The sequence below is a fragment of the Hyperolius riggenbachi genome, chromosome 8, assembly GCF_040937935.1.
Source record: "Hyperolius riggenbachi isolate aHypRig1 chromosome 8, aHypRig1.pri, whole genome shotgun sequence".
Lineage (NCBI taxonomy): Eukaryota > Metazoa > Chordata > Amphibia > Anura > Hyperoliidae > Hyperolius > Hyperolius riggenbachi.
The window spans coordinates 296,380,905-296,669,262 of NC_090653.1; the positions used below are offsets into that span (position 1 = coordinate 296,380,905).

A 288,358-nucleotide genomic window follows, 5' to 3' on the forward strand; every position below is an offset into this window, starting at 1 on the left:
CAGTCCGGAAATGCTTGGAGCATCTGATCTACATGCTAGTTCCCGACCAGGGGATGAAAGGTTCCTCAAGGTGAAGGTATAAAGAGGCTGTCATCGTCATTCTCCAACAATATCAGCTCCCCTTCTTACCTCCCCCAAGAGAAGCCACTCTACCCCCACCCCCCTTCTTTCCAATAGAGACCAATCCCTTCCCCCACCACCAAATCGGCCTCAAATCGAATGGGGAATTTGAGAGAATCGATTTCTGATCGCTCGATTCTATATAATCGATCGCAGAAATCGACCAGTGTATGGGCCCCTTTAGGGTTTATAAGTCTGCCAGATCTCCTAAAAACACAGGAAGTGGGCCGCGATAGGTCGCCATTTGGCTGGCACGGTACCTGCAGGCTTCCGGTTGTACTTCAGGACCTCACACATGACCAGCTTGTTGGGGTCCAGGCAGAAGGGGTCTCGGAACATCTGGACGGGCACGAGGTACATGTCGCTGTTTGAACCCTCAGCTTGGTATGTGCTGGAGCCATCAAAGTTCCATTCTGGGATTTCTGTAATGGAGAAGTAAAAAGGGTCAGATAACGCATTGCCCAGCAGAGGTCATCATGGCAGGTCAACCATTCAGAATACAGATGCCAGACAGCCAAACCAGCCGCTGACAACGCTACAGATCTCGTTGTGGCACAACACCATACAGACACCAATCAGCCAACATTAGGGAGACCAGAGGTCCGGTGGCCAGTCTGACCAGTCACAGATCAGATACTATCCCTACCCCACCTGAAATGCATCTTCAGATATTATTAAGTGACAAGAACTAGTCACCTGGCAGCCCTGGTGGAGGCCGATTGAGATTTCCAACTAATCAGTCGTTAAAAAAAAAAAAAAAAAAAAAAAGGACCAAGACATTACTGGGGACAAGATGGGTGATGGGATTTCTGAGGACCAAGACCAGAGCGGTGATGGGATTTATGGGATTTTCCTGCAATATATAGAAAATAACTAATTGAGCAGATACTGAAATCTATCCTCATGCTGGTAACCACTGGTGATTATAGATGTGTGGCCTTTATCAGGGCTGTGGAGTCGGTCCAAAAATCCACCGACTCCGAAGTTTAGGATTCCACTGACTCCGACTCCTCTAATTTGCATATTACAATTTTGTTGATTAAAAGTATGTAACATGAAATTCGTCTCTAACTGCCAACGCTTAGGAATTTTACAAGACAACTGAAGTGAGAAGGATATGTAGACTACTATATTTATTCCCTTTAGACTAAAACTAGTCCTTGGTAAGAGTACTTGTAAAAGGTACAAACCGGAACAAAGAACATCTATCAGGCCCTAGGCAATGTAACTGTGGGTACATGTAAGAATGATGTGCAGGTACTCTGCAGGGGAATGAGGAGATTCTTCCTCTATTACACATTCTTCATGCACAATCTGAACATGGATCAGGCCCTAGGCAATGTAACTGTGGGTACATGTAAGAGTGATGTGCAGGTACTCTGCAGGGGAATGAGGAGATTCTTCCTCTATTACACATTCTTCATGCACAATCTGAACATGGATCAGGCTCTAGGCAATGTAACTGTGGGTACATGTAAGAATGATGTGCAGGTACTCTGCAGGGGAATGAGGAGATTCTTCCTCTATTACACATTCTTCATGCACAATCTGAACATGGATCAGGCCCTAGGCAATGTAACTGTGGGTACATGTAAGAATGATGTGCAGGTACTCTGCAGGGGAATGAGGAGATTGTAAACAGACAACACCTCTGTTCAATGTGCACAACATTCTCAGTGGATTCCCTGCAGCTCTGTGGGGAGTGCAGATGTAGAGTATAGTACTACTGTGTAACAAAGTGAACCTGAGACAGATGAAATTCAAGTTTTATACATACCTGGGGCTTCCTCCAGCCCCCTTCAGGCTAATCAGTCCCTTGCTGTCCTCTGCCACCTGGATCTTCTGCTATGAGTCCAGGTACTTGAGCCAGTCTGGCGTAGTGCGCATGCACACACTCCGCCGCCGGGAGCGTACTACACCTGCGCAGCACTGTTGCACAGGTGCAGAATGCTCCTGGCTGTGGAAGCGGCATGCGGCCGGACAGCGCTGACTGGCTGAATTACCAGGACTCATAGCAGAAGATCCAGGTGGCAGAGGACAGCAAGGGACTGGTTAGCCTGAAGGGGCTGGAGGAAGCCCCAGGTATGTATAAAGCTTTTCTTTTAATTCGCCTCAGGTACCCTTTAATTCATAATCGCCAAACCAAAATTTTAACATATCAATTTGATTTAATCAGCAGAGTGCATACATTTGCATAAATCAGCATCAATGCAGAATTATTTCCATCTCATTGACCATCTCTATTAGTGACACGGCTACACATACATATACACACTTCCAACTAACCGGTCGTATAAAAAAGGACCAAGACATTACTGGGGAGGAGATCGGTGATGGGATTTCTGAGAACCAAGACTACATTACTGGGGAGGAGATCGGTGATGGGATTTCTGAGGACCAAGACTACATTACTGGGGAGGAGATCGGTGATGGGATTTCTGAGAACCAAGACTACATTACTGGGGAGGAGATCGGTGATGGGATTTCTGAGGACCAAGACTACATTACTGGGGAGGAGATCGGTGATGGGATTTCTGAGGACCAAGACTACATTACTGGGGAGGAGATCGGTGATGGGATTTCTGAGGACCAAGACTACATTACTGGGGAAGAGATCAGTGATGGGATTTTATATGTGTGGCCTTTATACATACAGAGCCCTCCCCACCACTAACATTTGCTCTGATTGTAGAAGAACAAGATGGGCCCAGGAACACAAGCTTTATAATTCAAGTTATAAAGTAACCGGTGGATTCTCACCACTAGACAGGCTATGAGTGACAGTCACAAAATTCTATACAAGATATCAATAAAGTCTTTACAATATTATTGCACTGTTCCCTGTCACCTAAAAGGATAATACATTGCAAACAATTATAATATAGGGAGCTAACGGTACTAATCTGCAAAACATTTTAGTATCAAAAAGGCTCACAATCACAGGCTAAAACCCCACGCAAGAACATACTAATAGTAGCAAGCAAGCGTTACTACCAGGCTGTTACTGGTGTGCATGCAAATGCAGTGTTCGGATCTGTTCGCGCGCAAGGAAAGTGAGAAGAAGAAAAAAAGTCGGAGGGAGGCAGCGTGGGTAGAAGCAGGGAAGGGTGGGGAGAAGGAGGGCAGCATGGCTGAGGGGGCAGCTGGGTAAGAGGGATGCAGCCTGGATCGGAGGGGGCAGATCTCACCTTCTACAGTCTTGGGTTCATAGTCCAGGGTTTTGGTCTTGCAGCGGACTCCTTCTCCACTTCCATCAATCCACACGTAGGTGACCTGGACCATCCCCGCCTGGGGCAGCTTCATGTACTGATCCCTCACCCCCTTGTTCAGTCTGGAACTGTGAGACACAGACATGGTGGCGATTGCTGATCTGCAATGAGAAACCGAAGAGGAAGAGTCAGAAACAGGAGATGCCAAACGACAGAGAGCCAAGTGCCCAACCCCACTAGGACCTCCAGACACAAACACCTTCCTTCCCCAAGCCGTCCTACTGAACTCAGGCCACTACCCCACAAAATCCCCCAGTCTTAAGGTACCCATACATCTACCGATTCGTCTATACGACAAACTATTCAATTATTTTATAGAATCAAGTGCGTTCCAGCATTCCCAAGCGATGAAAAGTCCCTGTTTTCATATCATATTGACCAGCTTAGTCGATTGAGCAGAATGCAAGATATCGGCCAAATCGCACAGGAATCGGCTACTGGTCACATGTCATTCCATCGACTTAATTTTTGTCTTCAGAGCATGGAGACATCGGTCAGATCGAATGTGAAGGGGAATCTCATAGGATATGGCTTGTAGTGTGTGGGCCACTAGTTGATTGACTATTAAGAAATAGACTTCAGTATGGCTGAACGAAAATCGCTTTGTTGATTGAATTAGAATCGCTAGATGTCTGGCTACCTTTACAATCTTTTTCTCTGCACGTCTGAGTGTGTCTAATACTCCTGTTCCTGCACTGCAGTACTCCCATGTCATGTGTGTCTAATACTCCTGTTCCTGCACTACAGTACTCCATGTCATGCGTGTCTAATACTCCTGTTCCCACACTACAGTACTGCATGTCATGTGTGTCTAATACTCCCGTTCCTGCACTACTCCATGTCATGGAAATTACAAAATATTCCACGTGTGGCATCCCTCGTACACTGCGAATAATGCTGATCCCGATTGCTTACGATCCCACAAATCTGAACGAATGATCGAATCTGAGGATAATACAGTTAATAGGCAGCTTCAGACTTTGTACACAAAAGCCAGGGCGGTGAATCTAGTGTGTGTATAGCAGCTGCCATAGATTGTAGACTTCCGCACAGCTATAAAGTGGGGCAAAAATCCTCCAGACACAGCAGGGGGTCTTCCTGCTCTATCACACTAGGGGAGGGCGACCCTGTCACAATCAGTTCCTCCAGACTCGTGTCACAATCCGTTCCTCCTGTGCTGAGTCACAACTTCACTGAGCTGCAGCCAGCGAGAGAATCACTAAATCTACGACAGCAAAGCAGGGAGGAGATTCTCAGCAACGCAACCAGGACAGACCTCACATCACCCCAACAATGACTCAGCGCTGGGTCACACTGGGCACTTTTCAGCGCTTTGCTGATCGCTTGCAATCAGCAAAGCGCTGTTACTAATGTACCCCTATGGATACATTTACACTGCGGTGTTTGAGATTTCAATGGCAAACAATGCATGCAGCATCTTTGGGGCGCTTGTGCTGAGATTCTTGTTCTATTGACGGGAATCACAAGCACAAATTACGACGAAATCGCAAGATTTCGCTGCCGGATAGCGATTGCTGAACAAATTACTGATTGTAAACAAGCCCTGACCCCAACAGAAAGGAGCGAGCGTGCGCGGCTCCGCAATACTCCTGTCCACCCTCAGTCTGGCTGCTGCTCATAACAGCTCTACTCGCTGGCTCACAGGAGTCCTATGAGGAGCATAGACATGAGATGGCACTGGGGGAATCTGTCTGCTCATTTCCATCCACAAATCAGTCATTTCCAGTGTCATGAGTTTGTTGATGAATCTGCAGCCCACACACAGAGAGATTCCCGGCCAGACCAATGTGGGACCCACAGCCGCCGGTCGCACTGAGCGGTGAGACACTTTTAGAGCAATTAATACTCATTGGATTTCTATAGGAAATGAATTTGCAGTGTGGGGTGCATCCTTGTTACTATAGAAATCACTCATTCTGCAGACCATATTTTATGCCGGTACACACCATGCAATTCCCCATCACACCGATGGCTCGAAATCGATTTGCAACAGGTCTGATCTTCAATCTTTTATAGGAAAATTGATCAGAAAAACAGATTGGAAATCAGATGAAACTGGTCTGAAATAATCGATTCAACCCATCTATTGGATGGGAAATGGCATGGTACGTACCAGGCGTTATACCGGGAATACAAGGTGCAATTTTCCATCGAATTGTCAGGAATCGGTCCTGTCGAGGACTGATCCCTTTCTCAATCTGTTTCTGATCAGGAAAGGGATCAATTTTGCAAAGTTATCAGAAAATTGATTCCTTAATCAATCACAAGCAGTTTTAACACACATTGTACAATTACCTATCCGATCACCAATCGATTGGACAGTAAATTCCATTGTTTGTTCCCAGGATTAAAGGTACATACACGTCTGATTCTGCCAAACGACCAGTCATTCAGACGTCAAATCGGGTGTGTGCACCGGTCATTTGGCCGATTGACAGATCTGTCAAAACCGGCCTTAGCTGAACGATAGTTTGTACACACGCCCAATTTGACGTCTGAACGAGCGATCGTTTGGGGGGGGGGGGGGGGAACATGTATGTACCTTAAGCCTCATCTACATGGTAGACAGATTAGATCGATCTTATAAGAAATTGCATCGTGTGTAGACATCCAAATTGTGTCAGATCAGATTTTGCTAGAGATTTTGGTTTGATAAGTACCCAAAATCTATAGCAATATCTAAAGCAATCCGATTAGAACGGTTGTAAATTATGTAATAGATCCGATCTGACGGAAAATTGTACCGTGTAGATGAAGGTTTAGAGTCTCTGTACCTCAGGACAACCCAGCAGCCCATATAACTCCACTCAGGGCACAGCAGTAACCCATACAATCCACCCCAGGCATATAACCACCCAGGAACACCAGCAGCACACATCACCTCCCCCATTGGGGCCCACAAGCTGGAAGCAGTGCCCACCCCACTGGGCAGCACAGCTGTAGGCAGAGTATGTAGGGCAGGGGTCAGATGCTGAGGGGGGGGGGGGGGGGGTGTGAGAGGGGGTTCCGGGACTTGGTTACATCAGAGAAGGCGGCAGGAGCACCAGTCTGCCCATCACATGTCCAGACCATCTCCTGCACATTATCACACTGCTCCACCCCTTATGCAACTGGAACCAGCTGGTTAGACAAGTTTCCCTCCTGGCACAGACAGAGGAGGGGGGCTATTAACCCTCTACAGCCCACAGGGGTGAGCAGAGAATATAAACAACCTCCTATTGTATGCAGACTGGCAGCAGCATAAAAAGCTACGAGGGCCAGAATTGCAAGCTCTTGTGTCCAGAAACTGAAAACTTGACCCTGGAGCTGCTGAATCTACAACAACCAGCAACAAACCACGCACAAATCACAACCAGAACCAGCAGCACCAACCCCCCCACAAATCACAGCCACAACCAGCAGCACCAACCCCCCCCCCCCCACAAATCACAGCCACAACCAGCAGCACCAACCCCCCCACAAATCACAGCCACAACCAGCAGCACCAACCCCCCCCCCACAAATCACAGCCACCAGCACCAACCCCCCCCCCCCACAAATCACAGCCACAACCAGCAGCACCAACCCCCCCACAAATCACAGCCACAACCAGCAGCACCAACCCCCCCCCCCCCACAAATCACAGCCACAACCAGCAGCACCAACCCCCCCACAAATCACAGCCAGCAGCACCAATCTCCCCACATATCACAACACCAATCCCCCCCCCCCCCCCACAAATCACAGCCACAACCAGGAGCACCAATCCCCCCACAAATCACAGCCACAACCAGGTGCACCAACCCCCCCACAAATCAGCCACAACCAGCAGCACCAATCCCCCCCACAAATCACAGCCACAACCAGGTGCACCAACCCCCCCACAAATCAGCCACAACCAGCAGCACCAATCCCCCCCACCCACAAATCAGCCACAACCAGCAGCACCAACCCCCCCCCCCCCCCACAAATCAGCCACAACCAGCAGCACCAATCCCCCCCACAAATCACAGCCACAACCAGCAGCACCAACCCCCCTACAAATCACAGCCACAACCAGGAGCACCAACCCCCCCCCCCCCACAAATCACAGCCACAACCAGCAGCACCAACCTCCCCACAAATCACAGCCACAACCAGCAGCACCAATCCCCCCACAAATCACAGCCACAACCAGGTGCACCAATCTCCCCACAAATCACAGCCACAACCAGGTGCACCAATCCCCCCACAAATCACAGCCACAACCAGGTGCACCAATCCCCCCACAAATCACAACCAGCAGCACCAATCTCCCCCACAAATCACAGCCACAACCAGCAGCACCAACCCCCCCCACAAATCACAACCAGCAGCACCAATCCCCCCACAAATCACAGCCACAACCAGCAGCACCAACCCCCCCCCCCCCCCCACAAATCACAACCAGCAGCACCAATCCCCCCACAAATCACAACCAGCAGCACCAACCCCCCCCACAAATCACAACCAGCAGCACCAATCCCCCCACAAATCACAGCCACAACCAGCAGCACCAACCCCCCCACAAATCACAACCAGCAGCACCAATCCCCCCACAAATCACAACCAGCAGCACCAATCCCCCCACAAATCACAACCAGCAGCACCAATCCCCCCACAAATCACAACCAGCAGCACCAACCCCCCCCCCCAAATCACAGCCACAACCAGCAGCACCAACTACCCCCCCACAAATCACAGCCACAACCAGCAGCACCAACCCCCCCACAAATCACAACCACAACCAGCAGCACCAACCCCCCCACAAATCACAACCACAACCAGCAGCACCAACCCCCCCACAAATCACAACCACAACCAGCAGCACCAACCCCCCCACAAATCACAACCACAACCAGCAGCACCAACCCCCCCACAAATCACAACCACAACCAGCAGCACCAATCCCCCCACAAATCACAACCACAACCAGCAGCACCAATCCCCCCCACAAATCACAACCACAACCAGCAGCACCAACCCCCCCACAAATCACAACCACAACCAGCAGCACCAATCTCCCCCACAAATCACAGCCAGCAGCACCAACCACCCCCCCACACATCACAACCAGCAGCACCAATCTACCCCCCCCCCCCCCCCCATCACAGCCACAACCAGGTGCACCAATCTCCCCACAAATCACAGCCACAACCAGGTGCACCAATCTCCCCACAAATCACAGCCACAACCAGCAGCACTCCCCCCCCCCCCCCCCCCAAATCATTCAGCCACAGAGGATGGAACAGAGGTGGTGGATATTTATGTGAGATTGTGGCCAGACTGCCCAGCTAATGCAATATAGCAGCAATCACAGATCTCACACCACCATACAATCACTCGCAGTCTGTCCATGTGTGCCCACCTGCAGCCACACCATCACTATACAAGGTCACCTGGTGACATCACTCAGGGGATTGTGATCTATAGAGCTGCTCACCTGGGCTCCACACACATCCAATCCAGATCTGCAGCTCCATACAACCCAGATACAATCTGTGAGTGTGAGGAGCCCCTTTAATAATAAGGCTTCTATCACTAAATACATCCCTATCACAAGTATACTTAACAACATACCCTCCCCCATCACAAGCAGGCAACCCCCCCTGCCCCCCAAACAGTCTCTGGCAGCTCCAAGTTACTTTCACAAGTCCTCAGAACAGATCAGCTGTACAGAAAGATCTGCAGCCCCCTCCTGTGCAGAGAGTTTGGGGGGTGGTGAGCGGCTCTCGCGGACCTGCACCCCTCCCCGGTGCCACATGGCAGCCCAGCCCCTCCCACCACATTACCTTACTAGCAGGGATACAGCGCCACGGAACCCCCCGATCTGTCCTCCGACCCACTGCGGCCCCCTCCGCCTCTCCGCACTGCTATATACCTCTCACCGGGGCACGCCCACCCGCCTGACGTCACCTGCTGCCCCGCCCACCCGACGCACTTTCCAAACTTTCCTTCCTTCCCGTCTGCTGCAATACTTACTACTATTATCATCATCATCATATCTTATTATTATTATTGTCTGTCTGTCACTACTATTCTCATTATCTATTACTATTACCATTATTATCACTATTATCACTACTACTATCATCATCATATCTTATTATTATTATTGTCTGTCTGTCACTACTATTCTCATTATCTATTACTATTACCATTATTATCACTATTATCACTACTACTATCATCATCATATCTTATTATTATTATTGTCTGTCACTAATAATAATAATAATAATAATTCCTTTTTTTGTATAGCGCCTTTCTCCTGTCGGACTCAAAGCGCTTGCGAGGCAGCCACAAGAGCGCACTCAGTAGGCAGTAGCAGTGTTAGGGAGTCTTGCCCAATGAACTCCTTACTGAATCACTGGCTTACTGAGTAGAAAGAGCCAGGATTTGAACCCAGGACTCCTACATCAGAGGCAGAGCCCTTAACCATTACACTATCCAGCCACTATGTGGGCAGCACGGTGGCGTAGTGGTTAGCGCTCTCGCCTTGCAGCGCTGGGTGCCCGGTTCCAATCCCAGCCGGGGCACTATCTGCAAAGAGTTTGTATGTTCTCTCCGTGTCTGTGTGGGTTTCCTCCGGGCACTCCGGTTTCCTCCCACATCCCAAAAACATACGGATAAGTTAATTGGCTCCCCCTAAAATTGGCCCTAGACTACAGTACTTACACTACATAATATAGACATATGGCAATGGTAGGGATTAGCTTGTGAGCTCCTTTAGGGACAGTTAGTGACAAGATATATATATACTGTACAACGCTGCGTAATAAATAATAATAATAATACTATTCTCATTATCTGTTACTATTATCACTATTATCACTACTATTATCATCATCATCATCTGTTGTTATTATTACTATTATTATCATCATTTATTACCATACCTCCCAACTTTTTGAGATGAGAAAGAGGGACACTTAAGCCACACCTCTGCCACACCCCTGATCACGCCCCACCCCACCCCTTGTCACGCATACCATAAAGATTTCATAAGAAAAATATGTTATTTTATTTATTTATTTATTGTATTTATAAAGCGCCAACATATTACGCAGCTCTGTTTTATAATACAAACCACACTGGTCCTTTCTATCCTGGTGCATTTTCCTTCATAGTAACATTTAAACATTAGAAATGTATCAATGTAAAGGATGGGAATAAAGTTTAGAGTCAATCACATTTTGTAGTAGAGAAATACATATTTATATAGAAAGAGGGACAAAGTCCTGAAAGAGGGACATATGGGGAGGAAAGAGGGACAGAGGGACAGTTGGGAGCTATGTCTATTACTATTATTACTATTAATATCATCGTCCGTTATTATTATTATTATTATTATCACCATCTGTTGTTATTATTACTATTACTATTATTATCATCATTTATTACCATTATTACCCCCCCCCCCCCCCCCCCCTGGCCTGATGACCGCGCTCAGTATTGAAGGCAGCACGGTAGCGCAGTGGTTAGCGCTCTCACCTTGCAGCGCTGTGTCCCCGGTTCCAATCCCAGCCAGGGTACTATCTGCATGGAGTTTGTATGTTCTCCCCATGTCTGCGTGGGTTTCCTCCGGGCACTCTGGTTTCCTCTTGAATCCCAAAAACCTACAGATAAGTTAATTGGCTCCCCCCTAAATAGTCCCTACATTACGATACATGCACTACACAATATAGACATATGACTATGGTAGGATTAGATTGTGAGCTCCTCTGAGGGACAGTCAGTGACATGACTATGTACTCTGTAATGTGCTGCAGAAGATGTCAGAGCTATATAAATACATACTAATAATATGGCAGGACATTATACTATGACTATGGTAGGATTAGAGTGTGAGTTCCTCTGAGGACAGTCAGTGACATGACTATGTACTCTGTAATGTGCTGCAGGAGATGTCAGAGCTATATAAATACATACTAATAATATGGCAGGACATTATACTATGACTATGGTAGGATTAGAGTGTGAGTTCCTCTGAGGACAGTCAGTGACATGACTATGTACTCTGTAATGTGCTGCAGAAGATGTCAGTGCTATATAAATACATAATAATAATATGGTAGGACATTAGACTGTGGCTATGGTAGGATTAGATTGTGCGCTCCTCTAAGGACAGTCAGTGACATGTCTATGTACTCTGTAATGTGCTGCAGGAGATGTCACTGCTATATAAATACAGAATAATAATATGGTAGGACATTAGACTGTGGCTATGGTAGGATTAGATTGTGCGCTCCTCTGAGGACAGTCAGTGACATGACTATGTACTCTGTAATGTGCTGCAGAAGATGTCAGTGCTATATAAATACATAATAATAATATGGTAGGACATTACACTATGACTATGGTAGGATTAGATTGTGAGCTCCTCTGAGGACAGTCAGTGACATGACAATGTACTCTGTAATGTGCTGCAGATGCTGCCAGTGCTATATAAATACATAATAATAATATGGTAGGACATTAGACTATGACTATGGTAGGATTAGAGTGTGAGCTCCTCTGAGGACAGTCAGTGACATGACTATGTACTCTGTAATGTGCTGCATAAGATGTCACTGCTATATAAATACATAATAATATTGTAGGACATTAGACTGTGGCTATGGTAGGATTAGATTGTGAGCCCCTCTGAGGGACAGTTAGTGACATGACTATGTACTCTGTAATGTGCTGCAGAAGATGTCAGTGCTATATAAATACATAATAATAATATGGTAGGACATTAGACTATGACTATGGTAGGATTAGATTGTGAGCTCCTCTGAGGACAGTCAGTGACATGACTATGTACTCTGTACAGTGCTGCAGAAGATGTCACTGCTATATCAATACATAATAATAATATGGTAGGACATTAGACTATGACTATGGTAGGATTAGAGTGTGAGCTCCTCTGAGGACAGTCAGTGACATGACTATGTACTCTGTACAGTGCTGCAGAAGATGTCAGTGCTATATAAATACATAATAATAATAATAATATGTTAGGACATTACACTATGACAATGGTAGCATTAGATTGTGAGCTCCTCTGAGGACAGTCAGTGACATGACTATGTACTCTGTACAGTGCTGGAGAAGATGTCAGTGCTATATAAATACATAATAATAATATGGTAGGACATTAGACTATGACTATGGTAGGATTAGATTGTGAGCTCCTCTGAGGACAGTCAGTGACATGACTATGTACTATGTAATGTACTGCAGGAGATGTCAGTGCTATATACATAATAATAATATGGTAGGACATTAGACTATGACTATGGTAGGATTAGAGTGTGAGTTCCTGTGAGGACAGTCAGTGACATGACTATGTACTCTGTAATGTGCTGCAGGAGATGTCAGTGCTATATAAATACATAATAATAATATGGTAGGACATTAGACTATGACTATGGCAGGATTAGATTGTGAGCCCCTCTGAGGGACAGTTAGTGACATGACTATGTACTCTGTACAGTGCTGGAGAAGATGTCAGTGCTATATAAATACATAATAATAATATGGTAGGACATTAGACTATGACTATGGTAGGATTAGATTGTGAGCTCCTCTGAGGACAGTCAGTGACATGACTATGTACTATGTAATGTGCTGCAGGAGATGTCAGTGCTATATACATAATAATAATATGGTAGGACATTAGACTATGACTATGGTAGGATTAGAGTGTGAGTTCCTGTGAGGACAGTCAGTGACATGACTATGTACTCTGTAATGTGCTGCAGGAGATGTCAGTGCTATATAAATACATAATAATAATATGGTAGGACATTAGACTATGACTATGGTAGGATTAGATTGTGAGCCCCTCTGAGGACAGTCAGTGACATGACTATGTACTCTGTAATGTGCTGCAGAAGATGTCAGTGCTATATAAATACAGAATAATAATATGGTAGGACATTAGACTATGACTATGGTAGGATTAGATTGTGAGTTCCTCTGTGGACAGTCAGTGACATGACTATGTACTCTGTAATGTGCTGCAGGAGATGTCACTGCTATACAAATACTAAATAAAAATACAGCAACTAACATGGTTTCAGATGTTGTTGTTTTTTTTGTTTTTTTTTACAATATTAATTTATAGATGATTTAGTCAGTGTTTGGCCATTGTAAAATCCACATTCTTAAATGTATCCTTGGTGGTGACATCTTTAGTTCTGCCAGGTGATCTGTACGGAATGTTGGTTACTGAGAGTTCTATGCAGAGAGGGAGATACTGCTTGCTTGGCAGTTGGAAACAGCCATTATTTCCCACAATGCATCGAGGTTCACAGACAGGAAACTGTCAGGACCTTGGTCATGACATCATATTGTGGGAGGGGTTTCACCACAATATCAGCCATACAGAGCCCCCTGATGATCGATTCGGGAAAAGGAATAGATTTCTCCTGGGAAAGGCGGCATCAGCTACTGACTGGGATGAAGTTCAGTCCTTGCTTACAGTTAATATTTAAATCCTGGGATTAGTTGGGAGTTGTCGGGCGTTTCAGCTCCGCCTTGCTGGGAAATCCACAATTTTGCTGTAAATGTCTGGAGGAGTAACGTCAAGTGTTCCCTAGAGAGGGACTGGCTCAGTAGTAGTCACAGTAGAGTGGCAGGCCCCGGGCGGTGCAATGTGTGACAGCAGTGACATCAGCGGTGACATCATCGGTGACATCAGCAGTGACATTATCGGTGACACTCAGAGCTTGTGAACGCTGCTACACCTGAGTGGCGTCTCTGAGAACGCAGCTCTGTACTGGACACGTCACACCTCACACCGCGGCTGCTCTATGGAGGACATTACACATCACACATGGGGGAGGACATACAAACTCCATGCAGACAGTGGTGTAGCTAAGGAGTTGTGGGCCCCGATGCAAGTTTTACATTCAGGCCCCCCAAGCACTCTATACATAACAATTGATACGGCGCACCATAACCTGCCAATAGCAACTACAGTGTCAGAGGTGCAAGAGGGGGATGGGGAACAGCTTGTTAATGATTACCACTATTCAAAGTATCTATAGAAGTGATTAATATGAGCACAGGACCAATAGAGAGCTAATACTGCAGTTGAGGGAGGGCCCCTCTGGCCCAAGGGCTCCGATGCGGTCGCAACCTCTGCACCCCCTATTGCTACGCCCCTGCATGCAGACCTGGTGGGAATCACACCCTGGACACCGGTGCTGCAGGCAGTGTGCAGGGAGAGTCAGTGGAAACAAACTGCCGTCATCAGTGTGTCAGTTACTGCAGGATGGAGATCATGTCACCTGTATACACTCTGATGTGTCACGTGTTACTGCACACTATACATGCAGCAGTAATGTCCCCCTCATGTGTATCTCTCCATACTGCAGCCACGGTGACTATACAGCAGTCAGGCCTCTCACACACATTACTAATGTCTCTGGCCACTGTGTAATGTACACCTGAATCATGGCTCCTCCCAACTGTCCCACTTCTGAAAGGGTCAGTCCCTCTTTGGGGGTCCCTGTCCCTCTGTCCCTCTGTCCCTCTTTCCTCCTCATGTGTCCCTCTTTCAGGACTGATATACAGATCTAAATGTATTTTTCTACTGATCAATGCGTTTGACTGACTGTAAACTTCATTCCCATCCTTTGAATTGATATATTTTTTATTTGCAAATGTTACTATGAAGGATAATGAACCAGGATAGAAAGGGACAGTGTGGTACTATAAATGACAAAACAACGTATTTCTCTTATGAAATGTTTATAGTATGCATGCCTAGGGGTGTGATAAATGATAGTCTATAGGTTGCGCTCTTGACATATAATTCTTGCTTCCACCTGACCCCCCTTCATGAAACTACTCACCAGATGTTGTGGTCTAATATAGACCAGTCAGCGCCTTGGGGGTATATGGCCCCTTGTCGCCTCACGGGCTCACTGCCTCCTAAGTGGTCCAGTACAGATGTGGGTCCTTACGTCCTCTCAGGCTGGGATGGGTGTGGCATGCAAGAAAAAAACACACAGGAAGACCCGCTGCCAATAGTGTGATTCTGCGTTTATTTTAAAAAAGAATATTAAAAACAGCTGGGACGAGCACTGAGCGGTCAGCGCATAGGCGCTGGTGATACACTAAAGGTGTAGGTGGAGTCACGTCCTAACTGGCTGCCAGGATCCCAATGCCTCCTCCGTATAATCACCGCCGAGCGCTCTGCAGATAAAAAAACCCCGCTAAGCCGCTGACCAAGTGGCGGCTTGCATCAGCGCGTCTAGCGTAATACGTCACTCCATTGGCTCCGCCCTACGCGTCTCGTTGCGTAGCACCTCATCAGGGGCTTGGATTAATTCATTTGATTATAATCCCCTCAGTATCATCACCTAAGGAGCGAGCGCGTATTTCTTATCTATGCCTAGGGGTGTGTTGGGGGCGTGGTTAGGGGTGTGGCTTAAGTGTCACTCCCTCTTTCTGATCTCAAAAAGTTGGGAAGTGATGGCAAGATGACAAATGAGATACTTACCTTAGTAGCTGGAAGAGTGTGGATGGTGCAGAGGTTTCTGGGATCCTGGTGGAGCCCACCGTTCCAGTGCCAGGCCTCTCTTTATGGCCGTGCTCCCGGGATGCACAAGTGAGGCCCAGGTGTGTCCAGTAGATGGAGGCCGCTGGCGTGTTTCCTGCATGTACAAGCGCTATGTTCTCCTGGCTGTGTGCAGACCTCACATATACCCAGTCTGGAGGCAGCTGCTCATCCACGGCCAGAAGAAGACACACCACAAGCTTTTCCTGGGCAGGTAGAGAAGCACCCTGCGAGGGACCACCCTGTTACAAGACAAGATAAGACGAGACAATTAACATTTATATCACACTTTTCTCCTGGCTGACTCAAAGCGCCAGAGCTGCAGCCACTAGGATGCACTCTATAGGCAGTAGCAGTGTTAGAGAGACTTGCCCAAGGTCTCCTACTGAATAGGTGCTGGCTTACTGAACAGGCAGAGCCGAGATTCAAACCCTGGTCTCCTGTGTCAGAGGCAGAGCCCTTAACCATTACACTATCCAGCCTCCATTATCCCATCACTGGGGGATCTAGCTTCATACACACTTCCCCAGCATCAGATGGAGTTACAGTCATCGGTACTTATGTATTATACCGTCTGGAAAGTTTGGCAGTTTTTTTCTTAAAGTTCTGTTTGCTCCCCCAGGAAGATCTGACCCTTTGTGGAAAGCTGTAAGTTCCGGCTTTCTGTTGCATCGGGTCTCGAGTCAGTATGATGCTCAGTTCCCAAGTTATGGGGTTTTGAAGGAGGGGTGTCCCCTGAAGCTGAGAGGTATCACGCCACGGTGGCGTAGTGGTTAGCGCTCTCGCCTTGCAGCGCTGGGTCCCTGGTTCGAATCCCAGCCAGGTCACTCTCTGCAAAGAGTTTGTATGTTCTCTCCGTGTCTGCGTGGGTTTCCTCCGGGCACTCCGGTTTCCTCCCACATTCCAAAAACATGGATAAGTTAATTGTCTCCCCCTAAATTGGCCCTAGATTACAGTACTTACACTACATAATATAGACATATGGCAATGGTAGGGATTAGATTGTGAGCTCCTTTGAGGGACAGTTAGTGACAAGACAATATATATATATATATATATATATATATACTCTGTACAGCGCTGCGTAATATGTCGGCGCTATATAAATACTAAATAATAATAATAATAATCTTCAGCATCCCCGGCTGTGTCCATAAACCGTCTCTCCCCACATGACCCACCGCCGGCACTTACCGTGAGGTGAGAGACACCACAGGATGCTGGAGGAGGGAAGGCGTGTTACTGGGGGGGGGCACACAGGTGAGGTACCAATCACCACCATGCTTGAAGGGACACCCCTCCTCTCTACCGAATGATGGGGGAGGGAGGGGTTCCTAATTCTGGAGGGTTCCCAAGTGAAATTAAAGGCAGGGCCATGTTTATTCTCTCTCAGGGGACAGACCACAATCAGAGATCTCCATCTTTCTCTGGAGGAGATTGGATGAGCATCTCCTCAGTCACCGTCACCTTAGGCCCGCCGGGTGGACAAACAATAATTCATAGACAGACAGACATCTCGTCCCTGCTGGGGGTGGCCAACCTTTATATCTAGCGGTGTATGGGCAAGAGACAGATCTCTCTCATCGAATCTGATCGGAGAGATCTATTAGCTGCCCATACATTGCAGGCCGATTCCCAATCGATTTCAACATCAATCGGCCTTGTGATGCTGCCTCTGTCCCCTCAAATGTTACATGTGCCCCCCGCTGCCCGTACAGTGTAATCTCACCTGTCCAGCTGCTTTACATTAGGGGACAGTGTACAGTCTGTGTTAACGATCTTCAGACTATTACCACCACACACCCGATTGACCACGTCGGCCTGAGATTTTCCAGCATGCTTGATTGTTACATTTGACTGATTTGGGCCCGAAATCGGTCGAATTGTCAATCAGTCATGCTTGTTGCGCACCGATTTGTATCCAATTTGATAAAGTTATTGAATTGGATGGTTGACCAGGATGCAAAAACGGCAGATGTTTGACTAGCTTCAGTGCCTACCCCAGTAGTAGAAGCTGCCTGTCTCTGTGTGACTTTCTCTACAAGTATAAAGTCAGGATGATAACATTTATTGGCCAACTTAGAGATAAATAAAAAGTAAGCTTTCGGCTCATTTATTTATTTATGTTTATTTATGTTTTATTTACCTCTAAGTTAGCCAATAAATGGTATCACCCTGATTTAAAACTGTTTGCATTTACTGATGGCCGACACAGTTCAATACTCAGATATGGCGGGCCCGGCTACCTCTGTACACAGACCAGTTCTTCTGGTCTGTACAGTGATAATGGCTGACATATAACTGATCTCTTTCACATGTAAATCTCACACCCTAGATTATCTCTGGACTCTCAGCCAAGTTTCTGCTGTTCCCAGGAAGCCTCTGGCCAGTTTCAGTAAACTGGTGGCTTCCTCTTTGTGTGTTTGGTCCTGTGACCTCCGACCTCTGGCCAGGAACAATGGCTTCTGAGGGGAAGGGGGCCTCATCCTGCAAACACCTTTATCTGGACAGGGATGGGGAGGAGATATAGAGACACAATCACCCTCTATCATGTCTGCAGATCTGCCACTAATCTGGGGACATTATCAGTGCTATTGTCCCAAAACACCGGACTGTCCACCCCGGGGCTGGATCCCAGGCCCCGAACACCAGAGGAGGACTGTCTCTTGCTGGGGATACACGGTACGTTTCTGTACCGTGTATCGAGCAGCTGATCCGGCCAGCTGATAATATTCAGCTGGTGCGATCACGCTGCTCGACCCCCGCCCGCTCGAGCGGTATCCGCGCGGACGAGCGGGGACGCGGCGGGAGGCGATCCACCGGCTAATCGGCCGCCGGATCGACCCGTGTATTTCCAGCATCAGATGGGGACATCAAGTCCCCATCTGCTGCTAGGTACACACGTTGTGTTTTTGTGGTTGATAGATGCGTTCGATTGATCATTTTCGTCATGTCTGATCTTACTTTCCATCGTTTTACCGCTCGATTTCTTATAGAAGTGAATGGAAATAGATAAGAAAAGATAACAGAATCGAGCAGGAAATTGAGCTGAAAAACGAATTGAAAGTCTATGGAACGAAATATCGACCGAAAAAACGCATCGTGTGTACCCAGCATTAGACAAGTCGAATAGTGGTCATGCACTATTCAATTTTTTCAACTTGGCAACCAAGCAACCATTCCGATCTGAAAATTATCGAATTGGATGAAAAATGGTGCAGTCAAGAGCGGAAATTGGTGGCATGTATTAATTGGACATGCTGCAAGATGTCAGGCCGGCGTGGGCGATCTGGTGCGCAGCTGTAACAGTGAGGGCCCTTTTCCACTAGCAATTGCTAGCGTTCACGCTGAACGCTAGCGATTGCTGAATCGCAACTAGCGGCGATTCCCCGACGTTCGCGGCCGCGATTTTGCTATGCTATGCACTGCATAGCAAAATCGCGGCAAAAGTCGCTCCGCGGCGCGATCGCGATCAAGTAAAAAACGAATCGCGGTAGTGGAAATGACCTACCGCGATTCCTATGTTAAAAAGCAAACCGTAGCGATTGTAAAATCGCTAGCGGTTTGCGTTTTTGCGATTCAGCCAGCGCAAACGCGCTGGTGGAAAAGGGCCCTAAGCGATATTGGGATGAGCAATGATTGGACATGCTGCAAGATGTCAGGCTGGCGTGGGCGATCTGGTGCGCAGCTGTAACAGTGAGCGATATTGGGATGAGCAATGATTGGACATGCTGCAAGATGTCAGGCTGGCGTGGGTGATCTGGTGCGCAGCTGTAACAGTGAGCGATATTGGGATGAGCAATGATTGGACATGCTGCAAGATGTCAGGCCGGCGTGGGCGATCTGGTGCGCAGCTGTAACAGTGAGAGATATTGGGATGAGCAATGATTGGACATGCTGCAAGATGTCAGGCTGGCGTGGGCGATCTGGTGCGCAGCTGTAACAGTGAGCGATATTGGGATGAGCAATGATTGGACATGCTGCAAGATGTCAGGCCGGCGTGGGCAATCTGGTGCGCAGCTGTAACAGTGAGCGATATTGGGATGAGCAATGATTGGACATGCTGCAAGATGTCAGGCCGGCGTGGGCGATCTGGTGCGCAGCTGTAACAGTGAGCGATATTGGGATGAGCAATGATTGGACATGCTGCAAGATGTCAGGCCGGCGTGGGCGATCTGGTGCGCAGCTGTAACAGTGAGCGATATTGGGATGAGCAATGATTGGACATGCTGCAAGATGTCAGGCTGGCGTGGGCGATCTGGTGCACAGCTGTAACAGTGAGCGATATTGGGATGAGCAATGATTGGACATGCTGCAAGATGTCAGGCTGGCGTGGGCGATCTGGTGCGCAGCTGTAACAGTGAGCGATATTGGGATGAGCAATGATTGGACATGCTGCAAGATGTCAGGCTGGCGTGGGCGATCTGGTGCGCAGCTGTAACAGTGAACGATATTGGGATGAGCAATGACTGGACATGCTGCAAGATGTCAGGCCGGCGTGGGCGATCTGGTGCGCAGCTGTAACAGTGAGCGATATTGGGATGACAGAGTAACCAAGCAGCTCAGGGTGACCCAAACTACTAGGAATACATTCCTAGTAGTTTGGGTCACCCTGAGCTGCTTGGTTACTCTGTTGTACTCGTCCAAGCTCTCTCCCATACAGCCTTATCATTCTCTGCCATGTACTGATGAGGACCAAAAGTCCGAAACAGGCTGTCTACATGTGGGTTTGATATGGCTGTGTAAAACTTAAAGCTATAGGCTTGCTATAAACCAGCGGTTCTGGATGCTTACGCCACCGACTCGTAGCACATGGTGCAGGTGTGACATTACACGTAACACATGGTAAACGCCAGCGGAGTGTGAGGCACAATAGAAAGAGCGGGGGACTCTGACGACAGATGGGCACGGCACGGTGGGTGACACAGGACAGGTCATGTATAAATACACAGACGGGGGCATATTTATACACTAGGAGGGCAGCGGCAGATGCGGTCTATTCCCGAGAGATGCTGAAATTGATCAGGAATCAGCTTGTGGTGTATGGGCATCCCACAGATCTCTCCCCAATCAATCACTTCTGTCTACCTACACTGGGGGAGGGGGCTCTGGCTACTTATAGTGTGGGGGTCACTTCTATCTACCCATAATGGGGTGGTGGGCCACCTATACACTAGAAGGGGAGTACTCCTCCTTGCACCCTATATTATTACTATTATACCTAATAATGAGGGTCCCTCTGGCAACCAACTACTGCGAAATACCTAATACTGGAGGCCCCTCTGACTACCCATACTGGGGGGGACCTTGGCCTGCCTATACTGGGGGGGACCTTGGCCTGCCTATACTGGGGGGGACCTTGGCCTGCCTATACTGGGTGGGGGACCTTTGTCTGCCTATACTGGGGGGGACCTTTGCCTGCCTATACTGGGGGGGGGGACCTTTGCCTGCCTATACTGGGGGGACCTTGGCCTGCCTATACTGGGGGGGACCTTGGCCTGCCTATACTGGGGGGGACCTTGGCCTGCCTATACTGGGTGGGGGACCTTTGTCTGCCTATACTGGGGGGGACCTTTGCCTGCCTATACTGGGGGGGGGACCTTTGCCTGCCTATACTGGGGGGGCCTTTGCCTGCCTATACTGGGGGGACCTTTGCCTGCCTATACTGGGGGGACCTTGACCTGCCTATACTGGGGGGGACCTTGGCCTGCCTATACTGGGGGGGACCTTGGCCTGCCTATACTGGGGGGGGACCTTTGCCTGCCTATACTGGGGGGGCCTTTGCCTGCCTATACTGGGGGGGACCTTGGCCTGCCTATACTGGGGGGGACCTTGGCCTGCCTATACTGGGGGGGACCTTTGCCTGCCTATACTGGGGGGCACTTCTGGCTACCGAAAACTGGTGCAGGGGGAGGGGCCAAAGGTGCCTACTATTATTATTTTTTGTTGATGGAGGGAGGGGCCAAAATGTTGCTCTGGGACCCCATTATATCTAGCCCCGCCCCCGGCTGACTTCCTACTAATTCCTCCAACTCAGAGGTGGCTCCACATCTTCAGGATCTTGTAAAACTGTAACATTTCCCCCGGTTATTGAAACTGAGCGCTTCGCTACTTGTTATCAATTGAACATTCAGATTAAACCTTCTTTGACCTCACTTCAGCTTACCATAAGGCCGACAAGAGGTCCCAATTCTACTACCCTGCCCAGGGCCCCCATTGCATCCTAATCCATCTCTGGTAAATATTGACCAATCATAAGACTCAGATTGTAGCGGGTATTTTTCGAGTCTTCTGATTGGCCTAATATTTCCTTGGTTTTCTGATTTTCACTGTAAATCTCCACGTTCTCTGATTGGTCCAATACTGCCGAGTATGTCCGATTCTCCGGATTCGGCTATTCGCAGGGAAGGAGGCCTCCTGCGGCAGATTAGTCGCCCAGCAGGGTCACGCCGCTCCAGTTATACAAGCATCCTCCCTCCCCCACCAGCAGAGTGAACTCGCTACTCCCAGGTGAACTTTGCACAACTTGGCTCACATCAGCAGAAAAAGCGCAGAGAGCGGCTGGAAAACAGCTGCCTAATGTGAGTGACCCCCCCCCCCCCCCCTCCTCGCTGTGACATAACTTCATGTAGACTCAGGACTGTCTGATGTGGTGACAAGACTTGTGGTGACACCGCAGGACTGCTGAATACACTCAGATCTCAGGACAGCCTGATGTGCCCCAAACCTCAGAGAGAGAAGAGGAAGAGAGTCTTGTGACCTCACATCTGTCCCAATGCCTAATATGTACCATAGCCCTGATCAGCTGACAGCACATAATACACACGGGGGGGGGGGGGGGGGGGGAGGGGGTAATATGGGATGGGGGATTGGATGGGGAGATGGGGGGGGGGAGAGAAATTAAAGTGAACCCAAGTGAGCGTGACATAGAAGCTGCCATATGTATTTCCTGTTAAACAATACCAGTTGCCTGGCAGCCCTGCTGATCTATTTGGCTGCAGTAGTGCCTGAATAACACCAGAAACAAGCATGCAGCTAATCTTGTCAGATCTGACAATTTTGTCAGAAACACCTGATCTGCTGCATGCTTGTTCAGGGGCAATGGGTAAAAGTATTAGAGGCAGAGGATCAGCAGGACAGCCAGGCAACTGGTATTGCTTAAAAGGCAGCCTCCATATCAGTGTCACCTCGGGGTTCTCTGAGATATGGAGGATGCTGGAGAAACAGATTGTGAAGGAGAGAGATACACAGGCCGGGTGCCAACTGTGCAAGAACCCGCTCAATGTGCCCAAATTACATTCAACTGTGTTTGCATTTTTCATGCTCCATGGCTTTGTAGTGCAGTGGGTAGTAAAGGGGTTGTGGCTGCAGGCAGGATGGGCAGGAGAGGGAGGCTCCATAGTTTGTAGTGCAGTGGGTAGTAAAGGGGTTGTGGCTGCAGGCAGCATGGGCAGGAGAGCGGCTCCATAGTTTTGTAGTGCAGTGGGTAGTAAAGGGGGTGTGGCTGCAGGCAGGATGGGCAGGAGAGGGAGGCTCTATAGATTTGTAGTGCAGTGGGTAGTAAAGGGGGTGTGGCTGCAGGCAGGATGGGCAGGAGAGGGAGGCTCTATAGATTTGTAGTGCAGTGGGCAGTACAGGGTGTGTGGCTGCAGGCAGGATAGGCAGGAGAGGGAGGCTCTATAGATTTGTAGTGCAGTGGGCAGTACAGGGTGTGTGGCTGCAGGCAGGATAGGCAGGAGAGGGAGGCTCCATAGCTTTGTAGTGCAGTGGGCAGTACAGGGTGTGTGGCTGCAGGCAGGATAGGCAGGAGAGGGAGGCTCTATAGATGTGTAGTGCAGTGGGCAGTACAGAGTGTGTGGCTGCAGGCAGGATAGGGAGGAGAGGGAGGCTCCATAGATTTGTAGTGCAGTGGGTAGTACAGGGTGTGTGGCTGCAGGCAGGATAGGCAGGAGAGGGAGGCTCCATAGCTTTGTAGTGCAGTGGGCAGTACAGGGTTTGTGGCTGCAGGCAGGGTAGGCAGGAGAGGGAGGCTCCATAGCTTTGTAGTGCAGTGGGCAGTACAGGGTGTGTGACAGCAGGCAGGATAGGCAGGAGAGGGAGGCTCCATAGCTTTGTAGTGCAGTGGGCAGTACAGGGTGTGTGGCTGCAGGCAGGATAGGCAGGAGAGGGAGGCTCCATAGCTTTGTAGTGCAGTGGGCAGTACAGGGTGTGTGGCTGCAGGCAGGATAGGCAGGAGAGGGAGGCTCTATAGATGTGTAGTGCAGTGGGCAGTACAGAGTGTGTGGCTGCAGGCAGGATAGGCAGGAGAGGGAGGCTCTATAGCTTTGTAGTGCAGTGGGCAGTACAGGGTGTGTGGCTGCAGGCAGGAGAGGGAGGCTCCATAGCTTTGTAGTGCAGTGGGCAGTACAGGGTGTGCGGCTGCAGGCAGGATAGGCAGGAGAGGGAGGCTCCATATCTTTGTAGTGCAGTGGGCAGTACAGGGTGTGCGGCTGCAGGCAGGATAGGCAGGAGAGGGAGGCTCTATAGATTTGTAGTGCAGTGGGCAGTACAGAATGTGTGGCTGCAGGCAGGATAGGGAGGAGAGGGAGGCTCCATAGATTTGTAGTGCAGTGGGTAGTAAAGGGGTTGTGGCTGCAGGCAGGATAGGCAGGAGAGGGAGGCTCTATAGATTTGTAGTGCAGTGGGCAGTACAGGGTGTGTGGCTGCAGGCAGGATAGGCAGGAGAGGGAGGCTCCATAGCTTTGTAGTGCAGTGGGCAGTACAGGGTGTGTGGCTGCAGGCAGGATAGGCAGGAGAGGGAGGCTCCATAGCTTTGTAGTGCAGTGGGCAGTACAGGGTGTGTGGCTGCAGGCAGGATAGGCAGGAGAGGGAGGCTCTATAGATTTGTAGTGCAGTGGGCAGTACAGAGTGTGCGGCTGCAGGCAGGATAGGCAGGAGAGGGAGGCTCCATAGCTTTGTAGTGCAGTGGGCAGTACAGGGTGTGCGGCTGCAGGCAGGATAGGCAGGAGAGGGAGGCTCCATAGCTTTGTAGTGCAGTGGGCAGTACAGGGTGTGTGACAGCAGGCAGGATAGGCAGGAGAGGGAGGCTCTATAGATGTGTAGTGCAGTGGGCAGTACAGAGTGTGTGGCTGCAGGCAGGATAGGGAGGAGAGGGAGGCTCCATAGCTTTGTAGTGCAGTGGGCAGTACAGAGTGTGTGGCTGCAGGCAGGATAGGCAGGAGAGGGAGGCTCTATAGATTTGTAGTGCAGTGGGCAGTACAGGGTGTGTGGCTGCAGGCAGGATAGGCAGGAGAGGGAGGCTCCATAGCTTTGTAGTGCAGTGGGCAGTACAGGGTGTGTGGCTGCAGGCAGGATAGGCAGGAGATGGAGGCTCCATAGCTTTGTAGTGCAGTGGGCAGTACAGGGTGTGTGGCTGCAGGCAGGATAGGCAGGAGAGGGAGGCTCCATAGCTTTGTAGTGCAGTGGGCAGTACAGGGTGTGTGGCTGCAGGCAGGATAGGCAGGAGAGGGAGGCTCCATAGCTTTGTAGTGCAGTGGGCAGTACAGGGTGTGTGGCTGCAGGCAGGATAGGCAGGAGAGGGAGGCTCCATAGCTTTGTAGTGCAGTGGGCAGTACAGGGTGTGTGGCTGCAGGCAGGATAGGCAGGAGAGGGAGGCTCTATAGATTTGTAGTGCAGTGGGCAGTACAGAGTGTGTGGCTGCAGGCAGGATAGGGAGGAGAGGGAGGCTCCATAGCTTTGTAGTGCAGTGGGCAGTACAGGGTGTGTGGCTGCAGGCAGGATAGGCAGGAGAGGGAGGCTCCATAGCTTTGTAGTGCAGTGGGCAGTACAGGGTGTGTGGCTGCAGGCAGGATAGGCAGGAGAGGGAGGCTCTATAGATGTGTAGTGCAGTGGGCAGTACAGAGTGTGTGGCTGCAGGCAGGATAGGGAGGAGAGGGAGGCTCCATAGCTTTGTAGTGCAGTGGGCAGTACAGAGTGTGTGGCTGCAGGCAGGATAGGCAGGAGAGGGAGGCTCTATAGATTTGTAGTGCAGTGGGCAGTACAGGGTGTGTGGCTGCAGGCAGGATAGGCAGGAGAGGGAGGCTCCATAGCTTTGTAGTGCAGTGGGCAGTACAGGGTGTGTGGCTGCAGGCAGGATAGGCAGGAGATGGAGGCTCCATAGCTTTGTAGTGCAGTGGGCAGTACAGGGTGTGTGGCTGCAGGCAGGATAGGCAGGAGAGGGAGGCTCCATAGCTTTGTAGTGCAGTGGGCAGTACAGGATGTGCGGCTGCAGGCAGGATAGGCAGGAGAGGGAGGCTCCATAGCTTTGTAGTGCAGAGGTCAGTAAAGGGTGTGTGGCTGCAGGCAGGATAGGCAGGAGAGGGAGGCTCCATAGCTTTATAGTGCAGTGGGCAGTACAGGGTGTGTGGCTGCAGGTAGGATAGGTAGGAGATGAGGTTCCATAGCTTTGTAGTGCAGTGGGCAGTACAGGGTGTGTGGCTGCAGGCAGGATAGGCAGGAGAGGGAGGCTCCATAGCTTTGTAGTGCAGTGGGCAGTACAGGGTGTGTGACTGCAGGCAGGATAGGCAGGAAAGGAAGGCTCCATAGCTTTGTAGTGCAGTGGGCAGTACAGGGTGTGTGGCTGCAGGCAGGATAGGTAGGAGAGGGAGGTTCCATAGCTTTGTAGTGCAGTGGGCAGTACAGGGTTTGCGGCTGCAGGCAGGATAGGCAGGAGAGGGAGACTCCATAGCTTTGTAGTGCAGTGGGCAGTACAGGGTTTGCGGCTGCAGGCAGGATAGGCAGGAGAGGGAGGCTCCATAGCTTTGTAGTGCAGTGGGCAGTACAGGGTGTGTGGCTGCAGGCAGGATAGGTAGGAGAGGGAGGTTCCATAGCTTTGTAGTGCAGTGGGCAGTACAGGGTTTGCGGCTGCAGGCAGGATAGGTAGGAGATGAGGTTCCATAGCTTTGTAGTGCAGTGGGCAGTACAGGGTTTGCGGCTGCAGGCAGGATAGGTAGGAGATGAGGTTCCATAGCTTTGTAGTGCAGTGGGCAGTACAGGGTGTGTGGCTGCAGGCAGGATAGGTAGGAGATGAGGTTCCATAGCTTTGTAGTGCAGTGGGCAGTACAGGGTTTGCGGCTGCAGGCAGGATAGGTAGGAGATGAGGTTCCATAGCTTTGTAGTGCAGTGGGCAGTACAGGGTTTGCGGCTGCAGGCAGGATAGGTAGGAGATGAGGTTCCATAGCTTTGTAGTGCAGTGGGCAGTACAGGGTTTGCGGCTGCAGGCAGGATAGGTAGGAGATGAGGTTCCATAGCTTTGTAGTGCAGTGGGCAGTACAGGGTTTGCGGCTGCAGGTAGGATAGGCAGGAGAGCGGCTCCATTGGGAACCTAAACCAAAACATAAAAAAGTTTTTCATTTTCCTGGGGCTTCTAGCAGCCCGCTGCCGCTGCCCTGTGTCCACACCGTCACGGAACCGTCCTCCGATCCCTCGCAGTGGCTCAGTTTCGATTTCGGAGATTGGGCCAGTTGATGGCCACTGTGTCTGCGCCGATCCTGGGCGCACGCATCCTCAATCACACTCCTGCACATGAGTATGAGAAAATCTCACAAGCGCAGCGCAGGAAGCTCCTGGCGGCGGGAGTGTGATCGAGGACGCGCGCGACCAGTCGCTGAAATCAAAACTTAGCGGCTGCAGGAGGACAGGAGGATCAGTTTGTCCCGGTGAGGGCACAGGGCCGCTGCAGGGGGATCGAGGGATCAGTTTGTCCCGGCGCGGGCACAGGGCGGCTGCAGGGGGATCAGAGGATCAGTTTGTCCTGACACGGGCACAGGGCGGCTGCAGGGGGATCAGTTTGTCCCGGCGCGGGCAGAGGGCGGCTGCAGGGGGATCGGGGGATCGGTATGTCCCGGGGAGGGCACAGGGCGGCTGCAGGGGGACCGGAGGATCGGTATGTCCCGGTGAGGGCACAGGGCGGCTGCAGGGGGATCAGTTTGTCCCAGCGAGGGCACAGGGCGGCTGCAGGGGGATGGGGTGATCGGTGTGTCCCGGCGAGGGCACAGGACGGCTGCAGGGGGACCGGAGGATCGGTATGTCCCGGGGAGGGCACAGGGCAGCTGCAGGGGGATCAGAGGATCAATTTATCCCGGGGAGGGCACAGGGCAGCTGCAGGGGGGATTATGGGATCAGTGTGTCCCAGGGAGGGCACAGGGCGGGCACAGGGGACTGGTAGACGCCCCAGGTAAATGAAACTCTTTTTTTTATGTTCAGTTTAGTTTCCCTTTAATTATTGTTTAGCATGTTGGCGAGTGTAGTGCCAGCACTGACCTCTGTACATAGAGGCACATTCCGCACATGTATGTACAGGGAGGCTACTCAGCTGACGTTGCAATGTTCGCATGACTTTGCTCCATTGTGGTGTGAAGCCTCAGGCATTCTGCAGCGCTGTACGTTTCCTGCCTGTCAGTGAAATCTCTATGTGTAGGTAAGGGGGGGAGTCATCTATTTTTATCGCAGACGTGCGACAACCATAAATATGATGATGTCACATCTGGGGAGTCACCAGCGTGTCACACCCAGGTCTGCCTGAAATCAGCACAAACAAACATGTCACCAACACTCACAGGACAATCCCGCACTGTCCCCTGTCACCGGCGCTGTGTACAAACATCCCTAAGGCTCCCTGCACACTGCAAATCCGTTTTCTGTTTCCGATTTTCAATTCCGATTTTCCCTGAATACATTCAACAGAAAAACGGATACAAAAATGCAGCATGCAGTAAAGGTTAAAAAGCGGGATCGGAATGGGAATCCCATGCAGTGAGCAGGGAGCCTAATGCTCCAGTCTTTATTCTGTGTGCTGACACCTGCAGAACTTCTCCGCACTGTTCCCTCAGATGGTGGAGCTGAACTCCTGCACAGGAAAGAAGGAAAACACAGAGGAATGCACCCTGTATGTATTCAGAGTTTAGCCTGTCTAATTCTCCCTCATCTGTGACTAGTCACAAGTTGTAATTTTATCTCACCCCTGTGTCAGCTGACTGCTACGGCAGAGCAGTTAATTTGTAAACAGAGGATGTTAACCCTATGTCTGCTTCCATGAAAGCAGGAAGTAGACACACTGCAGATGTATTGCAGGATTTGTACCAGCTGTAACAAAGAAATGTTTTTCTTTAAAGGATTTTATGCTGTTGCTTATCTTTTAGAGCAGAGAGGAAGTTCTGAGATCAGGTCCGCTTTAAGGACCTTGGAGCCTATTAATACAACTGCTGATCAGTCTACAGATCAGCACTTCCTCCTTCACCACTCTTTACAATAGGTTTGTGTTTTATGCTGAGCATACACGATCCATTTCTGCGGCTCGATTAGCCGCCGGATCGACTCCAGCCGCGTCCCCGCTCGTCCCCGTGCGTCCCCGCGCGTCCCCGCTCGTCCCCGCGCGCCTGAATCAATTCCCGTGCGTCCCCGCTCGTCCCCGCGCGCCTGAATCAATTCCCGTGCGTCCCCGCTCGTCCCCACTCGTCCCCGCGCGCCTGAATCAATTCCCGTGCGTCCCCGCTCGTCCCCGCTCGTCCCCGCGCGCCTGAATCAATTCCCGTGCGTCCCCGCTCGTCCCCGCTCGTCCCCGTGCGCGCCTGGATCGATTCCCGCTCCTCCCCGCAGGTGCTTCTCTTATCTTCCGCTCTATTCCCACTATTGTCCGCCCGCAAGTATCGAGCGGGGATTTGATCCGGCGGGTCATCGGACACGTCGGATATTATCAATCGAGCCATCAGCGGCTCGATTGATAACAAAAAAAACGACCCGTGTATGCCCAGCATTAAAGCGGATCCGAGATGAAAAACTAACTGTAATAAGTAACTTGTCTATATATATTATCTAACGTTTACACAGCAAATCTAGCTGCAAACAGCTTCAACAGTTTATAATGATTTCTTCCTGTGATACAATGACAGCGGCCATGTTCTGTTTGTCACATTGTCACAGGCTGAGGGCTGCAGATGCTATCAGCTTGCCTGTGTGTAAATTCAGTCCCCTCTCCTCCTCTCTCCTCCCCTTTTGCCTCTGAAAGCTCTGGCTAGTAACCTCCTCCTCCTCCTGCCCAGACTGTGCTCCCATAAGCCATTGCTACAGTGCCAAGGCACAAAAGGAGCTGTGGGCGTGGCTTGTTTAGTTTATAGGGAATTAGAGTATTAAAACAAAACCAGTATTTGGCTTGAGGAATGCCCTATAAACTATATGAGAGGAACACAATTATGCAATGAGTAAACGTTTATCTCGGATCCACTTTAAAGCTGAAATGTTCTTCTGAATCCATACAGAGGCAACAGAATTTTCCATGATGTAAAATGATTACCCAGAAGCTGCAATCAGAACCTTCCTGTAGTGGAACGCAGTGACCGGTCCTCAGCCGTGACTGTTAGTGTGTAACCGGCAGTCGCTGACTCTGTTTCACACGATGGGCCTCCTGCACAACATTGCGGCAAGGAGCGCACAGCGATTGTAACGTTACTATGGCAACACACATTTCACCGCCTCGTTACTATAGCAATGCGCACCTGAACACATAACTTCCTCACTGCTATAAAAGATAAGCACCAGCATAATGACCGTTACAGAAAAACATATCCGTGTTACAGCTGATACAAATCCCGCAATAAATCTGCAGTGTGTCTAATTCATATATTGTAAACATCCTGTGCTTTCAAGTAAGCTTATCTGCCATGGCAGTCGGGTGACACAGGGGAGAGATCAAATTACCACTTGTGATAAGTCACAGATGATGGGGAATTATGCAGGCTAAAACCTCTAAATACATACAAGGTGCATTTCTCTCTGTTTTCCTTCTGTCCTGTGCAAGAGTTCAGGTCCACTCTGGGGCGTAACAATAGACCCTGCACGGGATGCAGCTGCAGGGGGGCCCAGAAGCCAGAAGCTGCAGGGGGGCCCAGAAGCTGCAGGGGGACCCAGAAGCCTGAGAGACTGACAACTAAGGACACAAAAAGAAAAAACTTTCTGCTCTCTGCACAATTGTTCTAATGACTGCATCTCCTCAGCCACTGAGAAGGAATCAAACAAAGTTTTGCAGACAAAGATTTGTAGACAGTCCCTATTCAATGTGCAGCAGGGTCTTGTGTACAGCGCTGTTCTACCCCCAGAATCTCTACCCCTCCCCAAGTGCTGTGTCCTGTAGTGATGCATGAGTAGTCTGGGCACGGAGGGGGGCAGGGGGCCCCATCCAAAGTTTCGCAGGGGGGCCCAGTGATTTCTAGTTACATCTCTGGTAACGCACTAACACCAGTGCAGTAGTTTGTGCCTCCTCCCCTCACACAATGGTGAGATCTCCCTGCAGTGATTTGTGTCTCCTCATACTGTCCGGTTAGTGGTGAGATCTCCCTGCAGTGGTCTGTGTCTCCTCCCCTCGAGTGAGTTGTCTCCTACCCTCCAGTGGTCTATGTCTCCTCCCCTCCAGTGGTGTGTGTCTCCTCCCCTCCAGTGGTCTGTGTCTCCTCTCCTCCAGTGGTGTGTCTCCTCCCCTCCAGTGGTCTGTGTCTCCTCCCCTCCAGTGGTCTGTGTCTCGTCATCCTGTCCTGTTAGTGGTGAGATCTCTCTGCAGTGCTTTGTGTCTCCTTCCCTCCAGTGGTCTATGTCTCCTCCCCTCCAGTGGTGTGTGTCTCCTCCCCTCCAGTGGTCTGTGTCTCCTCTCCTCCAGTGGTGTGTCTCCTCCCCTCCAGTGGTCTGTGTCTCCTCCCCTCCAGTGGTCTGTGTCTCGTCATCCTGTCCTGTTAGTGGTGAGATCTCTCTGCAGTGCTTTGTGTCTCCTTCCCTCCAGTGGTCTATGTCTCCTCCCCTCCAGTGGTGTGTGTCTCCTCCCCTCCAGTGGTCTGTGTCTCCTCATCCTGTCCCGTTAGTGGTGAGATCTCCCTGCAGTGCTTTGTGTCTCCTTCCCTCCAGTGGTTTGGGTCTCCTCATCCTGTCCCGTTAGTGGTGAGATCTCCCTGCAGTGCTTTGTGTCTCCTTCCCTCCAGTGGTTTGGGTCTCCTCATCCTGTCCTGTTAGTGGTGAGATCTCAATGCAGTGGTTTGTGTCTCCTTCCCTCCAGTGTTTTGGGTCTCCTCATACTGTCCACTTAGTGGTGAGATTTCCCTGCAGTAGTCTGTGTCTCCTCCCGTCAAGTGATTTGTGTTTCCTCTTCTCCAGTGGTCTGTGTCTTCTCCCCTCCAGTGGTTTGTGTCTACTCATACTGTCCTGTTAGTGGTGAGATTTCCCTGCAGTCGTCTGTGTCTTCTCCCCTCGAGTTATTTGTGTCTCCTCCCCTCAAATTATTTGTGTCTCCTACCCTCCAGTGCTCTGTGACTCCTCCCCTTCAGTGATCTGTGTCTCCTCCCCTCCAGTGTTCTGTGTCTCCTCCCCTCCAGTGATTTGTGTCTCCTCCCCTCCAGTGGTGAGTGTCTCCTCTCCTCCAGTGGTCTGTGTCTCTTCCCCTGCAGTGGTCTGTGTCTCCTCCCCCCAGTGGTTTCCTCCCCTCCAGTGGTCTCTGTCTCCTCCACTACAGTGGTCTGTGTCTCCTCTCCTCCAATGGTCTGTGTCTCCTCTCCTCCAGTGGTCTGTGTCTCCTCCCCCAGTGGTTTTTGTCTCCTCCCCTCCGGTGATTTGTGTCTCCTCCCCTCCAGTGGTGAGTGTCTCCTCTCCTCCAGTGGTCCGTGTCTCCTCCCCTCCAGTGATTTGTGTCTCCTCCCCTCCAATGGTGAGTGTCTCCTCTCCTCCAGTGGTTTGTGTCTCCTCCCCCCAGTGATTTGTGTCTCCTCTCCTCCAGTAGTCTGTGTCTCCTCCCCTCCAGTGGTCTGTGTCTCCTCCCCCCAGTGGTCTGTGTCTCCTCCCCTCCAGTGGTCTGTGCCTCCTCCCCTGCAGTGGTCTGTGTCTCCTCCCCTGCAGTGGTCTGTGTCTCCTCCCCCCAGTGGTCTGTGTCTCCTCATCCTGTCCCGTTAGTGGTGTGTGTTGTCTCAGGTAGAGGACGTTGCACTGTGCCAGCAGAGATTCCCGTTATCTGCAGCTGATACACATGACAGATAACGATCCTCTCTGGCAGGATTGGCCGGGTTCCCGTGAGATCACGCAGTGCACACGGCCGGTTATCACACACCTGGCAGTGATTGTGCCTCTTTCCTGGAAGAGACAGTCACTCTCTGTGCTGTTCCAGGAGACGTCTTATTATTTAGATTATTGACTTTTAATCTCATTCCTGGGAAACTGGAAGTTTTACAGCCAATTTCTGACAGTATTTAATAGACAGTTTTTATTAATTCTGTACATACAGTAAAAGGGGTTCCAGAATAAAAAAATCCTGTTCTGCCAGTTTATAGATCCTCACCTCTGGGATTACTTGCCGGCACATTGGGTTTGTCTGCCCCCTATAGGGCAGGCTGGGGATAACAGAGGGGTTTGTCTGCCCCCTGTAGGGCAGGCTGGAAGTAGCAGAGGGATTGGGATTGCCCCCTGTAGGGCAGGCTGGGGGTAGCAGAGGGGTTGGGATTGCCCCCTGTAGGACAGGCCAGGAGTAGCAGAGGGGTTGGGATTGCCCCCTGTAGGGCAGGCTGGGGGTAGCAGAGGGGTTGGGATTGCCTCCTGTAGGGCAGGCCGGGGGTAGCAGAAGGGTTTGTCTGCCCCCTATAGGGCAGGCTGGGGATAACAGAGGGGTTTGTCTGCCCCCTGTAGGGCAGGCTGGAAGTAGCAGAGGGATTGGGATTGCCCCCTGTAGGGCAGGCTGGGGGTAGCAGAGGGGTTGGGATTGCCCCCTGTAGGACAGGCCAGGAGTAGCAGAGGGGTTGGGATTGCCCCCTGTAGGGCAGGCTGGGGGTAGCAGAGGGGTTGGGATTGCCCCCTGTAGGACAGGCCAGGAGTAGCAGAGGGGTTGGGATTGCCCCCTGTAGGACAGGCCGGGGGTAGCAGAGTGGTTGGGATTGCCCCCTGTAGGACAGGCCGGGGGTAGCAAAGGGGTTGGGATTGCCTCCTGTAGGGCAGGCCGGGGGTAGCAGAAGGGTTGGGATTGCCCCCTGTAGGGCAGGCCGGGGGTAGCAGAAGGGTTGGGATTGCCCCCTGTAGGGCAGGCCGGGGGTAGCAGAGGGGTTTGTCGGCCCCCTGTAGGGCAGGCTGGGGATAACAGAGGGGTTTGTCTGCCCCCTGTAGGGCAGGCTGGAAGTAGCAGAGGGATTGGGATTGCCCCCTGTAGGACAGGCCGGGGGTAGCAGAGGGGTTGTTATTGCCTCCTGTAGGGCAGGCCGGGGGTAGCAGAGGGGTTGGGATTGCCCCTTGTAGGGCAGGCTGGAAGTAGCAGAGGGGTTGGGATTGCCCCCTGTAGGACAGGCCGGGGTAGCCGAGGGGTTGGCGTTGCCCTCCGTAGGACAGGTCAGGGGTAGCAGAGAGGTTGGGATTGCCCCTGTAGGAAAGGCTGGGGGTAGCAGAGGGGTTGGGATTGCCCCCTGTAGGGCAGGCTGGGGGTAGCAGAGAGGTTGGGATTGCCCCCTGTAGGGCAGGCCGGGGTTAGCAAAGGGGTTGGGATTGCCCCCTGTAGGGCAGGCTTTAGGTAGCAGAGGGGTTGGGATTGCCCCCTGTAGGGCAGGCCAGGGGTAGCAGAGGGGTTGGGTTTGCCCCTGTAGGACAGGCCGGAGGTAGCAGAGGGGTTTGGATTGCCCCCTGTAGGGCAGGCTGGGGGTAGCAGAGAGGTTTGGATTGCCCCTGTTGGGCAGGTTAGGGGTAGCAGAGGGGTTGGGATTGCCCCCTGTAGGACAGGCCGGGGGTAGCAGAGGGGTTGGGATTGCCCCCTGTAGCGCAGGCCAGGAGTAGCAGAGGGGTTGGGATTGCCCCCTGTAGGACAGGCCGGGGGTAGCAGAGGGGTTGGGATTGCCCCCTGTAGGACAGGCGGGGGGTAGCAGAGGGGTTGGGATTGCCCCCTGTAGGGCAGGCCGGGGGTAGCACATTTTCATGGAAGTTATTATTTTCACATGAACATATACTGTGTGCAAATTCTACTGTATTTTTTGCTAAAAATGTTTGAGAATGTTCATTTTTATTTCAAAATTCGAGCCTCCCCCCATTTGTTCGCATGAGTGGCATATGAAGATCACAGAGCAGATGGCGTCGGACTCAGGGAGGGGTGAAAACATCGGCCCATATCCTGACATCGCACATGACTAATATGTAATCCTGCATGGCTCTGCCACCCTCGTCTCACTCCTCCCGCCGCAGGAAATAGCATCTGTCTGGCTAATCAGCCTTGCAATGACATTATCCCAGGAACACTGCTTCCAAATGTCCCTCTGTGATGCTGACATCCTCTGTAACTGCCCCGTCACATCACCTCCTCCCTCTATAGCTGCCCTCTGTCATACCAACTACCCCGTCCTCCTATATAGCTGCCCTTCTGTCATACCAACTACCCCCGTCCTCCTCTATAGCTGTCCCTCTGTCACACCAACCAACTACCCCATCCTCTATAGCTGTCCCTCTGTCATCCCCCCATAGCTGCCCTCTGTCATACCTGATCTTCCCTGGTTTGACCCCACCCACAGCCGCACACTAAGGCTGCAGGTGTGTCCAGGGCTATTACTGTGTGCACAGGGGCGTGGGAAAACATTTGGCCACTGGGATGCTTTTTTTAACCTGCCCTTATTGCTGGACTGGCATTCGCCCCATGCTTCTAGCACCCTAGGCCTGTCCCCAGGGTCGTAACAATAGACACTGCAATGATTGCCTCTGCAGGAGGGCCCAGAAGTCACAGGGAGCCCCGTAAACGGAAAAATTTGAGAGGCTGACAGCTAAGGGCATGGAGAGAAAACATTTTCTGCTCTCGTACCATTGTTATATTGACTGCATGTGTCCACCACACAGATAAGGAATCATACACACTTTGGAATTTATACACTGTCCCTGCTCCCTAGGGTTCGTAAAAAAAACATCTGTCTCACACTGCAGCAAAGTTCTGATGACTTCATGTACAATATTACAAAGGAGTCACAGGTTGAAAAAAAGTTGTAGACTGGCCCTTATTCAGCAATCCCTCAGAAGAGATTCCTAGATTCTTATCACACACAGGGTAGTGACCTTATAGTGTCTGATTACGGACACAGTGGAGTGGGTAAGATTGATGTCTGACTGCCGCTGCCTCATTGAGAGCTTGTTGTCTCATCCTGTCCAGGTAACAGTAATAACAGCATCAATCAGTGACATTCTGAATGTTTTGCCAAAGTTACAGTGAGTACTATATCTTATGTTCAGCATGTCATTGTTGTTCCTCCATATAGCATGTGCTCTCATGTAATATAATAATACGGCTGTGTGTGTATGTATGTACTGGGAGCAGAGCTGTGACGAGGGACTTGTGAGCTGCAAGGGGCTGGAGGAAGCCCCGGGTAAGTAGATCTGGGGGTAGCATAGATTGCCTGACATTTCCTTTAAGTCTAAGTGTTTTATCTGCATGGGGAAAACACATTGGTCCTCAGTTTTGCTGTGCAGAAAGCGAGGGGGGTGAGGGTGGGGGGTCCCATCCAAATTTTCGCAGGGGGCCCAGAGATGTCTACTTACACCCCTGTCCATCCCTTTGAAGCCTTCCCCAAAATGTGGCCACGACCACCCCTCTATTATCCCCAAATCCCCCCTTCTGCCATCATTGTTATTCCTCTTCTCCCCGGAGCACAGGGCATCCGTAAAGACTTTCCATATAGATCTGTTGGTTGCCATTCTCTTGATCCATTTCCAGGTTTTTCCCATCTTTCTAACTCCTTCTTCCACTGATTTTCTCCATGTCTTCCAAGGCTGTCCCTTTCTTCTTGATCCCTGTGGACTCCATTCCAGGGCTCTTCTTCCTATAGACTCCTCTCCAGCTTCAAATATATTTTTGCGGGGAGGCATACAGGGGCCACAATGGATGGCTAGTGGGGCCCATTTGGGAGATCAATATTGATGTTTGTAGGGCGAGCTTTAGATATTTTTTGCCTAACTCAGGTGATAAACTTAAGGCTAACTAGTACAACAATGATAAGAGCCAAATGTAAACTTCATAAATAGAACTCAGATGCTTTTGAGCAGAGCAGATTGTCCAAATGATGGCGCTGAAAAGAAGAAAAATTACCTACAGATGTATTCAGCTAGTTGGCTGGCATGCTTTAATCCTTACTTGCTAGCAAGCTGCTCCTGTGTGGACAGATCACAGTCAAACCATTCCTGATTTAAAACTTCCTGTCAGTGAAATACAAGCTTTATTTTGTTGGCTAATTTAACTTAACCAGTTCACCCCCAAGGGTTTTTATCCTAACGGACCAGAGCAATTTTCAGTTGTCAGCGCTCCTCCCTTTTATTCCCTAATAACTTTATTACTACTTATCACAAGAAAATGATCTATACCTCTATTATTTCGCCACCAATTAGGCTTTCTGTGGATAGTACATTTTGCTAAGAATTTTTTTATTCTAAATGCATTTTAATGAGAAAAACAGAAAAAAAAAGAAAAAAAATCATTATTTCTCAGTGTTCAGCCTTTATAGTTTTAAAATTAAACATTCTCCTGTGGATAAAACAAACACGTTGTATTTGCCCAGTGGTCCCGATAATTAAACCGTTTAGATTATGTCCCTACCACAATGTATGGCGACAGTATATTATTTTGAAATATAAGTGGTTATTTTTCTGTTTGTTCTGGCCATAATTACAAGCCCCTATGTAATAAATTAAAATTAATTTCCCCCCATAAAATATAGAATAAAAAAAGCTGAGTCCCTAAGGCAACTATTTTTTTTTTTTTTTTTTTTAAGCTGATTTTTTTTTTTACAAGTGTTTTTTTGGGGGGGGAGGGTTGGAAGTGTAATTTTATTAATGATGTGTATATACTTGAAAATGTATGTATTTTGTAAGTGTAATATACTTTTTGGCCACAAGATGGCGCTGGTGAACACTCATAGGACGTGTTCACTTTTTTTTTTTTTTTTTTACACACTTTATTAAACTGTTACATTTCCTGTTTATGTGAATAGACGTAGCCGCTGTTCGCGGTCACGTCCATTCACTCCAGGCACTGCGATTGGGTAGAGGACTGTTCAGTCCTCTTCCCCAATCGCCCAGCACGGGATCCCGACGGTAATGGCAGCGGTAGCGGCGGACACACGGCGGTAGCAGCGGCGGGAATGCGCGACGTATTAAAACGTCATGTTGCTGTTAATAGCGGTAAGCATGACGTTTTAATACGTTAGGATGGCGGTAAATGGTTAAAAACAAAAATTACAATTAAAAAAACAAAAAAGATAAATAGTTACCTAAGGGTCTAAATTTTTTTAATATGCACGTCAAGAGATTATATTACTAATATTTTTTAATTATAAGGTTGTAAATAGTGATGGATGCAAAACGTAAAAAAATGCATCTTTATTTCCAAATAAAATATTGGCGCCATACATTGTGATAGGGACATCATTTATATGGTTTAATAACCGGGACAAATGGGCAAATAAAATGTGTGGGTTTTATTTAGGGTAGCATGTATTATTTTAAAGCTATAATGGCCGAAAACTGAGAAATAATTAATTTTTTCCCATTTTTTTCTTGATTTTCCTGTTAAAATGCGTTTAGAAAAAAAAATAATTCTTAGCAAAATGTACCACCCAAAGAAAGCCTAATTGGTGGCAGAAAAAATAAGATATACTGTAGATCAATTCATTGTGATAAGTAGTGATAAAGTTATTGAGGAATGAATGGGAGGTGAAAATTGTTTGGATGCATAAGGTGAAAAACTACTGAGGGCTGAAATGGTTAGAGGACACCCGAGGTGAAAATAAGCGAATTAAATAAAAAATCTACTTCTCCTAAAATGACTTTTTAAGATATTCCACAGTTTTATTGTATATCTAAATCTACTTTTTAAGTTTTTATTGTTTTATTGCTTTTGCTGAATCAGGCTGCATGCACAGTCGGACGTCGCAGAGCTGCGTTATAAACTCTGTTTTGGCAGTTGGACGGAGCAACTGCCATTCACTAAGTGCTTTTAAAAATAAAGAAAACTCTGAGAACCCCCATGAGAAGATGGGCTACTCCAAAATCTTTCAGTAATGTCAGATTTCTACTACCTACTGTAAGTGACAGCAACATAGGAGAAAAGTAATTTATGGCTCATTTTACTCTGGAAGAAACGTACTTCTTATTTGTATGTGTTTACATGTATTTTACATTTTGTAAGATTTTCGCGACAGAGCTCCATTAAGCCCTGAAACTGTTGGAGAACCACAAGTCTCAGCACGCCTTGTTGATTAGGAGCTAGGCAGGCATGCTGGACGTTGTGGTTGTCCTCTGGCTTCATGTGGAGAGAGTGAAGGATCAGATACCAGGCTCGCTAATCCAGCATAACATTTATTTGGAGATACTTTCTGACATGACTTCCTAGTATTACTTTTCCATATCCATGTTATGTACAGCTTTGGCCACTAGAGGGAGCACCTCCTATAATGCAGACACTGCAGTCAGCACTGCTGCTGTCCAGTGACTGGATAAGGGGGCTCTGAGAATCAGCTTAAGGCCTGGAGCCCACTAGGAGCGATTTTCTGAGCGCTTTGTGATTTGAAAAGCTCTTTCTAATGTAATCCTATGTGTGTAATCTCACTGGAGCGATTTGATTTTATAAAAATCCCCCATAGCATTGCATTAGCAAGAGCTTTTTAAAGGGACTCTGAGCACCTCTCATGGGCATGCCTTTAAGCCAGACGACTTCCAACAAAGTCGTGCTATGCAGAGCCGGGACAAGGTCCTCCAGCAGCCAAGGCTGAGATACCAAAGTGCGCCCCTCCATCCCTCCCACCCCAGCCGTCACACACTGATTGCTATTACACTAAGAGGCCCCTCCCCATCCCTCCCACCCCAGCTGTCACACACTGATTGCTATTACACTAAGAGGCCCCTCCATCCCTCCCACCGCAGCCGTCACACACTGATTGCTATTACACTAAGAGGCCCCTCCCCATCCCGCCCACCCCAGCCGTCACACACTGATTGCTATTACACTAAGAGGCCCCTCCCCATCCCTCCCACCCCAGCTGTCACACACTGATTGCTATTACACTAAGAGGCCCCTCCCCCATCCCTCCCACCCCAGCTGTCACACACTGATTGCTATTACACTAAGAGGCCCCTCCCCATCCCGCCTACCCCAGCCGTCACACACTGATTGCTATTACACTAAGAGGCCCCTCCCCATCCCTCCCACCCCAGCCATCACACACTGATTGCTATTAGACTGAGAGGCCCCTCCCCATCCCTCCCACCCCAGCCGTCACACACTGATTGCTATTAGACTAAGAGGCCCCTCCCCCATCCCTCCCACCCCAGCTGTCACACACTGATTGCTATTACACTAAGAGGCCCCTCCCCATCCCTCCCACCCCAGCCGTCACACACTGATTGCTATTAGACTAAGAGGCGCCACAGGGCCCACAACCTCCCCAACACCTTAATATCTAGTTATCTGGCTTGCAGTCACTGCCATGTATCCCCTTTTCTTATTTCTTTCTGCTTTAAACACAATTAGGAATGACAGCTGAATGAATTCTGCGCCCCCTCTTACACTGCGCCCTGAGGCTGGAGCCTCTCCAGCCTATGCCTCGGCCCGGCCCTGGTGCTATGCCCCCTCTGGAGGAGACTCTTGCAATGGCCATGCGTGTCACTTCCTCTTCCTGCTTCATTCAGTGATGCACTTCTCTAACAGAGAAGACAGGGGTGACCCGGAAGTTATAACATAGCCAAGATGAGATAGAACGAAAACTATTTGGTGTAGAACGGCGATTCAGGCATCAAATGAAAGAGGAGCGCACAAGCTACAGAAAGGTGTGCATCTTTAAGTACTTTGCAGTACTAGTCGGAGTCCCCATGAGAGGTGCTCGGAGTCCCTTTAAATCATTTACCCCTTAGAGAAGGCTGCAGAATGTTACATGGGCCATAAATAACACTTCAGCCAATCAGATCTCTGGGAAGTAGTGATGTCACAGAGGCATAAAGTGACTATCATTACCATACCTTTACTAAGCTTCCTCCCTCCAACAGCGATCAGCAAACGTCTGCTATGGTGTGGCCAGGAATTATCCCAGGGTCATATCAGATCATAGTGCGGGTGATGAGAGGTGTGTGTGTGAATTATTACTGGCTGTGTGGTTGTAGTTGCAGAATCTGCTGGTAGAAGGCAGTTGGGTCATATAAGATCTCCAAGCTTTCTTAGATAAGAAAGAAGGACACCTTTTAAGACAGGCCCCTGCCACCCTTAGTCACGCCCCCACCACACCCCTAGCCACACCCACCACAAAGAACTGATATACAAAAGCGTTTTATAATAAAAACACTCTGGTTCTTTCACTAGTCCTCATATTAACAATAGTAAATAATAAATATATTAAAGTGGTATTGTCACCATAAAAATCAAATTTCAACAGCAACTGGTCTGAGTGTATTAAGTGATAAAGATGCTAATCCTGCATTCAAAACTTGCAAAACTTTTTCTGCTGTTATGGTTTGGAGTTATCACATACTTTAGGAGCACTGGCCCTTTAGTAGTCAGTGCCATACAGTTGAATGCTGGGGATTCTTTTTATCTATAATATATTCCTCCTCTTCCATTTATTTCCCCGCCTAGCTGCTTATCAGAAACACCCTCTGATCACTTGTGTTTACAAGCAAGGCTGAGGTGACTCAGGGATTGGAGGATAAGACAGCACACTTGTTAGTATACACCTCAGTGGGAGTGTCTGAAGACTCTGGGAGGAGGGCAGCTAATGAATACACAATGAGCAAGAGAAGGGAGGGGGGAAACAAGAGTCAGGGAGGATATGATGTCAGCATTAGCTTGGCAAGATGGCCACTGCCTAGAATAGGATTTTCTGCTTTTCCTTTATAAAATTCAGAGGAAAGAGGCAGATCCACTGAAGGGTACACGGTGCTCGGCTGGGAAGAGGTGGACCCACTGAGGGGTACACTGGGCGCAGCTGGAAAGAGGCAGATCAGGGTACCCGGCTGGGAAGAGGCGGATTTACTGAGGGATATACGGGGGGCAGCCAGGGAGAGGCAGACCCACTGAGGGTAACATGGGGTGTGGCCTGAAAGAGGAAGACCCACTGAGGGGTACACGGGGCACGGCTGGGAAGAGGCGGACTTACTGAGGGATATACGGGGCGCAGCCAGGGAGAGGCGGACCCACTGAGGGTTACACGGGGTGTTGCCTGGAACAGGCGGCCCCAGAGGGGTACACGGGGCGTGATCGTAGAGGCGGACTCACTGATGGGTACACGGGGCACTGTCTGGGAAGAGGCGGACCCACTGAGGGTTACAAAGGGTGTTGCCTGGAAGAGGCTGCCCCAGAGGGGTACACGGGGCGTGACCGCAGAGAGGCGGACTCACTGAGGGGTACACGGGGCACTGTTTGGGAAGAGGCGGACCCACTGAGGGTTACACAGGGTGTTGCCTGGAAGAGGCGGCCCCACAGGGGTACACGGGGCGTGACCGTGGAGAGGCGGACTTACTGAGGGGTACACGGGGCACGGCTGGGAAGAGGCGGACCCACTGAGGGTTACACAGGGTGTGGGCCTGGAAGAGGCGGCCCCAGAGGGTTACACGGGGCGTGACCGTGGAGAGGCGGACTCACTGAGGGGTACACGGGGCACGGCTGGGAAGAGGCGGACCCACTGAGGGTTACACAGGGTGTGGCCTAGAAGAGGCGGCCCCAGAGGGTTACACGGGGCGTGACCGTGGAGAGGCGGACTCCCTGAGGGGTACACGGGGCACGGCTGGGAAGAGGCGGACCCACTGAGGGTTACACAGGGTGTGGCCTGGAAGAGGCGGCCCCAGAGGGTTACACGGGGCGTGACCGTGGAGAGGCGGACTCACTGAGGGGTACACGGGGCACGGCTGGGAAGAGACGGACCCACGGAGGGTTACAGAGGGTGTTGCCTGGAAGAGGCTGCCCCAGAGGGTTACACGGGGCGAGACCGTGGAGAGGCGGACTCACTGAGAGGTACACGGGGCACTGTCTGGGAAGAGGCGGACCCACTGAGGGTTACACTGGGTGTTGCCTGGAAGAGGCGGCCCCACAGGGGTACACGGGGCGAGACCGTGGAGAGGCGGACTTACTGAGGGGTACACGGGGCACGGCTGGGAAGAGGCGGACCCACTGAGGGTTACACAGGGTGTGGCCTGGAAGAGGCGGCCCCACAGGGGTACACGGGGCGTGACCGTGGAGAGGCGGACTCACTGAGGGGTACATGGGGCACTGCCAGGGAGAGGTGGACCCACTGAGGGGTACAAAGGGCGTGGCCGGGAAGAGGGTCCCTGTAGCGGGGGCGGGGAGGATTGGGGATCTCCCGAGGTAAGTAGGTAACTTTATTCCTCCCTGACTGCAGGTATGTTTGAAGGAATGTACAGTAAAGAAGACAATTAAACTCAGTTTCAGTAGAAAAATACAAATATTTCCATAGATCTGTACATGAGTCCCGATTAATCAGCACTTATTCACCACAATAATATCACTAATTCACCGTCACAGATTCACCACCCTGACACAGACATTTATCTGTAGAATGAGCCAGTCACATCCACTTCCTGCTGTCTTTGGATTGGACATTGCAGGCTGCATACACTTTGCATGATATTTACATGCAGGCCGGATCTCCTGGCACCTCATCGGCCGCCTGTAATCGTCATCTTGCATAAATTGGCATGCAGAGAATATTTGGTCACAACATGGCGGCTCTCCGGCTCCAGCGATTCATCCGTTACTTGAAGATTCCTCGCCGCGGCCCGCCACAATGATGACGCAGGACCAGGGGCATAACTAGAAATCACTGGGCCCCACTGCACAACTTTAGATGGGGCCCCCTTCCACTGCACACTTAATAGGTACTGTCTACAAGTCTTTGTCTACGAAACTTTGTATGGTTCGTTATCAGTGGCTGAGCAGATGCAGTCATTAGAACACTGGTGTAGAGAGCAGAAAGTTTTTTCTCTCCTTGCCATGAGTTGTCAGCCTCTCAGGACAGGCCCCCCTGTGGCTTCTGGGCCCCCCTGCGGCTGCATACCTTGCAGGGTCTATTGTTACGCCCCTGCGCAGGACCGCCCTTCGCCAGCACAAGGTAAACGCAGCTTCCGCAGCCATAGTGTTATCCTCCCTCTAGGCTTTCCTGAAGATCCTGCCGGCCTTGCGGTAATCTCTGCTGCGATCTCTGCGCACTGCGCTCTCCATAAGCGGTGACAGCGTCAAGCGGGAGGAGGAGCGACCATAGCTGCAGAAACAAAGGACAAGACATAAGTATCACTGATATCTCTGCACACAGGTCTTCAAACAGCATCTGAGGGGTGCTGCAGGCAAACATTGTGTTTACTAAGGTACTGTCATGGCCTGGCGCTGCCCTCCCTAGGATGGGGGGTCAGAGGGGTGCATGTACGTGTGCGTTTATCAGGCCCGGATTTATATCACAGGAGCCTATAGGCACAGATGTCCTGGCACCCTAGACTCCGCCCTTCATGCATGCAGGCCTGGATTTACATCACAGGAGCCTATAGGCACAGGTGTCCTGGCACCCTAGACTCCGCCCTCCATGCATGCAGGCCTGGATTTACCTCACAGGAGCCTATAGGCACAGATGTCCTGGCACCCTAGACTCCACCCTCCATGCATGCAGGCCCGGATTTACCTCACAGGAGCCTATAGGCACAGATGTCCTGGCACTCTAGACTCCACCCTCCATGCATGCAGGCCCGGATTTACCTCACAGGAGCCTATAGGCACAGATGTCCTGGCACTCTAGACTCCGCCCTCCATGCATGCAGGCCCGGATTTACCTCACAGGAGCCTATAGGCACAGATGTCCTGGCACCCTAGACTCCGCCCTCCATTAACCTACTAACCCCCCACCGACCCACACCGTAAGTGTTCTGGCTGGCCCAGCTGTCACTTCTTCCTTTACTCACTTTGCCAATCAAAGCTATAGGAGTCCCTTAGCATTTAGGTAGTGAGAGGGACCTCAGTATTAAGTATCTAGAGGTGCCTCCGACTGCAGGGAGATCTCATCAGTGGAATGCCGAGAGCAGAGTGAGTAAACTCTTATTTACTCTCTCATCAGGACTCTGCATAGGAGGGAGGAGCTAGGGGAGGAGTGTGAGCCTCCTTTCCATCATCATGCGCCTGTAGGCACGTGCCTATACTGCCTTATGGTAAATCCGGCCCTGGCGTTTACACATTACCTGCCTTGTGTTGCGGTGCCGTCCGTCTTCCGGATCCGCCACCCTTCCATTAGCCCCATACACGCTGCAGGCAGGCAGTGTATTCACCACAACACAGGACAGGTAATGTATAAAAGCACACATCTACTGTACATGTACATCCTACCTAATAAAACCTAACTGTCCTTGTGTCCCAGGTTTTTCGTTACTGCGCATGTGCGCAGTAACGGACAGCTGGGACCAGGGAGCTGGGAGGACGAGCGAGGTGGGCGGGTGCAGGCGAGCGAGGTGGGCGGGTGCAGGCGAGCGAGGTGGGCAGGTGCAGGCGAGCGAGGTGGGCGGGGGCGGGCGCGCTCTGTGGTTGGGTTTACTAGTTTATACATAAGGGGAACAGCGCTGGAAGTTTCGTCTCGTTTGTCACTCATCCCAACATCGCTCGCCATTACTGCCGCACACCTGATCAACCACCACGGCCCGACATCTTGCAGCATGTCTGATCCACGCGCTCGGCCCGAAATTGGTCGCAATGTCAATCAGGCATGCACGTGGCGGCACCAAATTTCATCCAATATGACAAGAATTATCTAATCGGATGGCCGATCGGCCGCCAAGTCGCTAGGTGTACGACCACCTTCAGTCTGGAGAGTGTACGGGCCTTTATCCTGGATTGGGGATCACACAGATAGGAATCACATCATTTCACAGATTATCAACTGCATTGAAGTGTAAAGTGGTTGAGTTCTGGGGAAGAAGTGCCAAGTGCAAAGTGCCACGTGCAAACACGTGCAAAGTGCCACGCGGCACTTTGCACGTGGCACTTTGCATGTGGCACTTTGCATGTGGCACTTTGCACTTGGCACTTTGCACGTGGTACTTTGTTCCTATTCCCTAACCTAACCGATACTGTAGCTAGCTAAGGCTAATAGCTGGCCAGTAGGCAGCAGCTGGCCTGGTCTGTGCACAGCACACACACAGACACATAGCAGTTGCAGCAGCCCTGCAGCACACACTCTGACTGTCACACAATGAAATCAAGCTAATTAACGATTTAACAATAGTGTAGTGATAGTGAAGGGGTTAATCACTGAACAGCTTTAGGTTTATCACTGTGTACAGCACTTGCTAGGCCAGCAGCACTGGAGCATGTCTCTCAATGAGCATTCAGCAAGCTAATATATGTCTCATCATGGCAGCCCTCCTTATTATACAGGGGCGCTGGCCAGTGTTCTTTTCTGTGATTGGGTGCCAGGGTTTAGGCTGAGAGCCCTCTGATTGGCTCAATGAGGTGGGGTGGGGCTGGTCAGGGTTCCCCTCTGTGATTGGTTGCTGGGGCTTCTGCTGGGAGCCCTCTGATTGGCTCCCAGGACGTCCTGGACCTCTTACAGTATTTCAATGGTCAGATATCCGCATAGCCCAGCCAACTATTCACAGATAGCGGATTTGCCCAGGTATCTGGAATCCGGATCAGAGGTCGGAAAGCTGAAAAAAGGTCAGATATCCGGGTTATTCCGGATGAGCAGCCCTGGTGTGCACATGCACACTGACAGGCAGCGTTAAGAAACAGACCTAGAGCCGTTTTTTAAACAGGCTAAGGTCGCTAATATATGTGTGTGTGTTTGTGTATTTATATATATATATAGTAACGGAACGGTACAATTTTTTCATCAGATGCGATTTTTTTATGCAATTTTTAAGATCGAAAGTAATTGGAAGGTAATTATCAATTGTTCCCATAAACAGGTCAATTAGGGTATTTTCCCTCTTCAGATAAGATCGTAAAATCCAACATTCGGATCGATTACATTTTCTGATCCAATCGACTACAGAATCGTTTTACGTCCATTTTCACCACACACTGCACAGTTATCTATACAATTCAATTGTAAAAACTGCTTCAAAAGACGGCAATCTGATGACAAAACTGTACCGTAACTTCTTTTAGAGCGGCTAATCTGGGAATACCGCTTACTATTAATATATATCCAGCTATCTGGAGATTAGGAGACGCCATATTGGATGGCGGCGGCAGAAATAATCAACACAACACAAAAACAAGCTGGGAGCCAGGCACCCCCTCCCCCGCTCGCCGGATTATTGAGCGATGATGACTCCAATATGGCAGCAAACGGAGAGCGACAGCCTGCGGGACGTGTGTGCCTCTCCGCTGCCACCTGGCTTCATGCTAAATGGCAAATATTACACTATAATAACGCCAAGCTGTAATTACACAACACACCGGAAAACTCTCTCAGCGCGAAGATTAGAGACCTTCTCACATGTCCCCACGCTGTGAGCAATATCCATATATAAAGGATGTGCAGGGGAAGATATATGCCAGCGCACAGCTGACTTCCTGTCTAATAATTCCTGACAGGTTTATACTCTATATATGATTCTGTTCTTTGTACACCTCCCAATCTACAGCCCCCCCCCCAGCAACCCCTCCCAATCTATAGCCCCCCCCCAACACCCCCCACAGCCCCCTCCATTACTCCTCCCAAACTATAGCCCCCCCAACACCCCCTCCAAACTGCTAGTGGAATGCGACAGTTTGGGCAACCTTGTTAAAGGGAAGGTTCAGGGAAACCTTTAAAAAAATAAACACAGGCAGTAGAAAGAAACGATATGGAGCACCAACTGCGCAGTAAAGCCCGGAGGACGTCCGATGACGTCAGCGCGCCCGCGTGGGACGCAGAAGAGCCCGTCCTTGGAGCGCAGAAGAGCCCGACCTGGCAGCCGGCCTGGCCAGGTCGGGTCGGCCACCGAAGAAGACCGGAAGCCTCTAGAGCGGCGGCGAGGGCACCTCCCGCCTGCCACGGGCTGGAGGAAGCCCCAGGTAAGTGGATATGGATTTTTATTTTTTTAAAGGTTTCCCTGAACCTTCCCTTTAATCGTCATGATTTTCCTGTATAAATCGTTGGTTGTTACAATAAAAAATGTCAGTTGAATATATCATATAGGAGACACACACAGTGATATTTGAGAAGTGAAATGAAGTTTATTGGATTTACAGAAAGTGTGCAATAATTGTTTAAATAAAATTAGGCAGGTGCATAAATTTGGGCACCACGAAAAAGAAATGAAATCAATATTTAGTAGATCCTCCTTTGCAGAAATTACAGCCTCTAATCGCTTCCTGTAGGTTCCAATGAGAGTCTGGATTCTAGTTGAAGGTATTTTGGACCATTCCTCTTTACAAAATATCTCTAGTTCATTCAGGTCTGATGGCTTCCGAGCATGGACAGCTCTCTGTAACTCACATCACAGATTTTCTATTATATGCAGGTCTGGGGACTGAGATGGCCATTCCAGAACGTTGTACTTGTTCCTCTGTATGAATGCCTTAGTGGATTTTGAGCAGTGTTTAGGGTCGTTGTCTTGTTGAAAGATCCAGCCCCAGCGCAGCTTCAGCTTTGTCACTGATTCCTGAAAATTGGTCTCCAGAATCTGCTGATACTGAGTGGAATCCATGAGTCCCTCAACTGTGACAAGATTCCTAGTCCCTGCACTGGCCACACAGCCCCACAGCATGATGGAACCATCACCATATTTTACTGTAGGTAGCAGGTGTTTTTCTTGGAATGCTGAGTTCTTTTTCCTCCATGCATAATGCCTCTTGTTATGCCCAAATAACTCATCAGTCCACAGCACCTTGTTCCAAAATGAAGCTGGCTTGTCCAAATGTGCTTTAGCATACCTCAGGCGGCTCTGTTTTTGCTGTGGGCGGAGAAAGGGCTTCCTCTGCATCACTCTCGCATACAGCATCTCCTTGTGTAAAGTGTGCCGAATGGTTGAACGATGCACAGTGACACCATCTGCAGCCAGGCGCGGAGCTAGGGGGGGTCGGGGTAGGTCAAGTGCCCCCGGGCGCCGGGTCACTAAGGGCGCCCAGCTGAGCTGATTTTTTTTTTTTTTTTTCTGCGGAGGGGAGCAGCGCAGAGAAGAGAAGAGGGAGAGCTATGCGGACGGTGGAGAAGGGGGCCATCTCCCCCCCCTTCTCTCACCTTAGGGCTCTCCCTCCCTCCATCGCTGTCCCCTCCGTTATTGTCCGGGTGCTGGCGCAGCGGGCGGGACTCACCTCCGTCTCGCTCCAGCGCCGGCCGTAAGTTCGGATCCCGCAGCCGCTGCTCTGGTCTGGACTAGACCAGAGTAGCGGCAGATCCATCCGCGCTGCGTCGAGACGGAGGTAAGTTCCGCCCGCCGCTGCCAGCACCCGGACATTAATGGAGGGGACAGCGAGGGAGAGAGAGCAGCTCTCCCTCTTCTCTGCGCTGCTCCCCTCCTGCTGGGGAGGCAGGGAGGGGGACACCTGGCTACCTACTCTGGGCATATATACCCCTGGCTACATCTACTGGGCATATATACCCCCTGGCTGCATCTACTGGGCATATATACCCCTGGCTACATCTACTGGGCATATATACCCCTGGCTACATCTACTGGGCACAAATACCCCTGGCTACATCTACTGGGCACATATACCCCTGGCTACATCTACTGGGCATATATACCCCTGGCTACATCTACTGGGCATATATACCCCTGGCTACATCTACTGGGCATATATACCCCTGGCTACATCTACTGGGCATATATACCCCCTGGCTACATCTACTGGGCATATATACCCCCTGGCTACATCTACTGGGCATATATACCCCTGGCTACATCTACTGGGCATATATACCCCTGGCTACATCTACTGGGCATATATACCCCTGGCTACATCTACTGGGCATATATACCCCTGGCTACATCTACTGGGCATATATACCCCTGGCTACATCTACTGGGCATATATACCCCTGGCTACATATACTGGGCATATATACCCCTGGCTACATCTACTGGGCATATATACCCCTGGCTACATCTACTGGGCATATATACCCCCTGGCTACATCTACTGGGCATATATACCCCTGGCTACATCTACTGGGCATATATACCCCCTGGCTACATATACTGGGCATATATACCCCCTGGCTACATATACTGGGCATATATACCCCTGGCTACATATACTGGGCATATATACCCCCTGGCTACATATACTGGGCATATATACCCCCTGGCTACATCTACTGGGCATATATACCCCTGGCTACATCTACTGGGCATATATACCCCTGGCTACATCTACTGGGCATATATACCCCCTGGCTACATCTACTGGGCATATATACCCCCTGGCTACATATACTGGGCATATATACCCCCTGGCTACATATACTGGGCATATATACCCCCTGGCTACATATACTGGGCATATATACCCCCTGGCTACATGGACTGGGCATATATACCCCCTGGCTACATATACTGGGCATATATACCCCTGGCTACATATACTGGGCATATATACCCCCTGGCTACATGGACTGGGCATATATACCCCCTGGCTACATGGACTGGGCATATATACCCCCTGGCTACATATACTGGGCATATATACCCCTGGCTACCTACTCTGGGCATATATACCCCTGGCTACATATACTGGGCATATATACCCCTGGCTACATATACTGGGCATATATACCCCCTGGCTACATGGACTGGGCATATATACCCCCTGGCTACATATACTGGGCATATATACCCCTGGCTACATATACTGGGCATATATACCCCCTGGCTACATGGACTGGGCATATATACCCCCTGGCTACATATACTGGGCATATATACCCCTGGCTACATATACTGGGCATATATACCCCCTGGCTACATATACTGGGCATATATACCCCCTGGCTACATATACTGGGCATATATACCCCTGGCTACATATACTGGGCATATATACCCCCTGGCTACATGGACTGGGCATATATACCCCCTGGCTACATATAATGGGCATATATACCCCTGGCTACCTACTCTGGGCATATATACCCCTGGCTACATATACTGGGCATATATACCCCCTGGCTACATATACTGGGCATATATACCCCCTGGCTACATATACTGGGCATATATACCCCCTGGCTACATATACTGGGCATATATACCCCCTGGCTACATATACTGGGCATATATACCCCTGGCTACATATACTGGGCACATATACGCCTGACTATATATACTGGGCACATATTATTCTCCTGGCTACATATACTGGGCATATATACCCCTGGCTACATATACTGGGCACATATACCTCTGGCTACATATACTGGGCACACATATCCCTGCCTACATATACTGGGCACATATACCCCTGGCTACCTGTTCTGTGGACATCTCTACCCCTGGCTACCTGTTCTGGGGACATCTATACCGCTGGCCACCTATTCTGGGGACATCTATACCGCTGGCCACCTATTCTGGGGACATCTATACTGCTGGCCACCTATTCTGGGGACAACTATAGACCTGGGGCTACCTATTTTTGGGGAACCACGTCAGATTGAGTGTATTTTGGAGAACTGCTGCCAGGTGAGAGGTGTCTACCATATTAAGGGGGCATTCTACCTATTTATGTGAAATGCTGTCTATTTATGTGACTCATGACTGCTGAATTTGTCTTGTTGGGGGCCTCATGGTTACTGAATTTGTCTTGTTGGGGGCCTCATGATTTGTTGGGGGCCTCAAGATCGCTGAATTTGTCTTGTTGGGGGCCTCATGATTGCTGAATTTGTCTTGTTGGGGGCCTCATGATTGCTAAATTTGTCTTGTTGGGGGCCTCATGATTGCTGAGTTGGTTATGTTGGGGGTCTCATGATTGCTGAATTTGTCTTGATGGGGGGGGCTCATGATTGCTGAATTTGTCTTGGAACATGCTGGAAGGTACATACTGAGGGAGGGTGGGTGAGCGTGAGCCTGCTAACCTCCATATACATTTGGCTCCACCCATAACCACGCCCACATTTATTATGTGACCACGCCCCTTTTTGGCGCGGCGCAACCTTGACTTTGGGGGGCGCATTAATAGTCTTTGTCCCCGGGCGCTGAAAACCCTAGCTACGCCTCTGTCTGCAGCAAGATGATGTTGTAGGTCTTTGGTGCTGGTCTGTGGGTTGACTCTGACTGTTCTCACCATTCGTCGCTTCTGTCTATCCGAGATTTCTCTTGGTTTGCCACTTCGAGCCTTAACTGAGCCTGTGGTCTTCCATTTCCTCAATATGTTCCCAACTGTGGAAACAGATGACTGAAATCTCTGAGACAGCTTTATGTATCCTTCCCCCTAAACCATAATGGTGAACAATCTTTGTCTTCCGGTCAGTTGAGAGTTGTTTTGAGACCCCCATGTTGCTTCTCTTCAGAGAAAATTAAAAGAGGAGGGAAACTTACAGTGTGAGGCCTAGCATATCCTTCACCTTCCTTCAGTCCTGATACCCCAATAGCCTCCCCAATCGTCACCCTATGTGGTGCAAACTCAGGTCATGAATTAGGCCAAGGTCAACGCCGGGTGTCAGGTAAACTCAGGTCAGGAACAAGCCAGGGGTCAAACATGGCAGGTCAGGCAGCCAAACGGATGAGACTGTCAGAATTCTAGCGGTTTATTTATGCAGGAAAAGCTGTCATATGTATCTGCACAATTCAGTGTAAACTGTGGTGTTAGGGTACCGCTTTAAATATTACTCTATGACTTTTTAACTAATGAAAATGTTCATTTGAGACAGTGAAACTTTCATAAGATTGTTTTAATTTTAAAGCTAGAAGATTGTTTATATGTTCTTTTTTCAAGGACATTTTGAGCTGAACACTGCTATGTTTTGGCAACAGGCATCAACAATATTAAACAAATATAAGGGGTTTTCCCAATTATTTTAAAATGATTAAATAGTGACATCTGCCGGTGGAAATTATAATCTTTTTTTTTATTAATAAGAAAGATATATATATAGAAAATTATTTTAAATTATTAGGTTTTAATATGCAATTATATCTTATATGATTAATTGATTTAAGAAGAATTATATAATAAGCTTTATATTTAAATTAGTATATTAGAAGCCCTGTGTACTTCAATACAGTGCTGGGCCGAAATTACGCATTAGCGTAATTACGCATCGTAATTCACTACAAATGCACCGTAAGCATTACGTGTAAGGTTACTGTATTACGCGTAATTAATTACGCGTAGACCGTAGGTTACGTTATTACGCGTAACAAATTACGCGTAAGACAGTAAACTCCCATTGAAATTACACAGTCTGCCGTAATCGCGTAATATTACGCTCCCGTATAATATAAAAAAGCCGCCGACTTTAAGGGTTAATAGCAAAGCCCCCTTAATTGCTAAGAGCCTCAAATTTGGAGAATATATTAAGGAGATCAGAAGGAATAAGAGGAACATTTTTTTTTTCAAAAAGACCTTATAGTTTTTGAGAAAATCGATGTTAAAGTTTCAAAGGAAAAATATATACATTTAAAAACCCGCCGACTTTAACGGTTAATAGCAAAGCCTGCTTAAAATTTAGGAACACCAAATTCACAGGGTATATTAAGGGGATCAGTGGGAATAAGAGGAAAATATTTTTTTTTCAAAAAGACCTTATAGTTTTTGAGAAAATCGATTTTTAAGTTTCAAGGGCAAAAATGTCTTTTAAATGCGGAAAATGTCAGTTTTTTTTGCACAGGTAACAATAGTGTTTTATTTTCATAGATTCCCCCAAGTGGGAAGAGTTTTACTTACTTCGTTCTGAGTGTGGGAAATATAAAAAAAAAAACGACGTGGGGTCCCCCCTCCCAGACCTCTTTAACCCCTTGTCCCCCATGCAGACTGGGATAGCCAGAATGCGGAGCACCGGCCGCGTGGGGCTCCGCACCCTGACTATACCAGCCCGCATGGTCCATGGATTGGGGGGTCTCGGAAGGGGAGGGGCAGCCAAGCTTTCCCCTCCCCCTCCGAGCCCTTGTCCAATCCAAGGACAAGGGGCTCTTCTCCACCTCCGATAGGCGGTGGAGGTGGAGGCCGCGATTTCCTGGGGGGGGGGTTCATGGTGGCATCTGGGAGTCCCCCAGATGCCCACCCCCCCTCCCAGGAGAAATGAGTATAGAGGTACTTGTACCCCTTACCCATTTCCTTTAAGAGTTAAAAGTAAATAAACACACAAACACATAGAAAAAGTATTTTAATTGAACAAAAAACATAACCACGAAAAAAGTCCTTTAATATTCTTAATTAACCATTAATACTTACCTGTCCCTTTAAAAGCCAGTTCCCACGCAATATCCTCGGAAATATACTAATCAGTTACAATGTAACAAAGTTGTTACAATGTAACAACTTTGTTACTTTGTAACTCCACCGCACCCGACGTCACTCGCCGCTCACCCGCCGGCCGCCGCATACACGCTAAGTCCCCGCCGGCTCCCGCCGTCCACTCCGCCCACACCTGTCACCCATATACATGCTGGCACCCATGGGTTCCTTTAAATCAGAAGGAACCCCATTGGTCTGCTAAGGACCAATGGGGCTCCTTGGAGCCCAAATACAAAGATGCTTTAGAGAGCTCTGAGCTATATAGCTCAGAGCTCTGTCGGGTGAAGGACGCTAAGTCCCCGCCGGCTCCGCTGCCCTCCCCGCCTCTCCCACATGTCACCTATATACATGCTGGCACCCATGGGTGCCAGCATGTATATGGGTGACAGGTGTGGGCGGAGTGGACGGCGGGAGCCGGCGGGGACTTAGCGTGTATGCGGCGGCCGGCGGGTGAGCGGCGAGTGACGTCGGGTGCGGCGGAGTTACAAAGTAACAAAGTTGTTACATTGTAACAACTTTGTTACATTGTAACTGATTAGTATATTTCCGAGGATATTGCGTGGGAACTGGCTTTTAAAGGGACAGGTAAGTATTAATGGTTAATTAAGAATATTAAAGGACTTTTTTCGTGGTTATGTTTTTTGTTCAATTAAAATACTTTTTCTATGTGTTTGTGTGTTTATTTACTTTTAACTCTTAAAGGAAATGGGTAAGGGGTACAATTACCTCTATACTCATTTCTCCTGGGAGGGGGGGTGGGCATCTGGGGGACCCCTTTTTAAAGGGGACTCCCAGATGCCACCATGAACCCCCCCCCAGGAAATCGCGGCCTCCACCTCCACCGCCCATCGGAGGTGGAGAAGAGCCCCTTGTCCTTGGATTGGACAAGGGCTCGGAGGGGGAGGGGAAAGCTTGGCTGCCCCTCCCCTTCCGAGACCCCCCAATCCATGGACCATGCGGGCTGGTATAGTCAGGGTGCGGAGCCCCACGCGGCCGGTGCTCCGCATTCTGGCTATCCCAGTCTGCATGGGGGACAAGGGGTTAAAGAGGTCGACCCCACGTCGTTTTTTTTTTATATTTCCCACACTCAGAACGAAGTAAGTAAAACTCTTCCCACTTGGGGGAATCTATGAAAATAAAACACTATTGTTACCTGTGCAAAAAAAACTGACATTTTCCGCATTTAAAAGACATTTTTGCCCTTGAAACTTAAAAATCAATTTTCTCAAAAACTATAAGGTCTTTTTGAAAAAAAAATTTTTCCTCTTATTCCCACTGATCCCCTTAATATACCCTGTGAATTTGGTGTTCCTAAATTTTAAGCAGGCTTTGCTATTAACCGTTAAAGTCGGCGGGTTTTTAAATGTATATATTTTTCCTTTGAAACTTTAACATCGATTTTCTCAAAAACTATAAGGTCTTTTTGAAAAAAAATTTTTCCTCTTATTCCTTCTGATCTCCTTAATATATTCTCCAAATTTGAGGCTCTTAGCAATTAAGGGGGCTTTGCTATTAACCCTTAAAGTCGGCGGCTACCTAACATTGATCCATGCGTCAACTTTTCCGCTTGGCAGCATGACAGCATTAATTGCTAGTAGGATTTTACGCGTAAGCCAATAACGTAACAACCTTAATTACGGTATTCTTACGCGTAATTGCGTAAGGGCTATGCGTAATTACAGACATGTACCGTAAATGATTGTCTACGCCGTAAGCGTAATTCCGTAATGCGTAATAGCGTAAAATTACGCGTAATGATCCGTAAGCGTAGTTTTTTCCATTACGCCCAGCACTGCTTCAATAAGCATTAAATTACTATATCTGCAATTCACAGATTTTCTGGGTCAACCTGACCAATTTTAAATCTGCAAAAGGACAGACCCAATCCAAACTAATTAGCAGAAGGACACATTATCAGAAATGCATCATATGAATGACATTGTTTAATGTTTGAAAGTCCCAATGTCTGGGGCAAATTAAGTTAACCAGCAGACAAGATGGCTGGTGACATCCATTTTCAATTAAAGACATCAAAATGACCTGATAATGAAATGTCAGTGTGTGAAAACATTCCAAATGACATTAATTCTCATAGTTAAGATAATTAAGGAATTTATAAACAAAAAACTGTTATGGTTATTTTAAGTGTCAAAGATAGCGTTTGACGCACGGAAATCTCAGACAATCAAAACCAGAGATTTAGGGAAATTCCAAATTAGGCAGCCATATTGCATCCAATCACTATAAAAGTAGGAGCTGAAAGCTCATAGTTTGCACAAGCCTACCAATCTCCTGAGAAGACACATGAGGCAGAAGCTACCTTCCCACACATGGTTCTAGATGCTGAAGAGATGACAGAGAAGGGGTTATATGCTTAATATTGTTTTTAGTCTTAAAAATGTATGCTTAAAATTTTTTTAGTCTTGAAAGCAAACGCTCTCGCTTCCAGGAAGCATAAGGACGGGAAACTTTTTTGTTAAATCAGAAAGATGGCGGCTTCTGATAAGAAGCCGTCCGTCTTTCTACCGGGGACTCAGATCAATGAATGGGAAATATGTTCCTATTCATTGATCTCCGGGCTAACGAGGGGCAACACGGGCGCGGGAGCGCGCAGTAGCGTAACAGCAGCCGCCTGGGCGTGACAATCACCTCCAGGCGGCTTAAATGGTTAAAGGCTATGATGAGATGGAGTACTGTTAGAAGGAAACACTACTTGGAACTGTTCATATTTTGTATATATGCTGTATGATAAGCAAATACAATTTTTTATATAAAATCATATACTAAGTGCTCTGATTCATTTCAAGGTATACCGTCAATCTATAATTACTGTTATAGAGGGTTCAGACCCCGCTATGCCGGATTTATAGGATAGAAACGCTTTAAAGGCTGGTCCTTTTACTGAGTTAGCAATCATGAAAAAGGCAAGGACCTCTCAGGTTTTTGACAGTACAGGAAACTTATACAAATTCGCAGAGGTCAAAAGACAGGTGGCAATCCAAAACCATAGTCAAGGGTCAAGCCAAGGCCATAGCCATCCCAATCACACACAGCAGCCATAGTACTAACCACTGACCACTATCAGGGGCAATGAGGCTCTGCATGGCCGGGCTTATATTAGGGAAGGGCACTATCAGCAGTGTCTGCTCAAGTACTGTGTCCTATTGGCCGCTCATACCACTCCGATTCCATCGCTGCCAGGGTGACGGAAACATGCCAGCCTGGAGATAACGGAGAGCAGAGGTCGGGGAGGGGACCCCAGAATACAGACTTCCTCACAATTCTCACCCTCCTGCAGGGAAGGGTGGGGGTTCCTCTGTGGGGATGATTCTGGCTCTGGTTTTGGTTTTAGGGAAGATCGAGTCTCCGAGGCCGTGTCCTTGCAGCGGTGGAAAGGAGACTCCTCATGTATGGAATCTGCAGGGAAGATCGAGTCTCTGAGGCCGTGTCCTTGCAGCGGTGGGAAGGAGACTCCTCATGTATGGAATCTGCAGGGAGGATCGAGTCTCCGAGGCCGTGTCCTTGCAGCGGTCGGAAGGAGACTCTTCATGTATGGAATCTGCAGCGAAGATCGAGTCTCCGAGGCCGTGTCCTTGCAGCGGTGGGAAGGAGACTCCTCATGTATGGAATCTGCAGGGAGGATCGAGTCTCCGAGGCCGTGTTCTTGCAGCGGTGGGAAGGAGACTCTTGATGTATGGAATCTGCAGGGAGGATCGAGTCTGTGAGGCCGTGTTCTTGCAGCAGTGGGAAGGAGACTCTTCATGTATGGAATCTGCAGGGAAGATCGAGTCTCCGAGGCTGTGTTCTTGCAGCGGTGGAAAGGAGACTCTTCATGTATGGATTCTGCAGGGAAGATCGAGTCTCTGAGGCCGTGTTCTTGCAGCGGTGGGAAGGAGACTCCTCATGTATGGAATCTGCAGGGAGGATCGAGTCTCCGAGGCCGTGTTCTTGCAGCGGTGGGAAGGAGACTCTTCATGTATGGAATCTGCAGGGAAGATCGAGTCTCCGAGGCCGTGTCCTTGCAGCGGTGGGAAGGAGACTCCTCATGTATGGAATCTGCAGGGAGGATCGAGTCTCCGAGGCCGTGTTCTTGCAGCGGTGGGAAGGAGACTCTTGATGTATGGAATCTGCAGGGAGGATCGAGTCTGTGAGGCCGTGTTCTTGCAGCAGTGGGAAGGAGACTCTTCATGTATGGAATCTGCAGGGAAGATCGAGTCTCCGAGGCTGTGTTCTTGCAGCGGTGGAAAGGAGACTCTTCATGTATGGATTCTGCAGGGAAGATCGAGTCTCTGAGGCCGTGTTCTTGCAGCGGTGGGAAGGAGACTCCTCATGTATGGAATCTGCAGGGAGGATCGAGTCTCCGAGGCCGTGTTCTTGCAGCGGTGGGAAGGAGACTCTTCATGTATGGAATCTGCAGGGAGGATCAAGTCTCTGAGGCCGTGTTCTTGCAGCGGTGGGAAGGAAACTCTTTATGTATGAAATCTGCAGGGAAGATCGAGTCTCCGAGGCCGTGTCCTTGCAGCGGTGGAAAGGAGACTCCTCATGTATGGAAACTGCAGGGAGGATCGAGTCTCCGAGGCCGTGTTCTTGCAGCGGTGGAAAGGAGACTCTTCATGTATGGATTCTGCAGGGAAGATCGAGTCTCTGAGGCCGTGTTCTTGCAGCGGTGGGAAGGAGACTCTTCATGTATGGAATCTGCAGGGAAGATCGAGTCTTTGAGGCCGTGTCCTTGCAGCGGTGGGAAGGAGACTCCTCATGTATGGATTCTGCAGGGAAGATCGAGTCTCTGAGGCCGTGGCCTTGCAGCGGTGGGAAGGAGACTCCTCATGTATGGATTCTGCAGGGAAGATCGAGTCTCTGAGGCCGTGGCCTTGCAGCGGTGGGAAGGAGACTCTTCATGTATGGATTCTGCAGGGAAGATCGAGTCTTTGAGGCCGTGTTCTTGCAGCGGTGGGAAGGAGACTCTTCATGTATGGATTCTGCAGGGAAGATCGAGTCTCTGAGGCCGTGTTCTTGCAGCGGTGGGAAGGAGACTCCTCATGTATGGAATCTGCAGGGAAGATCGAGTCTCTGAGGCCGTGGTCTTGCAGCGGTGGAAAGGAGACTCCTCATGTATGGAATCTGCAGGGAAGATCGAGTCTCTGAGGCCGTGGTCTTGCAGCGGTGGGAAGGAGACTCTTCATGTATGGATTCTGCAGGGAAGATCGAGTCTTTGAGGCCGTGTTCTTGCAGCGGTGGGAAGGAGACTCTTCATGTATGGATTCTGCAGGGAAGATCGAGTCTCTGAGGCCGTGGCCTTGCAGCGGTGGGAAGGAGACTCTTCATGTATGGATTCTGCAGGGAAGATCGAGTCTCTGAGGCCGTGTTCTTGCAGCGGTGGGAAGGAGACTCCTCATGTATGGAATCTGCAGGGAAGATCGAGTCTCTGAGGCCGTGGTCTTGCAGCGGTGGAAAGGAGACTCCTCATGTATGGAATCTGCAGGGAAGATCGAGTCTCTGAGGCTGTGTTCTTGCAGCGGTGGGAAGGAGACTCTTCATGTATGGAATCTGCAGGGAAGATCGAGTCTCTGAGGCCGTGGTCTTGCAGCGGTGGAAAGGAGACTCCTCATGTATGGAATCTGCAGGGAAGATCGAGTCTTTGAGGCCGTGTTCTTGCAGCGGTGGGAAGGAGACTCCTCATGTATGGATTCTGCAGGGAAGATCGAGTCTTTGAGGCCGTGTTCTTGCAGCGGTGGGAAGGAGACTCCTCATGTATGGATTCTGCAGGGAAGATCGAGTCTCCGAGGCCGTGTTCTTGCAGCGGTGGGAAGGAGACTCTTGATGTATGGAATTTGCAGGGAGGACCGAGTCTCTGAGGCCGTGGTCTTGCAGCGGTGGAAAGGAGACTCCTCATGTATGACAGCTGCTGGGAAGATCGAGTCTCCGAGGCCGTGGTCTTGCAGCGGTGGGAAGGAGACTCCTCATGTATGACAGCTGCTGGGGGGGCTGTCACACGAGGTCACACGAGACTCATTAAATGATTTGGCAGCACAAAGGCCGCTGTTGTTTATAAGCAGTTTAGGAAATGTTGTGAATTTATCCAGCTTATTGAGTTATTGTGCGGAGTGATTGTTTCCTGTGATAATCTCCCTGAAAATGGGGCAATGATTCTGCTTTCTGTGTGGCTGAGAATAATCATTACATCCAGAGAGTTGTATGAGTATCTTCTCTCCTCCTGCTGGCACCAGTGTCTGCCTTCACTCCTGCAGAAGTTATCAGGTCAGAGGAAGGCACCTCCAGCTTCACCCCCAGAGTGTTATCTTTCATCTAATCACCCCTCTCTGCCTTTTATCAGCTGTGCCTGCGGTGAGGGCCTTTTACGATCAGATCTTGATCACAAGCGGATCGCAAAACACTATGTGCATAAAAACTGATGGAAACCGCTGCGACTGTTCCCATTAGTGCAATTCTCCTAAAGTGCACATTTTTCCCGAGCACAAATGTCATCCTGACGCATCCGTGTTGCAGCTCCTATACTCTGTATACAAGTGCAGGACAATCGCATAGCAATCGCACCGCTATGCTTTTTCCCCCATGATTTGACAATTTCCCCGCTAGTTTTTTTCCAGACACAAATCACACACATAAAATGCACCGTCATCGTGCCGCACATCCACCGAATCGCAGCTGAAGTGCGGCAGTGGAAACTGGAAAGAAACGAGATTGCGATTGTGATCGCATTTTGTAGTGGAAAAGAGAATCCTTTCAGCTCAGACACAGAAAAGGGGAGGGGCAGAGAACGGAAAGAGTACCCTCCCATACGGATGTTTTATGAATTCTGCAGCCTATTGTGAACTCTCTGCCACGCCGTCCAGCATCTCTCAGCCAAGGCACGCCAGGGTGACACTTCCGTCTGAATGATCCAGAGGAGAGTTGGGTGACAGTGTTGTGGTCACATAAAACCAGAATTTACTGTAGATCTTTGGCATCAGCTCATATAGCCGTGTTTGGAGGAGGAATGCTGCCTATGACCCCAAGAGCACCATCCCCACCGTCAAACATGGGAAGCAGAGGCGTATCTAGAGGGGTGCAGGTATGGCTGGTGCCATGGGCGCTACAACACCATGGGTGCCCATGGCTGCCCCTTCTTCCCACATGCTCCACCACCATACTGAGAAATGCAGCTCGTAGCTTATACTTGGGGGGGGGGGGGCTAACTCTATGAACCTATACTGAAGGGGCTACCTACCGGGGGGAGCACACTTCTAGTTACGTATGCTGGGAGGGCAACCTAAACCGGTTGACTACCTATACAGGAAGGGCTACATCTGGCTATCTATCCTAGGGGGCGACCTCTGGCTACCTGGCTACTTATACTGGGGGCTAACTGTGGTGACCTACACTGGGGGCTACATCTGATTAACAATACTGGGGGGATAATTCTCACTACATATACTGGGAGGCATCTCTGGATATCAATACTGGGGTGACACCATCAGTATGCATATAGGGGCAAAATGGGGCGCAATTGCAGATTTTGCCATAGGCGCTATATTACCCAGATCCGCCCCTGATGGGAACATGCTCTGGGTGGGGGTCCTGCTAAGGGGACAGGGCTCCTTCACTGCATGAAAGGGACAATTGACGGGGCCATGTACCACCAAATATTGGGTGACCTCCTTCTTCTCTCATCCAGGGCATTGAAGATTGGTCGTGGATGCGTTTTCCAGCATGACAATGGCTCAAAACACAGCCAAGCCAACAGAGGAGTGGTTGCAGAAGTACATGAAGGTCCTGGAGTGGCCTCGCCAGTCTCTAGACCTAAATCCAATAGAAAATCTGTGGAGGGAGCTGAAGGTTCCAGTTATTGACTCAGAGAGGAGAGGCCAAAATGCCTCCTGAGATGTGTGCAAACCTGGTGGCCAAATACAAGACCCGTCTGACCTCTGTGATTGCCAACAAGGGTTTATCCACCAAGAACTAAGTCATCTACCCATAGGGGTTTAGGTACGTATTTCACTCCTTACATTGCACATCAAGCTCGGACTATCGGTCGCTGGGTTTTTCAGGGGTCTTGTTCTGTCTCTCACAGCTACAATAATTTTTGGTCAGAGGAAAATGGGTGAAATCAGCAGGGGATCAGATACTTCTTTCCCTCGTTGTATATAGTATTTCCAGCTTGCTGTTTGTGTCTTTGTCAGGCAGCCGTGGCAGGGCTGGGGGAAGGGCAGTAGTACAGGAAGCACAAGGCAGGGTAGGAGGAGCTATGCCTGCTCACTCAGACATCTCCTAGAACGGAATTGCCTCCATTGCTGTGGATCCTGAGTGGATGGCACATTATGAAGCAGAGGATTGTGGGACGATGGATGTCCAGCGATAACTTGCGGTTGACCTGACAGCTGCGGCAGCCTCTGTCTTACATGAGAGGAATGGGCTGGATTGTCAGACGAGCTTGTGGATTTGTGGGAATCCTCTGGGATTTTATGAGATTATAGTATCAGTAGTGAGTGGCGTGTCCTGTGTACACCCGATACAGCGTGGCGGATATGGACGCCTGTCTGTTATCAGGGTGAAGTATTCTTCGCTATATTACAAGATAAACTTCATGCCACTTCCTATAGAAACTGCACCCCTCATCCCGGAGTCATGTGACCTGACTTCGCACACACGCCAGATGGTTCTCATCCAAGGCAGCATGCAAGGCAGCATGTCTGCCGCCCCCCAGAGATCCTGATTCCCAGATCATCTCCTCTGAACACTTCACCCCCTCTCCTCCACAGCAACAGGACTCCGCCCCAAACTGTCATGCTTTCCCCCCCACTACATAGCAACAGAACTCCGCCCCAAACTGTCTTCCCCCCACATACTCCACTCTATAGTAACAGGACTCCACCCCAAACTGTCATGCCTTCGCCCCCCCCCCACTCGATAGCAACAGAACTCCGCCCCAAACTGTAGTCCCCCTCCCCCGCTCCATAGCAACAGAACTCCGCCCCAAACTGTTGTCCCCCCACATCCTCCACTCAATAGTAACAGGACTCCACCCCAAACTATCACCCCTTCACCCTCCACCACTCTATAGCAACACAACTCTGCCCCAAACTGTAGTCTCCCCCCCCCCCACTCCATAGCAACAGAACTCCGCTCCAAACTGTGGTCCCTCCGCCCCCAGCTCCACAGCAACAGGACTCCACCCCAAACTATCACCCCTTCGCCCTCCACCACTCCATAGCAACACAACTCCGCCTCAAACTGTAGTCCCCCTCCCCCGCTCCATAGCAACAGAACACCGCTCCAAACTGTCGTCCCTCTACCCCCCCACCCCCCCCCCCACCCCCCGCTCTATAGCAACAAAACTCCACCCCAAACTGTAGTCCCTCCGCCCTGCCACCCGCTCCATAGCAACAGTACTCCGCTCCAAACTGTAGTATCTCCGCCACCCCAGCTCCATAGCAACATAACTCCGCCCCAAACTGTCACCCAAGGGGTCAGGTCCTTGTGTAGGTGTCCATTTTACCCGTACTTGCACCAGGAGGCACATTGTGACACTACTTATGAAGGTAGTGTGACGAACATTATGGAAAGACGTGCGCAATCGCCAACGACTTGCGTAATGGTCCAGCCCATTACTGTCCGTCCTATGTAGAATAAAACAAATATCTTTCTTTTCCCTCTCTTCTCTTAAAAACAGAGTACAGTAACCTTCCCCCCATCCTGTGTCAGGTCAGCAAGGAATTTCACACGTAGCCCGACCTCCCCGGGAAGGACCACTTCCTGCCACAGCCCTTTCTCCCAAAAGTCAGATCGAACTGGACAGATAAGAGCTCCCTCCTAAACCTTACACTCAGACCAAGGAAACGTTAATGTATTTGTATTTCAAAATAGGCTTGTCACAGAAAGACAAAAAATACATATCCTGATACCCATAAAGCAGTTCCATCATTCATCCGACTTACAGTTTCCCAACTGTCAGGGGTCAGTCGGGAAATTGCTTTATTCAGCCTACGTAGAGCGAATGCGATAGGATAGGCATGTGTAGTCTCATTTGATACAGGGTCGCAGGCCGCTTATGAATATAGCCTCAGATTTGTGATGCGCCACTCTGGGGCGGAGTCACACCGATTATTAATAAAGGTTACATTTTCTTGCTCTAAGTCTGGGGGTGGCAACCTTGCTGCCAGGAGATAACCCCACCTTTCCTCCACCTAGTTTGGAGGTAACCCAGCCCCAATTCTAAGACTGTATAAATATGGGGCCAGCAGAGCCCGCCCCTGTCTTTCCTCATTTTATCTGATAAAAAACAGCCTGGAGCATGGGTTCCACAGAGGGACCGACGCATGCATTTTCCCAAGGACTCTTAATGCTCATTTAAACTGGACTCTTTTTCTTCATTCTCCAAGTGGACTGCTCAGCCATAACTAAGTAAGAACTTTCCGATTTTATTCCCTTTGTTTTAAGCTTTGTGTCTATGTGTTAATCTGTGTAAATGTACGTAATGCAACTTTGTTATAAAAACGTTTAAAAACCGGTATGGTTACAATCTGTTCTGAATATACACAATCGTACCTATTCTCCTGAAACCGCTACCCTGTGTTTAATAGAAGTGTGCCTTTATAACCCGTATGCGAGAACCCGGCCCAGATATAAAGATCTGACCCAGGTTCCTGCATACTGCTAAGGGTTAATAGAGCGCTCTCCAAGTCCTAGTATAATTACAGTAGTGGGCTGTGTAACCCGCTTGGTGGTAGATCTTTGAATTGTATGTGTGTTGTGAATCCTTTGGCGTCTGAACGCTTCCTCCGCGAGTCAGTTCATCAAATTGCGAAGTCGGGTTACCCTTCGTGATGAACAAAATGACAGTGTGAGAGGATTTCTGACTCTGATCGATTGACCCCATCCGCAGACCGGCCTTGCGGTCTGTGACAGGTAGCATAACACGTGTTACCACAGCAACGCACGCATTACGTAGATGACATGGACTGCGCTAACTGCAAAACGTGCCTTATTCCCCTGGAATTTCTACTATTAAATTTACAGCTACAAGAATGGAGCCCACAGAGCCAGATATTCCATGAGTGGCTTATTCCACTGACTGTTACAGGTTACTTTGCATCGCAAACCGTTATATTAGTGTCATAATATACGCAATGGGGTACATACCGCAACCACTTCCTGTGTGCCAAAACTCGGCCCCTCACCCCATCCTCCGGCGTAATGACAGAGAGGAGTGTCTACAGGAAAACAGCTGGGAGATGCTGGGAGTTGTAGTTCCCTAGCAGCTGTCAGTCACTCACCTGGATGACCAGACCGGTCCAGGCTGTGGGAATAGGGAGATGCTGGGAGTTGTAGTCCTCAAGCAGCTGTTAGTCACTCACCTGGATGACCAGACCGGTCCAGGCTGTGGGATGATGGGGATGCTGGGAGTTGTAGTCCCCCAGCAGCTGTCAGCCACTCACCTGGATGACCAGACCAGTCCAGGCTGTGGGATGATGGGAGATGCTGGGAGTTGTAGATCCCTAGCAGCTGTTAGTCACTCACCTGGATGACCAGACCGGTCCAGGCTGTGGGATGATGGGGATGCTGGGAGTTGTAGTCCCCCAGCAGCTGTCAGTCACTCACCTGGATGACCAGACCGGTCCAGGCTGTAGGATGATGGGGGATGCTGGGAGTTGTAGTCCCCCAGCAGCAGTCAGCCACTCACCTGGATGACCAGACTGGTCCAGGCTGTAGGATGATGGTGATGAGGGGATGCTGGGAGTTGTAGTCCCCCAACCGCTGTCAGCCACTCACCTGGATGACCAGACCGGTCCAGGCTGTAGGATGATGGGGATGAGGGGATGCTGGGAGTTGTAGTCCCCCAGCAGCTGTCAGCCACTCACCTGGATGACCAGACTGGTCCAGGCTGTAGGATGATGGGGATGAGGGGATGCTGGAAAATGTAGTCCCCCAGCAGCTGTCAGCCACTCACCTGGATGACCAGACCGGTCCAGGCTGTAGGATGATGGGGTTGGGGGATGCTGGGAGTTGTAGTCCCCCAGCAGCAGTCACTCACTCACTCACCTGGATGACCAGACCGGTCCAGGCTGTAGGATGATGGGGTTGGGGGATGCTGGGAGTTGTAGTCCCCCAGCAGCAGTCACTCACTCACCTGGATGACCAGATCAGTCCAGGCTGTAGGATGATGGGGTTGGGGGATGCTGGGAGTTGTAGTCCCCCAGCAGCAGTCACTCACTCACCTGGATGACCAGACCAGTCCAGGCTGTGGGATAATGGGGATGAGGGGATGCTGGGTGTTGTAGTCCCCCAGCAGCTGTCAGTCACTCACCTGGATGACCAGCCCGGTCCAGGCTGTAGGATGATGGGGTTGGGGGATGCTGGGAGTTGTAGTCCCCCAGCAGCAGTCACTCACTCACTCACCTGGATGACCAGACCGGTCCAGGCTGTAGGATGATGGGGTTGGGGGATGCTGGGAGTTGTAGTCCCCCAGCAGCAGTCACTCACTCACCTGGATGACCAGATCAGTCCAGGCTGCAGGATGATGGGAATGGGGGGATGCTGGGAGTTGTAGTCCCCCAGCAGCTGTCACTCACTCACCTGGATGACCAGACCAGTCCAGGCTGTGGGATAATGGGGATGAGGGGATGCTGGGTGTTGTAGTCCCCCAGCAGCTGTCAGTCACTCACCTGGATGACCAGCCCGGTCCAGGCTGTAGGATGATGGGGTTGGGGGATGCTGGGGGTTGTAGTCCCCAGCAGCTGTCAGCCACTCACCTGGATGACCAGACCGTTCCAGCCTGTAGGATGATGGGGATGGGGGGATGCTGGGGGTTGTAGTCCCCCAGCAGCAGTCAGTCACTCACCTGGATGACCAGACCGGTCCAGGCTGTGGGATAATGGTGATGAGGGGATGCTGGGAGTTGTAGTCCCATATGGGGCAGCAGTCACTCACTCACTCACCTGGATGAGCAGACCGGTCCAGGCTGCAGGATGATGTGGTTTGGGGGATGCTGGGAGTTGTAGTCCCCCAGCAGCTGTCAGTCACTCACCTGGATGAGCAGATCGGTCCAGGCTGTGGGATAATGGGGATGAGGGGATGCTGGGAGTTGTAGTTCCCCAGCAGCTGTCAGCCACTCACCTGGATGACCAGACCAGTCCAGGCTGTAGGGTGATGGGATTTGGGGGATGCTGGGAGTTGTAGTCCCCCAGCAGCTGTCAGTCACTCACCTGGATGAGCAGACCGGTCCAGGCTGTGGGATGATGGGGGGGATGCTGGGAGTTGTAGTCCCCCAGCAGCTGTCAGCCACTCACCTGGATGACCAGACCGGTGCAGGCTGTAGGATGATGGGGTTTGGGGGATGCTGGGAGTTGTAGTCCCCCAGCAGCTGTCAGTCACTCACCTGGATGAGCAGACCGGTCCAGGCTGTGGGATGATGGGGGGATGCTGGGAGTTGTAGTCCTCCAGCAGCTGTCAGTCACTCACCTGGATGACCAGACCGGTCCAGCCTTCTTCTTGGGCTTGCAGGCCAGCTTCTTATACTCCATCCATCCGCTGAGCAGCTCCTGCAGGATGACCACATAGAGGAGGAAGATGAGGATGCGGGGGTCTATCTGGGGGTGCTCAGAGTCCAGCTCGGCAGACATGGCGAGGATGCTGAGGATAGAGGAGATGGAGGAGGAATCATGAATGATGCAGAATCCCCTCCAGCAGAGAGAGAGGGGGGGAGGGGAGGAGGGGGATGCGGCAGAGCAGCAGAAATGCATTTATCCCAGGCAGCATCTGTCTCTCCCCAGCATGCCCTGCTGGGTGACACTGCATCATACAGCCAGGGCCGCACCCTGATAGTACTCCCCTGATACCCCCACTACCCCTGCTACAACCTCTAAAATCCCACTACACCATCCTAATACTGCTCAAATACCCCCCCCCCCCCCCTCCAATATCCCTGAGCATGCCTGCTCTGTCACTACATCATACAGCCAGGGCTGCACCTATAATACTCTCCAATACCCCCGCTACACACTCCTAATACCACCCTAATAGCCTGGTACCCCTGCTACACCCTCCTAATACTATCCTGATAACCTGATACTCCCGCTACACCCTCCTAATATGATAACCTGATACCCTGCTAATACCGCCCTGATACCCCCGCTACCCCCTCCTACTACTGCCCTGATAACCCCGCTACATCCTCCTGATACTGCCCTGATACCCCCGCTACCCCCTCCTACTACTGCCCTGATAACCTGATACCCCCGCTACATCCTCCTGATACTGCCCTGATACCCCCGCTACCCCCTCCTACTACTGCCCTGATAACCTGATACCCCCGCTACATCCTCCTGATACTGCCCTGATACCCCCGCTACATCCTCCTGATACTGCCCTGATACCCCCGCTACCCCCTCCTAATACTGCCCTGATAACCTGATAACCCCGCTACATCCTCCTGATACTGCCCTGATACCCCCGCTACCCCCTCCTACTACTGCCCTGATAACCTGATACCCCCGCTACATCCTCCTGATACTGCCCTGATACCCCAGCTACATCCTCCTGATACTGCCCTGATACCCCCGCTACCCCCTCCTAATACTGCCCTGATAACCTGATAACCCCGCTACCCCCTCCTAATACTGTCCTGATAACCTGATACCCCCGCTACCCCCTCCTAATACTGTCCTAATAACCTGATACCCCCGCTACACCCTCCTAATACCGCCCAGATACCCCCGCTACCCCCTCCTACTACAGCCCTGATAACCTGATACCCCCGCTACCCCCTCCTAATACTGTCCTGATAACCTGATACCCCCGCTACCCCCTCCTAATACTGTCCTGATAACCTGATACCCCCGCTACACCCTCCTAATACCGCCCTGATACCCCCGCTACCCCCTCCTACTACTGCCCTGATAACCTGATACCCCCGCTACCCCCTCCTTGTTGCATACCTCCCAACTTTTTGAAATGAGAAAGAGGGACACTTAAGCCACACCCCTGCCACACCCCTGATCACGCCCCAGCACACCCCTAGTCACGCATACGATAAAGATTTCATAAGAAAAATATGTTGTTTTATAATTCACACCACACTGGTCCTTTCTATCCTGGTTCATTTTCCTACATATTAACATTTTAAAATTAAGTAATATATCAATTTGAAGGATGGGAATAAAGTTTAGAGTCAATCAAACACATTTTTAGTAGAGAAATATACAAGATACATAATTAGTGACAAAATACAAACAATGATACAGCATACAGAATACAAAACACAGAAGTGGTAATGACAGTGATAAAAGTAACATGATGAATAAAATGTATAATGATTTCCAAGACACAAAAGGGGGAGAGCCCTGCCCTTGCGGGCTTACAATCTAAAGGGAATGGGGGGAAACGAGGAGGGGTAGTATACGATAAAATATATAAAGGCTGTGTGTTTTAGGACACCTATAGGAGTGCAATGTGGTCTTAGGACAAAGGGAAGTGGCCTAGGGTAGCGCATATGCTTGTCGGAACAAGTGTGTTTTTAGAGAGCGTTTAAAAGTAACAAAGGTCGGCGAGTGACGGATGTGTTGTGGGAGAGGATTCTAGAGAATGGGTGAAGCGCGTGCGAAGTCTTGTAAGCGTGAATGTGAGGAGGTGATTCTAGAGGAGGACAATAGAAGCTCGTGTGCAGATCTGAGATTGCGGTTGGGTTGGTATCTGGAAATTAGTGAGGATATGTACCGGGAAGAGAGATTGTGGAGAGCTTTGTAGATTAGGGTTAAGAGTTTGAACTGGATCCTCTGGTTAATTGGCAGCCAGTGAAGAGCTTGACAGAGAGGGTCAGCAGAGGAAGAGCGAGAAGAGAGATAAATGAGAGGAGCAGCTGAGTTCAGTACTGACTGGAGCGGGGCCAGTTTGTTAGAAGGTAGTCCACAAAGTAGTACGTTGCAGTAGTCCAGACGAGAAATTATAAGATAGAGTGACCAGACGTCCCGGATTGCCCGGGACACGTCCCGGATTCGGGGTCCGCTGTCCCAGGCTGCATGAGGTCCCGGGAAACGTCCCGCTTTCAGTAGTGGGACGTCCCGGCCTCGGGACTCTGGCCACTCTATTCTCATGAACTGGCAGCGGCGTCTATAGACGCCGTGCCAGTTCATTGCCCGCAGCTCCGCTCCAGCCTCCTTCCGGTGTCTGTTCCGACACCGGCAGGCAAGCAGGGTTACGGCAAGATGGCTGCCGAAGCCCTGTATTGGAGACTATTTGTGTCTCCAGTACAGGGCTTCGGGCGCCATCTTGCCTTAGCCCTGTCAGCGCGGGAGATATGCAGGAGGAAGGTGGTCCCGGGAGCAGCGCGCCAGAGGCCGGAGACTTCTGCCAGGCGAGTAAATGCTTTCTTTTCCAGGTGAACTTTGCCCGCATTGCGTTTCTTGTCTGGTGAAATGTTTGCCCGCATTGCGTTTCTTTTCCAGGTGAAATGTTTGCCCGCAGTGCGTTTCCTTTCTGGTGAAATGTTTGCCCGCAGTGCGTTTCTTTTCTGGTGAAATGTTTGCCCGCATTGCGTTTCTTTTCTGGTGAAATGTTTGCCCGCATTGCATTTCTTTTCTGGTGAAATGTTTGCCCGCAGTGCGTTTCTTTTCCAGGTGAAATGTTTGCCCGCAGTGCGTTTCTTTTCTGGTGAAATGTTTGCCCACAGTGCGTTTCTTTTCCAGGTGAAATGTTTGCCCGCAGTGCGTTTCTTTTCCAGGTGAAATGTTTGCCCGCAGTGCGTTTCTTTTCTGGTGAAATGTTTGCCCGCAGTGCGTTTCTTTTCTGGTGAAATGTTTGCCCGCAGTGCGTTTCTTTTCTGGTGAAATGTTTGCCCGCAGTGCGTTTCTTTTCTGGTGAAATGTTTGCCCACAGTGCGTTTCTTTTCTGGTGAAATGTTTGCCCACAGTGCGTTTCTTTTCTGGTGAAATGTTTGCCCGCAGTGCGTTTCTTTTCCAGGTGAAATGTTTGCCCGCAGTGCGTTTCTTTTCTGGTGAAATGTTTGCCCGCAGTGCGTTTCTTTTCTGGTGAAATGTTTGCCCGCAGTGCGTTTCTTTTCTGGTGAAATGTTTGCCCGCAGTGCGTTTCTTTTCTGGTGAAATTGCGTTTCTTTTCTTGTGAAATGTTTGCCCGCAGTGCGTTTCTTTTCTGGTGAAATGTTTGCCCGCAGTGCGTTTCTTTTCTGGTGAAATGTTTGCCCGCATTGCGTTTCTTTTCTGGTGAAATGTTTGCCCGCATTGCGTTTCTTTTCTGGTGAAATGTTTGCCTGCATTGCATTTCTTTTCTGGTGAAATGTTTGCCCACATTACGTTTCTTTTCTGGTGAAATGTTTGCCCGCAGTGCGTTTCTTTTCTGGTGAAATGTTTGCCCGCATTGCGTTTCCTTTCTGATGAAATGTTTGCCCGCATTGCGTTTCTTTTCTGATGAAATGTTTGCTTGCATTGCGTTTATTTTCTGGTGAAATGTTTGCCCGCATTGCGTTTATTTTGTACTGACATGTTGCCCGCATTGCATTTATTTTGTGCTGACATGTTGCCCGTTGCGTTTATTTTCTGGTGTCCAGGGTAACCGTTACTGCATTTATTATTTAATGGTCATAGATGGCTATGTTTGCTGCTTTGTGCTTATGGTATACTATTAGCATCACACAGTTTCTGCACACCCATGATGCAAAGTCTCGTTTGTCCACATCATGGCGTAAACACTGCTTTCTTATGCCTCGCTGTTACATCATTACGTTAGCTCCGCCCATACAATGTCATGACCATGCCCATTTTTCACTGCCCCCTCCCCCAGTCTTCGTCGCTACGCACTCCTCAGTCCTCTCCACTTTTCGCGCGGCGCGCTGCGCGCCGCCCCCCCCCCCCCCCCCCCTGCCCATGCCCCCCTCCTTGTCCCAGGTTGGACCCACAAAAATCTGGTCACTCTATATAAGAACATGTATTAACATTTCAGTTGTGTCTTGAGTGAGAAAGGGACGGATGTGAGATATATTTTTGAGTTGGAGATGGCAGGAGCTGGTTATGGAATTAAGATGAGGTATAAAAGAGAGAGATGAGTCGAATATCACCCCCAAGCACCGAGCTTTGGGAACTGAAGTTATGGGAGTGTTATTAACATTTATAGTTGCTTCAGGCAGAGGGGTAGCCAGAGACGGTGGAAAAATTATTAGTTTCGTTTTACTCATATTAAGTTTTAGGAAACGAGAGGACATGAAGGAAGATATAGCAGACAAGCAGTCAGGAACACGTGTGAGGAGGGAGGTGAGGTCTGGGGCAGAGAGGACATGAAGGAGGATACAGCAGACAAGCAGTCAGGAACACGTGTGAGGAGGGAGATGAGGTCTGGGGCAGAGAGGACATGAAGGAGGATATAGCAGACAAGCAGTCAGGAACACGTGTGAGGAGGGAGATGAGGTCTGGGGCTGAGAGGACATGAAGGAGGATACAGCAGACAAGCAGTCAGGAACACGTGTGAGGAGGGAGGTGAGGTCTGGGGCAGAGAGGACATGAAGGAGGATACAGCAGACAAGCAGTCAGGAACACGTGTGAGGAGGGAGATGAGGTCTGGGGCAGAGAGGACATGAAGGAGGATATAGCAGACAAGCAGTCAGGAACATGTGTGAGGAGGGAGATGAGGTCTGGGGCTGAGAGGACATGAAGGAGGATATAGCAGACAAGCAGTCAGGAACATGTGTGAGGAGGGAGATGAGGTCTGGGGCTGAGAGGACATGAAGGAGGATACAGCAGACAAGCAGTCAGGAATACGTGTGAGGAGGGAGGTGAGGTCTGGGGCTGAGAGGACATGAAGGAGGATATAGCAGACAGGCAGTCAGGAACACGTTTGAGGAGGGAGGTGAGGTCTGGGGCTGAAAGGACATGAAGGAGGATATAGCAGACAGGCAGTCAGGAACACGTTTGAGGAGGCAGGTGAGGTCTGGGGCTGAGAGGACATGAAGGAGGATACAGCAGACAAGCAGTCAGGAATACGTGTGAGGAGGGAGGTGAGGTCTGGGGCAGAGAGGACATGAAGGAGGATATAGCAGACAAGCAGTCAGGAACACGTTTGAGGAGGGAGGTGAGGTCTGGGGCTGAGAGGACATGAAGGAGGATACAGCAGACAAGCAGTCAGGAACACGAGTGAGGAGGGAGATAAGGTCTGGGGCTGAGAGGACATGAAGGAGGATACAGCAGACAAGCAGTCAGGAACACGAGTGAGGAGGGAGATAAGGTCTGGGGCCGAGAGGTACAGTTGTGTATCGTCTTCATACAGGTGGTTTTGAATCCTGACTTATAATTATGGGCCTGATCCAATTGACTTTTTCTCCACATTTATCTCCTAGTTATCACATTACAAATAATATGCCTTGCATACATAGGCCACACCCCTAATCCTGCCCCTGACACACCCCTAGTCACGCATATCAGAAAGATTTCATAGGAATAATATGTTGTTTTATAATTCAAACCACACAAATCTTTTCTATGCTGGTTAATTTCCCTTCATAGTAACATTTGGAAATAAGAAATATATAAACTTAAAGGATATTTAATAAATTAAATAACATTTAGAGTATATTAAATATTTTTTTTAGTAGAAAAATACATAGATTTACATAGATCTGTACATGAGTGCTGAAAGAGGGACAAATGAGGAAGAAAAAGGGACAGAGGGACAGGGTGCCTAAAGACGGACTGTCCCTTCAAAAGAGGGACAATTGGGAGCTATGCCTTGTAAGCCACCAGCGAGCAAGCAAATCATTTTGGCAGTGTCTTTTGACCTACGTTTTGGTATCTTTTCAACTGCGAGGGTCGCTCTGGCCTCAATTCCCAGAGCATTATCAAACGTTTATCAAACACTTTATCAAACGTTTGATAATTTACCTCATGGGTAAAATCTCACTAAGGTGTTATATATTGGTTGAACGTTTTATCGGTAAAACATTCGATAAATATATAACACCTTAGTGAATTTAAAATGAGATTTTTGATAAACGTTTGATAATGCTCCGTGAATTGAGGCCTCTGTCGTCATCTGGAGCTCACTGCGCAGTACACTCCAGGCCACGTGAGCGCGATCTCGACCGGCTCTCGCGCAGGTGGGAAGGGGACCCCGGGCCACCGGATGGGAGCGGGGCTGCGGCGAGGGCACAGGACGGCTGCCAGGCGCTGGAGGAAGCCCCGGAGAAGTAGATTTTTTTTTTGTTTTTTTTAAAACCTCGGACATTCCCATTAAAGGGATTCTGTGTATCTTTTTAAAAACAAAAACTGACACTTACCTGGGGCTTCTATCGGCCCCCTGCAGCTGTCATGTCCCGTGCTGTTCTCCTACGAGCCTCTGTTCCCCGCCGCCGGTTATGGTCCTAATACTCGTCGCGTCTCCGGGAGCTTCCTGCGCTGGTGCAGTATGAGAAAACTTCGCACTGCGCCTGCGTACTAAGCTCCCAGAGACGCGAGCAGGAGCGAGGATGCGCGCGGCGGCGCAGGCTCAGTTCATTCATCTAGTTAGAGGAATAATTGAACTGTGAGCGGCGGCGGGGAACGGAGGGTCGTAGAGGACGGTGTGGGCACGATGGCTGCAGGGGGGCCGATAGAAGCCCCAGGTAAGTGTCAGTTTTTGTTTTTAAAAAAAGATACACAGAACCCCTTTAAGAGAACTATATTAGTCTGGGGCGTGGCTTAGGTATGTGTATCATATCAGGGGGCGTGGCTTGTGTATGTGTATCATGTCAGGGGCGTGGCTTGTGTATATCTACACGTATTTCTGAAGCGTTTTCTTTCACAATGCACGACTGACCTGAAAGTCCATAGCATCTAGCGCCCCGCCCCCTGCACGTCACGTCAGGCAGGCGGCGCATGCGCAGCGCGCTCCCCCGCTGTCTGTGGTGCTGAAGCCGCATCGATGCACTCGGCGCTCCTCCCTCTGGGGGCGGGGCTGGTTGCCCGGGAGACGGAGGACGCTGCATGGAGACGGCAGGCGGGGAGCCGGGGGGAGCGGTAACTGCGGGATATACGGGGGGAGGGGGGTACACGTGACACTGGGGGGTCCCTCCAGCCTCCCCCCATCCCATAGAGCGGCTCAGAGATCCCAGCATGGCAGCAAAACCTCCTTAAAGGACACCTGAAGTGAGAGGGACATGGAGGCCGCCATATTTATTTCCTATTAAACAATGCAGATTGCCTGGCTGTCCTGCTGTTCCTCTGCCTCTAATACTTTCAGCCATAGCCCCTGAACAAGCATGCAGATCAGGTGCTCTTGTTTCAGGTGTGTGATTCAGACACTACTGCAGCCAAATAGACCAGCAGGGCTGCCAGGCAATCTGCATTCTTTAACAGGAAATAAATATGGCAGCCTCCATATGCTCTCACTTCAGTTGTCCTTTAACCAACTCCTCGTCCAGTCTCTGCCACAAAGAATGAAGGGAAGGGGGGGTCCAGCAGCACTAGCGAGGGGTGCTTCATAAAGTGGAAAGCAGTCCATTATGTGCTGAGCGCAGACGGTGGGCACTGTCATAGCAGCAATGATACGGGGCACAGAATGCAGGACTCCGACCATCGCAAGACCCCGAATTGCTACAACTCGGAGGGGGAATCGTATTTAACGCCGCCGGGGGGGTTAGCGGTAGCAGGGAGAGCCGCCATTGGCTCGCCTGCGCCCAGCTGCCCGCCACCTGAATGATATATACCCAATAAAGTGGTAATGGCGGGTCATTGGCAGGGCCAAATGAACTTAGCAGCTGTGAATTCACAGACAGTGGCCATCAACAGTAATATCCAGAACCGCCCCCAGTATAGGAAGCTGGATGTCCCATAAGTATAAGCCCCTCCCCTAGGATTGGTGGCCAGAGGTCCCCCCAGTATAGGTGGCCCCAATATAGGTTTTTGAGGTTAAGGATCCCACAGTATAAGTAGACTGGCATAGGTGTGCCCAGTATAGGTTTTCAGGTATAGGTGCCCACAGTATAAGTAGACTGGCATAGGTGTATCCAGTATAGGTTTCCATGTATAGGTACCCCCAGTATAGGTAGACAGGCATAGGTGTATCCAGTATAGGTGGCCCCAGACTAGGTATCTAGGTATAGGTACCCACAGTATAAGTAGACTGGTATAGGTGTCCCCTGTATAGGTATCCAGGTATAGGTGCCCCAGTACAGGTAGCCTGGTATAGGTGCCCCCAGTAGTCTGGTATAGGTACACCCAGTATAGATTGCCAGGTATCAGTGCCCACAGTATAGATAGCAAGGTGTAGGTGCCCCCGGTATAGGTAGCCAGGTATAGGTGCCCCCAGTATAGGTTTCCATGTATAGGTACCCCCAGTATAGGTAGCCAGGCATAGGTGTATCCAGTATAGGTAGCCAGGTATAGGTGGCCCCAGACTAGGTTATAGGTGCCTCCAGTATAGGTAGACTTGCATAGGTGCCCCCAGTATAGGTAACCTGGTATAGGTGCCCCTAGTATGGATAGCCTGGTATAGGTACTCCCAGTATAGATAGTTACATAGTTACATAGTTACTTTGGTTGAAAAAAGACATACGTCCATCGAGTTCAACCAGTACAAAGTACAACTCCAGCCTGCTCCCTCACATATCCCTGTTGATCATAAAATCCCTGGACTAACATCATTGGACTAACAGATAGCCAGGTATAGGTGCCCCCAGTATAGATAGCCAGGTATAGGTGCTGCCAATATAGGTTTTCAGGAGTAGGTACCCACAGTATAAGTAGACTGGTATATGTAGATAGGTATAGGTGTCTCCTGTATAGGTATCCAGGTATAGGTGCCCAGTACAGGTAGCCTGGTATAGGTGCCCCCAGTAGTCTGGTATAGGTACACCCAGTATAGATTGCCAGGTATCAGTGCCCGCAGTATAGATAGCAAGGTGTAGGTGCCCCCGGTATAGGTAGCCAGGTATAGGTGCCCCCAGTATAGGTAGCCAAGTATAGGTGCCCCCAGTATAGGTAGTCAGGTATAAGTGTCCCCCAGTATAGATAGCAAGGTGTAGGTGCCCCCGGTATAGGTAGCCAGGTATAGGTGCCCCCAGTATAGGTAGCCAAGTATAGGTGCCCACAGTATAGGTAGTCAGGTATAGGTGTCCCCCAGTATAGATAGCAAGGTGTAGGTGCCCCCGGTATAGGTAGCCAGGTATAGGTGCCCCCAGTATAGGTAGCCAAGTATAGGTGCCCTAGTAAGCACATGCGGCGCTGGATCCCTGCAACATAAGTATTTTAACAGGCTCTTGCCCTCCCTCTAAGCATGGGGGGGGAGGGGGGGCACCTTTGGCTACCTACACTGGGGATGACTACCTATACTGGTGGGGTGCACCTATGGCCAGCTACCTGCCTATACTGGAACGCTACGTTTGGAGCCACACAAACCTTAGCAGAGCTGTGGCAACATTAATTTGCACTGAAATGTACAAAGAGGTAAATATTTTATTTTGTGTTTACAGAATATGATTCTGCCGGTCATAATAAAAACTTCTCCGTACGCCAAGACAATCGCTACCCACAGAGGTGCACACAGTTCATCCGGTGCGGTCCGTGGTGCCACCCCCAGGTAACCAGCTATGTAACTCAGGGGAGGGGGCTGGCTGCAGGAAGCCACGCCCACCTTACAGCGGATGGAGGACTTTATCCTGGAACTCATATCGGGCTGCCGGTGACCTCAACGCCTTTATTTTCTAACACTATATATTTTCCAGGAAGGCGAAAGGTGTTTCCAGATCTCCATCCCAGGTGCCGTCTTGTGCCAGCGCCCCGGCTCACCCCACACGACAAGCAGGAGAGAGGCTGCCAACCACCCATCCCCCCCGCAGGGCAAAGGTACGTCACCTGGCAAGATCACATGTCTGGCCACTCCACGTGTCATAACATCTCAGTGATGGGTAATAATGATATGGTTTATGGCTGTGTAATCTCATCACGGTTATTGTCGGTCAGGTCACGGAGACTCTGGGATTAATGGGCAAAACGCCATTTCTTTTGTTTACCAGTAAAATGTATAAACGTGCTGATGTCACTCCAGATACAATGGATTATATATCGGCTCTATCCCGGCAAAGGGAGTCATTACCAACCGCTTTCATCTATTGTGTGTACCGGGCATGACAGCATGACACCACAACCAGGGCTGCTCATCCGGATTCTGGATATCCTGGTAACCCGGATATCCGAACTTTTTTACGCTATCCGACCGGATTCCGGATACCTGGGCCCAAATCCGGCTAGCTATCTGCGGATATTTGGCCGCATAACCCAGATATCTGCGGATATTGCGGATATCCGGATCAGAAATACTGTAACTAAGGAGCCAACGTCCTGGAGCCAATCAGAGGGCTCCCAGCAGAAGCCCTAGCAACCAATCACAGAAAGGAACCTTGGCCAGCCCCACCTGACCTCATTGAGCCAATCAGAGGGCTCCCAGCCAAAACCCTGGCATCCAATCACAGAAAGGAACACTGGCCAGCCCCCCTGTATAATGAGAGCTGCCATGATGAGACATATATTAGCTTGTGAATGCTCACTGAGAGACATGCTCCAGTGCTGCTGGCCTAGCAAGGGGGCTGTACACAGTTATACACCTAAAGCTGTTCAGTGATTAACCCCTTTACTACTATCACTACACTATTGTTACATTGTTAATTAGCTTGATTGATGTCATTGTATGACAGTCAGAGTGTGTGCTCGAGTGCTGCCGGCCTAGTAGTGAGAAACCGAAAGCTGTTAAGTGATTAACCCCTTCACTATCATTACACTATTGTTAAATCATTAATTAGCTCGATGTCATTTGGGTGACAGTCAGAGTGTGTGCTGCAGGCAGCTGCTATGTGTCTGTGTGTGTGCTGTGCACAGACCAGGCCAGCTGCTGCCTGCTGGCCAGCTATTAGCCTTAGGTATAGGTTAGGGATTAGGGGATAGGATTACTGTGTTATTGTGTAGTTAGTACTGTAGTAATGCAGTCAGTGTGCTAGTAGTTGTTAGAGTAGTAGTACTACTGTGTTAGCTTTTTACAGAACTGCTGTGCTGTGAGTAGTGCCAGTGTGACAGTTAGTGTGCACTAGTGTCTTCTCCTCTGCTGTCTGACTGTCACTCGGCACTTGCCACGTGTCCTGTATCACGTGCCAATTGCCACGTCCGGCTTGCTCCTGGCACACGTTACACCTGCTGCTGCTGCATTGCCCTGCTCCTGCTGCCTGTGCAGCTCCCACTGCCAGGCCAGGGTGCCACAGGCCACTGATACCACCTATATTTAACCCAAAACACAATTGCTGCGTAATTTTTGGAGGTGTCTTGGCTGAAAATTCATGTCCCAGTTGTGCGGTTGGACTTTGGACACAATGGGCCTGATTCACAAAGCGGTGCTAACCCAGTTAGAGACTTTAGGCATGATAACCATTGCACCCAGAGCCGGGACAAGGTCCTCCAGCACCCAAGGCTGAGACACCAAAGTGCGCCCCTCCATCCCTGCCACCCCACCTGTCACACACTGATTGCTATTAGACTAAGAGGCGCCAAAGGGCCCACAACCTCCCCAACACCTTAATATCTAGTTATCTGGCTTGCAGTAGCTGCTATGTATCCCCTTTTCTTATTTCTTTCTGCTTCAAACACAATTAAGAATGACAGCTGAATGAATTCTGCACCCCCTCCTACACTGCGCCCTGAGGCTGGAGCCTCTCCAGCCTATGCCTCGGCCCGGCCCTGATTGCACCACGCTGGTGAAAAGCCAGTTTAGGCGTGCTAAGTTTAGGCATGATAAGTTTAGGCACGATAAGTTTAGATAAGTTTAGATCGCGCGCTAAGTCCCGCACGCAAAGCAGCGCCATTAAACTCTATGCGAAGTGCACCAGACTTTGCTAGCACAAAACTTTTGATCAGCTGTGCACTGCGGTTCTAACCCAGTTGGTGCTTAAACTTATCACGCCTAAACTTATCACACCTAAACTTATCACGCCTAAACTTATCACACCTAAACTTATCATGCCTAAACTTATCACACCTAACTTATCACACCTAAACTTATCACGCCTAAACTTAACATGCCTAAACTTATCACGCCTAAACTTATCACGCCTACACTTATCACGCCTAAACTTATCATGCCTAAACTTATCACACCTGGGGCCTGATTCACAAAGCGGTGCTAACAGTTAGCACGCTGGTGAAAAGCCCTTTATCATGCCTAAACTCAGTTTAGGCATGATAAGTTTAGGTGTGATAAGTTTAGGTGTGATAAGTTTAGGCGTGATAAGTTTAGGTGTGATAAGTTTAGGCGTGATAAGTTTAAGCACCAACTGGGTTAGAACCGCAGTGCACAGCTGATCAAAAGTTTTGTGCTAGCAAAGTCTGGTGCACTTCGCATAGAGTTTAATGGCGCTGCTTTGCGTGCGGGACTTTGCGCGCTATCTACACTTATCTAACCTTATCATGCCTAAACTTATCATGCCTAAACTGAGTTTAGGCGTGATAAAGGGCTTTTCACCAGCGTGCTAACTGTTAGCACCGCTTTGTGAATCAGGCCCAATGTGGGCTGCACGACCGCTGTCTGGAACCTAGTCCTGATGTTAATTGACAGCCATTTTTTTTTTTTTTGGGGGGGGGGGGGGGATTTTAAGTCCCCACATCATCAATTAGTGTTTCCCTTTACAAAATAATGATGCTACATGCCTCATATACCCTAAGAAACGTTTTTTAAAGCAATTTAATGGCCACTTCCGGTTTTCTATCCGGATATCCGAATCCGCTGGATACTAGGTTTGGATATACGATTCGGATCGGAAATTTTTGAGCTCGGATATCTGACCCGGATCGGTTATTTGGGTCACAACACAGAATGAGGACCCCTCCCATCCTCCCCTTTATAAAGGTTTGTGGTGTGATCTCTTACGATTGGATGGGGTGGTAGGGGGCGCACTGTGGCTGGGCAGAGGGACTTTGCATAATCATCCACTAAACCGCCCCAAGTAAAGGCAATTGTTCAGTTGTAGTGGGTATAGTAGATTGAAAGCTCCGTGTGATAGATACCAGTGTAATCATTCCTGTGTATTCCAGTTCAATGTTGTCTTATTTGCTTTTGGTTGTTTGCCATGTTTTTTCTGCAGACAGGGACACACACTTTGAAGTTGGAAGTGGCTAGAGAGAGGCGGAGTTCTCCCATAACACAGCCACGCCCTCAGCAACAGAGCAGCAATGTGCTGGTTCCAGGGACTGGAGAGAGGCGGAGCTCTTCACAAACACATCCACACCCTCAGCGACAGAGCAGCCAAGTGCTGATTCCATTGACTGGAGAGAGGCGGAGTTCTCCACAAGCACAGCGACGCCCTCAGCGACAGAGCAGCCAAGAGCTGATTCCAGGGACTGGAGAGAGGCGGAGTTCTCCACAAGCACAGCCACGCCCTCAGCGACAGAGCAGCCAAGTGCTGGTTCCAGGGACTGGAGAGAGGCGGAGTTCTCCACAAACACATCCACACCCTCAGCGACAGAGCAGCAAAGTGCTGATTCCAGGGACTGGAGAGAGGCGGAGTTCTCCACAAGCACAGCGACGCCCTCAGCGACAGAGCAGCCAAGAGCTGATTCCAGGGACTGGAGAGAGGCGGAGTTCTTCACAAGCACAGCCACACCCTCAGCGACAGAGCAGCAAAGTGCTGATTCCAGGGACTGGAGAGAGGCGGAGTTCTCCACAAACACATCCACACCCTCAGCGACAGAGCAGCCAAGAGCTGATTCCAGGGACTGGAGAGAGGCGGAGTTCTCCACAAGCACAGCCACGCCCTCAGCAACAGAGCAGCCATGTGCTGGTTCCAGGGACTGGAGAGAGGCGGAGTTCTTCACAAGCACAGCCACATCCTCAGCGACAGAGCAGCAAAGTGCTGGTTCCAATAAGAATGAATAAGGCGGGGTAAGGAGACACCCTCTCAGATTCTTCACTCTCTTAGGAACTTGGGTGGAGAGATCTCTGTGCACTTGAGTTCCCAGCTTTGTACACCTGCTGCTCCCTCTGCTGGATTATTTTAGATCCTAGTGAGCAGTGCCGGGAATAGTATGATTTACTGCAGTGTTTCTCAATATTTTTAGCATGTACCACCTTGAATACCTGTGCTCACTAAGTACCCCTTAATATCCCACATAGAGATGGCTCGAACCTCCGATTTTAGGTTTGCGAACCGCTGCAAAAAGTTCAGTTCGCGCAAACTTTTTGAACCGCAATAGACTTCAATGGGGAGGCGAACTTTGAAACCTAGAAACATTTATGCTGGCCAGAAAAGTGATGGAAAAGATGTTTCAAGGATTCTAATATCTGAGTTTTTGCATGGCGGAGTGGGAAACACGCCAAAAGTCCCGGGGAAAAATCTGGATTTGATGCACAGCAGCGTTTTAAGGGCAGAAATCACATTGAATGCTAAATTGGAGGCCTATAGTGCTTTAAAACATCTTGCATGTGTATACATCAATCAGGTCACTGGCGTAACAATAGGGTCTGCAGCCCCTGCTCCCGCGGGGGGGGGCCTGGGGCCCGCTTGGGGCCGTTTTGAGGGGAAAGCCTTGGCCACAGTCGGCGGGGAGAGGGGAAGTTCCCTCACCTCGGGGCTCTCCCCTCTGTGCTCCCCTCCAGCTTAAGTTACAATGTGTGGGCAGCGGGGGGCAGATACATACCTTCCGTGCGTTCCACCACATACTCCTCGCTCTAGCGGCTGACGTCACTTCTGGCAGTGACGTCACTTCCGGAAGTGACAACAGACGCTAGAGCGAGGAGTATGCGGTGGAACGCACGGAAGGTATGTATCTGCCCCCCGCTGCCCACACATTGTAACTTAAGCTGGAGGGGAGCACAGAGGGGAGAGCCCCGAGGTGAGGGAGAGGGGGGGGGGGGGGGAACTTCCCCTCTCCCCGCCGACTGTGGCCAAGGCTTTCCCTGACACACCAAACTCACCGTGTAACGCACCGCAAGCAGCCGTTTGTGTAGTGACGACCGTGCTGGACTGGTGCGCACCATGGCCAGAGTGCAGGTTTTGGTGGCTTTACAGCCCATATGGTCGCCTGGCTGATGTAGCTGAATGACAGAACAGTGACTGTCCAGCTGATCGAATTTGGTCTGTCCACAATGAAACAACGACCTTATAATCTTGGGTGTGCCCCCCCCCTCTCCTTCCCCCCCCCCCCCCAATCCTGGGTCAGATTTGGTAGCGGTGTGTGGACTCCGCCCCTTCGCTCCCCTATTAGGTCAGGTTGTTGTGAAGTTGCAGAAGAGGCACATAACTGTCCTTTCTTGTGTTGTCATCAGGCTGAAGCTTGTGGACCCGGCCAGGGTGAGGAGTCTGACAGCAGAGGGCGCTGCTCCACCTGACTCAGGTACAGCTGATAATAATGCCTCTATTTCCATATACATGAGCTATGATACATCTTCTGTGGTCTCCAGCATCTCTCCTCTGTACAATTCCAGCCCCCTAATCCAGGCGCTGTGCGGTATTCAGAGCCCCTTCCCCCGCCCACAGTCCTCATTGCCACGACTGCCCCCTGCTCATAGCCCTGTGTGTCTGCATGTGACATAGCTCACACTGGCAGCAATAAATTATGCCCTGGTCCCTCCCTGCTGACACCATATTACTGCTTACATGACTGGTGTGCCTGTTTCCAAAACTCCTTAATAGTGCCGCCCCCTGTATGCCACTATTGCCCACAAGATGGCAACAGACTTTGGTCGAATCAGAGAGGGGGTGCAGCATGTATATCCAGGGTTTTGCTGTGTTGGCGGGGGTGTGACATGTATAGGCAAGGATTAGCAGCATTGGCAGGGGGCGTGGCATGTATAGCCAGGGATTTGCAGCATTGGCAGGGGGCGTGGCATGTATAGCCAGGGATTTGCAGTGTTGGTGGGGGCGTGGCATATATAGCCAGGGTTATGCTGTGTTGGCGGGGGTGTGACATGTATAGGCAGGGACCTGCACTGTTGGCGGGGTGTGTGGCATGTATAGCTAGGGATTTGCACTGTTGGCGGGGGTGTGGCATTTATAGCTAGGGATTTGCAGTGTTGGCGGGGTGCAGCATGTATAGCCAGGGATTTGCACTGTTGGCGGGGGTGTGGCATTTATAGCTAGGGATTTGCAGTGTCGGTGGGGGCGTGGCATGTATAGCTAGGGATTTGCATTGCCAGGGGGGTGGCCTGTATAGCTTGGTATTTGCACTGTTGGGGGGTGTGTGGCCTGTATAGCCTGTTAGTTGCATTGCCAGGGGGGTGGCCTGTATAGCCTGGTATTTGCACTGTTGGTGGGGGGGTGGCCTGTATAGCCTGTTATTTGCACTGTTGGCGGGGGCGTGGTCTGTATAGCCAGATCTGGCAGTAATGTCTCGGTCTCTATACAGGTGAAGATAGGCAGCAGTCAGATCACCAGGCCAGAGGCAGCCATCAGCGATCTGTGGACGTCACACACACAACAATCTCCAGAGCTGCAGGTAGCTGGGTGCCCCATCTCAGGAACAGGACCGGAGTCTCTGGCAGAAGGTGAGACAGCTGCATCCTTATTATAATACAGCAATGCCTGGATCTCCTTACTGGCAATATACAAACCATCTCCTGCTAGATGCCATGTGTACATCTATTGGGGTGCCTGGCCAAACGGGCATGAGATATTGCCAATAGTAGATTATCGGTAAATATACTAATATTCTACTCACTGTAACCCAACCCTCACCCCAACCCTCCCCTACCTACTCCTATTACTGACCTGCCCTTTATATATGCCTGTTACTAACCTGCCCTCTATATATGCCTGTTACTAACCTCCCCTCTATATATGCCTGTTACTGACCTCCCCTCTATATATGCCTGTTACTGACCTGCCCTCTATATATGCCTGTTACTAACCTCCCCTCTATATATGCCTGTTACTAACCTCCCCTCTATATATGCCTGTTACTGACCTGCCCTCTATATATGCCTGTTACTGACCTGCCCTCTATATATGCCTGTTACTAACCTCCCCTCTATATATGCCTGTTACTAACCTCCCCTCTATATATGCCTGTTACTGACCTGCCCTCTATATATGCCTGTTACTGACCTGCCCTCTATATATGCCTGTTACTAACCTCCCCTCTATATATGCCTGTTACTAACCTCCCCTCTATATATGCCTGTTACTAACCTGCCCTCTATATATGCCTGTTACTAACCTGCCCTCTATATATGCCTGTTACTAACCTCCCCTCTATATATGTCTGTTACTGACCTGCCCTCTATATATGCCTGTTACTGACCTGCCCTTTATATATGCCTGTTACTAACCTCCCCTCTATATATGCCTGTTACTAACCTCCCCTCTATATATGCCTGTTACTAACCTGCCCTCTATATATGCCTGTTACTAACCTGCCCTCTATATATGCCTGTTACTGACCTGCCCTCTATATATGCCTGTTACTGACCTGCCCTCTATATATGCCTGTTACTGACCTGCCCTCTATATATGCCTGTTACTAACCTGCCCTCTATATATGCCTGTTACTAACCTGCCCTCTATATATGCCTGTTACTAACCTGCCCTCTATATATGCCTGTTACTAACCTGCCCTCTATATATGCCTGTTACTAACCTGCCCTCTATATATGCCTGTTACTAACCTGCCCTCTATATATGCCTGTTACTGACCTCCGTCTATATATGCCTGTTACTAACCCTCCCCTCTATACGTGCCTGTTACTGACCCACCCCTCTATACGTGCCTGTTACTGACCTGCCATCTATATATGCCTGTTACTGACCGCCCCTCTATAGGTGCCTGTTACTGACCCGCCCCTCTATAGGTGCCTGTTACTGACCCGCCCCTCTATAGGTGCCGGTTACTGACCCTCCCCTCTATACGTGCCTGTTACTGACCCTCCCCTCTATACGTGCCTGTTACTGACCCGCCCCTCTATACATGCCTGTTACTAACCTGCCCTCTATATATGCCTGTTACTAACCTGCCCTCTATATATGCCTGTTACTGACCTGCCCTCTATATATGCCTGTTACTGACCTGCCCTCTATATATGCCTGTTACTGACCTGCCCTCTATATATGCCTGTTACTAACCTGCCCTCTATATATGCCTGTTACTGACCTGCCCTCTATATATGCCTGTTACTGACCTGCCCTCTATATATGCCTGCAGGGGCGCCTCTAGCCATGTTGTCACTCCAGGCGAGAAAATCTGTGGCGCCCCCCACCCCCATGGCGCCCTTCCATGAAAATAATCATAATGTGGCAGCGTTTCATCAGAAAATTCGCAATGCGTGCAGTGTTTCACCAGAAAATACACATAATGTAAGACTGCAGAAGTGAGCTTACGGGCTGTGGGTCAGTGAACTGACAAGCCTGTTCACCACCTGGGGACACAACATCTGGCGGGGGGTGACCGCGGTCCCCCCTGCACAGCACTCATGCCCACCTGGTCGACCTGGCACCCTCTACAATGGATCAGAAGGAGGCACAAAGGGGGACAGGGGGAGTCACAGGGGACTAAAGGAGGCACACAGAGACAGAGGAAGGCGCAGGGGGACAGAGGTGGCACATGGGGACTGAAGAGGCACATGGAGACATAAGGAGGCACAAAGGGATACAGAAGGAGGCACAGGAGGACAGAAGGAGGCAGAGTGGGACATAAGGAGGCACAGGGGGACAGAAGGAGAAACAAAGGGCACAGAAGGAGGCCGAGACGGCACAAAGGAGGAAAGAAGAATGCACAAGGCACAGAGGTGTCAGCTGCCTGCAACTTACACTAAGTAGATTCAGCAGAAGCAAGTAATAGAACAGCCACAGGGGTGTGGCTTAATCTGGGGGGGGGCTTAATTTGGGGGCAGGGCTTAATTCTGCAACATGGCGCCCCCCAGGACCAATGGCACTCCAGGCAATGGCCTGTACTGCCTATGCCTAGAGGCGCCCCTGTATGCCTGTTACTGACCCTCCCCTCTATACGTGCCTGTTACTGACCCTCCCCTCTATACGTGCCTGTTACTGACCTGCCCTCTATACGTGCCTGTTACTGACCTGCCCTCTATATATGCCTGTTACTGACCTGCCCTCTATATATGCCTGTTACTAACCTGCCCTCTATATGTGCCTGTTACTGACCCGCCCCTCTATACATGCCTGTTACTGACCTGCCCTCTATATATGCCTGTTACTGACCTGCCCTCTATATATGCCTGTTACTGACCCGCCCCTCTATACGTGCCTGTTACTGACCCTCCCCTCTATACGTGCCTGTTACTGACCTGCCCCTCTTTACATGCCTGTTACTAACCTGCCCTCTATATATGCCTGTTACTGACCTGCCCTCTATATATGCCTGTTACTGACCTGCCCTCTATATATGCCTGTTACTAACCTCCCCTCTATACATGCCTGTTACTGACCTGCCCTCTATATATGCCTGTTACTGACCTGCCCTCTATATATGCCTGTTACTGACCTGCCCTCTATATGTGCCTGTTACTGACCCACCCCTCTATACGTGCCTGTTACTGACCCTCCCCTCTATACGTGCCTGTTACTGACCTGCCCTCTATATATGCCTGTTACTGACCTGCCCTCTATATATGCCTGTTACTAACCTGCCCTCTATATATGCCTGTTACTGACCTGCCCTCTATATATGCCTGTTACTGACCTGCCCTCTATATATGCCTGTTACTAACCTGCCTGCCCTCTATATATGCCTGTTACTGACCTGCCCTCTATATATGCCTGTTACTAACCTGCCCTCTATATATGCCTGTTACTGACCTGCCCTCTATATATGCCTGTTACTGACCTGCCCTCTATATATGCCTGTTACTGACCTGCCCTCTATATATGCCTGTTACTAACCTGCCCTCTATATATGCCTGTTACTAACCTGCCCTCTATATATGCCTGTTACTAACCTGCCCTCTATATATGCCTGTTACTAACCTGCCCTTTATATATGCCTGTTACTAACCTGCCCTCTATATATGCCTGTTACTGACCTGCCCTCTATATATGCCTGTTACTGACCTGCCCTCTATATATGCCTGTTACTAACCTGCCCTCTATATATGCCTGTTACTGACCTGCCCTCTATATATGCCTGTTACTGACCTGCCCTCTATATATGCCTGTTACTAACCTGCCCTCTATATATGCCTGTTACTAACCTGCCCTCTATATATGCCTGTTACTAACCTGCCCTCTATATATGCCTGTTACTGACCTCCGTCTATATATGCCTGTTACTAACCCCCCCTCTATACGTGCCTGTTACTGACCTGCCCTCTATACGTGCCGGTTACTGACCCGCCCCTCTATACGTGCCTGTTACTGACCTGCCCTCTATATATGCCTGTTACTGACCTCCGTCTATATATGCCTGTTACTAACCCTCCCCTCTATACGTGCCTGTTACTGACCTGCCCTCTATACGTGCCTGTTACTGACCCGCCCCTCTATACGTGCCTGTTACTGACCTGCCCTCTATATATGCCTGTTACTGACCTCCGTCTATATATGCCTGTTACTAACCCTCCCCTCTATACGTGCCTGTTACTGACCTGCCCTCTATACGTGCCGGTTACTGACCCGCCCCTCTATACGTGCCTGTTACTGACTTGCCCTCTATATATGCCTGTTACTGACCGCCCCTCTATAGGTGCCTGTTACTGACCCACCCCTCTATAGGTGCCTGTTACTGACCCGCCCCTCTATAGGTGCCTGTTACTGACCCTCCCCTCTATACGTGCCTGTTACTGACTTGCCCTCTATACGTGCCTGTTACTGACCTGCCCTCTATACATGCCTGTTACTGACCGCCCCTCTATAGGTGCCTGTTACTGACCCGCCCCTCTATAGGTGCCTGTTACTGACCCGCCCCTCTATACGTGTCTGTTACTGACCCGCCCCTCTATACGTGCCTGTTACTGACCGCCCCTCTATAGGTGCCTGTTACTGACCCGCCCCTCTATAGGTGCCTGTTACTGACCCGCCCCTCTATAGGTGCCTGTTACTGACCCTCCCCTCTATACGTGCCTGTTACTGACTTGCCCTCTATACGTGCCTGTTACTGACCTGCCCTCTATATATGCCTGTTACTGACCGCCCCTCTATAGGTGCCTGTTACTGACCTGCCCCTCTATAGGTGCCTGTTACTGACCCGCCCCTCTATACGTGCCTGTTACTGACCTGCCCTCTATACGTGCCTGTTACTGACCTGCCCTCTATATATGCCTGTTACTGACCTGCCCTCTATATATGCCTGTTACTAACCTGCCCTCTATATGTGCCTGTTACTGACCCGCCCCTCTATACATGCCTGTTACTGACCTGCCCTCTATATATGCCTGTTACTGACCTGCCCTCTATATATGCCTGTTACTGACCCGCCCCTCTATACGTGCCTGTTACTGACCCGCCCCTCTATACGTGCCTGTTACTGACCCTCCCCTCTATACGTGCCTGTTACTGACCTGCCCCTCTTTACATGCCTGTTACTAACCTGCCCTCTATATATGCCTGTTACTGACCTGCCCTCTATATATGCCTGTTACTGACCTGCCCTCTATATATGCCTGTTACTGACCTGCCCTCTATATATGCCTGTTACTGACCTGCCCTCTATATATGCCTGTTACTGACCTGCCCTCTATATATGCCTGTTACTAACCTGCCTGCCCTCTATATATGCCTGTTACTGACCTGCCCTCTATATATGCCTGTTACTAACCTGCCCTCTATATATGCCTGTTACTGACCTGCCCTCTATATATGCCTGTTACTGACCTGCCCTCTATATATGCCTGTTACTGACCTGCCCTCTATATATGCCTGTTACTGACCTGCCCTCTATATATGCCTGTTACTAACCTGCCCTCTATATATGCCTGTTACTAACCTGCCCTCTATATATGCCTGTTACTAACCTGCCCTCTATATATGCCTGTTACTAACCTGCCCTCTATATATGCCTGTTACTGACCTGCCCTCTATATATGCCTGTTACTGACCTGCCCTCTATATATGCCTGTTACTAACCTGCCCTCTATATATGCCTGTTACTAACCTGCCCTCTATATATGCCTGTTACTAACCTGCCCTCTATATATGCCTGTTACTGACCTCCGTCTATATATGCCTGTTACTAACCCCCCCTCTATACGTGCCTGTTACTGACCTGCCCTCTATACGTGCCGGTTACTGACCCGCCCCTCTATACGTGCCTGTTACTGACCTGCCCTCTATATATGCCTGTTACTGACCTCCGTCTATATATGCCTGTTACTAACCTGCCCTCTATATATGCCTGTTACTAACCTGCCCTCTATATATGCCTGTTACTAACCTGCCCTTTATATATGCCTGTTACTAACCTGCCCTCTATATATGCCTGTTACTGACCTGCCCTCTATATATGCCTGTTACTGACCTGCCCTCTATATATGCCTGTTACTAACCTGCCCTCTATATATGCCTGTTACTGACCTGCCCTCTATATATGCCTGTTACTGACCTGCCCTCTATATATGCCTGTTACTAACCTGCCCTCTATATATGCCTGTTACTAACCTGCCCTCTATATATGCCTGTTACTGACCTCCGTCTATATATGCCTGTTACTAACCCCCCCTCTATATGTGCCTGTTACTGACCTGCCCTCTATACGTGCCGGTTACTGACCCGCCCCTCTATACGTGCCTGTTACTGACCTGCCCTCTATATATGCCTGTTACTGACCTCCGTCTATATATGCCTGTTACTAACCCTCCCCTCTATACGTGCCTGTTACTAACCCTCCCCTCTATACGTGCCTGTTACTGACCTGCCCTCTATACGTGCCGGTTACTGACCCGCCCCTCTATACGTGCCTGTTACTGACCTGCCCTCTATATATGCCTGTTACTGACCTCCGTCTATATATGCCTGTTACTAACCCTCCCCTCTATACGTGCCTGTTACTGACCTGCCCTCTATACGTGCCGGTTACTGACCCGCCCCTCTATACGTGCCTGTTACTGACTTGCCCTCTATATATGCCTGTTACTGACCGCCCCTCTATAGGTGCCTGTTACTGACCCACCCCTCTATAGGTGCCTGTTACTGACCCGCCCCTCTATAGGTGCCTGTTACTGACCCTCCCCTCTATACGTGCCTGTTACTGACTTGCCCTCTATAGGTGCCTGTTACTGACCTGCCCTCTATACATGCCTGTTACTGACCGCCCCTCTATAGGTGCCTGTTACTGACCCGCCCCTCTATAGGTGCCTGTTACTGACCCGCCCCTCTATACGTGTCTGTTACTGACCCGCCCCTCTATACGTGCCTGTTACTGACCGCCCCTCTATAGGTGCCTGTTACTGACCCGCCCCTCTATAGGTGCCTGTTACTGACCCGCCCCTCTATAGGTGCCTGTTACTGACCCTCCCCTCTATACGTGCCTGTTACTGACTTGCCCTCTATACGTGCCTGTTACTGACCTGCCCTCTATATATGCCTGTTACTGACCGCCCCTCTATAGGTGCCTGTTACTGACCTGCCCCTCTATAGGTGCCTGTTACTGACCCGCCCCTCTATACGTGTCTGTTACTGACCTGCCCTCTATATATGCCTGTTACTGACCGCCCCTCTATAGGTGCCTGTTACTGACCCGCCCCTCTATAGGTGCCTGTTACTGACCTGCCCCTCTATAGGTGCCTGTTACTGACCCTCCCCTCTATACGTGCCTGTTACTGACTTGCCCTCTATACGTGCCTGTTACTGACCTGCCCTCTATACATGCCTGTTACTGACCGCCCCTCTATAGGTGCCTGTTACTGACCCGCCCCTCTATAGGTGCCTGTTACTGACCCTCCCCTCTATACGTGCCTGTTACTGACCCGCCCCTCTATACGTGCCTGTTACTGACCTGCCCTCGATATATGCCTGTTACTGACCCGCCCCTCTATACGTGTCTGTTACTGACCTGCCCTCTATATGTGCCTGTTACTGACCGCCCCTCTATAGGTGCCTGTTAGTGACCCGCTCCTCTATAGGTGCCTGTTACTGACCCTCCCCTCTATACGTGCCTGTTACTGACCTGCCCTCTATACGTGCCTGTTACTGACCTGCCCTCTATATATGCCTGTTACTGACCTCCCTCTATATATGCCTGTTACTGACCTGCCCTCTATATATGCCTGTTACTAACCTGCCCTCTATATATGCCTGTTACTGACCTGCCCTCTATATATGCCTGTTACTGACCTGCCCTCTATATATGCCTGTTACTGACCTGCCCTCTATATATGCCTGTTACTGATCTGCCCTCTATACGTGCCTGTTACTGACCCGCCCCTCTATACGTGCCTGTTACTGACCTGCCCCTCTATAAGTGCCTGTTACTGACCTGCCCTCTATATATGCCTGTTACTAACCTGCCCTCTATATATGCCTGTTACTGACCTGCCCTCTATATATGCCTGTTACTGACCTGCCCTCTATATATGCCTGTTACTGACCTGCCCTCTATATATGCCTGTTACTGATCTGCCCTCTATACGTGCCTGTTACTGACCCGCCCCTCTATACGTGCCTGTTACTGACCTGCCCCTCTATAAGTGCCTGTTACTGACCTGCCCTCTATACGTGCCGGTTACTGACCCGCCCCTCTATACGTGCCTGTTACTGACCCGCCCCTCTATAGGTGCCTGTTACTGACCCTCCCCTCTATACGTGCCTGTTACTGACCCTCCCCTCTATACGTGCCTGTTACTGACTTGCCCTCTATAGATGCCTGTTACTGACCGCCCCTCTATAGGTGCCTGTTACTGACCCTCCCCTCTATACGTGCCTGTTACTGACCCTCCCCTCTATACGTGCCTGTTACTGACCTGCCCTCTATACATGCCTGTTACTGACCGCCCCTCTATAGGTGCCTGTTACTGACCCGCCCCTCTATAGGTGCCTGTTACTGACCCTCCCCTCTATACGTGCCTGTTACTGACCCGCCCCTCTATACGTGCCTGTTACTGACCTGCCTTCGATATATGCCTGTTACTGACCCGCCCCTCTATACGTGTCTGTTACTGACCTGCCCTCTATATATGCCTGTTACTGACCGCCCCTCTATAGGTGCCTGTTACTGACCCGCCCCTCTATAGGTGCCTGTTACTGACCCGCCCCTCTATAGGTGCCTGTTACTGACCCTCCCCTCTATACGTGCCTGTTACTGACCCTCCCCTCTATACGTGCCTGTTACTGACCTGCCCTCTATACGTGCCTGTTACTGACCTGCCCTCTATATATGCCTGTTACTGACCTCCCTCTATATATGCCTGTTACTGACCTGCCCTCTATATATGCCTGTTACTAACCTGCCCTCTATATATGCCTGTTACTGACCTGCCCTCTATATATGCCTGTTACTGACCTGCCCTTTATATATGCCTGTTACTGACCTGCCCTCTATATATGCCTGTTACTAACCTGCCCTCTATATATATATGCCTGTTACTGACCCGCCCCTCTATACGTGCCTGTTACTGACCTGCCCCTCTATAAGTGCCTGTTACTGACCTGCCCTCTATAAGTGCCTGTTACTGACCTGCCCTCTATACGTGCCTGTTACTGACCTGCCCTCTATACGTGCCTGTTACTGACCTGCCCTCTATACGTGCCTGTTACTGACCTGCCCCTCTATACGTGCCTGTTACTGACCTGCCCTCTATATGTGCCTGTTACTGACCGCCCCTCTATAGGTGCCTGTTACTGACCTGCCCTCTATATATGCCTGTTACTGGCCTCCCTCTATATATGCCTGTTACGAACCTGCCCTCTATACGTGCCTGTTACTGACCCGCCCCTCTATACGTGCCTGTTACTGACCCGCCCCTCTATACGTGCCGGTTACTGACCCTCCCCTCTAGACGTGCCGGTTATTGACCCTCCCCTCTAGACGTGCCGGTTACTGACCCGCCCCTCTAGACGTGCCTGTTACTGACCCGCCCCTCTAGACGTGCCTGTTACTGACCCGCCCCTCTAGACGTGCCTGTTACTGACCCTCCCCTCTATACGTGCCTGTTACTGACCCTATATGCCCAATACTAACCTTCCCTCTGTATATGCCTAAGGGTGGCCATACATCCTGGCAGCCGATCGACCATCTAATTTGATTATTATAATCGAATTGAATGAAAATCTGTGTCGGCAAAAGCATGCCCAACTGACAATGTGACCAATTTCAGGACGAAAATTGGTCGCATTTTTAATCGCGCATGCTGCAAGATGTTGGGCCGACTTGTTCGATCGCTTGTGCGGCTTGCAATTTCCCGACGATCAAGGAATGCAACAAAACCCCCGGCGCTGTCCCCCCAATGAAGTATGTGCCCCGTGTAAAGTATACATTATCTGTCCACGGCCTGCACTTGTTCCTCTGCTGCAGTGTGTTTTTTTTTCAGGGTAAAATTGGCTATAAAGTACTTTTCTCATATGTTGCTGTCACTTATAGTTAGAAATCTGGCAGGTTTTTGACTCAAACATCTCATGAGGGATTCTTAGTATTTAATTTTCTTTAAAAAAAAAAAAGAACTCCCTGAAAAGGATCTACGGTGGTTTGCAAAAGTATTCGTCCCCCTTGAAGTTTTCCACATTTTGTCACATTACTGCCACAAACATGAATCAACTTTATTGGAATTCCACGTGAAAGACCAATACAAAGTGGTGTACACATGAGAAGTGGAACGAAAATCATACAGGATTCCAAACATTTTTTTTTTTTAAATAACTGCAAAGTAGAGTGTGTAATTATTCAGCCCCGAGTCAATACTTTGTAGAACCACCTTTTGCTGCAATTACAGCTGCCGGTCTTTTAGGGTAGGTCTCTACCAGCTTTGCACATCTAGAGACTGAAATCCTTGCCCATTCTTCTTTGCAAAACAGATGCAGCTCAGTCAGATTAGATGGACAGCATTTGTGAACAGCAATTTTCAGATCCTGCCACAGATTCTCGATTGGATTTAGATCTGGACTTTGACTGGGCCATTCTAACACATGGATATGTTTTGTTTTAAACCATTCAATTGTTGCCCTGGCTTTATGTTTAGGGTCATTGTCCTGCTGGAAGATGAACCTCTGCCCCAGTCTCAAGTGTTTTGCAGTCTCCAAGAGGTTTTCTTCCAAGATTGCCCTGTATTTGGCTCCATCCATCTTCCCATCAACTTTGACCAGCTTCCCTGTCCCTGCTGAAGAGATGCACCCCCAGAGCATGATGCTGCCACCACCATATATGACAGTGGGGAAGGTGTGTTCAGAGTGATGTGCAGTGTTAGTTTTCCGCCACACATAGCGCGTTCTTATCTGACCAGAGCACCTTCTTCCACATGGTTGCTGTGTCCCCCACATGTCTTGTGGCAAACTGCTAACGGGACTGCTTATGCTTTTCTGTTAACAATGGCTTTCTTCTTGCCACTCTTCCATAAGAGCCAACTTTGTACAGTGCATGACTAATAGTTGTCCTATGGACAGAGTCTCCCACCTGAGCTGTAGATCTCTGCAGCTCGTCCAGAGTCACCATGGGCCTCTTGACTGCATTTCTGATCAGCGCTCTCCTTGTTCGGCCTGTAAGTTTAGGTGGATGGCCTTGTCTTGGTAGGTTTACAGTTGTGCCATACTCCTTCCATTTCTGAATGATCGCTTGAACAGCGCTCCGTGGGATGTTCAAGGCTTTGGAAATCATTTTGTAGCCTAAGCCTGCTTTAAATTTCTCAATAACTTGATCCCTGACCTGTCTTGTGTGTTCTTTGGACTTCATGGTGTTGTTGCTCCCAATATTCTCTTAGACAACCTCTGAGGCCGTCACAGAGCAGCTGTATTTGTACTGACATTAGATTACACACAGATGCACTCTATTTAGTCATTAGCACTCATCAGGCAACGTCTATGGGCAACTGACTGCACTCAGATCAAAGGAGGCCGAATAATTACGCATACACCACTTTGCAGTTATTTATTTGTAAAAAATGTTTGGAATGATGTATGATTTTCGATCCACTTCTCACATGTACACCACTTTGTATTGGTCTTTCACATGGAATTTTAATAAAAATTGATTCATGTTTGTGGCAGTAATGTGACAAAATGTGGAAAACTTCAAGGGGGCCGAATACTTTTGCAAACCACTGTATATAAATATGTAGACTGTCCTTCCTACCCATTTGCACACTATTCTGGCAGTCGGACTGAGCAACTGACATTCACCAAGTGCTTTTGAAAATAAAGAAAACCAAGAGAATCCCCCATGAGGAGATGGACAAGTTCAAAATCTGTCACGTCTCAGTTTCTTCTAACTACTGTAAGTGACAGCGACATAGGAGAACATTTCTAGCACATTTTACTCTAGGGGAAATTAAATGAATGTGTTTTCATGAATTTTGAAATTTAATTTTTTGTGATTCTTTAAAAAAGCTAGAACTATGGCAGCCTCCATATTCCTATTACTCAATCAGCTTTACTGGCAACTTAGCGGCTTTGGTTGGTTAAATCTGATGTCTTACCTCAGTCAATGAAGATTTGCATACGAGAAGGATTCTGGAACTACACTGGAGTTATTTGGCCAGTTTAGATGCATACTACCTCTTTAAGGGGGTTCTTATTTAAGGGGAGGGGGGGATGAAAAAACTACAATGAATGAAGATATGAGCAGAGTATTAATTGCACTTCTCTCCAGGCAGGGAAAACACGCACCTGTAAAGCAGAGGTCTACCTCGGAGGAAGAGTCTGGTGGCCCCCTACTAACTCAGCAGGTGGAAAGTCTGGCTCTTAGTGAAGGGGAATGTCCTGAATGTAGTCCAAGTCACAGCTGCCAAGAACCCAACAAACCTCAAGCTTTACCCCAGGCTGCAACTGACCACAGTGATATCAGGACTGAGGAGATAACGCAGGTTGATGCCAATTGTGTAGGGGCACCCAACTCTGATGACCAGCACACACCATCACAAGGCATAACGACCCTACAATCAACATCTACCATAAAGGAAGAGATTGCAGTGGATCCGAGCAACAACAAGGACTTATCTTCTGAAAGTGTACCAACAGAGGTAATCCAAGAACAGCCTTCAGAAGGAGACCGTGGACCACAAACAGAACCATGTACTTTTAGGACAGAGGACCAGGATACTAAAGAACGTGGGCTTGAGTTGGAATGTAATAGCGTCGCCCAATCTACAGTAGATGCTTCCAATAATCACGAAGGTAACACCAAAACGCAGAGTCAAGAAAGTAGATCAAGTCATGACGGTTTGGAACAAAGTCCTAGGAACGAGTATGTAGGTTCCATGGAGGAGAACCGTATGTTTGTCCCACTAGAAGAGGACAATCCACTGCAAAGAATCAATATGGACTTAACACAGTCTTCAAACCCAGCAGAAACAGGACCATCTAATAGCCAGGAGGGGACAAATCCACATCGTTCTTCAAGAAACGGCTTTATTAGACAGAGTCAGGGAGTTTTGGTGTTGACAAAAAGTACGGATGAAAATGCTGTTTTTATTCCTAAACTCAAATTTAATTTCACCCCCGAAAACAGCATAGACTGGGCTGCCTTACCTCAGACATTTACAAACTATCCAGGGGTTCAAGCTAAAAGGAAGGACCTCAGATTTACAAAAACATGCACTCCTCGAGGCCCATCTTTCAGCAAGAGTCTTCTGAAGAAGTCTTCTGCTTCAGGTCATGGACCTCCTGCTGGAGATGCCTTACAATCTGCACAAGGGTCACCCATGGCAGGAGAATTCACCAGAGTTGGTTCCCCTCCACTCTATGGAATAGTGGACCTGTCCATCTCTTTTCAAGGCAAATACGGAGGAGAGGAGGTCCCAACTGATATACCCAAAATTTTACTAACAGACGAAGACAACACCGAGGATTAATTGGCACAGCGGTTTCAGAACTTTAGAGTTCCAGCAAGCCTGGGGTCATTCAGGTTAATAAAGTGCTGTTAAAGCAACATAAGTTTACAATACTCACTTAGGTCATAACATAACATGGGAGAGAATGGCAGAAAACCTCTCATCAGAGGTTGTATGAGTGCAGTTAAAGAGGAACTGTCGCGAAAATCTTAAAATTTTAAATACATACAATTAAGAAGTACATTTCTTCCAGAGTAAAAGGAGCCATAAATGACTTTTCTCCTATGTTGCTGTCACTTACAGTAGGTAGTAGAAATCTAACATGAACGACAGATTTTGGACTAGCCCATCTTCTCATAGGGGGGGGGTTCTTATGGTTTGCTTTATTTTTTAGAGCACTTCGTGAATGGCGGTTGTTCCGTCCAACTGCCATAAAAGTGTACGGTGAGCAGGGAGGCTGGAGAGCATCTTTGTATAAATCTTTTTCAGGGAATGTCTTTATAAAGAATAAAGGCCATGCTGAGAATCCCCCCATGGAGAGATGGACTAGCCCAAAACCTGTCGGTAATGTCAGATTTCTACTACCTACTCTAAAGCCCTGTTCACATTAGCGCTTTTTTGCGTATCGGAACGGATGTGAAAGGATCCAGTGTTAACCTAAGGATCCATTCACATGTGTCCCTTGGTACGGATACGTTCCGGTCCCCGGATGTAAAAAAATGCAGCAGGCCATAATTTTCAGGACCGTTCTGCTTAGCGGAACGGATTCGGACAAAAAAATGCTGCAGCATTGGGAGAATGGAAAATTTCTTCACACTAGTGAAGAAACGGACCGTTCCACGGGGGATGAGTCATGTGCAGACGTGAACCTGAGCGACGGGAGGGTGAGGAAGAGTACAGCAGCCGGGGCAGGTGGGTGAGGGAGGGTTTATACATACCTAATCTTCTGTAGCAGCCGGCGGTAGAGCCTTCCGTCTTTTCTACCGTGTCATGTGACTAGTCACAGCGAAAGAAGGAGGAAGCCTCTACCGCTGGCTGCTACAGATTAGGTGTGTGTTTGCGGGCGAAATTGAGTGAAAATGGATCCGATCAATCATTGATCAGATCTGTTTTAACTCCCCCCACCAGTATCACCTTCCCTGCCTGGAAGCCACACCCTGGTCACTCCCAAGATGACCGGTATTTAGCAGGGAAGGCGCCCTTCCTCGGAAAACACATGTACGTGGCTGGGAGCATTCACAAATGTAAAACCTAAGGTGTAACTCCAGCCTCTCCTCCTCCTGGATGTGGCTAGAGAAGGAAAGGGTTTTTATTGCTTGTTTGTTTCCTCATTGATGCTACAGGAAGCAAGAGGAACACACAATACAGCAAACATTCTGTAATGCTGTAACGCTAATTCACTCATGTGGTTTGCTCTGCCGTGAACCTGCAGGTCAGCAGCCTTACTGCTTTCAGACATAAAAACAGACAGCACCAACTGCCATCCTCTATAAACACCCCCGCTAACAATGTGACAGGCCAACAGGTTGTTGTTGTTTAATACATATACTGTACATAGATGCACAGAGGAAGCGATTGCTTGCTTGGCAGTTGGAAACAGCTGTTATTTCCCACAATGCAACGAGTTTCACGGACAGGATATCCCACTGTGGGAGGGGTTTAACTACAATACTAGCCATATAGAAGTCCCTGATGATGTAATAAAGAAAAGGTAAAGATTTCATGTGGGAAAGGGGGTATCAGCTACTGACTGGGATGAAGATTAACCCTCAACTCTCCTACCTCACCCATTACCGGATGCTACCCCTCAGGAGACTTCATTTATTTATTATGTAGGATTAAAAAAAAAAGAAGAAGAAGAGGGGGTGGAAATGAACACAAGGGGGGGGGGGGGGGGGGCGGAGGAGGGGGTTTTACGAAATATAAACAAACTTGAAACTTGTCACTTTGTAAGAAAAGTTTTCAACTGCAATTTGAAAAACAATATTTTATTTTAGTTTTGTAAAAAATAAAAGGTAACATTTCTACAGAAGACAAAAGCAAAACCTTGCAGCGTGTTTTTTGTAACCAGCAGCTCCTCCCCTCAGTGAAGAGCACTTCCTGTATATCCCCCCTCCCCCCTCACTGAAGAGCACTTCCTGTATATCCCCCCTCCCTTCAGTGAAGAGCACTTCCTGTATATCCACCCCTCCCTTCAGTGAAGAGCACTTCCTGTATATCCGCCCCTCCCTTCAGTGAAGAGCACTTCCTGTATATCCGCCCCTCCCCTCAGTTCACGTCTACCACGTCACACAACGTTACTGTAAACTGTGCGGAAAACATTTTGTATAAGAAAAAAAAACGAAAGAATTCAGTTTTTGCTAAATGAAATGATAGCTACAAATATTCCTAAATCTCCCCCTCAGTGACCCTCATCCACCGGCTCCTTCCCAGCCAGTCCGGGGAAACGCAGACATGTAAACAGAACGGCTGAAAATTTGGGCGCAGGGCAAAGATGAAAAAAGCGGCTCACCCTGCTCCTGCAAACCGTAGATTACTATTCCCCCTCCCGGCCTCCATGGATTCAGGGAAAAGATGCAATTTGGCTTTCAGCTATTCCTGGGGGATGAATTGTATTTTTTTTTTCTAATTTGGGCTCCATCTTTTTCCGGCACTCAAATTACCATTACAGCCTATGGTGGACCCAAAAACAAAACACCCCCTATCCAGTCACATGGACATGTAAGGCAGAAACTGACTGCTCTGTCAGGTAAAGCCACGCCCACTGTTCACTGATATGCTATCCAGGCAGCCAGTCTCCGGTGGGGAGGCGTGGCCTAACGCTGGATGAGATAAGAGTGTGTAGGCAGAAAGAGTTGCTGAGGATCTATGCATCGCCGAGTCCAGTATTTTTCTTTGAGCGTTTTTCTGCATCATTAATATAAAATTATCTTCCATACAATGCATAAATCTCTCACATTCCCTGCGGAGTGCCATGCCTGATGCACAGATACCCCTGAAGGCGTCCCCTCCCATGCTGCCATCTTGTCCTGGAGATCACATGATGGGTGGAGTCAGGGGAGGAGTAATATCAGCGCTGCCATCTTGTCCGGGAGGTCACATGATGGGTGGAGTCAGGGGAGGAGTAATATCAGCACTGCCATCTTGTCCGGGAGGTCACATGATGGGTGGAGTCGGGAGGAGTAATATCAGCACTGCCATCTTGTCCGGGAGGTCACATGATGGGCGGAGTCAGGGGAAGGTCCATGGTGGGGGTCTCAGGTTCGGGGGGCTGCGGACTGGCTTTCCTCTGCTGTAACTTCTCACACAGCTGATTATAGAGATCCTTCACTGCATCTCCGGCCTGAGAAAGGACAACAAACCAGCATTTTACTCGTATAGAAAAACTTGTCAATACGGGTCATGCGGCAGTTACATAACCGTAGCTACAAGTCACATGACTGCCTCACCAATGCAATCAGGCAGGTTCCCCAGCAGAGGTCGCTATGCGAGTCGGGGTATAGGAGTTATGTACACAGGGTGGTACTCTCAGAGATCAGCATTTATATACACATATCTCTACCATACGCACCGTCTTGCCCGGCTCCAATGCTTTCTGCAGGGACTCCAGCTTGGGTGGCGCCACCTTGTGGTGGAGGTGAAGTACCAGGCGGAGCACATGTCTGTGGATGCTCTCCTTCCTGCAAGGACACCAGTCACCTTTTTCTGCATTTCAGTAAAAGTCATGATGAAAAAGCACATTTACATATTTACCAAAATCGCTCTGCTATTATAACCTGTAATACCTCTGCATGCCATGTCCTACCTCCTACTGACCTCTCCTCCACCTCCTCTGATGCTGCCCCTCTCTGCCAATCCCTACTGAGCTCTACCTGCCTCATCCACCTCTCCTCCCACTCCTCAGATGCTGCTCCTCTCTGCCAATCCCTACTGACCTCCGCTGCCCATCTCATCCACCTCTTCTCCTGCTCCTCTGATGCTGCCCCTCCCTGCCAATCCCTACTGACCTCTGCAGCCCGCCCCATCCACCTCTCCTCCCACTCCTCTGATGCTGCCCCTCTCTGCTAATCCCTACTGAACTCTACCTGCCTCATCCACCTCTCCTCCCACTCCTCAGATGCTGCCCCTCTCGGCCAATCCCTACTGACCTCCGCTGCCCAACTCATCCACCTCCCCTCCCGCTCTGATGCTGCTCCTCTCTGCCAGCCCCTACTGACCTCCGCTGCCCATCTCATCCACCTCTTCTCCTGCTCCTCTGATGCTGCCCCTTCCTGCCAATCCCTACTGACCTCTGCGGCCCGCCCCATCCACCTCTCCTCCCGCTCCTCTGATTCTGCTCCTCTCTGCCAATCCCTACTGACCTCTGCTGCCCATCACATCCATCTCTCCTCCCGCTCCTCTGACGCTGCCACTCTCTGCCAATCCCTACTGACCTCTGCTGCCTGCCTCATCCACCTCTCTTCCCGCTCCTCTGATGCTGCTCCTTTCTGCCAATCCCTACTGACCTCTGCAGTCCATCTTATCCACCTCTCCTCCGATGCTGCCCCTCTCTGCCAATCCCTACTGACCTCTGCTGTCCATCTCATCCACTCTCCTCCCACTCCTCTGATGCTGCTCCTCTCTGCCAATCCCTACTGACCTCTGCAGTCCATCTTATCCACCTCTCCTCCGATGCTGCCCCTCTCTGCCAATCCCTACTGACCTCTGCTGCCCATCTCATCCACCTCTCCCCCTCACTCCTCTGATGCTGCCCCTCCCTGCCAATCTGTGGCTTGTGTGTCTGCTCTATGTGGTATGAGCTGTGGCTTGTGTGTGTCTGCTCTATGTGGTATGAGCTGTGGCTTGTGTGTGTCTGCTCTATGTGGTATGAGCTGTGGCTTGTGTGTGTCTGCTCTATGTGGTATGAGCGGTGGCATGTGTGTGTCTGCTCTATGTGGTATGAGCTGTGGCATGTGCGTGTCTGCTCTATGTGGTATGAGCTGTGGCTTGTGCGTGTCTGCTCTATGTGGTATGAGCTGTGGCTTGTGTGTGTCTGCTCTAAACGGTATGAGCTGTGGCTTGTGTGTGTGTGTGTCTGCTCTATGTGGTATGAGCTGTGGCTTGTGTGTGTCTGCTCTATGTGGTATGAGCTGTGGCTTGTGTGTGTCTGCTCTATGTGGTATGAGCTGTGGCTTGTGTGTGTCTGCTCTATGTGGTATGAGCTGTGGCTTGTGTGTGTCTGCTCTATGTGGTATGAGCTGTGGCTTGTGTGTGTCTGCTCTATGTGGTATGAGCTGTGGCTTGTGTGTGTGTGTGTGTGTCTGCTCTATGTGGTATGAGCTGTGGTATGAGCTGTGGCTTGTGTGTGTGTGTCTGCTCTATGTGGTATAAGCTGTGGCTTGTGTGTGTGTGTGTCTGCTCTATGTGGTATGAGCTGTGGCTTGTGTGTGTCTGCTCTATGTGGTATGAGCTGTGGCTTGTGTGTGTCTGCTCTATGTGGTATGAGCTGTGGCTTGTGTGTGTCTGCTCTATACGGTATGAGCTGTGGCTTGTGTGTGTGTGTGTCTGCTCTATGTGGTATGAGCTGTGGCTTGTGTGTGTGTGTCTGCTCTATGTGGTATGAGCTGTGGCTTGTGTGTGTCTGCTCTATGTGGTATGAGCTGTGGCATGTGTGTGTCTGCTCTATGTGGTATGAGCTGTGGCTTGTGTGTGTCTGCTCTATGTGGTATGAGCTGTGGCTTGTGTGTGTCTGCTCTATGTGGTATGAGCTGTGGCTTGTGTGTGTCTGCTCTATGTGGTATGAGCTGTGGCTTGTGTGTGTCTGCTCTATGTGGTATGAGCTGTGGCTTGTGTGTGTCTGCTCTATGTGGTATGAGCTGTGGCTTGTGTGTGTCTGCTCTATGTGGTATGAGCTGTGGCATGTGTGTGTATGTCTGCTCTATGTGGTATGAGCTGTGGTTTGTGTGTGTCTGCTCTATGTGGTATGAGCTGTGGCATGTGTGTGTCTGCTCTATGTGGTATGAGCTGTGGCTTGTGTGTGTCTGCTCTATGTGGTATGAGCTGTGGCATGTGTGTGTCTGCTCTATGTGGTATGAGCTGTGGCATGTGTGTGTCTGCTCTATGTGGTATGAGCTGTGGCTTGTGTGTGTCTGCTCTATGTGGTATGAGCTGTGGCTTGTGTGTGTCTGCTCTATGTGGTATGAGCTGTGGCATGTGTGTGTCTGCTCTATGTGGTATGAGCTGTGGCATGTGTGTGTCTGCTCTATGTGGTATGAGCTGTGGCATGTGTGTGTCTGCTCTATGTGGTATGAGCTGTGGCTTGTGTGTGTCTGCTCTATGTGGTATGAGCTGTGGCATGTGTGTGTCTGCTCTATGTGGTATGAGCTGTGGCATGTGTGTGTCTGCTCTATGTGGTATGAGCTGTGGCTTGTGTGTGTCTGCTCTATGTGGTATGAGCTGTGGCATGTGTGTGTCTGCTCTATGTGGTATGAGCTGTGGCTTGTGTGTGTCTGCTCTATGTGGTATGAGCTGTGGCTTGTGTGTGTCTGCTCTATGTGGTATGAGCTGTGGCATGTGTGTGTGTGTCTGCTCTATGTGGTATGAGCTGTGGCATGTGTGTGTCTGCTTTATGTGGTATGAGCTGTGGCTTGTGTGTGTCTGCTCTATGTGGTATGAGCTGTGGCATGTGTGTGTGTGTCTGCTCTATGTGGTATGAGCTATTGCATGTGTGTGTCTGCTCTATGTGGTATAAGCTGTGGCTTGTGTGTGTGTGTCTGCTCTATGTGGTATAAGCTGTGGCTTGTGTGTGTGTCTGCTCTATGTGGTATAAGCTGTGGCTTGTGTGTGTGTCTGCTCTATGTGGTATAAGCTGTGGCTTGTGTGTGTGTCTGCTCTATGTGGTATAAGCTGTGGCTTGTGTGTGTCTGCTCTATGTGGTATAAGCTGTGGCTTGTGTGTGTGTGTCTGCTCTATGTGGTATGAGCTGTGGCATGTGTGTGTGTGTCTGCTCTATGTGGTATAAGCTGTGGCTTGTGTGTGTGTCTGCTCTATGTGGTATAAGCTGTGGCTTGTGTGTGTGTCTGCTCTATGTGGTATAAGCTGTGGCTTGTGTGTGTGTCTGCTCTATGTGGTATAAGCTGTGGCGTGTGTGTGTGTGTCTGCTCTATGTGGTATGAGCTGTGGCATGTGTGTGTCTGCTCTATGTGGTATGAGCTGTGGGTTGTGTGTGTGTCTGCTCTATGTGGTATGAGCTGTGGCTTGTGTGTGTGTCTGCTCTATGTGGTATGAGCTGTGGCATGTGTGTGTGTGTCTGCTCTATGTGGTATAAGCTGTGGCATGTGTGTGTGTGTCTGCTCTATGTGGTATAAGCTGTGGCTTGTGTGTGTGTCTGCTCTATGTGGTATAAGCTGTGGCTTGTGTGTGTGTGTCTGCTCTATGTGGTATAAGCTGTGGCTTGTGTGTGTGTCTGCTCTATGTGGTATGAGCTGTGGGTTGTGTGTGTGTGTGTCTGCTCTATGTGGTATGAGCTGTGGCTTGTGTGTGTGTCTGCTCTGTACGGTATGAGCTGTGGCTTGTGTGTGTCTGCTCTACGTGGTATGAGCTGTGAGCTGTGGGTTGTGTGTGTGTCTGCTCTACGTGGTATGAGCTGTGGGTTGTGTGTGTGTGTGTGTCTGCTCTATGTGGTATGAGCTGTGGGTTGTGTGTGTGTGTGTGTGTGTGTCTGCTCTATGGGGTATGAGCTGTGTCGTGTGTGTCTGCTCTATACAGTATGAGCTGTGGCTTATGTGTGTCTGCTCTATGTGGTATGAGCTCTGTGTGTGTGTGTGTGTGTGTGTGTGTGTGTGTGTGTGTGTGTGTGTGTGTGTGTGTGTGTGTGTGTGTGTGTGTGTGTGTCCTCTATGTGGTATAAGCTGTGGCATGTGTGTGTGTCTGCTCTATGTGGTATGAGCTGTGTGTGTGTGTCTGCTCTATGTGGTATGAGGGGTGTGTGTGTGTGTGTGTGTGTGTGTGTGTGTGTGTGTGTGTGTGTGTGTGTCTGCTCTATGTGGTATAAGCTGTGGCTTGTGTGTGTGTCTGCTCTGTACGGTATGAGCTGTGGCTTGAGTGTGTGTCTGCTCTATGTGGTATAAGCTGTGGCTTGTATGTATACATCTCTATACGGTACTGGCTGCACACAAGCAATGACAGACCCCTGAGTGATGGGGATATGCTGCAGAGAGCCTCGCTGGTGACAATACACGGCTCTCACTTTGTACAGACGGTCAGGAAGAACCCCTCAAACACGTGGCTACAGAAGTCCTCCGATCCGAACTCCTCGGCCAGCAGAGTCAGGTGACTGGTGAACAGGTGGAGGAAGACGTCAGACAGCGCTGTCTCGTTATACGTTTCTTCTGTGGATGGGAAGATACAGAATTACAATGGGAATCTGCCTCCGGATAGTCCGTGTGCAGCAGCTTGTGGTGCACTTACTGAGCGCGGGCAGCAGGCGGAGCAGAGAGTTCTTGTTCCTCTGTTTGGTGATGTGCAGCACATAATACAGTCCCACCTCACAGGCAATCCTGTTCTCATGCAGAAGCCTGCAGACACAGATAGGAGATCAGGGAGTAATACGCACAGATTATCATACATAGAAGATATATCGGCCACAAATAAAGACGTGCTGCAGCTCCGGAGCTACACCCACTATGTAACAGCAGCCCCTCCCCCCCAGCTGACATACTTGGTGAAGGGGTCCGGCAGGGTGTTGGGTACGTCACTGGCCCCTCCCCCCCAGCTGATATACTTGGTAAAGGGGTTCGGCACGTCACTGGCCCCTCCCCCAGCTAACATACTTGGTAAGGGGTCCGGCAGGGTGCTGGGGTACGTCACTGGCCCCTCCCCCAGCTGACATACTTGGTGAAGGGGTCCGGCAGGGTGTTGGGGTACGTAACTGGCCCCTCCCCCCAGCTGACATACTTGGTGAAGGGGTCCGGCAGGGTGCTGGGGTACGTCACTGGCCCCTCCCCCCAGCTGACATACTTGGTGAAGGGGTCCGGCAGGGTGTTGCGATACGTCACTGGCCCCTCCCCCCCAGCTGACATACTTGGTGAAGGGGTCCGGCAGGGTGTTGGGGTACGTAACTGGCCCCTCCCCCCAGCTGACATACTTGGTGAAGGGGTCCGGCAGGGTGTTGGGTACGTCACTGGCCCCTCCCCCCCAGCTGACATACTTGGTGAAGGGGTCCGGCAGGGTGTTGGGGTACGTCACTGGCCCCTCCCCCCAGCTGACATACTTGGTGAAGGGGTCCGGCAGGGTGTTGGGGTACATCACTGGCCGCTCCCCCTCAGCTGACATACTAGGTGAAGGGGTTCGGCAGGGTGTTGGGGTACGTCACTGGCCCCTCCCCCCAGCTGACATACTTGGTGAAGGGGTCCGGCAGGGTGTTGGGTACGTCACTGGCCCCTCCCCACCCAGCTGACACACTAGGTGAAGGGGTTCGGCACGTCACTGGCCCCTCCCCCAGCACACATACTTGGTAAGGGGTCCGGCAGGGTGTTGCGGTACGCCACTGGCCCCTCCCCCAGCTGACATACTTGGTGAAGGGGTCTGGCAGGGTGTTGGGGTACGTCACTGGCCCCTCCCCCCAGCTGACATACTTGGTGAAGGGGTCCGGCAGGGTGTTGCGGTACGTCACTGGCCCCTCCCCCCCAGCTGACATACTTGGTGAAGGGGTCCGGCAGGGTGTTGGGTTATGTCACTGGCCCCTCCCCCCCCAGCTGACATACTTGGTGAAGGGGTCTGGCAGGGTGTTGTGATACGTCACTGGCCCCTCCCCCCAGCTGACATACTTGGTGAAGGGGTTTCGGCAGGGTGTTGGGTACATCACTGGCCCCTCCCCCCCCAACTGACATACTTGGTGAAGGGGTCCGGCAGGGTGTTGGGGTATGTCACTGGCACCTTCTCTTCTGTAGGTAGTTTGTGTTCCACGTTGAACGTGTGATCATCCACCACCAGCGACATCAGAACTGGCAGGAATTTACTGATCACCTCGGCATCCTGTGGATAAAGGGAATTATTTCTGGTCTATAGTTTTCTGTTTGTATAAAATATGCTTTAATTTGTGTTAAAGAGAATCTGTACTCTAACATTCTTACAATAAGAAGCATACCATTCTATTCATTATGTTCTCCTGGGCCCCTCTGTGCTGTTTCTGCCACTCCCTGCTATGATCCTGACTTGTAATTGCCAGTTTTAGGCAGTGTTTACAAACAAAAGACATGGCTGCTCACCAGCTTGTGATAGGCTGAGAGGAGCTCAGTCTGTGACTCATACAAAACCTGTAGGGGGCGTGGAGAGGGTGTGTATAGCTTCTATCCTATCACAAGCAGAGCAGCACATTCCTGCCTGAGTGCCTAAGCCCGAAAAAGCCATCAGAGGAAAGAAGATTAGATCATATAACAGAGATAATACAGCCACTCTGCAACTAGGAAAGGCTGCAGTAACACAGACCACATTAGAACAGGTATAGAAACTTATAGGATAGAAGAAATAAGTATGAAAATTTTGTTACAGAGTCTCTTTAAAAAGGACAACTAGACTCTCTCGTGACCACGTCAAACTACAGTACTCCTATATCATACTTCCTATCACTATTACATTGCAGTAGTGGCTCACTAATGTAATCAACCTGTGTTAGTGAGTCACTAATATCACTATTATCGTCCTTTATACAATATCAGCATTATAACTCTGTAGTAGTGACTCACTAACAATATCACCATGATCACCATACAGCAGTGACTCACTACTACTACTACTATCACCATTATCACCCTGCAGTGGTGACTCAATAATAATAATCATAATAATAATATCACCATTATCACCATACAGTAGTGACTCACCAGTTTGGGCTCCTTGAACACCTGGCTGTCGATCATATCCCAGGCCCCGTGCCCCAGCGACAGCATCCGCAGCAGAAGCAGCAGCTCCGGACTGTCCTATAGATACAGATACTGAATAGCACAAAAGTATTTTCCCCGCTCGAATCCACATGCGGGAAACCCAGCAAAGCGTCCCCTGTGGTAACACGCTATAAGCGTTGTGTGTCCGCAATACAGATAATCCCCAACACCTTCACCCCAGTGACACAGGAAGCCCTCCTCATCCCCAGTGACACAGGAAGCCCTCCTCATCCCCAGTGACACAGGAAGCCCTCCTCATCCCCAGTGACACAGGAAGCCCTCCTCATCCCCAGTGACACAGGAAGCCCTCCTCATCCCCAGTGACACAGGAAGTCCCCCTTATCCCCAGTGACACAGGAAGTCCTTCCTTCTCCCCAGTGACACAGGAAGTCCCCCTTATCCCCAGTGACACAGGAAGCCCTCCTCATCCCCAGTGACACAGGAAGCCCTCCTCATCCCCAGTGACACAGGAAGTTCCCCTCATCCCCAGTGACACAGGAAGCCCTCATCTCCAGTGACACAGCAAGCCCTCCTCATCCCCAGTGACACAGGAAGCCCTCCTCATCCCCAGTGACACAGGAAGCCCTCCTCATCCCCAGTGACACAGGAAGTTCCCCTCATCCCCAGTGACACAGCAAGCCCTCCTCATCCCCAGTGACACAGGAAGTTCCCCTCATCCCTAGTGACACAGGAAGCCCTCCTTATCTCCAGTGACACAGCAAGCCCTCCTCATCCCCAGTGACACAGGAAGCCCTCCTCATCCCCAGTGACACAGGAAGCCCTCCTCATCCCCAGTGACACAGGAAGTTCCCCTCATCCCCAGTGACACAGCAAGCCCTCCTCATCCCCAGTGACACAGCAAGCCCTCCTCATCCCCAGTGACACAGCAAGCCCTCCTCATCCCCAGTGACACAGCAAGCCCTCCTCATCCCCAGTGACACAGCAAGTCCCCCTTCTCCCCAGTGACACAGCAAGCCCTCCTCATCCCCAGTGACACAGCAAGCCCTCCTCATCCCCAGTGACACAGCAAGCCCTCCTCATCCCCAGTGACACAGCAAGTCCCCCTTATTCCCAGTGACACAGGAAGCCCTCCTTATCCCCAGTGACACAGGAAGTCCCCCTTATCCCCAGTGACACAGGAAGTCCCCCTTATCCCCAGTGACACAGGAAGCCCCCCTTATCCCCAGTGACACAGGAAGCCCCCCTTATCCCCAGTGACACAGGAAGTCCCCCCTTCTCCCCAGTGACACAGGAAGCCCCCCCTTCTCCCCAGTGACACAGGAAGCCCTCCTCATCCCCAGTGACACAGGAAGTCCCTCTTCTCCCCAGTGACACAGCAAGCCTTCCTTATCCCCAGTGACACAGGAAGTCCCTCTTCTCCCCAGTGACACAGGAAGCCCTCCTCATCCCCAGTGACACAGGAAGCCCTCCTCAGCCCCAGTGACACAGGAAGCCCTCCTCATCCCCAGTGACACAGGAAGCCCTCCTCATCCCCAGTGACACAGGAAGCCCTCCTCATCCCCAGTGACACAGGAAGCCCTCCTCATCCCCAGTGACACAGGAAGCCCTCCTCATCCCCAGTGACACAGGAAGCCCTCCTCATCCCCAGTGACACAGGAGGCCCTCTTATCCCCAGTGACACAGAAAAGCCCCCCTTATCCCCAGGAAGCCCTCCTCATCCCCAGTGACACAGGAGGCCCTCTTATCCCCAGTGACACAGAAAGCCCCCCTTATCCCCAGTGACACAGGAAGTCCCTACAATAAAGACACAGGCAGCGGTTATATACCCCTCGCTCCACACTCACCCTGGGGAGTGCCTCCTGGCTGATCAGTTCCTGCAGATTCCGGATGGTGCTGAGAGCCAACGTGTTTATAGCAAACGGGTCACACAGGATCATGGAGAGGTCTCTGCAACATACACAGCACGGATATACAATCTTTATAAAGTGCTGACATATTACGCAGCGCTGTGCAGTCGGTAGGGGAGCCTTTACAACATCACTCAGTGTTACACAGGGACATTACAGCTTTCCTCAGTTGTACACAGAACAGTGATGGAACACTATAGGGATACAAGTAGCAGAAGAGTTACTGAGTCCATATGCGGGTGGAGAATAGCCCTCGGGGAGGAGGTCCCAGACAAATAGGCGCGCACACACACACACACACACACACACACACACACGGACACACACACTGTACACACACACACGGACACACACACACACACACACAATTTAAGACCTAGAGTAACTTAATTATTTCTGCACAAAATCTCATCTTTTATTTCAGCATCCATCATATCACTTTAGGGCCCATTCGCACGTAGGTGATTAGTGGGCGTTTACCGCTGATGATCGCTTTTTAAAGTGCTAGCACAATGTTAACTATATGGCAGTGATCTTCCTGCTGCGATTGCCGGTGATTCACAATTAGCGATAAACATGCTACATGCAGCATTTTTTGGCTTTTTTGACCTATCCCAATTGCAATGCATTTGAATTGCGAATCGCAATCGCCCAAAAATGTCCAGTGAAAAATATGCGTTAAACGCGTAAAAATAGTCAGCACAAAACACCAGTGCTAATCGCTAGTGTTTTCCGATCTCACGTGTGATCCACAGAAGAAGGATGAGCAGCACCGGACGTTTCTTAAAAAGCAGGTTGTTTATTCACTAGAAATGTGAACAAAACATCGCCATGCCATCCGAGAATTTCCAGGATGTAACTATAGCTCAGTTGTATGCATAGCCCTTTGCTGCATACAGATGGATAAAGGTCTCCTTCAGACATAGGTTACGCCTTCATTGCAGCCCAATCTGCCCACACAATGGACAGTCGATGTTTCGGACGGATCAACAGTTCTTTGTCAAGTGATAGCATGTCACCATAACCTGCCTGGGCTGCAATGGAGGCGTAACCTATGTCTGAAGGAGGTGCAGGGAGAGAAGAGAGTAACCTGACAGAGGCAAGTAACATTACACAGAATGAATACCTTGCATGGCACATAAAAGCAAACGGCTGCTACTGTCTTACAGTATACAGAGTGCCATAGGAGGCAGGGCAGAAACTTTACAATTCACACACAATTCTTTACAATTCATTGGTTAAGAGTGGATTTCTGATCATTTGTCTCCCGGGAAGCAATTTAGGCAACTGTGCTCCCTGGAGACATACTGGATCTTGATACCCCCTCCCTCCAAAGGTCTCAACGAGGATCCTGACATTAGCACCCTTTACCTTAAGATTAATACCATTTTTAACTTCCTATAAACATCAATTTTTTATCCTGTATTTTTATCTGTTTTATTTATATAATTTCATGAACCAATCCTATTGGATTGGTATTTATGTGTGTACATTTATACCATTTTTAATGATGGCATTGTATATAATACAAATATTTGATAACTTTTAGTATATTTCATAAGTCGTGCTGCGCTCTACGAGTACATAGCTACTCAGAATGGAAATGGAAATTAGAACGCGCCACCCCCGTTGTCCGAGGGGGGTTTAACTTGCCTATGCCACCTACTGACAAAACATCCGGGTCTGAAGGAGGAACTAGTGAAGTTCCGTGCCTCGCCAGTGGAACGCATCGTCTATAGGCGGCATAGGCAAGTTAATGCCCTCCTACACTACATTTCGCTGACAAGTAGCTACGTATTTGTAGAGAGCAACACTATCGGTAAGTAAAGATGAGCATGCAATTTCATTTTAGCAATCGTTGCATTCAGATGTAATTTATCTTTTAGCCACAAGATGGCACTACCCCGAGACACAGCATGGGAGCTTGTTCCTACTACAGTTTCCCCGAAATTAAAAGGGAAGGTTCAGGGAGGGTGGGTAAAAAATAAAAATCAATTTCCACTTACCTGGGGCTTCCTCCAGCCCGTGGCAGGCAGGAGGTGCCCTCGCCGCCGCTCCACAGGCTCCCGGTGGTCGACCCGACCTGGCCAGGCTGGCTGCCAGGTCGGGCTCTTCTGCACTCCAAGGCCCGGAACTTCTGCGTCCCACGCCGGCGCTCTGACGTCATAAGACGTCCTCCGGGCTCTACTGCGCAGAACTACTGCGCAGGCGCAGAACTACTGCGCATGCGCAGTAGAGCCCGGAGGACGTCTGATGACGTCAGCGCGCCGGCGTGGGACGCAGACGTTCCGGGCCTTGGAGCGCAGAAGAGCCCGACCTGGCAGCCGGCCTGGCCAGGTCGGGTCGGCCACCGGAGACCACCGGGAGCCTGCGGAGCGGCGGCGAGGGCACCTCCTGCCTGCCACGGGCTGGAGGAAGCCCCAGGTAAGTGGAAATTGATTTTTATTTTTTCCCCACCCTCCCTGAACCTTCCCTTTAAGGGGCACTGTCATATTCATTTTTGCTTTAAATGTTGTGCTAGGGCTTATTTTCAGTGGATGCCTTATATTTCTATGAACACACAAGTTCCTGCGCTGTGTGTCATCCTGCCTTCCCCACTGTGCCGCCTCTTCCTCTGCTGATCTACCTCGTGTGCCAGTTGTGCCTTAAAGAGAGCCCGAGGTGGGCTCATAAAATAAAAATAGTACTCTTCCTAATCCGGGGGACTGAGCGGATCAGGAAGTGTAGCTCCCCGCTTTCTCCTGTGGGCCACACTGGCTCATTTTCGTGACCTCTGGGTCATGACGCTGGAATGAGAAATTAATTCTCTCATTCACAGCATGCAGGAAGGCGGGGGTGCGGCCAGGGGGTGTGGTCAGGGAGAGCTGCCCAATGAATGGCAGCTCTGGAAACCCTGCAGGAATGCCCATGGCGGATCCATTAGAACACACAATTTGCCATACTTTTCCTGTTACTGCAGCTAGGGCTTACATTTAGGGGATGTCTTAATTTCAGGGAAAGAGGGTATATAAAATAAAGTTTGTTGTGAGGGTTGTCACCTGATGAAGGGGGGGGGATCCCAAAACGTGTTGTGACCACCCGATATAGCTGTGGGAACGTGCATTGGATGCAGCTAATCTATCTGGTCTGCAAACGAGGGTTGTGCAATGCCGCTGACCACGATGTGATTACCAGCCTGCATATTACTCTCAACAAGGCAGGCAGATTTGTATTAGTGTGTAGTGGTGAGCACTACCAGTAGCTACTCGTCATCGAAATTTACCAGGATATCGCTGCCCATGGCAGAGGAGGTGTTAACTTGCCTATGATGCCTAGCAGAGCCCCCAGCATGGTCCACTCACCCCAGCACAGCCCCCAGTCCCCCAGCATGGTCCGTTCACCCCAGCACAGTCCCCACTCACCACAGCACAGCCCCCAGCACAGCCCCCGCTCGCCCCCAGCACAGCCCCCAGTACCCCCAGCACAGTCCGCTTGTTATAATTTAAGTAGGCCTCAGTTATTTGGCCTGAGTTTTATGTAAAAGGCTTGTCCGCAGAGTATGCCTTTAAAATAAATAGAGTTTCTTGTGATGCAGGCAGAAGCATCTCAGTGTCTGCGTGAAGCAGAGGATACACGCAGATACTGAGAACATGTTCCTGAAAAAAGGCCACAGGCCTACACTGACCTCAACATGTACACCACAAGAACAATCAACATAGGCCATGTTTACCAAAATACCAAATTCCAGTAAGTAAGGGAAAAGTGACATTGAATATTAATCGAGTAGGTGCGTATTATGACACCACGAGGGGGCTAAGCCAATAGTCGGGTCTAGGGGACGGCGAAGATGATGTCACATTTAACTCTTTCCTAGTCGGTATTAAAAACTCGGGACGGGCGGACAGGGGGCATTCTGATTCCTGCTCTGCTTCCTACATTCCTGCTATGCTGGCCAGGACTGTGGAGTCGGAGTCGTGGAGTCGGGCAATTTTGGGTGCCTGGAGTCGGGAAAAAATGCACAGACTCCGACTCCTAATGATTTTGTAACTGTAATTAAAATAGAAAATATGATAATGTTCTATTTCTCAGATAATAGTCATTAAAAATAATGTATATATACAGTAAATATACAGTAATAGCTGTGTTTAGTCCACAAAAATGAAATAAACCAATCAAAATTAGTTACTTGTGCTGCTTCAATAAAGCAGTCCCCGTATTTTTAAGGTCAGATATACATATCTGATTGTGACTGTATATATGATGTGTACACCGGAATCTCATATATACTAAATAACATCTATGCTGTAAGAATAAAGCCTGATGTGTAGCCATGTCACTAATAGAGATGGTCAATGAGATGCAAATAATTCTGCACTGATGCTGATTTATGCAAATGTATGCACTCCCTTTGCTGATGAAATCAAATAATTTGATAGGTTGTTAAAATTTGGTTTGGTGACTACAAAGTAAAGGGTAACTGAGACGGATGAAAAGTAAAGTTATATACATAGCTGGGGCTTCCTCCAGCCCCGTTCAGGCTAATCAGTCCCTCGCTGTCCTCCACCACCTGGATCTTCTGATACGAGTCCTGGTAATTCAGCCAGTCAGCGCTGTCCGGCCACATGCCGCTCCCACAGCCAGGAACCTTCTGCACCTGCGCAATAGTGCTGCACAGGTGTAGTATGCTCCTGGCGGCGGAGTATGTGCATGCGCACTACGCCCGACTGGCTCAAGTACCTGGACTCATAGCAGAAGATCCAGGTGGTGGAGGAGGACAACGAGGGACTGATTATCCTGAAATCGGCTGGAGGAAGCCCCAGGTATGTATAAAACTTTAATTTCATCTGTCTCAGGTTTACTTTGTTACACAGTAGTACTACACTCTACATATGCACTCTCCACAGAGCTGCAGGGAATCCACTGAGAATGCTGTGCACATTGAACACAGAGGTGTTGTCTGTCACCCATAAACCTGGTTCAGATTGTGCATGAAGAATGTGTAATAGAGGAAGAATCTCATTCCCCTGCAGAGTACCTGCACATCATTCTTACATGTACCCACAAATACATTGCCTAGGGCCTGATAGATGTTCTTTGTTCCGGTTTGTACCTTTTACAAGTACTCTTACCAAGGACTAGTTTTAGTCTAAAGGGAATAAATATAGTAGTCTACATATCCTTCTCACTTCAGTTGTCTTGTAAAATTCCTAAGCGTTGGCAGTTAAAGAGACACTGAAGCGAAAAAAAATTATGATATTATGATTTGTATGTGTAGTACAGCTAAGAAATAAAACATTAAGATCAGATATATCAGTCTAATTGTTTCCAGTACAGGAAGAGTTAAGAAACTCTAGTTGTTATCTCTATGCAAAAAAGCTATTAATCTCTACGACTTTCAAAGTCGTGGAGAGGGCTGTTATCTGACTTTTATTATCTCAACTGTAAGTGAACTAATTACTTTTTCTCTGCCAGAGGAGAGGTCATTAGTTCACAGACTGCTCTGAAAGAATCATTTTGAATGCTGAGTGTTGTGTAGTCTGCACATATTAGAGAATGATGCAATGTTAGAAAAACACTGTATACCTGAAAATAAAAATATGAGGATATTTTCTTTGCTGCTAATCTTCTAGTAATTATTCATAGTACACAACCAATTCACTATATCATATATATTTTTTCGCTTCAGTGTCTCTTTAAGAGACGAATTTCATGTTACATACTTTTAATCAACAAAATTGTAATATGCAAATTAGAGGAGGCGGAGTCGTGGAGTCGGAGGAATCCTAAACTGAGGAGTCGGTGGATTTTTGGACCGACTCCACAGCCCTGATGCTGACTGGGACCTCTAAGTATTTTCATTCTTCATGTAATCTGATATGATGTATGCTGTACATAGGTAGTCTAGTGTAATGTAGGTTAGAAAGAAGGTAACTAACTAACATTCAGGAGGAAGGTTAGTTAAGAGCTGTAACGCCAAGGACTTTAACAATGAAGACTTTGCTTTGCTAGGATGATGAACTATATCTGTATATATGTTTCCTGAATAAACTCCTTAAATACTGAAGAAGCCTGAGAAAAGTCTATCTCCTGCTTGCTGTGATGAGTCGTGTTTGCAACTCTTGATGATGAGTTTGCTGGTGCCGGAAAGAGGTTTATTATAATAGTTATTAGCACCGCTCACCCCAGCACAGCCCCCAGTACCCCCAGCACAGCCCCCGCTCCCCCCCAGCACAGCCCCCAGTACCGTCCGCTCACCCCAGCACAGACCCCGCTCCCCCCCAGCACAGCCCCCGCAGCACAGCCCCCAGTACCCCCAGCACAGTCCGCTCACCCCAGCACAGCCCCCAGTACCCCAGCACAATCTGCTCACCCCAGCACAGCCCCCGCTCCCCCCCAGCACAGCGCCCAGTACCCCCAGCACAGTCCGCTCACCCCAGCACAGTCCGCTCACCCCAGCACAACCCCCGCTCCCCCCCAGCACAGCCCCCAGTACCCCCAGCACAATCTGCTCACCCCAGCACAACCCCCGCTCCCCCCCAGCACAGCGCCCAGTACCCCAGCACAGTCCGCTCACCCCAGCACAGCCCCCGCTCCCCCCCAGCACAGTCCGCTCACCCCAGCACAGTCTGCTCACCCCAGCACTTGCTCTTGGCCTTTCTTCACGCCGTCCAGGAAGCCCTGCAGCTCCCGAGCTCTCTTGGCATCAACAAACTTCTCTCGGATGCAGGCGTCCAGGCACCAGGTGAACTGCAAAGAGATCATCGCTACTTTTATACTGGCGTTATATTATGCGGCACTTTACAGAATACCTTTAATAACTCATGTCCTGAACTGTCCCTCAGAGGAGGTCATTGTCTAATGTCACTTCTCCCAGCATCATCTTATGTCCCTTCCATGGTCAGCCGCCGATTACCAGGGATGCCAATTTACCAACCAGCATGGGAGGAAACACCAGAGACCGCAGGAAACCCTTACATAGGGAGAGCATACAAACTCCATGCAGATAATATCCTGCTCAGTGCTAACCACTACACTGCCATGCTGCCCCCTCCATGGGAAGATGTCGGTCATGCCCGCTTTTCTGGAAACCAGACTGGAGAAAAGCACTGTATAAAGGGTGACATTTCTATTATAGTAGGAATAAAGAAAACCTGTAACAAAAAAAGTTCCCTTGGGAGGTACTCACCTCGGGTGGGGGAAGCCTCCGGATCCTATCGAGGCTTCCCCCGTTTTCCTGTGTCCCGCGGCAGTCTCGCTGTGCCCCTCCCCCCCCCCCCCCCCCAACAGCGGGGAGGTTAATATTTACCATCCCGGCTCCAGCGCAGGCGCAGTACCAGCTCTCCGCTCGGAGATAGGCGGAAATAGCCGATCGCTGTCGGGTCGCTCTACTGCGCAGGTGCAAGTCTCCTGCACCTGCGCAGTAGAGCGGACCCGACAGAGATCGGCAATATTCGTCTATCTCCGTGCGGAGAGCCACAACAGCGCCCCCGCTGGAGCCAGGGAAGGTAAATGTAGGTGAAGGTGAGTAACCCCCAGGGGATTTTATTTTGTTACAGAGTCTCTTTAAAATGCACTGAAAGTAAAGCCCTTCTCTCTCAGGATACAGTGCTGGACATACATATAAGATTTCCATAAAGCCTAACATTTCAGGTACAATTTACAGCGTTTGTTCCAGACACTAATATACAGGTAGCATGGGAGGGTGGAGCTGGCTGAATCGCCAAAGCCAAACCCCTAGTAACTGACAACCAATCCACTAACTATCCATCACTAGGGAGGTTTTGCAGCAACCAGCTGACCGCGCCCACCTACGTTAACCATCAGAACCTATTTATTTCACCAAGTACAACGTGAGTTGTACCCGGAATGGATTTTGGCACAAAAAGGGTTGGAGATGGTACATGGACAAAAAAAGTACACATAGCATACAGTAGGTACAGTTGATACACAGTAGATACATAGAGCGTCTGCCGATACATACAATAGATACCCACAGTAGGTTGTAACCATGTGACTACTGATGACAAGTGACAGGAAGCCCAGCAGGGGGGGGGGGGGGGGGGGTGATGCAGCCGGGCTACAATGACATCTTCCACATGGAGCTTAACAAGACTATTATTCATTTATTTATACTAGGTTTCAAATCTCACTAACATTACAAATGGGGAAGTTCGGATGTTTGGATGTTTGTTACTCGATCACACAACGATGGCTGAGCGGATGTGAATGACATTTGGCCACACACATAGTACATTACCTGGAATAACATATAGGATACTTTTTATTCCCATAACCAAAAAGTGGGCGGAGACAAATTTCACTGGGATAATGTAAACAGCAGCCATTCTTACACTCGCAGGGTTCTCAAACTTTGCACACTTGGTCACTGGGATGAATATTCAGAAAAGTGGGTGGAGCCTACAACAGCCAATCAAAATTCACCTATTGATTTTCAAGGGGAATATTTCATTGCTGCCATTCTTGCACTGTTAATGGCACAAGCCTCAAACCTGCTACAGTTGGTCATTGGGTGACTGTGGTGCAAATTCAAAAATGGGGGTGGAGCCACAAACTGCCAATCGCATTTGTTTTATTTCAATGCAAATGATTGATGCCAAAGACCGCAAACCTCACAAACTTAGTCATTGAGTAATTGTGTGTTAGGGTTAGAAAAAGTGGGCAGAGCCAACACCAGCCAAATACATACCTGGGCAACGCCGGGCAATCAGCTAGTTTAAAATATTTCCAAATACTTTTCAGTCACATGTTTATAGTGAACCAGAGACAAAGCCCCCTCATGTATTTTACCATATATATCAGTGGGAACATTAGAGAAAACACCCACCCTGCTCTGTTTCATCCTTCACTGCTCATCCTGCTTGTTATCAGCCCTGATAAAAACCTCGACTGAGCATTCAGTCTGGCTTTGCTCAGGAATCATAGCGGAGTCATTATAGCAGAGCCAGAAGGGGGCAGGCTTGGGCTTGAAAAGACATCAAAGACAGACTCAGCTATAATGATTCCTGAGCAAAGCTGCATTTCTATAGTGAGGAGAGGAGGCAGCATCATCACAGACCAGCCTTATTGCTGTGTATCAATGTGTAGAACGCAGCTATCCAAACATCAGGAACTCGTCTCACCTTGTGGCAGGGGTCAACGGAGCAGATCTCACTGACGTCCAAGTCGTGTAGGGACATCAAAAGCTCCGCCCTCAGTGTACAATAGTGTACATTCCGTGTCCTCAGGAAGAGCGTGCGCAGGAACTGCAGGACCATGTCGTATAGCTTCACGTTCTTCCCAATCATCTGCGTCAGCTTATGCACCACCTAGTGGCAACACACGGGAAATACTAATCCAAGTGTACTGCACATTACATAGCCCTACCAGCATGCACTGCACACTACGCACCTCTCCCAGCATGCACTGCACACTACGCACCTCTCCCAGCATGCACTGCACGCTACGCACCTCTCCCAGCATGCACTGCACGCTACGCACCTCTCCCAGCATGCACTGCACGCTACGCACCTCTCCCAGCATGCACTGCACGCTACGCACCTCTCCCAGCATGCACTGCACGCTACGCACCTCTCCCAGCATGCACTGCACGCTACGCACCTCTCCCAGCATGCACTGCACGCTACGCACCTCTCCCAGCATGCACTGCACGCTACGCACCTCTCCCAGCATGCACTGCACGCTACGCACCTCTCCCAGCATGCACTACACACCTCTCCCAGCATGCACTGCACACTACGCACCTCTCCCAGCACGCACTGCACACTATGTACAACTCCCAGCACGCACTGCACCCTATGTACCTCTCCCAGCATGCACTGCACACTACGCACCTCTCCCAGCATGCACTGCACACTACGCACCTCTCCCAGCATGCACTACACGCTATGCACCTCTCCCAGCATGCACTACACGCTACGCACCTCTCCCAGCATGCACTGCACGCTACGCACCTCTCCCAGCATGCACTGCACACTACGCACCTCTCCCAGCATGCACTGCACGCTACGCACCTCTCCCAGCATGCACTGCACGCTACGCACCTCTCCCAGCATGCACTGCACGCTACGCACCTCTCCCAGCATGCACTGCACGCTACGCACCTCTCCCAGCACGCACTGCACACTATGTACAACTCCCAGCACGCACTGCACCCTATGTACCTCTCCCAGCATGCATTGCACATTACACACCTCTGCCAGCACACACTGCACACTATGTACCTCTCCCAGCATGCATTGCACACGACACAGCTCACCCAGCATGCACTGCACACTATGTACCTCTCCCAGCATGCATTTCACACTACACACCTCTCCCAGCATGCACTGCACATTACACACCTCTCCCAGTATGCACTGCACACTACACACCTCTCCCAGCATGCACTGCACACTACGCACCTCTCCCAGCATGCACTGCACACTACGCACCTCTCCCAGCATGCACTGCACACTACGCACCTCTCCCAGCATGCACTGCACACTACGCACCTCTCCCAGCACGCACTGCACACTACGCACCTCTCCCAGCATGCACTGCACATTACACACCTCTCCCAGCACACCATGTACTTCTCCCAGCACGCACTGCACCCTATGTACCTCTCCCAGCATGCATTGCACATTACACACCTCTGCCAGCACACACTGCACACTATGTACCTCTCCCAGCATGCATTTCACACTACACACCTCTCCCAGCACACTATGTACCTCTCCCAGCACGCACTGCACACTACACACATCTCCCAGCATACACTGCACACTACGCACCTCTCCCACCATGCACTGCACACTATGCACCTCTCCCAGCATGCACTGCACACTACGCACCTCTCCCTGCCTTCTAGTTTTTGGAGATAGGCTGAAGAAATTATGCAGGACAGAGAGTTCACTGCTGAGCAGAATGTTGTCCTTCTCCAGGATGTATTGCTTCAGCAGAGGGGAGACCTCATCACCAAACAGGGCCTGGTTATCCTGCCAGATCTGCCGCTTCACCTCCACCGCACAGGCTTTGTACAGATCCTTGTCTGCCATCACCAGCTTCAGCTTTTTCTCCGGAACCTTCCGGACAAGACAGAAAGATCAGGAGAGACATTCCTCAGTGAATGAAGTTTAAAAACTTGAGTACCAGCAGTCTCTAGCCCCAGAAGGACCAGAGACTGCTGGTACAATAAACGGGTCTCACCGCTGTCACGCAGCAGGAACCAGTCGCTCTCCCGCCACTGAAATCGTCGCTATGGCAGCAGGGAGATGTACTCACAGCGACGCACTACAGTTCTGGGCAGGGATCGCAGAAGAGGGATTCCGTGAAGTGCAGCCAGCTGCAGCTGGGATGGTGATCATCACAGGAACGGGGGCTACATGAGCAAGCAATAGCACGCCCCCTTAGGGCTGGGTAAGAGGAAGATTACGCTGCACAACATCCTTGGCCAGATGTGTTGCCATGGCAATGGCTGACATCACTTATAAATGGACCGAACTACACAGCTTTCAGTGATCTAAAAAGAACACTGTACACACAGCAGACTGACCTTTGGAAGGTGCTTCATCACACACATCACCACCGGCTGGATAGACGGCATCTTCACCAACGCAAAACATTTCTCCAACAAGTCCTCCAACTTACTGTACCTAAATAAACAGGAAGTGCATTCACATGGATTCCTACTTTATCTACACAACTCCAGGACACTGAAAAGTGAAACAATTATAGAATAATCTGCAGCATTTCTCCCATAGGACTCAGAGCGCATAGATATGCGTTAATACAGGGCTGCAGGCTGGAAATAGTCAGGTGTTCATAAATGCCAGACCAAACCGTTGGCTTTTGAGTTTGGACTTAAATGCTTCCAGGGATGAAGCTGTCCTGATTGGGTGTGGCAGGGAGCTCTAAAGTGTAAGGGTTGCATGACAGAAGACTGTCTCCAAAGGTTTTGAGGTGGACTCTGGGAGTGACCAAGTTATTATGCTTTTGATCTAAAATTGTGGGGTGTGATGCAGTTGCAACAAGTCCTTCGGGTATCCAGGGTCCAGACTGTGCAAGGATTTGTATGTCAATAAGCCAATCTTAAACAGAATTCTCCATTTTACTGGTAGCCAGGGGAGTGAGAAAAGTGTTGGTGTTATGTGGCAATGGCGGGGTTGGCTAGTTAACAGCATTGCAGCGTCATTCTGTACTAACTGCAGGCGGCACAGGTCTCTGTGTGGAAGGCCTGTATAGAGAACATTGCAGTAGTCCAGCCTTGATGTAATGAAGGCATGAACTAGGGCTGGAAGATCCATTGGAGGTATGAGGTGCTTAACCTTTGCAATATTCCTTAGGTGAAAGAAGGAATGTTTCACAATAGCTGAGATTTGATTCCTGAAGCTTAATTTCCCATCAATCAGTACATCCAGGCTGCGCACAAAGTTCAGGGCCGAGCTTCCTATCCTTAGTGGTGCTGCACACAGTCTGAGCTGTTCAGGTCTGAGCTTCCTATCCTTAGTGGTGCTGCACACAGTCTGAGCTGTACAGGTCTGAGCTTCCTATCCTTAGTGGTGCTGCACAGTCTGAGCTGTTCAGGTCTGAGCTTCCTATCCTTACTGGTGCTGCACACAGTCTGAGCTGTTCAGGTCTGAGCTCCCTATCCTTAGTGGTGCTGCACACAGTCTGAGCTGTTCAGGTCTGAGCTTCCTATCCTTAGTGGTGCTGTACACAGTCTGAGCAGTTCAGGTCTGAGCTTCCTATCCTTAGTGGTGCTGCACACAGTCTGAGCTGTTCAGGTCTGAGCTCCCTATCCTTACTGGTGCTGCACACAGTCTGAGCTGTTCAGGTCTGAGCTTCCTATCCTTAGTGGTGCTGCACACAGTCTGAGCTGGTCAGGTCTGAGCTCCCTATCCTTAGTGGTGCTGCACACAGTCTGAGCTGGTCAGGTCTGAGCTTCCTATCCTTAGTGGTGCTGCACACATTCTGAGCTGTTCAGGTCTGAGCTTCCTATCCTTAGTGGTGCTGCACACAGTCTGAGCTGTTCAGGTCTGAGCTCCCTATCCTTACTGGTGCTGCACACAGTCTGAGCTGTTCAGGTCTGAGCTTCCTATCCTTAGTGGTGCTGCACACAGTCTGAGCTGGTCAGGTCTGAGCTCCCTATCCTTAGTGGTGCTGCACACAGTCTGAGCTGTTCAGGTCTGAGCTTCCTATCCTTACTGGTGCTGCACACAGTCTGAGCTGTTCAGGTCTGAGCTCCCTATCCTTAGTGGTGCTGCACACAGTCTGAGCTCTTCAGGTCTGAGCTCCCTATCCTTAGTGGTGCTGCACACAGTCTGAGCTCCCTATCCTTAGTGGTGCTGCACACATTCTGAGCTGTTCAGATCTGAGCTTCCTATCCTTAGTGGTGCTGCACACAGTCTGAGCTGTTCAGGTCTGAGCTCCCTATCCTTACTGGTGCTGCACACAGTCTGAGCTGTTCAGGTCTGAGCTTCCTATCCTTAGTGGTGCTGCACACAAAGTCTGAGATGTTCAGGTCCGAGCTTCCTATCCTTAGTGGTGCTGCACACACAGTCTGAGCTGTTCAGGTCTGAGCTTCCTATCCTTAGTGGTGCTGCACATAGTCTGAGCTGTTCAGGTCTGAGCTCCCTATCCTTAGTGGTGCTGCGCACAGTCTGAGCTGTTCAGGTCTGAGCTACCTATCCTTAGTGGTGCTGCACACACAGTCTGAGCTGTTCAGGTCTGAGCTTCCTATCCTTAGTGATGCTGCGCACAGTCTGAGCTGTTCAGGTCTGAGCTTCCTATCCTTAGTGGTGCTGCACACAGTCTGAGCTGTTCAGGTTTGAGCTCTCTATCCTTAGTGGTGCTGCACACAGTCTGAGCTGTTCAGGTCTGAGCTTCCTATCCTTAGTGGTGCCGCACACACAGTCTGAGCTGTTCATGTCTGAGCTTCCTATCCTTAGTGGTGCTGCACACAGTCTGAGCTGTTCAGGTTTGAGCTTTCTATCCTTAGTGGTGCTGCACACAGTCAGAGCTGGTCAGGTCTGAGCTCCCTATCCTTAGTGGTGCTGCACACAGTCTGAGCTGTATAGGTCTGAGCTTCCTATCCTTAGTGATGCTGCGCACAGTCTGAGCTGTTCAGGTCTGAGCTTCCTATCCTTAGTGGTGCTGCACACAGTCTGAGCTGTTCAGGTCTGAGCTCCCTATCCTTAGTGATGCTGCACACAGTCTGAGCTGTTCAGGTCTGAGCTTCCTATCCTTAGTGGTGCTGCACACAGTCTGAGCTGTTCAGGTCTGAGCTTCCTATCCTTAGTGGTGCTGCACACAGTCTGAGCTGTTCAGGTTTGAGCTTTCTATCCTTAGTGGTGCTGCACACACAGTCTGAGCTGGTCAGGTCTGAGCTTCCTATCCTTAGTGGTGCTGCACACAGTCTGAGCTGTTCAGGTCTGAGCTTCCTATCCTTAGTGGTGCTGCACACAGTCAGAGCTGTTCAGGTCCGAGCTTGCTATCCTTAGTGGTGCTGGTTGAGACTGGGGCTGCTTTGCAGTCGATCACTGACGTTCAATAATAAGAGCATCACTTCTGGCAGCATTTAATTTTAGCCAATCCACTCCTGAAGCTCAGCTAAGCACGTGTTTATTTGTGGGGTAGGGTTGGTGACGCCAGGTTTGAATGATACATAGAGCTGGATGTCATCAGCATAGCAATGATATGTCAGGCCATATGGTGAACAGTAAAGGGGATAGTATCGCGCCCTGGTGTACACCATATTTTATTAATACAGGGCTGGAGAGGAAGGGCCCCTAGGCCACCCTTTGTGTTCTGCCATCCAGGAAGGAGTTGAACCACTGGAGAAATAAGCCATCTATGCCACAGTACTCTTGTAGCCTGTTATGCAAGATTTCATGATTATTTGTGTCAAAAGCCGCTGAGAGGTCGAGCAAAATCAGGATGGAACATCGACCCCTGTCTCTTGCCATGAGCAGATCGTTGCAGATATGTGTGAGGGCGATTTCACAGCTGTGAGGTTTCCTTAAAGAGAATCTGTACTCTAATATTCTTACAATAAAAAGCATACCATTCTATTCATTATTTTCTCCTGTGCCCCTCTGTGCTGTTTCTGCCACTCTCTGCTGCAATCCTGGCTTGTAATTGCCAGTTTTATGCAGTGTTTACAAACAAACTAACCAGCTTCTAATAGGCTCAGCTAAGCATAGTGTGTGAGTCATTCAGAGTGTGCAGGGGGCCTGCAGAGGGTGTGTATCGCTTCTACCAATCACAAGCAGCCCTGCACATTCCACACAATCAAGCTTTAGCCCGACAAACAGGACAGAGGAAAGATACATTGATTTATTACAGAGACAGTGCAGTTAGGAAAGACTGCAGTAAGCCAGAGCAGATTAGAACAGGCATAGGAACTTATAGGATAGAAGAACTAAGGCTGAAAAAATTGTTACAGAGTCTCTTTAAGACAGATTAAGGAGGGTCAAGGATGCAGTTTCTGGAGAGCCTGGCTTCCAGTTGGAGATAAGACGGCCTTTTCAATAACTTTCCCCAGAAAGGGCAGGTTGGAGAAAGGCCTGTAGCTGGGCAGAGCATCTGGGTGTAAAAGGATGCTTCCTTGAGTATCAGATTGATTGCTTCTCTTATGGTGGCCATACATGGTAACATTTTTTCATACAATCTTACCATTTCTATGTAATATAAGGGAACTGCCTAAATTATCCTTTCAGTATATTCACTTAATTTACCCTTGTACTACATAGAAATCGTAAGATTGTATGAAAAAATTGTACCATGTATGGCCACCATTAGACAGATCGGAAACCTCCCTTCTTGTAAAGAACAGTTGACTGTTTTGTGGAATGCCGGTGTGAATAGCTCAGGGCATTTCAATATGAACTTAGTTGGGCCAGAGTCCAGGTCGCAGGTAGTCTGGCGAAGGTTTCAGAGGATATCTAAGATGTCTTCTTCAGTAATGATGCAGAATTTCAGTCAGGAACTCCAAAATCACAATACATTACAAAACTGCTTGAAATCTCGATTTAATTGCAGTTTTGCTGCCCACAAGTTCCTTCTAAAAAGAAGGGCAGATAGGTTAGCTGTGGGCACAGTAATAGAGGTCAGATGTGTTAGCTGTGGGCACAGTTAGAGGGCAGATAGGTTAGCCATAATAAGGGACAAATCAGTCCCCTGTGGGCACAGTAATAGGGGGCAGATCAGTCCCCTGTGGGCACAGTAATAGGGGGCAGATCAGTCACCTATGGGTGCAGTTACAGAAGGCACATAAGTTAGCTGTGGGCACAGTTACAGAGGGCACATAAGTTAGCTGTGGGCACAGTTACAGAGGGCACATAAGTTAGCTGTGGGCACATAAGTTAGCTGTGGGCACAGTTACAGAGGGCACCAGTTAGCTGTGGGCACAGTTACAGAGGGCACCAGTTAGCTGTGGGCACAGTTACAGAGGGCACCAGTTAGCTGTGGGCACAGTTACAGAGGGCACCAGTTAGCTGTGGGCACAGTTACAGAGGGCACCAGTTAGCTGTGGGCACAGTTACAGAGGGCACCAGTTAGCTGTGGGCACAGTTACAGAGGGCACCAGTTAGCTGTGGGCACAGTTACAGAGGGCACCAGTTAGCTGTGGGCACAGTTACAGAGGGCACCAGTTAGCTGTGGGCACAGTTACAGAGGGCACCAGTTAGCTGTGGGCACAGTTACAGAGGGCACCAGTTAGCTGTGGGCACAGTTACAGAGGGCACCAGTTAGCTGTGGGCACAGTTACAGAGGGCACCAGTTAGCTGTGGGCACCAGTTAGCTGTGGGCACAGTAATAGGGGGCAGATAGTCCGCTGTGGGCACAGTAATAGGGGGCAGATCGGTCTCCTGTGGGCACAGTAATAGGGGGCAGATGGGTCCCCTGTGGTCTCAGTAATAAGGGGCCGTTGGGTTAGCTGGGGGCACAAGTCTCACCGATCCTCGTCTTTCCCTTCAGATGCAATCACTGACACTCTCTCCAGCAGCTTCTCTCGAAGTTCATCAAACACAGTCTGGTGGAATTCCAGCCGGGGGATGCTGTGCAGATCCAGAAACGGAAGCGCTGACTGCAGGGATGGCAGCAGGACCCCATTCTCTGTCTACAACGAGAAATGCCAGAGAGCGGTTATCCTGCTGACAGATGATAAACAGCAGCTACTCCTAATATGTGCAAATATTGAGGTGCCAGCAGAGGAAGGGGTGCCCAGGGGTCTCATAATATTCACAAATACTGAGGGGTGGGGTGCAGCAGGTGGAGGGGCAGAGGAGGCTAGTATATTATAAGGGGTGAGGTGCAGCAGGGGAAGGAGACAATACAGGGAGCAGAGATGGGTGGGGAGGGTATAATTGGAAGGGTGGTGGTTACTGGAGGGGCTGAGGGCAGTACATATGGGGGCGTGGCCCTGTGTTGGAGCATAAACAGAGGGGAATATGGGCGGGCTAGTGTGGGAGGAGTGTTACCTGGGTGAGGGCAGTACAAAGGGGGAGTGGTCCTGGGTAGGAGCATACACAGAGTGGCAAGGGCATAGCAATAGCAGCTTAAATGGGGCCCTGGAGCAGAGGGGGGCCCAGTGGGTTCTTAATGTAATTCCCCCAGGTATTATCTGGAGGAGGGACTGAGGGCAGTACAGAGGGAGCGTGGTCCTGAGTCAGAGCATACAGAGGGGTATACAGGGGGCTAGTGTGTGGGGCGGTATTACCTGGGTGAGGGGCTGAGGGCAGTGCAGTGGGCGTGATCCTGAGTCAGAGCATACACAGAGGGGTATACAGGGGGCCAGTGTGTGGGGCGGTATTACCTGGGGGAGGGGCTGAGGGCAGTACAGGGGGCCTGGCTTAGTGCAGGGAATAATCCTGAGTCAGAGCATACACAGAGGGGTATACAGGGGGCCAGTGTGTGGGGCAGTGTTACCTGGGGGAGGGGCTGAGGGCAGTACAGAGGGGTCGTGGTCCTGAGTCAGAGCATACACAGAGGGGTATACAGGGGGCTAGTGTGTGGGGCGGTATTACCTGGGGGAGGGGCTGAGGGCAGTGCAGTGGGCGTGATCCTGTGTCACAGCATACACAGAGGGGTATACAGGGGGCCAGTGTGTGGGGCGGTGTTACCTGGGGGAGGAGCTGAGAGCAGTACAGGGGGCATGGCTCAGTGCAGGGCATGGTCCTGTGTCAGAGCATAGACAGAGGGGTATACAGGAGGCCAGTGTGTGGGGTGGTATTACCTGGGGGAGGGGCTGAGGGCAGTACAGAGGGGTCGTGGTCCTGAGTCAGAGCATACACAGAGGGGTATACAGGGGGCTAGTGTGTGGGGTGGTATTACCTGGGGGAGGGGCTGAGGGCAGTACAGAGGGGGCGTGATCCTGAGTCAGAGCATACACAGAGGGGTATACAGGGGGCCAGTGTGTGGGGCAGTGTTACCTGGGGGAGGGGCTGAGGGCAGTACAGAGGGGTCGTGGTCCTGAGTCAGAGCATACACAGAGGGGTATACAGGGGGCCAGTGTGTGGGGCAGTGTTACCTGGGGGAGGGGCTGAGGGCAGTACAGAGGGGTCGTGGTCCTGAGTCAGAGCATACACAGAGGGGTATACAGGGGGCTAGTGTGTGGGGTGGTATTACCTGGGGGAGGGGCTGAGGGCAGTACAGAGGGGGCGTGATCCTGAGTCAGAGCATACACAGAGGGGTATACAGGGGGCCAGTGTGTGGGGTGGTATTACCTGGGGGAGGGGCTGAGGGCAGTACAGAGGGGGCGTGATCCTGAGTCAGAGCATACACAGAGGGGTATACAGGGGGCCAGTGTGTGGGGCGGTGTTACCTGGGGGAGGAGCTGAGAGCAGTACAGGGGGCATGGCTCAGTGCAGGGCATGGTCCTGTGTCAGAGCATAGACAGAGGGGTATACAGGAGGCCAGTGTGTGGGGTGGTATTACCTGGGGGAGGGGCTGAGGGCAGTACAGAGGGGGCGTGGTCCTGTGTCAGAGCATAGACAGAGGGGTATACAGGAGGCCAGTGTGTGGGGTGGTATTACCTGGGGGAGGGGCTGAGGGCAGTACAGAGGGGGCGTGGTCCTGTGTCAGAGCATAGACAGAGGGGTATACAGGGGGCCAGTGTGTGGGGCGGTGTTACCTGGGGGAGGAGCTGAGAGCAGTACAGGGGGCATGGCTCAGTGCAGGGCATGGTCCTGTGTCAGAGCATAGACAGAGGGGTATACAGGAGGCCAGTGTGTGGGGTGGTATTACCTGGGGGAGGGGCTGAGGACAGTACAGAGGGGGCGTGGTCCTGTGTCAGAGCATAGACAGAGGGGTATACAGGGGGCTAGTGTGTGGGGCGGTATTATCTGGGGGAGGGGCTGAGGGCAGTACAGAGGGGGCGTGTTCCTGTGTCAGAGCATACACAGAGGGGTATACAGGGGGCCAGTGTGTGGGGCGGTGTTACCTGGGGGAGGAGCTGAGAGCAGTACAGGGGGCGTGGCTCAGTGCAGGGCATGGTCCTGTGTCAGAGCATAGACAGAGGGGTATACAGGAGGCCAGTGTGTGGGGTGGTATTACCTGGGGGAGGGGCTGAGGGCAGTACAGAGGGGGCGTGGTCCTGTGTCAGAGCATACACAGAGGGGTATACAGGGGGCTAGTGTGTGGGGCGGTATTATCTGGGGGAGGGGCTGAGGGCAGTACAGAGGGGGCGTGGTCCTGTGTCAGAGCATAGACAGAGGGGTATACAGGGGGCCAGTGTGTGGGGCGGTATTACCTGGGGGAGGGGCTGAGGGCAGTACAGAGGGGGCGTGGTCCTGTGTCAGAGCATAGACAGAGGGGTATACAGGCGGCCAGTGTGTGGGGCGGTATTACCTGGGGGAGGGGCTGAGGGCAGTGCAGGGGGCGTGGCTCAGTGCAGTGGGCGTCACCTGGAATTGCTCTATGGCTTTCAGAGGCTCGGTGCAGTTGGTCAGAGTCTCCTTCAGATCTTCCCCGTTAGCGATGCCAATTTCCTGCAGCCCAGCGAACATAGTCCTCCCTCGGGCTCCTCCCCCTTCTCTCCCCGGAGCTCCTCCTCCGTCTCTCCCCGGAGCTCCTCCCCCTCCTCCCGGTGGCGGCACGCGGTGTTCCAGCGCCAGTTTTATATCAAACCCGGCCACTTCCGGCACTGCGCGGAAAACCGAGCGTCATTTCCGCCCGTCGCTGTTTACACAGTCACTTCCGGTTCCTGGATAAGTGTACATCCGCTGTGCTGTCTCCATGACAACAGATCTCCAGCACACAGGGCGTGGCCTACGCCTCTCTCTGTGTGAGAGACTCCTCCTCTCCTCCAATCAGGAGGTCTTCGTTATCCCGGCTGGAGTCAGTCAGTGATGGGCGGGGCATTCTGCTGATAAGCCTCACGCGGAGCTGTGGGCGGGGCTGAGTGAATCTCAGGTGTACCCCCGGATGCAGCAGGAGGACAGAGCCCCAGAAGCAGCAGGAAGGTATACAGGGTTACATGATACATACTGCAGCTATACTCACCTGGGGCTTCTCCCAACAGTCCCTGGAGATCGCCTCCTGTGGCTGCACAGTGCTCCTGCGCTGCGCTTCAACTCTCTGCCAGCCACACACAGCACCCCAGCCACAGGAGCGGGATCAGGAGCGCATGTGCAGGAGACCATGACCCAGCCATGGGAGTACAAGCGCAGGAGACCATGACCCAGCCACACGAGCGCATGCGCAAAAGACCATGACCCAGCCACGGGAGCACGAGCGCATGCGCAGAAGACAATGGCCTAGCTATAAGAGTGCAATCACAAGTGCATGCGCAGAAGACTATGACCCAGCCACGGGAGCCTGATCACGAGCGTATGCGCAGAAGATCATGGTCCAGCCACGGTATTGGAAGCGCAGAAGACCATGACCCAGCCACGGGAGCGCGAGCACATGCGCATAAGACCATAACACAGGAGCATGATCTCGAGCTTATGCGCAGAGGACCATGCTGCGGGAACGTGATCATGAGCACATGCTCAGAAGACCATGACACGGGAGCGTGATCACGAACACATGCGCAGAGGACCATGCTGCGGGAACGTGATCATGAGCACATGCACAGAAGACCATGACACGGGAGCGTGATCACGAACACATGCGCAGAGGACCATGCTGCGGGAACGTGATCATGAGCACATGCACAGAAGACCATGACACGGGAGCGTGATCACGAACACATGCGCAGAGGACCATGCTGCAGGAATGTGATCATGAGCACATGCACAGAAGACCATGACACGGGAGCGTGATCACGAACACATGCGCAGAGGACCATGCTGCGGGAACGTGATCACGAGCAGATATGCAGAAGACCATGCCATGGGAGCGTGATCACGAACACATGCGCAGAAGACCATGCCACGGGAGCGCAGTCATGAACACGTGCAGAAGATCATGACATGGGGGCGTGATCACAACGGCATGCACAGAAGATCATGACGTGGGAGCACGAGCGCATGTGAAGAAGACCATGGTCCAGCTACGGGAACACAATTATGAGCGCATTCGCAGAAGACCATGACCCAGCCATGAGAGCGTGATCGCAAGCTCTTGCTTAACAGGCTACAAGGGTACTTTGGCATAGATGGCATTGTTCTCCGGTGGTTCAACTCCTTCCAGGCTGGCAGAACACAAAGGGTGGCCTTGGGGCCTTTCCTCTCCAACCCTGTACCACTAAAATACGGTGTACCCCATGGTGCAATACTATCCACTTTACTTTTCACCATATACATGCTGCCACTTGGAGAAATCATACACAAACATGGCCTAATATGACACCCAGCTGTAGCATTCAAACCTGACATCACAGACCCTACTACACAAATAATTGCATGCTTAGCACTAAGGATAGGAAGCTCAGACCTGAACAGCTCAGACTGTGTGTGCAGCACCACTAAGGATAGGAAGCTCAGACCTGACCAGCTCAGACTGTGTGTGCAGCACCACTAAGGATAGGAAGCTCAGACCTGAACAGCTCAGACTGTGTGCAGCACCACTAAGGATAGGAAGCTCAGACCTGAACAGCTCAGACTGTGTGCAGCACCACTAAGGATAGGAAGCTCAGACCTGAACAGCTCAGACTGTGTGCAGCACCACTAAGGATAGGAAGCTCAGACCTGAACAGCTCAGACTGTGTGCAGCACCATTAAGGATAGGAAGCTCAGACCTGAACAGCTCAGACTGTGTGTGCAGCACCACTCAGGATAGGAAGCTCAGACCTGAACAGCTCAGACTGTGTGCAGCACCACTAAGGATAGGAAGCTCCGGCCTGACCAGCTCAGACTGTGTGCAGCACCACTAAGGATAGGGAGCTCAGACCTGAACAGCTCAGACTGTGTGCAGCACCACTAAGGATAGGGAGCTCAGACCTGAACAGCTCAGACTGTGTGTGCAGCACCACTAAGGATAGGAAGCTCAGACCTGACCAGCTCAGACTGTGCGCAGCATCACTAAGGATAGGAAGCTCAGACCTGAACAGCTCAGACTGTGTGCAGCACCACTAAGGATAGGAAGCTTAGACCTGAACAGCTCAGACTGTGTGTGCAGCACCGCTAAGGATAGGAAGCTCAGACCTGAACAGCTCAGACTGTGTGCAGCACCACTAAGGATAGGGAGCTCAGACCTGAACAGCTCAGACTGTGTGTGCAGCACCACTAAGGATAGGGAGCTCAGACCTGAACAGCTCAGACTGTGTGCAGCACCACTAAGGATAGGAACCTCAGACCTGAACAGCTCAGACTGTGTGTGCAGCACCACTAAGGATAGGGAGCTCAGACCTGAACAGCTCAGACTGTGTGCAGCACCACTAAGGATAGGAAGCTCAGACCTGAACAGCTCAGACTTTGTGCAGCACCACTAAGGATAGGAAGCTCAGACCTGAACAGCTCAGACTGTGCGCAGCACCACTAAGGATAGGAAGCTCAGACCTGAACAGCTCAGACTGTGTGCAGCACCACTAAGGATAGGGAGCTCAGACCTGAACAGCTCAGACTATGTGCAGCACCACTAAGGATAGGAAGCTCAGACCTGAACAGCTCAGACTGTGTGTGCAGCACCACTAAGGATAGGGAGCTCAGACCTGAACAGCTCAGACTGTGCAGCACCACTAAGGATAGGAAGCTCAGACCTGACCAGCTCAGACTGTGTGCAGCACCACTAAGGATAGGAAGCTCAGACCTGACCAGCTCAGACTGTGTGCAGCACCACTAAGGATAGGAAGCTCAGACCTGACCAGCTCAGACTGTGTGCAGCACCACTAAGGATAGGGAGCTCAGACCTGAACAGCTCAGACTGTGTGCAGCACCACTAAGGATAGGAAGCTCAGACCTGAACAGCTCAGACTGTGTGCAGCACCACTAAGGATAGGAAGCTCAGACCTGACCAGCTCAGACTGTGTGCAGCATCACTAAGGATAGGAAGCTCAGACCTGAACAGCTCAGACTGTGTGTGCAGCACCACTAAGGATAGGAAGCTCAGACCTGAACAGCTCAGACTGTGTGCAGCACCACTAAGGATAGGGAGCTCAGACCTGAACAGCTCAGACTATGTGCAGCACCACTAAGGATCGGAAGCTCAGACCTGAACATCTCAGACTGTGTGTGCAGCACCACTAAGGATAGGAAGCTCGGACCTGAACATCTCAGACTGTGTGTGCAGCACCACTAAGGATAGGAAGCTCAGACCTGAACAGCTCAAACTGTGTGCAGCACCACTAAGGATAGGAAGCTCCGGCCTGACCAGCTCAGACTGTGTGCAGCACCACTAAGGATAGGGAGCTCAGACCTGAACAGCTCAGACTGTGTGCAGCACCACTAAGGACAGGAAGCTCAGACCTGCACAGCTCAGACTGTGTGCAGCACCACTAAGGATAGGAAGCTCAGACCTGACCAGCTCAGACTGTGTGCAGCACCACTAAGGATAGGAAGCTCAGACCTGACCAGCTCAGACTGTGTGCAGCACCACTAAGGATAGGAAGCTCAGACCTGAACAGCTCAGACTGTGCGCAGCACCACTAAGGATAGGGAGCTCAGACCTGAACAGCTCAGACTATGTGCAGCACCACTAAGGATAGGAAGCTCAGACCTGAACAGCTCCGACTGTGTGTGCAGCACCACTAAGGATAGGAAGCTCAGACATGAACAGCTCCGACTGTGTGCAGCACCACTAAGGATAGGGAGCTCAGACCTAAACAGCTCAGACTATGTGCAGCACCACTAAGGATAGGAAGCTCAGACTTGAACAGCTCAGACTGTGTGTGCAGCACCACTAAGGATAGGGAGCTCAGACCTGAACAGCACAGACTGTGTGCAGCACCACTAAGGATAGAGAGCTCAGGCCTGAACAGCTCAGACTGTGTGCAGCACCACTAAGGATAGGAAGCTCAGACCTGACCAGCTCAGACTGTGTGTGCAGCACCACTAAGGATAGGGAGCTCAGACCTGACCAGCTCAGAATGTGTGCAGCACCACTAAGGATAGGGAGCTCAGACCTGAACAGCTCAGACTGTGCACAGCACCACTAAGGATAGGAAGCTCAGACCTGACCAGCTCAGACTGTGTGCAGCACCACTAAGGATAGGAAGCTCAGACCTGACCAGCTCAGACTTTGTGCAGCACCACTAAGGATAGGGAGCTCAGACTGTGCAGCACCACTAAGGATAGGAAGCTCAGACCTGAACAGCTCAGACTGTGTGCAGCACCACTAAGGATAGGGAGCTCAGACCTGAACAGCTCAGACTATGTGCAGCACCACTAAGGATAGGAAGCTCAGACCTGAACAGCTCAGACTGTGTGTGCAGCACCACTAAGGATAGGGAGCTCAGACCTGAACAGCTCAGACTGTGCAGCACCACTAAGGATAGGAAGCTCAGACCTGACCAGCTCAGACTGTGTGCAGCACCACTAAGGATAGGAAGCTCAGACCTGACCAGCTCAGACTGTGTGCAGCACCACTAAGGATAGGGAGCTCAGACCTGAACAGCTCAGACTGTGTGCAGCACCACTAAGGATAGGAAGCTCAGACCTGAACAGCTCAGACTGTGTGCAGCACCACTAAGGATAGGAAGCTCAGACCTGACCAGCTCAGACTGTGTGCAGCATCACTAAGGATAGGAAGCTCAGACCTGAACAGCTCAGACTGTGTGTGCAGCACCACTAAGGATAGGAAGCTCAGACCTGAACAGCTCAGACTGTGCGCAGCACCACTAAGGATAGGGAGCTCAGACCTGAACAGCTTAGACTATGTGCAGCACCACTAAGAATAGGAAGCTCAGACCTGAACATCTCAGACTGTGTGTGCAGCACCACTAAGGATAGGAAGCTCGGACCTGAACATCTCAGACTGTGTGTGCAGCACCACTAAGGATAGGAAGCTCAGACCTGAACAGCTCAAACTGTGTGCAGCACCACTAAGGATAGGAAGCTCCGGCCTGACCAGCTCAGACTGTGTGCAGCACCACTAAGGATAGGGAGCTCAGACCTGAACAGCTCAAACTGTGTGCAGCACCACTAAGGACAGGAAGCTCAGACCTGCACAGCTCAGACTGTGTGCAGCACCACTAAGGATAGGAAGCTCAGACCTGACCAGCTCAGACTGTGTGCAGCACCACTAAGGATAGGAAGCTCAAACCTGACCAGCTCAGACTTTGTGCAGCACCACTAAGGATAGGAAGCTCAGACCTGACCAGCTCAGACTTTGTGCAGCACCACTAAGGATAGGGAGCTCAGACTGTGCAGCACCACTAAGGATAGGAAGCTCAGACCTGAACAGCTCAGACTGTGTGCAGCACCACTAAGGATAGGAAGCTCAGACCTGACCAGCTCAGACTGTGTGCAGCACCACTAAGGATAGGAAGCTCAGACCTGACCAGCTCAGACTGTGTGTGCAGCACCACTAAGGATAGGAAGCTCAGACCTGAACAGCTCAGACTGTGCGCAGCACCACTAAGGATAGGGAGCTCAGACCTGAACAGCTCAGACTATGTGCAGCACCACTAAGGATAGGAAGCTCAGACCTGAACAGCTCCGACTGTGTGTGCAGCACCACTAAGGATAGGAAGCTCAGACCTGAACAGCTCCGACTGTGTGCAGCACCACTAAGGATAGGGAGCTCAGACCTGAACAGCTCAGACTATGTGCAGCACCACTAAGGATAGGAAGCTCAGACCTGAACAGCTCAGACTGTGTGTGCAGCACCACTAAGGATAGGAAGCTCAGACCTGAACAGCTCAGACTGTGTGTGCAGCACCACTAAGGATAGGGAGCTCAGACCTGAACAGCTCAGACTGTGCGCAGCACCACTAAGGATAGGAAGCTCAGACCTGACCAGCTCAGACTGTGTGCAGCACCACTAAGGATAGGAAGCTCAGACCTGACCAGCTCAGACTTTGTGCAGCACCACTAAGGATAGGGAGCTCAGACTGTGCAGCACCACTAAGGATAGGAAGCTCAGACCTGAACAGCTCAGACTGTGTGCAGCACCACTAAGGATAGGAAGCTCAGACCTGACCAGCTCAGACTGTGTGTGCAGCACCACTAAGGATAGGGAGCTCAGACCTGACCAGCTCAGACTGTGTGCAGCACCACTAAGGATAGGAAGCTCAGACCTGACCAGCTCAGACTGTGCACAGCACCACTAAGGATAGGAAGCTCAGACCTGACCAGCTCAGACTGTGTGCAGCACCACTAAGGATAGGAAGCTCAGACCTGACCAGCTCAGACTTTGTGCAGCACCACTAAGGATAGGGAGCTCAGACTGTGCAGCACCACTAAGGATAGGAAGCTCAGACCTGAACAGCTCAGACTGTGTGCAGCACCACTAAGGATAGGGAGCTCAGACCTGAACAGCTCAGACTATGTGCAGCACCACTAAGGATAGGAAGCTCAGACCTGAACAGCTCAGACTGTGTGTGCAGCACCACTAAGGATAGGGAGCTCAGACCTGAACAGCTCAGACTGTGCAGCACCACTAAGGATAGGAAGCTCAGACCTGACCAGCTCAGACTGTGTGCAGCACCACTAAGGATAGGAAGCTCAGACCTGACCAGCTCAGACTGTGTGCAGCACCACTAAGGATAGGGAGCTCAGACCTGAACAGCTCAGACTGTGTGCAGCACCACTAAGGATAGGAAGCTCAGACCTGAACAGCTCAGACTGTGTGCAGCACCACTAAGGATAGGAAGCTCAGACCTGACCAGCTCAGACTGTGTGCAGCATCACTAAGGATAGGAAGCTCAGACCTGAACAGCTCAGACTGTGTGTGCAGCACCACTAAGGATAGGAAGCTCAGACCTGAACAGCTCAGACTGTGCGCAGCACCACTAAGGATAGGGAGCTCAGACCTGAACAGCTTAGACTATGTGCAGCACCACTAAGAATAGGAAGCTCAGACCTGAACATCTCAGACTGTGTGTGCAGCACCACTAAGGATAGGAAGCTCGGACCTGAACATCTCAGACTGTGTGTGCAGCACCACTAAGGATAGGAAGCTCAGACCTGAACAGCTCAAACTGTGTGCAGCACCACTAAGGATAGGAAGCTCCGGCCTGACCAGCTCAGACTGTGTGCAGCACCACTAAGGATAGGGAGCTCAGACCTGAACAGCTCAAACTGTGTGCAGCACCACTAAGGACAGGAAGCTCAGACCTGCACAGCTCAGACTGTGTGCAGCACCACTAAGGATAGGAAGCTCAGACCTGACCAGCTCAGACTGTGTGCAGCACCACTAAGGATAGGAAGCTCAAACCTGACCAGCTCAGACTTTGTGCAGCACCACTAAGGATAGGAAGCTCAGACCTGACCAGCTCAGACTTTGTGCAGCACCACTAAGGATAGGGAGCTCAGACTGTGCAGCACCACTAAGGATAGGAAGCTCAGACCTGAACAGCTCAGACTGTGTGCAGCACCACTAAGGATAGGAAGCTCAGACCTGACCAGCTCAGACTGTGTGCAGCACCACTAAGGATAGGAAGCTCAGACCTGACCAGCTCAGACTGTGTGTGCAGCACCACTAAGGATAGGAAGCTCAGACCTGAACAGCTCAGACTGTGCGCAGCACCACTAAGGATAGGGAGCTCAGACCTGAACAGCTCAGACTATGTGCAGCACCACTAAGGATAGGAAGCTCAGACCTGAACAGCTCCGACTGTGTGTGCAGCACCACTAAGGATAGGAAGCTCAGACCTGAACAGCTCCGACTGTGTGCAGCACCACTAAGGATAGGGAGCTCAGACCTGAACAGCTCAGACTATGTGCAGCACCACTAAGGATAGGAAGCTCAGACCTGAACAGCTCAGACTGTGTGTGCAGCACCACTAAGGATAGGAAGCTCAGACCTGAACAGCTCAGACTGTGTGTGCAGCACCACTAAGGATAGGGAGCTCAGACCTGAACAGCTCAGACTGTGCGCAGCACCACTAAGGATAGGAAGCTCAGACCTGACCAGCTCAGACTGTGTGCAGCACCACTAAGGATAGGAAGCTCAGACCTGACCAGCTCAGACTTTGTGCAGCACCACTAAGGATAGGGAGCTCAGACTGTGCAGCACCACTAAGGATAGGAAGCTCAGACCTGAACAGCTCAGACTGTGTGCAGCACCACTAAGGATAGGAAGCTCAGACCTGACCAGCTCAGACTGTGTGTGCAGCACCACTAAGGATAGGGAGCTCAGACCTGACCAGCTCAGACTGTGTGCAGCACCACTAAGGATAGGGAGCTCAGACCTGAACAGCTCAGACTGTGTGTGCAGCACCACTAAGGATAGGAAGCTCAGACCTGAACAGCTCAGACTGTGTGTGCAGCACCACTAAGGATAGGAAGCTCAGACCTGAACAGCTCAGACTGTGTGCAGCACCACTAAGGATAGGAAGCTCAGACCTGAACAGCTCAGACTGTGCGCAGCACCACTAAGGATAGGAAGCTCAGACCTGAACAGCTCAGACTGTGCGCAGCACCACTAAGGATAGGAAGCTCAGACCTGAACAGCTCAGACTGTGTGCAGCACCACTAAGGATAGGAAGTTCAGACCTGAACAGCTCAGACTGTGCAGCACCACTAAGGATAGGAAGCTCAGACCTGAACCGCTCAGACTGTGTGCAGCACCACTAAGGATAGGAAGTTCAGACCTGAACAGCTCAGACTGTGCAGCACCACTAAGGATAGGAAGCTCAGACCTGAACAGCTCAGACTGTGCGCAGCACCACTAAGGATAGGAAGCTCAGACCTGTACAGCTCAGACTGTGTGTGCAGCACCACTAAGGATAGGAAGCTCAGACCTGAACAGCTCAGACTGTGCAGCACCACTAAGGATAGGAAGCTCAGACCTGAACAGCTCAGACTGTGTGCAGCACCACTAAGGATAGGAAGCTCAGACCTGACCAGCTCAGACTGTGTGCAGCACCACTAAGGATAGGAAGCTCAGACCTGAACAGCTCAGACTGTGTGCAGCACCACTAAGGATAGGAAGCTCAGACCTGAACAGCTTAGACTGTGTGTGCAGCACCACTAAGGATAGGAAGCTCAGCCCTGAACAGCTCAGACTGTGTGCAGCACCACTAAGGATAGGAGGCTCAGACCTGAACAGCTCAGACTGTGTGCAGCACCACTAAGGATAGGAAGCTCAGACCTGAACAGCTCAGACTGTGTGTGCAGCACCACTAAGGATAGGAAGCTCAGACCTGAACAGCTCAGACTTTGTACACAGCCTGGGTGTACTGACTGATGGGGAATTTAGCTTCAGGAATCAAATCTCAGCTGCTGTGAAACATTCCTTCTTTCATCTAAGGAATATTGCAAAGATTGAACACCTCATACCTCCAGCAGCTCTGCAAACCCTATTTCATGCTTTCATCACATCAAGGCTGGACTACTGCAATGTTCTCTATACAGGCCTTCCAAACTAAGACCTGCACCACCTGCAATTAGTACAGAATGCTGGTGCAAGGCTGCTAACTAGCCAACCCCCTATACTACCAGCGGCTCTGTAACATGTATAAGCTGTAGGCTTGCTATACACCAGCTGCCTGTAACATGTATATGCTATAGGCTTGCTATACACCAGCAGCTCTGTAACATGTATAAGCTATAAGCGTGCTATACACCAGCGGCTCTGTAACATGTATAAGCTATAAGATATGCAACAGAAGGTCCGCACCAAACCAGGATCCCGGACAATGGCTTTATTTAGGACATATCCAATATAAAAATATGCACATGTACATGCATCAAAACGCTGACATGTTTCGAGCTATCTCAGCTCTTAATCATAGCTATGATTAAGAGCTGAGATAGCTCGAAACATGTCAGCGTTTTGATGCATGTACATGTGCATATTTTTGTCCGGGATCCTGGTTTGGTGCGGACCTTCTGTTGCATATCGTGGGCTTTGCTAACCTGATCGAGCACACTCCAGTGATTGGTGGGTAGAGCGGTGTTGACACGTACTTTACTATAAGCTATAGGCTCACTATACACCAGCAGCTCTGTAACATGTATAAGCTGTAGGCTTGCTATACACCAGCGGCTCTGTAACATGTATAAGCTATAGGCTCGCTATACACTAGTAGCTATGTAACATGTATAAGCTACAGGCTTGCTATACACTGGCAGCTCTGTAACATGTATAAGCTGTAGGCTTGCTATACACCAGCGGCTCTGTAACATGTATAAGCTATAGGCTTGCTATACACCAGTGGCTCTGTAACATGAATAAGCTATAGGCTTGCTATACACCAGCGGCTCTGTAAAATGTATAAGCTATAGGCTTGCTATACACCAGCGGCCTGTAACATGTATTAGCTATAGGCTCGCTATACACCAGCGGGTCTGTAAAATGTATAAGCTATAGGCTCACTATACACCAACGGCTCTGTAACATGTATAAGCTATAGGCTTCTTATACACCAGCGGCTCTGTAACATGTATAAGCTGTAGGCTTGCTTTACACCAGCGGCCTGTAACATGTATGAGCTATAGGCTTGCTATACACTAGCGGCTCTGTAACATGTATAAGCCATAGGCTTGCTGTACACCAGCGGCTCTGTAACATGTATAAGCTGTAGGCTTGCTATACACCAGCGGCTCTGTAACATGTATAAGCTATAGGATCACTATCCACCAGCGGCTCTGTAACATGTATAAGCTATAGGCTTGCTGTACACCAGCGGCTCTGTAACATGTATAAGCTATAGGCTCGCTATACACCAGCGGCTCTGTAACATGTTTAAGCTATAGGCTCACTATACACCAGCGGATCTGTAACATGTATAAGCTATAGGCTTGCTATACACCAGCGGCTCTGTAACATGTATAAGCTATAGGCTTGCTATACACCAGCGGCCTGTAACATGTATAAGCTATAAGCGTGCTATACACCAGCGGCTCTGTAACATGTATAAGCTATAGGCTTGCTATACTACCAGCGGCTCTGTAACATGTATAAGCTGTAGGCTTGCTATACACCAGCGGCTCTGTAACATGTATAAGCTATAGGCTTGCTATACACCAGCGGCTCTGTAACATGTATAAGCTATAGGCTTGCTATACACCAGCGGCCTGTAACATGTATGAGCTATAGGCTTGCTATACACCAGCGGCCTGTAACATGTATAAGCCATAGGCTTGCTATACACCAGCGGCTCTGTAGCATGTATAAGCTTTAGGCTTGCTATACACCAGCGGATCTGTAACATGTATAAGCTATAGGCTTGCTATACACCAGCGGCTCTGTAACAGGTATAAGCTATAGGCTTGCTATACACCAGCGGCTCTGTAACATGTATAAGCTATAGGCTTGCTATACACCAGCGGCCTGTAACATGTATGAGCTATAGGCTTGCTATACACCAGCGGCCTGTAACATGTATAAGCCATAGGCTTGCTATACACCAGCGGCTCTGTAGCATGTATAAGCTTTAGGCTTGCTATACACCAGCGGATCTGTAACATGTATAAGCTATAGGCTTGCTATACACCAGCGGCTCTGTAACAGGTATAAGCTATAGGCTTGCTATACACCAGCGGCCCTGTTACATGTGTATGGTATAGGCTTGCTATACACCAGCGGCTCTGTAACGTATAATTTATAGGCTCTCTATACAACAGCGGCTCTGTAACATGTATAATCTATAGGCTCACTATACACCAGCAGTTCTGTAACATGTATAAGCTATAGAATCACTATACACCAGCAGTTCTGTAACATGTATAAGCTATAGAATCACTATACACCAGCAGCTCTGTAACAGGTATAAGCTATAGGCTTGCTATACACCAGCGGCCCTGTTACATGTGTATGGTATAGGCTTGCTATACACCAGCGGCTCTGTAACGTATAATTTATAGGCTCTCTATACAACAGCGGCTCTGTAACATGTATAATCTATAGGCTCACTATACACCAGCAGCTTTGTAACATGTATAAGCTATAGGCTCACTATACACAAGCGACTCTGTAAGATGTGTAAGCTATAGACTCACTATATGGCAGCGACTCTGTAACATGTATAATCTATACGCTCACTATACACCAGCGGCTCTGTAACATGTATAAAATCACTACACACTAGCGGCACTGTAACATGTATAAGATATAGGCTAACTATTCAGCAGCGGCTCTGTAACATGTATAAGCTATAGGATCACTATACACCAGCGACTCTGTAACATGCATAAGTTATAGGCTCTCTATAGATCAGTGGCCCTGTAAAATGTATAAGCTATAGGCTTGCTAGACACCAGCGGCACTGTACAATGTAAATCTATAGGCTCTCTATACACCAGCGGCCCTGTACAATGTATAATCTATAGGCTCTCTATACACCAGCGGCCCTGTACAATGTATAATCTATAGCCTCTCTATACACCAGCAGCCCTGTACAATGTATAATCTATAGTCCCTCTCTATACACCAGGATGTGAGCATCATGGGAACCCACAGATGCTTACTTAAAGAGGAACTGTCGCTAAATCTTAAAATTTAACCACATAACGACCGCCTAACGCCGATAGGCGGCGGTTGGTCGTTTGTGGGTTTCCATGGAAACGGCCGCTCGTTAACCCTAACCCTCCGATTGCGGCTCGCAGGCGAAATGTAAACGCGGGGAAGAAATCCCCTGAGTTTACATCATACGGCGCTGCTGTCGCAGCAGCGCCGTAAAGGAGATCGGCGATCCCCGGCCTCTGATTGGCCGGGGATCGCCGGCATCTGATAGGCTGAAGCCTATCAGAGGCGGTACAGGATGGATCGCCGTCCTGTACCACCCATAGTGAGAGGGAGGGGGAATAGCGCTGCGGAGGGGAGCTTTGAGGAGCCCCCCCACTCGGCCACACGGAGCGGCGGCGATCAGACCCCCCCAGCAGGACATTCCCATAGTGGGGAAAAAAGGGGGGAAGTCTGGTTGCCCTGGCTATCCGCTGATCTGTGCTGTGGGCTGAAGAGCCCACACAGCACAGATCAGTGAAAAATGCCCTGGTCCTTAAGTGGTTAAAATGCGTACAAATAAGAAGTACATTTCTTCCAGAGTAAAATTAGCTCTAGGGGCCTGTTCACACTTATAATCGCAAATTTGCGGGAGTGATTTTCCCTCGATTAACACAGAAAAATCACTGGACACTGCGGCGGTTTTGGATTGGAGCGAACGCGATCAGCATGCTTTGCACGCTAATCGCAAATCGCCGCCAAACCACTGCATGCAGCGCGTTTGCGGTTATCGCTAACTGCAAACGCGGCAGTCAGAACACTGCCACTTGCTACTATGTGTAGCGGTTTTGTAAAACCGCTAGCGGTTTGCCATGAGCGGGAATCGCGCGATTCCCGCTCAGGTGAGAACGGGCCCTAAATGTCTTTTCTCCTATGTTGCTGTCACTTACAGTAGGTAGATAAATCTGACCTTACCGACAGGTTTTGGGCTAGTCCATCTCTTCATGGGGGATTCTCAGCATGGCCTGTATTCTTTATACAAACAATTCCTAAAAAAAAGATTTGTACAATGATGCTGGCCAGCCTCCCTGCTCGCTGCACACTATTTTGGCAGTTGGACGGAGCAATTGCCATTCACTAAGTGCTTTTAAAAATAAAGAAAACCCTAAGAATCCCCCATGAGAAGATGGGCTAGTCCAAAATCTGTTGGTAATGTCAGATTTCTAATACTTACTGTAAATGACAGCAACATAGGAGAAAAGTAATTCATGGCTCATTTACCTCCGGAAGAAACGTACTTCTTACTTGTATATGTTTACATGTATTTTAACTTTCAAGATTTTCATGACAGATGTCCTTTAAAGCTGATTTATTGCAAATACCTTTTTTAGGAAGGAAAAATACATTTATATGTGTGGCTATAACCATGGGGGTGTGGTCACTACAGACTGCAGCCCTCCCCTCCACATGGTGATGTATACACAGTGTTTCAAATCAGTTATGCAGAGTCTCATCTCCCCCCCCCCCCCCCCCATCCTCTGGAACAGTGCAAGCTGAGGTTTGCTTTGGTCATATTTAGGGATGATTACTGAGATGCTGGTAATTCTGAATGTTTGCTAATTGTATTTAAATGTTTGCAGCCTGGAAATACACTGAATGCAGCAGCTGCTACCCGTGAGTGGTCCGTTTCCAAACTGCCTTCATTTGGGGGGTACATTTTTTGCACCTGTGTGAATCTCATCTGATTGGCCGGTTGTAGTTCTGTTCTGTGTTTCAGAGGCCGGGGAAGGGAAATCACTGGTGCGGGATGCGGGGGGAGGGGAATCACTGGTGTGGGACGCTGGGGGAAGGGAAATCACTGGTGCGGGATGCCGGGGGAGGGGAATCACTGGTGTGGGACGCCGGGGGCGGGGAATCACCGGTGCGGGACGCCGGGGGAGGGGAATCACCGGTGCAGGACGCCGGGGGAGGGGAATCACCAGTGCAGGACGCCGGGGCGGGGAATCACTGGTGCGGGATGCTGGGGGAGGGGAATCACTGGTGTGGGACGCTGGGGGAGGGGAATCACCGGTACAGTGCGCGGGGGGAGGAGAATAGGAGGGGAATCACCGCCACAGGAGGTTGGAGGAGAGGAATTATCTGAATTCTCTCCTGGGAAAACCTCTCCTGGGAACTGAAGAGTTCCCCTTTACAGGTGGTGTTTTTTTTTAATGAGTATCTTCCTGCTAACATTGCAGCTCCCTTCCAGAGGAAGTGGCCGGGGGAAGCAGTAATTGCCATAAAAGCTCCTTGACATCCAGGCTGTCGGGAAGTGAGGGAACCCTCAGACATCAGATAGAACCGGAGAAGCCATGGCAGAGCCTGGGGAGTAAGTCACTCCTGGTAGCATGAAGAGAACCCGTAACGTCACTGGAGGCATTGGCTGCATGGCCACAAATGTCCAGAGCAGAACTGGTCACCCATATAGATTGAACATAGGTTTGTTGTCCTATTTCCAGATTTCTGTTAACGTCAGTCTTATGCAAACATGAGCGATTGTTACTTCAAGGGAACCTAAACTGAGATTTTTCCTTTTAAAATGATACCAGTTGTCTGGCTGTCCTGCTGATCCTGTGTCTCTAATGCTGTTAGCCCAGCAGAGAAAGGAAGACTGGGTCTCAACCTGGATTAGTGCAGTTATAGCAGAAAATTTTATTCCATAGCAGCAAAAAGCACACAACGTTTCGGCACTAGACCTTTGTCAAGATCAGCAGGGCTGCCAGGCAACTGGTATTGTTTAAAATGAAACATCCATATCCCTCTCAGTTAAGGTTCCCTTTAAGGAAATATGTTTTAAGAGGTGATTTATAATGTTGTCACTCTCCAAAGCTGAGTTAATTTCTTAGATATAAAATATGATAATGTGTGTTTGATGCTTATGAACTTGGGTGAAGAGATGTTACCAGATTGTTGTATTTTTGCCAGATGTGTACTGGAGGGTACATCTGGCTATCTATGGGGGAGGCTACCTAATACTGGTGGGCACATCTGGCTATCTATAAGTGGGAGGCTACCTAATACTGGTGGGTACATCTGGCTATCTATAAGGGGGAGGCTACCTAATACAGGTGGGCACATCTGGCTATCTATGGGGGAGGCTACCTAATACTGGTGGGTACATCTGGCTATCTATGGGGGAGGCTACCTAATACTGGTGGGTACATCTGGCTATCTATAGGGGGAGGCTACCTAATACTGGTGGGCACATCTGGCTATCTATAGGGGGAGGCTACCTAATACTGGTGGGTACATCTGGCTATCTATAGGGGGAGGCTACCTAATACTGGAGGGTACATCTGGCTATCTATAAGGGGGAGGCTACCTAATACTGGTGGGCACATCTGGCTATCTATAGGAGGGAGGCTACCTAATACTGGTGGGCACATCTGGCTATCTATAAGGGGAGGCTACCTAATACAGGTGGGCACATCTGGCTATCTATAGGGGGAGGCTACCTAATACTGGTGGGCACATCTGGCTATCTATAGGGGGAGGCTACCTAATACTGGTGGGCACATCTGGCTATCTATAGGAGGGAGGCTACCTAATACTGGTGGGCACATCTGGCTATCTATAGGAGGGAGGCTACCTAATACTGGTGGGCACATCTGGCTATCTATAGGAGGGAGGCTACCTAATACTGGTGGGCACATCTGGCTATCTATAGGAGGGAGGCTACCTAATACTGGTGGGCACATCTGGCTATCTATAGGAGGGAGGCTACCTAATACTGGTGGGCACATCTGACTATCTATAGGAGGGAGGCTACCTAATACTGGTGGGCACATCTGGCTATCTATAGGAGGGAGGCTACCTAATACTGGTGGGCACATCTGACTATCTATAGGAGGGAGGCTACCTAATACTGGTGGGTACATCTGGCTATCTATAGGAGGGAGGCTACCTAATACTGGTGGGCACATATGGCTATCTATAGGAGGGAGGCTACCTAATACTGGTGGGCACATCTGGCTATCTATAGGAGGGAGGCTACCTAATACTGGTGGGCACATCTGGCTATCTATAGGGGGAGGCTACCTAATACTGGAGGGTACATCTGGCTATCTATAGGAGGGAGGCTACCTAATACTGGTGGGCACATCTGGCTATCTATAAGGTGGAGGCTACCTAATACTGGAGGGTACATCTGGCTATCTATGGGGCAGGCTACCTAATACAGGTGGGCACATCTGGCTATCTATAGGAGGGAGGCTACCTAATACTGGTGGGCACATTTGGCTATCTATAGGAGGGAGGCTACCTAATACTGGTGGGCACATCTGGCTATCTATAGGAGGGAGGCTACCTAATACTGGAGGGCACATCTGGCTATCTATAGGGGGAGGCTACCTAATACTGGTGGGTACATCTGGCTATCTATAGGAGGGAGGCTACCTAATACTGGAGGGTACATCTGGCTATCTATGGGGGAGGCTACCTAATACAGGTGGGCACATCTGGCTATCTATAGGAGGGAGGCTACCTAATACTGGTGGGCACATCTGGCTATCTATAGGAGGGAGGCTACCTAATACTGGTGGGCACATCTGGCTATCTATAGGAGGGAGGCTACCTAATACTGGAGGGCACATCTGGCTATCTATAGGGGGAGGCTACCTAATACTGGTGGGTACATCTGGCTATCTATGGGGGAGGCTACCTAATACAGGTGGGCACATCTGGCTATCTATAGGAGGGAGGCTACCTAATACTGGAGGGCACATATGGTTATCTATGGGGGAGGCTACCTAATACAGGTGGACACATCTGGCTATCTATAGGGGGAGGCTACCTAATACTGGAGGGTACATCTGGCTATCTATAGGGGGAGGCTACCTAATACTGGTGGGCACATCTGGCTATCTATGGGGGAGGCTACCTAATACTGGTGGGCACATCTGGCTATCTATAGGGGGAGGCTACCTAATACTGGAGGGCACATCTGGCTATCTATAAGGGGAGGCTACCTAATACTGGAGGTCACATCTGGTTATCTATGGGGGAGGCTACCTAATACTGGTGGGCACATCTGGGTATCTATAAGGAGGAGGCTACCTAATACTGGTGGACACATCTGGCTATCTATAGGAGGGAGGCTACCTAATACTGGTGGACACATCTGGCTTTCTATAAGGGGAGGCTACCTAATATTGGTGGGCACATCTGGCTATCTATAGGAGGGAGGCTACCTAATATTGGTGGGCACATCTGGCTATCTATAGGAGGGAGGCTACCTAATATTGGTGGGCACATCTGGCTATCTATAGGAGGGAGGCTACCTAATACTGGTGGACACATCTGGCTTTCTATAAGGGGAGGCTACCTAATATTGGTGGGCACATCTGGCTATCTATAGGAGGGAGGCTACCTAATATTGGTGGGCACATCTGGCTATCTATAGGAGGGAGGCTACCTAATACAGGTGGGCACATCTGGCTATCTATAGGGGGGAGGCTACCTAATACTGGAGGGCACATCTGGTTATCTATGGGGGAGGCTACCTAATACTGGAGGGTACATCTGGCTATCTATAGGGGGAGGCTACCTAATACTGGTGGGCACATCTGGCTATCTATAGGAGGGAGGCTACCTAATACTGGAGGGTACATCTGGCTATCTATAGGGGAGGCTACCTAATACTGGTGGGCACATCTGGCTATCTATAGGAGGGAGGCTACCTAATACTGGTGGACACATCTGGCTATCTATAAGGGGAGGCTACCTAATACAGGTGGACACATCTGGCTATCTATAGGGGGAGGCTACCTAATACTGGTGGACACATCTGGCTATCTATAGGAGGGAGGCTACCTAATACTGGTGGGTACATCTGGCTATCTATAGGGGGAGGCTACCTAATACTGGAGGGTACATCTGGCTATCTATAGGGGGAGGCTACCTAATACTGGTGGGCACATCTGGCTATCTATAGGGGGAGGCTACCTAATACTGGAGGGCACATCTGGTTATCTATGGGGGAGGCTACCTAATACTGGTGGGCACATCTGGCTATCTATAGGAGGGAGGCTACCTAATACTGGAGGGTACATCTGGCTATCTATAAGGTGAGGCTACCTAATACTGGTGGGCACATCTGGTTATCTATGGGGGAGGCTACCTAATACTGGAGGGTACATCTGGTTATCTATGGGGGAGGCTACCTAATACTGGAGGGTACATCTGGCTATCTATAAGGGGAGGCTACCTAATACTGGAGGTCACATCTGGTTATCTATGGGGGAGGCTACCTAATACTGGTGGGCACATCTGGGTATCTATAAGGAGGAGGCTACCTAATACTGGTGGACACATCTGGCTATCTATAAGGGGGAGGCTACCTAATACTGGTGTGCACATCTGGCTATCTATAAGGAGGAGGCTACCTAATACTGGTCGGCACATCTGGCTATCTATAGGGGGAGGCTACCTAATACTGGTGGGCACATCTGGCTATCTATAGGAGGGAGGCTACCTAATACTGGTGGGCACATCTGGCTATCTATAGGGGGAGGCTACCTAATACTGGTGGGCACATCTGGCTATCTATAGGGGGAGGCTACCTAATACTGGTGGGCACATCTGGCTATCTATAGGAGGGAGGCTACCTAATACTGGTGGGCACATCTGGCTATCTATAGGAGGGAGGCTACCTAATACTGGTGGGCACATCTGGCTATCTATGGGGGAGGCTACCTAATACTGGTGGGCACATCTGGCCATCTATAGGAGGGAGGCTACCTAATACTGGTGGGTACATCTGACTATCTATAGGAGGGAGGCTACCTAATACTGGTGGGCACATCTGGCTATCTATAGGAGGGAGGCTACCTAATACTGGTGGGCACATCTGGCTATCTATAAGGAGGAGGATACCTAATACTGGAGGGCACATCTGGCTATCTATAGGAGGGAGGCTACCTAATACTGGTGGGCACATCTGGCTATCTATAGGAGGGAGGCTACCTAATACTGGTGGGCACATCTGGCTATCAATAAGGGGAGGCTACATAATACTGGTGGGCACATCTGGCTATCTATAGGAGGGAGGCTACCTAATATTGGTGGGCACATCTGGCTATCTATAGGAGGGAGGCTACCTAATACTGGTGGGCACATCTGGTTATCTATGGGGGAGGCTACCTAATACTGGTGGGCACATCTGGCTATCTATAGGAGGGAGGCTACCTAATACTGGAGGGTACATCTGGCTATCTATAGGGGGAGTCTACCTAATACAGGTGGGCACATCTGGCTATCTATAGGGGGAGGCTACCTAATACTGGTGGGCACATCTGGCTATCTATAAGGGGGAGGCTACCTAATACAGGTGGACACATCTGGCTATCTATAGGAGGGAGGCTACATAATATTGGTGGGCACATCTGGCTATCTATAAGGGGAGGCTACCTAATACTGGTGGGCACATCTGGCTATCTATAAGGGGGAGGCTACCTAATACAGGTGGACACATCTGGCTATCTATAAGGAGGAGGCTACCTAATACTGGTGGGCACATCTGGCTATCTATAGGAGGGAGGCTACCTAATACTGGTGGGCACATCTGGCCATCTATAGGAGGGAGGCTACCTAATACTGGTGGGCACATCTGGCTATCTATAGGAGGGAGGCTACATAATATTGGTGGGCACATCTGGCTATCTATAAGGGGAGGCTACCTAATACTGGTGGGCACATCTGGCTATCTATAGGAGGGAGGCTACCTAATACTGGTGGGCACATCTGGCTATCTATAAGGGGAGGCTACCTAATACTGGTGGGCACATCTGGCTATCTATAGGGGGAGGCTACCTAATACTGGTGGGCACATCTGGCTATCTATAGGAGGGAGGCTACCTAATACTGGTGGGCACATCTGGCTATCTATAAGGGGAGGCTACCTAATACTGGTGGGCACATCTGGCTATCTATAGGAGGGAGGCTACCTAATACTGGGGGTTACATCTGGCTATCTATAAGGGGAGGCTACCTAATATTGGTGGGCACATCTGGCTATCTATAGGAGGGAGGCTACCTAATACTGGTGGGCACATCTGGCTATCTATAAGGGGGAGGCTACCTAATACTGGTGGGCACATCTGGCTATAAGGGGGAGGCTACCTAATACTGGTGGGCACATCTGGCTATCTATAAGGAGGAGGCTACCTAATACTGGTGGGCACATCTGGCTATCTATAGGAGGGAGGCTACCTAATACTGGTGGGCAAATCTGGCTAATACTGGTGGGCACATCTGGCTATCTATTAGGGGGAGGCTACGTAATACTGGTGGGCACATCTGGCTATCTATAGGAGGGAGGCTACCTAATACTGGTGGGCACATCTGGCTATCTATAGGAGGGAGGCTACCTAATACAGGTGGGCACATCTGGCTATCTATAGGGAGAGGCTACCTAATACTGGTGGGCACATCTGGCTATCTATAGGAGGGAGGCTACCTAATACTGGTGGGCACATCTGGCTATCTATAGGAGGGAGGCTACCTAATACTGGTGGGCACATCTGGCTATCTATAAGGGGGAGGCTACCTAATACTGGTGTGCACATCTGGCTATAAGGGGGAGGCTACCTAATACAGGTGGGCACATCTGGCTATCTATAGGGGGAGGCTACCTAATACTAGAGGGTACATCTGGCTATCTATAGGGGGAGGCTACCTAATACAGGTGGACACATCTGGCTATCTATAGGGGGAGGCTACCTAATACTAGAGGGTACATCTGGCTATCTATAGGGGGAGTCTACCTAATACAGGTGGACACATCTGGCTATCTATAGGGGGAGGCTACCTAATACAGGTGGACACATCTGGCTATCTATGGGGGAGGCTACCTAATACTGGTGGGTACATCTGGCTATCTATAGGGGGAGGCTACCTAATACAGGTGGACACATCTGGCTATCTATAGGGGGAGGCTACCTAATACTGGTGGGCACATCTGGCTATCTATAAGGAGGAGGCTACCTAATACTGGTTGCCACATCTGGCTATCTATAGGGGGAGGCTACCTAATACTGGTGGGCACATTTGGCTACCTATAGGGGGGAGGCTACCTAATACTGGTGGGCACATCTGGCTATCTATGGGGGAGGCTACCTAATACTGGTTGCCACATCTGGCTACCTAATATTGGTGGGCACATCTGGCTATCTATAGGAGGGAGGCTACCTAATACTGGGGGGCACATCTGGCTATCTATAGGAGGGAGGCTATCTAATACTGGTGGGCACATCTGGCTATCTATAGGAGGGAGGCTACCTAATACTGGTGGACACATCTGGCTATCTATAGGAGGGAGGCTACCTAATACTGGTGGGCACATCTGGCTATCTATAAGGGGAGGCTACCTAATACTGGTGGGCACATCTGGCTATCTATAAGGGGAGGCTACCTAATACAGGTGGACACATCTGGCTATCTATAGGAGGGAGGCTACCTAATACTGGTGGGCACATCTGGCTATCTATAGGAGGGAGGCTACCTAATACTGGTGGGCACATCTGGCTATCTATAAGGGGAGGCTACCTAATACTGGTGGGCACATCTGGCTATCTATAAGGGGAGGCTACCTAATACTGGTGGGCACATCTGGCTATCTATAGAGGGGGTGCTTCCTAATATTGGTTATTTGCATGTCCAGTCCGAGAAAAGCCTACTTGTAAGCTGTTTTCTTTCTGCAGGTAACTGATGCAAATATCTCCACTAATTTGTGCAGGTTGAAAATGGACCACTCAGATTCCACCTTGGTGGGGTTTAAATGGTGTATTTTCAACCTACATAAATTTGCATACAAAATTTGCCTAATTCTGCATCTGATTGACCATCCTGCTGTCATGGTGGCAACATTGACAATAGGAGGTCTCTGGGAGTTGTTGGCTGAAGGGGGCCATACATTTAATGATACCAACTGATACTATCATTTTATTGAATCGAGAGAGACTCAAGGCTGTTCCAGTGTGTGCAATCAGCAATAACTGACTGATATCTGGGGGAGTCATGTCGATTTGTCGGGGATGGAAGATCGTGAGGGAATCGGCTCACATGACCTCCATCGACACAGAGTTGATTTTTGTGTCCGCTAATGTAGGCACCATTCTTCAGATCGACAATAAGTAATGGAGAATCGTACAGGATCTCGCTTGCAGTGGGTGGGTACTAGTCCATCGACTTTCCATCGACCAATACAGCTGATTGCTTAAAGAGGAACTGCAGTGAAAATAACTTCATGAAAAAAAGTGCTCAATAATGATGTACAGTTGTGTCCAAAACTATTCAACCCGCAATGCTGTAAAGGGTTTTAGGGAATTCAGTGTACATTTGTAATTGTGTTCAGAATGAAATGTTACAAGGACTTTTTAAGGAACCAAATGCAACTAAAATGACATGAGTTGTTTTTGTAATACAGTAGTAAATGTTTTTTTGTGTGATTTCTTCAGTGACACAATTATTCAACCCCTAAAGACTACCACTCTTAAAGAGACTCTGTAACATCAAAAACCTCCCCTGGGGGGTACTCACCTCGGGTGGGGATAGCCTCCGGATCCTAATGAGGCTTCCCACGCCGTCCTCCGTCCCACGGGGGTCTCGCTGCAGCCCTCCGAACAGCCGGCGACAGACCCGACTGTAGCTTCAATATTTACCTTTGCTGGCTCCAGCGGGGACGCTGTGGCTGCTGTCGGCTCCGAAAGTAGACGGAAATACCCGATCTCCGTCGGGTCCGCTCTACTGCGCAGGCGCCGGAAACTTGCGCCTGCGCAGTAGAGCAGACCCGACGGCGATCGGGTATTTCCACCTACTTCGGAGCCGCCAGAGCGCAGGAACCGGGAAGGTAAATATTGACGTCGCCGCTGCACGGAGGGCTGCAGCGAGACCCCTGAGGGACGGAGGATGGGGTGGGAAGCCTCATTAGGATCCGGAGGCTTCCCCCACCCGAGGTGAGTACTCCCCAGGTGGACGTTTTGACGTTACAGTTCCTCTTTAAGAACAGAGGTTCTTTCAAGTGTTTTTGATCTGGTATTGAAAACACCTGTGAATGTTACCGAGCAGCAATCAAGCATAATATGCACCAATTAGGCAGATTTAAAATGACTGTGTTACTCAGCTCCTTTTAGACATTTACTGGTGTGTTTACAAACATGGTGAAGTAAAGAGAATGGCCCAGGAAGACAAGAGAAGAGGGGATTTCTATTCACGGGAAGGGCAATGGCTATAAGAAGATTGCAAAGATGTTAAACATACCAAGAGACACCAAAGGAAGCATCATTCGCAAATTCAAGGCAAAGGGCACTGTGGAAATGCTAACTGGTCGTGGCAGAAAGAAGATGCTGACTTCGACTGCTGTGTGCTACCTGAAGCACAAAGTGGAGAAAAGTCCCCGTGTGACTGCTGAGGAACTGAAAAAGGATTTGTCAGATGCTGGTACTGAAGTTTCAGCTCAGACAATAAGGCGCACACTGCATAATGAAGGCCTCCATGACAGAACTCCCAGGCGCACCCCCTTGCTGTCTCCAAAGAATAAGAAGAGTCGACTGCAGTATGCCAAAAGTCATGTGGACAAACCACAAAAGTTTTGGGATAGTGTTCTGTGGACTGATGAAACAAAATGAGAACTGTTTGGGCCCATGGATCAACGCTATGTTTGGAGGAGGAGGAACAAGGCCTATTAAGAAAAGAACACCTTACCTACTGTAAAGCATGGCGGGGGGGTCAATCATGCTTTGGGGCTGTTTTGCTTCTGCAGGTACAGGGAAGCTTCAGCGTGTGCAAGGTACCATCTCTTCAGTACCAAGAGATATTGGATGAAAATGTGATGCAGTCTGTCACAAACCTGAGGCTTGGGAGACGTGGACCTTTCTACAGGACAATGATCCCAAGCATACCTCCAAGTCCTCCCGGCGGGAGAACGGAGGATGGTGGAGGACCAGCGTGGGACAGAAAGGCTGCACTGGGCTGGTGGCGGGAGAATGGAGGATCGTGGAGGACCGGTGTGGGACAGGAAGGCTGCACGAGGCTGGTGGCGGGAGGATGGTGGAGGACCAGCGTGGGACAGGAAGGCTGCACGGGGCTGGCGGCGGGAGAACGGAGGATCGTGGAGGACCGGCGCGGGACAGGAAGGCTGCACAGGGCTGGTGGCGGGAGGATGGTGGAGGACCAGCGTGGGACAGGAAGGCTGCACAGGGCTAGCGGCAGGGGAACGGAGGATCATGGAGGACCGGTGCGGGACAGGAAGGCTGCACGGGGCTGGTGGCGGGAGAACGGAGGATGGTGGAGGACCGGCGCGGGGCTGGTGGCGGGAGAACGGAGGATCATGGAGGACCGGCGTGGGACAGGAAGGCTGCACGGGGCTGACAGAAGCCCCAGGTAAGTCACTTTGTTTTTTTTAAACGCTCAGTTCTACTTTAAGTGCAGCAAAGCCCACAAGCTGCCTCTGAAGTTGGCCTTCACCACTGTGAGTCCTGCCGGTGATTTGCCCTGGCTGGTTGCATTCTGGATAATCAGGACTCCACTGTAATATGTAACTGTTTTCTGTATTTTCTTGCTTGGCGGGAGCTTTAATGTGTTTTACTGGTAAGGTTTGAAAATGGAATAAAACTCAGGAGTGTAACATTCTGTGGAGATGCAGCTGCGGGCAGTCAGGATGCCCCCGCAGCTGCTTCGGTTTCCCTGTCGGGCGTTTCTCCTGTCCCTCCGGCGTCTAGCACGCTGAGGGGATTGTCAGTGGCTCATAGAGTGGCTATGTCGCGCGCGCACAGACAGGACCTTTATGCAGGGAGGAGGCGCGTCAGCTGACCTGCCGGTCGGCTGACGTCAGAGGAGACTCTCGTCAGCTCGGGTGGGCGTGGCCGAGGGGTGTCCTCCGCTTCTTAAGCCTCCGGGAATCACTTGCAAACTGTCTGCTGTTGTGAATGCTTCGTGTGAGCAGACCTTAGATAGTTCCGGTGTGCTTTGATCTGGGAGGAAACCAGGGATTTCACACAAGACTAGAAATTATTAGTACTGTCATTATTGCTTGATTATCTGTATATGACTCTGTCTCTCTTCTGACTACTCTTACGCTATCAGATTCTGTACCTTTTCCCATCTGATCCTGTTGCTGACTCTGCCTGAAATCAGAGGCGTAGCTAGGGTTTTCAGCGCCTGGGGACAAAGACTATTAATGCGCCCCCTAAGGTGATGGGTCGTGACCAAATGTGGGCGTGGTCATGGGTGCTCCACATTTGGTCACGCCCCTTCAAATGTACATGGAGGTTAGCAGGCTCACGCTCACCCACCCTCCCTCAGTATGTACCTTCCAGCATGTTCCAAGACAAATTCAGCAATCATGAGACCCCCCCATCAAGACAAATTCCGCAATCATGAGCAAACATGAGGCCCCCAACATGACCAACTCAGCAATCATGAGGCCCCCAACAAGACAAATTTAGCAATCCTGAGGCCCCCAACAAGACAAATTCAGCAATCATGAGGCCCCTAACAAGACAAATTCAGCAATCATGAGGCCCCTAACAAGACAAATTCAGCGATCTTGAGGCCCCCAACAAATCATGAGGCCCCCAACAAGACAAATTCAGTAACCATGAGGCCCCCAACAAGACAAATTCAGCAGTCATGAGGCACATAAATAGACAGCATTTCACATAAATAGGCAGAATGCCCCCTTAATATGGTAGACACCTCTCACCTGGCAGCAGTTCCCCAAAATACACTCAATCTGACAGCAGTGCTTCCCCAAAAATAGGTAGCCTCAGGTCTATAGGTGTCCCCAGAATAGGTGGCCAGCAGTATAGATGTCCCCAGAACAGGTAGCCAGGGGTATATGTGCCCAGTATATGTAGGCAGGGGTATGTGTCCCCAGTATATGTAGCCAGAGGTATATGTGCCCAGTATATGTAGCTAGGGGTATATGTGCCCAGTATATATAGTCAGGGGTATATGTGCCCAGTATATATAGCCAGGGGTATATGTGCCCAGTATATGTAGCCAGGGGTATATGTGCCCAGTATATGTAGCCAGGGGTATATGTGCCCAGTATATGTAGTCAGGGTTATATGTGCCCAGTATATGTAGCTAGGGGTATAATATGTGCCCAGTATATATAGTCAGGGGTATATGTGCCCAGTATATATAGTCAGGGGTATATGTGCCCAGTATATGTAGCCAGGGGTATATGTGCCCAGTATATGTAGCCAGGGGTATATATACCCAGTATATGTAGCCAGGGGTATATGTACCCAGTATATGTAGTTAGGTGTATATGTGCCCAGTATATGTAGGCAGGGGTATATGTGCCCAGAGTAGGTAGCCAGGGGTATATGTGCCCAGAGTAGGTAGCCAGGGGTATATGTGCCCAGAGTAGGTAGCCAGGAGTATATGCCCAGTATATGTAGTTAGGGGTATATGTGCCCAATATATGTAGTCAGGGGTATATGTGCCCAGAGTAGGTAGCCAGGGGTATATGTACCCAGAGTAGGTAGCCAGGGGTATATGCCCAGTATATGTAGTTAGGGGTATATGTGCCCAATATATGTAGGCAGGGGTATATGTGCCCAGAGTAGGTAGCCAGGTGTATATGTGCCCAGAGTAGGTAACCAGGGGTATATGCCCAGTATATGTAGTTAGGGGTATATGTGCCCAATATATGTAGGCAGGGGTATATGTGCCCAGAGTAGGTAGCCCGGGGTATATGTGCCCAGAGTAGGTAGCCAGGGGTATATGTGCCCAGAGTAGGTAGCCAGGGGTATATATGCCCAGAGTAGGTAGCCACGGGTATATGCCCAGTATATGTAGTTAGGGGTATATGTGCCCAATATATGTAGGCAGGGGTATATGTGCCCAGAGTAGGTAGCCCGGGGTATATGTGCCCAGAGTAGGTAGCCAGGGGTATATGTGCCCAGAGTAGGTAGCCAGGGGTATATGTGCCCAGAGTAGGTAGCCAGGGGTATATGCCCAGAGTAGGTAGCCAGGGGTATATGCCCAGTATATGTAGTTAGGGGTATATGTGCCCAATATATGTAGGCAGGGGTATATGTGCCCAGAGTAGGTAGCCAGGGGTATATGTGCCCAGAGTAGGTAGCCAGGGGTCTATGCCCAGTATATGTAGTTAGGGGTATATGTGCCCAATATATGTAGGCAGGGGTATATGTGCCCAGACTAGGTAGCCAGGGGTATATGTGCCCAGAGTAGGTAGCCAGGGGTATATGCCCAGTATATGTAGTTAGGGGTATATGTGCCCAGAGTAGGTAGCCAGGTCAGGTGTCCCCCTCCCCAGCAGGAGGGGAGCAGCGCAGAGAAGAGGAAGAGCTGCTCTCCCTCCCTCGCTCTCCCCTCCAATGTCCGGGTGGCTGGCAGCGGCGGGCGGAACTTACCTCCGTCTCGTCGCAGCGCCGGATGGATCTGCCACTACTCTGGTCTGGTCCAGACCAGAGCAGCGGCTGCGCACCCGAACTTCCGGCCGGCGCAGAAGCGAGACGGAGGTGAGTTCCGCCCGCCGCTGCCAGCCACCCGGACATTGAAGGGGAGAGCAAGGGAGGGAGAGCACCTAAGGTGAGGGAAGGAGGGGGGATATGGCCCCCCTTCCCCACCGTCCTCACAGCTCTCCCTCTTCTCTGCGCTGCTCCCCTCACCCCCCCCCCCCCGCAAAAAAAAAAAAAAAAAACCCGAAGCTCAGCTGGGCGCCCTTGGGGACCAGGCGCCCCGGGGCACTTGTCCTACCCCGACCCCCCCTAGCTCCGCGCCTGCCTGAAATACCTCTATCCTTCTGCCTGCCGATTTTGTACTGTATCCTCCAGTCTGTTGCCGAACCGATCTGTCTGACCACTCTACTCACCAGTGACCCCTTGTCACTGGTGAGGTTCCTTACTGATAGTCCCCACCAGCTCCTCTGGTGAGGTTCTGCCAAACTAATCAGTATTACTGTTGCACCAAGCACTGTACACTTGCTATTAGCTTGTTAGCTATACTTGCATTATTGGTGATTTTTCAGATCACCATATAATCAGGTATAGTGTCTGATTTATTGGTGATACTGCAGATCACACAATAGCCAGACTTCTGTTTGCTACACCAATCGTTACAGAACAGCAGACCAAAAATGTCTGCGGAGACATTATGCACTCAGGTCAAACTGTTGACCACGGCCGTTAACGACCTTACCAATACGGTCAACACACAGCAGACACAAATTAATTTACTGTCTGAGGTAGTGACCCGACTTCAAAAGACCAATGCATCAGTGTCATCCCCTATTGTTAGTGAACCCAGGATGCCTCATCCTGAAAGATTTTCAGGGCACCGGTCTGATTTTCGGAATTTTAGGCATCGTTGACTATCATATTTTGAGTTACGCCCGGAGTCAGCGAGTTGTCTTTATAAAGACTTTATTATCTGGTGACTCGCAGACTTGGGCTTACAGTCTCCCCACTGGTCATGAGGCATTAACATCAGTTCAAGAGTTTTTTAAAGCAATGGCTATTATATATGATGATCCAGATTTAGCTATGACGTCAGAGAGGAGACTCAAAACTCTCCGACAAGGTCAGAACACTGTTGAAATTTACGCTGCTGAGTTTAGAAAGTGGGCGGTGTCAGCCAGATGGGGGCAGTATGCTTTACTAGACTGTTTTTTTTCAGGGTTATCTGATGCTGTTGCTGATCTGATGTTAAGCCACCCAGAACCTAAAACGGTAGACGAGGCAATCTCTTTAGCTGTCAAGATTGACCGTCGAGTTCGTTATCAAAGGCAAACTCGAGGTAGAGCGTCAGGAAGGCCTTCCTCTGTTCTTTTCTCTGCTCCTACCCCTTCTTCTCCTCCTCAGGACGAACCGATGCAAATCGGACAATCCAAACTCTCTGAGGTTGAGAAAAATAGGAGACGTACTGAGAGAATTTTATGGATTATGATTTTGCTGTTACGTTTGGTTTTCCGTTTCTCTCCTTGGGACGCCAGATTGTTGTTACTGCCGTGGATGATTCACCACTGCAGAGCAAACAACCTCTTTCACATACTCCTGTACTGTTGTGTCAAATAGGGGCTTTGCATAAAGAACAGATACAGTTCTTTGTACTCAAGATGGCTGCCTCCACTGTGATCCTTGGTATGCCGAGGCTTCAAAAACATTCCCCTCAGATCGACTGGAGTTCCAGGCAATTGTTGAGCTGGTCCTCCTATTGCCATCATCATTGTATGGAAAAAGTCACAGTGTGTGCTACCAAGGTTCAAGTGGAAGGGTTGCCTCTTCAGCATTCTGATTTTGTTGACGTTTTTTGTCCCAAGGCGGCAGACAAACTTCCTCCTCATCTAAGTTTTGACTGCCCCATTGACTTGAGATCAGGTTGTATGCCCCCTAGAGGCCATTTATATAACCTTTCTGGGCCTGAAAAACTTGCCATGCAGGAGTATATTAAAGAAAATTTAGCCAAAGGTTTCATCTGTCCATCTAGGTCCCCGGCCGGGGCAGGTTTCTTTTTTTGTACAAAAGAAAGACCGTGGCCTTCGGCCATGCATCGATTACAGAGAATTGAATAAAATTACTGTAAAAAATCGTTACCCTTTTCCCCTGATCGATGACCTATTCGCTCAGATTGCTGATGCAGGTATATTCACTAAACTCAATCTCAGAGGGGCATACAACCTGATTCGCATAAGAGAGGGTGACGAGTGGAAGACGGTGTTCAACACACCCGATGGGCACTACGAGTACCTTGTGATGCCCTTCGGGTTGTGTAACGCACCCGCCGTCTTCCAAGAGTTGATTAACGAAGTCTTTAGGGAGGTTCTAGGCCGTTCGTTCTAGTCTACTTAGATGACATACTCATTTTCTCATCTAATATTGCTGAACACAGGGAACATGTGAAGTATGTTTTAAGGAAACTACGACAAAATTCCTTGTATGCTAAACTCGAGAAGAGTCTATTCGAACTTTCTGAAGTTCCTTTCCTGGGGTACATAATCTCCACCACAGGACTCTCTATGGACCTCAGGAATGTTTCTGCTGTCCTGAAGTGGCACCAACCTTTAGGGTTGAAGGCACTCCAGCGATTTCTTGGTTTCGCTAACTATTACAGGAAGTTTATCAAAGGATTTTCTTCTGTGGTCTCACCTCTCACTGAGCTTACCAAAAAGGGGGCAGATACATCAGCAGAAGCTCAGTCTGCATTTTCATCACTTAAAAAATTGTTCTGCTCTGCCACCATGTTAAAACATGTGGACATCACTCTCCCATTCATTGTTGAGGTGGATGCTTCAGAGATCGGGGTTGGGGCTGTATTGTCTCAGCACTCCGGCCTGCAGGGCAGGTTGCACCCTTGTGCTTTTTTCTCTAGGAAGTTTTCCCCCGCTGAGATAAATTATGATATTGGGAATCGAGAACTATTGACCATCAAACTTGCGTTTGAGGAATGGCGACATTGGCTCGAGGGGGCTGAACATACTATCACAGTCTATACCGATCACAAGAACTTAGAGTATATTGAAGGGGGTAAACGTCTCAGTCCCAGACAAGCCCGTTGGTCCCTGTTTTTTTACAAGACTCAGATTCATTGTTACATACAAACCTGGTAGTAAAAACGTCAAGGCTGATGCATTATCCACATGTTTCGAGCCCGAGACAATACAGCCCTCAACTCCTGTAAGCATCCTCCCTGAGAAAGTGGTTCTGGCTGCTGGAGGATTGGGCATCTACTCTGAAACCTTATCAGCAGGAGGTTCCCGAAGGGAAACCAGATGGAGTTCTCTTTGTACCACTACAATTCCAATTAAAAAATCTTCATGTTTTCCATCCTCATAAGAATGCAGGGCATCCAGGGGTTGCCAGAACGCAGGAGCTGCTAGACAGATGTGTTTGGTGGCCATCCATTGTGTCTGATTATAAAGAGTTTGTCGGAGATTGCTCTGTGTGTGCCATGAGTAAGCCGTCCAGACGTGCTCCTGTGGGTACTCTACAGTCGCTACCAGTGCCTGAACAACCATGGACCCATCTGTCTATGGATTTTGTGGGTGAGCTGCCCAGATCTTAGGGGAAAATAGTCATCTGGGTGGTAGTCGATAGGCTCAGTAAGATGACCCATTCTATCCCGCTGGACGGACTCCCCTCTGCTCAAGAACTGGCAGAACTCTTCATTCACCACATTTTCCGGCTGCATGGTATCCCAGAGAATGTGGTGTCAGACAGGGGAGTCCAGTTCGTCTCCAAGTTCTGGAGGGCGTTCTGTCATCACTTAGGTATGAACCTATCATTTTCCTCCGGCTACCACCCACAGACTAATGGGCAAACGGAAAGGGTTAACCAGTCCCTTGAGCAGTTCCTCAGGTGCTATGTGACAGATGCTCAATTGTACTGGGTGAAGTTTTTGCCATTCGCAGAGTTTGCCCATAATAACTTGAGGAGCACCTCTTCAGGTTTCTTCCCGTTCCAAGTTGTAACGGGGAGATCATCCAAGTTCTCTCCACTGCTAGTAGTGTCATCTCCTTTTCCTGCCCTGGAAGAGTGGCAGGGAACTTTGAAGGAGATTTGGAGTTTGGTCAAAAGAATCCTGGGAAAGGCCTTTCAGACCCAGAAAAAAAACAGGCAGATAAGAGACGCTCTGTGGAGTGGGATTTTGCACCAGGTGATATGGTGTGGGTGTCTACCAGGCATTTGGCTTTGAAACAACCTTCTGCGAAGTTGGGTCCCAGATTTGTAGGTCCATACCCCGTGTCCAAAAAGATCAATAGTGTCACATATGTCATTGCTCTACCTTCCTGTATGAGAGGTGTGAAGTCATTCCATGTGTCTCTGTTGAAACCTGCTGTGCATGTGGATTCCTCTTCCACACCGCCCCCCCCCCCTCCCTCCCCACCCTGTGGTGATTGATGGGGAACTTGAGTTTGAGATAGAGCAAATGTTGGACTCTCGACGGGTGCGGAACTTCATACAGTACCTTGTTCACTGGAAGGGGTATGGGCCTGAGGAGAGATCTTGGGTACCTGGGCATCGTATGCATGCCGAGGAACTTAAGGAAAAGTTTTATGAATTGCATCCTGAGAAGCCAGGTAGACCGTGTCCGGAGTCCACGCCTCAAGGGGGGGGGGGGGGGTACTGTAACATTCTGTGTAGATGCAGCTGCGGGCAGTCAGGATGCCCCTGCAGCTGCTTCGGTTTCGCCTGTCCCCATAGTGTCTAGCACGCCGAGGGGATTGTCAGTGGCTCATAGAGTGGCTTTGTCGCGTGCGCACAGACAGGACCCCTATGCGAAGAGCAGGCACGTCAGCTGACCTGCCGGTTGGCTGACGTCAGAGGAGACTCTTGGCAGCTCGGATTGGCTGACGGGTGTGAGCGTGGCCGAGGGGTCTCCTCCGCTTCTTAAGCCTCCGAGAATCACTTGCAAACTGTCTGCTGTTGTGAATGCTTCGTGTGAGCACTCAGATCTTAGATAGTCCGGTGTGCTTTGATCTGGGAGGAAACCAGGGATTTCACACAAGACTAGAAATTGTTATTAGTACTGTCATTATTGTTTGATTATCTGTGTATGACTCTGACTCTCTTCTGACTACTCTTACGCTATCAGATTCTGTACCTTTGCCAATCTGATCCTGTTGCTGACTCTGCCTGAAATATCTCTATCCTTCTGCCTGCCGATTCTGTACTGTATTCTCCTGTCTGTTGCCGAACCGATCTGTCTGACCACTCTACTCACCAGTGAGCCCTTGTCACTGGTGAGGTTCCTTACTGATAGTCCCCAGCAGCTCCTCTGGTGAGGTTCTGCCAAACTAATCAGTATTACTGTTGCACCAAGCACTGTACACTTGCTATTAGCTTGTTAGCTATACTTGCATTATTGATGATTCTGCAGATCACCATATAATCAGGTATAGTGTCTGGATTATTGGTGATACTGCAGATCACACAATAACCAGACTTCTGTTTGCTACACCAGTCGTTACAAGGAGTAAAGTTAATGGGAAATGAGCCATTGTGTGACTTCCTTGACTGCAGATTAGAACGGAAAGATAATTTTAATAGCACAAAGTGACCAAGACGACTCGCCCAGCTGTGATATGTGCTTCTGGAGATTTCTGGGACGTTTCTTGCAGGGCAGCCGAACTTGTGTAATAATCTGGCTAATAATATTGTAGTTACACCCGGACAGGACTCAGAAGCGGCTGTCAGACCAGCAGGAAGCAAGAAGAGCCCCCTTTTACACGAAGGTAACATTTACTCTGCAGAACCTGAACATATCCACAATGATACATGTAAGCTTGGTTGTATATTTATCAGCTGTGATAGGCTTCTTGCACACTATTTGCGTTGCGGTAGAAAGACAATGCTGCATCGCACATTAGGCTGTATACAGTGAAGCATACAGTACCATTGAAGGATGCTTTTTTGCACTGTAAACACATATCTGCAGTGTGGAACCCGCCGCAGTCAGCTAGCCCCATAGGAATATCGCTGCCTTGCTGTGGGATGCGATAATATTGTGGGTTGTGACAGATTGCAAGGAGGTGGTTTGGTGATTGCTAGGACAGTGTGCAAGGACCATACTGATGTAAAGCCTGGCTGGGTGATCAGCAACATTTCTTTATACGCAGACAATGTCCTCCTTTATTTAGATAGTCCTGGACCCTCCTTTAGATAGAGTTCTCGAGGTGTACAAAATGTTTGCTAATCTTTCGGGCTTGAGAGCTAACTGGTCAAAGTCTCTGCTTTTTGCTGTGGATGTAATCTTATTGAATATAAATCTCTACATAAGGATAATAAAGCTAGGTCTAAATGGTTGGACTGGGGTGGAGAATTTTCTTCTGATGACTGGGCTGACTTTGAGGAAAATTATATTAAAACAGTCATTCCCTCTAGGGATAAGTTGATCCAACTTCGTTGGTTCCACCAGACATATTAGACTTCCCTAAAGGTGGCCACACACCATACAATTTTTTAAATATCTGTTCAATTTAAGAATTGCTATCATTTTTTTGAGTGATTGTAACATTTCAAAAATCTGACCAATGTACCACACACACGTATGTTAAATTTTTCCCCAGTTATGTTAGAAATGATTGGAGACTCTGACTAAATTGCTAGGGTGTGTATATTAATAAACTGAGAATCTAACACACACTATACAATCTTTAGAAAGATTGAAAAAAAAATATCTGGCATTCCGGATCAATAAAAATTTAAGAAAATGGAAATCCGATCGGATTTTTCAGTCGAATGAAAAAAAAAAAGCTTTCGACATTTTCGAGAGATTCAATCGTTTTTATCGAATTGCTGTAAAATCGGATCATTTTATTGTATCGTGTGTGTCCACCTTTAGACTAAGTAGATTTTCCCCTAATATCCCTAGCTCCTGTTGGCGCTGTGGATATGACCCAGGGTCCTTTAAGCATATGTGTTTAACCATCACAAGCCTATACTGGTCACTAGAGATGGTTAAAGAGAAGCATATAATTACAGCTTGCATGCACATTTTATGCATCTTGGGACTGGGCCAATCAAATACACTTCCTGTCGATTTTGATTGGTCCGGAGCCCAGTTGCATAGAATTTGCATGCCCGCTGTAATTATTTGCTTCTCATTGACAGACCATGTCTACTAGCCAATAAGGCTAAGGCAACTGACCTCTTGTTTGAGGGGCAGGGCTTGAATTTTAGTACATAAACCGAATCTCAGTACACACTGCACTGGTACACAATGCAAATTTCCTGTCAGATCGACAGGAAATTTCCCACGTCTGATATGCTTCCGATTAAGAATGGGATCAATTTTGAGATTGCATGGAATTTGTATGTTCTCCCCATGTCTGTGTGGGTTTCCTCTGGGTTCTCTGGTTTCCTCCCACATCCCCAAAACATACTGATAAGTAAATTGGCCCTATATTGTGATACATACACTACACAATACATACATAGACATAGGACTATAGTAGGGATTAGATTGTGAGCCCCTCTGAGTGACAGTTAAGATACAAGACAATATACTCTGTACAGCGCTGCGTAAGATGTTGGCGCTATATACAGTAAATACTAAATAATAATAATATGTGTTGGGACTGCCCCTCTATCCAGGCCTTTTGGTCCAAAATTCTGTCCTTCCTGCAAGATAATTTGAATCTTCCTTTTATCTTATCCTTCAAACCTTGTATCTTGGGTCTGGTATGGGACCTGCCTCTTAATAAATATAAAAAGCTTTTAATGAGATTTCTTCTCTTTTACGGTAAAAAAAACAATCTCTATTGAATGGAAAAGTAACTCGGAACCCTCCATTCAAACTTGGATCCCCATAGTTAATCAGGCCCTCCCTCTTTATGAACTAACTAGAGATATCCCGAACGGTTCGCATGCAAACTTGTTCGCGTCGAAAGGCGAACATATAGCGAGTTTGACCCGCCCCCTATACTACATCATTGGGCTAAACTTTGACCCTCTACATCACAGCAGACACATGGCAGCCAATCAGGCTGCACTCCCACCTGGACCCCCGCCCCCCTTATATAAGGCAGCAGCGTCGGCCATTTTCTCACTCTGTATGCTGCCTGCTTTAGTGAGAGAAGGGAGAGGCTGCTGGAGAGACAGGGAAAGCGATAGTTAGGCTCTTGTTAGCTTGCTCCTTGCTGATTTTTGTTGCTGAAAAGCACCACAAAAAGCTCTTTTGAGAGCTAATGTTCTTGTGATGTGTTTTGTTTTTTTGTGTGGCCCACTGACACTGCATATACAGCCCTGTCTGTCGCAGCTGGCCTTTGCTAATTGCTATACTGTGCCACCAGTCACTGCATACCTTTCACCGCATCTGTGTGACAGCACACTGTTTTATATACCAGTCAGTGCATACCTTTCACTGCATCTGTGTGACTGCACATTGTATTATACCAGTCACTGCATCTGTGACTGCACATTGTATTATACCAGTCACTGCATACCTTTTATTGCATCTGTGTGACTGCACACTGTATTATACCAGTCACTACATACCTTTCACTGCATCTGTGTGACTGCACACTGTATTATACCAGTCACTACATACCTTTCACTGCATCTATGTGGCTGCACACTGTATTATACCAGTCACTACATACCTTTCACTGCATCTGTGTGACTGCACACTGTATTATACCAGTCACTACATACCTTTCACTGCATCTGTGTGACTGCACACTGTAGTATACCAGTCACTGCATACCTTTCACTGAATCTGTGTGACTGCACATTGTATTATACAAGCAGTCAGTACCTTTAACTGCATATGTGTGACTGCACATTGTATTGTACCAGCAGTCAGTGCATACCTTTCACTGCATCTGTGTGACTGCACATTGTATTATACCACCAGTCACTGCATACCTTTCACTTCATCTGTGTGACTGCACATTGTATTATACCAGCAGTCAGTGCATACCTTTCACTGCATCTGTGTGACTGCACATTGTATTATACCAGCAATCAGTGCATACCTTTAACTGCATCTGTTTGACTGCACACTGTATTATATCACTAGTCACTGCATACCTTTCACTGCATCTGTGTGACTGCACATAATATTAGTCAAGGCAGTGCATACCTTTCACTTCATCCCCCCCAATATGGACAAAACAACAGGCAGAGCCAGAGGCAGGCCACCCGGCAGGTCTGTTCGAGGTCGTGCTAACGTGATGTTGTGCGGCCGTCGACCAAAGTACAGTGTTCAGAAGGCACGTGTCATCACCTCCCAAGATTGTCAGGACGTAGTTGACTATTTAACACAGAACACCTCATCTTCCTCGGCTTCCACACGGAACCGTGACATATCTACCTCCTCCTGCTCTGATTCTGGCACCCCACTTAACACTCAGCCGGCAGCCATCGCTCGCTGCTACTACTAGCACCACATCCGCTCCATTTGACAGTTTGCAGGAGTTATTTGGTGGGGAGTTAACTGATTCACAGCCATTAGTGTTACAAGATGAAGGCGCTTAGCATGTTACACCACCTCATATATCTGAGTTAGGCGTCAGTATGGATGTAAGGTGTGAGGATGATGAAGTACCTGTTGTTGGTGCAGTTTTGGAGGTGTCTGATACAAGTGAAGCTGTGGAGGATGATTATGATGATGATGATGATACTGCCATGGATGTCACGTGGGTTCCCAATAGACAACATCAACAGGGGGACAGTTCAGAGGGGGGAGTAAGAGAGTAGTAGGAGATGACGAGTTGCTGAAAGAAGCAGGGGGACCTCATCTTTAGAAACCGCTCGTGGCAGTGTCCGGCGGCATGTATCGCCACCTATGGACAGCCAGCCAACATGCCCTTCAAGGTCAGTGCCATCATCCCCGGGCTCAGCGGTGTGGAAATTTTGTGTGTGTCTGCCTCAAATGAGGGCGATGCCATCTGTACTGTCTGCCACCAAAAATGGAGTCATGGAAAGACCAAGACCCGCGTAGGGACAACTGCCTTACGAAGGCACATGCACAAATGGCAATGGGATGACCACCTGAGGGCAGCACACAAACGCAAAGCCACCCTCCGCCTCCTCTTCCTCCTTCAGGTACAGCATCTTAAGCCACTTTATCCCTTGCACCTTCACAGCCACCCTCCTCCACTCCGCCTCTCACCTTGAGTGGTTCCTGCTCCTCTGCCCACAGCAGCCAGGTGTCTGTGAAGGAAATCTTTGAGCGGAAGAAGCCAATGTCTGCCAGTCACCCCCTTGCCCGGCATCTGACAGCTGGCTTGGCGGAACGGTTAGCTCGCCAGCTGTTACCATACCAGCTGGTGGACTCTGAGGCCTCCTGAAAATGTGTGGCGATTGGAACACTGCAGTGGAAGATACCAGGCCGCAATTATTTTTCAAAAAAGTCGATACCCAAACTGTACCGTGATGTTAAAAGGCAAGTGGTGTCATCTCTGGCACACAGCGTTGGATCAAGGGTCCATCCTGCCATGGATGCCTGGTCTGCAAAGCACGGTCAGGGCAGGTACATTACTTATACAGCACATTGGGTCAACCTGGTGACCGCTGGCAAGCAGGGAGTACGTGGCTGTGCAGCGGACATAGTTGTGACACCTCTACAGCTTGCAGGCAGGCCTGCTGCCACCTCCTCTCCTTTTCCTCCTACTCCTCCTGCTACATCCTCTTCGCTGTCGTCCTCCCCTTCCTCCCCCATTTAGTGACAGTGCTACTCTACTGGTGCTGCGATCTCCTCTCCAACTACACACCCCCAGCTCCCCAGGGCCTAAGCTGCATGCCAGGTACAACGGTGTCACTCCATCTTGGACATGTCTTGCCTGAAAGCCAAGAGTCACACTGGAGAAGCTCTCCTGGCTGCTCTGAACAAACAGGTGGATCAGTGGCTGACCCTGCACCAACTGGAGATCGGAAACGTGGTGTGTGACAACGGCAGCAATCTCATTTCGGCTTTGAGTTTGGGAAAGTTGACACATGTACCCTGCATGGCACATGTGCTGAATCTTATAAGCCAAAGATTTGTGTGTAAGTACCCAGGCTTACAGGAGGTCCTGAAGCAGTCCAGGTGTGTGGGCATTTCAGGTGTTACTACACGGCCATGGCGTGCTTGCCCGATATTCAGCAGAGAAACGACTTGCCGGTGAGGTGCTTGATTTGCTATAGCCCGACTCGCTGGAATTCAACGCTCCTCATGTTTGACCGCCTGCTACAACAGGAGAAAGCCGTCAATGACTATCTGTACAGCTACTCTCAAAGGTCATGCTCTGGGGAGTTGGGCATTTTCTGGCCGAAGTACAGTACACTCATGTGTAATACCTGTAGGCTCATGCGTCCGTTTGAGGAGGTGACAAACCTGGTGAGTCACAGTGAAGGCACCATCAGCGACTTGATCCCATATGCTTTCTTCCTGGAGCGTGCCGTGTGTAGAGTGGTGGATCAAGCTGTAGAGGAGCATGAACAGAAAGAGGAGGAAGAGTTGCTCAAGATGGCTGCCTCACCTTTTACCTGCTCCACACCTTGTCTCGGCTCTGGGAAGCATTAATCACATATATGCACAGAAGGAACAAAAAACGTAGAGATTCTGCACCATGAAATCTCTGGCTACAACTGGAACCTTCTGGGAAACGTGTTAGTTTATGTATGGCTAAGTTACAAGCTGGATTGTACTCACCATGAAAGTCCTGTGTGGAAAAGTCCTGAAAGTCCTGACCTTGGTTTTGGAGTCCTGCATGGGATTGGGAAGCTGATAACCCACACAAACAAACAAAAGCCTTCTCTACTCCTACAAGGACACACAATGGAATAGGATTTCTCCACCAGGATACTCATGAGGTTTACAGCTTCAAACAAACCAACACATCAAAAAGCATGTTCATGCAACACAGCAAGCAGATCTCCTACCTTCCCAAGTCCTCTTCCCAAGGTAAGGGAATTCATCCTTCTTTCCCCAAACAGCAGTAATATCTTTCAGCTGGCAATCCGTCTTTTGCAGACTGTACAAATACTTTAAATTAGGGTTGCCACCTCATCCCTTTAAATACCGGCACATATGAATTATACAAGCCTTGTGGCTTGTTAGATGCAGTTTAGGCACTGATTATGTGTGAGTAGCCCCAGAACCTGTATAATTGATATGTGCCAGTATTTAAAGGGATGAGGTGGCAACCCTGCTTTAAATGCATTCAGAGGCTGAAATTATATAAACTCCATTGCCTTTCTAAGTGAACCTTAGTAGGCCCCATGTTTCTGCACATCAAGGGAATTTTCACATCTCTTCCAGTAGATTCTCAAGGCCAGCAGTTTGCTTTTGTCTACCCTCTACTGATAAACAACAACAATCAAGGAAGAGCTTAATTAACTCATTCCTCCCCAAAGAGCAATGTTAATATATAAGGCCAGCTTCTTACTATCTCTCAGGCCATCAAGAGCTGCATCTCACATTGGGAAAAAACAAGCTAATCTGCTGGAATCTCTAGGCCAGGCCCATAAAAAGTGCCACACTCAGACTCAGTCCAACTTCAGGGACCCAGGCTCATTCAAGGAAAAGAACTTTCCAGCGATCTCCAGTGACGTTTACTGGAAATCAGAAGCTGAAAGTAGTAGAGGTTACCATGTCCCTAGTCAGTTTTTGGGGGCAGGAGGGGTCGCAACATAAGAGGAAAGCTGTGGCCGCAGATCGGTGGGGAGGGGGAAATTCCCCCCCCCCCCTCCTCCCTCACCTCGGGCTCTCCTCTTAGCGCTCCCCCTCCTGCAATCATTGGTGGTGCTCATGGCAGCCGCGGCGGCAGGCAAGCTGAGCACCAGGGCCGGCCTTTGCTATGAGCGACCTGTGCGGTCGCTCAGGGCGCCATGCTCTCAAGGGCGCATGAGCCCTGTCGCCCCTTGCCGCCCGCTGTCTCCCTGTGTCCTCTCCGTCTATATTTAGAGCAGGACTACAAGAAAATGGCCGCCGATGTCCACAAATGCAGACAAACGGCGGCCATTTTCTTGTATCCTGCTCTAACTACAGATGGAGCGGAGGCGGGGAGAGAAGAGTGACGTCGGCGCTGGAGCTGGATGTCAGGTGAGTCAGTCTCTGCCCGGCCCGCTGCCACATAAAGGAGGGGGGGTTGCCTGGGGCAAACTACCTACACTGATGGCAAACTACCAACACTGGGAGCAAACTACCTACACGGGGGGCAAACTACCTACACTGGGGGCATACTGGGGGCAAACTACCTACACTGGGGGCAAACTACCTACACTGGGGGCAAACTACCTACACTGGGAGCATACTGGGGCATACTACCTACACTGGGGGCATACTGGGGTAAACTACCTACACTGGGGGCATACTGGGGCATACTACCTACACTGGGGGCATACTACCTACACTGGGGGCAACCATGCTACTACACTGGGGGAAACTGTACTAGCTACACTGAGGGCAGCAATGCTACCTATATGGGGCAACTATACTACCTACACTGGGGGCAACTATGCTACCTATATGGGGCAACTATACTACCTACACTGGGGGCAACTATGCTACCTATATGGGGACAACTATGCTACTTATGGGGGGCAACAAAATCCGGTTTCGCTCAGGGCGCTGTGAAACCTAAGGCCGGCCCTGCTGAGCACATACCACCTTCTGGCCGGTCTCCGATCACTAAGAGCTTCATAGAACTTCCTGTTTACGCAGGAAGTTCCATAAAGCACTTAGTGATCGGAGACCGGCCAGAAGAAGGTATGTGCTCAGCTTCCCTGCCGCCGCCGTTGCTGCCACAAGCACCACCAATGATTGATTGCAGGAAGGGAGCGCTGAGAGGAGAGCCCGAGGTAAAGGGAGGAGGGGGGGAATTTCCCCCTCCCCACCGATCTGCGGCCACAGCTCTCCTCTTATGTTGCGACCCCTCCTGCCCCCATAAAGTCCCCGAGCGGGCCCTAGGGGGGGCCCCCCCCCGCGACGGCAGGGGTCGCATCCCCTATTGTTACGCCAGTGCTGTGGCGAACTTACCATTCCTATCAAAAGTTATTGAGAAAGCAGCCACCAACCAGCTAGAAGCCAGGCTTACAGATAACAACATCTTTGATACTTTTCACTCAGTCAGGATTCAGGAAAAGGCACAGCACTGAAACTGCATTAGTCTGAGTAATGAATGATCTACTTACTGCAAGGGACAAGGGTGATTGCTCAATTCTGATTCTTCTTGACTTGTCTGCAGCATTTGATACTGTGGATCATGAAATACTAATCCAGCGACTGAAGAATTACTGTGGCCTAAGGGGTACTGTTCTTAGCTGGTTTCAGACCTTCCTATCTGGCAGGACACAGCAAGTATGTCTGGGCACACACTACTCTAATCCAGTGCCACTTCCCTATGGAGTTCCACAGGGTTCTGTACTATCACCATTACTCTTTGCAGTCTACATGCTCCCACAGGGCAAAATAATCCAGAACTATGGCCTAGGATGCCATTGTTATGCAGATGACACACAACTGTATCTGTCCTTCAAGCCTGGCACCCAAGACCCATCAGCATCCGTAAATGCGTGTCTAGTGGATTTACAAAATTGGATGAACACCAGCTGGCTGAGCTCTGACAAAACAGAGGTGTTGGTGGTAGGTGGTCCACACATGATGGATAAAGTTCAGAACGCTCACCACCTCAAACTAGCAATTGGGGGAGATACTGTACAGTATAAAGACTCTGTGCGAAACCTTGGGGTGATCCTGGATGGAAATCTAAAACTCAGACAGCAGGTATCAGCTGTCGTCAAGTCTTCCTTCTTCCATCTAAGAAATATAGCGAAAATCAAACACCTTATCCCAGCTGAAGACCTACCTGCCCTGGTTCATGCATTTGTATCCTCCCGCCTAGACTACTGCAACGCCCTGTTCATCGGATCTACAGATCAGGCTCTGCGCCCCTTACAGCTAGTACAGAATGCTGCAGCCAGACTCCTAGCCAATGCCCCCCGCAGCTCACACATCACCCCAGTACTGCAAACTCTTCACTGGTTGCCAGTAAAATGGAGAATTCATTTTAAGATCTGCCTGCTGATATGCAAGGCTCTAAACCACATGGGACCCAAATACATAGCGGATCTATTGGAACTTTATGCCCCTCCACGCACCCTCCGCTCTGCCAACAAGATGATGCTGATTATTCCCAGGATACACTTAACATTTGGTGCTCGGGCCTTTTCCTACGCAGCCCCTACTCTATGGAACTCACTTCCACAATCAGTACGAGAGGCTCCCTCTCTGGACAGCTTTAAAAAAAGGCTAAAAACTCACCTCTTTTCCCTAGCCTTTGAGACTGCATAATGCAGGGTCACAGCGCTTTGAGTCCCCAGGGAGTAAAGCGCTATAAAAATATTATTGTTATTGTTAAACATCACGACCAGAACCAGATTTGTCATCAACACCTGCGGCAGCACAGAGGAGGAGGAGTCGTTGTCTGGGGAAGAGGAGTCAGATGAGGAAGGTGTTTTTTTATGAGGAGGAGGCGGAAGAACAACCGCAGCAGGCATCACAGGGGGCTGCTCACCTTTCCCGTGGTATTGTTCGTGGCTGGGGGAGGAGGAGAACTTACCTGACATCACTGAAGAAGAGCAAGAGGAGATGGACAGTAGGTCGGCATCCGACTTTGTGCAGATGGGATCTTTCATGCTGTCCAGCCTGTTGAGGGACCCCCATATAAAAAAACTCAAGGGGAATGACCTGTACTGGGTGGCAACGCTACTAGACCCTCGGTATAGGCACAAAGTGGCAGAGATGTTACCAAATCACCAGAAGGCAGAAAGGATGCAGCACTTGCACAACAAGCTGGCAAGTATGCTTTACAGTGCATTTAAGGGTGATGTCACAGCACAACGGAATAAAGGTACCACTGCCAGTAATCCTCCTCCCATGTCTACGCAGGCAAGGATAGGACGCTCTAGTGATCTCATGGTGATGTCGGACATGCGGACATTCTTTAGTCCAATGCCTCGCCTTAGCCCTTCCGGATCCACCCTCCACCAACGCCTCGACCGGCAGGTAGCCGACTACCTGGCCTTAAGTGAGGATATAGACACTATGAGCAGCGATGAACCCCTGGACTACTGGGTGCGAAGGCTTGACATGGGGCCAGGGCTGTCACAATTTGCCATCCAACTTCTGGCTTGCCCTGCCTCAAGCATCCTGTCAGGAAGGACCTTCAGCGCAGCTGTTGGCATTGTCACTGAGAAGAGAAGTCGCCTGGGTCAAAAAAGTGTTCAGTACCTCACCTTTATCAAAATGAATGAGGCATGTATCCCAAAGGGCTACTGCCTGCCCCAAGACTAAGTCAGTCCCCACACAGCATCTCTGCCTGCCTGCCGGCCGCTGCTGCCTGTTCCAAAACTAAGTCAGTCCCTGCACAGCATCTCTACCTGCAGGCCGCTTGACTGCCTTCTCTGCCACCACCAACAGGGTCCAGGACGCCAGGTGGGTTCCTGAATTTTTAAGGCTGCTGCTAGCAGCGGCCGCTAACAAAAATAATTTTTCAGGTGCGTGTACATACCTGCCTAATTTTGCTGACTGCACTGCGGCTGCAACAACAAAACAAAAGGCATGTACATGTGTCAATTCCCCTTCATGATTGTTACCTTGCCGCAGTGAAGGGGCTTGCGTATCACAATGAAGCAATGACCGCCGGCTATATGAGTATCTCAGGGGGTGGCACACCCAAGATAATAAGGTCGTTGCTTCATTGTGGACAGACCAAATTCGATCAGCTGGACAGTCACCGTTGTTCTGTCATTGAGCTTCCTCAGCCCGATCATATGGGCTTGAAAACCGCCATCGCCTGCACTCTGGCCACGGTGCGCACCAGTTCAGCACGGCCGTCACTACGCAAACAGCTTTTTGCAGTGCGTTACACAGTGAGTTTGGTCTGTCAGTGTGAAGCAGTACATTAATTACACTACCTGATCCATGTCTACACACAAGATGTTTTCAAGCACTTTATGCCTCCAATTTAGGAATGCGATGTGATTTCTGCCCTTTAGGGATTATAACCCTGCTGTGAATCAAATCCGTAATTTTCCCCTGGACTTTTGGCGTGTATCCCACTCCGCCATGCCCCCCTCCAGGTGTTAGACCCCTTGAAACATCTTTTCCATCACTTTTGTGGCCAGAAACCGTGTTTGTAGTTTTTAAAGTTCGCCTGCCCATTCAAGTCTTTTGCGGTTCGCGTGAACGCGAACTTTTGCGGAAGTTCGCGTTCGATGTTAGCGAACCAAAGATTCGGAGGTTCGAGCCATCTCTAAAACTAACCTGGCAGAGACGTGGTGCAAACTCTAATTTTCATGAAGTATGGGACCCCTGGCTTGACTCGGTTGAATCAGTTTCTCCTGAACTTGATGTTACCCCCAACATTATCGATCTGCTGTGACGTTTATAATGTTATGATTTTGATGTTGAGCTCCTCTGATTGTTTCTCAGGTACCTACTGTATGTCCTCTTTAGCGACCTGCTCTTGTATTGGTCTTTCCCCTGACTTGTATTTATCTAAACTGCTAGAAAGTTACTGTTATGGATAAGCAAGGCATTTTTGTTCACCTGTAAATTGGCTGGCTGTCTTTACATACCTTTTGTACTGTCATGGACTTTCCGTTCTTTTGTTGTTGTTATGTTTTTTGGAAAACAATAAAAAGACTTTAAAAAAAAAAAAAGCTTAGTACACACATGAGATTTTCATCTGCCGATAGTTGGCGTGAAAGATTGTTCAGAGATCTAGTATGAGTACAGAAGGCTCCGTTCCAGAATGACATTATTAGTGACCTGCATCTGCACATCCAATTTTTGATTGGCCAATTACTGACCAATTTTATCACCTCCATGTAGTATCGATCGATCGTATGTGGTATCCATTCAGTGACCTACCGGGTGGGAGAGTACATAGATTTCTTCCTGTATGGCTATGTACAGTATGCTAGGGAATCCACAATAGATGTATGTTGAAATATATTGCACATGCTCCTTATTAAATCATTTGTAATTCTGAATGTGGTTTTATACTCTCTTTTGGTATTGTGACTATTTGATATCTCTCTTGTGTGTATAGTCTATGGACCCGGGTCATACTCCTCCTGTACGGGATTACTTAGCCCTTGCTGGAGGGAATTGCTATTGCATTACAATCATCATTACCGTTGTTCTGGTTGGTAGTAACAATAACAATAATATTTATATAGCGCTTTTCTCCCTGGGGACTCAAAGCGCTGTGACCCTGCATTATGCAGTCTCAAAGGCTAGGGAAAAGAGGTGATTTTTTAGCCTTTTTTTAAAGCTGTCCAGAGAAGGAGCCTCTCGTACTGATTGTGGACGTGAGTTCCATAGAGTAGGGGCTGCATAGGAAAAGGCCCGAGCACCAAATGTTAAGTGTATCCTGGGAATAACCAGCTTCATCTTGTTGGCAGAGCGGAGGGTGCGTGGAGGGGCATAAAGTTCCAATAGATCTGCTATGTATTTGGGTCCCATGTGGTGTAGAGCCTTGAATGTCAGCAGGCAGATCTTAAAATTGATTCTCCATTTTACTGGCAACCAGTGAAGAGTTTGCAGTACTGGGGTGATGTGTGAGCTGCGGGGGACATTGCAGTACTGGGGAGATGTGTGAGCTGCGGGGGGCATTGCAGTACTGGGGTGATGTGTGAGCTGCGGGGGGCATTGCAGCACTGGGGTGATGTGTGAGCTGCGGGGGGCATTGGCTAGGAGTCTGGCTGCAGCACTGTGTACTAGCTGTAAGGGGCGCAGAGCCTTATCTGTAGATCCGATGAACAGGGCGTTGCAGTAGTCTAGGCGGGAGGATACAAATGCATGAACCAGGGCAGGTAGGTCTTCAGCTGGGATAAGGTGTTTGATTTTCGCTATATTTCTTAGATGGAAGAAGGAAGACTTGACGACAGCTGATATCTGCTGTTTGAGTTTTAGATTTCCATCCAGGATCACCCCAAGGTTTCACACAGAGTCTTTATACTGTACAGTATCTCCCCCAATTGCTAGTTTGAGGTGGTGAGCGTTTTATCGATCATGTGTGGACTAGTGTTGGGCGAACAGTGTTCGCCACTGTTCGGGTTCTGCAGAACATCACCCTGTTCGGGTGATGTTCGGGTTCGGCCGAACACCTGACGGTGTTCGGCCAAACTGTTCGGCCATATGGCCGAACTAAGAGCGCATGGCCGAACGTTACCCGAACGTTCGGCTAGCGCTGTGATTGGCCTAACGGGTCACGTGTAGTGTTGGGCGAACATCTAGATGTTCGGGTTCGGGCCGAACATGGCCGAACTCCGAACATAATGGAAGTCAATGGGGACCCGAACTTTCGTGCTTTGTAAAGCCTCCTTATATGCTACATACCCCAAATTTACAGGGTATGTGCACCTTGGGAGTGGGTACAAGAGGAAAAAAAATTAGCAAAAAGAGCTTATAGTTTTTGAGAAAATCGATTTTAAAGTTTCAAAGGGAAAACTGTCTTTTAAATGCGGGAAATGTCTGTTTTCTTTGCACAGGTAACATGCTTTTTGTCGGCATGCAGTCATAAATGTAATACATATAAGAGGTTCCAGGAAAAGGGACCGGTAACGCTAACCCAGCAGCTGCACACGTGATGGAACAGGAGGAGGGTGGCGCAGGAGGAGAAGGCCACGCTTTGAGACACAACAACCCAGGCCTTGCATGAGGACAAGAAGCGTGCGGATAGCAATTTGCATTTTGTCGCCATGCAGTCATAAATGTAATACAGATGAGAGGTTCAATAAACAGGGACCGGAAACGCTAACCCATCACAGATGTTCATTGTTCATGTTACTTGGTTGGGGTCCGGGAGTGTTGCGTAGTCGTTTCCAATCCAGGATTGATTCATTTTAATTTGAGTCAGACGGTCTGCATTTTCTGTGGAGAGGCGGATACGCCGCCGATCTGTGACGATGCCTCCGGCAGCACTGAAACAGCGTTCCGACATAACGCTGGCTGCCGGGCAAGCCAGCACCTCTATTGCGTACATTGCCAGTTTGTGCCAGGTGTCTAGCTTCGATACCCAATAGTTGAAGGGTGCAGATGGATTGTTAAACACAGCTACGCCATCTGACATGTAGTCCTTGACCATCTTCTCCAGGCGATCGGTGTTGGAGGTGGATCTGCACGCTTGCTGTTCTGTGTGCTGCTGCATGGGTGTCAGAAAATTTTCCCACTCCAAGGACACTGCCGATACCATTCCCTTTTGGGCACTAGCTGCGGCTTGTGTTGTTTGCTGCCCTCCTGGTCGTCCTGGGTTTGCGGAAGTCAGTCTGTCGGCGTACAACTGGCTAGAGGAGGGGGAGGATGTCAATCTCCTCTCTAAAGTCTCCACAAGGGCCTGCTGGTATTCTTCCATTTTGACCTGTCTGGCTCTTTCTTCAAGCAGTTTTGGAACATTGTGTTTGTACCGTGGATCCAGAAGGGTATAAACCCAGTAATTGGTGTTGTCCAGAATGCGCACAACCCCATCTTTGGAATCCAAGTCTAACAATATGTCTTCTACCTGCATGAGACATTTCGTGAGATTCAGACTTTGCTAACGGCCATTGCTGCGATTTATGTACGCCACCATCACTACCATTGAAATAGCCCAAATAAACAGGTTTTTGTGACCCTAGGCTATGACCTCTTCGGCCTAGGGGCCCGAAACTCACCAGTCATGTTCCCCCTAAGGGTCCCTACAATGCTAGAAAATTTGGTACTGCTGAGCCATTGCCCTTTGAAAAGATGTGAGATTTTGGAAAGTGAAATAGGGAGGCAATGAAATCCTATGGGGGATTTTACCAATTTTGGACCCCTGTAACTCTGGTTTGCAGGGATGTAGGGACCCCATCTTTGGAATCCAAGTCTAACAATATGTCTTCTACCTGCATGAGACATTTCGTGAGATTCAGACTTTGCTAACGGCCATTGCTGAGATTTATGTACGCCACCATCACTACCATTGAAATAGCCCAAATAAACAGGTTTTTGTGACCCTAGGCTATGACCTCTTCGGCCTAGGGGCCCGAAACTCACCAGTCATGTTCCCCCTAAGGGTCCCTACAATGCTAGAAAATTTGGTACTGCTGAGCCATTGCCCTTTGAAAAGATGTGAGATTTTGGAACTGTAAATAGGAGGCCCAATGAAAGCCTATGGGGAATTTTACCAAATTTGGAGCCATGTAACTCTGGTTTGCAGAGATGTAGGGAACCCATCTTTGGAGCCCAAGTCTAACAATATGTCTTCTACCTGCATGAGACATTTCGTGAGATTCAGATGTTGCTAACGGCCATTGCTGCGATTTATGTACGTCAGACTCGCCACCATTGAAATTGCCCAAATAAACAGGTTTTGTGACCCTAGGCTATGACCTCTTCGGCCTAGGACTGCATTGAACGCGACCCACGCATTGTGCGCATTCTGGACAACACCAATTACTGGGTTTATACCCTTCTGGATCCACGGTACAAACACAATGTTCCAAAACTGCTTGAAGAAAGAGCCAGACAGGTCAAAATGGAAGAATACCAGCAGGCCCTTGTGGAGACTTTAGAGCGGAGATTGACATCCTCCCCCTCCTCTAGCCAGTTGTACGCCGACAGACTGATTTCCGCAAACCCAGGACGACCAGGAGGGCAGCAAACAACACAAGCCGCAGCTAGTGCCCAAAAGGGAATGGTATCGGCAGTGTCCTTGGAGTGGGAAAATTTTCTGACACCCATGCAGCAGCACACAAAACAGCAAGCGTGCAGATCCACCTCCAACACCGATCGCCTGGAGAAGATGGTCAAGGACTACATGTCAGATGGCGTAGCTGTGTTGAACAATCCATCTGCACCCTTCAACTATTGGGTATCGAAGCTAGACACCTGGCACAAACTGGCAATGTACGCAATAGAGGTGCTGGCTTGCCCGGCAGCCAGCGTTATGTCGGAACGCTGTTTCAGTGCTGCCGGAGGCATCGTCACAGATCGGCGGCGTATCCGCCTCTCCACAGAAAATGCAGACCGTCTGACTCAAATTAAAATGAATCAATCCTGGATTGGAAACGACTACGCAACACTCCCGGACCCCAACCAAGTAACATGAACAATGAACATCTGTGATGGGTTAGCGTTTCCGGTCCCTGTTTATTGAACCTCTCATCTGTATTACATTTATGACTGCATGGCGACAAAATGCAAATTGCTATCCGCACGCTTCTTGTCCTCATGCAAGGCCTGGGTTGTTGTGTCTCAAAGCGTGGCCTTCTCCTCCTGCGCCACCCTCCTCCTGTTCCATCACGTGTGCTGCTGCTGGGTTAGCGTTACCGGTCCCTTTTCCTGGAACCTCTTATATGTATTACATTTATGACTGCATGCCGACAAAAAGCATGTTACCTGTGCAAAGAAAACAGACATTTCCCGCATTTAAAAGACAGTTTTCCCTTTGAAACTTTAAAATCGATTTTCTCAAAAACTATACGCTCTTTTTGCTAAATGTTTTTTCCTCTTGTACCCACTCCCAAGGTGCACATACCCTGTAAATTTAGGGTATGTAGCATGTAAGGAGGCTTTACAAAGCACAAAAGTTCAGGTCCCCATTGACTTCCATTATGTTCGGAGTTCGGGTCGAACACCCGAACATCGCGGCCATGTTCGGCCTGTTCGGCCCGAACCCGAACATCTAGATGTTCGCCCAACACTAGTGTGGACCACCTACCACCAACACCTCTGTTTTGTCAGAGTTCAGCCTCAGCCAGCTGGTGTTCATCCAATTTTGTAAATCCACTAGACACGCATTTATGGATGCTAATGGGTCTTGGGTTCCAGGCTTGAAGGACAGATACAGTTGTGTGTCATCTGCATAACAATGGTATCCTAAACCATAGTTCTGGATTATTTTGCCCAGTGGGAGCATGTAGACTGCAAAGAGTAATGGTGATAGTACAGAACCCTGTGGAACTCCATAGGCAAGTGGCACTGGATTAGAGTAGTGTGTGCCCAGACATACTTGCTGTGTCCTGCCAGATAGGAAGGTCTGAAACCAGCTAAGAACAGTACCCCTTAGGCCACAGTAATAGGGGCCCCAGGCCCTTGTATGTTTTCAATTGCTTTTAAAGGTTGATTACTTCTGATGGCTATAAATAAACTTTTTCTAATATGTTGAACTAACTTACATTTGATTGGTCTAATCATTTGTTTGAATGATTTATGATACGACAGTAGTGCTGTTCTAAAGGGAACCAACAACCAGGGCCGGATTTCTGGAAAGGCCACAAAGGCCACGGCCTAGGGCGATAAAATCAGATAAGATAAGAAGGGCGGCATGACTTGGAGAGAGAAGAGGTCATATGTCAAAATTAATCACCTCTTCTGGTCCCGCAGCGCAGCCAGCCAGCACCCTGCTCTGCACTAATAGCTGAATTCCAGAGTTCCCCAATTCCAGCAAGTCTCTCTCTCAATCAACATCTGCTGTCACCTCATCTGATGATCAATTCCTCTTATCATGATCATACAAGTTGATGTGAGAAATACCAGGGATTTACATTACAAAGCAGATAGAACTAAGTTCCGCTGAGTTTTAATGTAGGCATTCAAAGACATCAGTGAACCCTGCTAATTTCTTCACTTTCTCCTTTACAGTTTTGACACTGACCCCAGCAGCTATAAATTACACTTTCTTATCTCTAGTCTACTTAAATTTATGGCTTTAGGGTTTTTTTTTTCTTCCTAGCCAGCAGTGGTCTCAGTTAACTCTTTCCTGACTCATTTTCTGTTCCTACCATCTATGAGAGGAATAAAAATGCTGTTTGCTTTACTTTCATTGCTAAACTGTCACTGTCACCTGAGCTGTTACTACCTCTATGCTAGTCTGTATAGTTTGGCATCCTTCTCCTTTCCTGTAGCAGTAAAGCATTGTACCATTTTAGCCACAGCGGAAGCAGAGAGTTTTGAATGAGGATGATACCATTTATTGGCTTAAAAGAAAAAAAGTATTATTTCTGTGAATAAGCCTTCTTCAGACTTTGTTCCTGTATACTGTCAATATTTAGAGCAAACCACCATATGTACTTTCATCATTCAAAAGAGATACATAGATTTTTCAAATATAAATAAATATCATTCAGATGCTTTAAAGTGGAGCTGAACTCTTGCACAGGACAGAAGGAAAACATAGAAAAATCTACCTTGTATTTTTTTTAGAGAGCCTGTGTAATTCCCCCTCATCTGTGTCTAATCTGACGTTGTAATTTGATCTCTCCTGTGTCCCCTGACTGCCACAACATCTAAGCTAATTTGAAAGCACAGGACGTTAGCAATTTGTCTGCTTCCATGAAAGCAGGAAGTAGACACTACCGATTGATTGCAGGATTTGTATCAGCTGTAACAAAGAAATGTTTTTTTAAAGGTTATTATGTTATTGTGTATCTTTTGAAGCAGAGAGGAAGTTCTGAGTTCAGGTCCGCTCTAATTACAACCAAACATCCAAAGTGGGTATTGACAGGATGTTTGCTACTTACCTGTTCTTTGTTTCTCTCCATTGAGCTGTCCTGCCACCTGTTTGTGGATCTGACTGCAGCCAGTCTCACAGAGGACAAAGAAGCAGCACATGCTCTGGCCACTCACGCTCCCTGTCACCTGTTTGTGGCTATGACTGCAGCCAGTCTCACAGAGGACAAAGAAGCAGCGCATGCTCTGGCCACTCACGCTCCCTGTCACCTGTTTGTGGCTCTGACTGCAGCCAGTCTCACAGAGGACAAAGAAGCAGCGCATGCTCTGGCCACTCACGCTCCCTGTTACCTGTTTGTGGCTATGACTGCAGCCAGTCGCACAGAGGACAAAGAAGCAGCGCATGCTCTGGCCACTCACGCTCCCTGTCACCTGTTTGTGGCTCTGACTGCAGCCAGTCTCACAGAGGACAAAGAAGCAGCGCATGCTCTGGCCACTCACGCTCCCTGTTACCTGTTTGTGGCTATGACTGCAGCCAGTCGCACAGAGGACAAAGAAGCAGTGCATGCTCTGGCCACTCACGCTCCCTGTCACCTGTTTGTGGCTCTGACTGCAGCCAGTCTCACAGAGGACAAAGAAGCAGCGCATGCTCTGGCCACTCGCGCTCCCTGTCACCTGTATGTGGCTATGACTGCAGCCAGTCGCACAGAGGACAAAGAAGCAGCGCATGCTCTGGCCACTTGCGACTTGCGCAAGCTTTCTGCTCCTGCCCAGATGTGCACAGCAACCAACGCCAGTATAGTGTTATGCATTCTTGACAAGTACATATATCAGCGTCATTTCTCAAGTATGCATTCCCAGAACACTATTGGCTGCTGTGCACTTTCGGGCAGGAGCACAAATTGCAGAAATTATTGAGCAGACAGAGCATCCTCTGATTCTTGGCTGAATGGGAGGCAGAGCAGCACAACTGAAATGAGCCCATTCAAACCAATGATCGATAGTCAGTGTTGGTCAGAATGTTTTTTGGTAGTGGTGGTGGTGGCGGGGGGGGGGGGGGGGGTGTAGATGACAGCAGGCCTAGGGCACTGGAAAGTACAAATCCGGCCCTGCCAACAACCTTGTGTACATGTCCACGATTCCGTTGCTTGTGGAGGATATTTTACACGCAATCGCCAACCTTCGTGATGTGAATACGATGTTACAGTCATTGGGCCCACATTGTACTGAATCGATATCTCTAAACTCTGTACTGCCAGAGGATAGAGCCACTGGTATAATTGTACGTTATCTAAAAAGACAGAAAAGGCGAGAATGTGATGATTAAATCATGTTTTTACAAAAATGACCAGAATTCTCGATTCTGCGTGGTGATGGGGCTAAACTAACCCCCCGGCACAGCGAACCTGTATATGGCTGGTTGGGAACAATCCACACTAGCAACCTTTAAGACAGGCTCTTTAATCTATTGGAGGAGGTTTATAGTTGATTGCCTCTTCATCAGGGCTGGCTCTCTGGCTAGGCCACATCTACAGGGATGGATCCCCTGATGAAGGCAAACACTGCAACCCTGGGTCAGGATAACATCCATGTTTGATGTGCTGATAAACAAGATGTTACTAAGTGTCACAGGAGCCCTCAGTGGCTGACCGCACTTAGCCCTCTAAACGGTGCCAGCGCACAGATTGTGCGAACTCTGGTCGCAGTCAATGCGCAGGAACCGTTAAGAATTAGCCGCAGACAATTCAGAAGGGAGCCTGTGAGACATGGGTAATTACAACGTCACCTACTGGTTCAGAGTAAACTGCCACCACCGCGGTTACTATGGGACCGTGGGGCCCACTAACTGACTGACTAATCCTGCGAATAAAACGGTTAAACACACGATATTCTGTCTAGCCAACAACAAACAAACAGTAGCGTATCTTCAGAGACCCGGGATCATTTCTGTGTGTGCTGATAAGCAGGGTAGCGAAACAGTGAATGACTTGGGGAAAGTCGTTTATTCACGCAATATAAATAATTAATATATACAGACAATTATGAAAATCAACAATTATTGAAACAGTAATAGCCAGTATGAAAAATAAAAGAAGGGAGAAAAATACTTAGTTCCTGGAAAGATGTCCTGTTTGTGGGAAAAATCAGAGTTCTGGTTTCCAATCAAGTTCAAGCAAAACGGTTTCAAGTTCTTAGAGTTCTTTGTTCAGATGGGTCAGCAAAATGGCCACCAGCCCTATGTCCTCTGGCTGGCAGCAGATTGTCATGAAGATGGTAAAGGGAGGAAGACTTCTCAGGCAGCTCATTCACTTTTAATGGAGATGAGCTCAGAGGCGGGCTTCCAGAGTCGGCCCCCTAGGCCGGACTATGGTAATCACACCTGGGCAGAGGCTTTAGCAAACTCATAATCCTGACAGGTTCCCTAGGCCGACCTGCGCGGCCGGCACACAGATAATAATTACATATTCTCGATCCCCAGAACCTACCGATTAATATGATATCAAACTTGGGCATGTTTGCATGCCCGGTTACAAAACGGTGGAATTCCCAGCGTTCTGGTTAGGCTAGGGGCCCAAATTTAATATCAAAACACTCACAAGCTCCGGACCAGCAGAATGATATAACTTTCACATTTCTCCGATGTATGGTACTTCTAAAAAAGGCATAAAGATCATAACTCTATGTTTCTCTATCCTGGCTGAATGGTTCCGCTAAGTCTGCCCCCTGCTGGGATTAGCTTCCTTGGCTCTGAAAAGACTCCTGGTTTGTTAATTAACATCTCCATGAGATCAGCTAAGTGTCACCTGGTTCCCAGAGCCAAAAGGGAAATTGTGCCTTCCACAGGGAATATGTCCCAGCTAATTAACAGCTTCCCCCCAGGCTGTCACTGTAGCTTAGGAACAGCTGGGGAATCTGTCTTAGCTGAGGGATACTGTCTGAAGCGCAATCGATGCAGGAATCGAGTGCGATCGTTCTTTACTTCACGGGCGGTGCCAGGACGCGCCTGCGTCCCCGCAACCGTCCGTGACACTAAGTACGACTTTATTGACACGGGTTTTGATTTTGGCTGCAGTCTGCACCACTGTTTTTTGCCTCCCTCTTCTTCCCTCATAGCCAGGAAGCTGTGCCGGCACCGGCAGACGCTGGGTCACATGATGGGAGACGGAGCCAGCTTGCCCCACTGATATGGACGGGGACCACATCAGGCAACTATGGCCGGCCTTTGACCTGAGCGACTGGAGGGGTCACTCAGGGTGCTGGCTTCCAGGGGGCGCACGTGATGTGCTTTCAACTGACCCTGGCCGCATTTCTGCCTGCTGGCTGCGGGCTCTGGGTCCATCTGTGGCTGCTGGGAGTGGTAGCTCTGCTCCCTTGTGCCGCTGGGGGTTATGGGGGCACAGACAACAGGAATCTGCTTCTGCCTCTTGAGACTACTGAGTCTGTGTGAGCCGTGCGTGCCAGTAGCGCCCCCCCCCCTCGCTCACGGCTGATATTGTGGTAAAACCCCTCCCACGGTGTGATGTCAGGACCATGGTTCTTGTTAGAATGTAAGTATACTTGAATTCTAGGCCTCAGGTACTAAAGTCTAGTAAAGACTTGAGATGTAGGGTCTCTTTAAGCTTGGTTTTTCGGAGAGAAATTATGCAGTCATTTACAAGGAACATGTTCCTCTAGAAGGCCACATAGGCCTCGATTCATCATTGTCTTTGTGATAACGTTTTCCAGTTTGTTAAATTACCGAATTCGAAGTTTAGCGATTTCTAGTTGTATTCATCAAGGTTTTTCCGCATTCGGTGTGACTTCGATAAAATATCGATAACAATACGGTAACCATTCGGTAACGTGTCAATATTTCCATTTTACAGCGGTAATTTAACACAAGGCCATAAGATTCCTATGGAATTGTGGGTAAGAGGCAGTCCTTTGAACACCACGTAGCAACATTCTAAATAGGGCTTAACACCTGGACCAGGATTCCGGAAGTGGCTTGGGACAATCCCACAATTTCACCAGCTGCGGCTTGATAGGAGCCTTTTCTGAAAAAAATATAGTGCAGCAAGCAAATTATTTAACCCTGGCACTGCCTGTGTTCTCTTACAAGATGATGCAAGAGAAATGCCGATGTCCTGTTATAGCAAATACATCTACTCTCTTGCAAATTGATATGGTTCTAGACCAGGCATGGGCAAACTTGGCCCTCCAGCTGTTGAGGAACTACAAGTCCCACAATGCATTGCAGGAGTCTTACAGCCTCAGTCATGACTCATAAAGGCAAATACATTGTGGGACTTGTAGTTCCGTAACAGCTGGAGGGCCAAGTTTGCCCATGCCTGGTCTAGACATTATTCTTGCCCTTCTGCACCTTTGAATCACTCTCAGCTGATACATAACCACTTCAAATGGCTCCATCTTCTCTGTCGGCAATGATCTGACAGGAATAACAACAGAGCAGTGAAGGAGATCACTAATCCTAAATGTAACGCTAAACCACGCCCACTTTCATTTTCATGAATTGCACTTTCTTCCGTTTTAACGCATCACTAACGAACGATTACCGCATCATTACCGAATGCTCGCTAACAGCTGTAGATAACTTTGATGAATCCTGAAATCAACTTAACAAATTCGGTATTTTACCGAACTGTCGTTAACCAATTCGATAAGTCTTGATGAATCAAGGCTATAATGGGTTATTAGGTCCAAATGTACCGGCAGGCGACGAAACAGTAAACAAAGACGATATTTGGAAAACATTGCATTCTTCGCAACTAGGGTATAAAGCAGGGTTGTATTAGATGATGAGGTGGGCCACATGCCTATCCCTGCCAATTGTAGGTTTGGGGGTATGGCTCAGGTGATGTCAGAATTTAACTCTTTGATGTTCATACAAAATAGGGAGACCGGATGGCAGAACGCTACTTCTATTTTGTCTTCTGCATGCTATCCTGCTCTCTACGCTTCCTAGTTAGAGTAATAGCTTCCTGTCTGTATGCTGTAAATATATGGAATGACATAGGACATAGGAAAGACTGTTTATACTCTGAAGAAATCAGCCTGTAACACAAGATGCCTGATTGCTGAATAAACCCCTTAAAGGTGAAGGTGGCTGTCTCCGCTCTATCTCCTGTATGCTGTCGCTGTGAGTTGCAGCTATGAGTTGCTGGTGCCGGAGTAAAAGTTGTGTTGTGCTGTTGCCAATAGCAACCAACGTATAGGTTCTTACAGTTCTGACATCACACTGTGTGAGCCTTGTTGCATTGTGGGAAATAACAGCTGTTTCCAGATGCCAAGCAACCAGCATACCCTCTATGCATATGTATATCCATAAAACAACAACCTTTTAGCCTATCGCATTGTTAGGGGGTGTGGTTATAGATAACGGCAGTTGGTGCTGTCTGTTTTTTCCCTGTCTGCCAGCAGTAAAGAGGATGACCTGCAGGCTGATTGTGGATCAAACAACATGAACTAATGACATGGTGAATATCAATCATTTCTTGATCTCTCTCTTTTAACTTCTCACTTTGCAATGTAGGGATTTATTTTCCCCCCTTTTTGCTAAGGATCCTTTTACACTGTAATCAGTTGCTGTCAGTTATAACTGAAAGGACAACTGATTTTCAAAGTAATGTCCATGTTTTCCTATGGCTCAGTTCACACTATACGAGGTTTAACGGAAAGCTTTTTCACAATGCACTGCTGTGGAGAAAAAAATGCGTACGAATGCATTAAAGTGTAAAAGGGCCCTAAATTCCCTCTTTATACAAGAAACCTGCAGAGGCGGGAAATGGCGGGGTCATATCAGGCACAGCACAACCCCGCGCTACTTCTCTCAGTAGTCAGGGGTCATATCAGGCGTGGCACAGTCTGGGGTGGTACCTCAAGTTACTTCTCTCAGGGGTCATATCAGGTGCGGCACAGTCTGGGGTGGTGGTACCTCACGTTACTTCTCTCAGGGGTCATATCAGGCGTGGCACAGTCTGGGGTGGTGGTACCTCACGTTACTTCTCTCAGGGGTCATATCAGGCGCGGCACAGTCTGAGGTGGTGGTACCACATGTTTCTTCTCTCAGGGGTCATATCAGGAGCAGCACAGTCTGGGTGGTGGTACCTGTCACAGGGCCCCTAGTGGCCGGACCGCACAATGCCTTCCAATCGGTTTTAGCACACAGACCATGCAATCTGTGGTCGCAATCAGTGCGCAGAAACCGCTGGGATTTTAGCAGCAGACCGACTAGAAGGGAGCCTGTGAGTTATGGTAATACAAATTACACACTATTTCAGGGTATAACTGCCACCACCTCAGTTACCATGGGACAGAGGAACCCACTGACTGACTCTAGTCCTGCAAATAGAAAACAGTTAAACACACTCTATTTTTATCTACAACAGTAGCGACTCTTTAGAAGCCAGGGTTCAGTTTGTGCGGCTGAATAGCAGGGTAGCTGAATAAATAAATGACGTTAGCGACGTTTATTAAAAAATGCAATATAAATAATTAATATATACAGAAAATCGTTAAAATCAAAAATCATAGAGAGAAATAATAGCACAGTAAAAAAATGAAAAGGGAGAAAATACTTAGGTTCGTGGAAATATGTCCTTTCTGGGAAAACTCGTAAAGTTCCTTTGTTTCAGAATCATGAGCAAAGTTCAGACAAGATGGCTGCTAACCACATGGTCCTCTCTGGCTAGCAGCAGCATGCTCTCGTGTTGATGGGATTTGGAGGACTGAGGCCCGCCTGCTGGCAATGTGCTTTTGATGAAGCTGGTTTGGGGGTGTGGCAACGTCTGCCCCCTCTGAATTACCCACCAATGACAGTTCATTCCCTCTGAGAGAGATTTTAGGTTTAAACGTATAAAACGCTGAAACTCATAAACGGTACATGTCCTATTTAGGTGGATAGCAGATTCATAATTGTCAGAAAATACAGATTAATATGACATCAGACGTGATTAGGGCAGAGGGTCCAGTTCCTGAGAAGGGTCATACACCAATAACCCGACGGGTTATTGGGATGAATGCTATATCAGCACATTGGGCAGATATTAACGAATAAGACTATATGAATTTCATAGCTGGGCTGTACACGGTTTTCATGTAACAGACATAAATCATACAACACATGCATTTAACTATGCCCCCAGTGGTGCCGCACTGGCTAGCTCTTCCGTGGACCCCTGTGGCTAGCTTCCTTGCTTCCTTTCAGGCAGCCATATGGCAAAAGCAATTGACACCTATCTGAGGGTCTGCCAGAAAGCAGAACCTTTGTTCTCAGGTAATTAAAAATAAACACTAGCCTCTTGGACATAAGAGTTTGTTCCTAGTTCATTAGCAAATCAACAGTCATCCTGCACTTAAGTTAATGCTATTTCTCTGCTGAGAGAAGGAGAGACCCCAGGCTTGACTGCCTGGTCCATAGACATACAATCGAGATCTGGCAACGCAACGACAATCGGTGCAGCAAACCAATTGCGATTGCATTCTCTTTTCTCATGGCTGTTCCGTGACAGTACCTCACGCTGCTACTGTCAGTAGTCAGGGGTCATATCAGGCGTGGCACAGTCTGAGGTGGTGGTACCACATGTTTCTTCTCTCAGGGGTCATACCAGGTGTGGCACAGCCTGGGGTGGTGGTACCTCCCGCTGCTTCTCTGCGCAGGTGCATTTAATTAATGGCTCGCTCACCTTTGCACAGTATTGGCTAGCAGGCAGCAATTCTTTTAGAAGTTACTGCTATTTATCTCATGAGGTCTGTCTTTAGTTCATACTTAGTGGATGGGAACAGTAAGTTTGATGCTGGAATTTTGGCAGAGTTCCTGTACTGTGACTTCAGATAAACACACTGGGAACATTGGGCTCCGGATGTGTAGATGGGGGGGGGGGGGGGGTCGGGATTGTCCGTCCTGCACGCTGGGGACTGTGGCCATGGGCGGACGTGTGGCCTGGAGACCAGCGATTTCCTCACATTCTCTGCTGGCTGAAGGACTCGGGGTTCCCCCAGCCGAGGTGGGGACGCAGACGATGCAGAATCTGGAGATATGATTCTCTCGCTCTTTCTTTACGTTACCCTAGATTTCAGAATGAACCACACGGTAATACGATTGTAGCAAATCAAGTCATCTTATGAAATCTGTAATTATTACCGGTTGTCTCTTCAGCATTGATAACTTGTCTGAACCTTGTGGCGTATTTTCCTGGCTTTCTTGTAGAAACCCTCTGAAGCTTATTCATACTTGGCATTTCTGTCTTTGTAGCATTTAGATGAGCTCTGCGTTTTGGGTGAAGACTGGTCTGTGACATCAGGGGCCATATATGCAATTACATTTTTCACCTGCGATTTCTCCTACTAGGTGATATTTTGAAGCTTGTCAATAAAATGACTTTTAACCACTTCACCCCAAAGCGGTTTTACCGTAACGCACAAGAGCGATTGTCACCAGTCAGTGCTCATCCCTTTCATTTGCCAATAGCTTAATCACTACTAATCGCAATGAAATGAGCTAGATCTTGTTCTTTTCACCACCAATTGGGCTTTTTGGGGTTGATATTTGTTTTCAGTAATCACTTCTTTTTTTTATAACACATTGCCCTCAATTCACTAAGCTTATCTCCTGTCTTTAATAACGTTTCTAGAGTTATCACCATGGTGATGAGGCATGTAGTATTCAGGAAACATTTTACCTCAAGCAAACCTAAAGTTAACTCTTCTGTCTTTAAGTTAACTCTTCAATTCTTAAAATAACTCCAGAGTTAGACAGGCTGTTCATTAACTGCATGTGAAAATAACTACAGAGGAGGTAAATTAACTACAGAGGAGGTAAATTAACTACAGAAGAGGTAACGTAAGGACTGAAGAGATAAGATAACTCTCTCACTGTGTGGAGGTAAGTTACCTCTTGCCTTATTATCTCCAGCATGATCTTAGTGAATTGAGGCCTTTGTCCATTGCAAAGTGCTAAAATGTTAATTTAAATCAAAGATGAACATTTTTCTCGTAGGAGAAAACTCAGGTGAAAAAGTGAGTTGCATACGAGCCCAGGGCCCACGTGCAATACAATTTTTTCACCTGAGTTTAATTCTGGGTGATATTTTGCAACTTGTAAATAAAATGCTTTTTAAACCAGCAGCAAGCAAAAAACGACTCAATCATTTTGATGGCACTTTTTCACCTACCTTCTGCGTACTTGTTCAATTGCAAGTTACTGGAAAATGATTTTGAATACGAGATGAAACATTGGCCTCAATTCACTAAGCTTATTTCCTGTCTTTAATAACTCTTCTAGAGTTGTTACCATGGTGACGAGGCATGTAGTATTCAGGAAACATTTTACCTCAGGCAAGCCTAAAGTTAACTCTTCTGTCTTTAACCTCCTTGCCGGTTATCCCGAGCTCAGCTCGGGGTAACCTGCGCAGGAGGATATCTCAGGCCCCGCTGGGCCGATTTGCATAATTTTTTTTCCCTACACGCAGCTAGCACTTTGCTAGCTGTGTGTAGGTCGCGATCGCCGCCGCTCGCCGCCGATTCGCCGCCGATTCGCTCAACGGGATTCCCTGCATACTCTGATCGCCAAAGGCGATCGGAGTGGGTGGGGGGATGCCGCCGCTTAGCGGCTATCATGTAGCGAGCCCTGGGCTCGCTACATGATTTAAAAAAAATAAAAATTAAAAAAAAGTGCGGCGCTGCCTCCTTGCCGGATTTTTTAGACCGGCAAGGAGGTTAAGTTAACTCTCCAATCCTTAAAATAACTCCAGAATTAAAGACAGGCTGTTCATTAACTGCGTGTGAAAATAACTACAGAGGAGGTAAATTAACTACAGAGGAGGTAACTTAACTACAGCGGAGGTAACTTAAGGAATGAAGAGATAAGATAACTCTCTCACTGTGTGGAGGTAAGTTTTCTCTTGCCTTATTATCTCCAGCATGATCTTAGTGAATTGAGGCCATTATCTTCCAGGAGAAAACTCAGAAGGAAAAGTGAGTTGCCTATGGCGCAAATGCCCTGGCTTATGATGTCATAGGCACGCTTGCTGTTGTCTTGTGACTCTATTTGTCTGCTGATTATCGTGCCGCACATCTTGTATATATTTGTGCTTTGCTCTTTTATTAGTCAGTTAGGATTGTGTTGTTGTGTTTGGGGACTTTCTGGATGTTGTGGTTCCATTTCTGCTTGCAGTGTTTTTGTAAATAGTGCATTCATCTGACGCTATTGCTTAAAGGACAACTGAAGAGAGAGACCTATGGAGGCTGCCATATTTAATTCCTGTTAAACAATGCATATTGCCAGACTGTCCTGCTGATCCTCTGCCTCAAATACTTTTAGCCATAGCCCCTGAACAAGCATGCAGCAGATCAGGTGACTGAAGTGTGACTGGATTAGCTGAATGCTTGTTCCTGGTGTGTAATTCAGACACTACTGCAGCCAAATAGACCAGCAGGACTGCCAGGCAACTGGCATTGCTTAACCACTTTGCATCCAGACCTTGTTTCCCACTTATGGACCAGAGCAGTTTTGGCAGTTCTGTCCTTGTTTAATCAGAATTCACTTTAATCCCTACTTAAAGTGAACCGGAGACGAAGCAGCCTCATGTATTTTACCATATATATCAGTGGGAACATTAGAGAAAACACCTACCCTGCTTTGTTTCATTTCTAACTGTTCAGCTTGCTTCTTATCAGCCATGATAAAATCCCCGACTGAGCATTCAGTCTGGCTTTGCTCAGGAATTATTATAGCTGAGTCATTATAGCAGAGCCAGACTGAATGCTCAGATGGGGATTTTATCAGGGCTGATAACAAGCAGGCTGAGCAGTGAAGGATGAAACAGAGAGCATGGTAGGTGTTTTCTCTAATGTCCCCACTGATATATATGGTAAAATACATGCGGGTGCTTCGTCTCTGGTTCACTTTAAGACGCAGACTTTTTTTCAAGACAAACTAGGCTTTCATTGTATGCCATTTTTTCCCCTCGAACAATTTTGTTTTCTATGAATTTGAATGGGAAAACAAGGAAAAAAGTAGAAAATACACATTATTTCTCAGTTTTACCAATTCCAGTTTAAAAATAAAAAGTGCTACTGTAGATAAAAAACACACATTTTGTTTGGCTATTCTTACCGCTTATCACAAAACTTACATTATGTTCCGGTCACAATTTATGGTGAAGATATTTGATTCTGAAATAATGCTACAGAGTGTATTTTTTGGATCAGTTTATTTCGGCGTACGGCTCTGAGAGACGAGCGCCAAAACTGGGTGCCCCATAGCAGCAATGTTATGCTGCGCGGGGTGCGTAGCGGTAATTCGGGGCTATGGCGGCTGCCGGACCGGAATTACATCTCCCTCCAAGTTGCGTCATCTCGGAGGGGGTATAGTATTTAATGCCGCCTCAGTATTTTTCGGCAGCGGTGAAAGCCGTCATTCGGCTCTCACAGCGCCAAACTGAGCGGCGCCAAAATGACATTCACCCTGTATTTTTTCACTATGAACTGAGAAAATAAAAGTATTTTTAATGGTAAAAATCAATTTAATTGGCTCAGGGAACATATATTCCCCTTCACCAATTCGTGCTGCATCAGATAGTGCCAGAAATGTGCACAGGAGCAAGCCCAATCCTGCACAGCACTGCTTCTGCTACAAGACGTATATCTACTGACTTGTGGCTTAGATGAAGTCACAGAGGACGTATATCTACTGACTTGTGGCTTAGATGAAGTCACAGGGGACGTAGATATGCTGTAGTGATGGATAAAATGGTTGAAGAGACACTGAAGCGAAAAAAAAATGTAAGATATAATAATTTGTATGTGTAGTACAGCAAAGAAATAAAACATTAGGTGCAGAGACATACGTCTAATATTGTTTCCAGTACAGGAAGAGTTAAGAAACTCCAGTAATTCTCTTAGCAGAAGAGCCACTGAGCTCCACAACTTTCAGAGTCACAGAGAGCTCTGTCTTCTGAAGCTTGTTATCTCAAGTTATCTTTATGCATATAGAAACAGATAGCGTGCATCTTCCGTCTTAAGCATGTAGATTTATTGCCAGTGTTATACATCAACATTGTATTCTGTGCATGGCGTATTCATAACTGCATACAAGATCTGCATAATATTGCACATATATAGTACCTTGCGGCTCCTTGTGTGGGCCTGTCAGTGTAGGAGGTGGGAGTGAGGGACTGATGTGGGCCTAGCGACGGCCGTTTCGCGTCCTCCTGGACGCTTGGTCACGCCGTGTTCCACTGCAAGCCGGCGCCGCCTCGCCACTGCATACATGCGGGAAGACCCGCCTCCACCGTGGCGTCACAGCGCCGGCTGTGATTGGGGCTCAAGTTTCCACCAATGGGAGAGCCGGAGGAGTTACACAATGCGAACGGTGCCCGGCGAGGACCAATACAAGCGGACAAACTGTCGCATAAACACACGTCATTATTGACGCGTCTCATGCGGCTCCCCTCCAGCGCAAGCGTAAATCGTACGCGTTGCCGGAGGGCTCGTGAACTGGATAAAAAATCACCAGTAGAGAGCGCCAACGCTGTATGTCCATTCCTCAGCCGCCACATCGCAGTAAACTGGCACATATATTTCTGTTGCCATTAGGTAGAAACCTCCAGCTCGTTCACGGGCGGAAAAAACAATTCAAATTAGTGATAGTGCATGATGTGACACACCATTAAAATTGAATACTGGGACTGAGGGGCAGAACTTTCACAATTACATTCCTTATTATCATGGACCGTTACACTTGCTCGTGTAACCCATAACTACAAGCAGACCTACAAGGGGGATGGAGAAGGGGCAGGGGGGAGTGGGATACATCGGCCATCACCGGCCGTCTCAGACATATATATATATTACACTCAAATGTGAACCAATGGACATATACATACTGACCGAACATTTATATAGAACACTCATCAGCAGCATATTCACGCCTAACACTAACAATTGGTACTAGCCTCGGCACAAACACTGCAACACCCCATTTCTTCATAAGCGAGTACCCCAACTAGTGTCGCTCAACACAAGGTTTATGGGTCTAACGTGCTTGCGAGCTCCACCTTATCATTAAGGCCTAATGGGCCCAGGGCTTCAGTTTGTAAAATCAACCAGGTCTCCCTTTTCAACAATAACCTGTCCCTGTTGCCACCCCGTCTTGCCTTATCTACTCTCTCTAGGCCCGCAAATCTTAAACCTCTGATATCCCCTTGGTGGTATTCTCTCATATGGGCAATAAAACGGGCACAACCCCTACCACTTTTAACCGATCCCAGATGCTCCCCTATCCGTTCTTTTAATGGACGCGTAGTTTGCCCTATGTAGAATCGTTTACAGGGGCAGAAGAGGACGTAGACCACATATTTGGTTTGACAGGTGATTAGGTCCTTAACCATCAAGCATTCCTTTCCTACTTGTACATATTTTTGTGAAATCATGCGAGGGCAGAACTTGCAATGTCCACATCGGTGATTGCCTTTTGGCATATCTTTGCTCAACCAAGTGTCTTTTCTAGGGGAAATAAACTCACTGTGGGTAAGCATGTCCCCTAGTGTCGGTGCTCTCCTAAAAGCCACCCTCGGGGGACCTCCCACAATCTGCTTAAGGGATTCATCCCTCTCTATCAGCGACCAATTAGTAAAGATGGCCTTTCTAACCATGTCGGCCATTGGTGTGTAGTCGAAGGTGAAGGTCATATCTCAAGTTATCTGCAAGGCCGAAAGCTTGTTTATTCTTAAGTATCTTAATGATGTATTTATGCTTGAAAAAATATGTTTTCCCTTTTGATGTTGCATGTATATAAGCTGTCTGTACCACCAGCTTGCAAACTAACAGGATGTAAACCTGAGGAAGGCTGCAAGGCCGAAAGCTTGTTTTTTTTAAGTGGGTCAATCCTAATACCAGGTCTGTGAGCAATAAAGTAAACAAGGATCCTTATCTTACCCCATTTAGATGGTCTGTTTGTATTAAGGCATCTTAATGATGTATTTATGCTTGAAAAAAATATGTTTTCCCTTTTGATGTTGCATGTATATAAGCTGTCTGTACCACCAGCCTGCAAACTAACAGGATGTAAACCTGAGGAAGGCTGCAAGGCTGAAAGCTTGTTTATTCTTCTTCATTTGTAGTTAGCCAATAAATGGTATCATCCTGATTTAAAACTTCTTGCTGTTATCTCAAGTGTGTCACTGTATTGTTTTTTTTTTTTTCTGCAGAGGACAGTTCCAAAGTTCACTATCCTGCTCTGTAAAATCATTTAGAATGCTGAGTATTATTATTATTAAGTATTTATATAGCACCAACATATTACGCAGCGCTGTACAGTGTATGTATATATATGTGTATGTATATATATATATATATATATATATATATAGCCTTGTCACTAACTGTCCCTCAAAGGAGCTCACAATCTAATCCCTACCATTGCCATATGTCTATATTATGTAGTGTAAGTACTGTAGTCCAGGGCCAATTTTTAGGGGGAGCCAGGTAACTTATCCGTATGTTTTTGGAATGTGGGAGGAAACCGGAGTGCCCGGAGGAAACCCACGCAGACACGGAGAGAACATACAAACTCTTTACAGATATTGCACGGGTTATTTTACCTCGATTATCCAGGTAAAATCACCGGACACTCTCGTGATTTCCGACGATTGCAATCAACGCTTGTTTAAGCACCGTACTGCTTCCGCTCGAGAATCGCGGCAAAATGCTGCAGGTAACACGTTTTGCAATTGCGGCAGTGAGATCACTGCCATAGGTTTATAACTGCACTAGAGCTTTAAAACGCACTCTAATCGCCGTAGTGTGAATGGGCCCTAAGGGGCTGATGAGTGGTGCTGCTTGTGACAGTATTTGTCTAGAGTTGTCTCTCTGACCTCCTCAGACATCTCTCGGCTTTGCTTTCTGGGGGTCCCAGACCATTATGGGGCACATGATGACACCAGGCAGAAGAGGGATGACGTTTTGCCAAATAAACAGGCCGAATGACTGACTGGAGACATGCGATACTCATTACAGGACACAGCTAGTATCCCTGTAGCCCAGCTGTGCAGAAATGAGGAGGGGGTCACTCCATTATCGGTGAATCAGCCTTGATATCGCTGTGTTTCTATATAGTACCGGAGGAGGTGTCTGGCTTATGCCACCTGAGGGGATGGGTACATTATTGGATGGAGTATGATAACATTAATCATTGCATATTTGTTATGAAACATGGAGTGACATCCCAAGGAGGGTAATTAGGGAACCAGTCTGGTGGCTCAGGGTGTGAGGATCGCGGGACGATGCGGAGGCCGGATAACAGACTGCATGTATGGACGTGTAACATACCACCACTTTATGTAAGTCTTTCATTTACTGATAGATCGGGTGATACACTGCCTAATTATGCTAAAGTGTAACTGTCGGGCATAAAATAAAAAATCAATTCTTTATTTCTATCTGGTGAACAAGTAATAAGGATGCTAACCAGGCAATCCAAAAGTTAAAATCACTATTACTTTTCTTGTTGATAAATGATCATCCCCCAGTTTACCTGACTCTTATTTAGTACACACAAAATTTGGTACGCAAAAAGGAAGTTGCAGGGCATGCTGGGTCACACCCCCTGGTGGCCGGACCGCACAATGCCTTCCAATTGGTTTCAGCACACAGGCCATCCATTCTCGTGGACGCAATCGATGAGCTGAAACCATTAGAATTTTGGCAGCAGGCAGACTAGAAAGAGGTGTGTGAACTATAAAACCAAAATACCATCTCTGTTTAAATGGGAAGGAGAAGCCCAGTCTTACTGACTCTAAGACCTGTGGATAAAACGGTTAAAACACACTCTATTCTGGCTAATAACACTTCTCGGTAGCGAATCTTCAGGCTAGGATTCATTCTGTGTGGCTGAATAGTATGTGTAGCCGAAAAAATAAATTACTTTTAGAAGTCTTTTATTTATAAATGCAATATAAATAAGTAATATATACAGAACATCGTTAAAATCAACAATTAAAGATACAGGTAAGCCAGTATAAAATAAAAAGGAAAAAAATATGAATTCTTAAGTTTCAGGAGAAATATGTCCGCTTTGGAAAAGAAATGGCTAAGTCCTTGATTTCAGAGTCAGGGGGATCGGTGTCCAAACAAGACAGATGCCAGCATGTCCTCAAGCTGGCAATTATGTAATCCGGAATGATGTTTCAAAATGGAGGACCTCCATTCGGTTCTCTACCCTGGTTATACTGCTGACACAGTAAGGAGGAGTGAGGGCAGGAACCACACTCCCCCTTGGAACCTGAGATGAGCCATCCCCTTCTCATGGAGACAGAAAACCATATCTAAACTAAATATGGGCTTTATCTCCCAGAACCGTACAGGTCAGGGCAGATTTAATAACATTTTCAGGTCAGTCAGGATTTATCCAGCACAATGATACCAAACACGAGGGGCTGGACCCCTGTGGTATCAGCGGGTTACTTTGGACCTGTCAGATTGGTCTGGAATCTTCTCAGTACGAGTGCCAGGCAAGGTCCGACACACTCTGCGAGTTTGAAGGGCCTGGCAGCTTTGCAACACAGGAAATATGACAAATATAGCAGTTTATGAATTATCCTATAAATAACCATTCACCAGGAGTTTATAGTTGCCAGATGGAGAGATTGCTGGTCCTTTAAACTCCTCAGCTCAGAGCCTACGTGACAATTCCTGCTGGGAATGGTGCCAAACTGGCTGCACTAAGACACACTTTATGAGCTTCTGTCAGCCCAGAGGTGTGAAGACCTGATTTATGGGGGTCCTTAACACAGCTGGGTGCCTGGGAAACTTCTCTGAGAAGGTGTCTAAATGGCTCTGGCCATTTGATGTAATGGCCCATACTCACGGGCGAGAAATGTGGCCTGTCGCCAGCACACGTGAGCGTGTGGGCGACAGGCCGGCGACAGCTTCTCGCCAGGTCCCTCCGCGTACACACGCGGAAGAGGGACCAGCGGCAAGGCGGAAGCTGTCGCTGACGTTCCTCCTCCCCCCGCCGGAAGCTCCATGTACCTACATGGAGGTTGCTGTCGCTAGTCCGCGTACTCACGCGGACTAGCGACAGTTGCGGCGGGGGGGCAGCGGCGACTGTCGCCATGCGATTGAAAGTTTCAATCGCATGGCGACATGAGCGGCGGGCGACAGTTCGGGGTGCGCGCGTGTGCGACGGCCCATACTCACGGGCGACCTGTCGCCGCAACACGCGCGCGCCGCGTGTTGAGGCGACAAAAGTCCCTCGTGAGTATGGGCCATTAAAGCGGTATCGTCGTCACCATAAAAATCAAATTTCAACAGCAATTGGTCTGAGTGTATTAAGTGAAAAAGATGCTAATCCTGCATTCAAAACTTTAAAAAAAAATTTCTGCTGTTATGGTTTGGAGTGATCACATACTTAAGGAACACTGGCCTTTTAGTAGTCGTGCCAAAGAATTGCATGCTGGGTGTTCTTTTTATCTATAATGTATTCCTCCTCTTTCGTTTATTTTCCTGCCAGCTGCTTATCTGAAACCTAATCCCCTACTCACTTGTGTTTACAAGCAAGGCTGAGGTGACTCAGCAATTGGAGGAGACAAGAAAAAAAGTAAAGGGCAGAAATGACATCACGAGTTAGCCTTAACTGTGGGCAAAAGACATGGCCCCCACCAGGAACAGAATTCTCGTCATTTACTATAAAACATTCACTGAAATCAAAACGTGGACAGTACAATACATCTGTTATGTAAGTAGATCAAGTATTTATCTGCTTATATACAGTGGTGTGAAAAACTATTTGCCCCCTTCCTGATTTCTTATTCTTTTGCATGTTTGTCACACTTAAATGTTTCTGCTCATCAAAAAACGTTAGCTATTAGTCAAAGATAACATAATTGAACACAAAATGCAGTTTTAAATTATGGTTTATTATTATTTAGTGAGGAAAAAAACCTCAAAACCTACATTGCCCTGTGTGAAAAAGTGATTGCCCCCCCCTTGTTAAAAGATAACTTAACTGTGGTTTATCACACCTGAGTTCAATTTCTGTAGTCACCCCCAGGCTTGATTACTGCCACACCTGTTTCAATCAAGAAATCACTTAAATAGGAGCTATCTGACACAGAGAAGTAGACCAAAAGCACCTCAAAAGCTAGACATCATGCCAAGATCCAAAGAAATTCAGGAACAAATGAGAACAAAAGTACTGTAATTGAGATCTATCAGTCTGGTAAAGGTTATAAAGCCATTTCTAAAGCTTTGGGACTCCAGTGAACCAGAGTGAGAGCCATTATCCACAAATGGCAGAAACATGGAACAGTGATGAACCTTCCCAGGAGTGGCTGGCCAACCAAAATTACCCCAAGAGCGCAGAGAAAACTCATCCGAGAGGCCACAAAAGACCCCAGGACAACATCTAAAGAACTGCAGGCCTCACTTGCCTCAATTAAGGTCAGTGTTCACAACTCCACCATAAGAAAGAGACTGGGCAAAAACGGCCTGCATGGCAGATATCCAAGGCGCAAACCACTTTTAAGCAAAAAGAACATTAAGGCTTGTCTCAATTTTGCTAAAAAAACCATCTCAATGATTGCCAAGACTTGTGGGAAAATACCTTGTGGACCGGCAAGACAAAAGTTGAACTTTTTGGAAGGTGCGTGTCCTATTAAATCTGTCGTAGAAGTAACACAGCATTTCAGCAAAAGAACATCATACCAACAGTAAAATATGGTGGTGGTAGTGTGATGGTCTGGGGTTGTTTTGCTGCTTCAGGACCTGGAAGGCTTGCTGTGATCGATGGAACCATGAATTCTACTGTCTACCAAAAAATCCTGAAGGAGAATGTCCGGCCATCTGTTCGTCAACTCAAGCTGAAGCGATCTTGGGTGCTGCAGCAGGACAATGACCCAAAAGACACCAGCAAATCCACCTCTGAATGGCTGAAGAAAAACAAAATGAAGACTTTGGAGTGGCCTAGTCAAAGCCCTGACCTGAATCCTATTGAGATGTTGTGGCATGACCTTAAAAAGGCAGTTCATGCTAGAAAACCCTCAAATAAAGCTAAATTACAACAATTCTGCAAAGATGAGTGGGCCAAAATTCCTCCAGAGCGCTGTAAATGACTTGTTGCAAGTTATCGCAAACGCTTGATTGCAGTTATTGCTGCTAAGGGTGGCCCAACCAGTTATTAGGTTCAGGGGGCAATTTCTTTTTCACACAGGGCCATGTAGGTTTTCAGTTTTTTTTTCTCACTATATAATAATAACCATCATTTAAAACTGCATTTTGTGTTCAATTATGTTATCTTTGACTAATAGCTAACGGTTTTTGATGAGCAGAAACATTTAAGTGTGACAAACATGCAAAAGAATAAGAAATCAGGAAGGGGGCAAATAGTTTTTCACACCACTGTATGTGTTTTTTCCCTGGCATAGTATGGCTGATCCTACTGCTTTAAAAGAAAAAAATGTCATTCTGATTGCTGCAATGAACTGTGCAATTTAACCAGGAAGCGATCAGAAAACCGACTGCACAGATCTTCCCGAATCACCTGTGCTTCTCACGGCTGGCCGTAACATGCTGGGTTGTCCTTTTTTGCTTCTCTACTTTCCCCTCAGGCTTAACTAATGCAGCCTGATTGGCTGAAGCCTCTTTCCTCCTGTTTTCCCCTCCCACACCTCTGTTCCTCTCTGATTGGCCTATATTTCTCATGCTGAGACAATGCACGTTCTATAGTGGAGGGCGGGCAAATCAGGCAGAGGAGAGTAAGGGAGGAAATTACATCAGGATTGGCTTCAAAATAGCCAGAGTTAAATTGGGAAATGCTAAGAAGGATTTTCTCTTTTTTTTACTGTAGAAAAATCACTAAAATCAAAACGTGGGCAGTGCAATACATAAGTTATGTAAGTAAGTATATATATCTAATCTTCCATTTACAGGAAGTTAAAGTCTTGTATAGGTTTTGGTTCATTGGGTGATTCGCTGTCTAATTATGTTACCGGGGGGACATTCTGCTGAGATGTGCTGAGTGTTTGTAATCTTTCATTTGCAGGAAGTGAAAGTCTTGTATAGGTTTTGGTTCATTGGGTGATACGCTGCCTAATTATGTTACTCTGGGGACATTCTGCTGAGATATGCTGAATGACATGCTGTGTTATTATGTCTGTCACGGACGGTTGCGGGGCCGCAGGCGCGTCCTGTAACCGCCCGTGAAGAAGAAGCGATCGCACTCGATTCCCTGCATCGATTGCGCTTCAGATCGATAGAATCTGGGTTGATTGTGTAGGAGGTCTGCAGTCTTTTCTCAGCAGAGAGAGAGCACCAGCCCAAATGCTGGATGGCTCTTTTGATATGCTAATGAGCCTGAGCCTAATCTGCCCCAGAGAGTCCCTGGCTTCAAGCTGTGCTGATGGCCCATCCATCAGGTATAAGGTGACAAGCACCATGGCAGAAGCAATCTAGTTGGGGGAAAACCAGACCCGCTGGCTCCCTCCCAGCAGGGGAGGTGACACCTAGCTGGCTGCCCCAAAGTTCAAAGAGCCTTTGCCTGGGAATAACCTGAGTCTCATAGCATATCCATAACTTCCCAGATCTGTCATATTTCTGGGGTTCCTGAGATGGCAGCTTCGCCAAACGTGGGGGAAGTGTAGCATGAGCCCCGGTGCTGGTTCTGAGGAAGTTTCAGAACATTCTGAGGTAAGGACTGCCAGTTAGGCAGTTTGAAAGTGCCCTGATGATACCACAGGGGTCCCACCCCTCATGTCTGGTATCAGGGCGCTGGGTAAATCGAGACAGACCTGAAAATATTAATAAATCTGCCCTGACCTGTACGGTTCTGTGAGATAGAGCCCATATGTGGGTAGATATGATTTCTAGTCCCCAGGACAAGGGGAGGGCTCATCTCATCTTCCAAGGGGGTGTGTGGCTCCCCGCCCTCACTCCCTCCTACTGAATCAGGGGCATAAGAATGGCAGAGGACCCAAACTCAGTGTCCTCCACCCTGAAAACATCTTGAACTCATCGGTGCCAGCTTGAGGATATGCTGGCATCCACCTGGTCTGAACTCTGAACTTTGGTTGAAACCCAGGACTGTTTTTCCCACAAAAAGGACATCTTTCCAGGAACTAAGTATTTTTCTCCCTTCTTTTATTTTTTATACTGGCTATTACTGTTTTAATAATTGTTGATTTTAATAATTGTCTGTATATATTAATTATTTATATTGCGTGAATAAACGACTTTCTCCAAGTCATTCACTGTCCGCTACCCTGCTTATCAGCACACAGAGAACTGATCCCGGGTCTCTGAAGATACGCTACTGTTTGTTTGTTGTTGGCTAGACAGAATATCGTGTGTTTAACCGTTTTATTCGCAGGACTAGTCAGTTAGTGGGCTCCACGGTCCCATGGTAACCGCGGTGGTGGCAGTTTACTCTGAACCAGCGGGTGAAGTTGTAATCACCCGTGTCTCACAGGCTCCCTTCTGAGTTGGCTGCAGCTAATTCTTAACGGTTCCTGCGCATTGACTGCGACCAGAGTTCGCACGACCTGTGCGCTGGCACCGTTTAGAAGGCTAAGTGCGGTCAGCCACTAGGGCTCCTGTGACAGTGTTAGGCAGCGGTTGGGACCTGTGTTGTGCTGAAAGTATCTACGATAGTGCTAGCGCTATCGAGAAACGAACTAATTCGTTGGTGTAGCTGGAAGGCAATATATTTTTTATATATACAGAGAGACTGTGTAGCCAGTACCCCTCCCCAAAAGTTTTATTTTATTTGGCATGGAAATGTCCGGGAATTACCAGAACATGTGCCTGTCGGACTTGCAAAATCTTTGCCAAGCGAGAGGCATTGACGTCGGCCGCAGGAAACAGGACCTGATAGCAGACTTGTCCAGATGGGATACCCAGCAACTGCGGGAGCCGGGAGTGTCCGCTGAGGTGGATACCAGCCCATCTGACAATCGAGGGGAACCAGAGGCTGAAGATCCTAGGCGTACAGAGGTTGAGCATCCTGCGGGCCCTGTTGCAACAGTTACGCCAGAGACTGTCAGTATGGACCCCAATCCCAGAGTTTCTGAAAGTACTCGCCTGGAACCGGCCAGTACTGGACTGTCCATGGGTGCTGACCCGGTAATGCAGCAGGCATTACAAAAGCTGATGGAGACTGACCTGGACAAGTACCTGCAGTACATGGCGGAGCAAAAGCGAGAGGCACGAGAGGAACGGGAGCGCCAATCTGCAGAACGCAAAGCTGCTGCTGCTGCTGCTGAACGCCACGCGGAGAGGGATGCCGCAGAGGCGCGGGAGAGACGACAGCATGAGCTCAACATGGCAAAGGTTCAACAGGCCAGCCGGAGTTCACCGCCCAGCCTCCCTGCTGAAGGAGCTGCAGCACCCGTAAGTGCAAAATTTAAATTTGCTAATATTGAAAAAGACACAGACATTGACTTGTTTTTGCGGTCTTTTGAAAAAGCATGCCGTCAGTATCGTCTGTCCCAAGACCAGTGGGCCAGACATCTGACACCTTTGCTGCGCTACAAAGCGCTTGATGCTTTCGCAGAATTGCCTGCGGAAAAGGATAATGATTATGATGCTATAAAAGACGCTATCATTACTAAGTACCAGCTGACGCCAGAAGCCTATCGCAAAAAGTTCAGGGCCTGGCAGAAAAAGTCTTCTGATTCGTACTGAGATGTGGTCAGCAGCTTGCTCACCACACTCCGCCAGTGGACTCTAGGCCTCACCAAAGGGTCTTATGGCGTCCTGGAGGACTTGATAGTCCTCGAACAATTTCTGAACATTTGCCCTGCTGATGTACGACAGTTTGTGTTAGAACGCAGGCCGGCTTCAGCCACTGTCGCTGCAGACCTTGCTGAGACTTTTGCAACTACCCGGGTGGCTGATACCCGCAGAACTGTCCCATCCAGCTGGAGAGGAGGTCAGCCCAATACCTCGGCAGACTCTCCTGCCCCTGTGAGCCGTCAGCCACAGAGGCCACCCAGCGCAGCTGCTGCACCCAGGCCTGCAGCCCCTGGAGAGGTCACCTGTCACTACTGCCACAAGACGGGACACATGAAATTCGACTGTCCGGAGCGGAGACAGACACCACCAGCACCTGGATCATCTGCATCACCTGTACCTCACCCACAGCAGAGGCAACCCGCCAGCGAACCACAGCCTGGAATATCAGATTTTGTCCTGTTTGCCCGCGGAAAGAAAATCCGCGACCGAACCGACCAGCAGCAACTTGTTAGAGTGAACGGCAAAGTTGTCACCGGATTTCGAGACACCGGAGCTGACATCACGTTAGTTCACTCACACCTTGTGCCAAAGGAGAGCACCAGCCGATCCCTTGCCCTTACTGGAGTAGAGGGCACCCTTTTTCACGTAGCCCACGCAAGAGTGAAGCTGGATTGGGGAGTAGGAGGAATCCAAGAAAGGGTTGTTGGGGTTATGAAGGATCTCCCAGTCCCTGTGTTGCTGGGGACTGATTTGGGCAAGCTTGTGTCCTACTATGAACCTGCCACGACCGCCTTGTCGCTTACGGAAGGAGACGGACTCTCCACCCACCACCAGGTACTTTATACACTTGGGGGAGCACCAGGGGGAGGTGGGTTGAATGTGCCCAGTTCAAGGGTACCAGGTTCAATAGTGCCTGCTTCAAAGGCACCTGAGTTTGATGTACAGACTGTCTGTTGTGATGATGCTGTAACTGTACCTGAGTTTACTGTACAACCTGTCTGTAATGAAAAAATGTCTATACCTGTCAATGTCATTACTGCATGCAATGATGATTTGAGTAATGTCCGTCTGTGCCATTCTGACAGTGTACCTGTGCTAGCAGTACCACGCAGCTGCACTGCTCTGAACCCGAGCTCAGAACAGGTGGAGGGGGTTCCGGCCTCCTCCCCCTCCTCTGACCGCAGGGATGAGACCTTTCAGCCGCTGCCCTCGTGTGACATGAGCCAGTTGGCTGAAACTGACAGCGCCGTATTCTCAGCCGCACTACAAAGTGACCCAAGCCTGGAGGTGCTCAGGCAGCAGGCCGCTGAGCCCCTCGCAGACGGGGCCGCTTTCAAGGTGTACTGGGAAGGTGGGAGACTGTACAGTGAGTCTGTACAGCCCCCTACAGGTAGATCCCACGCGAATACCAAATGGCTTGTGGTCCCGAGTGCGTTCAGGGGACATGTGCTGAAATCCGCACATGGTAATCCTCTGACAGGGCACTCAGGGGTCCGCAAGACACTTGCCGGTATTCGGAAACAGTTTTATTGGCCCCGGATGAACAGGGATGTAGCAAACTACTGCGGAGCATGTGCCGTCTGTCAGGAGCTGGGAAGGTCCAGGGATTCCCGCGGGGTTCCCTTAGGTCCACAGCCACTTAGCAGGGGAACCCTGCGTGGGCTGGCTGTTGACCTAACCAACCCACTGCCCGTTGTCAGCAGTCCCGGCAGACACCACGTCCGACTGCAGTGGCGCAAACGCCCTGTCCAGAACGGTCCATGTCGGGTCAACCCTGAGGGTAGCAGACCGCGACCGGTCCAGGGGAACCGAGCCACAGGCTCCAATAGGTTTTCCCGCCGCACCGGCAATCCGAGATCCGTCAGCCAGGTTGGCCGACACGCAGCGGGCAGCCGACCCCAGAACGCCAACGGGGAACTAGATCAGATCTCGCAGGTTAGCGGCAACGACACACATCTTGCTGATGAATGTCTATCTGCCTTCTCCCCAGGGGGGGCTGTCACGGACGGTTGCGGGGCCGCAGGCGCGTCCTGTAACCGCCCGTGAAGAAGAAGCGATCGCACTCGATTCCCTGCATCGATTGCGCTTCAGATCGATAGAATCTGGGTTGATTGTGTAGGAGGTCTGCAGTCTTTTCTCAGCAGAGAGAGAGCACCAGCCCAAATGCTGGATGGTTCTTTTGATATGCTAATGAGCCTGAGCCTAATCTGCCCCGGAGAGTCCCTGGCTTCAAGCTGTGCTGATGGCCCATCCATCAGGTATAAGGTGACAAGCACCATGGCAGAAGCAATCTAGTTGGGGGAAAACCAGACCCGCTGGCTCCCTCCCAGCAGGGGAGGTGACACCTAGCTGGCTGCCCCAAACTTCAAAGAGCCTTTGCCTGGGAATAACCTGAGTCTCATAGCATATCCATAACTTCCCAAATCTGTCATATTTCTGGGGTTCCTGAGATGGCAGCTTCGCCAAACGTGGGGGAAGTGTAGCATGAGCCCCGGGGCTGGTTCTGAGGAAGTTTCAGAACATTCTGAGGTAAGGAATGCCAGTTAGGCAGTTTGAAAGTGCCCTGATGATACCACAGGGGTCCCACCCCTCATGTCTGGTATCAGGGCGCTGGGTAAATCGAGACAGACCTGAAAATGTTAATAAATCTGCCCTGACCTGTACGGTTCTGTGAGATAGAGCCCATATGTGGGTAGATATGATTTCTAGTCCCCAGGACAAGGGGAGGGCTCATCTCATCTTCCAAGGGGGTGTGTGGCTCCCCGCCCTCACTCCCTCCTACTGAATCAGGGGCATAAGAATGGCAGAGGACCCAAACTCAGTGTCCTCCACCCTGAAAACATCTTGAACTCATCGGTGCCAGCTTGAGGATATGCTGGCATCCACCTGGTCTGAACTCTGAACTTTGATTGAAACCCAGGACTCTGTTTTTCCCACAAAAAGGACATCTTTCCAGGAACTAAGTATTTTTCTCCCTTCTTTTATTTTTTATACTGGCTATTACTGTTTTAATAATTGTTGATTTTAATAATTGTCTGTATATATTAATTATTTATATTGCGTGAATAAACTACTTTCTCCAAGTCATTCACTGTCCGCTACCCTGCTTATCAGCACACACAGAACTGATCCCGGGTCTCTGAAGATACGCTACTGTTTGTTTGTTGTTGGCTAGACAGAATATTGTGTGTTTAACCGTTTTATTCGCAGGACTAGTCAGTTAGTGGGCTCCACGGTCCCATGGTAACCGCGGTGGTGGCAGTTTACTCTGAACCAGCGGGTGAAGTTGTAATCACCCGTGTCTCACAGGCTCCCTTCTGAGTTGGCTGCAGCTAATTCTTAACGGTTCCTGCGCATTGACTGCGACCAGAGTTCGCACGACCTGTGCGCTGGCACCGTTTAGAAGGCTAAGTGCGGTCAGCCACTAGGGCTCCTGTGACAATGTCATTGGGACCATTCTGCCTAATTAGGTTGTTTGAGGGGCATTGCTCCCAGTTGTTATTTTGTGGACACATTGACAAGTTTTGTTATGGTGGAAGGGCACTGTGTATTTATATTGGTGGGACATTCAACGGAATTGTTTGTGGGACCCTTTTTGTTAAACTATGTTTTGGGGGGAGGGGGTCATTCTGCCAAATTGATGTGGGGGGGGGGGGGGGGACACAGTGCCAAATTAGTTTTTTTCTTTTTTGGGGGGGGGCTCAGCCTATTTATATATTTAGGCGTGCATGTTGCATAGTTATGATATTGGGGGGCAGATAGCCTGATTATGTTGTTGGGTATATTCTTCTGAATCATGTCATTTGGGGGGACACGCTACATAATTATGTTTGGGTGCCCCGCAGCTGCTGAGTTTCCTTTTCGACGACTGGGCCAGTCAATGGCCAATGCGCCTGTACGACCATGGCCGCACGCATCCCCAATGATGCTCCTGTCGCCAGGAATGTCCTGCGCATGCGCAGTATGAGATTTTCAAGTACTGCGCAAGCGCAGGACACTCCCGGCAGCGAAAGCATGATGGAGTATGTGTGCGGCCACGGTCACGCAGACGCAGAGGCCATCCACTTGGCTGAAAAAGAAACTGAGCCGCTTTGGGAGACTGGAGGATCGTTCTGTCATGGCTAGGGCACAGGGCCACGGCAGGGGACTGGAGGATCATTCTGTCATGGTCAGGGCACAGGGCGGCTGTGGGGGACTGGAGGATCGTTCTGTCATGGTCAGGGCACAGGGTGGCTGCGGGGGACTGGAGGATTGTTCTGTCATGGTCAGGGCACAGGGTGGCTGCGGGGGACTGGAGGATCGTTCTGTCATGGTCAGGGCACAGGGTGGCTGCGGGGGACTGGAGGATCGTTCTTTCATGGTCAGGGCACAGGGCGGTTGCGGGGGACTGGAGGATCGTTCTGTCATGGTCAGGGCACAGGGCGGTTGCGGGGGACTGGAGGATCATTCTGTCATGGTCAGGGCACAGGGCGGCTGTGGGGGACTGGAGGATCGTTCTGTCATGGTCAGGGCACAGGGTGGCTGCGGGGGACTGGAGGATTGTTCTGTCATGGTCAGGGCACAGGGTGGCTGCGGGGGACTGGAGGATCGTTCTGTCATGGTCAGGGCACAGGGTGGCTGCGGGGGACTGGAGGATCGTTCTTTCATGGTCAGGGCACAGGGCGGTTGCGGGGGACTGGAGGATCGTTCTGTCATGGTCAGGGCACAGGGCGGTTGCGGGGGACTGGAAGATCGTTCTATCATGGTCAGGGCACAGGGCGGCTGCGGGGGACTGGAGGATCGTTCTGTCATGGTCAGGGCACAGGGCGGCTGCGGGGGACTGGAGGATCGTTCTTTCATGGTCAGGGCACAGGGCGGCTGCGGGGGACTGGAGGATCATTCTGTCATGGTCAGGGCACAGGGTGGCTGCGGGGGACTGGAGGATCGTTCTGTCATGGTCAGGGCACAGGGTGGCTGCAGGGGACTGGAGGATCATTCTGTCATGGTCAGGGCACAGGGTGGCTGTGGGAGACTGGAGGATCGGCTAGTCCCGGCGAGGGCACAGGGTGGCTGCGGGGGACTGGAGGATCGATCGTTCTGTCATGGTCAGGGCACAGGGCAGCTGCGGGGGACTGGAGGATCGTTCTGTCATGGTCAGGGCACAGGGTGGCTGCGGGGGACTGTAGAATCATTCTGTCATGGTCAGGGCACAGGGTGGCTGCGGGGGACTGGAGGATCGTTCTGTCATGGTCAGGGCACAGGGTGGCTGCGGGGGACTGGAGGATCGTTCTGTCATGGTCAGGGCACAGAGTGGCTGCGGGGGACTGCAGAATCATTCTGTCATGGTCAGGGCACAGGGCGGCTGCGGGGGACTGGAGGATCATTCTGTCATGGTCAGGGCACAGGGCGGCTGCGGGGGACTGGAGGATCGTTCTGTCATGGTCAGGGCACAGGGCAGCTGCGGGGGACTGCAGAATCATTCTGTCATGGTCAGGGCACAGGGCGGCTGCGGGGGACTGGAGGATCGTTCTGTCATGGTCAGGGCACAGGGTGGCTGCGGGGGACTGCAGAATCATTCTGTCATGGTCAGGGCACAGGGTGGCTGCGGGGGACTGGAGGATCGTTCTGTCATGGTCAGGGCACAGGGTGGCTGCGGGGGACTGCAGAATCATTCTGTCATGGTCAGGGCACAGGGTGGCTGCGGGGGACTGGAGGATCATTCTGTCATGGTCAGGGCACAGGGCGGCTGCGGGGGACTGGAGGATCGTTCTGTCATGGTCAGGGCACAGGGCGGCTGCGGGGGACTGCAGAATCATTCTGTCATGGTCAGGGCACAGGGCGGCTGTGGGGGACTGGAGGATCGTTCTGTCATGGTCAGGGCACAGGGCGGCTGCGGAGAACTGGAGGATCGTTCTGTCATGGTCAGGGCACAGGACGGCTGCGGGGGACTGGAGGATCATTCTGTCATGGTCAGGGCACAGGGCGGCTGTGGGGGACTGGAGGATCGTTCTGTCATGGTCAGGGCACAGGGCGGCTGCGGGGGACTGGAGGATCGTTCTGTCATGGTCAGGGCACAGGGCAGCTGCGGGGGACTGGAGGATCGTTCTGTCATGGTCAGGGCACAGGGCAGCTGCGGGGGACTGGAGGATCATTCTGTCATGGTCAGGGCACAGGGCGGCTGCGGGGGACTGGAGGATCGTTCTGTCATGGTCAGGGCACAGGGCAGCTGCGGGGGACTGGAGGATCGTTCTGTCATGGTCAGGGCACAGGGCGGCTGCGGGGGACTGGAGGATCGTTCTGTCATGGTCAGGGCACAGGGCAGCTGCGGGGGACTGGAGGATCGTTCTGTCATGGTCAGGGCACAGGGCAGCTGCGGGGGACTGGAGGATCGTTCTGTCATGGTCAGGGCACAGGGCGGCTGCGGGGGACTGGAGGATCGTTCTGTCATGGTCACTGCACAGGGCAGCTGCAGGGGAATGGAGGATCGTTCTGTCATGGTCAGGGCACAGGGCAGCTGCGGGGGACTGGAGGATCGTTCTGTCATGGTCAGGGCACAGGGCGGCTGCGGGGGACTGGAGGATCGTTCTGTCATGGTCAGGGCACAGGGCAGCTGCGGGGGACTGGAGGATCGTTCTGTTATGGTCAGGGCACAGGGCAGCTGCGGGGGGACTGGAGGATCGTTCTGTCATGGTCAGGGCACAGGGCAGCTGCGGGGGGCTAGTAGAAGCCCCAGGAAAGTTAACTCTTTTCTTTTCTTTTTTATGTTCAGTTTAGGTTCCATTTAACGCCTCATTTTAAACCAAACATTTTTAGATCAGGTCTAAACATTCGGTAAAACAAAACGTTCGATAATTCTACACGACCTCATCTTGTACACAATAAAATGCAGCATCTTACCAAACGTTCAGTACATTAGTCTGAACTGCTTTATGAACTGAGGCTTTATTGTGTCCAACAGACTGGTAGAGGCTCGCCGCTGGTCTCCGAGGTACAGCTTTGTGTCCAACACCCTCCCCCAACCGTGAAGGCAGTGGGTAGAGGCTCGCCGCTGGTCTCCGAGGTACAGCTTTGTATGTGTTGTTACTATGGTGTTCACCTAAGGTGGAGCAATGTAGCAGATTTATTGATACCAATCCTAGCAAAATCTGATCAAAACTTAAAGGGGCACTATATGTCGAAAAATGTAAATTATGTGCAAACAGACAAATAAGAAGTAGTTTTTTTTCCACAGTAAAATGAGCCATAAATTACTTTTTTCCTATGTTGCTGTCACTTACAGTAGGTAGTAGAAATCTGACAGAAGTGAAAGGTTTTGGACTAGTCCATCTCTTCATAGGGGATTCTCAGCAAGGCTTTTATTCTTTATAAAGACATTCCCTAAAAATAATTTAAAGGGGTTCTGTGGGGGTTGTGGAAGAGAAAAACTGCCACTTACCTGGGGCTTCTATCAGCCCCCTGCAGCGGTAATGTCCCACGACGTCCTGCTCCCATCCGCCGTTCCCCGCAGCCGGCACCGGGCTATTATTCGTCTGACATACAGACGAATAATGCGCGTTGCCGTGCCTCCGCTCGCGTCATCTGAGGCTTACTGCGCAGGCGCAGTACAACGGAGCCTTGTACTGCGCTTGCGCAGTAAGCTTCCGATGACGCAGGCGGAAGCGAGCGGGTGCGCGGCCACTCTAGCGCAGCCGCAGTTGGATCCCATGCCGCTTAGACCGGGGCCGGCGGCGGAGAACGGCAGATTGGAGGAGGACGGCGTGGGACATTACCGCTGCACGGGGCTGATAGAAGCCCAAGGTAAGTGTCCGTTTTTCTCTTGCACAACCCCCACAGAACCCCTTTAAACAATGATGTTGGCCAGCTTCCCTAATCGTTACACATTTTTTTTTTTGGCAGTTGGACAGAGCAACTGCCATAATTCAATAAGTGCTTTTGAAAATAAATAAATCTCTGACAATCCCCCATGAAGAGATAGACTAGTCCAAAACCTGTCACTTCTGTCAGATTTATACTACCTACTGTAAGTGACAGCAACATAGGAGAAAAGTAATTTACGGCTCATTTAACTCTGGAAGAAACGTACTTCTTATTTGTAAAAGTTTGCACATATTTTAAATTTTTACAATTTTTCGCCATAGTACCACTTGAAGCAAAATAGCTGCAGAACAGCTGCTCCTCAACCAATCAGAATCAACATCAATCTCCTAACCCTAACAGGCCTGCGTAGCAGAGCTCAGTGGCATAGCTACAAATTGTGAGACTCTACAGTGACGTCAATAGGCTAAAACATCGGGGCACGGGTCCCAACTGTGAGCAGCTGTGCCCCAAACTTTCTGCAGAACTCAATAGTCCCGCTCGGTAATTAGTATGTAGCTGACTACAGTGATAGCCTCAGGTGATATGGAGGGATATGTGCATCAATGGATTCCCCACAACTTCATTATGGTCTGGCCCGGGAGATTCGGAACTGGCACTGCAGATGACTGAACTCCCCAGGATATTCAGTCACTAGTCATGGAGCTCATCAACTGAACAATTCACACTACATGTTACGGGCAACTTCCTGAGGCATAAGACCACCCGCCTCAACTACTTCCTGTTTAAAGCACACCCACAACAGGAAGTCCCAACCATCATGCAACTGTTGACAAATCACAGAATTGTAATCCAAGACAAGACAAAAAAACAGTGATATTGTGCTTTTCTCCTGGCGGACTAAAAACAAATCCGCTGCAGCCACTAGGGGCGCTCAGTAGGCAGTAGCAGTGTTAGGGAGTTTTGCCCAAGGACTCCTGGGAACAAACGGTCCAACACACGGCACTACATTAACCCGCAGGTTATTCTTTCCTGATACCTCCATGTCAGCATACTCTGGGTAGGCTCCGCCCCATTGACCCCTACAGGACCCAATTAAAAATCTATATAAGTTCTAACCCTTCACCCTATCTGCATTCTTTTTTTCGTCCTCAGCCCTATGGGACCCTTTAGCGTTTTTTGTGCACAATATGTATGTAGAATGTATAAGGTAGGTGTATATTATGTTGATATATACAGGTTTGAGATGTAAGCTCGTTTTGAGCGCCTTAGTTGGGGCAAGTTTTTCTTTATATACTTCTTTTCCTGCCTGGTCTGCAGCCCAGAGCTACTAAATGTGCAAATCATGGGCTGTTGGGTGAGGTTGTTCTGTTATCGGCGCTTTGCTTTGCTGCGCTGTTCTCTGTCTCCGCATGGTGTAATGGAGTGTGCGGGACGGCGGTGGGGGGGCGTGTCCATCTTCGGCGTCCGGATCTCCGCTTTGCGCATGCGCGCTGCCCGGGGAGGCTGGTCTTCCGGGTGGCGGCCATCTTGCTTGAGGGCAGCATGCCAGTAGAGCGTGGGGACACTATTACACGCTCTCTTCCCGGCCTATTTAGGCAGACGAGTGTCAGTGCAGTGCTGGCTGTCTCACTGACTAGTCTGCAGGTGGTTGGTCTGCTGGATGCTGTGGCTGTATTTGTCTGCGTTGCCGAATATACTGTTGGATATTGACTCAGTAAGTCATGGTGACACCTAGTGGATATTTTGTATATGGCTATATTGCTCATATATTATTTTTGAATGAGTTTCTAAATCCAATTATTGTTTATTCACAGTGGATCCCGCAGGTACCGAGGAGAATGATCATGAACGTCCCTCTGGGTAAGGCATCACACATCTTCTTAAGGGTACAGTAAAAAAAAAAAAAAAGGAATTTTAAAGGGGACATTACTGCGCAACATAAATTGTTTATGTCTTCCAACTCTAGAAAAGAGAAAAGATCAAGTGTGGTGTCTGTAAAATCACCATCACCATCAAAATCGAAGAAACATAAGTCAAAGAAACATCATAAGGAATCATCAAGACGTGCAAGATCTCGGTCACGTTCTCCAAGGAGAAGACATGATTCAAGGCATGGATATCGTCATTATCACAGCTATGATGATTACTATTACAGAGATAGATCAAGATCTCCAGTTTCTAGACGCCTACCCAGCAAGGGGCAGTGCTGGGCTTGTCCGAATCGGGCCCTACAGGATAAGACTGTCTGTGAATCCTGTTTTGGGCAGTTGTCAAGGAGTAATGAAGCAGAATCATTTCAAGAGAAGAAATCAGAGGCCTCAACTTCGGCCCATCCAGAGTTGGAAAACAATGATAACACGGCTGAGAATACTGGGGATGAGGACATTCCAGGACTTTTCAGCTTTAGCCTGACGGCACCATTCATATCCGCAGTCAAGGAAGTGCTAGAATGGACAGAACAAGAGGAGGAGCTAGAGTTGAACAAGGAATACTACTCCCATCTTATTAAGAAATCCTCATCTTTTCCTTTAATGAAGGAGATAAGAAATGTCATTCTAGAAGAATGGAAAAAAGTGGGGAATAAACCTTCCATACAGAACAGATTTTCAAAATGATATCCATTAAAGGAGGAGGAGGTGCCTTTTCTTCTCAATCCACCGACAGTGGATGCTTCACTTTCAAGGCTTATAAAACATGTGACTTTGCCTATGGAAAATTCAGTAATGTTGGTTGACGTCATGGATAGACAAATCGATAATGATCTGAAAAAGATTTATTTAACAGCCGGTACAGCATGCAAACCCGCCATTGCCCTCACATCAGTGGCAAAGGCCATGAAGGTCTGGGTCTCGAAGATAGAAGAGGCGATAATGGAGGATATGGAAAAATCACAGATTCTTAGTGCCTTTGAAGACTTGAAAATCACAGCAGATTTTTTAGCAGAAGCATCACTAGATCTGCTTAGATCTTTTTCACGTATTATGCTAAATGCAGTTACAGCAAAGAGAGCTTTGTGGATGAAGCCGTGGAAAGCGGATCAGAGTTCTAAACAAAACTGGATCAAGATTCCATTTGATGGCAAGACGCTCTTTGGATTGGAGATGGATAAGGCTATTTTAAGAGTAACGGGTGGAAAGTCCAGCTTGATACCACAAGATAGACCTCAGAATAAGCCACCTTCTGGGATTAAGAAACAACATTTCAACAGGTTCAAGGATGCTAAGAATTACAGGCCGAGAAAGCAATTCAGAAAAAAATCTCAAATCAACTACTCAGATTGCCGGTCCGTCCAAGCAGTCGTTTTGAAGGCACGTCCACCCGGTCGTACCCAGTGGGATACAGACTGCGATCCTTCAGGGAATGCTGGGTGGAGAATATTCAGGATCAGTGGGTAATCTCTACGATATCAAAAGGCCACAGGTGGAGGTTCAAGTCCCTTCCTCAAGACAGATTTACTCCCACACATTTACCAAACGGTGTACAGAAGAGGTCAGTATTAAGAGACTATGTGAAGTCTGTGGTACCAGTACCACAACAGGAGAGGTTTCAAGGCATATATTCTCCAATATTTCTGGTACGCAAGAAGACAGGAACATTCAGACCTGTGATAGATTTAAACCTCAACAAATCGATAGCCCTAGCAAAGTTCAAAATGGAATCACTTCAATCAATAACAATGGCGATAGCTCCAAACGGTTGGATGATCTCGAACGATCTGCAAGATGCTTATTTACACGTACCAGTTCATCACGATTTTCAGAAATTTCTGAGGTTTGCTCTGATGGATCTTCACTTCCAATTCACTTCGCTTCCTTTCGGATTATCCACGTCACCAAGAACCTTCTCAAAGGTGCTAGTAGCTGCCATTGCTGTTCTGAGAGTACAGGGAATAAGAATTCACCACTACTTAGACGATATTCTAATACTAGCGGAGTCGGAAGAGAAGCTTCTGTGTCATCGAGACAAGACGATCAGTTTTCTAACAGATCTGGGATGGATGATAAACAGCCAAAAAAGTCAACTCTCTCCAACAAGACAACTAATATATTTAGGAGCTCTTTTCGACACAATCCAGAATACAGTGTCTCTTCCTTTGGAAAAAATGACGAAGTTCACAATATTGTTCTCGAAAGTAGTACATCTTCCTTGGATAAGAGTGAAGAGGTGTCTACAATTACTGGGAATCATGTCCTCATCAATTCCCATGATAAGATGGAGATGAAGTTATAATGGGAATTTCTGACGCAATGGAACCAATAACAAGACAGTCCCTAGTATGGTGGACAGATGATCACAATCTCCTGCTAGGACATTCTTTGATTCCACATACATGGACCATTCTTACATCAGACACCAGCCAACTAATAACAATAACATTTGTAAAGCGCTTTTCTCCCATAGGACTCAAAGCGCATAGCTGTGTCTCAGATTAATACAGGGTTGCAGGCTGGGTTGTGTTACAGAGGAGATAGTCAGATGTTCATGAATGCCAGACTGAAGAGGTAGGTTTTCAGTTTAGACTGAAATGCTTCCAGGGATGGAGCTGTCCTGATTGGGTGTGGCAGGGAGTTCCAAAGTGTAGGGGCAGCATGACAAAAGGCTCTGTCTCCAAAGGTTTTGAGGTGGACTCTGGGGGTGACCAAGGTGTTACGTCCTTTTGATCTAAGATTGTGGGGGGTGTGATGCAGTTGCAACAAGTACTTCAGGTATCCAGGGCCCAGATTGTGCAAGGATTTGAATGTCAGCAAGCCAATCTTAAACAGAATTCTCCATTTTATCGGTAGCCAGTGGAGTGAGCTCAGGGTTGGTGTTATGTGGCAATGGCGGGGTTGGCTCGTTAACAGCCTTGCGGCGGCATTCTGTACTAGATTACTGGGTTGGGGAGCACATTGTCAACATCTGTGGACACAGGACTTGTGGATACCACCCCAACTAGGAGTGGTATCCAATGTGCTAGAATTGAGAGCTGCCATGAAAGCATCACAAATGTTCTCTCACTTTCTACAGGGCAAGGCAGTTTGTTTCCAGCTAGACAACAAAGCGGCAGTGGCGTATATCCAGAAACAAGTGTGAACTAGAAGTGCGACTCTGAGGGAACTATCTCCTCTGATGGATTATGCGGAAAAGAATTGAAAGGCATTGCAAGCAGTATACATTCTGGGAGTTCAGAATGTTCAGGCAGACATGTTATCCAGGCAAAAGATGCAGAACAACGAGTGGCAACTGAAGTGATCGGTGTTCATGAACTTAGTACATCAATGGAGGTTGCCGCAGTTAGACCTCTTTGCGTCAGAGATGAACAGGCAGTTGCCCAATTTCTTTTCAAAGAAGCCAACTCTGAACTCAATGGGGACGGATGCACTACCCATGCCGTGGAAGGCTTCACTGGTCTACGCCTTTCCCGCAGTGCCTTTACTTCTGAGATTTCTGAAGAGATTATTATCAGAAAGAGTGGAGGGGATTGTAATCGCGCCATTCTGGCCGAAAAGGCCATGGTCCCGCTGCTGCATCATATGTCAGTGTGTCCACCTCTGAAGTTGCAGAAGATTCCAGACATTGTCTCCCAGAACAAATGCCTTCACAAGAATCCTCACAGATTGGAACTGACTGCGTGGAGATTGAAAGGGGGATCTTGAGGCATTTCCGGACTTGTAAAATTCTTCCTCTGTACCACGATGGTCTGAGCCATGCTTATGCGCTTTGAGTCCTATGGGAGAAAAGCGCTCTACAAATGTTGTTTGTTGTTGTTGAGAGGAGCAGGATTCTCAGATCCTGTCATAGAAACTTTGCTAAAGGCAAGGAAAAAGTCTACCAATAAAACCTACTAGTATGGAAAAAGTTTATTGACTTCGCAATGCGAAAAAATATAGACTATCTTAATCCATCCATCCCTGAGGTATTGGAATTTATCCAGTCAGGAGTAGACTTGGATTTAAAGGGATACTGTAGGGGGAATCGGGGGAAAAGGAGTTGAAGTTACCCGGGGCTTCTACTGGTCCCCCACAGACATCCTGTGCCCGCACAGCCACTCCCCAGTGCTGCGGCCCCGCCTCTGGTTCACTTCTGGAATTTCAGACTTTGAAGTCTGAAAACCACTGTGCCTGCGTTGCCGTGTCCTCGCTCCCGCTGATGTCACCAGGAGTGTACTGTGCAGCAGGCACAGACCATACTGGGCCTGCGCAGTACAAGTCTGGTGACATCAGCGGCAGCGAGGACACGGCAACGCAGGCGCGGTGGTTTTCAGTGAACCAGAGGCGGGGCCGCAGCATCGGTGAGTGGCTGTGTGGACACAGGATGCCTGTGGGGGATCATTAGAAGCCCCGGGTAACTTCAACTCATTTTCCCCCGACCCCCCTACAGTATCCCTTTAAGTGTAAGCACCTTGAGAGCCCAAGTTTCTGCTGTCTCAGCTCTTACTGGAAACCTTTTGCTTCGGAAAGGCCAGTGCAACATTTTTTCCAGGCGTTATTGAAGATAAGACACAAAATACCTCCTATAAGGAAAGTTGTGCCAAGCTGGGACTTACCTTTAATATTATCCGATCTGTCAGGAGCTCCTTCTGAGCCAATAGATCAGTGTTCCATCTGGAATCTGACTTTGAAAACAACATTTTTGATCGCAATTTCTTCAGGTAGAAGAGTGTCGGAAATTCAAGCATTAGGGTGTAAAGAACCCTACCTAGTATTTTTTCCAGACAGAATAGTTTTGAGGCCACTGTTGCATTTTCTACCAAATGTTGTTACAGAAAGGCACTTGAACCAAGAATGGAATCTTCCAGCTTTTCCCAAGGAACAACATCCTTTGGATGTACCAAGAATTGTAAACAGATATTTATCGGTGACTGAGTCATTTAGATCGGCAGAAAATGTATTTGTCTGTCCTGCAGGCCCAAGGAAAGGCAAAGAAGTAACGTCAAGGACTATTGCAACCTGGATCATCAGACTCATCAAAGCAGCCTATAGAGCTAGGGGGGAAAGTTTTCCTTCAACCTCGGCCCATTTAACAAGGAGTGTGGCATCTTCATGGGCAGTGCATGCTGGAGTTTCGTTGACTACGATTTGCAAAGCAGCAAATTGGACATCTTCAATACTCTCATTAATCATTACCGGGTTGATCCAAGGGCACTTTCTACTGTAAATTTTGGGAAAAATGTATTAACTGCAGTTGATAAATAACAGGTGATTTTGCATTATATCCTTCCCGTCTTGGTCTTTTTGTGTTACTAGTTAAATCCCAGAGTATGCCGACATGGAGGTATCAGGAAACTAGGAAAATTTATACTTACCTTGGTAATTTTCCTTACCGGATACAACTCCATGTCGGCATGCGACCCACCCATTAGGGTCCATAGCTCTGAGTACTAGACGAGAATGCAGATGGGGTGAAGGGTTAGACCTTATATAGATTTTTAATTGGGTCCTGTAGGGGTCAAGGGGGCGGACCCTACCCAGAGTATGCCGACATGGAGTTGTATCAGGAAAGGAAAATTACCAAGGTAAGTACAAATTTTCCTAGTTTCCTGACATAAACTATAAAAGCATTTTACAACATTCATTCATGTTAGTTATTTTTGTATGCTGGGTTTTTATTCCCAATTACTTGGATAATTATGATTTATTTCATTTATTCCTCTATTTTTAAAGGAGGGGGAGTCTATATAATTTATGTTTAGGGGGAGTCAGTTTTGGGGGCACTGCCACTTCCTGTGAATTGCTGAGTTTAGGGGGAGACAGTTTTGGGGGGCACTGCCGCTTCCTGTGAATTGCTGAGTTTAGAGGGAGTCAGTTTTGGGGGCACTGCCGCTTCCTGTGAATTGCTGAGTTTAGGGGGAGACAGTTTTGAGGGGCACTGCTGCTTCTTGTGAATTGCTGAGTTTAAGGGGAAAGTCAGTTTTGGGAGTCAACCTTTGGGGGGAAGGTTGCACATCCCTAAACACATGCTGCAATTGAATGGTTAATCGCATAGGCATACACCGCCTCTATTAGACTGAAAAATGCTTGCACTGCATCCAAAACAAGTGCTAACATTTATTTCACTACGAGGAACTTTAGCTTCTAATATGGTTTGCATGCAAAGTATAATGTATAATCCGGGCAAGTGACCTAACCTAAATTAAAACATCATATGTAAAACCATGGGAGCAGCTAAGCATCCAACATTTTTTGCTTAGCTGCTCCCAAGGTTTTACATATGTGGTTTTAATTTAGGTTAGGTCACTTGCCCGGAGGTTGGCCTCACCGTGGCGCAAGTGTCTAGTACATTATACTTTGCATGCAAACCATATTGGAAGCTAAAGTTCCTCCTAGTGTAATAAATGTTAGCACTTGTTTTGGATGCAGGGCATGCATATTTCAGTCTAATAGAGGCGGTGTATGCCTAGTATGCCTATGCGATTAACCATTCAATTGCAACATGTGTTTAGGGATGTGCAACCTTCCACCCACCTTTTCTTAACTCTGTAAGTATATAACTACCAGGTTAGCTGCTCCCAGCCCATTTTCCTGAGTTTCCTGTTTGCATGATAAGTAGTAACAGTTTTGCATATGATTTGCATCTGAATTGAATGAAAAGTGTGCAGATAGCTTATTAGAGGTGCTGCACACATGAGCTGGTGGTCATTTCAGATGCAGGCTTTGTGGTATGCGCTGGCCCTCTCCTCGCTGTCCAACAAAAGGAGATCTATTTTGTCTACTCCTCTTGTTACGTGGCATCCATTTTGTCTCTTCAATCATTTTGTGTTAGCTAAATCGAAAATCGATTTTAACCACTTCAGGACCACAGTCTTTTCGCCCCTTAAAGAGGAACTCCAGTGAAAATAATTTAATATAAAAAGGTGCTTAATTTTTACAATAATTATGTATACATGATTTAGTCAGAGTTTGCTCATTGTAAAATCTTTCCTCTCCCAGATTCACATTCTGACATGTATTACATGGTGACATTGTTACTGTGGGCAGATTATGTAGCTGTTCTGGCTTTAACAGACAGCTGTAAACAGCCATTTCCTGTGTGTGTCATTGTTACATTGTGGCAGTTTGCCCAGAGTACCGTACGGTACCAGAGCCTCTTGTGGGAGGGGTTTCAGCACAAAATCAGTCATACAGCGCCCCCTGATGGTCTGTTTGTGAAAATCATTATATTTTTCATGTAAAAGTGGGTATCAGCTACTGATTGGGATAAAGTTCAATTCTTGGTCGGAGTTTCTCTTTAAGGACCAGAGCCTTTTTCTCCATTCAGACCACTGCAGCTTTCACGGTTTAATGCTCGGTCATACAACCTACCACCTAAATGAATTTTACCTCCTTTTCTTGTCACTAATACAGCTTTCTTTTGATGCTATTTGATTGCTCCTGCGAGTTTTACTTTTTATTATATTCATCAAAAAAGACATGAATTTTGGCAAAAAAATGATTTTTTTAACTTTCTGTGCTGACATTTTTCAAATAAAGTAAAATTTCTGTATACATGCAGCGCGAAAAATGTGGACAAACATGTTTTTGATTAAAAAAAACCCATTCAGTGTATATTTATTGGTTTGGGTAAAAGTTATAGCGTTTACAAACTATGGTGCCAAAAGTGAATGTTCCCATTTTCAAGCATCTCTGACTTTTCTGCGCACCTGTCAGGTTTCATGAGGGGCTAAAATTCCAGGATAGTACAAATACCCCCCAAATGACCCCATTTTGGAAAGAAGACATCCCAAAGTATTCAGTGAGAGGCATGGTGAGTTCATAGAAGATTTTATTTTTTGTCACAAGTTAGCGGAAAATGACACTTTCTGACAAAAAAAAGAAAAAAAAAAAGTTTCCATTTCTTCTAACTTGCAACAAAAAAAAATGAAATCTGCCACGGACTCACTATGCTCCTCTCTGAATACCTTGAAGTGTCTACTTTCCAAAATGGGGTCATTTGTGGGGTGTGTTCACTGTCCTGGCATTTTGGGGGGTGCCTAATTGTAAGCACCCCTGTAAAGCCTAAAGATGCTCATTGGACTTTTGGCCCCTTAGCGCAGTTAGGCTGCAAAAAAGTGCCACACATGTGGTATTGCCGTACTCAGGAGAAGTAGTATAATGTGTTTTGGGGTGTATTTTTACACATACCCATGCTGGGTGGGAGAAATATCTCCATAAATGACAATTGTTTTATTTTTTTTACACACAATTGTCTATTTATAGAGATATTTCTGCCACTCAGCATGGGTATGTGGAAAAATACATCCCAAAACACATTATACTACTTCTCCTGAGTACGGCGATACCACATGTGTGGCACTTTTTTGCACCCTAACTGCGCTAAGGGGCCCAAAGTTCAATGAGTACCTTTAGGATTTCACAGGTCATTTTGAGAAATTTCGTTTCAAGACTACTCCTCGCAGTTTAGGGCCCCTAAAATGCCAGGACAGTATAGGAACCCCACAAATTACCCCATTTTAGAAAGAAGACACCCCAAGGTATTCCGTTAGGAGGATGGTGAGTTCATAGAAGATTTTTTTTTTTTGTCACAAGTTAGCGGAAATTGATTTTAATTGTTTTTTTTCACAAAGTGTCATTTTCCGCTAACTTATGACAAAAAATAAAATCTTCTATGAACTCACCATACTCCTAACGGAATACCTTGGGGTGTCTTCTTTCTAAAATGGGGTCATTTGTGGGGTTCCTATACTGCCCTGGCATTTTAGGGGCCCTAAACCGTGAGGAGTAGTCTTGAAACCAAATGTCGCAAAATGACCTGTGAAATCCTAAAGGTACTCATTGGACTTTGGGCCTCTTAGCGCACTTAGGGTGCAAAAAAGTGCCACACATGTGGTACCGCCGTACTCAGGAGAAGTAGTATAATGTGTTTTGGGGTGTATTTTTACACATACCCATGCTGGGTGGGAGAAATATCTCTGTAAATGACAATTGTTTGATTTTTTTTTTACACACAATTGTCCTTTTACAGAGAGATTTCTCCCATCCAGCATGGGTATGTGTAAAAATACACCCCAAAACACAATATACTACTTCTTCTGAGTACGGCGATACCACATGTGTGACACTTTTTTGCAACCTAGGTGCGCTAAGGGGCCTAACGTCCTATTCACAGGTCCTTTTGAGGCCTTTGGATTCTAGACTACTGCTCACGGTTTAGGGCCCCTTAAATGCCAGGGCAGTATAGGAACCCCACAAGTGACCCCATTTTAGAAAGAAGACACCCCAAGGTATTCTGTTAGGAGTATGGTGAGTTCATAGAAGATTTTTTTTTTGTCACAAGTTAGCGGAAAATGACACTTTGTGAAAAAAAAACAATACATATCAATTTCCGCTAACTTGTGACAAAAAATAAAATCTTCTATGAACTCATCATACACCTAACAGAATACCTTGGGGTGTCTTCTTTCTAAAATGGGGTCACTTGTGGGGTTCCTATACTGCCCTGGCATTTTACGGGCCCAAAACTGTGAGTAGTCTGGAAACCAAATTTCTCAAAATGACTGATCAGGGGTATAAGCATCTGCAAATTTTGATGACAGGTGGTCTATGAGGGGGCAAATTTTGTGGAACCGGTCATAAGCAGGGTGGCCTCTTAGATGACAGGATGTTTTGGGCCTGATCTGATGGATAGGAGTGCTAGGGGGTGACAGGAGGTGATTGATGGGTGTCTCAGGGGGCGGTTAGAGGGGAAAATAGATGCAATCAATGCACTGGGGAGGTGATCGGAAGGGGGTCTGAGGGGGACCTGAGGGTTTGGCCAAGTGATCAGGAGCCCACATGGGGCAAATTAGGGCCTGATCTGATGGGTAGGTGTGCTAGGGGGTGACAGGAGGTGATTGATGGGTGTCTCAAGGTGTGATTAGAGGGGGGAAATAGATGCAAGCAATGCACTAGCGAGGTGATCAGGGCTGGGGTCTGAGGACGTTCTGAGGTGTGGGCGGGTGATTGGGTGCCCGCAAGGGGCAGATTAGGGTCTAATCTGATGGGTAACCGTGACAGGTGGTGATAGGGGGTGATTGATGGGTAATTAGTGGGTGTTTAGAGGAGAGAAGAGATGTAAACACTGCACTTGGGAGGTGATCTGATGTCGGATCTGCGGGCGATCTATTGGTGTGGGTGGGTGATCAGATTGCCCGCAAGGGGCAGGTTAGGGGCTGATTGATGGGTGGCAGTGACAGGGGGTGATTGATGGGTGGCAGTGACAGGGGGTGATTGATAGGTGATTGACAGGTGATCAGTGGGTTATTACAGGGAATAACAGATGTAAATATTGCACTGGCGAATTGATAAAGGGGGGTCTGAGGGCAATCTGAGCGTGTGGGCGGGTGATTGGGTGCCCGCAAGGGGTAGATTAGGGTCTAATCTGATGGGTAACAGTGACAGGTGGTGATAGGGGGTAATTGATAGGTGATTGATGGGTAATTAGTGGGTGTTTAGAGGAGAGAATAGATGTAAACAATGGATTTGGGAGGTGATCTGATGTCGGATCTGCGGGCGATCTATTGGTGTGGGTGGGTGATCAGATTGCCCGCAAGGGGCAGGTTAGGGGCTGATTGATGGGTGGCAGTGACAGGGGGTGATTGATGGGTGGCAGTGACAGGGGGTGATTGATAGGTGATTGACAGGAGATCAGTGGGTTATTACAGGGAATAACAGATGTAAATATTGCACTGGCGAATTGATAAAGGGGGGTCTGAGGGCAATCTGAGCGTGTGGGCGGGTGATTGGGTGCCCGCAAGGGGTAGATTAGGGTCTAATCTGATGGGTAACAGTGACAGGTGGTGATAGGGGGTGATTGATAGGTGATTGATGGGTAATTAGTGGGTGTTTAGAGGAGAGAATAGATGTAAACAATGGATTTGGGAGGTGATCTGATGTCGGATCTGCGGGCGATCTATTGGTGTGGGTGGGTGATCAGATTGCCCGCAAGGGGCAGGTTAGGGGCTGATTGATGGGTAGCAGAGACAGGGGGTGATTGACTGGTGATTGACGGGTGATTGACAGGTGATCAGGGGGGATAGATGCATACAGTACACGGGGGGAGGGGTCTGGGGGGGGGGGGTCTGGGGAGAATCTGAGGGGTGGGGGGGTGATCAGGAGGGGGCAGTGGGCAGGGGGGGGGATAAAAAAAAAATAGCGTTGACAGATAGTGACAGGGAGTGATTGATGGGTGATTAGGGGGGTGACTGGGTGCAAACAGTGGTCTGGGGGGTGGGCAGGGGGGGGTCTGAGGGGTGCTGTGGGCGATCAGGGGGCAGGGGGGGGGGAAATCAGTGTGCTTGGGTGCAGACTAGGGTGGCTGCAGCCTGCCCTGGTGGTCCCTCGGACACTGGGACCACCAGGGCAGGAGGCAGCCAGTATAATAGGCTTTGTATACATTACAAAGCCTATTATACTATTTCCATGCGGCGATCCGGGTGCTAGTAACCCGCCGGTGCTTCCGAACGGCCGGCGGGTTACTACGAGCGGTGGGCGGAGCCAGTCCCCGGCGGCTGATCGCGTCACGAATGACGCGATCGCCGCATAGCCACCCACGCAGCCGCCCCCGCCGATGGGCGTATTGCGGTCGTTTGGGCCCGGACTTTGCCGCCGCCCATCGGCTGGGGGCGGTCCTCAAGTGGTTAAAGTTTCAAAGTAAAAAAAGTAGTCATGATTAAAAACCGCCAAAACCCGCCGACTTTAGCGGTTAATAGCAAAGCCCCGTTACCTGCTAGAAACATAAATTTGGCAGATATGTTAAGAAGAACAGTGGGGACAAGAGGAACATTTTTTTTTTCAAAAAGGCCTTATAGTTTTTGAGAAAATTGATTTTAAAGTCCTAAAGGAAAAAAATTATATATTTAAAGAGAAACTCCGACCAAGAATTGAACTTTATCCCAATCAGTAGCTGATACCCCCTTTTACATGAGAAATCTATTCCTTTTCACAAACAGACCATCAGGGGGCGCTGTATGGCTGCTATTGTGGTGAAACCCCTCCCACAAAGAAATTCGGAGTACGTACTCTTGGCAGTTTCCTGTCTGTGAGCCCTGTTGCATTGTGGGAAATAGCTGTTTACAGCTGTTTCCAACTGCCAAAAAAGCAAGCAGCAGCTACATCACCTGCCAACAGTAAAAATGTCACCATGTGATCAATGTCAGAATGTAAATCAGGGAGAGGAAAGCTTTTACAATGGGCAAACACTCAGCAGAAGAAAGAAGGTCCCGCTACACCGATGGCTGGGTGAAAAAAGTCTCCGTTTATTTATCACATCAGTGGGTACAAAAAAAATGTAAAAAAGCTCACGCGTATCGGAGCTCAGGACTCCTTAACCTCCTTAGCGGTAACCCCGTGCTGGACACGGGGTAAGCCGCGCAGGAGGATTTCTCAGGCCCCGCTGGGCCGATCTGCATAATTTTTTTTTTATACACGCAGCTAGCACTTTGCTAGCTGCGTGTTACTCACGATCGCCGCCGCTCTGCGCTGATTCGCCGCTACCCGCCGCATCAGAGGGTGCCCCCCCTGAGACCTGTGCGCTGCCTGGCCAATCAGTGCCAGGCAGCGCTGAGGGATGGATCGGGACTCCCTCTGACGTCACGATGCCGATGACGTCGGTGACGTCATCGTGGCCCGTCGCCACGGCGACGGGGGAAGCCCTCATGGAAATCTCGTTCAGAACGGGATTTCCGGATGGGCATATGCGCCGGCGGCGATCGGCGCATACGGGGGGACGCCGCAGGGAGGGGGGAAGCATGTAGCTAGCACTAGGCTAGCTACATGCTAAAAAAAAAAAAGCTAAAAAACCCTCCCGCGGCCGCAAGGCCGTGGGAATCATACCACCAGGCAGGGGCGTAGCAATAGAGGTCGCAGCAGTCGCATGCGCGACTGGGCCCGGCTCCTGAAGAGGCGGGGGAGGGGCCCGGGGGGGCCCATGTCTTTTTATAGTGCGGCCAGGACTGAGTGCGGCCCGTGCGCCGTGCACGCTATTGGGAAGGGGGGAGCCGCAGCTGCGGGGAGAGCAGCCCGACCTCTCCCTCCCTTCCTCTCCCCGGGCCCCCCCTTCAGATGCAGAGTGACGCGCACGGAAGCGCTGTAGGCTGAAACTCACCTCCGTCCCTGCGTTCCAAGCGCCGCTGATCTCCTCTCGCTGTATAGATGCTGTTACACACTGCTTCCGGCTAAACAGGAAGCAGTGTGTAACAACATCTATACAGAGCGGGAGGAGAGGAGACCAGCGGCGCAGGGACGGAGGTGAGTTCTGCCTACAGCGCTTCCGTGCGCCGCGCACTCTGCATTTGAAGGGGGGGGGGGGGCCCGGGAAGAGGAAGGGAGGGAGAGGTCGGGCTGCTCTCCCCGCAGCTGCGGCTCCCCCCTTCATTATGGGGGGGGGGGGACCTACCTACCTACCTAATCCTGGGGGGCAGCTACCTACCTATCCTGGGGGGGCAGCTACCTAATCTAACCTATCCTGGGGGGCAGCTACCTACCTAACCTATCCTGGGGGGGCAGCTACCTACCTAACCAGTCCTGGGGGGGCAGCTACCCACCTAACCTATCCTGGGGGGGCAGCTACCTACCTAACCTATCCTGGGGGGCAGCTACCTACCTAACCTATCCTGGGGGGCAGCTACCCACCTAACCTATCTGGGGGGGGGGGGCAGCTACCTAATCTAACCTATCCTGGGGGGCAGCTACCTAATCTAACCTATCCTGGGGGGCAGCTACCTAATCTATAATGGGGGGCAGCTACCTACTCTAACCTATCCTGGGGGGCAGCTACCTACTCTAACCTATCCTGGGGGCAGCTACCTAATCTAACCTATCCTGGGGGCAGCTACCTAATCTAACCTATCCTGGGGGAAAGCTACCTAATCTATCCTGGGGGGCAGCTACCTAACCTATACTGGGGGGCACCTACCTCATCTAACCTATACTGGGGGGCAGCTACCTCATCTAACCTATACTGGGGGACACCTACCTATCTAACCTGGGGGCACTTACTTGTCTAACCTGTATTCGGGGCACCTAGCTAGTCTATACAGGTGGCAACTATACTGGCTACCTATATTGGAGGCACCTACCTAACTAACCTATACTGGAGGCACCTACCTATCTAACCTATGCTGGGGACAACTATTCTGGCTACCTATATTAGAGGCACCCACCTAGCTAACCTGTACTGGGGGCACCTATCTATCTAACCTATACCGGCGGCGCCTGCCTATCTAACCTATACTGGGGGCAACTATACTGGCTACTTATGCTGGAGGCACCTACCTGGCTAACCTATACCGGGGGCAACTATACTGGCTCACCTATGCCTGGCTACCTATACTGGGGGGACCTATAGCTGGCTATAGGGATTTGGATATGTGTGTGCGTCGGGTGTTGCCGGGGGAGGGGGGCTGTTGTTGCCGTGGGGGGGGCCCACATCCAGATTCAGCATCGGGGCCCAGAGGTTTGTAGCTACGCCACTGCCACCAGGGAGGTTAATCATAGCTAATGATGTGATAAATAAACGGAGACTTTTCTCACCCAGCCATCAGTGTAGCGGGACCTTCTTTCTTCTGCTGAGTGTTTGAGTTCCTTGGATCCCTTGCTCCCTTTGGTAGCTACAGGTGGCTGTAGCGAGTTCAGTTTTCCTCTAAAATGGGCAAACACTGACTAAATCATTAATACATAATTATTGTAAAAATCAAGCACTTTTTTATTAAATTATTTGCTCTGGAGTTCCTCTTTAAATGCAGTAAATACAGTCCATTGTCATTTACCGCATTGAAATGTTTTTTTCCTCTTTGTTTCCACTGTTCTTCTTAACATATCTGGCAAATGTGGTGTTTCTAGCATGTAAGGGGGCTCTGCTATTAACTGTTAAAGTCGGCGGGTTTTTAATCATGAATCATGACTAATGATCACGAGTTGGGTAATGAGCGCAATCACGACTGCATTCGAGAGCCGATCACGAATGCCGATTATGACCTCATGATCGCAAAAAACAACACGTGATCACTAGTTGCTCGTGATGAGCACCACTGCTTAGGCGTCAGGAAGGGTGCCTGCTATTAGTAACCATGTGCACTGGCTGCTGTAATACCAGAGTGCCCTAGACTATTGATAATTTATACCGATCAGAGTAATTAATCAATAATGCAGGGTAGTTTGCTGTTGCAGAAGCCAGTGATACAGGTGCTGATAGCCGACTTCTGTAGTGAGCAGAGAAGCTCCAGGCAATTTATATTAGTGTGATTGCTGGTAATCTTATCTCTTTTCCCAGCTCCCCCTCCCACCCTGTTGCCATTCCCCATGACCCTTTCCTCTTTTCAGATTTTAGTGGCATCTTTTTAACAGCTTGTCCCTGCCACACAGCATTGGAGATGTTTGCAGTCCCGGTGAAAGGTCTTCCTGCCATTTCTCCTCTCCCACCAGACTCTATGTCTTGTGCTTTTACCTCTTTTTACCCCCCCCCCCCCTCCTCCTATGCATCCCCCTTTTCATTTGTCCCCATTTTCTGACTGTCCTCAGAGGAGCTTACAATCTTATCATATCATAGTCATAGTCTAATGTCCTACCATATTATTATTATGTATTTATATAGCACTGACATCTCCTGCAGCACATTACAGAGTACATAGTCATGTCACTAACTGTCCTCAGAGGAGCTCACACTCTAATCCTACCATAGTCATAGTGTAATGTCCTACCATATTATTATTGTGTATTTATATAGCACTGACATCTGCAGCACTGTACAGAGTACATAGTCATGTCACTGACTGTCCTCAGAGGAGCTCACACTCTAATCCTTCCATAGTCATAGTCTAATGTCCTCCCATATTATTATTATTATGTATTTATATAGCACTGACATCTCCTGCAGCACATTACATAGTACATAGTCATGTCACTGACTGTCCTCAGAGGAGCTCACACTCTAATCCTACCATAGTCATAGTCTAATGTCCTCCCATATTATTATTATGTATTTATATAGCACTGACATCTGCAGCACTGTACAGAGTACATAGTCATGTCACTGACTGTCCTCAGAGGAGCTCACACTCTAATCCTACCATAGTCATAGTCTAATGTCCTACCATATTATTATTATGGATTTATATAGCACTGACATCTTCTGCAGCACATTACAGAGTACATAGTCATGTCACTGACTGTCCTCAGAGGAGCTCACACTCTAATCCTACCATAGTCATAGTCTAATGTCCTACCATATTATTATTATGGATTTATATAGCACTGACATCTTCTGCAGCACATTACAGAGTACATAGTCATGTCACTGACTGTCCTCAGAGGAGCTCACACTCTAATCCTACCATAGTCATAGTGTAATGTCCTACCATATTATTATTATGTATTTATATAGCACTGACATCTTCTGCAGCACATTACAGAGCACATAGTCATGTCACTGACTGTCCTCAGAGGAGCTCACACTCTAATCCTACCATAGCCAGTCTAATGTCCTACCATATTATTATTGTGTATTTATATAGCACTGACACCTCCAACACCACTGTATAGAGTACAGACTTTCATAACCGCTAGCGCTGTCCACATCCTGACGACTCCTTTTCCTAGCATAATATGTGCTATATAAATCCAAATAATATTAGCTATAATCGAATAGGTGGATGTTATGGAAAATGCCTGGTTTGTTGTGTCTCTATTGCTGCGTCTGTATATTTTGTATTCATAGTGAGGAGGCTTCATCCAAGACTTATAGACTGCCAGTTTCCCCCTCCTCCTTCTGTTGTATTAATACTTATAATACTATATTTCGCTATTATTCATGTTTGCATGTTATTAAAGGACTTCCGAGGTGAGGGGCAAGAATCTAGGTTTACTCACCTGGGTCTTCTTCCAGCCCCTAGCCAGAGGCGGGACAAGGTCCTCCAGCACCCAAGGTTGAGACACCAAAGTGCGCCCCTCCATCCCTCCACCCCAGCCGTCACACACTGATTGCTATTAGACTAAGAGGCGCCCCAGGGCCCCCAACCTCTTAATCTCTAGTTATCTGGCTTGCAGTCACTGCCATGTATCCCCTTTTCTTATTTCTCTCTACTTCAAGCTCAATAGGGGAATGATAGCTCATTGAGTTGTGTGCCCCCTCCTACACTGCGCCCTGAGGCTGGAGCCTCTCTCACCTCTGCCCGGTCCCGCCCCTAGCAGCTGTTTCAGTCCCTCATTATGGCCAGCCAGTGGGACACCGATGAGGACCAGGACTGCGGCAATGGACAGAAACTGCTGCCAGGGGCTGGAAGAAGACCCAGGTGAGTAAACCTAGATTCTTATTGTCGCCTCGGAAACCCTTTAAGATCTGATGCCAGTGGTAATATCTGCCTATTAGTATATATTACATTATATTTCTGTACCTATAAGTAATTAGGTGTTATTTTGCCTCCATTTTTAGGTCTCTCTCTTCGGACAATGAAATCTCCACGTTACGGCTTCTTCCTCGCATGTGTCTGTTCCGTGATTTTGTTAGTCTTCCTATTCTCTGTTATGAAGAATACTGCAACAACAAGGCACCAACAACTGTGGCCTCTCCGGCAATTACCGACGTGTCTTTGCTGTGACAGTAGACTGTTCAACGCCACCATCACGCCACTCCAAGACAACCGGACCTTTATCATTGCACCGTATTACGACGGCCGCGATGTAAATAACAAAGTGGTCCGCGTCCTCAGCATCCTCCACCACACAGAGGTGACGGAACTGTATTGCTTGTTTTGCTGTCAGGGACAATTTGTGGAACCCTCCAAGGCACAAATCGACATGCATTCAGATCGTTTTGGATTTCCCTATGTAACGACAGACATCCTATGTGCTGAGCCTGAGAACTGTAATGCCTCGTATCTCGCCGTTCATCCATCCAGCTCTGGGAGTATAACACAGCTGCCTCTCTTCAAAATACGCAATAAGAACGAGCAGCTGGTCACCAAATTCACTGTCTGCATTTCCACCATGTTTGGAAACTACAGTAACGTCCTACAGTTCATCCAGACCTTGGAGATGTACCGGATACTTGGTGCCCAACGAGTGGTCATCTACCTTAACAGCTGTAGTCAGCAAATGAAAAAGGTTATTGAGTGTTACGTAACACAAGGGTTTCTAGACATCATACCCTGGCCCATTGAACGCTACCTGCGGCCCGGCCTTGCTTGGCACTATTCAATCGATGCCAAGGACATTGGTTATTATGGTCAACTGGCCACACTCAATGACTGCATTTACCAGAACATGTATAAAAGTCGTTTCATCCTCCTCAACGATATCGATGAGATAATTCTACCGTTCAAACACCAAACGTGGGACAGCCTGATGGAAGACCTTCAACGACAGAACCCGGGCGCTGGAATATTCTTATTCGAAAATCACATTTTCCCTCAGACTGTTTCCACTGATAGAAACTTCTCAGGAACCTCGTTGTGGAAAGACGTTCCTGGTTTAAACATTCTCCGCTATGTTCACCGTGAACCCGACAGGTTATTTTATTTCAATGCTCGGAAAATGATCATCGATCCTACAAAGGTTATCCAGACATCCGTCCATTCTGTTCTAAAAAGCTTTGGGAAAAGTGTAAAGGTTCCTTTGGACACAGCCCTTGTGTATCATTGCCGGGGACCACTGCAGAAAAAACTACCCGCAAAGTCATTAATCGAGGATAAAACTATCTGGAAGTTTAACGCATCTTTAATTAAAAATGTTAACCAGGTGCTGAGTGAGCTAATGGAAAACGGAATGGAATGGAAAAGCTGAATGTTGGCTGAAGGTTTTATTTCATATTCTACATTACCTGGACTTTTCACACAATGCTGTAAATAGTTTTGCTTATTGTTTGTGTTGAGTTTTGTTTATCCTCCATGTTTGGTGCATTAATCACTAGACATAAGTGACACTATTGGGAAGACAAACCAGTAAAATATGGATGGTGTTTGGGACTCGTTGGCCCTTTTGGACACGACTTATCTTGTCTGTCTTGTTTATACATTTTATCTACATAACATCTTTTTAGGATCTAGCGAAGCGCACCGTGGCAAAAAAATGGCCATGACAATGACATGCTGACGTGGAGCCAACTGCATGATACTATCATGTCATAATTCACAGACAGTGGACATCAACACCACTATATAGCCACAGGTAGGTACCGACCACTGTTCCAGTATAGGTAGCCAGGCATAGGTACCCCCAGTATAGGTAGCCAGGTATAGGTGCCCCCAGTATAGGTAGCCAGCTATAGGTGCCCCAGTATAGGTAGCCTGGTATAAGTGCCCCCAGTATATGTAGCCTGGTATAGGGGCCCCCAGTATATGTAGGGGGGGCTGTGCAGTTTTTAGGCTAAATTGCACCCAGGGCAAGGTTGTATAATACCCCTCCCCCCGCCAGGTATATGTTCCCCTCCCAGTATAGGTAGCCAGACATAGTTGCATCCAATATAAGGTATCCCATATAGTAGCCACCAGTATAGGTTAGATAGGTAGGTTCCCACAGTATAGGTTAGATAGGTAGGTGCCCACAGTATAGGTTAGATAGGTAGGTGCCCACAGTATAGGTTAGATAGGTAGGTTCCCACAGTATAGGTTAGATAGGTAGGTGCCCACAGTATAGGTTAGATAGGTAGGTGCCCACAGTATAGGTTAGATAGGTAGGTTCCTCCAGTATAGGTTAGATAGGTAGGTGCCCCCAGTATAGGTTAAATAGGTAGGTGCCTATAGGTATAGGTAGGTAGCTAGAAACTCACCTTCTAGCTTCTTTCTACTTCCTCTCCTGGCGTTCGTCTCATTAGTAACAACGTCTCCTGTTATGATGTAACCGCATGGACGTCGGGGTAGGAAGTAGAAAGAAGCTGAAAGCAGTTGACCTGGGTTCGATTCCTGGCCAATGTATGTGAGGTTGCTTTTGACATCCTACAAATCCCTAAGGAAGCTCATTTTTCTCTTGGGTATATCACAATGGTACATGCTAGGCTGGCTTCAGCCTGTAGTGTTGGTGGTATAGTGGTGAGCATAGCTGCCTTCAAAGCAGTTGACCTGGGTTTGATTCCCGGCCAATGTAGGTAAGCTGGCTTTTGACATTCTACAATTCCCTGGAAGACAAGACAGGAGTAGGAGGAGGAAGGAAGAAGGTGAAGGGGGAAAAAAAGCACAAGAACAAGATTAGCTCTCAAAAGAGCTGTTGTGGGGTGCTATTTTAGGAATAACAATCAGCTAGGAGCAAGCTAACAAGCCTACAAGAGCCTAACTAATCTTTCCCTATGAGAGTCTGCCAGCAGCTTTCCCTTCACTAATTACTACAGGGATACGAACGACTATAATGGCCGGCGCTGCCTGCCTTATAGAAGGGGTGGGGTGGCTCCAGGAGAGAGTGTAGCCTGATTGGCTACAATGTGCCTGCTGACTGTGATGTAGAGGGTCAAAGTTGACCCTAATGGTGCACTATGGGGGCGAACCGAACTTCCGGGAAAGTTCGCGTTCGCATGTGATCGCAAACCACCCAAAGTTCGCTGCCGAACTGTTCGGGCCATCTCTAATTAGGAGAAGGTAGTGAGCCACCTTTCCATCATCAGATGCCTGTAGGCACATGCCTACAGTGCCTTATGGTAAATCCGGCCCTGGATACAGGTATCCTGGCATGGCCACAACGTCAACCGCATTGGAAAGAGCACAATCCGGCCACTTCTGTAACCAGAGGCGGAGCTGGTGGTGGGAAGGTAGCTGGATGGGAGGGATGGAAGAGGATAAACCTCCTACAAGACAGATAAAGCCACATGGAAGGAAGCCAAGCTTATTCAAGAAGGGGGAAAAAAATCAGAGCCAGGAAACTATAGACCGGTAAGCTTAACATTAGTTGTGTGTAAATTGTTTGAAGGTTCCAATGGGATGCTACACAAAATTATGTACTAGCACCGACTAATCTTATTTTAGTTGGATGGCATGGTTTTACTAAAGACAGGTCCTGTCTCACCAACATGCTCAGCTTTTATGACGTGGTGAATGAAAGATTTAGATCTTGGGAAAGCCATATATGTTGTGTACTTGGACTTTGCAAAGGCTTTGACACTGTTCCCACAATAGCCTGGTGCAGAAGCTGAGGATAGAGGGACTAGGAGAAAATGCGTGTATGTGGATAACTGGTTAAGGGATAGAAGGCAAAGAGTGGGGGGTAAACCCGAACATACTCAAAAAGGGAAACTGTTAGTAGTGGTGTACCGCAGGGGTCAGTACTTGGTCCTATTCTTTTCAATGTATTTATTAATGATCTAGTCGACTGAAAATAGAGTAATGTAGCCATCTTTGCAGATGATACAAAATTATCACTAGGGGCTTGATTCACAAAAGCCTAAAAGCTTTGGACGTGCAAACTAGGGTGCTAAGTAGTTTGCACATCCAAACCTGTTACTGATCACGCATTAAGTTGGTGCCCCCAAAACGTTGCACCGTTGCGCGCCAAACGTCGCATTGTTCGCGTGTAAAATAGCTTTTCAGGCTATTGCGTGAACAGTGCGACGTTTCGCGCGCAAATGCTTGCACGCATATTAGCGCGTGAAGCAGCCATTTTCGCGTCTTAAGTGCCTTTTCACTGGCATGCTAACACTTAGCACCCTTTAGTGAATCAAGGCCTAAGACTGATAGTGACATTACAACAGGACCTTGACAACATGGCCATATGGGCAGGCACGTGGCAGATGAAATTTAATGTTGATATATGTAAAGTCATGCACCTTGGACATACAGTGGCCTGCAAAAGTATTCGGCCCCCTTGAAGTTTTCCACATTTTGTCACATTACTGCCACAAACATGAATCAATTTTATTGGAATTCCAAGTGAAAGACCAATACAAGTGGTGTACATGTGAGAAGTGGATCGAAAATCATACATGATTCCAAACATTTTTTTAGAAATAAATAACTGAAAAGTGGGGTGTGTGTAATTATTCAGCCCCCTTTGGTATGAGTGCAGTCAGTTGCCTATAGACATTGCCTGATGAGTGCTAATGTCTAAATAGAGTGCACCTGTGTGTAATCTAATGTCAGTACAAATACAGCTGCCCTGTGACAGCCTCAGAGGTTGTCTAGGAGAATATTGGGAGCAACAACACCATGAAGTCCAAAGAACACACCAGACAGGTCAGGGATAAAATTATTGAGAAATTTAAAGCAGGCTTAGGCTACAAAATGATTTCCAAAGCCTTGAACATCCCACGGAGCACTGTTCAAGCGATCATTCAGAAATGGAAGGAGTATGGCACAACTGTAAACCTACCAAGACAAGGCCGTCCACCTAAACTCACAGGCCGAACAAGGAGAGCGCTGATCAGAAATGCAGTCAAGAGGCCCATGGTGACTCTGGACGAGCTGCAGAGATCTACAGCTCAGGTGGGGGAATCTGTCCATAGGACAACTATTAGTCATGCACTGTACAAAGTTGGCCTTTATGGAAGAGTGGCAAGAAGAAAGGCATTGTTAACAGAAAGCATAAGAAGTCCTGTTTGCAGTTTGCCACAAGCCATGTGGGGGACACAGCAAAATAGGGAAGAAGGTGCTCTGGTCAGATGAGCCCAAAATGGAACTTTTTGGCCAAAATGCAAAGCACTATGTGTGGCGGAAAACTAACACTGCTCATCACTCTGAACACACCACCCCCACTGTCAAATATGGTGGTGGCAGCATCATGCTGTGGGGGTGCTTCTCTTCAGCAGGGACAGGGAAGCTGGTCAAAGTTGATGGGAAGATGGATAGAGCCAAATACAGGGCAAACTTGGAAGAAACCCTCTTGGAGACTGCAAAAGACTTGAGACTGGGGCGGATGTTCACGTTCCAGCAGGACAACAACCCTAAACATAAAGCCAGGGCAACAATGGAATGGTTTAAAACTGTAATGAATAGCGGAGATACCGCCGCATGGGCAAGCGGCAGGGCGGCTATCTCCGCGTCCCAGCCGGCGGCCTCTGCCACGCAGCAGCATGTCACTGGTTCGCCTGGTCCTTCTAGTGCACACAGATGGAGAGCTACGCGCGCGCGCCAGGCGACAGGACCCTTATGCTAGCAGAAGGGGAATCAGCTGATCATGCCGATCAGCTGATCCCAGCTAGGCTCCAGATTGGCTGAGTGGCTGGGGCGGCGCTGTGGAGCGCTGTAGGTATATATAGGACTTGCCTGTTAGTTGCAAGTTGTCTGCCGTTGCGAATGCTTACGTGTGAGCACCCAGACCTCAGTCAGATCTTACAGTGTGTTAGAACCAGCCGGAGCTGGGAATTCACACTTAGCCAGAATCTGTTGATAGCCTCTAATGTATTGTTTATGTACTAGACTAGTTCCCAGGTGTTGAGACCAAGGTCCTCACACCTAAGACTAGGATTTTGCTGTATTACTACTGTCATCCACTAGACTAGTTCCCAGGTGTTGAGACCAAGGACCTCACACCTAAGACTAGGATTGTGTAATACTGTTACCCTTTATGATCTCTGTCTTTCCTGACTATTCTCCTGCTTACTGATTCGGTACCTTTGCCTATCTGTCTACCTGTTGCCGACTTAGCCTGTACCCGGATACCGAATCTGTTTTCTGTCTCTGTACCTTGCCTGTCCGTGTGTTGCCGACCTGGCCTGTCTGACCCTTCTGGTTGTCACTTACTCCATGGGTGATCAGCCTTACTGTACTACTGGTGACACCTAACTCCTTAGGTGTCCATTAACTGCAAGGGCCACCTGCTCCTCAGGTGGACCATCTTGCAGTTCAGTCAGTGGTCTCTACCCAATAGGAGTCCACTGGCTGCAGTACAGTCTGATTCCCAGTCCATTAGGGAATCCTTGGCTGCAGTACAGTCTGTATCTCCTCTTCTTAAGAAGGTCAGTTTCTAACACAGTCAGGGGCCACCTGCTCCTCAGGGGTCCACTGGCTGCAGTGCAGTCCAATTCCCTGCTCTTCAGGGAATCCTTGGCTGCAGTAGTGTCTGTATCTCCCGCTCCTCGGGAGATAACATTTCTTTACTGTTGCACCAAACACTCTACCACACTAGGTGTCCTGGGTCAAGCTATACTAGTATTATTGGTGATTCTGCAGATCACTACATAATCAGGTATAGCCTCTGTATTATTGGTGATACTGCAGATCACCAATTATCAGAGAAATCTGTGTTGCTGATACCAATCGTTACAGAATGGCAGACCAAGAACAATATGGACGCACTCCACAGCCGAATTGACGGATTAGCCACCTCGGTGGATAATCTCATCAGGGTGCTTGATGGCCAACAGACTCAGATCACCGCTTTGTCTGGGTCATTACAGGTCCTCCAAACGGCTGTGAATGCAGTGCGATCCCCTCCAGTTACAGACCTTCGAATGTCTGTACCTGAAAAGTTTTCTGGACATAGATCTGACTTTCAGAACTGTAGAAATCGAGTGTTGTCCTATTTTGAGTTAAGGCCTAACCTATCAGGAGCTGAAATACAGAGAATTACATTTATTAAGACCCTTTTGTCAGGGGACTCACAAACATGGGCATATAATCTTCATGCAGAGCATGAGGCTTTATCATCAGTTCAGGAATTTTTTAAGGCTATGGCTATTATATATGATGATCCGGATATTGCTTCCACCGCTGAACGGAAGCTTAAGACTGCACCAGGGTCGGGATCCGGTAGAGGTTTACGCAGCAGAATTCAGGAAGTGGGCTGTATCAGCTAGATGGGGAACATATGCACTGTTAGACTGTTTTTTGTCAGGTTTATCTGATGCAGTTTCTGATTTGATGTTAGGACATCCTGAGCCCAAGTCCATTGACGAGGCAATCTCTTTGGCAGTACGGGTAGATCGCCGTTTGCGCTATCAAAAGCAGACCCGGGGTAGAAATGCTGTAAGATATGTCTCCTACTCCTCCTCTCCACCTTCGCCACCTCCACCTGAGCCGATGCAAATCGGACACTCTAGATTGACGCAGGTGGAAAAGATGAGCAGGAAATCAGAAAGATTCTGTTTATACTGTTCTGAGGAGGGTCACAAGGTTCAGAATTGTCCTAAAAAGTCGGGAAATGCTACCGCCTAGGTGTAGTCAGAGGTAATACCCTAGGCGAGCAGTCTATATCTCTAAACGAAAAGCGTCTGCTCCTTCCCTGCTCTATCACATGGGAGGGTCAGACTGTCCCCACCGAAGCCTTTATAGACTCTGGTTCTGCGGCTAACTTTATAGATTATGATTTTGCAAAAAAATTGGGGATCCCCTTGCTCCCTTTAGACCAACAGATTTTGGTCACTGCAGTGGATGACTCTCCTCTGCAGAGTAGACAACCTCTTTCTCAGACCCCTTTGTTGGTGTGTAATGTCGGGGTGTTACACAAAGAGAGTTTACAATTCCTTGTCCTGCATATGACAACCTCCACCATTATTCTGGATATGCCATGGTTACAACTTCACTCCCCTCAGATTGACTGTGCTTCAGGTCAGCTAAAGAGCTGGTCGGCCCATTGTCATCATCACTGTTTGGAGAAGGTATCCGTTTGTGCCACCAAGATTCAGGTTAAAGGTGTGCCAGTACAGTACGCGGAATTAGCTGACGTGTTCTGTCCCAAATCCGCACATAAACTCCCACCTCACCGTACTTTCGATTGTCCCATTGATTTAAGATCTGGTTGTATGCCTCCAAAGGGTCACCTCTATAATCGGTCAAGACCTGAGAAAGTGGCAATGCAGGAGTACATCAAAGAAAATTGGCCAAAGGCTTTATCCGCTCTTCTCGCTCACCAGCTGGGGCAGGATTCTTTTTCGTACAGAAAAAAGATGGAGGCCTCCGACCCTGCATTGACTACTGAGGTTTAAATAAGATTACTGTGAAAAATCGTTACCCATTGCCCTTGATTGACGATTTGTTCGCTCAGGTGACCAATGCCAAAATTTTCTCTAAATTGGATATAAGGGGTGCATACAACCTGGTACGGATTAGAGATGGTGACGAATGGAAGACGTCGTTCAACACGCCTGACGGGCACTACGAGTATCTGGTTATGCCCTTCGGGTTGTGTAACGCCCCTGCCGTCTTCCAGGAGTTGATAAATGAGGTTTTCAGGGAGGTGCTGGGAAAATTCGTGCTAGTGTATCTTGACGACATACTGATTTTTTCTCCCAATCTGATGGAACATCGTAAACATGTCAAATTCGTGTTAAAGAAGTTAAGACAGAACTCACTCTATGCCAAGTTAGAAAAGTGCCTCTTTGAGGCTACGTCTGTTCCCTTTTTGGGTTATATCATTTCTACGTCTGGTCTTTCCATGGATCCAGAGAAAGTATCTGCTGTTTTGGAGTGGCCTCAGCCTGTGGGTTTGAAGGCACTCCAAAGATTCTTGGGCTTTGCCAATTACATTACTACAGGAGATTCATCAAGGGGTACTCCTCGGTAGTGTCACCGCTCACCAGTCTTACCAAGAAAGGGGCTGACGCTCACCACTGGTCAGCAGAGGCACATTCTGCTTTTTATACACTGAAAAAACTGTTCTGTTCTGCGCCCATTTTGAGACATGTGGATGTCACCTTCCCCTTTATAGTGGATGTCGATGCCTCAGAGGTTGGGGTTGGGGCTGTACTGTCTCAACACTCGGGTTTGCAGGGCAAACTTCACCCGTGCGCCTACTTTTCTCGTAGGTTCTCTCCTGCAGACAAAAACGACGATATTGGCAACCGAGAGCTTTTGGCCATTAAACTAGCTTTTGAAGAGTGGCGACATTGGCTGGAAGGGGCAGAGCATACTATCACAGTTTATACAGATCATAAGAACTTGGAGTACATAGAGGGGGCCAAAAGACTTAGTCCTCGTCAGGCCCGTTGGCCTTTATTCTTTTCAAGATTCAGATTTGTCATAACGTATACACCTGGTAGTAAGAACGTCAAAGCAGGCGCCTTATCTAGGTGTTTCGAGCCCGAGACAGTACAACCTTCAACCCCTGAAACCATCCTACCTCAGAAAGTAGTCCTGGCAGCTACTGAGACCTGGAAAGACTGGACATCTACTCTGGGTCCTTTTCAACAGGATGTTCCAGAGGGGAAGCCCGAGGGAGTTATGTTTGTACCACTACCTTTCCGCCTGCAACTCTTACAACTGTTCCATTCCCATAAGAATGCGGGGCATCCTGGGGCTGCCAGAACTCAGGATTTGTTAGCTAGATGCGCTTGGTGGCCTACGCTAGCAACAGATTGTAAGGAGTTTGTAAGGGAGTGTGCAGTTTGTGCTAGAAACAAGCCCTCTCACCAGGCACCTGTGGGTACACTACAACCCTTGCCAGTGCCAAGGGAACCATGGACTCATTTGTCAATGGATTTTGTAGGAGAACTCCCCAGGTCTGAGGGCAAGACAGTCATTTGGGTGGTAGTAGATAGGTTCAGTAAGATGGCTCATTTTGTTCCTTTGAAGGGACTCCCCTCGGCCCAGGAGTTGGCTGATCTCTTCATCCAGCACGTTTTCCGGCTGCATGGCATTCCGGAGAATGTGGTGTCAGATTGGGGAGTCCAGTTTGTGTCAAAGTTTTGGAGAGCCTTTTGCCATCAGCTGGGTATGGACCTTTCATTTTCATCAGGCAACCACCCACAGACCCATGGTCAGACCGAGAGAGTTAACCAGTCCCTTGAGCAGTTTCTCAGATGTTATGTGGCAGATGCACAGTCAGATTGGGTAAAGTTTTTGCCATTTGCGGAATTTGCACATAACAATCTGAAGAGTTCCTCTTTTGGATTTTTCCCGTTTCAGGTGGTTTCGGGGAGATCTCCCAAGTTTGCCCCGTTACCTGTGGCATCTACCCCATTTCCAGCCTTGGAGGATTGGCAGAGGGCATTGAGGGAGATTTGGGGAATGGTTAAGAGGAATTTGGAGAAAGCCTTCCAGACTCAGAAGAAACAGGCAGATAAGAGGAGGTCTGTAGAGTGGAAGTTTTCTCCAGGGGACATGGTGTGGGTATCAAGGTACAGGATCAGAGTTCAGAAGAATAGTCAGGCAAGCAGGAGGTCATAACAGATAATACAGTATAATTTCCTAACGCTAAGGTGTGAGATCCGTGGCCGTCAACACCTTTGGAAACTATGCTAGAACACAGATACAGACAGGTCTGAGTGCTACCACGTTGTGTTCGCAACGCCAGACAACCAGCAACTGAACAGCCAGCAGTATATATACACAGCTACTTTCCAGCACCTCCCTAAGTGCTGGACCAATGAGAGGACACAGAATTGTCAGCTGACCAGCTTGGTCAGCTGACCTACTTCTGGCTGCCATATAAGTTTTGCCTCACTGCGCGCACGCGCGTCATTCTGAATCTTGGTGGACTATCCCTCCCAGCCACACTAGTACTGTCTTGCAATGTGCTTGCTGACTCGTGCACGGGGTTGGTCGCACCGGCATCAGCCCCGACGGCGGCCTCCCCGCGCTGGGTCAGACTACTCGAAACAGGCCGATGCGCGCTGTCCGACGCGGCGGTTTTTCCGCGTTCCGCCACGCCATACCGGAAAGAGCCGCCTCCCGCTGACTCATGGCGGCGGCTCTTCCGCGTTTCTTCACAGTACACCACCCCCGAGGAGTGGACTCCGGACAGCTCCTTCCAGGCTTTTCTGAATGTAAAGTGTGGAACTCCTTCTTCAATTTATCAGCATGCATGCGGCCCTCAGGTACCCACATTCTTTCCTCAATACCATACCCCTTCCAGTGCACTAGATATTGTACTGCGTTCTGTACTATACGTGAGTCCAAAATTTTCTCTACTTCATACTCAGGTTGGCTATCCACCATCACAGGAGGAGGAGGAGTGGGACCCACATGGACCGCTGGCTTGAGCAAAGACACGTGAAAGGATCTTACCCCACGCATGCGGGCAGGAAGATCAACGGTATAAGTAACGTTGTTGATCTTCCTGGCTACCGGGAATGGACCCACAAACCTGAGGCAGAGCTTGTCTGAGGGTTGTCTCAGGGTCAAGTGACGTGTGGACGCCCAAACCAAGTCTCCTGGCTGGAACCTCCACTCTAACGAGCGTCTCTTGTCAGCTTGACCCTTTTGACTCTGAAATGCTCTTTCCAAATTATCTTTCACCTTCCACCAGATGTCTTTAAATGCCCTCTGCCAGGCCTCCAGAGTCGGAAACGGAGTGGAGGCTACCGATAAAGGGGAGAATTTGGGCAATCTCCCTGGAACGGAGAAAAACCAGAAGAAGAACTGTTCAAATTGTTCTGTGCAAATTCTGCGAAGGGCAGAAATTTTACCCAGTCATTCTGTGCCTCCGCAACGTAACATCTTAAGAACTGCTCCAATGACTGATTGATCCGTTCAGTCTGCCCATTGGTCTGTGGGTGGTAGCCTGACGAGAATGACAGCTTCATGCCCATTTGGTGGCAAAATGCCCTCCAGAATCTAGAGATGAATTGGACTCCCTCGATCTGACACTATGTTTTCCGGAATGCCATGCAGCCGGAAAACGTGGACGATGAACAAGTCGGCCAATTCCTGGTCCGAGGGCAGTCCTTTTAAGGGCACGAAATGGGCCATCTTGCTGAAGCGGTCGACTACCACCCAAATGACCGACATGCCCTCAGACCTGGGGAGCTCACCCACAAAATCCATGGACAAGTGGGTCCACGGTTCACTCGGGGCGGGCAAAGGCTGCAAGGTACCGACAGGTGCCAGCCGGGAGGGCTTACTTTTTGCACATATTGCACACTCCCTAACAAACTCCTTGCAATCTGCTGACAAGGAAGGCCACCAGGCACACCTGGCCAGAGCCGGGACAAGGTCCTCCAGCACCCAAGGCTGAGACACCAAAGTGCGCCCCTCCATCCCCCCCACCCCAGCCGTCACACACTGATTGCTATTAGACTAAGAGGGCCACAGGGCCCAAAATCTCCCCAACACCTTAATCTCTAGTTATCTGGCCTGCAGTCACTGCCACGTATCCCCTTTTCTTATTTCTTTCTGCTTCAAACACAATTAGGAATGACAGCTGAATGAATTGTGCGCCCCCTCCTACACTGCGCCCTGAGGCTGGAGCCTTTCCAGCCTATGCCTCGGCCCGGCCCTGCACCTGGCCACCAGATCTTGTGTTCTGGCTGCTCCCGGATGTCCAGCATTCTTGTGTGCATGGCACATCTCTAAGATCTGGAGACGGAAAGGCAAAGGAATGAACATAACCCCTTCAGGCTTCCCTTCCGGAATGTCCTGCTGAAAGGGGCTTAAAGTCTCCTTCCAGTCCTCCCAAGTATCAGTTGCAGCCAGCACCAATTTCTGCGGAATAATGGTCTCGGGGACAGAGGGCTGTGCTGTCTCTGGCTCAAAACACCTGGACAATGCATCTGCTTTAACATTCTTGCTACCTGGAGTGTACATAATTATAAATCGGAATCGAGAGAAAAATAACGACCATCGAGCCTGACGGGGGCTCAACCTCTTAACCCCCTCGATGTATTCCAGGTTTTTGTGATCAGTGTAAACCGTGATCATATGTTCTGCTCCCTCTAACCAATGTCACCACTCCTTGAACGCCAATTTAATGGCCAGGAGCTCCCTGTTGCCTGTATCGTAGTTTCTCTCTGCTGGGGAGAACCTACAAGAGAAGTAGGCACATGGGTGCATTCGACCCTGCAAGCCTGACCGCTGAGACAGCACAGCCCCCACCCCGACCTCTGAGGCGTCCACCTCAACAACAAAGGGGAATGAAGTGTCCACGTGTCTGAGGATAGGCGCTGAGCAAAATAGATCCTTCAGGGTGGAAAATGCTTGTAAAGCTTCAGGAGGCCAATGAGTAGTATCTGCCCCTTTTTTGGTGAGACTGGTGAGGGGTGCAATGACTGAGGAGTACCCTTTAATGAACCTTCTATAGTAGTTTGCGAAGCCTAAAAACCGCTGAAGAGACTTCAACCCAACTGGCTGAGGCCATTCTAGGACCGCGGAAACCTTAGTAGGGTCCATAGACAGGCCTGAGGTGGAGATAATGTATCCCAGAAAGGTGACAGATGTTACTTCGAAGATACATTTCTCCAGCTTAGCGTAAAGGGAGTTCCTCCTAAGTTTGTCCAACACAAATCGTACATGGGTCCTATGCTCAGAGAGGTTGTTGGAGAAAATAAGTATATCATCTAGGTATACTAGAACGAATCTCCCCAACACCTCCCTGAAGACCTCATTGATAAGTTCCTGAAAAACGGCTGGGGCATTACATAACCCAAAGGGCATCACCAAGTATTCGTAATGCTCGTCGGGCGTGTTAAAGGCCGTTTTCCACTCAACGCCCTTTCTTATACGTATCAGGTTGTACGCGCCCCGTAAGTCTAATTTCGAAAAGATCTTAGCGTTGGTGACCTGTGTGAATAAATCGTCTATCAGAGGCAGCGGATAGCGATTCTTCACCGTAATCTTATTCAGGCCCCTGTAATCAATGCAGGGCCGCAGGCCTCCATCTTTTTTCTTAACAAAAAAGAAACCTGCCCCAGCAGGCGACCGGGACGGGCGAATGAAACCCTTGGCCAGATTTTCACGGATGTATTCTTGCATGGCCAATTTTTCGGGCCCAGATAAATTGTACAAATGGCCCTGGGGGGGCATACAACCTGAACGGAGATCGATGGGACAGTCAAAAGGGCGATGTGGGGGTAACTTGTCTGCTGCCTTGGGACAAAATACATCAGAATACTCCAAATACTGTTCAGGAACCCCCTCCACCTGAATCCTGGTTTGGCCCAAAGTCACCTTTCCTAAACATTGCTGAAAACAACGATCTGACCAGGAAATTAATTGACCGGTGGCCCAATTCATGTGTGGAGAATGAAGGCGTAGCCATGGCATGCCAAGTATAATAGTGGAAGTAGTCATGTGTAATACGAAAAACTAACTTCTCCCAATGTAGAAACCCCACAGTGATTCCCACCTCTGGTGTCTGAGACAGTGGACGATTCTTCTGCAGAGGTGAATCGTCCACTGCCGTGACCTGAATGGGTGGTTCCACCGCAATGAGCGGAATACCCAATCTCTTAGCGAACTCAAAATCCATAAAATTAGCCGCGGAGCCTGAATCAACAAAGGCTTCCGTGGCCTCGGTCTTATCCTCCCATGTAACAGTACAGGGAAAAAGCAACCGCTTTTCTTCTAGGGGTACGAGTCGGGCGCCTAGGGTGTTACTCCCTACAACTCCTAGTCGGTAGCGTTTCCCGGCTTATTGGGACAGTTTTGTACTCTATGCCCCCCTTCAGCGCAATACAGACACAGTTGTTCCGTCATTCTCCGTCTTCTTTCCACCTGGGTCAGTTTTGACCGACCAATCTGCATCGGCTCGGGTGGAGGCAGGACCGGAGAAGATGAGACGGGAGGAGATGGTGTCACTAGGGGTGCAGCGTAAGATGTTACCCTGACATGATGACTGCCCCTGGTCAGTTTCTGATGGCGTAGCCTGCGGTCGATACGAATGGCCGATGATGGCCTCATCGATCGTTTTGGGCTCGGGCTGACTCAACATCAGATCGGAAACCTCATCAGACAAGCCTGACAAAAAACAATCTAAGAGGGCATAGATGTCCCACCTGGCTGAAACTGAACGCCTCCTAAATTCTGCCATGTAATCTTCGACCGGACCCTTGCCTTGACGCAAAAGTTTGAGCTTACGCTCAGAGGTCGAGGCAATATCTGGGTCGTCGTACATTACTGTCATGGCTTTAAAGAATTCCTCCACATAGGGCTGAATCTCCGGTCGGCAAACTTTACGCCCATGTCTGAGAGTCGCTTACTACAAGAAAATGTATGCGTGCTCAACACCAAGCTTAACCCTTACAAGTCTGGCTGTGCAAATCTGGCTAAATTGGCTTATCATGAGGCATTGCTCATGCAAAAATGCATTTGCTTTCGCATGCCAAACTTTGCAGGGTCAAAAACCAATACCGCGAAGCGGTTGCCCTGCAGGAATTAGTTCATGCTACATAGCACTATCCAGGAGCGCCACGGGGAGGCTTCCCAATGCCTCCTCGTGGCGCCCCTGGATAGTGCTATGTAGCATGAACTAATTCCCGCAGGGCGATTGTTTTGCGGTTTTTGGTTTTTGACCCTGCATATTTAGGCATGCAAAAGCAAATGCATATTTGCATGAGCAATGTCTCGTGATTAGCCAATAGGCCAAATTTGCAAAGCCAGATTTGTCAGGTTCACTTGGTTGATGCACACATTTTCTCTCTGTTGTAATTGGCATTGCATTTTCTTTTCTTTGTAGGCAAGTGGTGAGTGGCTTGTTTTAGGAGGTGAGAGCCCTGGAGCAGGCTATTTGCGCCTGTCCTCCCCTTATGTGTCACGCCCAGGTCATGCGCATATAGCAGAATGCAATGGACGTTAAGGTAAGTGCCTGTTTTTAATCTTGGGAGGTATGTGCGGGCGGCTCTTCCCGGCGCTGGCCACGCTGGGGAGATCGCCTGCACCCCCTAGCCTCCACCTCCGGGGTGCCGCTGTGTGGGTTCCAGGCGGTGAGAGAGCCTGGGACCCCCGCGGCCCCCCAGTTGTATGGGGGCAATGGGAAGCCTCCTCGTGGCGCCCCTGGATAGTGCTATGTAGCATGAACTAATTCCCGCAGGGCGATTATTTTGCGGTTTTTGGTTTTTGACCCTGCATATTTAGGCATGCGAAAGCAAATGCATATTTGCATGAGCAATGTCTCGTGATTAGCCAATAGGCCAAATTTGCAAAGCCAGATTTGTCAGGTTCACTTGGTTGATGCACACATTTTCTCTCTGTTGTAATTAGCATGTCTGAGAGTCGCCAGATAACAAAGTTTTAATAAATGTGACCCTTTGGGCCTCAGTACCCGAGGATCGGGGTCTCAACTCAAAATAAGCTAACACTCTTTTACTAAAATTACGGAAGTCAGATCTGTGGCCAGAAAACCGTTCAGGAACAGGCATACGAATGTCTATGCTAGGAGGGGATCGCATCCACTGACGTCTGGAGGGTTTGTACTGACCCTGATAGGGCATCAATTAAGGCTTTATGACTACCCAGTACTTGATGGATGTTATCCACCGAAGTGGCAAGTACACCCAGAGGATCAGTGCGTGCGTCCATTTTGTCTTTTTGGTCTGGCGTTCTGTAACGATCGGTGTAACACAGAGAGGATCTGATTACCGGTGATCTGCAGTATCACTGGGAATACAGATATATACCAAATTATTGATGATATGCAGAATCACCGATAATCAGATATATATTCTAACCTCTGGACACCTGAGTAGAGTAGTAGTGTTTGGTGCAACAGTAATAATTAGAGGACTAGGCCTCAGGGCAGTAAGGAGTACTGCACAAATTCCTTCCGAAGACCTGAACTCTCCCGGAGGGGGCAGTCAGGCTGAGAGTAGGAAGGACAACCTAGAGTGACACTCAGGAGGGAGTGTCACTACCAGGACTGGGAACCGCCTCTGACAGTAAGGTCGGTTCTCGAGGTCGGACAAACCAGGTCGTAACCACACAGACAGATACAGTACAGATTCAGAAGGCAGATGTGGGGTCTAATAAACAAGCAGGGTTCGGCAACAGGGTATCAGAAATATCGAGGTACAGAATCAGGAGGCAGATGCAGAGTCTTAGGGCGAGCCGGGGTTCGGCAACAGAGTATCAGAATAGCAAGGTACAGGATCAGAGTTCAGAAGAATAGTCAGGCAAGCAGAAGGTCATAACAGATAATACAGTATAATTTCCTAACGCTAAGGTGTGAGATCCGTGGCCGTCAACACCTTTGGAAACTATGCTAGAACACAGATACAGACAGGTCTGAGTGCTATCACGTTGTGTTCGCAACGCCAGACAACCAGCAACTGAACAGCCAGCAGTATATATACATAGCTACTTTCCAGCACCTCCCTAAGTGCTGGACCAATAAGAGGAAACAGAATTGTCCACTGACCAGCTTGGTCAGCTGACCTACTTCTGGCTGCCATATAAGTTTTGCCTCTCTGCGCGCACGCGCGTCATTCTGAATCTTGGTGGACTATCACTCCCAGCCACACCAGTACTGTCTTGCAATGTGCTTGCTGACTCGTGCGCGGGGTTGGTAGCACCGCCATCAGCCCCGGCAGCGGCCTCCCCGCGCTGGGCCAGACTACTCGAAACAGGCCCATGAGCGCTAACCGCCGTTTTTTCCGCGTTCCGCCATGCGCGGAAAGAGCCACCTCCCGCTGACTCATGGTGGCGGCTCTTCTGCGTTTCTTCACACGGAGATACTGCCGCACGGCAAGCGGCAGGGCGGCTATCTCCGTGTCCCAGCCGGCGGCCTCTGCCGCGCAGCAGCATGTCACTGGTTCGCCTGGTCCTTCTAGTGCACACAGATGGAGAGCTACGCACGCGTGCGCCAGGCGACAGGACCTTTATGCTAGCAGAAGGGGAATCAGCTGATCATGCCGTTCAGCTGATCCCAGCTAGGCTCCGGATTGGCTGAGTGTCTTGGGCGGCGCTGCGGAGCGCTGTAGGTATATATAGGACTTGCCTGTTAGTTGCAAGTTGTCTGCCATTGCGAATGCTTACGTGTGAGCACCCAGACCTCAGTCAGATCTTACAGTGTGTTAGAACCAGCTGGAGCTGGGAATTCACACTTAGCCAGATTCTGTTGATAGCCTCTATTATATTGTTTATGTACTAGACTAGTTCCCAGGTGTTGAGACCAAGGACCTCACACCTAAGACTAGGATATTGCTGTATTGCTACTGTCATCTACTAGACTAGTTCCCAGGTGTTGAGACCAAGGACCTCACACCTAAGACTAGGATTGTGTAATACTGTTACCCGTTATGATCTCTGTTTTTTCTGACCATTCTCCTGCTTACTGATTCGGTACCTTTGCCTATCTGTCTACCTGTTGCCGACTTAGCCTGTACCCGGATACCAAATCAGTTTTCTGTCTCTGTACCTTGCCTGTCTGTGTGTTGCCGACCTGGCCTGTCTGACCCTTCTGGTTGTCACTCACTCCTTGGGTGATCAGCCTTACTGTACTACTGGTGACACCTAACTCCTTAGGTGTCCATTAGCTGCAAGGGCCACCTGCTCCTCAGTTGGACCATCTTGCAGTTCAGTCAGTGGTCTCTACCCCATAGGAGTCCACTGGCTGCAGTACAGTCTGATTCCCAGTCCATCAGGGATTCCTTGGCTGCAGTACAGTCTGATTCCCAAACCATCAGGGAATCCTTGGCTGCAGTACAGTCTGTATCTCCTCTTCTTAAGGAGGTCAGTTTCTAACACAGTCAGTGACCACCTGCTCCTCAGGGGTCCACTGGCTGCAGTGCAGTCCAATTCCCTGCTCTTCAGGGAATCCTTGGCTGCAGTAGTGTCTGTATCTCCCGCTCCTCGGGAGATACATTTCTTTACTGTTGCACCAAACACTCTACCACACTAGGTGTCCTGGGTCAAGCTATACTAGTATTATTGGTGATTCTGCAGATCACTACATAATCAGGTATAGCCTCTGTATTATTGGCGATACTGCAGATCACCAATAATCAGAGAAATCTGTGTTGCTGACACCAATCGTTACAAAAACAAAAACATATCCATGTGTTAGAATGGCCCAGTCAAAGTCAGATCTAAATCTGTAATAGATAGCGGAGATGCCGCAGCAGCGGTGAGCGGCATGGCGGCTGTCTCCGCGTCTCAGCCGGCGGCCTGCGCCGCACAATTACATGATGGAGTTTTGCCTGGTCCTTCAGTTGCACATAGACTGAGGGCAGGCGACAGGACTTTTATGCGAATAGAAGGGGAGTCAGCTGATCGGCCGGTCAGCTGACTCCAGCAGTGCTCCTGATTGGCTGAGTGACTGGGGCGGCGCTAATGGGCGCTCTCAGTATATATAGGACCTGCCTGTCAGTAGCTCCTCGTCTGCTGTTGCAAATGCTACGTGTTAGCACTCAGACCTTAGTCAGATCCCAAAGTGTGCTAGAACCAGCAGGAGCTGGGGATCCACACTTAGTCAGATTCTGTTGATAGCTAAAGTACTCATTGTATTGTATTATTTGTTATGACCTTCTGCTAGCCTTGACTACTCTTCTGCCTACTGATTCTGTGCTTCTGCCTATCTGATCCTGTTGCCGACTCAGCCTGAACCTTACTCTGATTTTGACTTCTGTCTTTGTACCGTATCTGTCCGTTTGTTGCCGAATCTGCTTGTCTGACTCTCCTGCCCTCACCAGTGAGCCTAGTCCCTGGTGAGGGATTCTCTGTACAACTTAATCACCTGCTCCTCAGGTGACCAGTAGCTGCAGTACAGTCTGAATCACCTGCTCCTCAGGTGACCAGTAGCTGCAGTACAGTCTTAATCACCTGCTCCTCAGGTGACCAGTAGCTGCAGTACAGTCTTGATCTCCTGCCCCTCAGATGACCACTGGCTGCAGTGCAGTCTGAATCACCCGCTCCACGGGTGATCAGTATACGTTGTCTTACTGTGCACCACCCGCTCCTCGGGTAAATTGATTACTAGTTCATCTGCATCTCCAGCTTGCTGGAGTGCTGATCCCTGTGTTCTATAGAGATATCTCCCTCTACCAGCTCCTCTGGGGGAGTTGGTATCTCTATCTGTATTACGGTTGCACCAAACACCTATCTATACATCTGGTGGTCCTGTGTCTCGCTATACTCGCATTATTGGTGATTCTGCAGATCACCACATAATCAGGTATAGTATCTGTATTATTGGTGATACTGCAGATCACCAATAATCAGAAAATCTGTTCTTGCTGACACCAATCGTTACAAAATCCAATCGAGAATCTGTGGCAAGATCTGAAAACTGCTGTTCACAAACGCTGTCCATCTAATCTGACTGAGCTGGAGCTGTTTTGCAAAGAAGAATGGGCAAGGATTTCAGTCTAGATGTGCAAAGCTGGTAGAGACATACCCTAAAAGACTGGCAGCTGTAATTGCAGCAAAAGGTGGTTCTACAAAGTATTGACTCAGGGGGCCGAATAATTACGCACACCCCACTATGCAGTTATTTACAGGTAAAAAAAAATTTGGAATCATGTATGATTTTCGTTCCACTTCTCACATGTACACCACTTTGTATTGGTCTTTCACATGGATTTCCAATAAAATTGATTCATGTTTGTGGCAGTAATGTGAAAAAATGTGGAAAACTTCAAGGGGGCCGAATACTTTTGCAGCCCACTGTACCAATGATAGAGATCATATAAAATAAATGGCATACAGCTGGGAACATCAGACTTGGGGAAGGACTTAGGAATACTGGTTGATAACAAATTAGGTAATCGTATACAATGCCAAGCAGCTGTAACTAAAGCAAGTAAAATTCTGGGATGCATAAAAAGGGGAGTAATATCTTGAGGTGCTAGTACACTACTCCCTCTGTATAACTCACTTGTGAGGCCACATCTGGAATACAGTTTTGGGCATCACACTATAGAAAGGGCATTGATCTTCTGGACGGGCAACTAAATTAATCAGATTAATCAGAAGATCTCACTTACCAAGAAAGGTTGGGTAAACCGGGCTTATTTAGCTTGGAAAAAAGGCGACTGAGAGGTGACCTGATTACCGTGCATAAATACACCAGAGGGCAGTACAGAACAGAAGCTTGGCAGATCAGCTTTTTGTCCCTAGTGTTGTACGACGGACAAGGGGACATGATCTGCGTATGGAGGAAGAAGTTTTTGTCATCTACTTAGAAAGGAGTCCTTCACAGTGAGAGTGGTTAAGATCTGGAATAAGTTAGGAAGTAGTTATGGAAAACTCTATATCTGCATTTCAAGGGGGCTTGGATGCTTTCCCTGCATTGAAGGTCATCCACGGCTATAACTATAAGGTAATGCCTGGGAGAGTTTTTTTTTTTTTAAGAATATTTTTTTTTTTTTTCCACAAAATAGTAACAACAACTGTGTCAACCAAAATGTGGTAACACCATACAGTGGCATATCTAGGTAAGACAGCGCCCATGGCAAATACTAAAATTGCGCCCCCCTCCCACACACACACACAATGAACAGCATCCTGTCTAACCTGTCTAACCTTTTTGGACAGGGTAACCCCTCCATGCAGTCAGAGCACACACGCACACACACATACCAGAATGTAAGTCACTATGCAATAAATGAGGCTATCCTTCTGATCCTCTGCCTCTAATACTGTAAGGCAGGGAACATACTTGACTGTTTTCATACGCGTTTTCTGCACAGAAGAACTCATGTTAATCAAAGGGCTAGTTCCCACTTAATGTGTTTTAATTCTACAGAAAAAAATTGACATTCTGCATGATAATTCTGCACATTTTGTGTCAGTTTTCTGTATCAAGCTATTAGCTGTTGTGAAAAAAACGCACGTGTTTTACTGCATAGAAACACACTTGGTATGCAGAAAATGTACGCAGAAAAAGGCGAGCTGAAAACTGAAAGACAAGTGTGATTCCTGCCTAAGCCATAGACCCCGAACAAGTATGCAGATCAAAGGTCTACGAGACATCTGACAAGATTACTTACAAGTGAAGCACATTAGTGGAGGTGCCCAAACGTATGTTGTGGCAACAGCTGGATAGTTTTACTCATAATTTAAATAAAATAAAAATAATAAATAAAAATATATGGTATGATAAGGAGATCATAGATATGCGCCTGAGCTCCGCACGGCTATTGTTAAGGTTATTGACCTGAGGAAGCGGGCAGAGTCCCGTGAAACGCGTTGTCTACAGTATAACCGTTATTTTAATAAAGACTCCTTTTCTACCTACATGAGTCTTCTTTGAAAGTAAGAGACCTCCTCATCATACCATATATTTTTATTTATTATTTTTTATTTTATGTAATTTATGAGTAAAACTATCCAGTTGTTACCACAACATATGTTTGGGCGCCTCCACCAACGTGCTTCACTTGTATACTCCACACCTCCTGGAGGTGTCATCCCTATCCTGGGCAACATTATCTACATTATCTACCGGGAAATAGGACTGAAGGAGGAGAGCGACCACCCAGATCCTGAGGGTCCGGGATACCGAGCGGAGACGGTTATCTTTCCGCAGGCATTTACGGTGGTTGCAGGACTGCAACCTACCTTTGTGAGTATAATCTATTCACAAATTTACATCTCTAAATTATATTAACAATACTGCACCATAAGGGCTCCCGGGCTCACCTTTCCTACAGGTCAAGGTTAACACTCTCCATTGTGAAGGGAGCACCCAAGACCCACACAGATATACAAAGATTAGCTGCATGCTTCTTTCAGGTGACCAGAAGGGGTCCGCACGATTTCCATGCAACTGGTATTGTTTAACTACTTTGGCCTCCTGGACGTACTAGCTACGCCCAGGAGGCCATGTGCGCGGCCGCGCGCTCCCACGGCCGATCGCGTGCGTGCACGTACGCTCCCGGCCGCGGATCGTTAGCCCACGAATCAGTGAATCGGGCTATGGTGCCCGATCACTGATTCCTCTCCCCCGCAGAAAAAGCGTCAGCTTCTCTCGGAAGCTGCGCTTTTTCTGGCTGTTGCGTCTCCCGTGCGTCCCTCTAAGCATATGTTACGCTTAGAGTGACGTCATGTAAACAAACTCATGTCATCTTGTGGCCAAAAAGTAAAACTACAACTAAAAGTAAAAAAAATAAAACTGAACACACATTTACATTATAAAAGAACTGTTTACATCCCACCCTCCCAAAAAATACCCAAATAAAATGTTTAATATAAAAAAACAAAAAAACATTACAATAATAAAAAAAACCATGTAAATATTTACCTAAGGGTCTAAACTTTTTAAATATCAATGTAAAGATGAAATATTACTATATTTTTTTTATTTTAAACTTGTAAATAGTGATAGATGCAAAATGGAAAAAATGCACCTTTATTTCCAAATAAAATATTGTCGCCATACATTGTGATAATTATTTTTTCCCGTTTTTTTCTTATTCTTCCTTTTAAAATGCATTTACAGTAAAGTGGCTCTTAGCAAAATGTACCACCCAAAGAAAGCCTAATTGGTGGCGGAAAAAACAAGATATAGATCAGTTCACTGTGATAAGTAGTGATAAAGTTATAGGCTAATGAATGGGAGGTGAACATCGCTCGGATGCATAAAGTGAAAACGACTGAAGGCTGAAGTGGTTAAAAGGAAATAAATATGGCAGCCACCACTCTCCTATGAATGAAAGCAATGAAACATTTGCAGCAACGATTATAACATAATAAAAGCCTGACAACCTATTAAATATCAGTAGATAGATACTGAGCTAGAAATATAATGCAATTTCACTATTGAGGTAGACTGTACAAGAGAGAAGTTGTTAAAACTGGCCACAGATATTGCAGCTGGGCCCTTTCACACTAGAGGCCTTTTTCGGCGTTTTAACGCCACGGCCATAGTTGGCGTTTTCCAATGTAAAATGAAAGTCCATAAACGTTCATTTTACCTTTCACACTTAATGCTGCGTTTTGGAGCGTTGTGTTTTGAAGCTCCCAGGAGCTTTTTTAGAGCTGACTGCAGCGTTTCTCATTACAATTGATAGTAATGTGTTGGCGTTAAAACGCCTTCAAAACGCCTGCAGCCAAAACGCAGCGTTTTAGCCTTTTACCGCTGCCTGTAGTGTGAAAGAGCCCTCAGGGTAATGGTTAAAGTGCAGAGAATGTCAGAAGTAAAAGTAAGTAACCAGCACACTGAGATAAGGCTGAGGAATGTGTGAATGCCAGAGAGGAGAATGAATGGGAGATCCTGTAACCTCCAGACCAGAAGCATCTGCTGCTCTCTCAGGGGACTGAGACATGATCTGTGGCAGGGAGAGAGGGAAAAGTTTTGAGCTCACCTCTCAATAGCTTCTAATGTAGATATATGACAAAGACTGAGACGGCCAGGCTGCTGGATGATTGTTACTCCCTTAGACTTAGGAATGCTGTCAGCAGCACTGCGCCCCCCCTGTTGTTTGAAGAGGGAGGTCGCCTGGGGCACGTGCCATGCCTGCATCCCTCCAGATACGCGTCTGGATGTCAACAACTCAATAAGTGAAAAAAAGAGGATAAAGTATGTACTACTGAATTACTGAATCTGAGAGAGCCTAAGCGCTTTGAGTCCTATGGGAGAAAAGCGCTATAGAAATGTTATTGTATTGTATTGTACTATTATTATTAATTATTATTTATTGTATTTTTAAAGCGCCAACATATTACGCAGGGCTGGCCAATAATTAGGGATACATACAGTCAGGGCCGGCCCGCTCATGAGGCGGGGTGAAACTTTTGCCTCAGGCGGCAAATTTCCAGGGGCGGCACCCGCCCGTCCGTGGGTGCGGGGAGCCGGCCCGCCGAGCTGGAGGGGTAGCTGGCAGGACGGGGGTATTGGGCCAGCGGCGGGGAGGGAGGTTGGACCCCCCCCCTCCCTCGCCTGGGTCCCCCGTCCTCCGCTCCCCTCCAGCCTAAATAGAAGCAGCCGTATGTGTAAGAGGCACGGGCGGGGAGACACTCACCTCCTCCTCGCTCCAGCGTGCGCTCCACTGACATCACTTCCTGCAACGCTGCAGGAAGTGATGTCAGTGGAGCGCATGCTGGGAAGAGGTGAGTGTCCTCCCCGCCCGTGCCTCTTACACATACGGCTGCGTCTATTTAGGCTGGAGGGGAGCGGAGGACGGGGGACCCAGGCGAGGGAGGGGGGGGTCCGACCCCCCTCCCCGCCGCTGGCCCAATACCCCCGTCCTGCCAGCTACCCCTCCAGCTCGGCGGCCCCCCAGAGCGCCCCCCCCCCCCCCGAGGGGGGGGGGGAGGGGCGGCGGTGGCAATTTTTTAAAAATTTGCCTCAGGCGGCAAAAAGTCTAGGGCCGGCCCTGCATACAGTGTTAACCAATATTACATTTGTGCCCGTGCTTACTGATAGAATCAAGTCAGATTCCATCTGAAGACAGTTCCTTACTTTAGTTTTCATACATGTCAAGGAAGAAAATGTCTTCGTTCTCGCACAAGTATGTGGAAAAAAATGTCAGTAAAGCTACAATAGCTTCCCCCCCCCCCCCCTTTCAGGGTGCAAATCTCTCTCTAATCAGATTCAATTAGAGATACATTTCTCTTTGTCAAATCTGCCCATAATCTTCTGATGTAGTTCACTACTCAATCAATATCTAAATACAGCTGCCCGCCCCCAGCATAGTATGAATGAATTGTTTATCCAAGCAGGACACAGGGCAGAGGCAGAGAGCTTCTAATCTTGTTGCTTGCTGTGCAGAGCAGTCATCCATCAGTAAAATCAAAAAACAGGAAACAGTGCGCTAATGGAGTCTCAGAAAAATTCGTGGTGCGCTGGTCAATAGCACCTGTATGGAATGCAACAAAAATTACTTATAATTTTGACCGCGCTCAAAGTCTATGGTGATGAGAGAGGTATAAAGTTAATGTCACCGTCCACATAGGGTTCCAGATGATAACTGAATTGATACTGTCCAGATCAAGCCACTACAACCATCTTTATCTCAGACCATCACGGAATTGCACATAAAGGAGAGAAAAAGGTTCATAGTGTAACCAATTACTGATAATGTCACCTCCACCATACCAGTGCGAACCAAACCACTTCCACTCTCACTCTCCTCTGTGCAGGTCCCACCCCCCCTTGTGCGCCTGCACTCACCCAGCAATCCTCCTATGTATCCGGAGGTAAAATGTAAAAGCTTTTTGGAGGGTAAGTGGGCGTCACTATAAACTTGCAAATCTGCAAACTAAAACAACTTGGAATAGTGTAAAACCGTTTTAATAGTAAAATGTAGAAACCGTATTGTACTCACAAGGAACGGTGATAACAGCGCATTGTATTAGTGAAGATCGGTCCGGGGTAGCCGCCTCCACAAATGCCGCCTTGAATCTCCGCGTCCTCTCACTGCACCACTCACTACATCAACTTCCGGTCGCGTGGGACCTGCACAGAGGAGAGTGAGGTGGAAGTGGTTTGGTTCGCACTGGTATGCTGGAGGAGACATTATCAGTAATTGGTTACGCTATTTCTCTCCTTTATGTGCAATGTCGTGATGGTCTGAGATGAAGATGGTTGTAGTGGCTTGATCTGGACAGGATCAATCCGGTTTGTGCATTTCATCTGGAACCCTATGTGGACGGCAGAGCCTGGCCGAGGCATAGGCTGGAGAGGCTCCAGCCTCAGGGCGCAGTGTAGGAGGGGGCGCAGAATTCATTCAGCTGTCATTCCTAATTGTGTATGAAGCAGAAAGAAATAAGAAAAGGGGATACATAGCAGTGACTGCAAGCCAGATAACTAGAGATGAAAGCAGTAGGATCAGCCATATTATTCCAGGGGAAAAAACACATATATAAGTAGATAAATACTTGATCTACTTACATAACACATGTATTGTACTGTCCACGTTTTGATTTCAGTGAATGTTATATAGTAAAAGATGAGAATTCTGTTCCTGGTGGGAGTCATGTCTTTTGCCCACAGTTAAGGCTAACTCGTGATGTCATTTCTGCCCTTTACTTTTTTTCTTGTCTCCTCCAATTGCTGAGTCACCTCAGCCTTGCTTGTAAACACAAATGATTAGGGGATCGTGTTTCTGATAAGCAGCAGTCAGGGAAATAAAGGGAAGAGGAGGAATATATTATAGATAAAAAGAACCTCCAGCATGCAATTCTTTGGCACCGACTACTAAAGAGCCAGTGCTCCTAAGGTATGTATATGATAACTCCAAATCATAACAGCAGAAAACGTTTTGAAAGTTTTGAATGCAGGATTAGCATCTTTATCACTTAAAACACTCTGACCAGTTGCTGTTGAAATTTGATTTTTATGGTGACGATACCGCTTTAAGGTGTTATGGAGGTTGTGGGCCCTGTGGCCCTCTTAGTCTAATAGCAATCAGTGTGTGACAGCTGGGGTGGGAGGGATGGAGGGTTGACACTTTGGTGTCTCAGCCTTGGGTGCTGGAGGACCTTGTCCCAGCTCTGGTGGACGGTGACATTAAAGGGATACTGTAGGGGGGTCGGTGGAAAATGAGTTGAAGTTACCCGGGGCTTCTAATGGTCCCCCGCAGACATCCTGTGCCCGCGCAGCCACTCACCGATGCTCCGGCCCCGCCTCCGGTTCACTTCTGGAATTTCAGACTTTAACCTCCTTGGCGGTCTGATTCTTTCCAGATTTTAGGGTCTAAAAGCGGTGCAATTTTTTTTCACTCTTGCAGACCCTAAAACCTGAAAAAAATCATTCTGGCAGGGAGATCTGCAGCAAAATAAAAAAAAAATGTACCTTCCTGGGCTCCTGGGCTGCAGTTTTCTCTTTGCCCACAAGATGGCGCTAATATACATATAAACGAACTTCTCTATATTTCTCTAATATGGAGAAGTTCGTTTTCAATATTAGCCCCGCCCCCGATGACGTCACGCTGCCACCACTGCTCTGCTCCCACCACCACGGCTGCGCTGCTCCAACTGGCTGCCGGGTCCCCGGAAGAATAGCGGGGACATGGGGGATCCCGGCGGCCAGGGAAAGACCCCACACTGCCGGAGAGAGAGGCTGGAGTCCCGCTGCGCAGCGAGATCGCGTGCGGGACTCCACAACTTCAGGTAAAGTGCTGCACTCCCTACCCCGACCTGAGCTCGGGATTACCGCTAATAGCTTGTTTTTTCTACCCCGAGCTCAGGTCGGGAAAACCGGCAAGGAGGTTAAAGTCTGAAAACCACTGCGCCTGCGTTGCCATGTCCTCGCTTCCCCTGATGTCACCAGGAGAGCACGGCGCAGGCACAGACCATACTGGGCCTGCGCAGTATGCTCCTGGTGCCATCAGCGGGAGTGAGGACACGGCAACGCAGGCGCAGTGGTTTTCAGACTTTAAAGTCTGAAATTCCAGAAGCGAACCAGAGGCGGGGCCGGAGCTTTGGGGAGTGGCTGCGCAGGCACAGCATGCCTGTGGGGGACCATTAGAAGCCCCGGGTTACTTCAACTAATTTTTCCCTGACCCCCCTACAGTATCCCATTAACTTTATACCTCTCATCACCATAGACTTTGAGCGTGGTCAAAATTATAAGTTGTCACCCGTCGGTGACTCCACCACTCCTAGCACTGCATATGTAAGATCTGAATGACGGAGGGCTGGTGCACACCAAGAGTGCTTCTGAACGTTTTTTCAAATCGCCAGCAATTTGAAAAGCGGTTGGCTAATGTTCCCCTACAAGGGTTCTCCCACAGCAGTGTTGCGATTTTTTTCAATATCCCAAACATGCTGCATGTAGCCTTTTTTGGAGCGATTAATTAAAAAAATTGCACTGAAAATCACTTCACAAAATCACACTCCCAAATTGCTAGCGATTACTATTGTGATTTTGCATTGCACTAGCCCAGAGAGAGGAGGAGTGGAGGGAGACTGAGAATAGCCTGAGATGGAGCAGAGAGCTTATCTGTTTTGCAGTCTCACATCACACAGAGGCTATTTGCCTGTAATATGACTCCTGTCCCTGCCAGTCTCTCACACAAGTCAGAAAGCAACCCTCCTGGAGTCTAGGGACTGTCAAAAACTTTTCAACCTGTTTAACACCTTATCCGCACATGCAGTCATTATAACAATGGGGAGAGACCAGACAGATTTTTGCCCACAGACCTTCCAGACAAGCTCCTCATCATGCTGTGTATATTTACCAGCTTGCACACCCACTAATTGCTCTGTATTTGTGCTTTTATCAGCTAGCCTAATGCTTCACATTGTGTTATACAAAAACAAATTGCCAACACACCATATTAACAACCCCCTCCCATTAAATTGCATCAGCCCCAAAACCCATCCACCATACTGCCTGCAGGCTATGTCAGTCCTTTAACCAGCGCTGGTTTCTCCTTTAAGGCCTCAGAAAATATGGCAATTCTTAAACAGTTCATCAACCACTTTTTCAAGGTGCTATATCTTGCGTTTTTTAAATCACATAGTCCGCTATTCAGTTATGGCGTGGATTGCATAAAAAATTAGAAAACTGTGTCCATTAAAGGAATACTGTAGGGGGTCGGGGGAAAATGAGTTGAACTTACCCGGGGCTTCTAATGGTCCCCCGCAGACATCCTGTGCCCGCGCAGCCACTCACCGTTGCTCTGGCCCCGCCTCCGGTTCACTTCTGGAATGTCAGACTTTACAGTCTAAAAACCACTGTGCCTGCGTTGCCATGTCCTCGCTCCTGCTGATGTCACCACCAGGAGTGTATAACACAAGCCCAGTATGGTCTGTGCCTGCGCAGTACACTCCTGGTGACATCAGCGGGAGCGAGGACACGGCCGTGCAGGCGCAGTGGTTTTCAGACTTTAAAGTCTGAAATTCCAGAAGTGAACTGGAGGCGGGGCCGGAGCATCAATGAGTGGCTGTGTGGGCACAGGATGTCTGCGGGGGGCGGAGCATCGGTGAGTGGCTGCGCGGGCACAGAATGTCTGCGGTGGACCATTAGAAGCCCCGGGTAACTTCAACTCATTTTCCCCCGACCCCCCTACAGTATCCCTTTAAAAATCATGTGTGGCTCACCATAGGACCATTTGGATCTGACGTGGAACCATCCCTATTGCAATGCTGCTGTTGTATTTTGCAAAAGTCTTACCGACCTCGGTGATGATTGGAGTGAGGCTATAGCCTGTGGGTGTCCCCACTTACTCGCTTCATTCCTCCAGCTCCCCCATTAATCGACCTTTCAGCTTGTCTAGTCGGGTATTGCATACCATGGGCTTGATTCACTAAAGTGTGCTAACACAGTTAGCACGTCTAAAAGCTTTGCACGTGCAAACTAGGGTGCTAAGTAGTTTGCATGGCACAGCTGTTACTGATCGCGTGCTATTTTAGTGCATGTAAAAGTTTGCGCTCGTAAAGTTTTGCACGCGAATCGGTGCGCGCAAAACTTTACGAGCGCAGCGCTAAACTTTACGCGCGCAAACTCTTACGCCCATAATAACGTGTGCAGAGGCAGTTTGCACATGCTAAGAGGCTTTTCACTTGCGTGCTAACACTGAATCAAGCCCCATCTGTGGCGTGGTTTTTATTCCTCCGCGCGGTTCCCTTGCATTCCTCCCTCACGTTTCACTCCTTGTTCACGAGTTTTTTCAAGACATAAAGGCTTTTCTATCGTTCTCATGCATATTCATCATATCACTTTTCTTGAATGCTCCTTAGCACCATCTTCTGGAGATTTTTGGAAATGTTTCTTATCTTTGCTTTTATGACTCTAAAATGAGCCTTTATTACTGCCATCCAGGGCAGTTTCTAGGCAAAATTGCACCCAGGATGAGGGTGTAAAAATTGCACCCCCACCCTGTGGACTCGAGAACGCTTATTCTTTGGGGAAAATCACACATTAACAGGTCACAAGTAGATCTGCCTACTTACTAGTGACCAGCCGCTCATCCAGGAGGAAGCAGGGATCGGGAGAACACACAGACGAGGAGAGCCCAGAAAGCCAACTCCTCCATGGGCACTGCGCACTGACAGCCTGCAGTACCGCTGCAGGACATCAGGTGTCCTCACGTGGTGGTGACGTGATGGTGACTTGATGTCTAACGCAGGCAGCCCAGGAGGATTTAAGGAAGGTGATCGAGCTGGTAATCTTCCATTTGGCTGCACCCAGCATCACCAGTTCCCTAGCAGTTATGTCCTTCTACCTGCGCCCCCCTTATTCTACTTGCCGGTCTGCGCCCAGTGCGGTCGCCCTGCCCGCACTGCCTAAGAAACGGCCCTGCTGCCATCTAATGCATTTTTTTGAGAAAACATTTCCATATCCTCCCTCTGTTTTTTGGAAAGCAAAATTTCATATTACAAACTGCTCACTTTTCAAATATATTCTATCAATAGACACAAATATTTTTTCTATATTTGCTGAACGAGAGGGGACACATATAACATACCCCAGCCTTCAATGCGTTACGATAATTTACTGCCTATAATATCGCGAGAAGATACCTGGGCCCAGAGCCGGGACAAGGTCCTTCAGCACCCAAGGCTGAGACACCAAAGTGCGCCCCTCCATCCCTCCACCCCAGCCGTCACACACTGATTGCTATTAGACTAAGAGGCCCCTCCCCATCCCTCCCACCCCAGCCGTCACACACTGATTGCTATTAGACTAAGAGGCACCCTAGGGCCCCCAACACCTTACTCTCTTGATATCTGGCTTGTAGTCACTTCCATGTATCTCCTTTTCTTATTTCTTTCTGCTTCAAACACAATTAGGAATGACAGCTGAATGAATTGTGCGCCCCCTCCTACACTGCGCCCTGAGGCTGGAGCCTCTCCAGCCTATGCCTCGGCCCGGGCTACTGTATTACACTTACACATGCACTCCTTTTGAAGTAATATTCTATCAAAATCTCCCCTTCTTGGGCTGATTTTCAAATTGTAAATTCTCCTAAACTTGAAACCCTTGCTATTGCCTCCCTGACACTCATTGAAATGAACTGCCAGGGCACTTTCTGCTTTTTTATTGTTAATATTATTTAAATGCTCCCCTATGCGTGTGCCCAAATTTCTTGCTGTCTTACCGATATAAATCTTGCCACATGGGCATAGTATCTTATATACCATCTTTGAGGTTGCACATGTTAGGTAATCTAATCTTATACTCCTGTTTACCTGAACTATCGGAAAACGTATCACCCTCCTTACATACCTTCAATGGGCCCAATTTTGACATTTATACATTCCCTTTCTTTTTACTTTTAACCTATTATGTTTTTTAAACTCACTGGATACCAATAAATCTTTTAAATTACTGCTTCTCTTAGCTGTCATATGGGGTTCTATTGCCTACTATTGAGGCAATTTGTTTATCTAAGGTAAGGGCACGCCTCCTGTGTGTCCCCGCTGACTGATCTGGCTGCTCTGCGCTTTGATTGGCCTCTCCCGCCCCTTTCCTCGGGCTGGCACGTGGGGGGGCGGGGCTTGGCGGACGCGCCGGGAGCGCTATTGGTTGGCTCGCCTGTGGTTTCTGCCCGTCCCTCCCACTGCTCGCTGCGGCCGGTGGTTGGGGAGTGTCCGTACGCTGCGGGAGTGACCCGTCCTCCCTCAGGTGAGGTCGCTGTAAATGCCGTGCAGCAGGAACAAGGGGCGGCTTTTCCCCCTCTTGGTGGTTTGTTGGGTAGCACTTCTGGGACTTCTTTCTTTGATCAAGTGGATGATGGTGATATCATTCTGGTTAAAACGGATAAAGGTGGCCATACACTGGTCGATTTGCCATCAGATTCGACCAACAGATAGATCCCTCTCTGACCGAATCTGATCAGAGAGGGATCGTATGGCTGCCTTTACTGCAAACAGATTGTGAACCGATTTCAGCCTGAAACCGTTCACAATCTGTTGTGGTGGTGCTGCTGCTGCTGCTGCCCCCGCCCTCCCGCATACATTAACTGCTCCGCCGGCGCGACTGCCCCCGGTCACCGCTGCTCCGTCTCTGCGCTGGTCTGGTCTCCAGGTCCGGCATGCCTCACTTCTTCTAGCCCGGCAGGAAGTTTAAACAGTAGAGGGCGCTCTACCCTGCCGGGCTAGAAGAAGTGAGGCATGCCGGACCTGGAGACCAGAGCGGAGACGGAGCAGCTGTGACCGGGGGGCAGTCGCGCCGGCGGAGCAGGTAATGTATGCGGGCTCTATTGCGTCGGTCGTCGGGCACTCGAACGCCGCTAGCGATGCACTCTTTACCCGCGGGCGATCAACGGTTATTTTCCGCATGGCGCGATCGACGGGATCAGACGAAATGGATCAAAATTCGGCGTGTAGCGTGAACGATTGGCAGCAGATTCGATCCCAGTGATCGAATCTGCTGTCGAAACGGGCGCAAATCGGGCCAGTGTATGGCCTGCTTAAGGTTTCTGCTGTCTCATCTGAGACTGACCAAGAGATGCATATCTCGAGGAGAGATAACATGGAACAGGGTGATATTAGCAGAAAAAGCACTTTGAAGGCAATGTTTGAAAGGAACCTTTTTTCAGGTAGAGATTCAGGAAGTGAAAGTAACAATTCTAAAAAAAAAAGAAGAAAAAAGACAAAAGAAACCATCTTGATCCTCTCCCAGTCATTTCCGAGAACATTATTACTGAGTTTAAAGCCTGCAACCTGACATATAGAATGGAGAAAAGCCACCTTATTATAATCGATAACCACTCCAGCGATGCCGTGATCAATACTATTGAGTCCGGTGGTAATTATAGCAATATCCATTTAGGACACAGTGATTCAAATTGTGGTTTTCAGGCGGAATTTTGCGCCGATGGGAAGAGATATTTGAGAATGAACTTATAAAGAGGTTCTCATTTACTGGCAAGCAGGAGTGGATGGAGACCATCTTTGGTCTGGTAATCCAAAGAGGGATCCGCACACAGACTTCAGGAACAAACTGTGTTTATTGTTCCATATGCCCACATGTAAGACATCAACAGTCGTCTACACCGACGATCGTGTTGGGGCCAATGCTGTCCCCTTTGTCAAGGAATTAGCAGACTGACATATATTTTTGGTCTGGGACGTAATGTCCCAGACTCCGTATGTAATCCTCCCAAGGCTCCTGATGCTCACGTTTTGAGTATGTGTGACATCACTAACGTATTTTTTATAATGAGAAGGGATGGTCGGAAATGCCAATTTCCGATTCCGCGGTGAATCCGCATTCCGCCATTGCCAATTACCGCTGCTGCTACCGATTCCGCTTTACGCTACTAATTTCCGCATTCCGATGCGGATTTCCGCCGGAAATCGCGGAAATTTCCCCTGATTTTAACATTGATTTTTCTCAAAAACTATAAGGTCTTTTTGAAAACTTTTTTGCATCTTGTTCACAAGATTCGGTTTAATAAACCCTGAAAATTTGGTGTTTCTAGGACTTACGGGGGCTTTGCTATTAACCGCTAAAGTCGGTGGATTTTGACTGTAATGTAAAATGCAGAAAATCTGCATTATCCGATTGCGGTAATTTTAAGCCAATCAGAAGACGCAGAATGAATAAGCCAATCATGGAATGAGGAAATTTCCGCCTAAATCCCCATTCTCTTATTGGTTTATTCATTCTAGAGCCTTCTGATTGGCTTAAAACGACCGCATATCGGATAATGCAGATTTTCTGCATTTTACATTACAGTAAAAATCCGCCGACTTTAGCGGTTAATAGCAAAGCCCCCGTAAGTCCTAGAAACACCAAATTTTCAGGGTTTATTAAACTAAATCTTGTGAACAAGATGCAAAAAAAGTTTTCAAAAAGACCTTACAGTTTTTGAGAAAATCGATGTTAAAAATCGGCGGAAATTTCCACGATTTCCGGCAGAAATCCACCTACCGCACTTGTATTACTGATTTCCGCATTCCAATGCGGAAATGCAATTTCCGATCAGAATTTCGGAAATTGTATTTCCATGGAATCCGAATGAGCTGGGTCAGAGGTTTCATCAGTGCCGGAGTTGGAGAGTGTGGTTAGAGTGGAATTTGATTTTCCCCCTCTGGGCCCCGCCTCCAAGCTGGTGGAACTTGCTGGTGGTGGTAGTCAAGCACAGAGTGCTCCCAGAGCCCAGCCCATGTCTGACTCCAGGGTTGCACGTGGTGCGCCCTCTGGGAGAAGAGTCCTGACTCCCCTGGAGTCAGGATCTGAGGCTTACACGCCTGGGAGGAGGAACGTGGTTAGGTTGAAGTGGGAGGGTGAGACCAGGGCAGTTTCTAGGCTAAATTTCACCCAGTTCGAGAGTCAAAAAATTGCCCCCCCCCCCCCCCCCCCCCAATCAAAGCTGCTAAGTGAAATCATGTCAAAAGGCTTCTTGAAACCAACTCACCATTTTTATTTTATTTTTAATTTTTTTACTCTGCGTCTGACCACCTGCCCAGGGAAAAAAAGAGTGACCCCCTCCGCCCCCTAGCCAGGGAGTCACAGTATGGTGGTCTGACCACCTGTCCAGGGAAAAAAAGTGTGACCCTCTCCCCCCCTAGCCAGGGAGTCACAGTCAGACCATGGTGGTTTGACCGTCAGACCACCATGGTCTGACTTTGACTCCCTGGCTGTGGGTGGTAGGGGGGGTGCTCTTTTTGCCCTGGGCTGGTGGTCAGAGCCCACCATGGTCTGACTGTGACTCCCTGGCTGGGGAAGGGGGGTACTCTTTTTGCCCTGGGCTGGTTGGTGGTCAGACTCTGACCACCAGCCCAGGGCAAAAAGAGTGCCCCCCTACCCCCAGCCAGGGAGTCACACTGTTAGACCATCACCATGGTGGGTTCTGACCACCAGCCCAGGGCAAAAAGAGCGCCCCCCTCCCCCAGCAGCCACATCAGAAAGAGAGAGGCAGTGCTGTACATAGACTGCCTGCCTTACTGCCTACTTACCATGAGGTCCATCTCATGGCAGGTGGAACTGGAAGAAGGCGCCGGGCCAGGAACGGTGGGGGTCCGGGCAGGGGACCATGGAGGTGCTAGCGGGCAGCGGCAGCAAGGGCCAAGGCACCCACTAGCAGCAGTGGCAGCGAGGAGCCCGAGTCCAACTGGCCAAAAAGACTCCACCTTCTGGGGCTGGGCTCCGCCGCACACTGCTGCTGCACACAGGGGTGAGCCTGGGGTGCCTGGCACCTGGCAGCAAGATTTTCTCTGGCGCCTATGGGAGTGGTTAAATTAACCGCGCCCAACCACATAACCACACCCATGTCCTGCCTAATCACACCCACACCTTCCACCTCTTTACGCATGCATGTGGTACCCCATTCCTACCCCTCTTCCATGGGCTTGCTCCTGGCTGGCTTTGACTGCCTGGCAGTCTGCTAGTCTCTGGACTGACTCAGGTTGAGAGGCTCTGCGAGTGCGACGCAGTCACACACTGCGTATTTATGGCTGCCTGCGGCCACCGTACTCTCGCTCGCTGTCGTCGGCTCCTCCCCCCGCCAAGCCCAAGCGTGAGGTGGGCTGCCTGTATCTTTCCCGTTGCGCCGCGCAGCCTGCCAGTGTTGCCAACCTTTCACGTTATTTTTTACTGACAAATACCTAAAAATTTACTGACAAAAGATTATTTTTACTGACAAAATTTCCCCACTAAATGCACATAAGAGACAGCGTTTCACCAGTAAATGCACATAATAAGAGACCGCTTTTCACCAGTAAATGCACATAAGAGACCGCTTTTCACCAGTAAATGCACATAAGAGACCGCTTTTCACCAGTAAATGCACATAAGAGACAGCTTTTCACCAGTAAATGCACATAATAAGAGACTGCTTTTTACCAGTAAATGCACATAATAAGAGACTGCTTTTCACCAGTAAATGCACATAATAAGAGACAGCTTTTCACCAGTAAATGCACATAATGACAAACAGCCAGTTTCCCCAGTACATGTAGCCAGCCTGGACCCCCATTAGGCAGTGAGTGACAGGGAGCCCTTTTAGGCAGTGAGTGACAGGGAGCCCCTTTAGGCAGTGAGTGACAGGGAGCCCCTTTAGGCAGTGAGTGACAGGGAGCCCCTTTAGGCAGTGAGTGACAGGGAGCCCCTTTAGGCAGTGAGTGACAGGGAGCCCCTTTAGGCAGTGAGTGACAGGGAGCCCCTTTAGGCAGTGAGTGACAGGGAGCCCCTTTAGGCAGTGAGTGACAGGGAGCCCCTTTAGGCAGTGAGTGACAGGGAGCCCCTTTAGGAAGTGAGTGACAGGGAGCCCCTTTAGGAAGTGAGTGACAGGGAGCCCCTTTAGGAAGTGAGTGACAGGGAGCCCCTTTAGGAAGTGAGTGAGTGACAGGGAGCCCCTTTGGGAAGTGAGTGTGTGACAGGGAGCCCCTTTAGGAAGTGAGTGAGTGACAGGGAGCCCCTTTAGGAAGTGAGTGAGTGACAGGGAGCCCCTTTAGGAAGTGAGTGAGTGACAGGGAGCCCCTTTAGGAAGTGAGTGACAGGGAGCCCCTTTAGGAAGTGAGTGACAGGGAGCCCCTTTAGGAAGTGAGTGACAGGGAGCCCCTTTAGGAAGTGAGTGACAGGGAGTACCTTTAGGAAGTGAGTGACAGGGAGCCCCTTTAGGAAGTGAGTGACAGGGAGCCCCTTTAGGAAGTGAGTGACAGGGAGCCCCTTTAGGAAGTGAGTGACAGGGAGCCCCTTTAGGAAGTGAGTGACAGGGAGTACCTTTAGGAAGTGAGTGACAGGGAGCCCCTTTAGGAAGTGAGTGACAGGGAGCCCCTTTAGGAAGTGAGTGACAGGGAGCCCCTTTAGGAAGTGAGTGACAGGGAGCCCCTTTAGGAAGTGAGTGACAGGGAGTACCTTTAGGAAGTGAGTGACAGGGAGCCCCTTTAGGAAGTGAGTGACAGGGAGTACCTTTAGGAAGTGAGTGACAGGGAGCCCCTTTAGGAAGTGAGTGACAGGGAGTACCTTTAGGAAGTGAGTGACAGGGAGCCCCTTTAGGAAGTGAGTGACAGGGAGCCCCTTTAGGAAGTGAGTGACAGGGAGTACCTTTAGGAAGTGAGTGACAGGGAGCCCCTTTAGGAAGTGAGTGACAGGGAGCCCCTTTAGGAAGTGAGTGACAGGGAGTACCTTTAGGAAGTGAGTGACAGGGAGCACCTTTAGGAAGTGAGTGACAGGGAGTACCTTTAGGAAGTGAGTGACAGGGAGCACCTTTAGGAAGTGAGTGACAGGGAGTACCTTTAGGAAGTGAGTGACAGGGAGCCCCTTTAGGAAGTGAGTGACAGGGAGTACCTTTAGGAAGTGAGTGACAGGGAGCCCCTTTAGGAAGTGAGTGACAGGGAGCACCTTTAGGAAGTGAGTGACAGGGAGTACCTTTAGGAAGTGAGTGACAGGGAGTACCTTTAGGAAGTGAGTGACAGGGAGTACCTTTAGGAAGTGAGTGACAGGGAGCCCCTTTAGGAAGTGAGTGACAGGGAGCCCCTTTAGGAAGTGAGTGACAGGGAGTACCTTTAGGAAGTGAGTGACAGGGAGTACCTTTAGGAAGTGAGTGACAGGGAGCCCCTTTAGGAAGTGAGTGACAGGGAGTACCTTTAGGAAGTGAGTGACAGGGAGCCCCCAGCCGCCGCTCCCGCTCCCCCCTTACCTTGCAGACCTCAGGATCAGCGGCGACCCGACCAGTACCGGCGGGCGCCGGACGCAACCGCTCTATATGCGGAAGTGATGTCACTTCCGCATAGTGCGGGCGCTGGGTCCTAGCGCCCGCACGATTGGTCGCCGCCTGATCGAGGTCTGAGTGAGGCGCCAGGAGGGAGGGAGGGGGAGCAGTGGCGGCGGCCACAGGGACGGCCTGGCGCCCCCCAATCTGTCACTCATCGGCGCCCCGTTCAGCAGAACCGGCTGAACGGGGCAAGAAACGGCCCTGGGTGAGACCACGGTCCTAGGCAAAAATGAGTTTGTCGGGCTCCTCTTGGGCATGGGGGTCAAACCCTGCGACCTCTTTGTGATCCTGGCTCCAGGGAATCCCCCACAATATTACGATGTGAGCTTTCTTTCCCAGCATGGCATGGAGGCTTTTTTAGAAGAGCGTCTGAAACTTTTACCGGTAGTCGGTGGCATGGCTTTAATGTTTTCCCTTTGTCAAGGCAGTCACTGGAAAAGAAGGCTCACATTGTGGTAACCAATGAGAACATCCCTGTCCATGACTTGATAGTTTGGGTTCAGCATTTTGCTGACGTGTTGTCCCCGCCTCACAGGGTCCTCGATGACTCGGGTATCTGGTGGGGGGAGTATGAGGTGCCGATTAACCTCCATACCAAGGAGGGCTTTGTCGCCGATATTCCCTGCTCCACCCTTATTGGTAGAGATCACATAACAGTCTACTACCCGGGTCAGCCGAGGACCTGTAATAGGTGTGGCAAGAGGGGACACCTCGCCAGCAACTGCCTGGACCCGAGATGCTGCAAGTGTTAGGAGTTTGGACATTCCGCGGGGGATTGTCGTAGAATCAAGTGCAATTTTTGTATGGAGTTTGGACATCCTTACACGGAATGCCCGTGTAACGATCAGTGTAACACAGAGAGGATCTGATTACCGGTGATCTGCAGTATCACCGAGAATGCAGATATATACCCGATTATAGATGATCTGCAGTATCACCGATAATCAGATCTATCTCTAACCTCTGGACACCTGAGTAATATATGAGTGTTTGGTGCAACAGTAATATTTTGAGGAGAGCACCCGTACAGTGGGTGCAAGGCAGTAGGAGGTACTGCCCAGAAAACAGATTCCTTCCAATGGCCTGAGGCTCCCCAAGGGGCGGAGCCAGGCCAAGAGTGGGAAGGACAGAACGTGAGTGCCACCAATGAGGAAGTGTCACTGACAGATCTGTGAACTATCTCTTAACAGGAGAGAGAGTTCTCGAGGTCGGAGAGGCCGGGTCGTCAACACACGGACAGATAAAGTACAGAGACAGTATACAGAAGCAGAATCCTAAGACCAGCAGAGTTTGGCAACAGGGTATCAGAATGACAAAGGTACAGAATCAGAGATCAGAAAAATGGTCAGGAAAGCAGAAGGTCATAACAGATAATCAACAATGCCTAGGCTTGAGTGTGAGCTCCAAGATTCTCAACACTCCTGGAACTAGACTAGATAATAATAATAATACAGATGGTACAGAATTCCTAGACTAATGTGTGAGTTCCTTGATCATCAACACCTTGGAAACTGGTCTAGATAATAACACAGATAATAACAGAATTCCTAGACTAAGGTGTGAGCTCCGTGATCATCAACACCTACGAAACTGTCTAATAAACACAGATACTGACAAGGTCTGAGTGCTACCACGTAGTGATCGCAACGCCAGACACCAGAGAAATGACCAGCACCCAGTATATATACACCAGCGCTCTCTGGCACCTCCCCTAAGTGCTGGACCAATGAAAGCTGCTAAAATTGTCAGCTGACCGGCTTGGTCAGCTGACTCCCTTATGACTGTAACGATTGTGGAACTTTCTCCGTGATCAGCGAACAACGCGTGCGCTGACACGGCGGAAATCCTCCACAAGCGTGTAATTGCAGGCACCCAGCAAAAGGTGCTACGCACCTGTAGAGGGAAATTCCTGTCGGCAGATGGCGCTGGGGAGTGCAGAGGAACCAATCCTCTGTACCTCCACAAATGCCAGACAGGAATTGTACGAAGCGCAGAACGCAATCGCAAGAGAGGCGATTGCGAATGAGAACGAGCAAAGGGACAGGTTGTATGTGTGTGCGCCAACCTAGTCGCCACCCCGCGACAGTGCACACACAACAGCAGATATGAAATAGGAACGCGATCGCGAGAGGTGCGATCGCCAGACGTGACACAAGGCAGATCAGAACAGAATACGAGGTTAGCAAAGGCACAGCAAATAATACAATGAGAATAACAAGGAAAATAACAAACGCTAACTGAACGCGAACACCGCACTCATTCGCAACAGTGCACGCGTTCGTGTGCGGTCTCCACGTGAAAAGCACAATAGAGACAAGCACGTCTAACTAACCAAGACAAGACAAACATGTAACAGAGGACGCGAGCGCTTGCTTAACGGTTACCTCACCGAGCCTCCAGCAAGCGTTCGTAGCAGACAAGACAGACACACGAAAACAGGGACAAGCGAGAGATAGGATCCACAGCACTAGCGAAAGTGGCTAGTGCAATCCAGGTACAGAGTAGCAGAACAGAAGGATCCACAGCACTAGCGGAAAGCGGCTAGCGCGATCCCAGGAGACAGAACAGAAGGATCCACAGCGCTAGCGAAAGTGGCTAGTGCGATCCAGGTACAGAGTAGCAGAACAGAAGGATCCACAGCACTAGCGGAAAGTGGCTAGCGCGATCCAAGGAGACAGAACAAAAGGATCCACAGCGCTAGTGCAAAGTGGCTAGCGCGATCCAAGGAGACAGAACAGAAGAGATAGCTGGTAGCAACCGCTGTACCAGCTATACTCCAAGAACACAGATCAGAACCATTTCCTGTCGACCACCGCTGGGACAGGACAATAGCAACAGAACAAACAAACAGGTAAGCAATCCTAACTGCACTAAGGAAACCTGCCTAGTGCAGTTTTCCAGGAATTACTCTAAGCTGATCTTCAAACAGAGAGTAAGGCTGACACTCCCGGCAGGAGTGTTACACAGGACTAAATCCTTATGACCAGCCAAGCACTGTGGGAAACACATAGTACTTACAGTACAGGCCTCCAATGAATGTGGCCAGGCAATTTGCATGACAACGTATGCAAATTCCTCAGCAAGCACAAGCTGCAAAACTGACAGAAGCTCTCCTTTCCAGAGTCCTGCAGCATGCAAACCTAAACAATGGTAAAAAAGCTGCCTGCCTGCACAGGCAGCTGAGCAGATCATTACACTGACTGTCATAAAGACCCTGCCTCTCTGCGCGCGCGTCCTCCTGAACCAGTGTGGACTATCAGTCCCAGCCACACCAGACATGTGTTGTAATGTTTCTGCTGTGTTGGATGCGGAATCCACCGCACCGCTGTCCATGCGTGCGGTGTTTTCTCCGCATTCAGCATTACTAACAGGAGTAGGCCTATGCGTGCTACCTGCCGCGTCGGACGCGGAATCCGCCGCCCTGTTGTCTGGGCATGCGGCGGTTTCTCCGTGCTCCGACTGCGCGCCAGCTGCCATGTTGAACGCGGAATCAGCCGCCTTACTCTGAGTACTAGCGGCGGCTTTTCCGCGTTTCCTCACAGCCCGGTCTCCTGGGCTGCGATGTCTTTGGATCTCAGGAAAGCCATGTTGGTCCCAATGGGAGAGGAGGACCAGTCTGTATTCTTGTCTGTTTCTAATGTTCCTGTATAGTCAGAATCTGCTCCTCCTTTGCCTCAGTCTGATGTAGTCCCTTCCTCTGTGTTCCCTCCCCCTGGTCCTACATGGCCCCTGGTGGGCAGTCTGGGCCCGGACGGTCGAGTCATGCCAGGGATGCTGCTCATGGTGCGGAGGGCTCTTCTCCCAAGGCGCAACGCACCAGACCTTCAAGGTCTGACAGGGGTATGAAGGCTGGTGGCTCTAAAAAGCCTCCTCCTTCCGCCTCCTCAAATCCCCAAACTTCTCTCTCTCCCTCCCGGCCCGTTATCCGTTCCATTTCCCATTCCTCTTCCCTTCTCAGGTCCTTCTCCACTTCCCAACATCATACCTCCCAACTTTTTGAGATGAGAAACCGGGACACTTAAGCCACACTCCTGACACACCCCCAACCACACCCCCTGACACACCCCTAGAAATATAGAAATATAAATATATATATATATATATATATAATAAATCTGCAATTGTCAGGGAGTGGAGAGAAGGGGAGAGTGCCCATGGCAGCGGAGGGAAGAAAAGGATCGAGGCGCCAGCCGTGGCTTCTGTGTGCGGGATGCGGCGGTCTGGGATAATATTGTCCCTCCCTCCGAATGTGCCCCCCAGTGTCCCCCTGTATGCAGAGATAACAGCGCAGCGGAGCGGGCAGTCTTACCATCTTCCTTGCGTACCGGGCATCTCTCGTCTTCTCCGCTATCTGCTTCCTGTGACGTCACAGGAAGTAGATGGAAGCAAGAGATGGAGATGCCCGGTACGCGAGGAAGATGGTAAGACTGCCTGCTCCGCTGCACTGTTACCTCTGCATACAGGGGGACACTGGGGGGCACATTCAGAGGGAGGGACAATCTTATCCCAGACCGCCGCATCCCGCACACAGAAGCCGCGGCTGGCGCCTCGATCCTTTTCTTCCCTCCGCTGCCTGCCGGGACACAAGGGGGGGTATCCCAGGACAGCGGGACCACTCCCCCAACCCGTGACCGTCCCGGCAAAAATGGGACGGTTGGGGCCCCTGCAACATGAGGTTCCCCTTCCTCTTCCTGCTCCTCTTCCCCCCCCCCCCCCCTGATCCTGTTTTTCCTCCTCCTCCTGAGGATATTGTTGATAAGAAACCCTTGGTGCTGCCTGGTCCTTCTGCTAGAACTCGAGGTAGGGAACTCTTGTCTCCTGAAGAGCAGGAATACTTAGAAAATAAATTAAAAACTCAAAATAAGAAGGGGCCTAAAGTTAAAACCCCTCAGGACAGGATATTATCTTTTACCCAGCGCATAGAGCTGGAGCAAAGAAGGCAGGATATTCTCTTGTCAAATAGGTTTGAGGTTCTGTTGGGTGAACCTCTCTCCCTGCCCTGAGGAGGAAGATATGATAGTTGAGTGGACAATCACTGAATTAAAGGTACTGTCCTGATGTGTTTGTGTATTTTTCATTTTATTGCTCCTTTTTGTTATTTTTGTCCTGTCTTCTGTTTTGTCTTCAGTCTCTGTATGTTTAAGACTTAGGGTGCGTACAGACATGCGACTATAGACGTTTAAAACGATCGTTACCGACGGCATTGCCCGACGATCGTTCGTAAAAAGTGCACGAACGATCATTAAAACGACCGACCAACGAGATATGTCGTTGGTAAAGAACGATCCATTCTGCCAGATCTTTTCCAACGACCATCGTTCAAAAAGTAATGTCTGTGCAACGATCGGTCGTTGATCGTTCGTTCTCAAAGCTTTGCACATGCTCAAACAGTTCTTTTTGACACTTGTGTTTGAAATCAGTTTATAAATCATGTTGCGCACGCAATGCTCGTTCCAAGATCGTTCGTACACGAACGATGTTCAAAGTAGCCTTTCTTCAAACGATCATCGGCCGATACCTCCTTTAACATCGTTCGTCGTTCAGAACGAACGATCGTTATCGTATGTCTGTACGTACCCTTAGGCTTTGGTTCCTGAAACATTGGGCGTAAAAGTCCCTTGGGCATGAATGCTTAGTTCTGATTGTGTCTGTTGGTGTTTTATTTTGTGAGAATGGTGTAGTGTAGGTGTTGTCTCTGTATTTTTGGTACTGGTTTTTGTTACATGTGTTATGGATGCGAGTGTTTGCGTACCTTTCCAGCGGTGTTGCCTTCTATATGATCTCTTATTATGCATTGCATGATAGTTTGTTTGTTCCAAATTTATGGAGAAATGTTCCTATGTATTTGTTGTCTAACAACCATTGACAATTGACATGTATATTTTGTCTTCTTCAATATAAGTATGCTTATATTTGTTATGCATACTTTTTATTTTCTAATTATGTGTATGCTTGTATATTTTTGTATTTTTATAATAAAATAAAACAATCTAATCCTACCATAGTCATAGTGTAATGTCCTCCCATATTATTATGTATTTTTATAGCACTGACATCTCCTGCAGCACATTACAGAGTACATAGTCATGTCACTGACTGTCCTCAGAGGAGCTCACAATCTAATCCTACCATAGTCCTAGTGTAATGTCCTACCATATTATTATTATGTATTTATATAGCACTGACATCTCCTGCAGCACATTACAGAGTACATAGTCATGTCACTGACTGTCCTCAGAGGAGCTCACACTCTAATCCTACCATAGCCATAGTCTAATGTCCTACCATATTATTATTATGTATTTATATAGCACTGACATCTCCTGCAGCACTGTACAGAGTACATAGTCATGTCACTGACTGTCCTCAGAGGAGCTCACACTCTAATCCTACCATAGTCATAGTCTAATGTCCTACCATATTATTATGTATTTATATAGCACTGACATCTGCTGCAGCACATTACAGAGTACATAGTCATGTCACTGACTGTCCTCAGAGGAGCTCACACTCTAATCCTTCCATAGTCATAGTCTAATGTCCTACCATATTATTATTATGTATTTATATAGCACTGACATCTCCTGCAGCACTTTACAGAGTACATAGTCATGTCACTGACTGTCCTCAGAGGAGCTCACAACCTAATCCTACCATAGTCATAGCCTAATGTCCTACCATATTATTATTATGTATTTATATAGCACTGACATCTTCTGCAGCACTGTACAGAGTACATAGTCATGTCACTGACTGTCCTCAGAGAAGCTCACAGTCTAATCCTACCATAGTCATAGTCTAATGTCCTACCATATTATTATTATGTATTTATATAGCACTGACATCTCCTGCAGCACATTACAGAGTACATAGTCATGTCACTGACTGTCCTCAGAGGAGCTCACAGTCTAATCCTACCATAGTCATAGTCTAATGTCCTACCATATTAATATGATCTGCTGCATGCTTGTTCAGGGGCTATGGGTAAAAGTATTGGAGGCAGAGGATCAGCAGGGCTGCCAGGCAACTGGTATTGCTTAAAGAGAACCAGAGATGAAGCACCCTCTTGTATTTTACCTTATAAATCAGTGGGAACATGACTGTAAACACCTAATCTGCCCTTTGTTTCATTGTTCTCTGTGTAATCTGACTGTTATCACCTCTGATAAGAATCCCCGACTGAGAAGTCAGGCTGCTCCGTCTAGCTTTGCTACAGAAAGATTATAGCTAAGTCTGTCTTCTGTGGTGTTATTTCAAGCCCAAGCCTGCCCCCTTGTGGCTTTGCTATAATGACTCAGCAATAATCATTCCCAGCAAAGCCAGATTTAATTGCTCAGTCTGGGATTCTTGTGACTGCTGATAACAGACACTTTTAGCAGTGAGGATGAAACAGAAAGCATGGTAAGTGTTTTCTCTAATGTTCTTACTGATATATATGGTAAAATACACAAGGGTGCTTCGTCTCTGGTTCCCTTTAAAAGGAAATAAATATGGCAGCCTCCATAGCCCTCTCACTTCAGTTGTGCTTTAATTAACGTAGTAGCGCCCACGCTAGTAAAGTATTGCGGTTGTGCTACATACCATCGTGCAGCACTTCAAAAGAGTGTGCGTAGTTTAACTTGTACATGGCTGCGTCACGCCGATGGGCGTGGCCGCAGCGGAAGCCCCAGGACCGCCTAACGCTGATTGGTGTAAAGTCCTGGGGCTGCAGTTTGCAGGAGATCACGCGTAGGCCGCGCGCCCATCTCCTGCTTGGTAGGCGGAGCAGAGCTCCGCCTTCAGTCTTCCAGCAGCGCTCGGCACTCGGAGACAGTTAGACGGCGAAACCGCTAATTACCTCGTACAGCGCTGCGATCTGCAGCAGCGCTGTATTGGGGACAGCCGTGTGACATGGCTGTCCCCTCCTGAGTCTCGGCGGTGATTGGCTGTCATAGGCTGAAGCCTATGACCGCTGATCACGGGGATTGGCTGGCGGGGGGAGGGAGGGGGGAATATGTAAATATAAAAAAAGGCAAAATTTATTAAAAAACAAAGAAATAAATATTGACAAACAAACAAACAAACATCCGGACAGGGCTGTGGAGTCGGAGTCAGGGCAATTTTGGGCACCTGGAGTCGGAGTTGGAGCCGTGGTTTGATAAACTGAGGCGTCGGAGTCGGAAGATTTTTGTACCGACTCCACAGCCTTGGGGCAATCTGACCCCACCAACAGAGAGCTGTGTTGGTGGGGAGAAAAGGGGGGTGAAATCACGTGCTTTGTTGTGCGGCCCTGTAGCAAGGCCTTAAAGAGAAACTCCGACCAAGAATTGAACTTTATCCCAATCAGTAGCTGATACCTCCTTTTACATGAGAAATCTATTCCTTTTCAAAAACATATCATCAGGGGGCGCTGTATGACTGATATTGTGGTGAAACCCCTCCCACAAGAAACTCTGAGGACCGTGGTACTCCTGGCAGTTTCCTGTCTGTGAACCTTGCTGCATTGTGGGAATTAAATAGCTGTTTACAGCTGTTTCCAACTGCCAAAAAAGCATGCAGCAGCTACATCACCTGCTAACAGTAAAAATGTCACCATGTAATAAATGTCAGAATGTAAATCAAGGAATTAAAAGATTTTACAATGGGCAAACACTGACTAAATCATTTATACATAATTATTGTAAAAATGAGGCACTTTTTTTACATTATTTTCACTGGAGTTCCTCTTTAAAGCTGCCGTGGCCTATTTCACAAAAAATGGCCTGGTCTTCAGGGGGGAGGGGGAGGGTAAAGGTTGTGGTCCTGAAGTTAAGAGCACATGATACGCTTACAGTGGCGTGCGCTCCCTGGTTTAATCTTTTATGAATCTAACCCAATGTGTCCAATTTATTAATCCAATGCACTGCCTTTCTTTATAAAGGGGGCGTGCTATCACCACCTGTGTGTGACCTCGGAATATGAGCGATCACCGCAAGATCACCACCGGTGTGTAACCTCGGAATATGAGCGATCACAGCAAGATCACCACCTGTGTGTGACCTCGGAATATGAGCGATCACCGCAAGATCACCACCTGTGTGTAACCTCGGAATATGAGCGATCACAGCAAGATCACCACCGGTGTGTAACCTCGGAATATGAGCGATCACCGCAAGATCACCACCGGTGTGTAACCTCGGAATATGAGCGATCACAGCAAGATCACCACCGGTGTGTAACCTCGGAATATGAGCGATCACAGCAAGATCACCACCGGTGTGTAACCTCGGAATATGAGCGATCACAGCAAGATCACCACCGGTGTGTAACCTCGGAATATGAGCGATCACAGCAAGATCGCCACCGGTGTGTAACCTCGGAATATGAGCGATCACAGCAAGATCGCCACCGGTGTGTAACCTCGGAATATGAGCGATCACCGCAAGATCGCCACCGGTGTGTAACCTCGGAATATGAGCGAACAGCGCAAGATCACCACCGGTGTGTAACCTCGGAATATGAGCGATCACAGCAAGATCACCACCGGTGTGTAACCTCGGAATATGAGCGATCACCGCAAGATCACCACCGGTGTGTAACCTCGGAATATGAGCGATCACAGCAAGATCACCACCGGTGTGTAACCTCGGAATATGAGCAATCACAGCAAGATCACTACCGGTGTGTAACCTCGGAATATGAGCGATCACCGCAAAATCACCACTTGTGTGTGACCTCGGAATATGAGCGATCACCGCAAGATCACTACCGGTGTGTAACCTCGGAATATGAGCGATCACAGCAAGATCACCACCGGTGTGTAACCTGGGAATATGAGCGATCAGAGCAAGATCACCACCGGTGTGTAACCTCGGAATATGAGCGATCACCGCAAGATCACCACCTGTGTGTAACCTCGGAATATGAGCGATCACAGCAAGATCACTACCGGTGTGTAACCTCGGAATACGAGCGATCACCGCAAGATCACCACCGGTGTGTAACCTCGGAATACGAGCAATCACAGCAAGATCACCACCGGTGTCTAACCTCGGAATACGAGCGATCACAGCAAGATCACCACCTGTGTGTAACCTCGGAATACGAGCGATCACCGCAAGATCACCACCGGTGTGTAACCTCGGAATATGAGCGATCACAGGAAGATCACCACCGGTGTGTAACCTCGGAATATGAGCGATCACAGCAAGATCACCACCGGTGTGTAACCTCGGAATACGAGCGATCACCGCAAGATCACCACCGGTGTGTAACCTAGGAATACGAGCGATCACCGCAAGATCACCACCGGTGTGTAACCTCGGAATTTGAGCGATAACAGCAAGATCACTACCGGTGTGTAACCTCGGAATACGAGCGATCACAGCAAGATCACCACCGGTGTGTAACCTCGGAATATGAGCGATCACCGCAAGATCACCACCGGTGTGTAACCTCGGAATATGAGCGATCACAGCAAGATCACCACCGGTGTGTAACCTCGGAATATGAGCGATCACCGCAAGACCACCACCGGTGTGTAACCTCGGAATATGAGCGATCACAGCAAGATCACCACCGGTGTGTAACCTCGGAATATGAGCGATCACAGCAAGATCACCACCGGTGTGTAACCTCGGAATATGAGCGATCACAGCAAGATCACCACCGGTGTGTAACCTCGGAATATGAGCGATCACAGCAAGATCACCACCGCTGTGTAACCTCGGAATATGAGCGATCACAGCAAGATTACCACCGGTGTGTAACCTCGGAATATGAGCGATCACAGCAAGATCACCACCGGTGTGTAACCTCGGAATATGAGCGATCACCGCAAGATCACCACCGGTGTGTAACCTCGGAATATGAGCGATCACAGCAAGATCACCACCGGTGTGTAACCTCGGAATATGAGCGATCACCGCAAGATCACCACCTGTGTGTAACCTCGGAATATGAGCGATCACCGCAAGATCACCACCTGTGTGTAACCTCGGAATATGAGCGATCACAGCAAGATCACCACCGGTGTGTAACCTCGGAATATGAGCGATCACAGCAAGATCACCACCGGTGTGTAACCTCGGAATATGAGCGATCACCGCAAGATCACCACCGGTGTGTAACCTCGGAATATGAGTGATCACAGCAAGATCACCACCGGTGTGTGACCTCGGAATATGAGCGATCACAGCAAGATCACCACCGGTGTGTGACCTCGGAATATGAGCGATCACCGCAAGATCACCACCTGTGTGTGACCTCGAAATATGAGCGATCACCGCAAGATCACTACCGGTGTGTAACCTCGGAATATGAGCGATCACAGCAAGATCGCCACCGGTGTGTAACCTCGGAATATGAGCAATCACAGCAAGATCGCCACCGGTGTGTAACCTCGGAATATGAGCGATCACCGCAAGATCGCCACCAGTGTGTAACCTCGGAATATGAGCGATCAGCGCAAGATCACCACCGGTGTGTAACCTCGGAATATGAGCGATCACCGCAAGATCACCACCGGTGTGTAACCTCGGAATATGAGCGATCACAGCAACATCACCACCGGTGTGTAACCTCGGAATATGAGCGATCACCGCAAGATCACCAACGGTGTGTAACCTCGGAATATGAGCGATCACAGCAAGATCACCACCGGTGTGTAACCTCAGAATATGAACGATCACAGCAAGATCACCACCGGTGTGTAACCTCGGAATATGAGCGATCACCGCAAGATCACCACCGGTGTGTAACCTCGGAATATGAGCGATCACCGCAAGATCACCACCGGTGTGTAACCTCGGAATATGAGCGATCACCGCAAGATCACCACCGGTGTGTAACCTCGGAATATGAGCGATCACCGCAAGATCACCACCGGTGTGTAACCTCGGAATATGACCGATCACAGCAAGATCACCACCGGTGTGTAACCTCGGAATATGAGCGATCACCGCAAGATCACCACCTGTGTGTAACCTCGGAATATGAGCGATCACCGCAAGATCACCACCTGTGTGTAACCTCGGAATATGAGCGATCACAGCAAGATCACCACCGGTGTGTAACCTCGGAATATGAGCGATCACAGCAAGATCACCACCGGTGTGTAACCTCGGAATATGAGCGATCACAGCAAGATCACCACCGGTGTGTAACCTCGGAATATGAGCGATCACAGCAAGATCACCACCGGTGTGTAACCTCGGAATATGAGCGATCACAGCAAGATCGCCACCGGTGTGTAACCTCGGAATATGAGCGATCACAGCAAGATCGCCACCGGTGTGTAACCTCGGAATATGAGCGATCACCGCAAGATCGCCACCGGTGTGTAACCTCGGAATATGAGCGATCAGCGCAAGATCACCACCGGTGTGTAACCTCGGAATATGAGCGATCACCGCAAGATCACCACCGGTGTGTAACCTCGGAATATGAGCGATCACAGCAACATCACCACCGGTGTGTAACCTCGGAATATGAGCGATCACCGCAAGATCACCAACGGTGTGTAACCTCGGAATATGAGCGATCACAGCAAGATCACCACCGGTGTGTAACCTCAGAATATGAATGATCACAGCAAGATCACCACCGGTGTGTAACCTCGGAATATGAGCGATCACCGCAAGATCACCACCGGTGTGTAACCTCGGAATATGAGCGATCACCGCAAGATCACCACCGGTGTGTAGCCTCGGAATATGAGCGATCACCGCAAGATCACCACCGGTGTGTAACCTCGGAATATGAGCGATCACCGCAAGATCACCACCGGTGTGTAACCTCGGAATATGAGCGATCACAGCAAGATCACCACCGGTGTGTAACCTCGGAATATGAGCGATCACCGCAAGATCACCACCGGTGTGTAACCTCGGAATATGAGCGATCACAGCAAGATCACCACCGGTGTGTAACCTCGGAATATGAGCGATCACAGCAAGATCACCACCGGTGTGTAACCTCGGAATATGAGCGATCACAGCAAGATCACCACCGGTGTGTAACCTCGGAATATGAGCGATCACCGCAAGATCACCACCGGTGTGTAACCTCGGAATATGAGCGTTCACAGCAAGATCACTACCGGTGTGTAACCTCGGAATATGAGCGATCACAGCAAGATCACCACCGGTGTGTAACCTCGGAATATGAGCGATCACCGCAAGATCACCACCGGTGTGTAACCTCGGAATATGAGCGATCACAGCAAGATCACCACCGGTGTGTAACCTCGGAATATGAGCAATCACAGCAAGATCACTACCGGTGTGTAACCTCGGAATATGAGCGATCACCGCAAAATCACCACTTGTGTGTGACCTCGGAATATGAGCGATCACCGCAAGATCACTACCGGTGTGTAACCTCGGAATATGAGCGATCACAGCAAGATCACCACCGGTGTGTAACCTGGGAATATGAGCGATCAGAGCAAGATCACCACCGGTGTGTAACCTCGGAATATGAGCGATCACCGCAAGATCACCACCTGTGTGTAACCTCGGAATATGAGCGATCACAGCAAGATCACTACCGGTGTGTAACCTCGGAATACGAGCGATCACCGCAAGATCACCACCGGTGTGTAACCTCGGAATACGAGCAATCACAGCAAGATCACCACCGGTGTCCAACCTCGGAATACGAGCGATCACAGCAAGATCACCACCTGTGTGTAACCTCGGAATACGAGCGATCACCGCAAGATCACCACCGGTGTGTAACCTCGGAATATGAGCGATCACAGCAAGATCACCACCGGTGTGTAACCTCGGAATATGAGCGATCACAGCAAGATCACCACCGGTGTGTAACCTCGGAATATGAGCGATCACCGCAAGATCACCACCGGTGTGTAACCTCGGAATATGAGCGTTCACAGCAAGATCACTACCGGTGTGTAACCTCGGAATATGAGCGATCACAGCAAGATCACCACCGGTGTGTAACCTCGGAATATGAGCGATCACCGCAAGATCACCACCGGTGTGTAACCTCGGAATATGAGCGATCACAGCAAGATCACCACCGGTGTGTAACCTCGGAATATGAGCAATCACAGCAAGATCACTACCGGTGTGTAACCTCGGAATATGAGCGATCACCGCAAAATCACCACTTGTGTGTGACCTCGGAATATGAGCGATCACCGCAAGATCACTACCGGTGTGTAACCTCGGAATATGAGCGATCACAGCAAGATCACCACCGGTGTGTAACCTGGGAATATGAGCGATCAGAGCAAGATCACCACCGGTGTGTAACCTCGGAATATGAGCGATCACCGCAAGATCACCACCTGTGTGTAACCTCGGAATATGAGCGATCACAGCAAGATCACTACCGGTGTGTAACCTCGGAATACGAGCGATCACCGCAAGATCACCACCGGTGTGTAACCTCGGAATACGAGCAATCACAGCAAGATCACCACCGGTGTCTAACCTCGGAATACGAGCGATCACAGCAAGATCACCACCTGTGTGTAACCTCGGAATACGAGCGATCACCGCAAGATCACCACCGGTGTGTAACCTCGGAATATGAGCGATCACAGGAAGATCACCACCGGTGTGTAACCTCGGAATATGAGCGATCACAGCAAGATCACCACCGGTGTGTAACCTCGGAATACGAGCGATCACCGCAAGATCACCACCGGTGTGTAACCTAGGAATACGAGCGATCACCGCAAGATCACCACCGGTGTGTAACCTCGGAATTTGAGCGATAACAGCAAGATCACTACCGGTGTGTAACCTCGGAATACGAGCGATCACAGCAAGATCACCACCGGTGTGTAACCTCGGAATATGAGCGATCTCCGCAAGATCACCACCGGTGTGTAACCTCGGAATATGAGCGATCACAGCAAGATCACCACCGGTGTGTAACCTCGGAATATGAGCGATCACCGCAAGACCACCACCGGTGTGTAACCTCGGAATATGAGCGATCACAGCAAGATCACCACCGGTGTGTAACCTCGGAATATGAGCGATCACAGCAAGATCACCACCGGTGTGTAACCTCGGAATATGAGCGATCACCGCAAGATCACCACCGGTGTGTAACCTCGGAATATGAGCGATCACAGCAAGATCACCACCGGTGTGTGACCTCGGAATATGAGCGATCACAGCAAGATCACCACCGGTGTGTGACCTCGGAATATGAGCGATCACCGCAAGATCACCACCTGTGTGTGACCTCGCAATATGAGCGATCACCGCAAGATCACTACCGGTGTGTAACCTCGGAATATGAGCGATCACAGCAAGATTGCCACCGGTGTGTAACCTCGGAATATGAGCGATCACAGCAAGATCGCCACCGGTGTGTAACCTCGGAATATGAGCGATCACCGCAAGATCGCCACCAGTGTGTAACCTCGGAATATGAGCGATCAGCGCAAGATCACCACCGGTGTGTAACCTCGGAATATGAGCGATCACCGCAAGATCACCACCGGTGTGTAACCTCGGAATATGAGCGATCACAGCAACATCACCACCGGTGTGTAACCTCGGAATATGAGCGATCACCGCAAGATCACCAATGGTGTGTAACCTCGGAATATGAGCGATCACAGCAAGATCACCACCGGTGTGTAACCTCAGAATATGAACGATCACAGCAAGATCACCACCGGTGTGTAACCTCGGAATATGAGCGATCACCGCAAGATCACCACCGGTGTGTAACCTCGGAATATGAGCGATCACCGCAAGATCACCACCGGTGTGTAACCTCGGAATATGAGCGATCACCGCAAGATCACCACCGGTGTGTAACCTCGGAATATGAGCGATCACCGCAAGATCACCACCGGTGTGTAACCTCAGAATATGACCGATCACAGCAAGATCACCACCGGTGTGTAACCTCGGAATATGAGCGATCACCGCAAGATCACCACCTGTGTGTAACCTCGGAATATGAGCGATCACCGCAAGATCACCACCTGTGTGTAACCTCGGAATATG

The 288,358-nt window shown here is 49.1% G+C and overlaps 4 protein-coding genes across 8 annotated transcripts in view; 2 read left to right on the plus strand and 2 right to left on the minus strand.

Annotated features, from left to right (window-relative positions):
• Positions 1-9,285, minus strand: part of LOC137528607 (glutamine synthetase) — a 14,514-nt gene extending 5,229 nt beyond the window's left edge. The window contains exons 1-3 of the mRNA XM_068249951.1: positions 9,200-9,285; positions 3,309-3,490; positions 381-542 (exon numbers count right to left, since the gene is read on the minus strand). Of these exons, the coding sequence (XP_068106052.1) occupies positions 381-542; positions 3,309-3,474 (328 nt within the window). The 5' untranslated portion in view covers positions 3,475-3,490; positions 9,200-9,285. The remainder of the gene's footprint in view (positions 1-380; positions 543-3,308; positions 3,491-9,199) is intronic.
• A 65,989-nt stretch (positions 9,286-75,274) lies between these two features.
• Positions 75,275-98,354, plus strand: LOC137527997 (uncharacterized). Its single transcript, XM_068249189.1, has 7 exons — positions 75,275-75,378; positions 77,832-77,938; positions 78,084-78,204; positions 81,483-82,279; positions 83,663-83,730; positions 84,742-84,880; positions 97,072-98,354. The coding sequence occupies exons 1-7, from the start codon at positions 75,346-75,348 to the stop codon at positions 98,270-98,272; spliced, it is 2,466 nt and encodes an 821-aa protein (XP_068105290.1). The 5' UTR covers positions 75,275-75,345; the 3' UTR covers positions 98,273-98,354.
• A 1,869-nt stretch (positions 98,355-100,223) lies between these two features.
• NELFB (negative elongation factor complex member B) lies at positions 100,224-131,165 on the minus strand. The gene is made up of 13 exons (XM_068249196.1): positions 130,925-131,165; positions 127,976-128,139; positions 122,575-122,674; positions 121,874-122,104; positions 120,161-120,346; positions 117,655-117,767; positions 110,979-111,081; positions 109,114-109,209; positions 108,123-108,265; positions 106,700-106,806; positions 106,479-106,620; positions 101,823-101,931; positions 100,224-101,594 (listed from the first exon to the last, which is right to left on the minus strand). Exons 1-13 carry the CDS (start codon positions 131,024-131,026, stop codon positions 101,466-101,468), a joined length of 1,725 nt encoding a protein of 574 aa, XP_068105297.1. The 5' UTR covers positions 131,027-131,165; the 3' UTR covers positions 100,224-101,465.
• Positions 131,166-131,230: 65 nt separating this feature from the next.
• On the plus strand, positions 131,231-235,310 carry LOC137527998 (uncharacterized). Of its 5 annotated transcripts, none has more exons than XM_068249191.1 (2): positions 131,231-131,482; positions 233,775-235,310. In XM_068249191.1, the coding sequence occupies exon 2, from the start codon at positions 233,792-233,794 to the stop codon at positions 235,121-235,123; it is 1,332 nt and encodes a 443-aa protein (XP_068105292.1). In that variant the 5' UTR covers positions 131,231-131,482; positions 233,775-233,791; the 3' UTR covers positions 235,124-235,310. The 5 variants fall into 5 exon arrangements, with proteins under 5 accessions (XP_068105292.1, XP_068105291.1, XP_068105294.1 ...); XM_068249190.1 differs by lacking the exon at positions 131,231-131,482 and adding an exon at positions 165,067-165,192; XM_068249193.1 differs by lacking the exon at positions 131,231-131,482 and adding an exon at positions 171,312-171,347.
• The last annotated feature ends 53,048 nt before the right edge of the window (positions 235,311-288,358 follow it).

Excerpts from the sequence above, each read along its gene's own strand:
- LOC137527997 (XM_068249189.1), top strand. The coding sequence starts at position 75,346 with ATGGAGACGGCAGGCGGGGAGCCGGGGGGAGCG. Across the intron at positions 78,205-81,482 it reads ATCCCCCCCGCAGGGCAAAG|ACAGGGACACACACTTTGAA; the intron begins GTACGTCACCTG and ends TTTTTTCTGCAG. Across the intron at positions 82,280-83,662 it reads ATAAGAATGAATAAGGCGGG|GCTGAAGCTTGTGGACCCGG; the intron begins GTAAGGAGACAC and ends TGTTGTCATCAG.
- NELFB (XM_068249196.1), bottom strand. The coding sequence starts at position 131,026 with ATGTTCGCTGGGCTGCAGGAAATTGGCATCGCTAACGGGGAAGATCTG. Across the intron at positions 106,807-108,122 it reads CTGCCGGACCCCTTCACCAA|GCTTCTGCATGAGAACAGGA; the intron begins GTATGTCAGTTG and ends CTGTGTCTGCAG. Across the intron at positions 106,621-106,699 it reads CCGCCTGCTGCCCGCGCTCA|AAGAAACGTATAACGAGACA; the intron begins GTAAGTGCACCA and ends TCCCATCCACAG.
- LOC137527998 (XM_068249191.1), top strand. The coding sequence starts at position 233,792 with ATGAAATCTCCACGTTACGGCTTCTTCCTCGCATGTGTCTGTTCCGTG.